Genomic DNA, 239,636 nt, shown 5'->3' on the forward strand with positions numbered 1-239,636 from the left:
TAAGTAATAGAACCCAGTACGTTGTCCTCGATGGTGAGTGAGGGTAACATCTGGAGTGTCCCAGGAAAGTGTGGTAGGACCGTTGTTGTTTTCTATCCACATAAATGATCTTTTGGATAGGGTGGATAGCAATGTGCGCCTGTTTGCTGATGATGCTGTGGTGTACGGGAAGGTGTCGTCGTTGAGTGACTGTAGGAGGATCCAAGATGACTTGGATAGGCTTTGTGATTGGTGTAAAGAACGGCAGCTAACTCTAAATATAGATAAATGTAAATTATTGCAGATGAAGAGGAAAAAGAATCTTGTAATGTCTGAATACTCCATTAGTAGTGTAGCGCTTGACACAGTCACGTCGATTAAATATTTGGGCACAACATTGCAGAGCGATATGAAGTGGACAAGCATGTAATGGTAGTTGTGGGGAAGGCGGATAGTCATCTTCGGTTCATTGGCCGAATTTTGGGAAGATGTGGTTCATTTGTAAAGCAGACCGCTTATAAAACACTAATACCACCTATTCTTGAGTACTGCTCGAGCGTTTGGGATCCCTATCAGGTCGGATTGAGGGAGGATATAGAAGCAATTCAGAGGCAGGCCGCTAGATTTGTTACTGGTAGGTTTGATCATCACGCGAGTGTAACGGAAATGCTTCAGGGTCTCGGGTGGGAGTCTCTAGAGGAAAGGAGGCGTTCTTTTCGTGAATCGCTACTGAGGAAATTTAGAGAACCAGCATTTGAGGCTGACTGCAGTACAATTTTACTGCCGCCAACTTATATTTCGCGGAAAGACCACAAAGATAAGATAAGAGAGATTAGGGCTCGTACAGAGGCATATAGGCAGTCATTTTTCCCTCGTTCTGTTTGGGAGTGGAACAGTGAGAGAAGATGCTAGTTGTGGTACGAGGTACCCTCCGCCACGCACCGTGTGGTGGATTGCGGAGTATGTATGTTGATGTAGGTGTAGCAGTCGTGTGCATGGAGCGAAGGCGGCGCCTGAGCGATGTAATATAAGGTAAAAGCAGGCGCGCGTATGTACTTTGTTCCAAGAAAATTTGTATTATTGTTATATCAAGTCCCATGTAAATGTTTCAAAAAATCTTTTAATAATAATCTTTTTTTAAAAAATACTTTTTCCCAATCTTTCATCTGAATTTAAAGAATTTATTGATTTCTGCAATCCATGGTCATCCCGATTATCGTAAAGAAAAATCAGTCGTTTCCTTTTATACATGACAAATCTAGCGGCCAGCATTGCACTGGGCTGTGCCAGAAAAATTTCTTATAGGAACAGATATATACGCGTTATCCGGCAACTTCACTGAGGCAAGAATTTTCAATTTATTCACAATGATCTTTCAGGGCCATGGCGCAGCACTGCTGACGTCCAAAATTTACCAGTTTAGATTCACAGTCAGTTATATTATTGAAAGGTTATAAATGAGTCACATTTTTTATTAGGAGGTTAGTCACATTATATTATTGGTAGGTTACGGAATATTTTTACTGTTGGGAGATTACACAGAATGTGAATGCTATACATATTTTCTTCTCTTGGGATGTTACAACGTCCTACTAAATTTTTGCTCTTTCTTATGGAAATACCCGTTAGATGTCAACTCACGTAATTCATACGAATGTTACGAACGTCGGTGCTTTTTTTTTTTTTTTTTTTGCTATCATTAGTATCCTATCCTTCAGTTGACATATATAGATTACGACTTTCTACTGCGAAAAATGCGATATGTGTAAAATTACGTTCTAAATATGGATATTCGCGGTATATGTCTACGACCTGTTTTTTCTGTACTACATTCCTTTGTTTCTAAACATTCGTCTGTTGTTGTTGTGGTCTTTTGTCCAGATACTGGTTTGATGCAGCTCTCCATGCTACTCTATCCTGTGCAAGCTTCTTCATCTCCCAATAGCTACTGCAACCTACATCCTTCACTCTTGGTCCCCCTTTACGAATTTTACCCTAAACGGTGCCCTCCAATACTAAATTGGTGATCCCTTGATGCCTCAGAACATGTCCTACCAACCGAACCCTTGTTCTAGTAAAGGTGTGCCACAAACTCCTCCCCAGTCCTCTTCAATACCTCCTCATTAGTTATGTGATCTACCCATCTAATCTTCAGCATTCGTCTGTAGCACCACATTTCGAAAGCATCTATTCTCTTTATTTATCGTCCATGTTTCACTTCCATACGTCGCTACAATCCATATACATACTTTTAGATACGACTTCCTGACACAAATTTCTCTTCTTGAGAAACGCTTTCCTTGCCATTGGCAGTCTACACTTTATATGCCCTCTACTTCGACCATCATCAGTTATTTTACTCCCCAAATAGCAAAACTCGTTTACTACTTTAAGTGTCTCGTTTCCTAATCTGATTCCTTCAGCATCACCCGACTTAATCCGACTAGATTCCATTATCCTCGTTTTGCTTTTGTTGATGTTCATCTTATATCCTGCTTTCAAGACACTGTTCATTCCGATCAACTGCTCTTCCAAGTCCTTTGCTGTCTCTCAGAGAATTACAATGTCATCGGCGAAACTCACAGTTTTTATTTCTTCTCCATGGATTTTAATACATACTCCGAATTTTTCTTTTGTTTCCTTTACTGCTTGCTAAATATACAGACTGAATAACATCGGGGAGAGGCTACAACCCTGTCTCACTCCCTTCCCAATCACTGCTTTCCTTTCATGCCCCTCGACTCTTATAACCGCCATCTGGTTTCTGTACAAATTGTAAATAGTCTTTCGCTCTCTGTATTTTACCCCTGCCACCTTCAGAATTTGAAAGAGAGTGTTCCAGTCAACATTGTCAAAAGTTTTCTCTACGTCTACAAATGCTAGAAACGTAGGTTTGCCTTTCCTTAATCTAAGTCGTAGGGTCAGTATTGCCTCACGTGTCCAACGTTTCTACGAAATCCAAACTGATCTTCCCCGAGGTCGGCTTCTACCAGTTTTTCCATTTTTCTGTAAAGATTTCGCGTTAGTATTTCGCAGCCGTGACTTATTAAACTGATAGTTCGGTAATTTTAACATCTGTCAACACCTGTTTTCTTTGGGATTGGAATTATTATATTCTTCTTGAAGTCTGAGGGTATTTCGCCTGTCTTATACATCTTGCTCGCCAGATGTAGAGGTTTGTCCCAGGGCTGTCAGTAGTTCTACACCCAGGGTCTTATTTCGACTTACGTCTGCCGGCCGGGGTGGCCGAGCGGTTCTAGGCGCTACAGTCTGGAACCGCGCGACCGCTACGGTCGCAGGTTCGAATCCTGCTTCGGGCATGGATGTGTGTGATGTCCTTAGGTTAGTTAGCTTTAAGCAGTTCTAAGTTCTAGGGGAATGATGACCTCAGAAGTTAAGTCCCATACTGTTCAGAGCCATTTGAACAATTTTTTTTTTTTACTGAAGTCTTTCAGTGCTATGTAAAAACTCTTCACGCAGTATCATATCCCCCATTTCATCTACATCCTCTTCCATTTCCATCATGTTGTCCTCAAGCACATCGCCCTGGTATAGACCCTCTATATACTCCTTCCGCCTTTCTGCTTTCCATTCTTTGCTTCGAACTGGGTTTCCATCTGAGCTCTTGATATTCACACAAGTGGTTCCTTTTTCTCCAAAGGTCTCTTTTATTTTCCTGTAGGCAGTATCTATTTATCCCTTGTGATATATGCCTCTACATCCTTCCATTTGTCCTCTAGCCATCCCTGTTTAGCCATTTTAAACTTCTTGTCGAACTCATTTTTGAGACGTTTGTATTCCTTTTTGCCTGCTTCATTTACTGCATTTTTATATTTTCTCCTTTCATCAATTAAATTCAATATTTCTTCTGTTACCCAAGGATTTCTATTAGCCTCGTCTTTTTACCTACTTGATCCTCTGCTGCCTTCACTATTTCATCCCTCAAAGCTACCCATTTTTCTTCTACTGTATTTATTTCCCCCATTAATGTCAATCATTCCCTTATGCTCTCTCTGAAACTCTCTACATCCTTTGGTTCTGTCTGTTTATCAAGGTCCCATCTCCTTAGATTGACACCTTTTTGCAGTTTCTTCAGTTTTAAGTTACAGTTCATATCCAATATATTGTGGTCTGAGTCCACATCTGCCCCTGGAAATGTCTTACAGCTTAAAACCTGGTTCCTAAATCTCTGTCTTACCATTATATAATCTATCTGAAACCTTCCCGTATCTCCAGGCCTCTTCCATGTAGACAACCTTCTTTCATGATTCTTGAACCTAGTGTTAGCTATCATTAAGTTATGCTCTGTGCAAAATTCTACCAGGCGGCTTCCTCTTTCATTTCTTACCCCTCTTCCATATTCACCTACTACGTTTCCTTCTCTTCTTTTTCCTACTATCGAATTCCAGTCACGCATGACTATTAAATTTTCGTCTCCATTTACTATCTGAATAATTTCTTTTATCTCATCACACATTTCTTCAATCTCTTCGTCATCTGCAGAGCTAGTTGGCATATAAAATTGTACTACAGTTGTGGGCGTGGGCTTCGTGTCTATCTTGGCCACAATAATGCGTTCACTATGTTGTTTGTAGTAGCTTACCCGTACTCCTATTGTTTAATTCATTATTAAACCTACTCCTGCATTACCCCTATTTGATTTTGCATTTATAACCCTGTATTCACCTGACCAAAAGTCTTGTTCCTCCTGCCACCGAACTTCACTAATTTCCACTATATCTAACTTTAACCTATCCATTTCCCTTTTTAAATTTTCTAACCTACCTGCCCGGTTAAGGGATCTGACATTCCACCCTCCGATCCGTAGAACGCCAGTTTTCTTTCTCCTGATCACGACATCCTCTTGAGTAGTCCCCGCCGGGAGATCCGAATGGGGGCCTATTTTACCTCCGGAATATTTTACCCACGAGGACGCCATCATCATTTACCGTATTTACTCGAATCTAAGCCGCCCTTTTTTTCCGGTTTCTGTAATCCAAAAAACCGCCTGCGGCTTAGAATCGAGTGCAAAGCAAGCGGAAGTTCTGAAAAATGTTGGTAGGTGCCGCCACAACTAACTTCTGCCGTCGCATATATATGTAGCGCTACACAGGCATCCATTGTAGGCACAAAGATAAATACTGGCGCCAAAACCTCTGCGTCAGTAAATAAAATTTAAAAAAAATTGGAAGACGAGCTTTTTTTCTCCGCCCGAGTTTCGATCACTGCATTTTCATACATTATCCAACGAAGTAAATACAAATTCCGTATTGTTCATCTTCGAATGTAGCAGAATTTCAATGTACTACGAAAATCCGACTGGCAAGACTGGGATTTTTTTCAATATGGCTAACTCTACGTTCTGAATTTTTTCCTACCTGCGAGAAGAGATGGTTGCTAATAGGAACCTGATGAAATGTGAATCACATGCAGTATTCTCTTCACCATAAGAATAATACGAATATAAACATTTTGCCATGTATTCTTTCGTGTTTGCTTCTATCTCATTTAAATCCTGTCTGCCTAATAAACTACGAAACTAAAGTGAGACAACAGCAAATGCGGAAGAATATACGTATCGTGTCATGTTTATATTCGTATTACTCTTATGCCTAATAGTGATACAGTCATAAATGAAGCACGGCAACTGACTAGATTTTTAAATCTAAGATGACTAATTTCTGTGCAGAATTTGATGTACTAAAGAAGCGGCCGCAAAGATTTTCAAACGGAGAAAAATTTTCGCCAAACTCTCGTTCAGAACATGTTCTATCATACGCAGTGTATTATTTGGTTCTTGTTGATCATTATCAAAGAAAGCAGCAGTGTAAGTAACTGCGAATAGCAGTCTCTTGCCATTGTTTCGCTAATGGACGATTCCTCTCTTTTTTTAATTGTAGGCGGCGGTAGCGCGCACAAAAGCAAGCCATGCCGCGAGCAGCGACAGGCCGTAAACACGCACTATCAGAATGCGACAAACAATGCATGACACAGTATAGTAATGCATTTTCAGCTTAGAGTGACTGACATAAACACCTATAACATAGAAAACGGCACTTATCAGATCAAAGCAAAATAAGCAATCGATTCAAACCAGACGAAGCACGTGAAAAAGGAAGGGTATCCGTATAAATACGGACGCAGCGCATGACGCATAGCAATGGCTACCTGGTAAAGCTTAACTGCTAAGCTTACGACTCGAACCAAACTACTGTAGCTGTATCGTCATTCATTCGACCTAAATTGTGTCTCATATTACAATGGACCAACTTTGTTTCGATTTGGAGGTGCGGCCTAAAACTTTTCTCTCCCCTTGAATATCGAGTCTCAAATTTCAGGTGCGGCTTAGATTTGGGAATTTTTTTTTTCCTTTATTTCGAATCTCATTTTTCAGGTGCGGCTTAGATTCGAGTGCGGCTTAGATTCGAGTAAATACGGTAACCATACAATGAAGCTGCATGCCCTCGGGAAAAATTACGGCTGTAGTTTCCCCTTTCTTGCGGCCGTTCGCAGTACCAGCACAGCAAGGCCGTTTTGGTTATTGTTACAAGGCCAGATCAGTCAATCATCCAGACTGTTGCCCCTGCAACTACTGAAAAGGCTGCTGTCCCTCTTCAGGAACCACACGTTTGTCTGGTCTCTCAACAGAAACCCCTCCGTTGTGGTTGCACCTATCGTACGGCTATCTGTATCGCTGAGGCACGCAAACCTCCCCACCAACGGCAAGGTCCATGGTTCATTGCGGGGGAAGGGGGGGGGGGACATTAGCCCAAGTCTTTGCAATGCATCATCTGTCGTAACTTGTGACGCCATTTTTCAAAGCCGACGCAACGGGTTGTATCCCATTCTTTAGTGTTCCCGATCATACTGTATTACTTCATATAATTCCTTCTACTCTTGTTCTTTTTCTTGTTTGTGGTGTCACCAATTTGTAGTTATCTTGCGTGGTGCTATATGTAGCAAATCAATCAGTCACATTACTACTGCGGAACAATAACTTTATTCTCGCTCTAAAACTTCATAACTGTCAGAGCTGAACAAACAAAGAATAATCTCAGCTCCAAGGAGCAGACATAGTGTACAAACTGTCTCTGCCCCAAAACACACAAAAATCTCTTTGCAGATTACTTTTCCGGTGGGGGATTCCTGCATTAGTGCAATTGCAAATAGCACCCGCATTTGATCTGCTCTGCTCTCGTAACAACTTTCCTGAGGTCGTCATTCGACATGCCTTAAAGCTGATATGCTTCTGGGTGTATTTCAGAAAATTAGTCACCGACATTTCCTATATCTTTAAAAATATCGGATAACGAATCGCGTTAAGCAGTAGGCGCAATGGGTAGCATTCAGCGTTTCCTGGACGCACCTTGTCTGCCGCCCCGCTCTCTGGCACTCAACGTTCTCACCGGCTGAGTCTTTTCCTCGTCACAGCCCGCACGAAACAGCTTGGCACTTCCGTCTACGACAGGGTCTCCGAGCTACGACCCGCGCACCGAATTCGGCCCACATCAGTTCCCCGGCCCTAGGCCCACGAGAAAGGAAGGCCGCGGCGCGTACGTCACGAAGGTAGGGCTGAGCTCGCTCGCTCACTTAATTCAACGGGCAAAATGCGTTCCTAAACTTGTTCAGTCGCAGCTGGGCGTGTACGTACTAACTAGAATTGAATCTTCTATTGGAATCTAGTATTATTAAATCTTACTTTAAGATCAATTCTCGGCATAAATGGTATAACGGCTTGTTTATAGCATTTAGTCTCCTCTGCATAACAGCCCCATTTCATACAAGATGTAGTGCCTTATGCAACTAATAATCATTTTGACATGATTTTAATTTTATTGTACCCAAAACAGCCGTAACAAATTATTTGTAGGCCAACCCACTTTCTATCGTTGTAGGACTAATAACAGTATGATTTCACAATAATGGATTCCAGTAGAAGATGCAATTCTCGTTTGTACATATGCACCCAGTTACGAGTTAACAGATGCAGAAACACAGTTTTTCTGCTGAGTTGAGTTAGCGAGCGAGCGAGCTCGGCCTACCTTCGTGACGTACGCGCCGCAGCCTGTCTTTCTCGTAGGCCTCGGTCCAGTGTGTCTGCAGTTCATGAATACGCTTCATAAAAAGAACGGAGTGCGAGACGATGTGATACTGTTTAAATTGAAACTTTATGTTTGAAATATCAGGAGCCCTTCACACATCTGGAGAACTTATGACTGCTACACTATGTGATCAAAAGTATCCACACACCCCCAGAAACATACTTTTCCATATCAGGTGCATTATGGTGTCACCTGCTGCCAGATACTCCATATCAGCGACCTAATTAGTCATTTGAAATCGTGACAAAGCGGAATGGGGCGCACCGCGGAACTCACGAACTTCGAACGTGGTCAGGTAATTGGGTATCATTCGTGTCATACGCCTGTACGCGAGATTTCCACACTCCTAAAAATCCCTAGGTCCACTGTTTCCGATGTGACAGTGAATTGGAAACGTGAAGGGACATGTACACAAAAGCGTACAGGCCGACCTCGCCTGTTGACTGACAGAGACTGCCGACAGTTGCACAGGGTCGTAATGTGTAATAGGCAGACATCTATCCAGACCATCAAGCTGCAATTACAAACTGCATCAGGATCCACTGCAAGTACTATGACAGTTAGGTGCGAGCTGAGAAAACTTCGATTTCATGGTCGAGCGGCCGCTCATAAGCTACACGTGACGCCGGTAAAAGCGCAACGACGCTTCGCGTGGTGTAAGGAGCATAAACATTGGACGATTGAATAGTGGAAAAACGTTGTGTGGAGTGACGAATCACGGTACACAACGTGGCGATACGGTGGCACGGTGTGGGTATGGCGAATTCCTAGTGAACGTCATCTGCCAGTGTGTGAAGTGCCAACAGTAAAATTTGGAGGCGGTGGTGTTGTGGTGTGGTCGTGTTTTTCCTGGAGGGGGCTTGCACCGGTTCTTGTTTTGCGTGGCCCTATGACAGCACAGGCCTACATTGATGTTTCAAGCACCTTCTTGCTTCCCACTGTTAAAGAGCAATTCTGACCCCCTCATTTTGTTGCACTTCAGACCAAGCCATCCTGGGATTGCATTTCAGCAAAATAATGCCCGCCCGCAAACGGCGAGAGTTTGTACTGCTTGTCTTTGTCCTTGGGAAACCCTACCTTGGACAGCGTGTTAACAGAATCTCTCCCCAACTGAGAATATTTGGATAATTATGGGCACAGCCTTCCAACGATCTCGGGATTTTGACGATCTAACTCGCCAATTGGACAAAATTTGACGTGGTATTTCTCAGGAAGAGGCCCCTACAACTCTGAAAAGTGGTATTTAGTTAAAATAGATTTCATATGTAAGATAAAATATAACCTCGCCATAGAATCTGTGAATTTTCATTTCTATGCTAGGATTTGAGTAGGTAGACTGTGAGAGTTCTGGTACAAAGGAAGTCGTCGGTGATGTCATCGTTGAGTCATCGGATTCCTGCCCCCCTCTACATAGGCAAAGTGCTCTATGTATAATCATCATCATCATCATCATCATTTAAGACTGATTATGCCTTTCAGCGTTCAGTCTGGAGCATAGCCCCCCTTATACAGTTCCTCCATGATCCCCTATTCAGTGCTAACATTGGTGCCACTTCTGATGTCAAACCTATTACTTCAAAATCATTCTTAACCGAATCCAGGTACCTTCTCCTCTGTCTGCCCCGACTCCTCCTACCCTCTACTGCTGAATCCATGAGTCTCTTGGGTAACCTTGCTTCTCCCATGCGTGTAACATGACCCCACCATCTAAGCCTGTTCGCCCTGACTGCTACATCTATAGAGTTCATTCCCAGTTTTTCTTTGATTTCCTCATTGTGGACACTCTCCTGCCATTGTTCCCATCTACTAGTACCTGCAATCATCCTAGCTATTTTCATATCCGTAACCTCAACCTTGTTGATAAGGTAACTTGAATCCACCCAGCTTTCGCTCCCATACAACAAAGTTGGTCGAAAGATTGAACGGTGCACAGATAACTTAGTCTTGGTACTGACTTCCTTCTTGCAGAAGAGAGTAGATCGTAGCTGAGCGCTCACTGCATTAGCTTTGCTACACCTCGCTTCCAGTTCTTTCACTATGTTGCCATCCTGTGAGAATATGCATCCTAAGTACTTGAAACCGTCCACCTGTTCTAACTTTGTTCCTCCTATTTGGCACTCAATCCGTTTATATTTCTTTCCCACTGCCATTACTTTCGTTTTGGAGATGCTAATCTTCATACCATAGTCCTTACATTTCTGATCTAGCTCTGAAATATTACTTTGCAAACTTTCAATCGAATCTGCCATCACAACTAAGTCATCTGCTTATGCAAGACTGCTTATTTTGTGTTCACATATCTTAACCTCGCCCAGCCAGTCTATTGTTTTCAACATATGATCCATAAATAATATGAACAACAGTGGAGACAGGTTGCAGCCTTGTCTTACCCCTGAAACTACTCTGAACCATGAACTCAATTTACCGTCAACTCTAACTGCTGCCTGACTATCCATGTAAAGACCTTCAATTGCTTGCAAAATTTTGCCTCCTATTCCATAATCTTGTAGAACAGACAATAACTTCCTCCTAGAAACCCGGTCATATGCCTTTTCTAGATCTATAAAGCATAGATACAATTCCCTGTTCCACTCATGACACTTCTCCATTATTTGCTGTAAGCTAAAGATCTGGTCCTGACAACTTCTAAGAGGCCTAAACCCTCACTGATTTTCATCCAATTGGTCCTCAACTAATACTCGCACTTTCCTTTCAACAATACCTGAGAAGATTTTACCCACAACGCTGATTAAAGAGATACCCCTGTAGTTGTTACAATCTTTTCTGTTTCCATGTTTAAAGATTGGTGTGATTACTGCTTTTGTCCAGTCTGATGGAACCTGTCCCGACTCCCAGGCCATTTCAATTATCCTGTGTAGCCATTTAAGACCTGACATTCCACTGTATTTGATGAGTTCCGACTTAATTTCATTCACCCCAGCCGCTTTATTGCACTGCAAACTATTGACCATTTTTTTCCACTTCCTCAAATGTGATCCTATTTTCATCATCATTCCTATCCCATTCTACCTCGAAATCTGAAACAATACTGATCGCATTTTCACCTACATTGAGCAACTCTTCAAAATATTCCCTCCATCTGCCCAAGGCATCCACAGGATTCACCAGCAGTTTTCCTGACCTGTCCAAAATACTTGTCATTTCCTTCTTACCTCCCTTTCGAAGACTGCTAATTACACTCCAGAATGGTTTTCCAGCAGCTTGACCCATAGTCTCCAACCTGTTTCCAAAGTCTTCCCATGATTTCTTCCTGGATGCTGCAATTATTTGTTTGGCTTTGTTTCTTTCTTCAACATAACTTTCTCTGTCTACCTGAGTTCTGGTATGTAGCCTTCCTGAATTCCTGATCTGTTATTATATAGTCAATGACAGATCTGGTTCCCCTGCCTTCCCAGGTATACCGGTGAATGTTCTTATGTTTAAAAAAGGAGTTTGTGATTACTAAGCCCATACTGGCACAGAAATCTAAGAGTTGTTTCCCGTTGCTGTTGGCCTCCATATCCTCTCCAATATTACCCAAAACCTTTCATACCCTTCTGTTCGATTTCCAATCCTGGCGTTAAAATCACCCATGAGCAGAACACTGTCCTTGTCCTTTACTCTAACAACTACATCACTGAGTGCCTCATAAAAACTATCCATCTTATCTTGATCTGTCCCTTCACAATGTGAATATACTGACACAATCCTAATTTTCTTGCTAGACACTGTCAAATCTATCCACATCAGTCGTTCGTTTACATACCTTATTGCAACTACGCTGGGTTCCATTTCTTTCCTGATGTAAAGCCCTACACCCCATTGTGCTATTCCTGCTTTGACTCCTGACAGGTAGACCTTGTATTCTCCCACTTTCTCTTCTTTCTCACCCCTTACCCGAATGTCACTAACAGCTAAAACGTCCAGCCCCATCTTACTTGCAGCCTCTGCCAGCTCTACCTTCTTCCCAGAGTAGCCCCCATTGATATTAATAGCTCCCCATTTCATTACCATTTGTTTGCCAAGTCGTATCTTAGGAGTCCCTGGTTTGTCAGTTAGAGGTGGGACTCCGTCACCTCCAAAGGTCCGAGGCATTTTGCTCTGATTGTTGCCAGCATCATATTTAAAGTACCAGGGAAGCAGGTTGCTAGCCTTACTTGCCCCGAGTCCCATTGGGTTTTACCCCTAACGGCTGAGGGACTAACCGGTGGATTTGGTAGTCTTTGCCGTATGAGCACAAAGGTGACAACGACTCAGAATATGTCCGAGATGCCCAGCCTTATTCCAAAGTAACTGGTATCCCGACTGTCGGGACCACTTATTTGGCCACTCATACGTTGCTCTATGTATAAAATGACGAGAAATTCAAAAACAATCAGAAAATTCAAAATAGCCCAACTGCATTATGGTGTCTTTGTCCCACTCACATAATGTCACTGTGGAAGCAGGGGTGTAGTCTTAAGTATAAATTGGCAGGAAATAAAAAATCCATGATAGTGCATTGTCCTGTTGGTTGAGATAGATCACCTGTGCAAAATACATAATTGAAGACGGCCACTGGGATGTGACTGTGGAAGTAGGTCATGTGTGCTAAGTACAGACTACAAGGTGGTCGACTTGGGATATGGGCACAGTCTCTATGAAGTCAGAATCCAAGATGCTGCGATAAAATGAAGTAACATGCCTGCTGAACTACTTAACATGTTTTCCCCAAACTATTTTTCGTTCTGACTTGTATGGGTATTTATAGTAGTCAAGTTACTTACAGAATTCCAGGTTTCTCCACCTCTGACATCACCATTTAAACAACTGTCAGCCTAAGTTTGGTAGGAAATGCAAAATGGACAACACATATGTCACACTGCATGTGTTATTTCAATTCAAGAATCGTAAAGCCACTTTTCCCCAAGTTTAAACCACCGACTTTCTAACAACACAGTTTAAATCATTACGCCTCCACACCAGTTACTATAAACTTAAAATGATAAGATAATCCAAGTCTGCTGGTTTTCAGAACGAGGGCACTTGTCCTAACTTTAAAACTGACTAGCCCACCGATGTAGCGTGTCTAGGTGTCGCTATCATCTTTAGTAAGAATAAAATAGAAACAATTGCATCTTTATTTAACACCACACCGGGGAAGGGCTCCGCTTTTCGCTTCGCCATCGCCGCAAAGTCAACGTGAACACTCGCCGGACTGTGTTGGGCCAACGCAGCCACCACTGTGCCGCCGTCAGCCAGAGTAGGGGCCAACTGACGACTTTCAACTAAGAACCAATATCGCCACGGATCTCCACTGCGCTCCACGAGACGCCATGCGGCGCCCGAATGCACCCCTACAGAGAGGCTGCGTCCTGAGTCTAGAGCAGCTGGCACTACATACGCTATTATGAAAGCAGGTGGACATCCTCCACCCATCGTTTGATAAGGGATGTGTGCTTCAGTCATCGTGCTCTATCAGATGACACAGCTTGCAGACGTATTTCTAAGACTACTCGATTTTACGCTTGAACATACTCCTTTTGTGCTAGAGGAAGGCGATGTAAGACAGTCCATAGCTGGAGCAGTCCACATGGCTGTCTGCAGATTGCTATTCAGTTTTCAATCAATACACATTTCGTGTGAACTAAATAGAGTTACTTGATGCTTTCAGCAGCTCCATGGTTACATGACGATGTAGTCCAGTGTGTTTTACTATCTTTGTTGGAGTGTTGTTAACACTTTTTTCCTGACGAAATCTGATTCCGATATGATGAAAGTACGCACCACCAATCGTAGGTATTTGTATAATTCTTTAACTACTGAGTGCTTATAATTAAAAGTGCAGCTACTCGTGAAGGTCCAGTGGAGGCTTTAATTACTGTATGGCAGTGAAACTTTGTGAATATGCTAATGCTTACTGCGGGACCGATTTGCATTGGAAAAAAAGTAGTTCCAGTTCTGGACACCAGGCGCATATCTAACGCTGTACAGTATCTCGTGGACGTCTACGGTGCTCATATTGAACAAATTGTGTTTGAGGTGGTTAGTAATAAAATCAACATTATGTCTTTCTCACTTTTCTGATATTTTCTGTCCACGTCCCATTCCTAATTTGTTTCATATGGAAACATTTCTGTATGACTTTCTGGCATTCACAGCGCCAGATTTGCACCTGGTGGCCAAAATTGAAACTAATTTTTTTACAGCGTGAATCGGTTCCCCATCAACACATTAGAACATCTACCAAGTTTCGCAGTCATCCGATAATTACAGCCCACACTGGACCTCTGTGAGTAGCTGCACCTTAATTATAACCATCCAGTATCATCACTTTTTATTTGTGTGGACAATATACGTTTTACATCAAAGACAGCCATGATTGTGGGTGACACAAGTAATTGGTAAGTTTCAAGAGATAGAAGGAATCAATTGCTTCACGAAATTCACGTAAATTGCCTGCGCCGAGCAGTACTCGAGCAGAATGGACGGTAACCTCGAAGCGATTGGGAATACTCGTCAGACAGTTGCCGTAATATTGCGAGCGAAGTGGAACTGTTTGTACCGAAATCCGACTGCAATACTTTACACTTAAACATACTGTAATTTTAGAACCATTCTGTTTCTGACCTCTGGAATGCTGTTAACACTCCAGTGTAGGCAATCCATTTCCAGTAATCAACGTACATACACCCAGCAAGGTTCTCTTGGACAGAGTTGCACAGATTATGGTCGCAAACTTTGAGGGGATGAGACGACTACCTTTTACAAGAAATAAAACATCAATTCTACGTTCCAAAAACTATTTATAGAGTTTTGGAGGTATATATAAATGGTATACAAATCAGATCATCATTTGTGTTACTCATACTGTCCACTTACAACAAAAAGCGGTGATAGTTAAAGAGCAATCTATCATGGAAGGTATGTACTTTCATCGAATCGGACTCAGGCTTATCTGTAAATAATCGTTAACCAGACTTCCACAAAGATCGAAAATTGCGCTAGAGATGTCATCACATAGTCATGGTGATGCTGAAATCATCAAGTAACTGCAGTTAGCTCACATCAAACGTGTATCGGTAGAAAACTGAATCTCAGTTTGAAGAGAGTCGTGTAGGTTGCTCCAGGTATAGAACGTCAGAACTATTACATCCCCTTCCTCTAGCACAGAGGTCACCAAACTTTCTTCACAGTGGACCAGATAACTCACAAAATGACGAGCGCGGGCCGCATCGTCATTCCGTACAATTGCAAGCCAGGACGAAAGCTCTGAGGAAAACGACGAAAATCTAGTACAGCATTTCATGTTAATCGTGAGTGAGTGGCATGTAATGCACAAAAAACAATGACAGCTAACATAATTATTTATTAAAAATATTATCAAAGAAGGAGACGTCAGCAAAAATACAGTTACATCAGCCCTATTGTGCATATGTATGAAAGTCATGAACTAAGCAATAGAAAACGTTAGTGAGATTGCAAGCTGTCGCTTGCCTTAATCATAAATATATCACCAAGTGATGCTAAATTTTATTGTCTTTAGATAAAGAAAAGTATTATTTTCCCAGTAACCTCCAACCCGTGAGCTACGCCCTTAATTTCTTTATTTATGAAATTAGTGAAATTACTCATGGCAATGTTGCCTGCATCTGCGGTGAATAGTTGAGAGAGTATGAATGAGAACAGTGGCGTATTTAACTTCACAAAGATAAGGACAAGTTTTTATTCATCCCTTGATAACCACAACGAGCTGATAAACCTTACAACAACAAAAGACATAAATGAGAAAAGGATGGTGCTTGATTGGCTAAGCACTCATTGGGGTGGAAACTATACAAATGTTCCCCTGAATTAATCCCTTTTACACCGCAATCTGACTTTGTTTACATGAGTCCACTGTTAGGCCCAATTCTATTTAAAGGGAATCAGCTACAACCAAGTACACCACAAGCTATGGTTCACTGGAGAACAGGGAGCTGTGAATATAATTTAAAAAACCTACGCCACAATACTTTGCCCTTTCACCTTGATTCAGGCTGCAGCAGAAAACGGCACGCTCTGGGCTAGCAGCGCCGCGCTGCGACACCTATCACCTTCCGATGAGTCCACGAAAATTTGCAAAGTATGCGGACTGGCGTTCTGATTATTACAGCGCGGAAAACTTCCCTATCAGACCACTGATATCCCATCAGATTTCAGTGTGAGGTGCACCCATTCGTTAGTCGGGGCAAACCAATTTGACTCACAGCACGACGGTGCATGCTGGAATTGTCAAACATCAGACAGCTGACTCAGGATGAATAAGTTCACCCTCGTGACACACGGTATGTCGGAGATGATATGTAGTTCTTCTGACGGTACAATTAGAAACTGCCACTGGCTCTTAGTCCATTACAAGTCGCAAACCACAAGCCTCAGCCACTAGGGAAAGATCTGAAGCACTCCACCAGGGGAGGACCAGAAGACGAAAAAGGCACAGAATCACAATCACTTTCCGCCATGCCTCGGTACGGCAGCCGAACGAATATTTTTTAAAAAAATCGCCTCCAAGTTGTTCAAACCAATTGAACTATCCTCTACTCATTGAAACTCCCCTCTTGGCTATTCTGTTGGGCGCGACTGCTACGGTCGCAGGTTCGAATCCCGCCTCGGGCATGGATGTGTGTGATGTCCTTAGGTTGGTTAGGTTTAAGTAGTTCTAAGTTCTATGGGACTGATGACCTCAGATTTGAGTCCCATAGTGCTCAGAGCCATTTGAACCATTTTTATTCTGTTGGGCTGGTAGGCAATCCAGACATAGCACTGGCGTTCCCACACTGGGGGAGCAAGCCTCTGCTCTGAGAAGAGCCAATCAACGACTCGAAATCTCTCTTGTCTGAAAAAAGAAGTTTTTGGATTAGGGAGACGTCGTTCTCACTGTAAGCACCTGTCGTGTTTCGGCAAAAAAGTCTACCTAGGCGGGATGGCAGTCCCTCATTTATGGAGAGATCAAATCTTTCCAGGCCGACCATTTCCAGTTTTTGAAAGAAGGCTATAAACCATCCCAGACAGTCGTGTTCGTGAAATATATGTTTTTGCCGCTCGCTCAGAGAAACTGGCGACTTTCTGGCGTCAGGAGAATTACAGCCTTGCCTCCACTAAACACGTGCACCAGTTGCTCTATCCATATCGTACCATCTTCTAACAAGAGAATGCTCGGAGTTTTATGCACGGAAGCTCAGATTAAAGCAGTCTCTCTTAAATGGCCTCCTCCACCCACTTTCCACCAACTGGCCTCCTTCGCGGTGGTCTGTCGCCTTGACAGTCCACAGACTGATGCTTCCCAGAATCATTCACACAGCCAGGTTACTGGACACATTACTTATGGCCTGCAATCCAAGTTTCTCCCTGTTCTCTGTCGCCTCCACTATGGCCCCTTGGGTACAAGTCCTCTACAGGCTACACACGCATTTATATGGACATTCTGCCCACTGTGGAAAACCGAGATCATGACCTAAAATAAGAATAATAATCTGATTGACAGTAATGTTAGAGTGGGAGAGTGGTGTGCCATCTCTCAAGATTTGTGAAAGTGACATTTAGCTTTCAAGATATCAATAATGTCTGGTTTCGTATTGCTGCATTCAGTCAGGAGTGTCGCTTTCAAAAGTTCATCAGTCCATCTCGTTCGACGTGCTGAGTTCATATCATGTTGGAAAATGTTTGCTCACAGACATAACTCTTTCCTAACAACGATGCCATACCAGCACCAAATTTCTTGCTCCGGAAACTCAGCATCAGGTAAGCAGACGTAAAATGCGTGTTTTCCTTTCCTGTGCTTTTCTTTCAACAAAACATTTGCTTACAAATCAATGAACCGCCTCTGTAGCTCAACTGAGACATTATCAAGGTTGCTGTGAAACAGATTCTAGAACAGAAGATTTTCACTCAGTTATGCCAAGATCAGAAAATCTCTTCAAGAAATACTTACTCACATCACAAGTAACTTTTTCATAAAATCAAGGTTGACGTCTTCGGGGATTGTAGCACAAAATTATTTGAAACAGTGGAAACTGGAGAAGTTTTCTCCTTCCAATTGTGCTTCAAACACTATCAATTTTGTCCGAATCCTTTGATCATTCCGTAGAGATCACAAACGAGGCTATTCTTTTACTTTTTCCCTGAAGAGTCAGATTCAGTTCATTCTTGTGGGATGTAATGACAACCAAAAATGAGAACTGATTGCCTAATAGGAACTGACAACAGTGGAACAGCTTTATCCTCATCGGCGATAAAAATATGTATTCCGTTTCACAGCTTGTAAAAGCAAAACACAACTTTACCGCAGCTGAGCCATTTCAGTGCTATGTAATAAGGCAAGTCACAGAAATCAGAATCAATTTCTTCAAGAAAAGACTGGACCGATGGTGAATGAGTGCAATTTCTGAATGAAGTGCACTGGACAAAGGACTAATTTCAATACACAAGAAATATCTAAGTCATTAGCACAGAGTGCTTGCTGATGTATGATACGGTGTGTGAACAAGGCGCCCAGAATTTGCAAATATTCCACCTGAGTCAAGATCTGTGCCATCAGAGCCTTCCATACTCCAACCACGTTTCTTCTTCCATTAATTTTGACATTTCAAGGTTGATTCTAGTGAAGGTTATAGTCTGTCAAAATTGTTGCACTTCCACTAAAATGTCTTTTCCAGTTGTTGTTCGATACATGCTGCAAACGGACACCAGCTCTTCTGAAAGTCTAAATTGACATCACGAATGGACACGAGAAGTTGTGACGTGCTCGAAAGATCAATACACTCATCCAGCGCCAGAGAATACACAAGAAGTTCTTAGCTTACTCGCGTATCTGTAGCGCTACGTTATCTAAAACTTCCTGTGTTCTGCACAACTGAATTGTCAAAAGGCTGGTATATCCAAACAAAACAGCCCTCTTAGGACACAGATATTTCCTGGTCCAACATTAACTGATGAGACAAAAGTCATGGGATACCTCCTAACATCGTGTCGGACTTCCTTTTGCCAAACGTTGTGCCGCAACTCGACGTGGCATGAACTCGACAAGTCTTTGAAAATGCCCCAAAGAAATATCGAGCCATGCTGCCTCTATAGCCGCCCATAATTGCGACAGTGTTGTCGGTGCAGGATGTTGTGTAAGAATTGACCTCTCGATCAAGTTCCATAAACGCTGGATGAGATATGCATCGGGCGGTCTTGATGGCCACATCATTTGCTCGAACTGTCCAGAATGTTGTTCAAGTTCTTCAAACCAATCGGGATCAACCGTCGCCCGGTGACATGTCATCGTTATTTGGGAACATGAAGTCCATGAATGGCTGCAAGTGGTCTCCAAGTAGTCAAACATAACCATTTCTACTCAATAATTGGTTCCATGTAAACACAGTCCGCACAGTTATGGAGCCACCACCAGCTTTCACTGTGCCTCTTAGGCAACTTGATCCATGGTTTCGTGGGGTCTGCACCACACTCGTACCCTACCATAAGCTCTTACCAACTGAAGTCGGGAACCATCTGACCAGGCCACCGTTTTCCAGTCATCTAGTGTCCAACCGAAATGGTCACGGGCCCAACAGATGCACTGTACGTCATGTTGTGCTCGTAGCAAAAGCACTCGGGTCGGTCGTCTGCTGCCATAGCCCATTAACGTCAAACTTCGCAGGATTATCTTAATGGATACGTTCGTCGTATGTCCTACATTGATTTCTGCGGTTATTTCACGCAGTGTTGCTTGTCTGTTAGCACTGACAACACTACGCAAACGACGCTGCTCCAGGTAGTTAAGTGAAGGCCGTCGGCCGCTGCGTTGTCCGTGGTGAGAGGTAATGCCTGAAATGTGGTATTTTCCGCACTGTCTTGACACTGTGGATCTCGGAATACTAAGTTCCTTGACGATTTCCGGAATGGAATGTCCCGTGTGTCTATCCCCAACTACCACTCCGCATTCAAAGTCCGTTAATTCCGGTCGTGCGGCTGTACTCACGTCGGAAATATTTTCCCATTGACGACACCGCCAAAGTGCTGTCCTATTATACCTAGTGTAATCACACCTACATATGTGCATATTGCTATCCCATGACTTTTCTCATCTCGGTGTGCTTTCTTTGATAAAGCTATCATCGATAAACGGTTTTCCTTTTCTGCCGACTTGTGGATTATTTTGTAACTTTCACGAGTGACAGATTCATGTACAGGGAACTTTCTCGTGGGGAGATTTACTGGGGATTGTGAATTACGTTTTATGGACTCACATTTCTCAGAGCCTAACTTTCCAGAAAACCTTCTTACAAAAATTTTAAACTGCACTCAGTAACTTTATGGTATATATACTATGTGATCAAAAGTATGCGGACACCTGTCTGAAATGGCTTACCAAGTTCGTGGCACCCTCCATCGGTAATGCTAGAATTCATTATGGTGTTGGCCCACCCTTAGCCTTGATGACAGCTTCCACTCTCGCAGGCATACGTTCAATCAGGTGCTGGAAGGTTTCTTGGGGAATGGCAGCCCATTCTTCATGGAGTGCTGCACTGAGGAGAGGTATCGATGCCGGTCGGCGAGGCCTGCCACGTAGTCGGTGTTCCAAAACATCCCAAAGGTGTTCTATAGGATTCCCATTACAGGGATTTTATTGTCGTGTAACCACTCCGCCACAGGCCGTACATTATGAACAGTTGTCCGATCGTGTTGAAATATGTGATCGCCATCCCCGAATTGCTCTTCAACAGTGGGACGGAAGAAGGTGCTTAAAACATCAATGTAGGCCTGTGCTGTGATAGTGCCACGCAAAACAACAACGGTTGCAAGCCCCCTCCATGAAAAACACGACCACACCACAACACCACCGCCACCGAATTTTACTGTTGGCACTATACATGCTGGCAGATAACGTTCACTGGGAATTCTCCATACCTACACCGTGCCATTGGATCACCACATTCTGTATCGTGATTCACCACCACCACCGAATTTTACTGTTGGCACTATACATGCTGGCAGATAACGTTCACTGGGAAGTCGCCATACCCACACCGTGCCATCGGATCACTACATTCTGTATCGTGATTCGTCACTCCACACAACGTTTTTCCACTATTCACTCGTCCAATGTTTATGCTCCTTACACCACGCGAAGCGTCGTTTCGCATTTACCAGCGTCATGTGTGGCTTATGAGCAGCCGCTCGGCCATGAAATCCAAGTTTTCTCAGCTCCCGCCTAGTTCTCATAGTACTTGCAGTGAATCCTGATGCGGTTTGAAATTGCGGCATGATGGTCTGGATAGATGTCTGCCTAGTACACATTACGACCCTCTTCAACCGTCGGCGGTCTCTATCAGTCAACAGACGAGGTCGGCCTGTACACTTTTGTGCTGTACGTGTCCCTTCATGTTTCCACTTCACTATCACATCGGAAACAGTGGACCTAGGGATGTTTAGGAGTGTGGAAATCTAGGGTATAGACGTATGTCATAAGTGACACCCAATCACCTGACCACGTTCGAAGTCCGTGAGTTCCGCGGATTGCCCCATTCTGCTCTCCCACGGTGTCTAATGACTACTGAGGTCGCTGATATGGAGTACCTGGCAGCAGGTGGCAGCATAGTGCACCAAATATGAAAAACTTTTGTTTTTGGGGGTGTCCGGATACTTTTGATCACGTAATGTAGCAGTCAGATCTTCAGATGTGTGAAGGCCTCCTAATATACACAAATAGCCTCGTCTTAACTCCTAGTCTGTGACGTATCCAGAGCTTCAACCAATAACAGAGCGTTTTAAATCACATGACCAAATCCTGATATTTTAATGATTTTAAAGCTTTAATTACAAAAGATAAGAGATATTTTGTGAGAATATTAACCGTAAACGTGATGTGAATGTTGTAATCACTCCAAATAGTAACAATCTGAACCATATTTTTAACATAGGAAAATGGCCTATTGACGAAGGCAGTACGAGTTTATCGCGGCGCTCGCGAATTTTCCAAATTTCACAGTATATCACAATAAAAACGGATATTGGTGCACTCTATGAAAGATTGTTTAGAAGCGTCGCTAATAGTAAAATAATCGAGTGTAGAATATCAAATCGGTACACGAATCTTGCACATGCGGTCTCAAACGAAGGGAAATTCTGAAGTAGGCTTTTACATATAAATGAACGTGCGAGTTGCACATATACAGGGTGGACGGAAACGGTCTGCAACGTTTGTACGGGTGTTGCAAGGTAGGTTATGCTGATAAATAATTGTTAAGGAAAAATCGACATGTTGCGCCATTTTCGAATTAATCAGCATTGAGTTAGCCAATCAGGCTGTTGCGCTAGCAAATTCAAGCGGCCCCGCAGATACTATTAGTGTCAGTTGTTCTCACAGCGTAGTTCAGGGTTTCTTAAACTTTTCGCAACCCCCTCCCCTTTCTGGAATATAGATTATTTTGGCCCTCCTATTTTGCTTTCCTTCCTCAGCACTTCCCATACTAGGCATAAAAGCAGACCACAATATCTGTTTACTTCTATCCAATTACTGCAGCTATCAGTTACAATAACGATACTAAAAATTGCAGGATTAAACTTATTTATGCTCTTTTGAAAATTATGTGAACAGTAGGCCTATTCTCGTTCAAAACTATAGTTCTCTAATTTCATTATAAAAATTACATGAGAATTAGGGTATTTTTTAGAACTTTCGAATTCTTATAAAACTACATTTTTGTAACTTACCTGTACAAGCGTCTTGGATAACATATCTTGAAGTAAATAAGCGTTTCTGGTTAACAGTTACTGTCAAAGAATAGATCACCCCGACTTTCATTGTTTGTCAACGCAAATTAACGTGCATTCTAGAGAATTTTTGAAAGTTACCATTGTCCTGTGCATAACCTAATTTGTAGTAAATCAGCATTTGCGATTTCGTTACTGTAGCAGACATTGGAACTAACATATCATGTTACATCTAGAATGAGATTTTCACTCTGCAGCGGAGTGTGCGCTGATATGAAACTACCTGGCAGATTAAAACTGTGTGCCGGACCGAGACTCGAATTCAGGATCTTTGCCTTTCGCGGGCAAGTGCTCTACCAACTGAGCTACCCAAGCACGACTGACGCCCCGTCCCCACAACTTTACTTCTGCCAGTACCTCGTCTCCTACCTTCCAAACTTTACAGAAGCTCTCCTGCGAGCCTTGCAGAACTAACACTCCTGAAAGAAAGGACATTGTGGAGACATGGCTTAGCCACAGCCTGGAGGATGTTTCCAGAATGAGATTTTCACTCTGCAGCGGAATGTGCGCTGATATGAAACTTCTTGGCAGCTGTGAGGATGGGGCGTGAGTCGTGCTTGGGTAGCTCAGTTGGTAGTGCACTTGCCCGCGAAAGGCAAAGGTCCCGAGTTCGAGTCTCAGTCCGGCACACGGTTTAAATCTCCCAGGAAGTTTCATGTTACATCTAGTTTTCCCTTAGAGAGGAGTGTATATTATCTACATTTATGGTAAATTAATTCTATTTTCGAATTTGCTAACAACTGTAACGAACCTCAAATGTCTTAGGAAACTAGTCATTATTACCACAGATTTTTCTGTTGCCTTAACAGAAATCTCTTTTTATGTATTTGCTTCAATTCTTAAAGAGAATTAGTAATTTCTTAGTTCAACTGACTAAAAGATAAGCTGCAAGCTTACTTTGAAGTTATTTGTTCACTGCATTGCACCAGCCAAAATGCAGCCCCACTGTGAATGCTGTTCTCGAATACAGGATAAGTTGGTTAGCGTTCGTAAGCAGCTCGAAATCGGCCTTACTACTGTCAAACGATTGGCAGCTGCTGCAAATCGGTGTGATGGAAGGGCGCCTGAGAGTCACGTGCCTGTCGTACCAGTACCTCTCCTGTGGATGCCATCTCCTCTGCAGAAAGTACTGAATCTCTCACTACCGTGGATGGTATTTCAGTGGTAGATCTAGGCGCTCAGTACAAGGTGGGCAGGGACCAGGGAGGACTCAGGGTGATCCCACCAACCAAAAAATTCGAGATGCTGTCTTTCATTGAAATTGAAAATGAGACTCAATTCATCAGTTTTGGGATAACCCTTTTTGTCCGGTGTCAAGAGCAGGCAAATGCAAAAGGATAGGGGTCTATTAGTCATCAGCATTTCAGACATATGGCAAATGATGGTACCCCTTAGGGAAATGGCAACAAGGGACAGGAAAGGAAACCAGATGAACTCAATGTGTATGCCTGGAGGGGGGGGGGGGGGGGCTCAATCAACATGAAGAGGCTATATCGGTAGCCATTGAGGAAACGATGCAACCAATCACAGGCTGTGGTTCACATTGGAACAAATGACGCTTTTCGTCTGACCTCCCATCTCATACGTGGATAACTCCAGTGGCTAGCAGAGAAGATTGAGAAGACCAGCCTTTCGCACTGAGTTTCAACAAAGCTCACAGTTTTCAGTATTGACTCTAGAACTGACCGTAGCTCCTTGGTTCCGAATCGAGTGGAAGGACTGAACTAAAGACTTCGAAAGTTCTATGACAAGCCTGGCTGCAACTTAATGGACTTGCGCCTTAGGACTGAGAACTGCAGGGTCCCCCTAAATGGGTCAGGAGTGCACTACAAGTCAGAGGCCACTACGCAGGTAGCTGACTGTGTGAGGGGTGCATATAAGGGTGTTTTTTTATTTATTTTTTTTAGGTTAGGTGACTCTCCATCAAATCCAGATAACTATAGCTCTAGGAAAACCGGAAGTAGAAATGCTTCCCACAGGTGAGAGACTTTAAAATCACAGTGGTTAACTGCTGAAATACTTGCAACAAAGTGCTAGAATTCGAAGTGCTCCTGAAAAGCAGTGGAGCTCACATTATATCAGGTACAGAAAGCTGGTTGATACCTAAAATTAACAACAGTGAGATTTTTGTGGAAAATATACCTGTACATTAAAACGATAGGCTAGTGGGAAATGTAGGTGGTGTGTTTGTCGCAGTACACAAGAAATTCAAATCCATCGACGTAGAAATTGAAGATGCATTTGAGATTGTTTTGGCAAGCGTCAGTATCAGGGCTGGATATGAAATGGTAACTGGATCCTTCTGTCACCCACCAGACTCATCTCCTGATGTAACTGAAAACTTTAGAGACAACCTCACCTGGCTTGTAAGTAAGTTCCCCAATAATATTGGAATCATCGTCAGAGACTTAATCGTCCAACAATTAACTGGAAAAATTACAGTTTTCTCAGTGGTGGGCGTGATAAGACACCCTGTGAAACATTACTATATGCCTTCTCTGAAAAATACCTAGAACAAATAGTTCTGAACCCCGCTCACGATGGAAATATATTGTATCTAATGGCAACAAACAGACTTGACGTCTTTGAGGATGTCCTTATCGAAACTGGTTTCAGTGATCATGATGTGGTTGTGACAACAATGATTACCAAAGTACAAAAGACAACTAAAACTAGCAGAAAGATATATATGTTCTGTAAACTAGATAAAAGAATCAGTAGTGTCATACCTCAATGAGGAATTAGGAACTTTCAGCATAGGGCAGGAGCATGTAGAGGAGCTATGGCTCAAGTTTAAAAGAACAGTTGACTGTACACTGGATAGATATGTTCCCAGTAGAACAGTTCATAATGGGAGGAACGCTCCATGGTATACAGTCACTGTAAAGAAACTTCTAAGGAAACAGAGACTACAGCATAACACGTGTAAAACAAGGCATAGGGCTATGACAGAGAGATGCTGAATGAAATACGTTTGGCTGTCAAGAGAACAATGCGTGAAGCCTTCAACGACTGCTGTAGCAGATTACTGTCAAATGATCTTTCACAAAACACAAAGAAATTCTGGTCCTCTGTAAAGGCTGTTAATGGCACCAAAGTTAGGGTCCCATCCCTAGCAAATGAGACCGAAACTGAAATAGAGGGTAGCAATGCAAAAGCTGAAATACTTAACTCTGTTTTCAAATGTTCCTTTAAAAAGGAAACGCCAGGTGAACTGCCCCAGTTTAATCCTCGTACCACCAAAAGATGAGTGGTGGTGAGAAACAGCTGAAATCGATAAACTGAACAGAGCCCCAGGATCCGATGGAATCCCTATCAGATTCTATACCGAATTCGCAGGTGGGTTAGCCCCTCTTCTCAGTACAATCTGTTATAGACCCTCAAACAAAAAACAGTGCCCAGTAGTTGGAAGGAGGCACAGGTCACACCTGTGTACAAGAAGGGTAATAGAAGTGATCCACAAAACTACCACCAGTATCCTTGACATCGATTTGATGATCACAAAAAATATTTTGAGCTCAAACATAATGAGGTATCAGAACAGAAAAAATGGCCTCCAACAGGCCAATCAGCATGGATTCTAAAAACATCGATTATGTGAAACCCAATTTGCACTTTTCTCACATGACATACTGAAAGGTTTGGATCAAGGCAGTTGGGTAGATGCAGTCTTTCTTGATGTCCAAAAATCATATGACTCAGGACCACACCTACGCTTATTGTCAAAATGCTATCATACGGGGTATCAAGTTAAATTTGTCACTGAATTGAGGACTTTTTCGCAGGGAGGACGCAACATGTTATCTTTGATGGAGAGCCATCATAAGATGTGGAAGTAACTTTGGGTATGCACGAGGAAGTGTGTTGGGACCCTCACTGTTCATGTTGTATATAAGTGATTTAAGACGAAATTAATTGTGTATTAATGACCTTGAAGAAAATATTAATAATAACCTCAGACTTTTTGCAGATGATGCAGTTATCTATGATGAAATACTGTCTTAAAGAAACTGTTTAAACATTCAGCCAGATCTTGATAAGATTTCAGGGCGGTGCGAAGTTTGACAACTTGTTTTAAATGTTCAGAAATGTACAGCTGTGCACTACACAAAACTAAAAAACATAGTATAGTATGACTATAATATCAATCATTCACATTCCAAATCGCCCAACTCGTACAAATATCTGAGGTTAACACTTTGTAGGGATATGAAATGGAATGATCACATACGCTCAGTTGTGGGTAAAGTAAATGGTAGACTTCGGTTTATTGGTAGAATACATGGGAAGTACAATCTGTCTAGAAAGAAGATTGCTTACAAATCACTCATTCGATCCATTCTAGCATATTGGGACCCATACCACCTAAGACTAACGGGGATATTGGACATGTCGTTATTCAACCCAAAGGAGAGCATCGCAGAGGTACTGAAGGAACTGAATTGTACCCTCTTGAAGATAGACGCAAATTATCCCATTAAATTCTATTAACAAAGTTTCAAGAACCAGCTCTAAATGATGACTCTAGGAATGTACTACCACCTGCTATGTATCGCTCACACAGGGATCATGAGGACAAGATTAAAACTGAGGCATTCAAACAACCATTCTTCCCACACTCCATACTTGAACAGAAGGGAAGAGTGTAGACATGGCACTGAAAACTGCACAGCTCAAACTTAAATACTTCTTCCGTTACTTGGATGACACATTCGGTATGTGGGAACATGGCAGAGAGGCCTTTAATGGGATCCTGGACCACCTGAACAGAGTCGATCAAAATGTACAGTTCGTGATGGTGCTAGAACAGCATGTATATCTTCCATTTTTGGACTTTCTAATAAGAAGAAAAGCAGATGGCACCCTAGAACATGCGGTCTACAGAAAGAATCCTGACACAGATGCATACCTTCAAGCAACGAGTTGTCGTCATCTGGCCCAACAGTACGAAGTTCTAACGACTCTCGTAACAGGGTACATACCATTTGTGTCAAAGACAGCCTCCCAGCCAGCGACGCTTACGGATGTGTTTCACCAAAATGGGTACAGAAAAGTGCAGATTAAACGTATATTGAACAAATGGATGAGATAGCCATCCGCAAAGAAGAAGGAGACAAAGAGGAAAGGAAACTCGCTTTTATACCCTACATTGGCTCCCTTGAACCAAAATTGCGAGGGTTCTCGGAGAAAACAACATCAAGGCCATATTTTGGCCACCACGCAAACCTAAATATATGCTTGGCTTGGTAAAGGTCAAACTATATTTCTGCAAATATCTGGTACACACAGTACTCCTTGCAAGTGTGGCTGCCACTACATTAGCCAAACATACTGCTGCATCTCAGAACGCTGCGTGGAACTCATTAGATGTGTACGTGTGAGGCATAACGATAAATCAGCAGCGGCAGAATACGGCCTCAACGAGGGATATACGCTCGAATTTGAGAAAACAAAGATGTTGTGACGAGCTAGTGGCCTTTGCGAGAGCTTCATCAAAAAATCAAACACCCCATGACAATCTCATCAACAGGAATGAAGGCTACCAGCTAAGTTCAGCGTGGAAGCCTGCACTATCAGCTACATACGCCAGAAACGCCCCCAGCAGCTGACGCTGCACAACTTCGGCAAGACTGAAAGGCGATACGAACACCCCACCCCCCACCTCCGCCCTTTCCCGCCATAAGTCGCCGAATGCCACGGCTGGAGGAAGGGTTGGGGAAAAACGGCCACAGTTCGAGAATACGGAGGGATGATGTAAGTATAGGACACACGCGCCGTCTCTACACTTCAACAGAAGATGACGAGAATGACACTCATCGAAAAGTCGCGGGATTTCGATGCAACCACCCGCAAGGAGGCCCGAGATTATTTCGTCAGCAGCTTATACAAAATGTACATTTACGTTAACATAAGATTATGTCTCTTAATACATACATTATGACTGCTCTTTAAAATTTTGTCAGTAATTATATTAAATACTGAAAATCAAATTTTTGTTGCCCCAGAAGCCGTCAGATAGACAGCCTACAGTTGGACCCGTGCGCCGTGAACCATGAACAGGGTTAGCCCTTTACTAATATAGATTATTTGTTTCTTTGTACTTGCTTCATGTGTTATGATAGGCAAAGCGTCATGAATTACTGTCGTGTGAAAAAAGCGCAAGAGGGAAGCGAAGACGGCAATGCTGTTCTCAGGACTCAAAGACAAGAGCTTACAAGTGATCAAAGACTTTGCTGTAGGATCCGGATTGTTTTTATTTGAAACACTGATTGTAAGAAATTCGAATACGAACTTTTTTGTAGGCACTATCGAAAAATAATACATTATCTGGTTTTTCCTATGTTTTTCACGTAATCGTTCAATGTTGGCTACAATGTACGCGAATGCAACGTACAGTCAATCAAATGACAAAATCTGAATAAATAGAGATAACAGAGAGAAAGATATTCGTAATTTGAAAAACTAATGCATAATTTCATGGATTCTATCAAGCTTTTGTAAACCGCTGCATATGCATCTGTCCAACATTCCAATATTTATACGTTGGCAGGAGTTCTAACCACCGAAAACAAATGAGCCGCGAGTAACTTCACTGCGCAAGAGGTAAACCTTGTGTTATGTATGAAGTGCATGTGATCTAGTAATGTAAATTAACTTTTGTTAGAAATATAACATGATTGATCGTTTAATTTGCAAATTATTAAAATATTAGGTTTTTCTGTACACATACTTAATTACCTTTTTGAAAGGTCTTCGTAATGAAGCTTTTTAGGCGTAAAACTTACTTGATCCTTTGCCGGTGCGGTTATTGAATTTTGGTGGCACGTAAGTAATGTATAGTATTGTCATTGCAGATAGGTTCGCCCACACTAAAGAGGAGCTATCATTTAGTTTGTTGTGTCACTTACGGCTTCGTTAACACGGATTTTTTTAGCCTATATTGAACTCAACTCTCGCCGAGTGACTGTTCAGTTCAGGATAAAGGGTTATGCACGGGCAACCAGCCCAAGGTGTCAGCCGAGAGATGACCTTTTGTGTTTTATCTGCTGCATTTGAGTGAATTGTGATGTATTGTTCCACATACTTTTCCGCCGTGTAAGACAAAAATTTTAAATTATCGATGTAATAGCTAATTTAAATAGTGTGTCCAGTGAAGAATTTTTAATAGAAACTGGAACTTGAAAAGAGTTGAAACATGCCGTAGCGTCTTGTGTCACGTCATTTGTATCGTGATTTTGACGAATTACCCCCTTACTGGAATAAATGGATACAAAATTAATACCATTGATATGAACAGTAAATATTACTCGCTTGTGATTATGCTACTCTTCTGTTTATAGGCTTCTCGTGAGTATATTTACATCCCTTGTTGCCCCTTTGTGTTGAAAGCGCAATTGTAGCATTGACAATAAGTTGTTGAAAACAAGAAATGCAATCTTTCTAACCAAATGAGTCTAAGAGATTGAAAAATCTACAGAAACATTTAGCTCAGATTGTATACAAACACATGTCAGACTTATACACCCGAATCACGTCGTTTATACCGTTCGAAGAACATTTTCCTATATCACTTCTATAATGAAATCATTTTTTATTTGTACCTCACTCCCAGATATGTAGCCTAGTGTTCAGTAGCTACTGGAATAACTGTTTTGTTATGCAGGTTTAAGCTGGTGGAAGGATGTGTAATGTTATTAGGTATTTCACTCAAAGATAAGTGTTTTTGTTCATGTCCAGGTGATAGATAATAAAACAATTGAAATCATTAGTGGCTTGTGAATATTAATTTGGAAAAATTTGTGATTAGGCAAGTGTATAGAATGATTGGCATGTAGTCATATGTCCATCAAAATTAATATTTTTCCGTAACCAATTCACCCATTCTCCACAGTTGGTAGATACCATTAATTAATTATCCATGAATCGAGACACATAATTAGCAAAACTTTTTTTCATTTGTTTACTTATGGCATTCCGTAAGTCTCCACATTAGACTTCTTTCATCATTGTGATGGTCAAGGTGATCATTGTCAGCAATACTCAACGTTTGTAGCAAACTACAGATTCAATTGTTGTGACTCCTTGCACAGAAGGGCAGAATAAAACATGCTTGTGAGTCCTGACACCAATTAGTCACTTCCACTAGTGTTTCAGTTGCTTATGGATAAACATGTGTTTTCATCTCCTCCTCCAGTTGATGTAGCTCTCCACAAAAGTCTGTCCAGCTTGACTCCTATCACCCCTGCATAACTATCACCATTTACTCTGAAATTTTTACTACACACTCTTCTCTCCATTACCAAATTAGCACAACTAGTTTTTAATGCCTCTGGAAGTGTCACATCAGTGTCAAGTAGTTCCATAAGTATCTTTTCTCCTTTATTCAGAATTTGATTTGAATTATTTATTCATCCAGGGATCATCTTACAAGGATTTATAGGATTTGTCATAATAGTGCCATGAAAATAAATAGCTTAAAATATACACAAACACAGAATAGATAAGTATAGTTTTTTGAAGTCATCATCGCAAATAACTATAGAATTCACAGTATGCCCAGTTTCAGCTTAGTGCTATCAACAGACCTGTTACAAAGAGAACTAAGGTAACAATAATAGTTTCAGTAAGCAGAAAAGAGGCCAATTTTACAGATAGAATGTGGGAGTAAATGATAGTGATAACATGACATTAGCAGTAATCAAAACTTACCATCAAGTGCATTCTGATAATGAGTATCAATATCAAATGCTCTGTATCCACAGTTACGTGAACAAGTGCAAGCAATGGCCTGCGGGTGCCCTGTACTTATGCACATGCACTATAGCCCTCTACTAGCTACAGCTCGTTTGCACGAGTATAGGATGGCGTAAGGCCGTTGCCAACGTTTGGTCATGTGAGTGTACAAAGCATTTCATGCTACTAGGCTACTTCACAATACTCATCCTGGCACATTAGCCATTTTGTTGTTATCCTGTACTCTTATATTCTTTCTGTAAATATGGCCTTCAGCCAACTGAACCTATAATTGTTATAGCAGTGCTTTTGTTTCCTGTTTTGTAACCATTCTGACGACGGCAGTAAACCATAGGTGCTGTATTATGAATTATATGATAATGTATGATGAAGATGAGCAGCCATGAATAAAATGCTAAATATGATGGTGGACCTGTTTGTAGAAATTTATGCCTTCATTTGGTATATTTTCTTCTTGATTTAATTCAGTATCTATTCATCTGATTTTCTACGTTGTAAAAAAAATGAGCAGTACAAGCTTAGGAAGAAGTTTGATTACGGTAGTTTAGTTGATTAAGCTAGTGAATTCATTTGCAGAAACACTGAATGGTCTAAGGATTTCACTTGTTAATAATGCAAACTGAATAAGGATTATTTGGTCAAATCACACTGTGAACCTTTGTCTCTCAGGTGTTTTCCCACATGCAAAACACAAATTTAGTGGATACTACATAACTAAAACCTAATTACAAAATGTACTGTCAGGAGTTTAGGTACCTATATAATTATGTAACTTATTATAGAAATTTCATTTTTTAGTTTTTTTAGGTGGATTACTTGATACTGCAGTTAAAAGAGAGATATTTAAGGAAACTGCTACAAAGTTGAGGACTGTGTATAACATATAGGAGGAATTGTTCAGTAATCAGGGATGCAACAGGAATATGATCATTCAAAGCAAAATAGACTAGTAAACAAGGGTTCTAAAATGCATACCTTAAGAGCTGTGAGCACTTCTTAATCTTTGATACATCCTGTGAAACAAATCTCTTCTACTGCTAGCTGCTTGCTGTCCATATTTTGGAAGGAGATAGTATGGACCAAACCGAGAAAAAGTTGTCTAGTAAACATGGATTCAAAAATTCCTTCCATAAGAGCGATGAGCGTTCAGTCGAAGAGACCTGTTCCACAGTATCTAAGGTGAAGAAGTGCTTGTAATCCATAAGGTATGCACTTCAGAGTCCATTTTTACAGGCCAATTTTTTTCTTGTTTTGGGCTGTACTACCACCTCTAAAAATATGGAAGGATAAGTGTTTTCAGTAGAAGAGATTTGTTTCACAATATGGAAAATGAATTAGTGCTCATAGCTGTTAAGGCGTGCATTTTAGAGGCTGTGTGTGCTAAACTTTTTGCTTCACTTGATCATTGCTATCATGTCTGGTCTGTGAATATTGACCAGTCTTCTTGGAGCACTCTATATATATGCAAAGTAGGAAAATAACTAAAAGAAAGAAATACTACACTCAAAGAAGATTTCCAGTTTCCTGAAACACACACACACACACACACACACACACACACACACACACACACACACACACACACACACACACACACTGGAAGAGACTACCTTTTGGGATCAAAGAAAAGGAAGAGATTCGATTTTGTGGCTCGATTAACGGAGTGACAGCAAGAGGGATGGGAATGAAATAACAATAGCAGACAAATAGAAAAGAGGCAGTGTAAAAGTTGGACATAGAAGATTATTGGCTAAAAGGAAAACTGTAGTTGAAAGGTAAATAGGCAGCTGTTGGGGAAAATGAGAAAAGTGTGTAAATATACAAGGAAAGTCTTTGCATCAGGCACCTGGGTGGACGGGGGTGGGGGGGACGGGGTGATAGATCGGAACAACTTTCCTTGGAGACAAAATGTTCACTGGCACTTCTCGGTGACGCTAGGCATCCTTTTTTATAGGTTATGCACCTGAGAGGCAGCTGGGTGTAGCAGTGTGCGTGAGCCTTAATTGTTGCCTACAATCCAGTCACCTGCTTCATATGAAACGGGATACACCCAGTAAAATTAAATAAAAAGTTCTCGGTTTACTTGCCGCGTCAAATTTGGATAAAATTCCAAGCTTTCAATGTCTGCCTCTGTCATCTTCGTCAGAGGTAAAACTAACTGTCAAGAGTTGGTGAGGTTTCCGCTTTTATAAGCAGTGGACGGCTTCTCATTGGCTGGATGACTTCACGGTGAAAACAGCGTGTACGGAGGTGTCCATAGATTTAGTTTGCACACTTTATCCAGCATTGCTTGCAGCGCCATCCATCGCAACAGGCGGAGAACTGCGAGGAATGTTAGAAGTCTCCCTCTGCACTCTTTCTTTATCAACTACACGCTTCCATGCATTGCTGAGTGCATAACCGGAGTCTCTGTTGAAATTATTTTCACAGAGTCTAATTTCAACTGCTTCCCTGATGACAGAGTCCCAATAGTTTGAAGCGTGAGCAAGTAGTCTTGTTTCATTGAATAAAATCTTATGTTTATTTAACAAACTGTGCTGAGCCACCGCTGATTTTTCTAGATATCTGTATTTCAGGTGACACTGATGTTCCACACAGTGATCGACAACAGTTCGTATAGACTGGCCCACATAATTTTTGCCACAATCACAAGGAATGCTGTAAATTCCCGGTACTCTCAGGGCAAGATTATCTTTCATGGGTCGCAACATTTCCTGACATGACTGATGGCTCAGCCATGGGTTCACCACTGTCACCAGCCATAGCTAACTTTTTCATGGAGGATTTCGAAGAACGAGCGTTGAACAGCGCTCCCTTACGTCCATCCTGCTGCTTCAGGTATGTTGATGATACATTTTTAATCTGGCCACATGGCAATGAGGCACTGCAGCAGTTTGTTGATCATTTGAATGGTATACATCAGAACATAAGATTTACGGTGGAGGTGGAGAAGGATGGGAAGTTACCCTTCTTAGATGTGCTGGTGGAGTGAAAATCAGATAGATTTCTCAGACATTTTGTGGACAGAAAACTGACGCATACAGATTTATATCCAAACGCACATAGTTTTCACCACTCAGCTCAGAAGAGAGCTATGCTGAATACCTTGGTACACAGAGCAAGGACTATTTCGGACAAGGATCATCTCGGCTCCGAGATTAACCATCTGACGATGGTATGAAGAAAGAATGGATATTCTGATCGTGATATCAGATCTACTCTGGCGAAGAAACCTAGGAAGGACGCTGTTCGAACAGATCAAGAGGACCAACACATTGCGCGGCTACCATTCTGCAGTGCAACGATCAGCAAGATCAGCAGAATCCTGAGCTGACAGGGAATCGGACGAGTCTTCTGGCCACCCAGAAAGATAAAGGAAATATTGCAACCCGTGGAAGATAATTTCGGCCTGAGAGTACCGGGAATTTACAGCATTCCTTGCGAGTGTGGCAAAAATTATGTAGGCCAGTCTATAAGAACTGTTGCCGATCCCTGTGTGGAACATCAGCGTCACCTGAAATACAGTTATCTAGAAAAATCAGCGGTGGCTCAGCACAGTTTGTTAAATAAACATAAGATTTTATTCAATGAAACAAGACTACTTGCTCACGCTTCAAACTATTGGGACTCTGTCATCAGGGAAGCAGTTGAAATTAGACTCTGTGAAAATAATTTCAACTGAGACTCCGGTTATGCACTCAGCAATGCATGGAAGCGCGCAGTTGATAAAGAAAGAGTGCAGAGGGAGACTTTTTACATTCCTTGCAGTTCTCCGCCTGTTGCGATGGATGGCACTGCAAGCAATGCTGGATAAAGCTCGCAAACAAAATCTATGGACATAGAGACCGCCACCTCCGTACGCACCATTTTTCAACGTGATGTCATCCAACCAATGAGAAGCCGTCCACTGCTTATAAAAGCGGAAACCTCACCGACCCACAACAGTCAGTTTTACCCCTGACGAAGATGATGGAGGTAGCCATTGAAAGCTTGGGATTTTATCCAAATTTGACGTGGCAAGTTAACCAAGAACTTTTTATGCAAGGACTCTGTCGCGACAGACTTCGTAGTCATATCAATAAAATTAAAGTTTCTGATGTGATTGTAATATATCTTCCTCCACTCATTCTTAAGGTTTTCTCATTGAAAATGACTCTTATCAATTTACTGGTGTAGTAATATGGAGCACACCCTACTAGTTTGCTGAAATCTTGTCGTCCCAGCACTGGTGAATACCAAAAGGCACCTGCTTTGGAGACGAGGGTGTGTGACTGCTATGAAAGTCCCTTGAAAACCATACGAAACCTATATTTATCCATTTCAAGATATCTGGAAGTTGTTTCAAATGTCAAAAAGTTTCCTACACCATATTAGGCATTGCAGTGTGTTATATTTTTGGTGATTTCTAATTTTTGTCCGACTGCTAATGTACTGTAAATGCCAAGGATTCAGATGAGGGAGCATAGTTTCCTAAATTATAAGCCTACTTTTGAAATGAATGCCATTCTACCGACTATTCTCCCTGCATCATTGAGAGTTGCTGTAACTCTGAAACACCCTACCAGATCTATTTTTTTTTTTTTTTTTTTTTTTTTTTGTCTCGGATCATTTACTTGTAATCTTGTTCATTTTACTGTGACCATTCCAGCTGAAAAACTTATGCTGCACAACCTCATTCTAGTCTCGCAACTGTTATGAATATCACAAGTGGGAGACCTATCTACAAGACAAATGTTGAACATCCATTCATTTTAGTATGATAATCACGAAGCTGTCACTAAGAATAAACAGAAGTCTCTTCTGGTAACTGACAAAGTTCTGTTAGAAACAATGCTTGGTATCATTACAACTACCAAATTTGTGCTTACTTTACATGTGATTAAAAGATTATTTTACCTAACTACAGAGCCTCAGAACTTCAGGTCTTTGGTTCTTGGCCCTCTCTAGCTGTAGCTAATTGTATCTGTCAAGCCCAGGATGAACCATTCACTTTTTATCAGAATATGTACTGAAATGAAACTTACTGACAAATTAAAACTTTGTACTAAACATTGACTCAAATATGGACCCTTACCTTGCATGGGCTATGCCTGTTATTGCTCTCCCACTGCTATCTTTTCTATCAGTTGCCTGCCCCATATGCTGTCCCACCCTCCATCATCTGATTGGTGATATTTTTTTCCTTTCTTTTTTTTTCCAAAATTGGCTGAGATTCCTTACACTTCTACTGTTAGTAGAATTTATGTGTAAAGAAATTAAATTTAAATTTATAGCCAAGGTTTTAATGTGAGTTTTTTGTGCTCATAGTTAATCACGTTGCTGGTAAACCGTATAATACTCATGGTGAATAAGACAGCCTTCTTTATTATAGTAAATCATACTGTATCTTGGACATGTTTGATGGAATTCCTTGTAAATATTCTGACAATCCATATGAAAGCACAGAGCTGTGTGCTTCTAATGGCTAACTGTAGACATTATTTGTCTGTATATGGGGTCATGAGTAAAGGAATTGTATAAGTTGAATCATTGTTGGCATTGTCATATAATGCTGTTTTATAACAAACTGGAAAGTACGTATTTGTGCACTTTTTCTTTGTGAACTGACACTTGCTGACATTGTAACAAAGATAGCCTGGAGCATAAATAAGTATTTATCCTTGGAACAGTAAACACACACAGCATACATCACTGAAAATTTGTTCTGGTATGACCCTCGAAAGTGAGCTATGAGGACTTACAACAGCAGTGAACAGTTTTAGGTAGAAACTTATTCAGCCAAACATAAGACAGGGAGACTGAATGCTCATATGGGTGTACACACTCCCAATGTATATTACTGATGGAAAAACACTCTGGTCTCCAGCTGAGTGGAAGGGTTGATGAACCATGACATTTAAACAAGTTATACCCTCTTATGGCAAAAGTCAGGTGATGCCTAGTATGACAATCACCAAAATGTTACAGCATCTCAAAGCTTCCACCCACCTGGAAACCTTAAGTGTTTCGTCTACACGTATATTATTACTTCAGTTTCCAATTCTTCCAATACTTACACAAAACAGTCTAGACAAATGATTTTCTCAAAGAGTTTATTAAACAACTAATGTAACTATTGTACACCACAAGTTAAAATTTTGTAATAGATTGGGGCTTGAGGCTTAGTACTTGCCTTTTGTAGACAATTCATCATGAGTTGTGCTGCTGAGTACATCTCACAGACTGACTCAAAGCTTCAACTTTTTCCTGGCTTCATACCTATCCCTTCCAAATTATGTAATTGTGTGAGCCAAGAATTGACAGGAAAAGGTTTGCATAAGTTTTCTAGCTATTACTGAAGATTGCAGTACCACCTGTTGCCTTTTATCCATGGCGCCAAACTTTACACATGCGAGCAGACAAATAATATGGACATCATTTAACTACATAAATGACTTGAAACTAATGGGACAGCTGTGGGAATTTGGGGGTTGTAGATGGGGACAAACTAATTATACTGCTTTTGTAATTACGCAGACATACCAAAACAAGCACAAATGCAAAAATCAAGCAAACAAAAGCCTCAACAATCATCAAAACCTCATTAAAAAGATCTGACAAAACTTGTATTGGGAACTTTACTTGACCTGTGTAACTCAAAAGAAGTCTGTAATTCCACGAACCCATGTCTATCTCCAAAAACAGGTACTGTAAATTTTACTTGACGTAAATAGTTGAAGCGAAATCAACAGTACCAGGAAACCAACAAAGGTCGCAAAATCTGGTATCAAACATCCTGGCAGATTAAAACTGTGTGCCGGACCGAGACACGTACTCGGGACCTTTGCCTTTCGCAGGCACACAGTTTTAATCTGCCAGGAAGTTTCATATCAGCGCACACTCCGCTGCAGAGTGAAAATCTCATTCTGGTATCAAACACTTCACTTGATCTATATGGCTAAAACAAAAGTCCATGTTAACACACTGTAAAGAATCGCCCATTGATAATTTAACCTGAACAGTGTAGTAGATGCAACAAATTCCACAATACCTACCAATGACAATCCAACATGATTATCGAAAACTAACAATACAAACCAAAAATTCATTAAAAATTGCATTAACAGTATTTTTAAAATACAAGACATTCAATTTTGCACATAAACTCTCACATCCTGTGAACTATGAAAACAAAACAAAAAAGAACCATACTTACCAACCAAATTCAGCTGACCCACAAATCGGGCCTGCCCTAAAAACACACACACACACACACACACACACACACACACACACACACACACACACACAAATCGATGAGCAATAGCAAAAATAATGTCATCTGCACAGTCTCTTGAATGACCAACCTAGAATTCTCATACCAGGAAACCATCTAGATGGAATGCCTGTGTTGTACTTCCAACAGTGCCACATATGCTGGTCCCTGGTCCATAATGCAACTACTTCACATTCTCAGCAATTAGCTGCAATTTAATCATGATAATACATTATCTCCAATTGCCGCAGGCAGCAGCTTACTCGTGAATGTCGTTATCATACCAACAGTCAACAGAAGATGGAATGCAGCAACCTACTTGTGAACTTCATTTTCATATCCATAAACAACAGAATATGTAACATAAACTTAAAATCGCCATCCATAAATAACACACAGCACTAATAATTCCAAACCTAAAAATGAATCTATTGCCCGTAGCAGCCAATATCCCAGTATCTCGCTAATGAACTGCTACAAACACTTCAAGTATTATTCTTACGACCAGCTCAAGCCTTTCAATGAACCACCAACACTTGCAAACAGTTTAGAATCATAAACATCACATACTAGAGTAAGTCACCACATTTGCCAACATGCGTTCTGCAAACATGATTCAGTTCAAAAATGCTGTACCACCGTGACATTACAACACAGTTATGTCACTGGCCAGAAGATACAGTAATGCTACAAACTTTGGGTGATTCATTTCCTCCATTGCTTTTGGCATCTAATCAAGAGTAAATCAGTGGCATGTGCATTATTTTGATTGTATAGGCTAGTCCTGACTGTGTGTTCATTAACAGCATATCATAGTTATTTAGGGTGATAACTCTGCTCTGACGAAGATACAATAATGCCAGTCTGTTTTGCACCTTTTTTTTTTTTTGTGGTGGTGGTGACGACAAGACTGGTCTCCAGTGTAGCCTGAGCTCTAGATTGTAAGGTGATAGTACAGATTTCTTTGACATGTCTGCTTCTGTAGGACCAAATTGAGGAGTAAATTTCTGTGGTCGTGGAATGTTTTGGTACTTTAAATTACAACAGGAAAGTAATCATAGATAGTGTTTTATGAATCCTAAAAAGGCGACAACCCAGTCAACAGTGTTAACACATGAATCGACTTAATTTTTCAGGGCACTCCTCAACAGAATAGGAGTGACCCATGAGGAAGCTCTTCAGTTTAGATTTGAAAGTGCATGGAGTACTGCTAAGACTTTTTAATTATTGTGGCAGTTATTGAAAATGGGTGCAGCAGAGTCAAAGGGGTGTGATCCAAATATTGATTGTATTTCTGCTTAGTATTAGCTGAGTGAAAGCTGCTAATTCCTGGGAATAAGCTGATATTGTTAACAAGAAATGAATTGAGTGGCCAGTGTAGAATACTCAGACTAATGAACAGGGGTAGACAACAGGTATGCACTTGCTGCTAGCCTAGCAGCTGCCGATGAGAGGCAGGGAGATATGAGGAGTGGTTTGTTTGGATCTGAATCTCAGAGATTGTTGATGCAGTGACCGGAGGCGGCACTCGTGTCCGTGAGTTGTGTCCGAGAGATTGTGTAAATGAATGTGCAGACCCTCGTTTTCTGACAAAGGCTATGGCCATAAATTTAGCTGTGAGAGTGTTGTTGTCTTTTCTACATTCCTGTCTGTGGCTCAGCGATCATCTTTACAGTGAGTTCCTACCTATCATTAGTATTGATTCTCAGAGTATTTGCGCAACTTATCTATTGTGTGGGTGATCAGTGCAGTCTCATTTCATCAACATGGTGTCTGTGACATGTGATTAGCTGGCCACACGAGTGGACTTCCATGACGGGCCAAAACCGCAGGCCCTTTCTATGGATCGTGCCTGCCTATCTGAAGCCCATAGTTTCCCACTAATGTGGAGGCCCTGCCAGTCAAATCTAGTCTCGCCAATCTGCCAGCAGGCCGCGTCTGTCTGTCTGTCTGTCTGTGTGTGGCATAATGTGGCGGATGTTCATAGTTTATCCGGGACCCTGGATTGTGGCTCTCCTCGGCAGGCCAGAGGTCACGGGCGATGAATTTCAGGAATTGCGACTGTCTCATGCAAGTACATTGTACATTGTAGCATTTTATAGACATTTTATTCACTCTAGTACATTTTGGCACTTCGAAAGTAGTTTATTTATTAGAAAGTATGGACGATAAGAAGAAGAAAATTGTGGCAGTCACTGGAAGTTTGTGCACTATGTACTAATGTATTTCTTGAAAGAAAAATCGCACAATACCTGTATAATAATAGACATAACACAGTGGGTAATAACCGACAATAACGAACATAGGCGGTCACCTATAGTGTTGGTTTACACAACTCTTCCCCACCTTATACATTTCTTTCAAGTGGCCTACTTTTTCTGAGGTTATTTCTGAAAGCAGTGAAGGTATTTTAAATCTGTCTTGTGACTGCAACGAAATGCGTATTTTTGTCACCAAATGTGTTTCACTTTATTGAAATAAAATAACATCAGTGGTCTTAATGAAACATATATACCATTTGGCTTGATTTCTCCATCTTAAAACAGTTCACCACAGATGATGTTGATGTTGGTACTTAAGATATTTGCTCACACGTTTAGAAATATAGAAGGCCTTGCTCTTTTTTTTTCCCCCTCCTGAATAGCAACTGGGAAAGAAAGGCAACAAGTATTAATACTCAATATTTACGAGTTGTGAGTCTTCTTATTCCAAGACACTTTTCAGATTTCTCATCACATGATAAGCACTTTTGTTAAGTAATTGGTTTATTTTTATTGGGTAACACTTGGACAAGTCTTCATGGGGAGAAGTTGCACCTGTCAAAAACACACTTGCAGATCCAAGTTCTACAAAGATGCATCCAGGGTATTTTAACCCCAATATCTGATGCTTTTTCATGAATTCATTCTTTCCCAGTGGAAGTATTTGGAGTGAAACTAGCTGAGACTTGGAGGTTGGCACTATAGATGTCTTTGATCTGAATGTGGAGAGTATAGCAGTAAATTATGATTTAAATGTATGTAAAATGTTGTTGTTAGTTTACAACACTAGTAGTTGTACTTTTGTACTAAATATTGTGTAGAACACTTTGCAAGAATCTATATAGATTAAAGTTAAATGAATGACTCAAACATAGGTGATAGATTACGGGGTTTCAAAATTTAAATTTTCTTTTACATTGTGCAGGCCTTGTAGGTATTGTGAAGGCAGAGAAATGAAACACAGGAATAAGTTACTAAAAGGTAGAAGAGGTGTGAAAAAGACAGCCGGCCGCGGTGGTCTAGCGATTCTAGGCGCTCAGTCCGGAACCGCGCGACCGCTACGGTCGCAGGTTCGAATCCTGCCTCGGGCATGGATGTGTGTGATGTCCTTAGGTTAGTTAGGTTTAAGTAGTTCTAAGTTCTAGGGGACTGATGACCACAGATGTTAAGTCCCATAGTGCTCAGAGCCATTTGAACCTTTTTTTTTTTAAAGACAGGAAATGTCAGTGGGACTTATAAGATTTATTTTTCCTTTTTCAGCGCCGTAAAGGCGCCTAGCTGTTCATTATGACAGAAATCTCAGCACCACAACAAATGGTGCTAGGTGCACTTCGACAAGCAGCTAGTCAAAATGTGGAACTCCTACCTGATGCTGAGAGCAAGCTAAGAGAATGGGAGACTGAACCTGGATTCTACTCCATACTTCTGGTAATTTTTTAAATATGTGTTATATGTACATGTATTATTTGTGGAACCAGAAAATCAATAATGTTGTTAACGTTACGTGTTTAGTTTTATGTAAGTGGTTGCATGCAGAGCATGATTTATGTATTCATTGTTAAGTAGAAAATTGTTGGTGTTGCTTACCGTTAGGGATCTCAAAGGAAGGAGGACAATCCTCCTTTTCTTGTGCTAGGATTAATGCAAACTTTTATCTGTATAGTGTAGCTAAGTCTCATTAAGGAGCTCCACTTTCTGTTTAGTGGTGCCTCTCATGTGTATCAGGCATTCAATGTCTGTTCTGTCACGGCACCAGAATTCTATGCTGTTTCATTTACTCATGCAGACTAAGCTGTTTTCAGCTGCCCACATACAAGCTTTTTGACTAAAAAAATTCCTATCATTATTTACAAGCAAGACAGTAGGTTCCGTTGTGAGTTCCTGTTGGGTTATTCTTTATTAACTGCACTTATTATCATATGGAATTTTCGTTTTTGATGGAATGTCTAAAAATAAATGTGTAATGAACCAGAACATAAGGTACAAATATAGCAACAACACTCTGTCAAGGATGAAAAGTAGACACCATATTTTTGCTTTTTTCCGTAGATACTCTGGAGGTTATTTCTTTTGTATATATTTTTCAAGCTGTCAGGTTTACTGTGTACAAAAATATTTTTCAGAATATTTTCACAAACCATTCCATTGAGGTTAACGTGCGCTGGCTCGCAGTACTTTATTTCAAGAATGGTGTGGATCGTTTTTGGCGCAAAACTGCACCAAAGTGAGTTTCCATGTAACTGACTAACTTTATACTTATCCTTGACTTAGACTTTCCTTAATTTTGTAATTATTTGAATATATCTTCTTTCGCCATTGCCTTGTTTTGCATGCCCAAAATAGCACATTTCAATATTTTACATATTTTTCTTTTAGCTGTGTTGACAACTTTAAACAAATGTTTCAGTGCTATATCAGAAGAGGAGAAAGTTACTCTTCGCCGTGGCCTTGTGTCTAATTTCCATGAACCTGTAAACCAAGTTGCGACACAGATAGCAGTACTTTTAGCCAAGATAGCAAGGTAAACACAAAGTTTACATTACAGTATCAAAATTTTCGAATGATGAATGTGAATCTGTCTGAGTTATTAAATAGTTCCTGCGCCTACAAAGTACATTTTACAATTTTCAAAAGTGATACTTATCAGTGTCATGAAATCTAAAGAGAATGCACTAATGATTATCAGAATAGTATGCATATCTTAATGGTCTTGGTTAACAATGTGTCACGAATTTTGTATTGTTCATCATACAGTACAATAACTAAACAGCTGAAAATCCAGGATGGAATAATGACAATATTATGAAAAGGATAGATTGCTACTTGCCACGTAGCAGAGGCATTAAGTCACAGACAGGCACAAAAAAAAGAGACTACTAAACAAATAAGTTTTGGTTAGAAGGTCATCCTCAGAAATACACACACACACACGCACACACGCGCGCGCGCGACCACAGTCTCTGGCTGCCAGGGCCAAACTGTGGGCAACTGCACATAGTAGGAGAAGCAATCTTGATGGTTGGGGTAGCTGGAGCAGAGCAGGGTAAGGATGGGTACGGTAAAATGCTACCTACGGGAGCATACAGTGGTGAGGTGGAGAGACAGGAGGACAGACAGCAGGGAGCAGAAAAACATGGAAGCAAAATGACTGTGGGTGGGTTTGTGGGATAGAAGGCTGTGGGGTGGGAACAGGGAATGGAACGGGTGGGTAAAGAACAATAACTAATGAAGGTTGAGGCCAGGAGGATTATGGGAATGTAGGATATATTGCAGGGACAGTTCCCACCTGTGCAATTCAGAAAAGCTGGTGTCAGTAGGAAGAATCCAGATGGCACAGGGTGTGAAGCAGTCATTAAACTGAAGACTGTTATGTTGGGCAATGTGCCCAGCAACTGGGTGATCCAGCTGTTTCTTAGCCACAGTTGGCTGGTGGCCATTCATGCAGAAAGACAGCTTGTTGGTTGTCATGACTACATAGAATGAATGACAGTGGTTGCAGCTTTGCGTGTAGATCACATGACTGATATCTCAGGTAACTGTGTCTTTGATGGAATAGGTGATGCTTGTGACCAGACTGGAGTAGGTGGTGGCGGTGGCGGCGGCGGTGGTGGCAGTAGTGGGAGGATGTATGGGACAGGTTGAACCTTGCCTGACTTAGTTCACTCTTCTTTCCAAACATGATCCACCCTCACTCACTGAAATCTCTCTCTGTTAACTCTCAAGAATTTCTTAACCTCAAAACCTTGCCTCACAGTCATTTCCCAAATCCTTCAAAATAAAATCTAACCTTATGTCCACACAAAAGAACAGTAATCCACTCCCTAAAATCTGATCCCAAACTTATTATCCTACCTGCTGACAAAGACTCTACCACTGTTGTTTCAAACTGCAGGGATTACCTGGCAGAAGGGCTCCGCCAGATGTCAGATTCATCCACTTACAAACCCAGCCTCAGTGACCCCAGTCCAGAAATTCAGCAGGATCTCCAGTCTCTCCTCAGATCTTTAGGCCCATCCCCGAACCTCTCCTTGGGGTCCACCTCTCTCCTCACCGCTTACTGGCCCCCACTGAGAGAATTTCTGCTCTCGTAGCTCAACACCATGAGCCTATCACCTGCAACCTACCCTCTTATATAACAAAACCTAACCATTTCCTCCACTGACTCTTAACAGTTCCTGTTCCTTTACCACACTTTGCCTTGCTCATCCCTACTGATACCACCTCCTTTTACACTAACATCTGTAATGCCCATGGCCTAGTCACTACTGAACATTACCTTTCCCAACTTCCTATAGGTTCTAAATTGACAACCTCATTCTTGGTCACCCCTGAGGGTGAGGACACACTGTCTTTTCCTCCAGAACCTCAACACCTCCCCCATTTGCTTCATTTGGTCTTCCTCAGCCCAACAAACCATCTTCCTCAATGTTGACCTCAACCTCAAAGATGGCTGTATCAGTACCTTCGCCCATATCAAACCTACCAACCACCAGCAATACCTCCACTTAGACAGCTGTCACCCATTCCATACCAAGAAGTCCCTTCCATAGAGCCTAGCCACCCATGGCTGTCACATCTGTAGTGACAAGCAGTCCCTCTCAAAATATACCATGGGTCTCACTAAGCCTTCACAGAATGTAATTACCCTCCCAATCTTTTACAAAAACAAATCTCCCATCCCTCATCTCTCCAGTCAACCACCAACTCCCAGTGTCCCACTGTCTGGCCACAGAGGAGCGTTCCCCTTGTGACTCAGTACTACCCTGGATTGAAGTAAGTGAACGACATTCTCCACCAGGCTTTCAACTACCTTTCGCCATGTTCTGAAATGAGCAATGTCCTACCCACTATCCTTTCCATCCCTCCCACTGTGGTATTCCGCCACCTATTGAACCTACACAGTACCCTTGTCCATCCCTAAACAACCCCTTGCCTCGTGGCTCATATCTCTGTAGTAGACATAGATGTGAGATCTGTCCCATACATCCTCCCACTGCCAACTACTCCAGTCCAGCTACAAGCATCACCTGTCCCATCAAAAGCAAGGCTACCTGTGAAATCAGTCGTGCAGGGTGTATACGACCCAGGAGATCCGGGAAAAACCTGGGAATTTTTTCATCCGAGAGAAAACCTGGAAAAACCCAGGAAGTGTTTAAAATTCCGGGAATTTTTCATTGTTTTAGTTTTCAGTTAAATTGTTGTAATTTTGACTGGTAAGAATCGATACTCTAACAAAGGATATTACTGAATCCCACTACTGCAGACTAATACTGCAACAAGAAAATGTTAATGAGAAAAAAATGAAAATAAAACATAAATTGCTTGGCAAATGTGCCATATACAACAACAAAACACAGTGCTCATACAAGCGTTTGCCAACAGCAAAATGTATCAAAGGCTTTAGGAAGACTACGCATTGCTTCGTAGCAACAAATTGCCTCCGATGAGCATGGCGTCACAGCCGTTTCCATTAGATTCGTTTTAGTGGTTACGAGCGGGCTCGTGCGCATACGCAGTTGAGTGGCGTATGAGTAGTACCTTTTCCCATTTCTGGTGACAGAAACAGGGCTGTTGGCTGTGTAAGCAGTCACAGCAAGCAGCCAGATGCAACCGGGAAAAATTTTACTGCCGCAACCAAGCTGCCAGATTCACACATGCGCAGCAGGCCCTGATCTATGAGGGTAGGGGAGGGATGCCAAATTCATATTCTTGAGGGGAGAAAACCTTGTTTCGCAAAGCGCCTAGTATCCAGCGCATGTTGGTTTTATCGATTACTCATACAATTTTGATGCGCATCCCTGTTGGTTTTTGAACACACTCTGTAAGTTGATTTCTGAATGAATCGTAAGCCGCACGAGGTAGCCATGCGGGCTTAGGGGACTTGTCACAGTTCACGCGGCTCCCCCCGTCAGAGGTTTGAATCCTCCCTCGGGCATTGGTGTATGTGTTGTCCTTAGCGTAAGTTAGTGTAAGGTAGGTTAAGTAGTGTGTAAGCCTAGGGACCAATGACATCAGCAGTTTGGTCACATGGGGAAAAAAATCATAAGTTGATTTTTGAATGCGTGCATAGTGTACGTGAAGTCTCTGTCAGGGGAATCATCGTCGCATCTAGAAATAAACTTTCCTGCAGGCAAAAGGGGCCCGGGCTATACAAGCTGAGAAGAGTAAAGCCGAACGAGTGAATGCCGATCGCTGTCGTATTATGTTGTCGCTTGGGTTTGCGAATGATCAGCGTTACAATTACTAGGGAAATCCATAGATTCAGACTAGCAGAGTGGAAATGAACGACTAACAGGTAAGAAAGATTATGTATTATCCTCTTGGTGTATCCAGGAAAATGAAATTTTGTCAGAAAATTTTTGGCCAGATCGCTACACTAGTAAGGGCCAGTTGTACAATCCCCGTCTAGCAGACTCTTTAAATTCTGTTCTGGAAGTAGCACGGAAAATGGTTTGTACGAACATAACAACGCCTGACCGGAGAATAATCAGGGATAACTAAAGCCGTGACCGTGATTCTGGCAGGGTTAGTGAAGCTAACCGGCGAATAAGTTTTGACAAAGGCAGGAATAGTTCCATAATTAGTCATGAAGAGTTTCTTGATAGAATGAGGAAGGAGAAGAAATGGGAACATAACATAAATTAGGGAAGAAATGACGATTCCAAATTTATGTAAAAATCTCGTACTACTACTTTTTGATCTCATGCTCGAGAAACTGGAGCGCATGAATGAAATGTGAAATTTTTTTCTAACAATGCTTTTTCCTTGTAGTAGGCCTAATAGGCATTTTATGTTGGTCTTCGCGAATTATATTCTGTCGTGTTATAAAAATGACCATTTATGCCAAAACAGTCTCGTTTATTTGGTGAGTGTTACAATTTCTGCAATGTTAGAAACACCTATTTTGTTTTATCTAGCAGACAGCGACAAAATAGACGTAATCAGATCGAGAAACCACACCAGTATTGGGTACTATTTGTATTAACAGCAGACAACGATATTTTGATTTTTCATGTAGGAAAACGATTGACGAACTTTGATGAGGTAATAGATTCTGTAACAGAAAGGAAAGCACGCCATGTAAAGCTGTATGAAGATTAAAGAGAAAACAGTGCTAGGAGCTAAGGATTGAAGAAATATGTACTATATTGCTTGTCTCTTGTCTTCACTGGCTTTATGCATCCTATATTTAATTTTATGTCACACAAAACAGCAAGTTATTAGCTAACAGACAATAAAGAGTGCAAATTTTCTGAAGAGTTCTTGTCCTCCCGATTACAAATAATCCCATCCAGTATTAATTGTGAGGTTTTTAAAAAAAAAAAAAAAAGAGGGGAGCAGGATGTCAAACTGGGGGACTGGGAGCAGGCGAGGCACCACAGGACATTTCAATTTAAACTGTCCTGAATATAGTTTGAGGGCATTCAGTACAAAATATACACGTTTCAATTCCACGGAGCGAAATACAGTGACGTGTGATAGAAGAATACTGTGTGAAGAGGGGTGGCACTGCACCCTGGCACACTTAAAACCAAATAACATGCCTCACATTTCCTTGAACATATATGTTTTATGTATCAGACTCTTCAGAAAGACGTGGGCTACAAAATGAACATATTTTTGAAAATTTGATTTCTAAATTTTGATGTCATATCTCAAATGCTCAAGGGATGGGGGCAGGGGGAGGCGGGTTGTGGGGAGGGCGCCACTATCTTAGTATTGCCCCGGTTCAGAAATATCGTAGATCCAAGGCTGATGCGCAGAGCAATCTGTGTTATAGTGGAGAAGTGTGTAGTCTCCACGTGACCTGTGTTTACATTTAGTGAATTTGCTGTTTCCTCTTCATTTATTGCTCTCGCGTCAAATAAAAACCAAATGGATTTCTGTGGCTGGGAGCTATCAAGTGAATGAAAATACATTCACATATTTACGGAAGGCTAATATATGTTATTAGTTTCAGATTTTATTTTATTTCCTCTTTTCTGGCAGGCATGCATTAATCACCTTGTACAACAATGAAGTTATTTTTGTCGGTTTGCTAAAGAAATTTGGTTTTTATTAATGTTTTACATTGAGGCAGTCAATGTGTTTGAAACAAAGTGTTTAGTTCCACACTATTGGCTAATTTCAACTGCTCACTGTATTTCAAGTGCATGTTTTTATCTTCTAGCATGTATGGCATTATACCATAGTAAAGAATCAAAAATGAATTAGTACAGTACTGGTACTCCAAGAAAATTTACATCCCGAAACCCACACTGAAAAGCTTAATATCAGGTCGAGGCCCACTTCATTGGGAATCTGGACATACGAATGTGCTCTTTGAGTATGCACTTTAAATGTGCCATTTTAGTATGGTTCGCGAAAATCCAATGCTCTTGGAGTGTCCTCTGATCCCTTCTTTTATGACATAATGTAAGATCTTTTACTGTTTTACACGCACGAACATACGGGCTTCCTGCGTCATAGCAGCTGCCAAAGCGCAGTGGCGCGTTATCTGGCCCTCTCTGACGACTACTGAAACGAACCTATTTCTAACAGGTCGCGGGAAAATATTGCGAATGGTGGTTTGAAAAACGTTACTTTCAAAATAAATTTCCTTTTACGCAAGTTGAACTATGTGCGAGAATGTACGATGAATTTCTTAAACCACAGAGCATTTGATGACGAACCATTTAGAAATATTTCGAGCCCAGAAGATCAGACATTCATGTCGTTATTATGACCAAATTGATGTAGTGCTACGGGAAGCTCTCTGTCCTCTGTGGTAGCTAATTTATTTGTGGAAAACTTTGAGGACAAATCACTAGACTCGGCTAAAAATCTTACTGGCATATTTGTGTGATGATATATCTTAAAGCGTAACACGCTAAAAAAATATCAACATATGTGAAAGCTTAGCTTCTCTTGAAGCTTATTAACATTAGAGACCAATATTATATGTGAAACCTTTGCTTTTCTTGTAGCAACCCTATGTATATTAATTTAAAACATTAACTTTTCCTGTTTGTGTATCCGCGCTACTTAACAGTGATGTTGGTATTAGCTGACTAAATCAAGTGTCCTGAATATCCGATGTCATCGGCTGGCGGGATCACGTGACAAGAGCTATGACTGGCTTACAAAAGCGCATCGCAATCTCGGTTACAATGGTTCGGAAAGTAACACACAGTGTTTAGTGGAATTTGAATTTATACTTTCACAATACGAAAATATGCAGCGTACATGTTGCTGCACATCAAAAATCTTTCCAAAAGGAGTTTTCTTCCCTAAGTTTCATTTTCTAATGTGCGGGAAGTTCTATGCCCGTGTATAAAAATATCCACTCAAAGGATTGATAAGTTTTACAGTTCCGAGGGAAAATATACTGTCACTTAATTACACGGAAAAAGTGTGTTTTCATCCGGGAGAAACTGTATTTTTAACCGGGAAATCCGGGAATTTTTTTTCCTTGTCCACGTATACACCCTGCTCGTGATCTACAAGATAAGTTGCAACCACTGTGATTAGTTACACGTGGTCATGATAACCATCAAGCTGTCTGTCAACTGAATGGCCCCCAATAAACCGTGGCCGGGAAGCAGCTGGACCACCTAGTCGCTGAGCATGCGACCAAAAACAATATTCTTGATTTTAACGAGTGCATCACAGTCTGTGTCATCTGGATCCTTCCTACCAACACCAGCTTGAACTGCACAGGTGGGAACTATCCCTGCAATATATCCTGAATTCTCCTAATCCTCCTGGCCTCAACCTTCATTAGTTATTGTCCTTCATCCACTTCTTCCCTTCCCTGTTTCCACTCCACAGCCTTCTATCCCACAAACCCACCCACAGTCTTTCTGCTTCCATCTTTTTCCACTCCCCACTGTCTACCCTCCTGATTGCATCTAGCTGCCCTACCCTCTCTCCACCTCATCCCTGTATGCTTCCACAAATCGTACTTTACCATCCCCCACCTGTATCCTGCTCTCCCTCCCCCACCGCCCAGATTGCTTCTACCATCATGGGCAGCTGCTCGAAGTCTGGCCTCGGCAGCCAGAGACAGTGGTCATGGGGTGTGTGTGTGTGTGTGTGTGTGTGTGTGTGTGTGTGTGTGTGTTTTTCGGAAGAAGGCCTTCTATTTAGCAGTCCTTTTTTTTTATGTGCCTGTCTGCAAATCAACATCTTCACTGTGAGTAGCAATCCATTCTTTTCATACCACAGTAATTATTTTCTTCATCATTGATAAGAGGAGAAATTGGCTCTGGTTTCGCTGTTACAAAACTGACAGCAGACCAATAACAACCACTTGGGTTATTAGCCGGACCAAAAGATGTGTGTGAAGTTTGTGTGTCCATCAAACAGCGCCTGATCGCAAGTGGGAGAGCCTTGCCATGTGGAAAGATAGTTTACTGATTGTCAGATAATATTTCTAACACATAATGCATTTGGATGTTTTACATACCTCCAAGAGCCTAGACAGAAATCCATCTGTGGAGAATAGCAGTAGCAGTAGTTCTCTCAGATTATTATGAACTGGATCTCACACAGTCATGGAACCATTCCCAAATTTTATAGACAGTTCCTTTGTGTGATTGACTTTTCCTTACAGTAGTATATTTGGCTCATCAGTGGATTGCAATATATGCTGACAATAGCAGTTTATACGCTCTAGATTCCATACAGCAGCAAACAGTTGTGATTTCCTTATTTAGACAACTAATGGGTTACTGAGAAGTGAACTGGTATGCCGGAGGCTCATGACGGAGTGAATGTGCGTGTGCATTTCAAGCATAGGTCCTTATGCAATGGTAGCATTTAGTTACTTTTCTGTGTTGCAATCTCTCGTCTCTGACTATCCTTCCTTCTCTAGCTGTCATTCTCATGGTGGCAGCCTTTGATGTTGACCCGTCTATTCCCCAGGTTCTGTCTTCTGAGTTTGTCTTCATTTTCCAAATTTTCCTGTAGTATGAAATGGCTGAGGAACATCTTAAATAGCACCTACTGCATGCAGTTTCAAAGATCATATGCATGCAATACCTGCATAGGCTCTTATTTGTACTTCAAAGCCAATGCATTAGCATGATCAGGTGGTTATTTACCATTTCAGTTGAGCCCACAGCCCCCAAAAACACATGGATCAGAGATGCTAGCTCCTCACCCGTGCCAAGATGTAGGTGCACATCTTTCTGGGGCATCAGGACTGTGGAAACAGCCATTGTGCTTGTTGGCCTTCACTGTGACCGGGTAGTGCCCTTGGGGAGAGCTATTTATTGGAGTAGGTGCATCAGGACAGATGTTCCACATATGAAACCTACAAAATTGCATCGAAGCAATCACCATTCTGATGGAGCCATCTCATTGGACAGGTATAGAAATTTCAGTGCTGATCGTTACAACTCTACTGTTTTCCCTATCCTGGCTACCCCATTGGAAGAATTGCAAACCAGAAGTGTAGGAGCAAAAAAATTTATCCAATATTTAGTATGTATTGAAACTGAAGGGGATACTTTTACTGTGACAGCTGTTATTTTTTGTTGTACATATTGAAGACAAATTTGAAGAAGTCAAGTCACTGGGAAAAATTCATATTGTGTCAGTGCTGATTAAAGCCTCCTCTGCTGCACAGTTTACAGCTCTTTAGGCTTTTGAATGTCTGGGTGATACAACAATGACTATCCTATGTAAGGCTTTGAACGTGGTCCAAGGAATCACTGTCCAGAGACCTTATCCTCCAAATAGATGAGGAGCAGTGGGCTAATCTTGAGTGTTGATGCGTACATTTTGTCTTACATGTTCATAAAAGTCCCAAGGATAATAGAATAGATAATGGTGCCTTTATCTTAGTCTTTGAAGGGAACATCCTTTCAGAAAAAGTTAGTCATGCTGTACAGGTGTGATGTGAAACATTGTCTTACCATCCACGACATGCTTCCGATGCTTGTGCTTTGGTCATATGTCAGCCTGGTACACGGCGGACCCAAAATGTGGTAACAGCGGACTGTCATTCCACAACATAGTCCATGTGAACAACTACCTTTGTGTGTCAGTCGCATGGAACACCATCCTCTACATTCACTGGTTTGCCCAGTCTTCAGTATCTTCCTCCTCCGGCATCTACCGGTGACAGCCGTCCTGAGGTCAGAAGCCTGACGCCAGCTGATGGTTGAAGGAATTGCGACCTGTGGGGCCCAGGGCTGTCCAGTCTTCATCCATCCCCACACGCATCACGAATAAGCCCACCCAAGAATCTTGATCACCAAAGGCTGTGAAGGTGAAAGACAAGAAGAAAAAGGACAAGGCTACTCAAGTGATCCTGGAGGTGCCAGATCCCCATCACCTCATTTCCTCCTCTTCTGCAATTTGCTTTGCTCTACAAGGAAAGCACTTGACCAATGACCGTTACCCAGTGCTTCATGGTTATTGTGCATTCTGTCAGAAATGTGCTGGCCATGAGAGGGAATCTGGTGAGGTCTGTACATTAGTTCACACCAATGTGCTCTTTGAGTGGATTCTCCTTCATACCATGTTGGAAGCTACAGCAGTGAGAGCATAAATGACCTCAGTGATCTCCATTTGCAGCATGTACATACCTCTAGGCAAGCCACTTACTTACTGTACTTGGGGATTCCAATGAGCAGCACCCCTTGTGGGGGAGTACCACTTTCTCTGGAAGAGGCCTTCTACTTGACCAGCTTCTTACTGATCATGTCGTCGCTTTCCTCAGTGGTAGTACTCCCACCCATAGCACCTTTTCAGCTATCAATCTAGCAATCTCTTCTCCCCACACTAGAGATGGGGGATCCGCTCTTGAACTAATTCATAGAGTTCAGTCTTTCAAAGGAGTGAACAATCAGTGATTCAGAAAAAAAGAACGGTAGCTCCAAACGTTTCCCACGGCAGAGAGAGAGAGAGAGAGAGAGAGAGAGAGAGAGACGGAGCATATCAGCAGCGCCTCTGCTGGTCAGAGCACAGTGCACGCCACACAACACAGCCAGCGCCGGCCTCTGCCCTGCTTCTACCTTGGCTGCCTGCATTGTGCAGTGCCCCATTGGATTTTGTGTTTCACATATGCCGTGCCGTCTCTGTGCGTCGTCTGCCGTGTGCACTGTGCAGTGTCTGGCGCAGCTTAACTTCGCATCGCACTCTGTCGGCGATCGTTTCAGTCGCACGTCCTGCCCTCTGGGCAGTTGATGCGAGCAACAGGACAGAGAGCCACCTAGCGGATAACATAGGAACTAATTGCAAAAACCTGCTCGCAAGGGAACGGACGATTTGTCTCGGAGCGGGTGAGTTCACCGCTCCCCCCCACCCTCGGAACTCGCCCGCTCAATGCTCACCCCACCGTCTCGACTCTAGCCAGAGCGTCGAGCAAAGCAACTCAGATGTCACTCTGGTCTCTGCGGTCTCATCTCACGCAGTAATACAGCTCGCGGCTCGACCTGCTTGACTCAGCGCCTCTGCATCGGAGTTCGTCCCCACTGGATATTGTTCTTCGTAGTAATACCGCTATGTATATTACATTATTATGTTATGTATACATCAATTGTTTTTATTTTATTTTTATTTGTTTAAACTGATTAGATTAGGTTCCTGATGACTCCTCTTACTATAGGATTTTTACTACGGACACTCGAATTTACGCTTTAATTACGAGCGAACCGATAAACGTATCGCAAAATGTGATACACCAATATTTTCCTTGTTTTATTATGCGTAAGGCTATATGCAGCACTTTCGTTTTACAGTCAAATTTATATATTTTTTTCTTATTCTGGTACGGATTTTGCGATTTTAGGCGTCTTCGAAAGGAAACGTTCACTTTAAAAATATATGGCTTGCGATGTATTTGTATGAGGTTAATGAAATTTTAATACATTATAGCCAAATATATTGTTAATGTAAATCTCAAGTTACAACATTTTCCGATCACCCAAAAAACCACGATAGTGCAAAATAAATCAATAATCAAAAACTTTGTCATATCGTGGAAATTTCAATAAACAATACAAAATTCTTACTAATTATCTGTGTTACTTCAAAATAGGATCAAATAAGATCAAAATACAGGTATAGTACTGGAATAAACCAAGTTTAAAGGGCAATGTGCCTTCCATTTATTTTCTATTGTAAATGAGTGGTGAGTCATGAAAAAGAGCTAATTCATTTCAGGGAGTGAACAGTTCTGATCCAATCTCTGAAAAGAACAGTTTTGCCCATTTCTACCCCACACCCACCCTCCCAGTCTCGTGGCTCCACTGCATTGGTCACTACATGACTTCTTTGTGAATGTGACCACTTTCCAGTGATCCTGTCACTTCTTTGCCACTGTCAGGTGAACAGACTACCACATTGAGGGCTTCAAAGAGTTAACTGATAGTTGTATGCCTCTGTTGCTACCTTTGGCCCCTCTCTGTTGGGTTGTCTCTACCAGGTTGTGCAAGCTGTATCCGATGCAATCACCCACACCGTGGGAACTAACAAGGGCGGATAGACAGTGACACAAATCACCACAAAGGTTACAGAATGTTACTCCCCTTTATCTGCAAGCAGTTCCATGGATCGGTTGCAATGGTTACTGAGTGGTGCTGATGGAAACCAGGTAGAAGAGTGCAGCCAGGCCATGAGTGGTCGTTCGACACGATTGTTGCGAGCCAACCGACGGGATGTCGGCCTGCTGCCTGTAGTTGACACTGACTGGTATCTTCACTCTGTGCAGGGCCTCCTTGTGCAGCTCATGGCTTTTGCTGCTCGAACCTCATGACCACCTCCTCTTGTGACTCTACCGCCAATCCCCAAACCTCGTGCCTGCTCTTGGGCCAGTGAACCCCATCTATATATCAGCAAGCAAAGACCTTCTAAGGACACAACCCACAGATACCAGCTCTTCCTGGGGCTGCAAGAGGGATAGTCGATAATGCCCTTGAGCCAGTGGTGCCAGACAGAACAGTTTACTAACTCAACAGCACCATGGCTCAACCTCCCCCTCTCAAACCTGAACAAGCCTCCCCCAGAGCTAAGAACCTCTCATTCCACTGGAATGTTCAATCTGGTTTATATGAACCTGTATGAGCTTCCCCTTTCCCGGGTCTCTGACCCAAAGATCGACCAGGCTTAAAATTTTGACAATGGATTGTGGACCTAGGAAATGCGGGGCAAGCTTCCCTGAGCATTTATCCAAGGAAGTCCGTCCAGGAACATTCCTGATGTAGACAAGATCCCCTACCTTCCCTTGAAAGGGGCGCTTGTTTCTACTACAGCGACAGACATGACAATAATGAGCCTTCCTGATATTTGTCCAAGCTCGCCCCCATTTCTTCCTAAGAACCTCCGGAGTGATAGATGGAGGTAAAAGATCATTTGTCTCCCATAAATTGGAGAGTGGGGAATGCATGGGATATGCGAGCATTAGGCAAGCTGGTGTTTCTTGGGATGCTTCATGTCGCGTGGAGTTAAACGCTAAGTTTAACCAAGACAAAGTGGTATCTCACTTCTTGGGTGATTTATGGTGGTAAATAACCAACTCTGACTTCAAGTTGTGGTTAATCCTTTCGGCAAAGGAAGCCTGAGGATAATAAGGTGTGGTGGTAACATGTTTTATCCCATTGCCGAAACAGAATTGTCTAAACGACCTTGCCAGAAAGCCAGGAGCATTATCCGTAACAAATGCTTGCAGTGGCGTAAACCACCTAAATATACGAGGTGCATTCAAGTTCTAAGGCCTCCGATTTTTTTTCTCCGGACTGGAAAGTGATAGAAACATGCGCATTATTTTAAAATGAGGCCGCATTCATTGTCAATACGTCCCAGAAATGGCAGCATCGTTCGGCAGATGGAATTTTACCGCCAGCGGCGAGAATGAGAACTGTTTTAAATACTTATAATGGCGACGTTTTCCTTACAATCATTCATTTTCTGAATTTTCGTGGTGTGAAACCAATTGAAATTCATCGACAGTTGAAGGAGACATGTGGTGATGTGTCGAAAGTCCGTTCATGGGTGCGACAGTTCAATGAAGGCAGAACATCGTGTGACAACAAACCGAAACAACCTCGGGCTCGCACAAGCCGGTCTGACGACATGATCGAGAAAGTGGAGAGAATTGTTTTGGGGGATCGCCGATTGACTGTTGAACAGATCGCCTCCAGAGTTGGCAGTTCTGTGGGTTCTGTGCACACAATCCTGCATGACGACCTGAAAATGCAAAAAGTGTCATCCAGGTGGGTGCCACGAATGCTGACGGACGACCACATGGCTGCCCGTGTGGCATGTTGCCAAGCAATGTTGATGCGCAACGACAGCACGAATGGAACTTTCTTTTCGTCGGTTGTGACAATGGATGAGACGTGGATGCCATTTTTCAATCCAGAAACAAAGCGCCAGTCAGCTCAATGGAAGCACACAGATTCACCGCCACCAAAAAAATTTCGGGTAACCGCCAGTGCCGAAAAAATGATGGTGTCCATGTTCTGGGACAGCGAGAGCGTAATCATTACCCATTGCGTTCCCGAAAATGTTTTGAACAACAAATTCCTTCCTGCACTGCAACAAAAACGTCCGGGAAGGGCTGCACGTGTGCTGTTTCACCAAGACAGCGCACACGCACATCAAGCTAACGTTACGCAACAGTTTCTTCGTGATAACAACTTTGAAGTGATTCCTCATGCTCCCTACTCACCTGACCTGGCTCCTAGTGACTTTTGGCTTTTTCCAACAATGAAAGACACTCTCCGTGGCCGCACATTCACCTGCCGTGCTGCTATTGCCTCAGCGATTTTCCAGTGGTCAAAACAGACTCCTAAAGAAGCCTTCGCCGGTGTCATGGAATCATGGCGTCAGCGTTGTGAAAAATGTGTACGTCTGCAGGGCGATTACGTCGAGCAGTAACGCCAGTTTCATCGATTTCGGGTGTGTAGTTAATTAGAAAAAAAATCGGAGGCCTTAGAACTTGAATGCACCTCGTACTAGCAAGATGAGAGATGGTGATAAGAGCGGTCACACCCCAGCTAGGTATCAACCAAACGAACCTGAAGATGGCGCCACCACTATGAGAATATACGAATTGCCCTTTTTCATGCATGGAAGTGGGCCCACATAATCAACAAACAATTTGTCCAACTGGTGCTCTTCCTATTCCGATTGCAGTTACTTGGTTTTCCCTTCTTACAATCTCAGCATTCTTTGACTAAACCTCTAATGTCTTTATAAAGTGTCAGCCAGATCAGCTGCTCCTTGACCTTCTCTAAGGGTTTATAAAGACCTAAACGCCCTCCTACTGGAGAGTCGTGTAAGACCGGAATAACTAAGGTTCATGGGAGACAAATTCAAGCTTCCCCAGACCTACTCCTGCAGTTACACAGAATGCCTTTCTTCAGAAAATAGTCATTGGATTCCTGTCCATCGAGTGTTTGCTTCCCGAGGTCCCCCCCACAACGGGTCTTCTTCTTGTTCAGTTTTCAAATTATTAAACAGTTTGGGTACCTCGGTACGAATCATACATACTAGGTGACTCTGGTGTTTCCTCATCAAGCTCGTGCTGTTGGAACATCCTGCTAAGGGTGTCAACATCTGATTATCAGATCCCTTAATGTGCCAAACCTTAAAATGGGAAGCCGAAATGCGGACCGCGCATCTTGCAATACGCCCTGTCTACCTAGGATGAGCTTGGACCCAACTAAGGGTTTGATTATCTGTTCTAGGTCATATTCACGATGTTAGAGATAGAACCAAAATTTTTCCAAGGCAAATAACACAACTAATGCTTCACACTCATATACCGAGTAATTGAGCTCAAGCCTCTCCGGACATCAGGAAGCAAATGCTAATGGAAGCCTGATATCTTGATCTTCATGTAAAAGAACTGCTGCCCCACCAGTAGTGCAATCATCAGTTTGGACCACAAATCTTTTCTTAAAGTCAGGTATGGCTAAAACCTGGGGGAGGGGCTTGCAATTGCAGTTTTGATTCCTTCAAAGGCTGCCTGCTGACTTTCAGCCCAAATGAATTTCTCATTATTTCTGTGTAAAAAATTTAACGGAGTTGCAAGTTGCGCAAAGTTGGGACAAATCTGCGGAAATAATTAGCCATCCCTACAAATCAGGCAACCTCCTCCTTATTTCATGGCTGCGAAAAATTCCTCAACTCCTTAGAGTGTTCTTGATCAATGTTAATTCTGTCCCGGGCACCAAGTGACCCAGAAATGACACTTAGCCAAAGTTATCTTTGAGGGTTTCACAGTCATATTCGCATCCCTGAGCCTGGATTGTCCCTTCTGGATGTGCTCCAATTGCTTTTCAAAGGAGGCACTAAATATCACCACATCGTCTAAGTAATTGAAGACACAATTAAACTTTATATCACCTAAAATTTTATCCAGTGTTGTTGTGGTCTTCAGTCCAGAGACTGGTTTGATGCAGCTCTCCATGCTACTCTATCCTGTGTAAGATTCTTCATCTCCCAGTACGTACTGCAACCTACATCCTTCTGAATCTGCTTAGTGTATTCACCACTTGGTCTCCCTCTATGATTTTTATCCTCCACGCTGCCCTCCAATACTAAATCTCATGTTGCCTCAGAACATGTCCTATCAACCGATCCCTTCTTGTCATCAAGTTGTGCCACAAGTTCATTTTCTCCCCATTTCTATTCAGTACCACCTCATAAGTTATGTGATCTACCCACCTTACCTTGAGCATTCTTCTGTAGCACCACATTTTGAAAGCTTCTATTCCCTTCTTGTCTAAACTGTTTATCATCCACATTTCACTTCCATACATAGCTACACTCCATACAAATACTTTCAGAAACGACTACCTGACAATTAAATCTATACTCGATGTTAACAAATTTTACTTCTTGAGAAATGCTTTCCTTGACATTGCCAGTCCACATTTTATATCCTCTCTGCTTCGACCACCATCAGTTATTTTGCTCCCCAAATAGTAAAACTCCTTTACTACTTCAAGTGTCTCATTTCCTAATCTAATTCCCTCAGCAACACCCGACTTAATTTGACTACATTCCATTATCCTCATTTTGCTTTTGTTGATGTTCATCTTATATCCTCCTTTCAAGACACTGTCTATCCCGTTCAACTACTCTTCCAGGTCCTTTGCTGTCTCTGACAGAATTACAATGTCATCGGCGAACCTCAATTTTTTATTTTTTTCTCCATGTGTTTTAATTCCTACTCCGAATTTTTCTTTTGTTTCCTTTACTGCTTGCGCAATATACGGATTGAATAACATCTGGGATAGGCTACAACCCTGTCTCACTCCCTTCCCAACCACTGCTTCCCTTTCATGCCCCTCGACTCTTATAACTGCTATCTGGTTTCTGTACAAATTGTAAATAGCATTTCGCTCCCCATATTTTACCCCTGCCACCTTCACAATTTGAAAGAGAGTATTCCAGTCAACATTGTGAGAAGCTCTCTCTAAGTATACAAATGCTAGAAATGTATGTTTGCCTTTCCTTAATCTATCTTCTAAGATAAGTTGTAAAGTTCGTATTGTCTCACATCTTCAAACATTTCTACAGAATCCAAACTGATCTTCCGTGAGGTTGGTGTCTACCAGTTTTTCCATTTGTCTGTAAAGAATTCGTGTTAGTATTTCACAGCTGTGACTTATTAAACTGATAGTTCGGTAATTTTCACATCCGTCGACACCTGCTTTCTTTGGGATTGGAATTATTATATTCTTCTTGAAGTCTGAGGGTATTTCGCCTGTCTCATACATCTTGCTCACCAGATGGTAGAGTTTTGTCAGGGCTGGCTCTCCCAAGGCTATCAGTAGTTCTAATGGAATTTTGTCTACTGCCGGGGCTTTGTTTTGATTTGGGTCTTTCAGTGCTCTGTCAAACTCTTCACGCAGTATCATATCTCCCATTTGATCTTCATCTACGTCCTCTTCCCTTTCCATAATTTTGTCCTCAAGTACATCACCCTTGTATAGACCCTCTATATACTCCTTCCACCTTTCTGCTTTCCCTTCTTTGCATAGAACTGGGTTTCCATCTGAGCTCTTGATATTCATACAAGTGGTTCTCTTTTCTCCAAAGGTCTCTTTAATTTTCCTGTAGGCAGTATCTATCTTACCCCTAGTGATATATGCCTCTACATCCTTACATTTGTCCTCTAGCCATCCCTGCTTAGCCATTTTACACTTCCTGTCGATCCCATTTTTGAGATGTTTGTATTCCTTTTTGCCTGCTTCATTTACTGCATTTTTATATTTTCTCCTTTCATCAGTTAAATTCAATATATCTTCTGTTACCCAAGGATTTCTACTAGCCCTTGTCTTTTTACCTACTTGATCCTCTGCTGCCTTCACTATTTACCCAATAAACAGGATAATACTGCTGCATAGGTTGACAAACCAAATGGAACTTGGCTTAACTCGTATAAATCACGATTTGTGGCGAAGGCAGTGAGATACTTGGATGCCTGCGTTAAGGGTATCTGATAATAAGCCTGATTAAGATCTAGGACCATAAGCCAAGATGATCCAGAAAACCAGGTGAAACAGTTGCGGAAATCAGGCAGTGGCATCAGTTCCAAAATCACCTTTTTATTGAGAAGCCTGTAATCAACCACAGGTCAGAAATCCTGCCCCTGACCTAGGTACTAAGAAAATGGGGGGATGCATGGCATGGAGTGGATGGTCTTATGACTTTGTCTTCCAACAAGCCCTCAATTTTGTGCCACAATATCTTTATCTTAGATGGTGACAAGCGATATGGAGACTGGCGAACCAGCATGTCATCCATGACACAAATATGATATCTAATGACGTCTGTGACTCTCAACCTGTCACAAAGTATGTCAGGAAATTCTACCAAAAGTTCACTTAACTGTTTCTCATGCTGATTAGAGAGGTGGTCTATCCAAAGCAGGCACCTGTTACTATTGGTATCATGACCCATCTCCACATGAGCACATGAACAATAGGCTATTTGTACGTTGGGGGAAAATTTGAAATAAAAGACCCGGGTACCAAAATCCAACACTATACCGGTCTTACAGGTGAAATCATGCCCTAAAGTGCGCGTCATTTATGTTGGCGGCCGAGTTTAGGTTCGTTGTGTGCATCTGACGTCACAAAACACAGTCAGCCAATGAACAGAGAACGACGTTGCCAGAGCTCGACTGCAGTGCAGAGCACGGACGAGTGTCTTCAGTTTGAGAAACTTTCATAAATAAAGTAGTAGAACAAAAGCAATGTCTTGATAGTAGACTTTATTTTATAGAAAGTTTGGAAAAAGCATTCTTTATACCAATTGCTTCATATTCTGTTAATTAATTAAACAAAACAAGCAATAAGACTCGTAATTCAGGCGATAGCAAGGAAAGGTGTTTGTATCAATCTCACGAACCGCTTTTCCGCAATAAAGAACAGCGGTAATTGTTTATTTCCTATTGTACTTCGACGAAGTGTGAGTAATTCATAGTCATACCAACAGTGTTTGTCGGTATTTTGCATGACCTGTTAGTCATGGAGTCATGTTGCAGTATGAGCTGCGTTAGCATAACGGTTAAGGCGTTGAGCTAGAAAGTAAAAGGTTAAGAGTTCAAGTCTTGTGCAGTGCTTAATATTTTCTTTATTTAAAAATAATATCGAAGTGTCTTACTTCACGAATTTTATTCGTTTGAATGCAATTTTTTTTATATTTCTAGTGCTTTGTCTCTTCATTAACCCTTTCGCTGCTGCAGACACGTGCTCACCGCATTCCGCGCTGTGCGCGATTTTGTCATCACTGCACTGGTCGCCTGTGCAGACACATGGTGTTTCGACTGCTTTGACACACTTTATCATTCGATTTCACAAAAATCTGATTTTTACACATCTTCTTGACTGATACCTTCCCCCCATAAATGACAATTTTGTTTCGATGGTCAACGCAGTTATTGTGCAGCATTAAATCTAGTAAACCGTTGCACGAAATTTTGAAGAGTTTGCAGAGGTAAAACTCCATAGCGTATACTTTCCGTATGGTCGATTTTAGTTGCCACAATGTTGAGAATGAAATGTGGACAAGATACCTAAATTTCATATAACATTTACTGTACAACAATATCATTTAATTTAAGTACCACATAGGTGTCGTATGTAATATTAAGAAATATTCCGTCTTTCGCGACGGCACTTCAGTCAATGAAAGGTATGGCACATACACAATGGTACTCATGTTCTCTTTCTTGTTTTTGTTCCACAGTCGCAGTTTTACCAATGGTATTGAAATATATTCCTCTTCTGAAACTGTAATAAAGCGACTTATTTAGACCAGACGCGTTTCTCTCTTTTGAAGCATCTTCAGTTGACAGTATTTTGTCTCCTCCATTGCCAAGTCACCTTTCGTAGTTTTGTGCTGGGGTAACACAATATTCAACGTTTGTGTCGGCTGATCAGTGTTTTAGCAAATAAATGTTGTTTGTGTGTGCCACACACAAAAATTATATTTGACGTAGCTCAGACCACTTCACTGATAGACGGTATATTCAAGTCCTAATGTTTTTGTAAGTCCACAGTTTTGTTTAATTTATTTTGTCTACTTCCTTTTGATTGATTGAAGTGCTTTAAAATAAAGCCAAACGTGCCCGGTGTAAATAAAACTTTTGTGACAGTCGCGAAAGACGGAATATTTCTTATTTTTACATATGACACCTATTTGGTAATTAAATTAAATGAGATATTGTTATACAGTAAATTTTATATGAAATTTAGGTATCTTGTCCACATTTCATTCTCAACATTGTGGCAACTAAAATCGACCATACGGAAAGTATACTCTATGGAGTTTTACTTCTGCAAACTCTTCAAAATTTCGTGCAAAGGTTTACTATATTTAATGCTGCATAATAACTGCGTTGATCATAGAAACAAAATTAAGTCATTTATGGGGGGAAGGTATCAGTCAAGAAGATGTGTAAAAATCAAATTTTTGTGCCAAATAGTTTTTGTGAAATAGAATGATAAGAGTGTCAAAGCAGCCGGTACACCATGTGTCTACACAGGCGAGCAGTGCAGTGACAAAATCGCGCACAGCGCGGAATGCAGGGTGCACGTCTTTGTAGCAGCGATAGGGTTAATGCGGCCGTGGAGGCTTTACTGCGCGCTCCCCCCTAAACCTAAGCTTGCAAACTATGCTATACTATGGCGCTGCTTCTCTTGGCGCGTGCGTCGTGTGCAACTGGCAACGCAGCAATCTCCCGCGTCTGGGCGGGCATGCGCGAGTCGCCAAGATAAAAGAATTCAACTATAGAATTAAGTCAGGCACCAGTGCCTTAACTAATAAAAACTTGACAGGCCATGAAAATTCACACACGGAAAGATTTCACCGCACTACCCCACACAGAAGTAACTCTTGGCCACTGGCCACCCGACATCTATCAATTGGCAGACGTACTGGAGATAATCTACATAAGTGTCCATATTCAGTAAACCACTCGTAATTAAGGAGTGACACAGAGCTGCCTGAATCTAGTAATCCACACAATGTTTCATGCCCTATAGCCGCACAAACAAATGGTAAGGTATGCGTGGTGGCTGCCTGTATACGAGTATACCACCCCTGTTTCAGAGGATGTGAACCCGCTCCCTCCTGGCGTCAGTTCTCAGCACAAGGCGCCCTTGGAACTGGGCATCTTCGTACCAAATGGTCATGTGCGTCACATCTAGGACAAGCCCCTGATTCTATTCACCCGCATGCTCTACCTATTTTTGATGTCCTCCCATTAACTCATTTCGCTGGTTGTCGACAAAAGACAAGTTCATAACAGAGTTAACAAGATTCTCTATCTCGCGAAGAGTGACCGTATGAGGAAAGAGTGTGATCCAAGACCTATCTTCAGGCCGAATACCTTCCAAGTCATTAGCAACTAAATTCGAATCAGGAACATCCATATGTAGTGCTAATACTGCCTCAAGAACCCACTCTATATATTGAAACAACGATTTGTCGGAGTCCTGCATGTGCTAATAACATCTACACTCTAGCTTTTGGCACATACGGTCTGATAACTTGACCTCTACGACTGATTGCCTCAGTTGCCCGATCGTCTTACCCTGCTGTAAGGTTTTGGATAGCAGATTACGTAAGCTACCTCTTGATAATGGATACAGTGTGACGAATACTACATGATGGGGGATCCTTAATGCATGAGCATGCAACTCAAACTTAACTAGCAGCCACAATACCTGTTGTATATTTTCTATTGTTTCAATTGACAGTTCCTGAATACTAGTAAAGATACATCGTTGGGTTAGGGAGGTGGGCAAAATATTCCCCAGACCGATCACGTAGGCCTTGGGCGACTGATCACCTTCAGCTATTGGATTTTCAGAAACACATTCTGTGTTATTTGTATCAGCCCCACTTCCTAATTCAAAAGCTGCAGTTTGGATTTGCAAACCAAAAGAACTGACTGCCCAGGGCTCATTTCTAAAAGTTTAAGATCCTTTATTCTATTGCCCAGGTGGACTAATTGTGCATGAATGCACTTCACCTGCCTAACAGTTGGTTGATTATTTTGGAGAAAGGAGAGCTTTTCGTGTAACTGATTTAATGCTACCATGACAGTCTGTAAATTTTGGCTCACCTTGCCGACTGTGCTGACAGAAATGGATAGTGGTGTTGACAGCGCTGCCCGTACATAGCCTGGCTGCCAGCTCCCCCACCATACCGTGAAAATTTTGTTGCCTAATGTTCAGTTCGTACTTGAACTGATCCTGTTTTAGGTACGAAATACTGGGAAACTGATGTAGATCCATGGTGCAACTGTGGACAAAAGAGAATAATTAGACTATGTCCCAAAAGAATAAAGTACAAAATTTAGACTGAAGTAGGTTGTGTGAAATGAAACTCCTGACAACCTCCGGTGACGGGTCAAAAACCACGGTCTGCTACCAATGATACATGGTACTTACTGGAATTAAGGATAATGTGGAAGGGAGGAACCACCAATATAACGTTCTTTTCACACAACCTGTTCATTTAACAATGTATAACCATAAAATTTTCTTTAACAAAATGAACAAATTTTCAAAATTCTTTTGACTTTAAACCTTAAATTGAATAAGCTTTTGCAAAAGAAAACTGAAGTGCTGTATTGCAAACCAGCAAACAATATGACAATGATTACAGGACAGCCGTACCAGCAGCCCATCCGTTATCGGATGAAACCGCGGTGTTTACTACCACACTGGACACAGTCTGTCTTGTTAAATGCTCTTCTGCAACACATGAAAACTATACAAGCGTCACTGATGAAAAGAGTGACTCGATTACTCAAAACAGATGACATAACTTTTAATTTGAAAGCTCTTTGTCGAAAGGTTTGGGGTTAAGATGGGCACCTGTGCTTAAAGGTTAAAAAGATTAGGAAACAATATGACAATGATAAGGCTTACTTCAAAGCAACCAACCTCTTAATTTCAATTGACAAGCAAGGTGCGATTTGATCCCATCCCGTCCCTTCCGACAATTTTATTTTGACTAAAGCCCTGGTGACAATTGGCTGTTAACATTCTCAAAGTTAAATTGATCGTCAGTTATTAAGACCGTTCTAAAGGAATGTCTTAAAACATTGCCTTTGAACACTTATTACAAGAGAACTCTCTCATAATATCCAGCTAAAATACACCAATAGTGACCCAGTCTTTCAAACACAGTAATGAACAGCTTAGTACAGCAGGTTGTTCAGATCATAACTAATGACTGAGAAATGCAATTGCAATCAAAGAATTGGACTGGTTAACATCCAGATCTAACCACAAAGCCCCTCTTTTGCTTAACGGTAACCTGTGCCTTAGTACAATTATTCCGGCTGTATTTATGACCAAGAGCTGATTCATTAGAACATTAATGATCGGGTACAAACCAGAAAGGAAAGGCAATATAATCGCGGGACAGATTTTCAGATGGCAACTATTTTCTGAGTACAATACTATGGTCTATATTTACGACCAAATAGCCAACCAAGTAAAACCCTGAGGGTCGGGTACAAACCAGAAAATAATGAGGGCAAGTAGATAATGACACTAATCACCACAAGGGTTACAGAATGTTACCCCCGTTTATCAGCAAGCAGTTCCATGAAATGTGTCGCAGCAGTTACTGAGTGGTGCTGATGAAAGCCAGGTAGAAGAGGGCAGCCAGGCCACAAGCAGTCGCCTGAAATGAATGTGCCAATGTCAGCCTGCTGCTTGTAGTTGATGCTGACCCCGTTGAAGTACTCCAGTATTTTCGCTCTGTGCAGGGCCGCCTTGCACAGCTCGTGGCTTCAACCGCTCGGGCCTCATGACCGCCTCTTGTTGCGACGCTACTGCCAATCCCCAAACTTAGTGCCTCCTCTCGGGCCAGCGAACCCCGTATATATATCAGCAAGCAAAGAGCTTCTAAGGACACAACCCACAGATACCAACTCTTCCTCATAGGTATTGGTTATGGGGCTGCAAGAGGGATAGTCAATGTTACACCAGAGTCAGTGGCACTAGACATAACAGTCTACTAACTCAGTGATGTCACAGCTCACTGTGTGTGTGTGTGTGTGTGTGTGTGTGTGTGTGTGCTGCTGCAATGACTAGCACTAGGTTATTTTACATAACAATCCACCTTTTTCTTACACAGATTTATGGAGCAGAAACAAACTATGACAACAAACATTTTACATATAACACTAGATTTCTTCAGAGGGGGTTTGCTGATTATCTATTCTAGTGCACTGATGATAGTTGGGTAGTACAGAATGGACACAGTAAATTCTCTCTCTCTGTCTCTGTCTCTGTGTGTGTGTGTGTGTGTGTGTGTGTGTGTGTTGGTTTTTGTATTTCTGCAAGTAATTTTAAGATTATTTTTTCAAGTAATTTTAAAAGTGTGCTAATGCATTTAACCGTATTTACTCGAATCTAAGCCGCACCTGAAAAATGAGACTCGAAATAAAGGGAAAAAAAATTCCCGAACCTAAGCCGCACCGGAAATTTGAGACTCGAAATTCAAGTGGAGAGTAAAGTTTTAGGCCGCACCTCCAAATCGAAACAAAGTTGGTCCATTGTAATATGAGAGACAATTTAGGTCGAATGAATGACGATACAGCTACAGTAGTTTGGTTCGAGTCGTAAGCTTAGCAGTTGCTTATTTTGCTTTCATCTGATAAGTGCTGTTTTCTTTGTTATAGGTGTTTGCGTCACTCTAAGCTGAAAATGCATTACTGTACTGTGTGACGCATTGTTTGTCGCATTCTGATAGTGCGTATTTACGGCCTGTCGCGGCTCGCGGCATGGCTTGCTTTTGTGCGCGCTACCGCCGCTTACAATTAAAAAAAAGAGAGAGTAATTGTCTCATTAGCAAAACAATGGCAAGAGACTGCTATTTGTTGTTATCTATACTGCTGCTTTCTTTGATAATGATCAACAAGAACCAAATAATAGACTGCGTATGATAGAACATGTTCTGAACGAGAGTTAGGCGAAAATGTTTCTCCGTATGAAAATCTTTGCGGCCGCTTCTTTAGTACATCAAATTCTGCACAGAAATTAGTCATCTTAGAATTAAAAATCTAGTCGGTTGCCGTGCTTCATTTCTGACTGTATCACTATTAGGCATAAGAATAATGCGAATATAAACATGACACGATACGTATATTCTTCTGCGTTTGCTGTTGTCTCACTCTAGTTTCGTAGTTTATTAGGCAGGCAGGATTTAAATGAGATAGCAGCAAACACGAAAGAATACATGACAAAATGTTGATATTCGTATTATTCTTATGGTGAAGAGAATACTGCATGTGATTCACATTTCATCAGGTTCCTATTAGCAACCATCTCTTCTCACAGGTAGGAAAAAATTCATAAAGTAGAGTTGGCCATATTGACAAACATCCCAAACAGTTTTGCATGTCAGATTTTCGTAGTACATTGAAATTCTGCTACATTCGAAGATGAGCAATACGGAATTTGTATTTACTTCGTTGGATAATGTATGAAAATGCAGTGGTCGAAACTCAGGGCAGAGAAAAAAAAGTTCGTCTTCCACTTTTACTTTTTTTGTAATTTATTTACTGACGCGGAGGTTTTGGCGCCAGTATTTATCTTTGTGCCTACAAAGCATGCCTGTGTAGCGCTACATATATTCGACGGCAGAAGTTAGTTGTGGCGGCACCTACCAACATTTTTCGGAACTTCCACTTGCTTTGCACTCGATTCTAAGCCGCAGACGGCTTTTCGGATTACAAAAACCGGAAAAAAAGTGCGGCTTAGATTCGAGTAAATACGGTAAAAGACCCATTTCTGTCTTAAGAAAGGGAGAGAACTGATTCCCGTTACCAGTGTTATCAGTTATTGATTAATGTCTTTTTGTCCCTATATAATTGTCAGTTTAGGCCGACTGTTCTGTTGAAATAAAACTGAAGTAATTTTGTCAAACATTTATCAGCTACTGTTTTCTTAGGTGCAGTTCACACTGAGGCGATGCAGTTCGTAGTAAGAAAGGTCGCATGACCTGACACTTATCAGTGCAACACTCGCATTCCCACTGAGAGGATACAAGATGTGATGTGATAACGATACATGATGTGACTTGCATCACGACAACAAGAAGATAGCACAAATGACATTTCTGGCTCAGTTGCAGTCATAGACACTTCTGGAGAGGACGTTATTGTGGCCTATCAATGTTTAAAGCTCAATTTGTATATCAGCAATTATTGTTCCAGAACCTTAAATAGGGTCTCCTCCATTTCAGTTTCAAATGAAGTAACTTTTAGAATATGATTAACATTTTACAATCGTCTTCCAAAGCCATAGGTTTATTATCTGAGTAAGAAACTGCAACAATGAAGATAATGAGTTAAAAATTATGGTACAAATTCCACAGCAAATTTGTATATCTTTCTTTCATTTCCACTGCTATCTACCTTCATGTCAAGCTGGTCACATCTACCCTCAAACATGATTTCATAGTGTTATCCCACAGACAAGGGCTTTTCTCAACAAGCTGGTTGAAAGATGGCAGCTTCGAACAGTTGTCTTGTGTGAACAACTTGTTGACTATATGCAGCACAGAAAGGCAGGCACAGGTCAAGATGTCTTTCCAGATTGAAAGCACATGTGTTAGTGAATACTTTGGTTTGTATTGGCAGCAACAGGAGAGAGCTCCACATAGTGTGGCACACGGTTGTAGCATCGAGCGTGCTGTTTCATAGCTAATTGTGGCCAAAGACAAAATATATCACATATTTACTTAAGACTGGAAAGAGATCCAGCTTTCCCTTGGGCACAACCGGGAGATCCGGGATAAATCCGGGAATTTTTTCATCCGGGAGAAAACCGGGAAAAACCCGGGAATATTTTAGAATCCCGGGAATTTTTCATTGTTTTCAGTTAAATTTTTGTAATTTTGACTGGTAAGAACCGATACTGTAACAAAGAATATTACTGTATGCCGCTACTGCAGAATAATACTTCAGCAATAAAACATGAACGAGTGAAAACACGAAAATAAAACTTAGACTGCAAAGTAAATGTGGCATATACATCAACAAAACAAAGTGCTCATACAAGGGTCTGCCAACAGCAAAATTTGTCAAAGGCTTTAGGAAGCATATGCAATGATTCTTAATAACAAATTGCCTCCGATGAGTGTGATGTCACAACTTTTTACATTAGATTCGTTTGAGCAGTTACAAGTAGAATCATGCGCATGCGCAGTTGAGTAGTACCTTCTCCCACTTCTGGCTACAGAAATGTGGCTGTTGGCTGTGTAAGCAGCCGCAAGTTCGAATGTCTTGTTTCTTTTATGACCTAATGTAAGGTCTTTTAATTTTTTACACTTACGAACATACGGCTCCCTACGACATCATAGCTACGCAAGTGCGGTGACACCTGTCATCTGGCACTCTCTGGCAACTGCAGAAACGAACCTATTTCTAACAGGTGGCGGGAAAATATTCTGAATGGTGGTTTGAAAAGCGTTATTATCAAAGAAAATTTCCTTTTACGCAAGTTGAACTTCTTACGAGAATGTACGATGAATTTCTTAAATCAAAGAGCGTTCGACTCTCATTTAAAAATAAACTCTTCGATGACGAGCCATTTAGATGAATTTTGAGCCCAGAAGATCAGACATTTATATCGTTATTAAAAATTTTAATGGCATATTTGTGTGATATATCTTAAATTGTAATACGCGCATAAAAGACCAACATTATATGTGAAAGCTTAGCTTCTCTTCCAGCGTATTAATCTTATAGACCAATATTATAAGTGAAAGCTTTACTTTTCTTGTAGCAACACTGTCTGTATTAATTTAAACCATTAACTTTTTCTGTTTGTGTGTTTGCGCTGCTTAACAGTGATGTTGCTATGGCTGACTTCATCACGTGTCATAAGCTCTGAATACCTGGTATCATCGGCTGGCGAAAATCATGTGACATGAACTATGACTGGCTTACAAAAGCGCATCGCAATCTCGATTTCAATGCTTCGGAAAGTAACATGCACTGTTTGGTGGAATTCGAATTTATACTTTCGTAATACGAAAATATGTAGCGTACATGTTGCTGCACATCAAAGATCTTTCCAAAACGTTTTTTTCCCCTGTGTTTTGTTTTCCAAAGCGCCAGGAAATTCTACGCCTGTGTATAAAACCACAACCATTCAAAGGAGGGATAAGTTATACAGTTCCGAGTGAAAATGTACTGTCAGTTAACGGGGAAAAACTATGTTTTCATCTGGGAGAAAATGTATTTTTAACCGGGAAATCCGGAAATTTTTTTTCTTTGTCTGCATATACACCCTGGAAAAGCAATTTGGATACTTTAGCTACATTTCTTCTGTAGCAATGTATGCCATAAAATGCACCAACCACGAATGCCAGTGACTATATTTTTCTCTGCAAACTTTTCAAAATATGCATGGTGCTGTATTTTACATTGAAGTATCAAATTAACTACTGGCAGTAAGGAGAAGAAAACACAGTTCATTGTGATGTGTGGCTATAAGATGCTGAAAGATAATATTTTTTTTTTACTGAATAGTTTGCTCAAAATTGAATGTGAGAGACTGCTTAGCAGAGAACACATGATCCCAAACCAATGATTTTTATTTTTTCGTGCAAAAAGTATTAGCTCTAACACAAACTAACTACAGAGGTGGATGTAGCTTTGCTTCATCTACATCAATTTTTTTTTAGGCCAAGCAGATAACTTGAATGTTCACTCCCTATTTATTATACAGTATTAATGGCAGGGAGCGATCAACACTCTGAGTTGAGTTGCACCAGGTGATACAGTATAGATACGTATTGGTTTCATATTGCTGTCATTCCAGAGCGAACCAGTTTAGTTGCTTCCATTATGTTTCTGTATACTCTGCCAGCACATGTTGCTTTAGTATTGTAGCACATATTGTATCGCCTCAGTTTTAAAACTGTTCTGTGTACCTATGTAGGTCAAACTTAGTGTTGTAAGTAGTATTTCACACAGAGAAGGATGAATGTCAGATAAATTTGATAATATTTTTGCTTTGCTTTTGAGTAAATAATAGCACTGTTTATATTAATTATGGTGTTATTTGCTGCATCAGGTTTGACTGTCCTCGTGAGTGGCCTGACTTGGTGCCAGTACTTCTATCTGAAGCTAAGAGTCAAGTGCCTATTGTCCAGCAACGTTCTCTTCTTTACTTGCATCATGTTATAAAGTCACTTTCCTCAAAACGATTAGCTGGTGACCGCAGACTTTTTCAAGAACTTACAGGAAATGTGTTTGGTTTTGTTTTACATCTTTGGAACACACATCTAGAGCAATTTTTACAAGAGGTATGTGCATGAAAAAATTGGTACATTACGGTTTTTTTAGCATATCTGTGATTCATGTACACATTCATACATTATAGTGGATATTTGTGTTTTGCCCCAAGAGAGTATGTGCCTCATGAAGAATCTTATAAGGAAAATTGTCACACCATAATTATGCAAGGACAGAGCTTCAAAAACAAAAATAGTGTAAACTCTAATAATAATAATAATAATAATAATAGTTGAACTAGTAGTAGTAGTAGTAGTAGTAGTAGTAGTATGAGCTATCTCCATTACTTTCCAGCTGTGCCCTTCAGAAAGTGATACAGAAATAGCACAACAGAAATCAGTCCTCAGAATTGATCAGCCAATCATGTCAGGCCTATGCAAGTTATCTGTAGACTGCCTTGCATTTACAGGCAGTTTAGCAGTCTTAATTTACAACATTTTGTGTGTCCAAAATCAGATTGGACTCTTGGAAGAAACTGCAGAAAAAGTTGTTCTTCAGGTATCTTTTGAAAAGAGCAATTACAATGACCTGCAACAAACAAGCAACAAAATTGATGGAGACAAAATATAGAAAAATTAACACATTCTATGATTTAAATATATTAGTGAAACCATTAAGAAGCATGAAATCAAAACAAAAGAAAATGAAATTAGATGTCAAAAGAGGAAACTGCATACTGACTTATCCAAAATATCTACAACAAGACGTGTCTCAAAGCACACAAAATATTACAATACAGTAATTAAATGATAATTCCTCTGTGGATGAGAAACACTGATTTGGACAGGAAAACAGACATTGAAAACATTGAGGAAAAGGTGCACAAAATCGTAAGAGAAGTACTAGGCCCAGAAGTTGTAGATGATCAATACATAAATACCCAAAGTTTCTTTAGAAAATGCAGGGTATGACTGTATAGACCCATTAAAAGAATGAACCCTGACAGACTTACAAAACAAATAGCTGAATTCTTTGACAATAGGAGTAAAGCCAAAACAAACACTATGAAATGAATTGGCAGGATAAAAACTGATCTGAAATTGTAGGAATTATACCGGATGATGTCTAAAACCACAAAATCTTCAGATCCAAAATCACAAATGGCAAGTAGACCAAGAGGAAAAACCAAAGAAGACTAGAGCAACATGGTCTGAACAAAGAAAGGAGGAAGCCCAATGGAATAGAATGAAAGAAATATGGACACAAAGACAACTGTCCACCTGTAAGTACTTAATTTTGGGCTTTTTTTGCTAATAATAAAATAATATAATAATAAAGTCCTGGATGGAATATGGATAAAGAAAGGAATGAAGGTAAACTCATGATACATTTGAGTCATTGAGAGGTTGGTCCATGCAAAATGACACTAAAAATGTTGCTAAGCATTTGGATGATGTCCTTCAGGTAACTAGTACAGAATACACACATGCCTAGCTAGTTCGGCTAAAATGTACTGACAAGGAGCTTGACTGGCATGAGGGATTGTATTGTATGGAGTGGGTTAGAGAGAAAGGAGACAGGAAGGACTGGTTGGAGGTGAGAGGGGGTGACAGTTGGGAAAGAGAAGCAGAAAGTACTTGGAAATGAATAGAAGTAACAAGTAGTGCATTTGTACTAAAATATATATACAATCAAATTTTAATAAATGATTTTGGTGTTTGTTTGTTCTCAAAAGAAACAGAAAAAAGTATGTATGAACCACTACTAATCGTACAGCAACGAATTCATATGTTACTTGTGATATTTAGTTACCTGTACCGCACATTTCTTTTAACGATTTTCAAAGCTGTTCTCTGTTTTGTACAGAATGACTATAGCTACAAAATTAATCTCCTCTATTTAAAATCTTGAAATACTGTCTGTTGCTTTCTTTACATACAGGGGGTGTTGTTGTTCTTACATAAAAATAAACATACATTTATCAAACAATAGAAATTCCAGATAGGAATATCAATAATGTAGGAAAAGACACCATAAAGAAGACACGTCAAGTTGCAGTCAGTCACAGTTAAGAGAGACTCAGTTGTAACTTCCAGCCACAGCCTTCATCAGTAAAACACACACACACACACACACACACACACACACACACACACGACACAGGCTGTGGCCAAAAACTATATGTGAGTGTCTTTTAATTGTGCCTGTCTGCAACTTGATGTGTGTTCTTTATGGTAAGTAGCAATCTGTCTTTTCCTACATTGTTGTAAACATACGCTTAACTCTTTCCATTTCGACCACAACTACAGCACTTGCCACAGAGAGAATTTTAAACTCCCAACTGTTACAACTCTATTTCAAAACATCAGAGTATACGGGATTAAAAATTTACGGTGAAATAAAAGGCAGTAATATATTTAACGTGAGTTAGGTTCACTGGAAAGATGACTGTATACCCATCTGGGGTAAAAGTGTTACTGTTTTGTTGAAGAACTTCTTAAGGACAGTTTTACAGTTTGAACAGGGAAATTATACTTTTACTTTTGTATACTGGAAACAACAGGATGTAATTGTGTAACTGTACCCCAGAAATATATACAAAATAATGTAAAAATCCCGATATGTCTTTAGTATATTAAATCAACAAAGATTCGAAATTATGTGTTATGCGATAAATAAATCTTTCTACCTATCTACCACCCTCCCTTCCCTTTGATATTCAGAGTTTCAAAACAACATTGGAAAATTGTTTATTGTGATGCCTGTTTCGTGCACTGCTTGTAAAATAATTAAAATTGATAGTAGACAAATCTCTTCTGAACCAGTTTGATTCCACTAAGACTGGATGTGTGTTTGATATATATATATATTTAAAAAGAAAGATGATGAGACTTACCAAACAAAAGCGCTGGCAGGTCGATAGACACACAAACAAACACAAACATACACACAAAAATCTAGCTTTCGCAACCAACGGTTGCCTCGTCAGGAAAGAGGGAAGGAGAAGGAAAGACAAAAGGATATGGGTTTTAAGGGAGAGGGTAAGGAGTCATTCCAATCCCGGGAGCGGATATATATATATATATATATATATATATATATATATATATATATATATATATATATATATATAAAATAACAAAGATGATGTGACTTACCAAATGAAAGTGCTGGCAGGTCGATAGACACACAAACATACACACAAAATTCAAGCTTTCGCAACAAACTGTTGCCTCATCAGGAAAGAGGGAAGGAGAGGGAAAGACGAAAGGATGTGGGTTTTAAGGGAGAGGGTAAGGAGTCATTCCAGTCCCGGGAGCGGAAAGACTTACCTTAGGGGGAAAAAAGGACGGGTACACACTCGCACACACACACATATCCATCCATACATCCGGCTTGTGTCTGTATATGTATGACATGGCAATATTGACATGGCAATATTGGCAGATGACATCGAAACAGCAAAGATTCAGATAGAAATGCTGCATGAGATCGCTGAGAAGACAGGTCTACAAATATCGTATGAAAAGACAGAACTGATGATACAGGACAAAACAGACCCAACACAGACATTGCAAACTAAATATGGAATAATTAAGAGAGTTCATAAATTTAAGTATCTAGGGGAATGGATTACACCGACAGGGTTACCAAATGTTTCACTACAGGAAAGAGCAATAAAGATGGAAACGGCATACCAGCTATGCCGAAATGTATACAATAAAAAGTCGATCTCCATCAATGCCAAGCTCAGGCACTACAATGCGGTAATAAAACCAGAAAGTTTGTATGTGATTGAATGCATCCCACTGAACAGAAAACGTCTGTTGGAGAAATTGGAAATAAAAGAGAGAAAAATACTGAGAAAGATCTTAGGACCTAAAAAGGATGGACAAGAATATAAATTGCGATCCAATAAAGAGTTATACGAGAAAATTGAAAAACTGACAACATCCTTTAAAAAGAGAAGACTGAGTTTCTATGGGCATGTCAAAAGAATGGCACCAGAAAGAACGGCAAAGAAAATCCTGGAATACATGGAAAGCAGAAAGACACAAATTAACTGGCTGAAAGAAGTAAAAGAAGACATTGCAGAAATGAACATTATACCAGAGACAGTTTACAACAGAATGGAATATAGGAATGCCATCAACAAAATACAGGGATTCAAAGACCGAACGCAATCAAAGAAGACGGGAACAACCTGGTCGCAAGAACGTAAAGAAGCCCACTCAGAAAAAATGAAGAAGTACTGGGAAGAACGCAAGAAAAAGCACAAGAAATGACTGATGCTTAGCGTAGTCCAAAGTTGACTGTAACGAATAATAATAATAATATACCTAAAAACAAAGATGATGTGACTTACCAAATGAAAGTGCTGGCAGGTCGACAGACACACAAACGAACACAAACATACACACAAAATTCAAGCTTTCGCAACAAACTGTTGCCTCATCAGGAAAGAGGGAAGGAGAGGGAAAGACGAAAGGATGTGGGTTTTAAGGGAGAGGGTAAGGAGTCATTCCAGTCCCGGGAGCGGAAAGACTTACCTTAGGGGGAAAAAAGGACGGGTATACCCTCGCACACACACACATATCCATCCATACATCCGGCTTGTGTCTGTATATGTATGGATGGATATGTGTGTGTGTGCGAGTGTATACCCGTCCTTTTTTCCCCCTAAGGTAAGTCTTTCCACTCCCGGGACTGGAATGACTCCTTACCCTCTCCCTTAAAACCCACATCCTTTCGTCTTTCCCTCTCCTTCCCTCTTTCCTGATGAGGCAACAGTTTGTTGCGAAAGCTTGAATTTTGTGTGTATGTTTGTGTTCGTTTGTGTGTCTATCGACCTGCCAGCACTTTCATTTGGTAAGTCACATCATCTTTGTTATTAGGTATATTTTTCCATCGTGGAATGTTTCCTTCTATTATAACCATATCATATATATATATATATATATATATATATATATATATATATATATATATATATATATATATATATATATATATATGGCTATAATAGAAGGAAACATTCCACGAAGGAAAAATATACCTAATGCGGAGGGAATGTAAATAAAACTTAATGGGGTCGTTGTGGGGGTGTTGTGAGGGAGAATAAAACTTAATGGGGTCGTTGTGGGGGTGTTAATAAAACTTAATGGGGTCGTTGTGGGGGTGCTGCCAGCACTTTCATTTGGTAAGTCACATCATCTTTGTGTGTGTGTATATATATATATATAAGTATAATAGAGGGAAACATTCCACATGGGAAAAATATATTTAAAAAGAAAGATGATGAGACTTACCAAACAAAAGCGCTGGCAGGTCGATAGACACACAAACAAACACAAACATACACACAAAATCTAGCTTTCGCAACCAACGGTTGCCTCGTCAGGAAAGAGGGAAGGAGAAGGAAAGACAAAAGGATATGGGTTTTAAGGGAGAGGGTAAGGAGTCATTCCAATCCCGGGAGCGGAAAGACTTACCTTAGGGGGAAAAAAGGACAGGTATACACTCGCACACACACACATATCCATCCATACATACAAGATTACGGTAAAAAAAGGAGAAGGTGAATAGAAATTAAAACTGCTGGCAAAAACAGAAGGAGGAAATAAGATGACAGAAAAGACTACGAAATGTAACGGTAAAAAAAGGAGAAGGTGAATAGAAAGTAAAACTGCTGGCAAAAACAGAAGGAGGAAATAAGATGACAGAAAAGACTACGAAATGTAACGGTAAAAAAAGGAGAAGGTGAATAGAAAGTAAAACTGCTGGCAAAAACAGGAGGAGGAAATAAGATGACAGAAAAGACTACGAAATGTAACGGTAAAAAAAGAAGGTGAATAGAAAGTAAAACTGCTGGCAAAAACAGAAGGAGGAAATAAGATGACAGAAAAGACTACGAAATGTAACGGTAAAAAAAGGAGTAGTCTTTTCTGTCATCTTATTTCCTCCTTCTGTTTTTGCCAGCAGTTTTACTTTCTATTCACCTTCTCCTTTTTTTACCGTAATCCAGTATACAATTTTATCCCGCCGATATATACTCAATATCTTGTATGTATGGATGGATATGTGTGTGTGTGCGAGTGTATACCTGTCCTTTTTTCCCCCTAAGGTAAGTCTTTCCGCTCCCGGGATTGGAATGACTCCTTACCCTCTCCCTTAAGACCCATATCCTTTTGTCTTTCCTTCTCCTTCCCTCTTTCCTGACGAGGCAACCGTTGGTTGCGAAAGCTAGATTTTGTGTGTATGTTTGTGTTTGTTTGTGTGTCTATCGACCTGCCAGCGCTTTTGTTTGGTAAGTCTCATCATCTTTCTTTATATATATATATATATATATATATATATATATATATATATATATATAAAAAGAAAGATGATGAGACTTACCAAACAAAAGCGCTGGCAGGTCCATAGACACACAAACAAACACAAACATACACACAATATCTAGCTTTCGCAACCAACGGTTGCCTCGTCAGGAAAGAGGGAAGGAGAAGGAAAGACAAAAGGATATGGGTTTTAAGGGAGAGGGTAAGGAGTCATTCCAATCCCGGGAGCGGAAAGACTTACCTTAGGGGGAAAAAAGGACAGGTATACACTCGCACACACACACATATCCATCCATACATACAAGACACAAGCAGACATTTGTAAAGGCAAAGAGTTTGAGCAGAGATGTCAGTCGGGACGGAAGTATAGAGGCAAAGATGATGTTGAAAGACAGGTGAGGTATGAGCAGCGGCAGATTGAAATTAGGAATTAGCGGAGATTGAGGCCTGGCGGATAGCGAGAAGAGAGGATATGCTGAAGGGCAAGTTCCCATCTCCGGAGTTCTGACAGGTTGGTGTTAGTGGGAAGTATCCAGATAACCCGGACGGTGTAACACTGTGCCAAGATGTGCTGGCCGTGCACCAAGGCATGTTTAGCCACAGGGTGATCCTCATTACCAACAAACACTGTCTGCCTGTGTCCATTCATGCGAATGGACAGTTTGTTGCTGGTCATTCCCACATAGAACGCTTCACAGTGTAGGCAGGTCAGTTGGTAAATCACGTGGGTGCTTTCACACGTGGCTCTGACTTTGATCGTGTACACCTTCCGGGTTACAGGACTGGAATAGGTGGTGGTGGGAGGGTGCATGGGACAGGTTTTACACCGGGGACGGTTACAGGGGTAGGAGCCAGAGGGTAGGGAAGGTGGTTTGGGGATTTCATAGGGATGAACTAAGATGTTACGAAGGTTGGGTGGACGGCGGAAAGACACTCTTGGTGGAGTGGGGAGGATTTCATGAAGGATGGATCTCATTTCAGGGCAGGATTTGAGGAAGTCGTATCCCTGCTGGAGACCCACATTCAGAATCTGATCCAGTCCCGGAAAGTATCCTGTCACAAGTGGGGCACTTTTGGGGTTCTTCTGTGGAGGGTTCCGGGTTTGAGGAGATGAGGAAGTGGCTCTGGTTATTTGCTTCTGTACAAGGTCAGGAGGGTAGTTACGGGATGCAAAAGCTGTTTTCAGGTTGTTGGTGTAATGGTTCAAGGATTCCGGACTGGAGCAGATTCGTTTGCCACGAAGACCTAGGCTGTAGGGAAGGGACCGTTTGATGTGGAATGGGTGGCAGCTGTCGTAATGGAGGTACTGTTGCTTGTTGGTGGGTTTGATGTGGACGGACGTGTGAAGCTGGCCATTGGACAGGTGGAGGTCAACGTCAAGGAAAGTGGCATGGGATTTAGAGTAGGACCAGGTGAATCCGATGGAACCAAAGGAGTTGAGGTTGGAGAGGAAATTGTGGAGTTCTTCTTCACTGTGAGACCAGATCATGAAAATGTCATCAATAAATCTGTACCAAACTTTGGGTTGGCAGGCCTGGGTAACCAAGAAGGCTTCCTCTAAGCGACCCATGAATAGGTTGGCGTACGAGGGGGCCATCCTGGTACCCATGGCTGTTCCCTTTAATTGTTGGTATGTCTGGCCTTCAAAAGTGAAGAAGTTGTGGGTCAGGATGAAGCTGGCTAAGGTAATGAGGAAAGAGGTTTTAGGTAGGGCGGCAGGTGATCGGCGTGAAAGGAAGTGCTCCATCGCAGCGAGGCCCTGGACATGTGGAATATTTGTGTATAAGGAAGTGGCATCAATGGTTACAAGGATGGTTTCCGGGGGTAACAGACTGGGTAGGGATTCCAGGCGTTCGAGAAAGTGGTTGGTGTCTTTGATGAAGGATGGGAGACTGCATGTAATGGGTTGAAGGTGTTGATCTACGTAGGCAGAGATGCGTTCTGTGGGGGCTTGGTAACCAGCTACAATGGGACGGCCGGGATGATTGGGTTTGTGAATTTTGGGAAGAAGGTAGAAGGTAGGGGTGCGGGGTGTTGGTGGGGTCAGGAGGTTGATGGAGTCAGGTGAAAGGTTTTGTAGGGGGCCTAAGGTTCTGAGGATTCCTTGAAGCTCCGCCTGGACATCAGGAATGGGATTACCATGGCAAACTTTGTAAGTGGTGTTGTCTGAAAGCTGACGCAGTCCCTCAGCCACATACTCCCGACGATCAAGTACCACAGTCGTGGAACCCTTGTCCGCCGGAAGAATGACAATGGATTGGTCAGCCTTCAGATCACGCATAGCTTGGGCTTCAGCAGTGGTGATGTTGGGAGTAGGATTGAGGTTTTTTAAGAAGGATTGAGAGGCAAGGCTGGAAGTCAGAAATTCCTGGAGGGTTTGGAGAGGGTGATTTTGAGGAAGAGGAGGTGGGTCCCGCTGTGACGGAGGACGGAACTGTTCCAGGCATGGTTCAATTTGGATAGTATCTTGGGGAGTTGGATCATTAGGAGTAGGATTAGGATCATTTTTCTTCGTGGCAAAGTGATATTTCCAGCAGAGAGTACGGGTGTAGGACAGTAAATCTTTGACAAGGGCTGTTTGATTAAATCTGGGAGTGGGGCTGAAGGTGAGGCCTTTGGATAGGACAGAGGTTTCGGATTGGGAGAGAGGTTTGGAGGAGAGGTTAACTACTGAATTGGGGTGTTGTGGTTCCAGAGTGTGCTGATTGGAATTTTGAGGTTTTGGAGGGAGTGGAGCTGGAAGTGGGAGATTGAGTAGATGGGAGAGACTGGGTTTGTGTGCAATGAGAGGAGGTTGAGGTTTGCTGGAAAGGTTGTGAAGGGTGAGTGAGTTGCCTTTCCGGAGGTGGGAAACCAGGAGATTGGATAGTTTTTTAAGGTGGAGGGTGGCATGCTTTTCTAATTTGCGGTTGGCCTGTAGGAGGATGCTCTGAACAACCGGTGTGGATGTGGGAGAGGAAAGATTGAGGACTTTTATTAGGGACAGGAGTTGATGGGTGTGTTGATTGGCTGAGTGGATGTGTAGGTGAAGGATTAGGTGGGTGAGGGCAATGGATTGTTCGGTTTGGAACTGGTATAGGGACTGATGGAAAGAAGGGTTGCAGCCAGAGATGGGAACTTTAAGTGTGAGGCCTTTGGGGGTGATGCCAAATGTCAGACAAGCCTGAGAAAATAAAATATGGGAGTGTAATCTGGCTAGGGCGAAGGCATGTTTGCGGAGGGAATTGGTCTTTAAATATGTCTGCTTGTGTCTGTATATGTGTGGATGGATATGTGTGTGTGTGCGAGTGTGTACCCGTCCTTTTTTCCCCCTAAGGTAAGTCTTTCCGCTCCCGGGACTGGAATGACTCCTTACCCTCTCCCTTAAAACCCACATCCTTTCGTCTTTCCCTCTCCTTCCCTCTTTCCTGATGAGGCAACAGTTTGTTGCGAAAGCTTGAATTTTGTGTGTATGTTCGTGTTCGTTTGTGTGTCTGTCGACCTGCCAGCACTTTCATTTGGTAAGTCACATCTACTTTGTTTTTATATATATATATATATATATATATATATATATATATATATATATATATATATATATATATATATATATATATATATATATTTTAGAGGGAAACATTCCACGTGGGAAAAATATATTTAAAAAGAAAGATGATGAGACTTACCGAACAAAAGCGCTGGCAGGTCGATAGACACACAAACATACATACATATACATACACATATATAAACATACACACAAAATTCTGTTGTGTGTGTATGTTTGTGTTTGTTTGTGTGTCTATCGACCTGCCAGCGCTTTTGTTCGGTAAGTCTCATCATCTTTCTTTTTATATATATATATATATATATATATATATATATATATATATATATATATATATATATATATATATATAAAGATGATGTGACTTACCAAATGAAAGTGCTGGCAGGTTGACAGACACACAAACGAACACAAACATACAAACAAAATTCAAGCTTTCGCAACAAACTGTTGCCTCATCAGGAAAGAGGGAAGGAGAGGGAAAGACGAAAGGATGTGGGTTTTAAGGGAGAGGGTAAGGAGTCATTCCAGTCCCGGGAGCGGAAAGACTTACCTTAGGGGGAAACAAGGACAGGTATACACTCGCGCACACACACACACACACACACACACACACACACACACACATATCCATCCACACATATACAGACACAAGTGGATATTTTTCCTACGTGGAATGTTTCCTTCTATTATATATATATATATATATATATATATATAAACTCATAAGGGACATGATTAGTACATAGTAAAGACTGATCTTGCAAAACAAGGAGATTCTGTTAACTGTTCATTATATGTTATGCAAGACACCTTTTCAGGCCATAATGAAATAAAACAAGTTTTGCCTTCTGAAGATGGGCGTAATAGATCAGACCAGTCTTGGCACCGAGCGCGGTGGCGCAGTGGTTAGCACATATATATATATATATATATATTTAAAAAGAAAGATGATGAGACTTACCAAACAAAAGCGCTGGCAGGTCCATAGACACACAAACAAACACAAACATACACACAATATCTAGCTTTCGCAACCAACGGTTGCCTCGTCAGGAAAGAGGGAAGGAGAAGGAAAGACAAAAGGATATGGGTTTTAAGGGAGAGGGTAAGGAGTCATTCCAATCCCGGGAGCGGAAAGACTTACCTTAGGGGGAAAAAAGGACAGGTATACACTCGCACACACACACATATCCATCCATACATACAAGACACAAGCAGACATTTGTAAAGGCAAAGAGTTTGAGCAGAGATGTCAGTCGGGACGGAAGTATAGAGGCAAAGATGATGTTGAAAGACAGGTGAGGTATGAGCAGCGGCAGATTGAAATTAGGAATTAGCGGAGATTGAGGCCTGGCGGATAGCGAGAAGAGAGGATATGCTGAAGGGCAAGTTCCCATCTCCGGAGTTCTGACAGGTTGGTGTTAGTGGGAAGTATCCAGATAACCCGGACGGTGTAACACTGTGCCAAGATGTGCTGGCCGTGCACCAAGGCATGTTTAGCCACAGGGTGATCCTCATTACCAACAAACACTGTCTGCCTGTGTCCATTCATGCGAATGGACAGTTTGTTGCTGGTCATTCCCACATAGAACGCTTCACAGTGTAGGCAGGTCAGTTGGTAAATCACGTGGGTGCTTTCACACGTGGCTCTGACTTTGATCGTGTACACCTTCCGGGTTACAGGACTGGAATAGGTGGTGGTGGGAGGGTGCATGGGACAGGTTTTACACCGGGGACGGTTACAGGGGTAGGAGCCAGAGGGTAGGGAAGGTGGTTTGGGGATTTCATAGGGATGAACTAAGATGTTACGAAGGTTGGGTGGACGGCGGAAAGACACTCTTGGTGGAGTGGGGAGGATTTCATGAAGGATGGATCTCATTTCAGGGCAGGATTTGAGGAAGTCGTATCCCTGCTGGAGACCCACATTCAGAATCTGATCCAGTCCCGGAAAGTATCCTGTCACAAGTGGGGCACTTTTGGGGTTCTTCTGTGGAGGGTTCCGGGTTTGAGGAGATGAGGAAGTGGCTCTGGTTATTTGCTTCTGTACAAGGTCAGGAGGGTAGTTACGGGATGCAAAAGCTGTTTTCAGGTTGTTGGTGTAATGGTTCAAGGATTCCGGACTGGAGCAGATTCGTTTGCCACGAAGACCTAGGCTGTAGGGAAGGGACCGTTTGATGTGGAATGGGTGGCAGCTGTCGTAATGGAGGTACTGTTGCTTGTTGGTGGGTTTGATGTGGACGGACGTGTGAAGCTGGCCATTGGACAGGTGGAGGTCAACGTCAAGGAAAGTGGCATGGGATTTAGAGTAGGACCAGGTGAATCCGATGGAACCAAAGGAGTTGAGGTTGGAGAGGAAATTGTGGAGTTCTTCTTCACTGTGAGACCAGATCATGAAAATGTCATCAATAAATCTGTACCAAACTTTGGGTTGGCAGGCCTGGGTAACCAAGAAGGCTTCCTCTAAGCGACCCATGAATAGGTTGGCGTACGAGGGGGCCATCCTGGTACCCATGGCTGTTCCCTTTAATTGTTGGTATGTCTGGCCTTCAAAAGTGAAGAAGTTGTGGGTCAGGATGAAGCTGGCTAAGGTAATGAGGAAAGAGGTTTTAGGTAGGGCGGCAGGTGATCGGCGTGAAAGGAAGTGCTCCATCGCAGCGAGGCCCTGGACATGTGGAATATTTGTGTATAAGGAAGTGGCATCAATGGTTACAAGGATGGTTTCCGGGGGTAACAGACTGGGTAGGGATTCCAGGCGTTCGAGAAAGTGGTTGGTGTCTTTGATGAAGGATGGGAGACTGCATGTAATGGGTTGAAGGTGTTGATCTACGTAGGCAGAGATGCGTTCTGTGGGGGCTTGGTAACCAGCTACAATGGGACGGCCGGGATGATTGGGTTTGTGAATTTTGGGAAGAAGGTAGAAGGTAGGGGTGCGGGGTGTTGGTGGGGTCAGGAGGTTGATGGAGTCAGGTGAAAGGTTTTGTAGGGGGCCTAAGGTTCTGAGGATTCCTTGAAGCTCCGCCTGGACATCAGGAATGGGATTACCATGGCAAACTTTGTAAGTGGTGTTGTCTGAAAGCTGACGCAGTCCCTCAGCCACATACTCCCGACGATCAAGTACCACAGTCGTGGAACCCTTGTCCGCCGGAAGAATGACAATGGATTGGTCAGCCTTCAGATCACGCATAGCTTGGGCTTCAGCAGTGGTGATGTTGGGAGTAGGATTGAGGTTTTTTAAGAAGGATTGAGAGGCAAGGCTGGAAGTCAGAAATTCCTGGAGGGTTTGGAGAGGGTGATTTTGAGGAAGAGGAGGTGGGTCCCGCTGTGACGGAGGACGGAACTGTTCCAGGCATGGTTCAATTTGGATAGTATCTTGGGGAGTTGGATCATTAGGAGTAGGATTAGGATCATTTTTCTTCGTGGCAAAGTGATATTTCCAGCAGAGAGTACGGGTGTAGGACAGTAAATCTTTGACAAGGGCTGTTTGATTAAATCTGGGAGTGGGGCTGAAGGTGAGGCCTTTGGATAGGACAGAGGTTTCGGATTGGGAGAGAGGTTTGGAGGAGAGGTTAACTACTGAATTGGGGTGTTGTGGTTCCAGAGTGTGCTGATTGGAATTTTGAGGTTTTGGAGGGAGTGGAGCTGGAAGTGGGAGATTGAGTAGATGGGAGAGACTGGGTTTGTGTGCAATGAGAGGAGGTTGAGGTTTGCTGGAAAGGTTGTGAAGGGTGAGTGAGTTGCCTTTCCGGAGGTGGGAAACCAGGAGATTGGATAGTTTTTTAAGGTGGAGGGTGGCATGCTTTTCTAATTTGCGGTTGGCCTGTAGGAGGATGCTCTGAACAACCGGTGTGGATGTGGGAGAGGAAAGATTGAGGACTTTTATTAGGGACAGGAGTTGATGGGTGTGTTGATTGGCTGAGTGGATGTGTAGGTGAAGGATTAGGTGGGTGAGGGCAATGGATTGTTCGGTTTGGAACTGGTATAGGGACTGATGGAAAGAAGGGTTGCAGCCAGAGATGGGAACTTTAAGTGTGAGGCCTTTGGGGGTGATGCCAAATGTCAGACAAGCCTGAGAAAATAAAATATGGGAGTGTAATCTGGCTAGGGCGAAGGCATGTTTGCGGAGGGAATTGGTCTTTAAATATGTCTGCTTGTGTCTGTATATGTGTGGATGGATATGTGTGTGTGTGCGAGTGTGTACCCGTCCTTTTTTCCCCCTAAGGTAAGTCTTTCCGCTCCCGGGACTGGAATGACTCCTTACCCTCTCCCTTAAAACCCACATCCTTTCGTCTTTCCCTCTCCTTCCCTCTTTCCTGATGAGGCAACAGTTTGTTGCGAAAGCTTGAATTTTGTGTGTATGTTCGTGTTCGTTTGTGTGTCTGTCGACCTGCCAGCACTTTCATTTGGTAAGTCACATCTACTTTGTTTTTATATATATATATATATATATATATATATATATATATATATATATATATATATATATATATATATATATTAGAGGGAAACATTCCACGTGGGAAAAATATATTTAAAAAGAAAGATGATGAGACTTACCGAACAAAAGCGCTGGCAGGTCGATAGACACACAAACATACATACATATACATACACATATATAAACATACACACAAAATTCTGTTGTGTGTGTATATATATATAAAGATGATGTGACTTACCAAATGAAAGTGCTGGCAGGTTGACAGACACACAAACGAACACAAACATACAAACAAAATTCAAGCTTTCGCAACAAACTGTTGCCTCATCAGGAAAGAGGGAAGGAGAGGGAAAGACGAAAGGATGTGGGTTTTAAGGGAGAGGGTAAGGAGTCATTCCAGTCCCGGGAGCGGAAAGACTTACCTTAGGGGGAAACAAGGACAGGTATACACTCGCGCACACACACACACACACACACACACACACACATATCCATCCACACATATACAGACACAAGTGGATATTTTTCCTACGTGGAATGTTTCCTTCTATTATATATATATATATATATATATATAAACTCATAAGGGACATGATTAGTACATAGTAAAGACTGATCTTGCAAAACAAGGAGATTCTGTTAACTGTTCATTATATGTTATGCAAGACACCTTTTCAGGCCATAATGAAATAAAACAAGTTTTGCCTTCTGAAGATGGGCGTAATAGATCAGACCAGTCTTGGCACCGAGCGCGGTGGCGCAGTGGTTAGCACACTGGACTCGCATTCGGGAGGACGACGGTTCAATCCCGTCTCCGGCCATCCTGATTTAGGTTTTCCGTGATTTCCCTAAATCGCTTCAGGCAAATGCCGGGATGGTTCCTTTGAAAGGGCACGGCCGATTTCCTTCCCCATCCTTCCCTCACCCGAGCTTGCACTCCGTCTCTAAATGACCTCGTTGTCGACGGGATGTTAAACACTAAGCTCCTCCTCCTCCAGTCTTGGCAGTGAAATAAAAATATTTGTAGTTGGTTGTGATCTCCAACAACATTAGCTAGGCTCTTTGGTTATTCCTCTGTTTGTGCATTAAACCTTAGTAGGTGTCGTTCTTACCGTCTATGGGTGTTTTATTTCAAATTTGGTATAACCATAAATTCTTTATTTTCAGGCATCACAGGGGAAAGAGGATATGCTAAATGCTTTAGAAAAAGCCCTATTCTGTCTCCGAATTTTACGTAAACTAGCGTTGTATGGATTCAAGAAGCCTCATGAATCATCTGAATGTTTCCTCTTTCTCAACATGGTATTTGACAGGGCTAAAACTATGCTGGAATGTCGTAAGTAAAACCCTTTTCTGTCTTAATATGTTACAAGCAGCTTTCCACTTTTGGTGCTGGGTGAGAATGGTGAATCACCACATGAAGTCATGTAAATTGCATTTGAAACTGAAGTAGTTTGTAGGCCTTTTTCATTGAAATAATATAAAATTATTTGATACTTCTTTGCTTTTTTCCTTTTGTTTTCATCCAGTCATTTCAGCTGTCTTCCTTGCTACCTCCTGTGTCCTACATCCATATGACAATGTAACTAAGTATATGCTTCTTACATACAAGTTACTATAAATTGTAGTATATCAGTTTCATTACTTTTAATTACACATTATCTTCATTTTTATCCCACAGGAAAGACGCTGCTGCAGAAAAGGATAGGTCCTGTTGAAACAGTAGAAAAATTCATTATTCATCTCTCTAAAGTTCTGATGTCAGTTCTAGAACACCATCCATTTTCTTATGTTGAACTTATTCGACCCTCTTTGGAGGTTTGTGTATATTATGCCTTTACACCAGCTGGTGAACCTTTACTGTTTGAAAGGTTTCTTATACATTGCCTGAATATAATAAAGGGTATTCTCATGTGTGCTGAGTACAAACCTGCAAAAATAGAGGAAGGTAAGTGTTTAGTTTTGTCTCAATTACTTTATTCTTAAATTTCTTGAATTATGTTCACTGTTCATTGGTTAACTGTTGTATTTGATAGGCTTTGTATACTGTTACTTTCAGAACAGGTTTTTGTGTCTGTGCATGTGGTGGATGGGGGGGGGGGGGAGGGGGGGGGGGCAAATCTTATAGCATATTTCATGTGGAGAATATGTACACATGTACAAAAGATGTAAGTGCAAGGAACAGGTACAGAGGTAATATGAGAAGTGATAAGAGAATTGTATAAAGGAAAACGGTGAAGCATTGAAAGTAAGAGTAAAGATGATCTAATTTGGAGTCGAAAAGTAATGGTAATATGAGGCTGGTAGGGGTTCAGTAGAAGGAAATGGGATGTGGACACCACAGAGGGTCTCGAGGAATATTAATAGGGACTGAGACTCTGTGACATAACAAGCTATGTGGAGCATGGAAGGGTGTGCATAACATGCCATGTGTGTGATGTCAATATTGTGACTTGAGATGTCACTGAAACGGTTTGAATAAAGAGACCAGCCAGGTATCGCAGGAGGCCACAAGGTCCATACATATTGGAGATAACTGTGTGGTGAGCACAGGATACCCCTCCCCCCCCCCCCCCCCCCCCATAAACACACACACACACACACACACACACACACACACACACACACACACACACACACACACACACACACACACCGCCCAATGGCAAGTACGAGTGTACCAATGGGATTTTATATTTAACATTGAGGATGGAAGAAAGTCACCAATTTGAGAATTTGTATGGATCATCACCAATGACAGTTGAGCTATGATAAAACAAAGTACACCATTAAAAGAAAATTTCAAGCACGTATTAGTAGTGCAAATGGCTAATTAATGCAGGAAGAATCTACAAGCTATTTTTATTTTAAGATGTATAATTGGGTATTTTAATAAAAAGTGGTGAATATCTGAATGTCTGGTAAACAAAAATTGTTACTGTGACCAGTGGACTGTCCGGTGTATAGTGTTTCTTAAGTGCTATTGAAGTATGTTGCTATGTCTGTGAAGCACTAATGTAATGGAGCTACAGAAGCAGTCCACTGCTGCTGAATTTTTGTTCATTAATTTATAAGTAATAAACTGGTAATATGAGGCTGGTAGGGGTTCAGTAGAAGGAAATGGGATGTGGACGCCACAGAGGGTCTCGAGGAATATTAATAGGGCTGTTCATTTTGTTTAAAAAAAATATGTTGCCCCTGTCCACCTGAATGTTTGTTAGAGAATCATGTAAAAATTTGAAGTAAATTGATTGATTTTTGGTAACAATGCTATACATCATCTTGTCTTTCATATAATGGTATACATATGAAATATGTAGTCTATGTCTGTCCAAACATTTATTAAAGTATTGTGTCAAAATGTGAAGTAAATTGGTTAAGATCTCAAGATTTTTGCTAATAGTGTGTGTGTGTGTGTGTGTGTGTGTGTGTGTGTGTGTGTGTGTGTAACCGATGTTCATCTGAAGTAAATTGGTCAACTATTTTTTAAGATATTTGGCAACATCATTAAACGATGACCTGTCTTTATGTAATCGTATAGATATAACAGTAGTACTCTGGAAGTAATATCAGATGAAATGTATAAACCATTAAAGGTAGGAAGAAAAGAAATGTTCCTGGAGATCATACCATTTTGGTAGGAGTTGTTAAAGCAGCAGACAAGGTAATAGAAAAATATTAGGTCTACAACTATGCTTCTGCCATTTTTTCTCAAAGCTTATTGTGAAAATCTTACAATTAAAAGTACTGACAATCACTGGCCACTGCTTTCCCTCATCTTTGGGATAGCATACCAATACTGCGGCAGAACAACTGGGTGTCTTTTGAGGAGATTCAATTTTGCACTTGTTCTTATTACCAGAAGTGCTGGTCAGCCAGGCCATGTGCCATTGATTGTAAAAGATGGTAGTCAGAAGGAACAGTGTTTGGAGAATTTGGCAATTGGGGTAGAATTTCCTTTTCAATATTTCTAAGTATGTTTGGATTGGTTTTGCAACGTGGGGTCATAATGATCTCCTGTGTGCCTCCAAAAACCTTCTCTCTTCCACCATCATCATGGTCTTAGACTTCAAAATCACCGTTATTAAAGCATTGAAACCATTCTCTGCAGTCTTTCAGTAATAGTTGCTTCACCATAGGTCTTACCCAGTATTTTATGAGCCTCAGCTGCAGATTTCTTCATGTCAAAGAAGAAAATTAAAACTTCTCACAAATGAGGAGAATTGAGGTCATAATTTGACATATTCAGTTATGAATAACTTTATGATGCAATCACAAATCAATTAATATTTTGATGGTATTATATTTACAAATGCATAAGCTTATTTTACAACACCTGTGACCTATGACTTACCATCTTCACCACTACTGCCATGTGTTGCAAAATGCCAAAGCAAAGTTGTAGATCTAATAATTTGCTAAAATTATTTAGAAAAGGTTTATGGGAGCAGACAGTTTCATATAACTGTAGCAATTCTGTAATAGTTCTACCTCACAAAAAGAAGAAAAAGGCTTATAGACATATCAGCCTCTCCATGATATACAAGATATTCAGCAAAATCATATCAGACCCAACAGAAAAAAAATACTGAATTATGACGAAGCAAAGGAACCAGTTGGCTGTAAAAGTATGTACAGTACAGTGGACCATTTGCAAGCATTATAGAGTGAAGCAATGGTATGAATTACCACTTCATCTGTAATTTGTAGATCATGAAAAAGCCTTTTCACTCGTTTTTCACATTAATGGAACATATCTGAACCATCTTCAGTTGCTGAGGACTTACTAATGCTTGCATGTGGCACAGAAAAACTTCAACCACGAATGGAAGATCATGATCAAGAAAGACTGAAAATAGGCCCAAAAATCAGTTACAGTATGACAGACATTGTATGAGCAACATACTACAAAGACAAACAATGGAAAATCCATGTAGAAATAATGACAATAATATGAAAAGGATAGATTGCTACTCACCATATAGCAGAGATTGTGAGTCACAGACAGGTATAAGAAAAAGACTTTCAAACAAGTAAACTTTTGGTCACAAGGCCTTCTACTGGATTAGACAACACACATGCACGCACAGGCACACACACGACCTTGTCTCTGGCTGCCGAGGCCAGACTGCAAGCACATGCGCGTAATGGGAGAAGCAGTCTTAGTGGTGGGGGCAAGGAAGCCACTGAGCAGGTACGGTGAGCGACAGCAGGGTGGGGAGGAGGATGATAAAGTGCTGCTTGTGGGAGCATACAGGGATGACGTGAAGAGAGTGTAGGGCAGATAGGTGCAGTTGGGAGGTTAGGTTGGGGACGAGGGGAAGGGTGGGCTGGGAAGCAGTTATTAAAATGAAACTGTTGTGTTAAGCAGTGTGCTGAGCAACTGGGTGGCCCAGCTGTTTCTTGGCCACAGGATGTCGGTGACCATTCATGCAAGACTACCTGTTGGTTGTCACGCTCACATAGGCTGCAGCATAGTGGTTGCAGCTTAGCTTGTAGGTCACACGGTGGGTTTCACAGGGTAGTTGTGCCTTTAATGGGTTAGTTGATACTGGTGTTGTCTACAGACTGGAATGGTGAAGGTGGTGATGGAAGGATGTATGGAACTTGGTCGTGTATCTAGGTCTAATACAGGGTTTCATCTGCCTCTTGTTGTGCCCTGAAATGAGGAATGTCCTACCCACTATCCTTCCCACCTGTTCCACAGTGGTAATCCGCCACCCCCCCCCCTCCAGCCCCCCCCCCACCCACCCCTCCTGAATCTATATGATATCCTCATCCATCCGTACACAACCGCTGCTCCCAACTCCTGGCGTCATGGCTCATATCCCTGTAATAGACCAGATGCAAGACTTGTACCATAGATTGTCCTCCTACCAATCCACCTCCCTTGCCCTCTGTCTAACTACCTGACTGAACCAAACTGCCCTACCCTCTCTCCATCTTGTCCATATACGCTGTCACAAGCAGAACTTTACCTTCTCCCACCCCACCCTGCTGCCCCAACCTCTTCCTTACCCCTGCCACCCAGATTGCTTCTGCCATCAAGCACACAGCAGCCAGAGGTAGTGGTTTTTGGGGTGTGTGTGTGTGTGTGTGTGTGTGTGAGAGAGAGAGAGAGAGAGAGAGAGAGAGAGAGAGAGAGAGAGCACGCGCTCTAATTTGAAAGAAGACCTTTTGTCCAGAAGCTTACTTGGTTGACAGTCTCTTTGTTATATCTGTTTGCAACTCAACATCTCTGCTATTTGATGAGTACCATAAAGACACATACATGTATTAATAGGTCCATTTGATGAGTTTGTTTTGTGTAGTGCAATTGCAGACAATCGCCAATTGGAAACAAAAGACATAAACAGAAGAGCAAAATGGGCTGGATTGAATTTCATAAACTAAAGAGGGTTTTCAGAACTGAGCTTCCATTTTGCCTGAAACAACATGATTACAGGAAAAGTATAGTACAAGTATTCACTTATAGCAATGTAATAAAAATTTTTTTACATTGAAAGTGAGGGTTGCTTGGTGAGCAATTTTGGAAATTTCTGTTGGAGACAGGGTAACAAACACATGGATCAAGTAACAGAAAAGAAATGAAAAAAGTAATTACAGCTATAATCAAAATTCAGTAGAGGTGAGTGAAAGATGTAGCTAGCAAAATGGATGATTGATAAAAGAAGGAATCTCAATTTCAAGAGATGGTGTCGTAATAGAGGGTGGGCAGATGGAATTAGAAAACGCGCAGAAATAACATTGATGCATGTAGCTGAGGACAATAATCTGTCAATTTGTAGAGAAAGGATGCCAACAGTCATAATTCTTCCCAAGTATTTTAGTTTGTAAGCAACCAGTTTCAATGCTTCATTAGCGTTACCTTCAAGCCCATATGTATTGAACTGGATACTGTGGACTTCTGTTATTTCAGCGAGTACACTCCAGACACATGACAATCGTTTTCATTACAGCTTATGGTATTCTTTCTCTACAAGTTCTTTGTCAACTGCATTCCCACTGTAACCCTATCTCTACTATCGTAATTTGGTATGCTTTTACCTAAATAACAGAAAAACCTTTCTCTATGTTGTGATGTGTACAATACCCCGACAGAGCAAATAGTTCTGTTATGGGAAAAGCATGTATAACCCTTGTACTAAAATTTAGTTTACTTTCCATATAAAATACACTATGGGAGGATAGTCCTAGTAATAGGAAAAGCTAATCAATAGAGTTACCCTTTTTACAGGATTTGACCGTGTGTTGTGTCTAATGGATAAGTAAATCAGACTATTCAATTCTTTTTCCACCATTTTACCCAGCAGTTAAATAGAAACGCAGTGTGAATATTATTATTTTGAAGCTAGGACAACTCAGTTCTAAGTTCATTTAGTAGTTTAAAACATGTAATAATGGTCGCCAGCCTATCCAGGCAATGAAACAGTGAAGTATTTGGAAAAGCTGAATTATGAATTTTGCCTTTTTTTACTGTTGAAGTTTCTTCTTGAAATAAATATTACTCCACATAAACAATATTGGTGCAGACACTGGAATTTTTTTTATCTACTACACCCTTATACATTATGTTTTTAAAAGAGAAAGAGCCCAGTAGATAACCTCAGGGGAACTAACAAAAAATGGCCATGGGGGATCTATAGAAAAGCATATTCTATAATAAATAACTTAAATATTAAAGTACTTAGATAGTAAAGCACACATTTTTTACACTGAACATTTCACTTCAAGAAAACCTCTTTCTTGTTGGAATTTAATTTCAAAGGCTTTGAACTAACTCAAAAAGTTGGTTCAAATGGCTCTGAGCATTATGGGACTTAACTTCTGTGGTCATCAGTCCCATAGAACTTAGAACTGCTTAAACGTAACTAAACTGAGGACATCACACACATCCATGCCTGAGGCAGGATTCGAACCTGCGACTGTAGCAGTCACGCGGTTCCAGATTTAAGCGCCTAGAACCGCACGGCCACACCGGCCAGCTTTGAACTAACTCTCTGTAGTCATTTACTAGATTCTAGTAACTTGGCTACACTAAAATTGAATTTTGCTTATGTAAACTTTTACTGTAACACTTTGCAATCATTAAGAAAACACAAAAACAATTTAAAAGGTACCTCTTTATATTAACTTGGCACCTCATAAGTTTGTAAAATAGGACACTCAGATTCATCTAACACAAGGAAGGAACCCTATATAAGTGTGTGATTAGGATGAAATAGCAGGCTGAACAGATTTCTTTAAAGTTCAAGAATGATTATTAAAAACACAGTTTAAGTTAATGGTTCACGCTGTACAAAAGTAAATTTAATATAAAAGTCTTACCTGGTAGCTGTATGCTTGGATGTGGTGAACCATTATGGTGACTACACTACCCACAGTACAGCCTGCAAGTCTCTTGTTGTATGGGCCTAATTCCTCTTCATGGCATCGTACAATTCTACAGACATTAGCCCAACAACTCTCAGCTATGCCGTAAACCGTCCGCAGCCTCCATCTGAGGCATTTTGTGCAAATTTGTAGGCAAAGCTACTCCTGCTCAATAAAGGTGTTGCCTCATCACTACTGCCTACAGACTGTGGGACTTTCTCCCCATGCTCACTCTAGACAGTGCACCAATTCGCCCTTGCCACCTTTTCCACTCCCCAGAGCCACTTTCATTTTAAACAAAAGCACACTGGCTTTTGCATAACACCTATTTCTTCTATTGTTGCTAAGCGTGACCATTTTTTCAATTGTCAAATTTACATTAATGTGAACAATTTATACACACAAATAATTTTAAGTATGAAAGGTTATCAGAATTACATATCATGTAGCGGAGATGCTGAGTCACTATAGCCACAACAAAAAGATTCACACAATTATAGCTTTCAGCCATTAAGGCCTTTGTCAGCAATAGACACATGTACACATATGCGTGCACATGCACACAAACGCAACTTGCACACACGTCTGCAGTCTCAGAGCTGAAACCACACTGCGAGCAGCAGCACCAGTGCATGATAGGAGTGGCAACTGGGTGGGGGTAAGGAGGAGGCTGGGGTGGGGATGGGAAGGGATAGAATGGTGGGAGTGCTGAACAGTGAAGTGTTGCAGTTTAGATGGAGGGCAGGAGAGAAGGTGCAGAGGGGGGAAGGGGTAAGTAGTAGAAAGGAGAGAAATTAAAAGACGGGGTGTGGCGGTGAAATAACGGCTGCGTAGTGCTGGAATGGGAACAGGGAGGGGGCTGGATGGGTGAGGACAGTGACTAATGAAGGTTGAGGTCAGGAGGGTTACGGGAACATAGGATGTATTGCAGGGAAAGTTCCCACCTGCGCAATTCAGAAAAGCTGGTGTTGGTGGGAAGGATCCATATGGCACAGGTTGTGAAGCAGTCATTGAGATGAGGGATATCATGTTTGGCAGTGTGTTCAGCAACAGGGTGGTCCACTTGTTTTTTGGCCACAGTTTGTCACTGGCAGTTCATGCGGACAGACAGCTTGTTGGTTGTCATGCCTACATAGAATGCAGCACAGTGATTGCAGCTTAGTTTGTAAACCACATGACTGGTTTCACAGGTAGCCCTGCCTTTGATGGGGTAGGTGATGTTAGTGACCCGACTCGAGTAGGTGGTGGTAGGAGGATGATGTATGGGACAGGTCTTGCATCTAGGTCTATTACAGGGGTATGCGCCATGAGGTAAGGGATTGGGAGCAGGGGTTGTGTAAGGATGGACAAGTATATTGTGTAGGTTCAGTGGAAGGCAGAATACCATGGTACGGGGGGTGGGAAGGATAGTGGGCAGGACATTTCTCATTTCAGGGCACAACGAGAGGTAATTGAAGCCCTGGCAGAGAATTCATTTGCTACAGTCCCGAATGGTACTGAGTTACGAGGGCAATGCTCCTCTGTGGTGGGACTTTGGGAGGTGGTGGGAGACTGGAAAGATAAGGCACGGGAGGTTTGTTTTTGTACAAGGATGGGAGGATAATTACAGTCAGTGAAGGCTTCAGTGAGACCCTCGGTATATTTTGAGAGGGACTGCTCGTCACTGCAGATGTGATGACCACGGGTGGCTAGGCTGTACGGAAGGGACTTCTCGGTATGGAATGGGTGGCAGCTGTCTAAGTGGAGGTATTGCTGGTGGTTTGTTGGTTTGATATGGTTGGAGATTACTGATGTAGCCATCTCTATGGTGAAGGTCAACATCTAGGAAGGTGGCTTGTTGGGTTGAGTAGGACCAGGTGAAGCAAATAGGGGAGAAGTTGTCGAGGTTCTGGAGGAATGTGAATAAGGTGTCCTCACCTTCAATCCAGATAGCAAAGGTGTCATCAGTGAATCTGAACCATCCTGGATTTTCCATTCTTTGAAACAATTTATATAGTGTTTTACTTACATTGTTCACGTACAATACAAAGAACTTCAACCTCCAGTATAACACACTTTACTTTACATATACAGAAAATACATTACCAGTATGCGAAATTTTTAAAGAAAGGTAAATTATAAAAATTTAAGTGAACCATAAACAAGTATTACCATTCACAACTGTATAATAGATCTACAAAACCTAGATAATTCATCAAAGTATAGAGGAGGCCTTTACCCATCATTGGATGTCAGATATCTTTGATGATGATAATCATGATGATGAACAAGCTGCAACACTGTGTTATAAGTGAACAACTCTTTCTTAGTTGTGTTATATATTTTACTGCTCACTTTTGTAATTGAAATCAAGTCAATCTAGTTGGTTTTTCTTGTACTCTTCCTTATTAAGTCTCATTTCCGACCCTCTCCCATCTTTCATATTGTCTTATTCCTTTGCACACATGCACATGCACTTACATTCAAAGTGCTTGCATATTTCTTGCATCAATTTTCCCTTGGAGAAATGTTTTTTTGAAACTGGAAGAAAGTAAACATTATTTTTCTCCACTCAGTGGATGATATCCTGTCTGCCTCAGAAACAAAGGAGCCAGCCACACTGAAAGCACACCAGGTGAAGCAGGACTTCTTCACTGAAGATACTTTACATGAGATGTGTCGTAAGCTTGTCTCTCACTACTTCCTCCTGACGCAAGATGATCTGCAGCTGTGGGACTCTGATCCAGAAAGCTTTGGTGAGTTCTAGTAAATTTCTTTATCAATGAACTGATTTGGAAAACACCTGTAATGTTTTAATGGTGCTTTCAGTATGAAAAAAAATTAAAAATCCAAACAGGTCTTTCACTTCGTGGTGATAAGCTTCTGCATGGAGCTTAACAGGAAGATGTTGAAGTACTTACCCATACTGAGAAAGTTCAGCTGCAGCTACATTTGGAAGTAAAATGTTGATCACAACTTTTTGGTATAAAATTTAACATGTTATATAATCTAAAATGTGCCTTTATTCTGTAGTAGTGTGTAAACCGTTTTGAAATTTCCGGACAGATTAAAACTCTCTGCTGGACTAGGGCTCAAATCCAGTAACTGATAGTATCGCAAACACAGGGTACTCAGTGGTGCAGCTAGATTGGTCACTGCCCAATGCAGCATGTACCAAAGTCGTCTGCTGAAGTAAAAGAGTTAAAACTGGGTGCACTATCAGTACTCGAGCCAGGATCTTACTATTTGCTAGGCACCAATTAAGCCAACCGGGCACGACTCAAGACCAGCCCCCACAGCTTCCAGTTTACCAGTCCCTCTCTCCCAGTTTTCAAACTTCACAGCTCTCCCACATACCTTGCTGAAATTGCACTCCTGGAAGAAAAGATATGGTAGAGAAACAGTTTAACCACAGTGTAGGGTTTCTTGCCAGAATGAATCTTTCAGTCTGCATGAAGTGTGCATTGTTTTAAAACTACCTGTCAGATTAAATCTGTTTGCTGAACAGGGAATCAAACCTGGAATTTTACCTTCCACAGGCAAAGCTCTTACCAGATGAGTTCAAAACCCAGTTTGCTACACAATTTTAGTCTGCCAGTAGGTTTCAGAACAGCACAAACTTAACCACAGAGTAAGACATTCATTCTGGCAAAAATCCTTACAGCATGGCTAAGCCATTTCATTGCAGAATACTTTCTTCCAAGATTACTAGGCCATTGAGGTATGTAGGAGAGTAACTGTGATGTTTGGAAAGTGAGAGGCACTGGCACTATCAAAACTTTATGGATCAGTCATGAGTCATGCCGGGATAGTGTAGTCATTAAGAGCAGTGCCCATGAAAGACAAGGTTCTGGGCTCAAATCCCAGTCCAGCACTCAGTTTTGACCCTTTGACTGTTGGAGACAATCTTTCTATATGCATTGAATACCTTATGTTTGGGATCGTACCAGCTGCTGAGCAACTTGGGTCTCTTACACTAAATATTTCTACAGCATATGCAGTGATGACTATATTTATCACTGCCAAGACTAACTTCCAGTGACAATAATGGTTATTCAGGCCACAAATTTCTGGTTTGGAAGCTCCTCTCGAAATCAGTTACCATAATGGCAAAACCAGAAAGATTTTAAAATTCTGTTTTTTTCCGACTAAGAGTTGTGTTTTGTTGGTAGATTTTTAAATGATTTTTCTATAATGAAAGGGATGCATCGCTTTTGATTCACTTCAGTTGATCATTGTTCTTTCCTTGCTACCTAATCATAATATTTTCTATTCTGCATGTATTCCTCACTATATAACAACTCAAGAAAGAAAGAAAGAAAGAAAGAAATGTGGTAATAATTGTGTGAATATGATTAGGGTCAGTTGTCATAGGCTACAGTTTGATGAAAAGCAATTTATATTATGTTGGCTGTAAAAGATGTGGAGCTTTCATGTTATGGCTGATTAAGTTGTACAGTGAATGAGATATACTATTTGTGATATCACTTTGTCATGTGGTCATTCATTGAGACATAGTGAAATAACTTTTTGTTGATAGCATCATGCATGATGTTTTTTTCCTTGGGCTCTAGTAGACTGAGACATTTGTCATTGTCCCTATTACATGTATTCTGTAAATATTGTAGCTTTCCTAGTCCTGTTTTGTGGCTTATCAAAAGGGTTCTCAAGAGTCATATATCTACTTTTGCACCAAAATCTGATGAATGTTTACAATTAAATGAGCTGAGCAGGCTGTGTTGTCCAACTCCAATTATTTCTGGAGTGGTAGCTGTGAAGCTTATTTTAATGTACTTTACACAACTTATGAAACACACACACACACACACACACACACACACACACACACACACAGTAAATTATTACAAACCCAAAATATGAAAGTATGGGAATAAATTCTGTTGATGAATAAATAATTGATTCGGATAATTACTTTTAACTTTTGTTTAATCGGTGCAGTCAATGCTGTAGCTCTTTTTTGTCAGATTTGTATTATAGCTCCTGGTATTTGCACTATTATTTGAATAAAATCAGTTGCTTGCATTTACTATTAATACTATCAGAAATAGTAATAGAAATGTCACAGATGGTGAACACTACCTACTTGGAACTTATACACAGAAACCTGATCATTAAAACATGCTCCTTTCCCAAGAATTTCATACCCTCTTACAGAGTTTTCAGTTTCTGAAGATTTATCATCATCTGTTGTAAGGCAGGAGTGCTGTTACATGTGCATTGTATTAGGGTAAGTTTCAATACTGTTATTTTGTGAATCTGTCCTCCAGGGAGCTCACAGCTTTTTCATAGGTATGTAAGAGGCAAATGTGAAACCCTGAACCATAGTGGTACTTCCTCCCACCCCCCACCCCTTCCCTCTGCTGCTGTCCCCACCCCTTACCCCTACCCCTACCCCTACCCCCACCTGCCAGCTATCCATCTCTCCTTAGATCTGTTGATTCCAGTCTTAGGCCTTGGTGATTGCTTACATTTTGCCTGTGCCTGTTAGATTGTCCTACTTTATTTCTTCTCTCTTTTACCTTTTTAATAAAATAGTCTAGTCCACACTTTTAGTTTTGGACTCCTCTCTTGCTGCTGCCCCCCCCCCCCCCCCTTCCTCCCTTTTTTTCCAATTGTGCAAGTCATTTGGGGAGGATAACTTAACTGAGACAACTTAGATGACACCTTATCCTCAGTATATGAAGACCACCTTTGCATTCCCACTGTGTGGACAACTTATACTGCCAAAATAATGTAGTACCTAATTGGACACTGTAGTGCCATCAGGCACCTGCTTTACCATAGACCCCTGACAATGCAATCCTCACATTGTAGGTACCCAAGCTGTTACTTCCTGGAGCAAGTCAAAGGAGTAAGTACCTATTCTTTTGGGACTCTGATCACTGAACATCAAATTTGTTGGACTCTGCTGTGGCTAGGTAGCACACAGGCTGAGAGCCCTCAACTAGAATTGTCCACATTATGGCCAATACTTTGGAAATGAGAATAAGTATGGAATCTGTGGTGTCACCGCCAGACACCACACTTGCTAGGTGGTAGCTTTAAAACCAGCCGCGGTCCATTAGTACATGTCGGACCCGCGTGTCGCCACTGTCAGTACTTGCGGACCTAGCGCCACCACATGGCAGGTCTAGAGAGGCAGACTAGCACTCGCCCCAGTTGTACGACGACTTTGCTAGCGACTACACTGACGAAGCATCGCTCATTAGCCGAGCAGATAGTTAGAATAGCCTTCAGCTAAGTTTATGGCTACGACCTAGCAAGGCGCCATTAGCCTTACATAGCAATTGATAATTATCGTCTAAAGCATGTCTCAACAAGAACGATGTATACCAAAAGGATGGATTAAAGTTAAGTATTCCCAAAGCAACGTACTTTTCTTTATAGCATTCATTGAGCGTCCTGTTTCAGACTTCACGATATTCTGGGTGAGCTTATAGCGTGCATATCGGCATATCGGCCCCCTCAAAATAACACTGTGTCGGCACTTCTGTCGACACATCAGAATCATTGACATGGCTGCCTCATTGACTTAAAGTAGAAAATGTAATGTGCGTTCCTGTAGCTCGCAGCCTTCACTTCTCTACCCGTGGCGTGGAGCCAGTTAGGAAATAAGGTCCCATACAATTTACTCAATAATTAATTAGAGTGACTCGTTCACAACAGTGACGCCATTGTCTTTCTGTGGAGAATATTTAAGATAATTTAGGTGGAGTAGCCACCCTTGAAACAATGTGGAATGGATCCTTATTGATTAAAGCAACAACTGAAATGTAATCTCAAGCACTGTTGACTGCTGGGAGATACACTAGACCAACAACAATATCTTTCATAGAGAATTAACACTGCAGTTCTGGGAGGATGTGTGGAACTATTATGTGAATCATGAGGCAACGGGTTGGGAACAGGGATTGTGTAGGGATGAACAAGAATATTGTGTATGTTCAGTGGGTGGCAGAATATCACTGTGGGAGAGGTGAGAAGGATAGTGGGTAGGACATTCCTTATTTCAGGGCATGGCAACGAAACCCTGGCGGAGAATGTACTTCAGTTGCTCCAGTTCTGAGTGCCACTTACTCACAAGGGGAATGCTCCTCTGTGGCTGGACAGTGGGACTTTGGGAAGTGGTGGGTGACTAGAGAGAGAAGGCACAGGAGATCTGTTTTTGTACAAGGTTGATAGGGTAATAAAGCTCTGTGGAGGCCGCTCGTAAGTACGGATGTGACAGCCATGAGTGGCTAGGCTGTGTGGAAAGGACTTCTTGGTATAGAATGGGTGGCAGCTTCAAAGTGGAGGTATTGCTGGTGGTTGGTAGGTTTGATATGGACAGAGGTCGAGGTAAACTTCAAGCAAGGTGGCTTGTTAGGTTGAGTAGGACAAGGTGAAGTGAATGGGGGAGAAAATGTTGAGATTCTGGAGGAATGTGGATAGGGTGTCCTCCACCGGACCAGATCACAAAGGTGTCATCACTGAATCTGAACCAGGTGACGTCTGGGATTCTGTGTGTTCAGTAAGGATTCTTCTTGATGGCCATTAAATAGGTTGGCATAGGATGGTGCAAAGCGGGTGCCCATAGCCATACCTCAGATTTGTTTGTGTGTAACACCTTCAAAGCAGAAGTAATTGTGGGTGAAGGTATAAATTGGTCATGGTGACTAGGAAGGAGGTTGTTGGTTTGGAATCCATTGAGCATTTGTAAAGGTAATGTTCAGTAGGCATAGGCATGAGCATGGGTATAAGGGATTTCATTGTAAAGGGAGATGACATCAGTAGTGATGAGCATGGCACCATGTGGTGAAGGAACAGGAACTGTAAAGTGTCAGTCGAGGAAGTGGTTGGTATCTTTTAAATAGGAGGGTAGGTTGCGGGTGATAGGCTGATTGCGGGTGATAGGCTGAAGGTGTTGGTCTGCAAGAGCAGAGTATCACTCACTGGGGGCACTGCAATTGGCCACAATGTCCTGTCCTGGGTGATTGGGTTTATGGACTTAAGGAAGCATGTAGAAGGTGGGAGTGTGGGGAGTGGTAGAGGTGAGGAGAGGGATGGGTTCCAGGGAGAGGTTCTAGGATGGGCCTAGAAGGATTTGAGGAGAGATTTCCATAGTGGAGTCACTGTGGCAGGGTTTGTAGGTGGATGATTCTAACAGCTGGCGGAGTCCTTCCGACAAGTAATCCTTGCAGTTCAAACCAACAGTGGTCGAGCCTTAGCCAGGACGTAGGATTATAAGATCGGGGCCAGTTTTTAGGTGGTGGATTGCAGTTCTTTGGGCAGACGTAACATTAGCTTGCAAGTTGATGGGTGTGGGGAATGATGGTGATGCAAGGTTCAAGATTAAGCAATTCTGGAATGTTAACAGGGGGTGATTTGGGGGCAGTGGCGGTAGATCGTGGTTGGATGGAGGAGTGAGCTGAATCATACAGGGTTAGTGATGTAAAATGCTTGGGCATTTATAAGTTGGGGTAAGTGTCCAAAATTCATAAATGCCCATGCATTATATGTTTTGAAGATTAATTAATAAGTGGCACTTACAAAAAAATTTTAACTGATATTTTGTTTTGGAAAAGGTGTTTTGCAACGCTGCTTCTGTAATGGTTGGGTAAACAAGCTGAAAAAGCTGTTTGAAAGTTAGGGAAAAGTTGTTTTTTTGTTGTTGTTCCTGTCATCGTCTTTGGTTTGATGCAGCTATCCATGCTACTCTATCCTGTGCAAGCCCCTTCATCTCTGAGTAACTACTGCAACCTGCATCCTTCTGAATCTGCTTACTGTATTCATAACTTGGCCTCCCTCTACGATTTCTACCCCCCACGCTTCCCTCCAGTACTAAATTGAAAATCGCTAATGCCACAGAATGTGTCCTAGTTATTATTAGAGTAGTTAGGGGAAATAAGTTGGACTGTAAATGTAACTATACTTTTTTAATTAGGTCAATTAGTGGGGTGGTACATAATAAAAAAGGAAAACAAAACTCAAGTTTAAAAGTAATTCTTGAAATAACGTATAGTTCATATTCATGGTTTCATATCAGAAAGGTCATAGTTCGTAGTAATAGAAAGTCATTGAGTCAAACGGAACTAATATCTGGCGTTCCCCAAGGAAGTGTTGTAGGCCCTGTTTGTTCCTGACGTATATTAACAACATAGGAGACAATCTGAGTAGCCCTCTTAGATTGTTTGCAGATGATGCATTTACCACCTTGTAAAGTCACCAGATGAGCACAATTAATTGCAAAATGATTTAGGTAAGGTATCTGTATGGTGCGAAAAGTGACTGTTGACCCTCAATAAAGAAAAGTGTGAAGTTATTCACGTGAGTACTAAAAGAAATCTGCTAAATTTCGATTACGTGATGCCACACAAACCTGAAGGCCGTAAATTCAACTAGATACTTAGGGATTACAATTACAAATAACCTAAATTGGAATGATCACATAGATAATGTTGTGGGTAGAGCAAACCAAAGACTGTGATTCACTGGCAGAACACTTAGAAGGTGCAACACGTCTACTTAAGAGACTGCTTACAGTACACTTGTCTGCCCTATCCTGGTCTATTGCTGTGCAGTGTGGGATCTGCACCAGGTGGGACTGACGGATGACATCAGAAAAGTTCAAAGAAGGGCAGCTTGTTTTGTATTATCACAAAGTTGGGGAATTGGAGTGGCAATCATTAAAACAAAGGCATTTTTCATTGCAATGGGATCTTCTCATGAAATTTCAATCACCAGTTTTCTCTTCCGGTTGTGAAAATATTCTGTTGACACCCAACTACATAGGGACAAATGATCGTCATGATAAAATAAGAAAAATTAATGCTCGCTCTGAAAAATTTAAATGCTCGCTTTCTCTCTCTCTCTCTCTCTCTCTCTCTCTCTCTCTCTCTCTCTCTCTCTCTCTCTCTCTCTTTTTGTGTGTGTAAATAGCAGATTAATCTTGTGATGTAGATTAACTAGGTAGCCTGTAGGTGTTATTTTTACTTATGCTGTGGAATGCAAAAATGTTAGAGTGAAAAGAGTTTATCCATAATGATTTTAATTAGGGATGAGTCGCGCTGATTCCGATTCCGATTCCACAAGTCCAAGAATCACCAGTTCTCTAGAAATCAACTAGCATCAGAATCAAATGATTCCAGGGTCCTTGGCATCAATTCTTTGTATTAAATCTTTTTCATTTTAGTGTTCTCATTTTATCTTCTCAGCTGACAGTCGTATAAAAGTAGATAAGGAAACAAGCCCAATAGAAAACTGTGGTCTATCTCAAATGTCACTACACCTTACAATAAAGCACTTTTTTCGTTACAAACAGTGTAACATTTAAGAATATATTTATTATCAAGAAACACATGCCAGCTGTTTAATACATTCTGTAATAATTTTGTTATTGATAATCATTTTTCAGTAATATTCAGAGATTTGACACAGATTACAAAGTGTGTTACGTTACAAAGCAATGATCTAAGAACAATGGTTTTTTTTTTTTTACCTGCTTATCACTAAACAGCTATTCACTGCTGTGTGGGGGGGGGGGGGGGGGGCGGCGTTTGAATGTGTGGGGTGAGAGGGGCGGGAGTAGAACTGGCAGATGATAAGCAGCTGTCAGTAACGTGCTCTCTTCCTTGGTACAGCAAGTTGGAATGCTAGTGGGGAGGGAATGCTTGTCTCTTCTTTCCTTTTGTTCTCAGTAATAAAGGCAGTGACTGACTCATGTATGTTTAAACGTAAGTATTTACTAACTCCTAATTGGGAGTATTCTCCCATCGCTTAATTTAATTATTAATCATAGACTCCAGCAGTAAAAACTTTAAAAAGTACTTTCTTTATAAATGCCCAGATTTTGGACATTTGAAACTGCTTTGGGCAAATTTCCAGGGCAAATACCCATTTGCCCAGCCCACATCACTAGTCAGGGTTCAACATTGGTCTTCAGAGGAGTAATTGTGGGTGAGGACATAGTTGGTTTTGGCAACTAAGAAGGAGGTCATTGGCTCAGAATCCATTGAGCATTGGGAAAGGTAATGTTCATTTAAATATTCCACAAAAAATAAGAGAAAGGTAAAGGAAAATGAGAATCTCCCCTAATGACAGAAAAACAGCACGTAGAGATATTACACTTATCCCATAGCAAGCAAGGGAACAAACAGTGACTTAACTGAACTAACTTCCGCCTCAGTTGCATTTCTCTTAATGACTCAGCAATGGAACTGTGGTGGACGTTACCAGTCAAACAGTTGACATCCCTCTTCTCCAAGACGTCACACTGCAAAAATTACATTTATTGGTTTTTCACCTTCCTACAGTCTAAAACTATCATGTTTTCAAATACTTGAAGTACAGAGAAGAGGTCTTTGTGGTGCTTTTGCACATTGGTTATTCTGTCTACTTTTAGCAGTAACTGCTAATGATTTGAAGGTGGAAACTGCAAGAATTCAACTTAAAACTCCCCTCAGATAAATATGCATCCTAGCAGGAGAAGAAAGGCCTAAATTTGTTCTCTCTCTCTCTCTCTCTCTCTCTCTCTCTCTCTCTCTCTACACACCCCTCCCCCATATCTTTTTTGGCGAGGGCAGCTAGAATACAAATAGTTGAGATCAACTAGTTGAGTCATTCCTTCTGGTTTTAGGTTTTGTCTGGTGAGTACAGGGACCTCCGTGAATTTTTGCGTTACTCCTGGAACTTTTTTTTTTTCCATTGACTAAATGCCCAGCAATCCTAGGCTCACATCTATTACATGATGGCATATCAGAGTGATATGTGTAGCAGTGCCTATTAACCCAATATTTTTATGACACAACAATAGATACTTACTGACACTCCATCATGGTGGTCCATATAAAAAGTCAATTGATAACCATATTTCTCTAAAGCTTATATATCACATTGGTATGAGAGTGCAAGAAATGTGCAGCACATAATGCAATACCCTACTCTTCCAGACCATCTCAATGCTGTTCCATGGTGGTGTTTCAAGAAATAGCCGAGGCATTCAGAAGTAGACAAAGAGCATTGTAACAACAAAGGAGAAACCGCTCTACTAAAAATATAATTATATGCAAACTACTACTATAATAGACATCATTTAATCAAACAACCGAAGCAGAGCTTTCAGGAGAAGTAACTTACTTCAGTTAATGTAATATATGCATAGATATGGGCCAAACTGTGATGTATCTATTGACATTCATTTTACTTAACACCAATCCTTCAGAGACAGCCAAATTAATGACTCTGTACCTCAAAGTAATGGTTTCAAACACTTTTCACCCAGATTTTACTCCATATTAAATTTTATCACAGCTTTTAATACTCGGTTGACAGATTCTAATAACACCCCTTTTACAGACTGGGAGTTAAATGGTGCACTAGTGCAATGCAAAGATAGCTCTACAGGACCAGATATCATACACAATCAAATGCTGTACCACCTTAGTGACCACAGCAAGCAGAGTATCTTGATGATGTTTAACAATATTTGGCAGCAGAGAAGTTGTCACACCCAATGGACAAAAAGTGTCATTGAGTGTGATCTATCCTGACAAATCAACTGTGTTTATTGATCTTGGGTGTCCAGCTGAGTGCAGTCGTTTACGTAATATGATATTTCCATGGCGTATCTTGCCATTATCTTCAGGTTATACCTGTAGAATAAGCATCTCCATTACATTGCATCTCCTTTATACTCCTATCCACTCTCCACTCCTTCCCTCACTACCTGGTCACATTCCATGTTGGGTGGGGTGACGGGAAGACGCAATCCCAGATGGCGAGCACAAACTCCAGTATTCAGTGGTCTTGGCCAATGTTGTGACTTCCATTGACCTAGTGCTGGGTGCCACTCTTTACTGAGAGTAAAGCCACTGTCGGCTCTCATATTTCAGGAGCCTCATTTATAACACAGTCTCTAAATGATAGGTATGTCTTAGCATTTCAGTTTGTTCCTATTTCACTGAGTCCCCTGTAGCCATGCAATTTTTTGCAACCACAGATATTGTTGGTTGCTACAGTTTGGTTTCATTCCATGCATCTTTTTTTCAATTGTCCGCACAGTCTTCCTAATGTATGCCTTGACTGCATTTGCATAGAATATATTTGACACCCAGTTTACAGACCCCATACCATCTTCCATCATACCTAATAGTATGTGTCTTTCAGTGGTGGACCGAAAATGCATGTCATGTTACATTGAGCCAAGATTCTGTTGATGTTGTTTGGTACTTTGCTGTTGTGTGTTAGATACACCATTGTCTTATCGTCTTCATCATGGTCTGTTTGCTTGATCTGTACCTTCTGCCTGAAAGCACTTTGGATTTGTCTCCCACAGTACCTGTTCTTCTTGAATACATCCTTGCGGTGGTTGAACCCTCTTGCTAGACTTGTTGTATAGCATGTGCCATGTGGAGCAGTGTATAGCACACCCTCACACAGTGAAGGATGATGACAGTTTCAGGCATGGAGATACGAATCATTGAGAATGGCTTTCTGGTGCACACTGTGTCCCATAGTGCCATCTGCTGTGCCATTGGCTAGGATGCCCAAAAAAAGGAGAGTTTGCCATTTTCTTCCACCTCTATAGTGAATCTGATGCAGGGTGCAGTGTTGGACAAACTCTTGAAGCCTTCCCATTCTCATGGGGCCAGACCATGAATGTCTCATCAATGAATCTGAAAAAGTGTGAGGGGTTCAGTGCAGCTTTTTTCACAGCTCTCACTTCGAAATTCTCCATTAGTACATTTGCCCCAACCAGTGACAGTGGGCACCTGTGATAATGCCACCCATTTGTTCATAAAATTTCCATTGAAGAGAGGGAATGTAGATGTGAGGACAAATTCAAAGAGCTTAGTCATTCTGGTGTTGAATTTCTCCCCAGTCAAAATGAGGGGAATCGACAATCAGCACTCTGTTGAAGAGGGAGACAACATCAAAACTCACCATAAGGTTGTGGTTACAGAGGCACAGTTCTTGCAGCTGCTGAATAAAATGCGCAGAGTTCCTGATTGGTACTGACATTAGATGTTTGCCAAATTGGTACACAGATACACCTATGTTGAATACAGTAGTCCATACAGGAATGTCTTGTTTATGAATTTTTGGTAAGCAATGGAGCCTTGGTGGTGCAGCAGAGTATGTTTGAAGCTTTTTGATGATTTCCTTCAGCAGGGACTAGCATAGAAGCACGATAGTTCTCCTTTTTACTCTGTTGATTGGGTCTCCTTTAAATTTTCTTTGTGCTGAATCCTCTGGTAGATGTACATATTGCAATAGTACTCTGACGTCAGTAGTAGTACAGTGGCATTTCCTTTGTGAGCTGGTAGAGTGATTATTTCAGTATGATTCTGCAGGTCTCAAATGGCAGTTCTCTCCACTTTCGTGATGTTTGTCTTCAGTGGATTAGCTCAAGTGAGTACATAGTGTGTTTCTTGAGGTATCTCTTATGCATTGTTGCTGGAGAGAGTGTGAATTACTTGTTCTGTACTACTGATGAAATCTGCAACAGATGTAGCAGTCAATGTTGGTGTGAAATTTAGTCCCTTTTCCAGAACTGATTTCACCTTGTTGCCTATGTCTTTACTGGTGAGGTTAATTAGAGTTCATCATCACTTTTCTTGTGGCTGTTCCCGTGCTGCCAGATGTTCAAACTGTTAGACTGTAGCAATGCATCACGATTGGTCCACTTGATCTCAAGAGACAGCGTCAAATCACTCCCAAGAATTAGGTGAGACTAAAAAAGCCACTGTTGAGTGGAGAACGTGCTTTCAGGCGGAAGGTTTAGGCCCAGCAGATAGAACATGATAATGAGGATAATACAGTGGCATTTGTGATGTACACCAGCAAAGTATCGAACAAAATCAGCAGAATCTTGGCTCAACATAACAGTAATGCCTTCGTAAATAGTGTCTACTGTATTCCGTGCAAATGGTGTAAGACTTTCATCAGGCAGGCTATGCAGATAGTCAAAAACAGGTGCAGGGAGCACAGGAGACACATCGAACTTCAGCAACCAACAAAATCTGTATTTGCAGAACACTACATTGCTACAGGGGACTCTATGAAACGGAAGTGCTAAGACAGACCACATCATTTCGAGACCGTGTTATAAATGAGGCTAGTGAAATAAGAGACCTGATGACCTGATCAGCCATAACAATGGCTTCACTGTCAGTAACGAATGGGTCTCAGCACTCAGCCAATTGAAGTCACAAGGTTGGTCCTCGTCCTTGAAGGGAACGCAAGTAATCTGGGACCTAAACTACAAAAATGTAATTCCTTGTACATAAATGATATTGCTAATCATTAATTAGTGCTGACTTAACACTAATCAGAAGTAGTCTAGTGTAAAACCTTCCTATTCTAACCCCAGTCGGGGAAAAAAACCACAAACATCAAGGAACAATCCACTTGCTCAGAATAAATCAAATATATCTCTTGAACTAATCATTAGTTCAGTCGTCATAATTAAATTCAGCATAACATTGCTGAAAAATCCTCACGTAATGCATCACACTCACTGCTCATCCATGCCAGTCAGTACTGTCTGAATTGCTGAATCGTGCCCAACAGCAGTCAACACTAACGCTCACATATTTTTCTCGTAAGAAATACAAGTTTGCACCAACCAACCCTTACTAACTGTGAAGTTTAGTAATCACAATCGAAGTCCAGTTCACAAGCTCTCTAGGAGCTATTAGAACAGCAATAATGACTTACTGTGTCAGGTATTCCATTTTTATGTTTCTTATTCATTTTCAGTTGTGGTCATTAATAATCTTTCAGTAGGTTGTACACAGTCAGTGGCCAGGTACTCAATCCCCTGGTTGTGGCTGATAGCTACACCCACTTGTATCCCAACCCTCTGCAACGTATTTTTCATACATTAAAATATGGATATTCCCCCTCTTGAACTATATCTATGCTCTCAGTTTCCCATCCGTTGACTATGTCATTCAACTAATACCATCACTGGAATGTCACGTGGAGTGCAATAACATTACAACAACAGTTGTACTCTTACAACATGAACCACTGTTGTTGGCTTTGATTCACTGTTGATTCTGTTGAGATCAAACCCAAAACTGATCATTTCACTGTAACTCACTCTTTGCACCACCTTCCTACTCATAGTGAATCCAACTCTCTTACCATTTCCTGCTTATGTTGATATTACTCTGTATTCGTGCTACCAGAAATCCTTATGTTCCTCCCATTTCACTTCACTGGCCCAGTATATGTAGATTGGCTCTACTCCTGACATTCTGCACCCTGACTTGTAGAATGTTATCCTTTTGTTGATTACTCAGTCTTTATCGATGACTATTTCTCAGTTTGCTGTCCTTTCCTGGAGACCTGAATGGGGGACTAATCCAGAATCTTCTGCCAATGGAGAGATTATCATTGCACTTTTTCAATTCCAGGCACCATGTCCAGTGGACACACATTATCTCTCTGCAATGTAGTGGTTTCTAGTGCCATCTGCATCCTCATGCCTTTGATCATTGGTGATTCTTCTGACTTTTAGGGGCAGTTTCATATCCCAAGGGCAAGAGAGTACCCTGAAACACTGTTGGTTCATCTGCCTTCTTTGATGAGGCTGTTGGCAAGACAGGAGTGACTCCTTATACTGGAAATCTTCAGACTTCATTGCTAAGGAATTTTTATTCAAAATTTAAGCAATGGTTGGCTTTAAACCCAGGATGTTTTAATTACTAGCCAAGAGACACTACCCCTAGACTAAGCATGGTCTTTACGCCACACAAAATACTTTATAGCTTGCAAAGCATCTCTGCCTTGACGTTACAACATTGATTGATAGTCAGACTTTGGATTCAACAAGGAAGTCGGTAATCACACCAGAGTCCAGTCATGTGCCAAGGGGGGGGGGGGGGGGGGGGGGGGGGAGAGAGAGAGAGAGAGAGAGAGAGAGAGAGAGAGAGAGAGAGAGAGAGATGTTAGCAGTAGTTGTCAACGAAGCTTAGCATAGTCTAAAGTGATTGCGCTGTACTGGACAGCGAATTTTATTATACAGTATTTGTCATGTCACCAGTTCCATCCAAATAACTGCCTTCCTTTGATGTCTTGTTGCAGTCTGTGTAGCCTGTGGCAGAGATGATCACAGGCTATTGATTTTGCTGCCCATAAACAGATTTATCCCTCATGTTCTAACTTGCCCGTATGACCAGCATTGTCACTGCTGTTAGTAGAGATTACTGTACCATGAACCAAATGGGAGGGGGTGAGACTTGGATTGGGAGCCCAACATGAGGTTCTGGCGATTTTTGTACAGCCATCTCAATGTGTTGTGCTCTAACTTTCATGTTGTTGTTGTTGTGGTCTCCAGTCCTGAGACTGGTTTGATGCAGCTCTCCATGCTACTCTATCCTGTGCAAGCTTCTTCATCTCCCAGTACCTACTGCAACCTACATCCTTCTGAATCTGCTTAGTGTATTCATCTCTTGGTCTCCCCCTACGATTTTTACCCTCCACGCTGCCCTCCAATACTAAATTTGTGATCCCTTGATGCCTCAGAACATGTCCTACCAACCGATCCCTTCTTCTGGTCAAGTTGTGCCACAAACTTCTCTTCTCCCCAATCCTGTTCAATACTTCCTCATTAGTTATGTGATCTACCCATCTAATCTTCAGCATTCTTCTGTAGCACCACATTTCGAAAGCTTCTATTCTCTTCTTGTCCAAACTATTTACCGCCCATGTTTCACTTCCATACATGGCTACACTCCATACAAATACTTTCAGAAATGACTTCCTGACACTTAAATCTATACTCGATGTTAACAAATTTCTCTTCTTCAGAAACGCTTTCCTTGCCATTGCCAATCTACATTTTATATCCTCTCTACTTCGACCATCATCAGTTATTTTGCTCCCCAAATAGCAAAACTCCTTTACTACTTTAAGTGTCTCATTTCCTAATCTAATACCCTCAACATCACCCGACTTAATTCGACTACATTCCATTATCCTTGTTTTGCTTTTGTTGATGTTCATCTTATATCCTCCCTTCAAGACACCATCCATTCCATTCAACTGCTCTTCCAAGTCCTTTGCTGTCTCTGACAGAATTACAGTGTCATTGGCGAACCTCAAAGTTTTTATTTCTTCTCCATGGATTTTAATACCTACCCCGAATTTTTCTTTTGTTTCCTTTACTGATTGCTCCATATACAGATTGAATAACATCGGGGAGAGGCTACAACCCTGTCTCACTCCCTTCCCAACCACTGCTTCCCTTTCATGTCCCTCGACTCTTATAACTGCCATCTGGTTTCTGTACAAATTGTAAATAGCCTTTCGCTCCCTGTATTTTACCCCTGCCACCTTTAGAATTTGAAAGAGAGTATTCCAGTCAACATTGTCAAAAGCTTTCTCTAAGTCTACAAATGCTAAAAACGTAGGTTTGCCTTTCCTTAATCTTTCTTCTAAGATAAGTCGTAAGGTCAGTATTGCCTCACGGGTTCCAGTATTTCTACGGAATCCAAATTGATCTTCCCCGAGGTCAGCTTCTACTAGTTTTTCCATTTGTCTGTAAAGAATTCGTGTTAGTATTTTGCAGCTGTGGCTTATTAAACTGATTGTTCGGTAATTTTCACATCTGTCAACACCTGCTTTCTTTGGGATTGGAATTATTATATTCTTCTTGAAGTCTGAGGGTATTTCGCCTGTTTCATACATCTTGCTCACCAGATGGTAGAGTTTTGTCAGGACTGGCTCTCCCAAGGCCGTCAGTAGTTCCAATGGAATGTTCTCTACTCCGGGGGCCTTGTTTCGACCCAGGGCTTTCAGTGCTCTGTCAAACTCTTCACGCAGTATCGTATCTCCCATTTCATCTTATTCTACATCCTCTCCCATTTCCATAATATTGTCCGCAAGTACAGCACCCTTGTATAGACCTTCTATATACTCCTTCCACCTTTCTGCTTTCCCTTCTTTGCTTAGAACTGGGTTTCCATCTGAGCTCTTGAAGTTCATACAAGTGGTTCTCTTATCTCCAAAAGTCTCTTTAATTTTCCTGTAGGCAGTATCTATCTTACCCCTAGTGAGATAAGCCTCTACATCCTTACATTTGTCCTCTAGCCATCCCTGCTTAGCCATTTTGCACTTCCTGTCGATCTCATTTTTGAGACGTTTGTATTCCTTTTTGCCTGCTTCATTTACTGCATTTTTATATTTTCTCCTTTCATGAATTAAATTCAATATCTCTTTTGTTACCCAAGGATTTCTACTAGCCCTTATCTTTTTACCTACTTGATCCTCTGCTGCCTTCACTACTTCATCCCTCAAAGCTACCCATTCTTCTTCTACTGTGTTTCTTTCCCCCATTCCTGTCAATTGTTCCCTTATGCTCTCCCTGAAACTCTGTACAACCTCTGGTTTAGTCAGTTTATCCAGGTCCCATCTCCTTAAATTCCCACCTTTTTGCAGTTTCTTCAGTTTTAATCTACAGGTCATAACCAATAGATTGTGGTCAGAGTCCACATCTGCCCCTGGAAATGTCTTACAATTTAAAACCTGGTTCCTAAATCTCTGTCTTACCATTATATAATCTATCTGATACCTTTTAGTATCTCCAGGGTTCTTCCATGTATACAACCTTCTATCATGATTCTTAAACCAAGTGTTAGCTATGATTAAGTTGTGCTCTGTGCAAAATTCTACCAGGCGGCTTCCTCTTTCATTTCTTAGCCCCAATCCATATTCACCTACTACGTTTCCTTCTCTCCCTTTTCCTACACTCTAATTCCAGTCACCCAAGACTATTAAATTTTCGTCTCCCTTCACTGTCTGAATAATTTCTTTTATTTCATCATACATTTCTTCAATTTCTTCGTCATCTGCAGAGCTAGTTGGCATATAAACTTGTACTACTGTAGTAGGTGTGGGCTTCGTATCTATCTTGGCCACAATAATGCGTTCACTATGCTGTTTGTAGTAGCTTACCCGCATTCCTATTTTCCTATTCATTATTAAACCTACTCCTGCATTACCCCTATTTGACTTTGTGTTTATAACCCTGTAGTCACCTGACCAGAAGTCTTGTTCCTCCTGCCACCGAACTTCACTAATTCCCACTATATCTAACTTTAACCTATCCATTTCCCTTTTTAAATTTTCTAACCTGCCTGCCCGATTAAGGGATCTGACATTCCACGCTCCGATCCGTAGAACGCCAGTTTTCTTTCTGCTGATAACGACATCCTCTTGAGTAGTCCCCGCCCGGAGATTCGAATGGGGGACTATTTTACCTCCGGAATATTTTACCGAAGAGGACGCCATCATCATTTAATCATACAGTAAAGCTGCATGCCCTCGGGAAAAATTACGGCTGTAGTTTCCCCTTGCTTTCAGCCGTTCGCAGTACCAGCACAGCAAGGCCGTTTTGGTTATTGTTACAAGGCCAGATCAGTCAATCCTCTAGACTGTTGCCCTTGCAACTACTGAAAAGGCTGCTGCCCCTCTTCAGGAACCACACATTTGTCTGGCCTCTCAACAGATACCCCTCCGTTGTGGTTGTACCTACGGTACGGCTATCTGTATCGCTGAGGCACGCAAGCCTCCCCACCAACGGCAAGGTCCATGGTTCATGGGGGTTTCATCTACAATCTAATTGTCATCTGCATATGGTGAAGGCGGCATCTCAGCGTAGGAATCAGCTGGTGGGCTTGTTATTATGCCAAAAATCTTAATGGGCTAGCTGCAGGATAAGTGTTGGTGACAGCTCTTCCACTAAGAACACTTTGTCTGCCCTATGTTGGGAAGTCAATGTGGCACTCATCTAAAGGTGCAGGTATAAACCTCCTGTACCTACAGATTAACAGGGGCAGTGGCCAGAATGGAGTGAGTGTATAGTCAGTCACCAGAGGTCCAGGACTATCTGATGTTGACAGCCATGCAGTGACTTGCTGGGGTGCCTTCTACAGCAAAGACTTTTTTTAAGGCAACAAAAGTTTCTTGAGATGTGGTGTCGGGCTATTGCAATACATATGAGAATTTTGGGCGTGCATCAACTAGAATGAGCCACATATTTTGAAGAAATGGTTCCTACCAAGTCCCTAGAGGCACAGAAGTGTTTTCCAAGCATGGAACTATTGTGGTTGATCTGCTTGCGTCACAAACAGGTTTAACAGAAACAGGCTGCCCAACCGATGTAACATATGGTGCCACCCCATCTTGTAAGTCTCTTCATGCACATTAATACACAGTGGTCATTGCGCAGGTCAATGACGTGCTGTTGCAGTGTTGGCCAGCATCAGCACTCCCAGAACTGTTGATTCTATTTTTTAAGAAGAAATAGGTGCAATGTTGTGTGAGATCATGGGGTTGGAGGCAGTTTGGCAAGTGTGCTTAATATGTCTGGATATTTGTTGTAATGGTGGAGCCTCAGTCATAGCAGACATGATTTAGGCTACTGCGATGGGAAAAAATTCTGAACAATTTTGCAAAGCATTGTCTTCAGTGGAAGCATACTATTTTGTGTGAGTGAAATATGGGGTCTGGACAAGGCAAGGGGGTATTTATGTCAAGGAGAGGTTACCCTCTACAACATCAAGTATTTAAGTATTTATGTTGTTGAGGAGAGCTCCTCTCTATGGCATCATTCATAATGACCAAATCAGCTCTGCTATTTTCAAGATGTCAGTGGTCTTCAGTTTCACTAGATTTGCTCAACAAATTTGTTACAGTGTCGTTACTGCTTGGTCAAACCCCTGGTAGGCGATGTTGCATATTACTTAGTATCTCTTACATAATGTTACGAAGGCAATTTGGTCTGTACTTTCGTATATGCAGAGCTTGCAGACAGTCTCATTCAAGAATGTCGAGATTGCTGTCTTCCTGACCAAGCATTGGTGTTTACGTTTTCCTACTGAGAGCTGTTGATATGTACATATGGTTAACACCGGCTTTTGGAAATTAGAAAAATTTATGCCCTCCCACTTCCTTAGTAATTTGTATCATAACAGAATGTCTATGGGCACTGGGCACTAGATAAAAGTGAGGTGGTTGCTGGGTAAATTGTCTGTTGTCAACAGAGCAAGATGAAGGAAATCTGATATCCCACACACAGATCATCTGCACACAGATGTGACATCTGCAGTGTTTCAGTGTGCAGGCACCCTTATTCGAGGTAATGAATAGAAAACAATCAAGCATCTCAGTGCTTAAGTCGACATCTCTGTTGGCAGTCCAGAAGGAAAGAAGAAACATCTGTGCCAAATTGCTTGTTTCAATGGTAATGATTTCTAGTCAGACATTGTCACAGGTGATGAAACTTGGATACGTCACTTTTCAGCCTGAAACAAAACAATCCATGGAGGTGAACCACGCAGCTTCTCCTTCACAGAAAAAGTAGTTCGAAACACTACCCTCAGCTGGTAAAATCATGGCTACAGTCTTCTGGCACTCTGAAGGAATTACTCTAGTTGATGTTCTCCCTTGTGGTCAGTCAGTCAACTCAGTTGTAAGAATATAAAGAAATTGAAGAAATGATTACAGCATGTTTGTGTTCATAAAAATTTGATTGCACTTCTCCTTCACCGCAATAAAGCAAGGCCAGAAACAAATCTGCACATCCAAGAGGTCACAAAATTTTAGTAGACTGTTCTTTCACATCCACTCTACAGTCTGGATCTCGTACCTTCCGACTTCCATCTCTTTGGTGTACTAAAGGGTGGACTCTGTGGGGAAACACCACAGAAGTGATGAGAAAGTTACTGCTGTGCAACAATAACTTGGCTGAGATGCAAACCAAGAGAACGGTACCATGATGCCAGACAGATCATAAATTACGTTGGCATAAAGCCTTAGAACTGGTCAGAGTTTGCATTGAAAAGTAGAGTTTTATAATCCAAGAATTGGGGTGCAATATGGTATATTTAAATCACAAATAACATTATCCTGCTTTAACGGGAAAAAATGTGTTGCATTACTTATTGAACAATCCTCATAGTGTGTGTGTGTGTGCGCGCGCGAGTGTATACCTGTCCTTTTTTCCCCCTAAGGTAAGTCTTTCCGCTCCCAGATTGGAATGACTCCTTACCCTCTCCCTTAAAACCCACATCCTTTCGTCTTTCCCTCTCCTTCTCTCTTTCCTGATGAAGCAACCGTTGGTTGCGAAAGCTTGAATTTTGTGTGTATGTTCGTGTTTTTTTGTGTATCTATCATCATGCCAGCACTTTCATTTGGTAAGTCACATCATCTTTGTTTTTAGATATATAATAATAATTATTGATATTTATAAAAATTGTTTCCACTTTAATATATTGAGCATGTGATTTCCAGGAGAACTTTTCTTTCCACAGATTTCTGAACATTCCAGAAATTTCAGTATGTTATTACTGAGTTCAGATAAACTAAAATCTCTCATTTGAGTGTGCATTTTGTGTGTTCAGGGATGAACAGCCAGTTCACTTTGGAGTTTTAGTTTTAGCATTTTCATTGTTGTGTCCACAAAGCACTCAGGACAGTTGCTGTTAATTCACAGTTTGCTGTAAAATGGGAGAAGTAAAGGCCAAAGTTGTTGACTATTTAAGGAAACTTACCATTATTTTGAGCTGTGAGATAACTACAGCCGTAATACCTCAGGAATTTCAAAAGCTGAAGACAAACTACATTAAAAATAACAACTAAAGCAGTGTTGTTGAATATTGTGTATTATTAGTTGTGACGCATTTTTAGAATTTTGTGCAGAATTGGTCCATCTCTGGTGCCATGTATAAGTCCATGCAGGAACAGTTATGTGAATGTTTATAATGTAGAAACTTCTGCTCTCTTGATATATTACTCTTTTCATTTGCTTCCTATACCCTTATTATATAAAAGCGGCTTCGTGTGTCTTCAGTTACCAAAGTCAGATTAAAAGAATTTGTACATATAAGTAAAACAGGTTCATTTCTGCATTTTGTGGTGCATTTTTCACAATTTTGATATATTAATCTTATTTTCTACAGCTACAGATGAGGGTGGAGAATCATGGAAATACAGCTTGAGGGTAAGTATCCCTCCAGCTCTCTCTCTCTCTCTCTCTCTCTGCGTCTCTTTTTTTAATTATTGAATAAATAGTTATTATTGTCTTTGAAAATGATATGCATATATTTTGTATACAATAAAACTTTTATACTTTTCTAACATGCTATAATTGCTAAGCTTCAGAAATCGTAATAAATACACATTTTTTCTGTTTATTTGTGAGAGATTGTAACACAGCTGACTTTTTCTGAAATTCTTTTCAGCCATGTACAGAAGCACTTTTCCTTGCCTTATTTCATGAGTACAGAACAATTCTTACACCAGTACTTCTTGACATGATACGAAGTAATCATGCTCTTGTTGATCCGTCTGACTTGAATGCAATTCTGCGGAAAGATGCTGTATACAATGCGGTTGGAATTGCTGCTTTTGATTTGTATGATGAAGTGAGTATGATAACAAATAATGATGAGAGATAAAAATTGAAACTTTATTTTGTTTTTACCTGCGTTATCATACATATATATTGTCAAATTAAACCCATATTGTCTTTCGTTATTTTGTTGTACCAGTTACAGGAGTTCTAGGTTTTTTCAGAATGCATCTGAAACAGAGTTTTATGAAAAGGGTAGTTGCCACTCAATATATAACAGAGATGCTGAGTCGCAGATAGGTGCAACAAAAAGACTGTTAGAAAATGAGCTTTGTCAAAAATAGACGACAACAACAATGCCACACACACACACACACACACACACACACACACACACACACACACAGTCTCTGGCAACTGAAGCCAGACTGGGAGAGATTGTGGTCGTGTGTGTGTGTGTGTGTGTGTGTGTGTGTGTGTGTGTGTGTGTGTGTGTGTGGGCGCACGGATGCGCGCGCGCGCGCACACACACACACACACACACACACACACACACACACACACGACCATGCATGCGGTCGTGTTTTTGACAAAGGCCTTGTTGGCCATAACTCATTTTCTGAGTGTCTTTTTGTTGTTCCTATCTGTGACTCAGCATCTCTGTTCTATGGTGAGTAGCAACTATCCTTTTCACAATATTGTTACATTCCATCCCATATTTTCCAATGTTTGAGACGAAGTTTTTTTTTTACATATCATTCATAATTTTGTATCACATAATTGATCTTCCCTCAGATATGGAACTTTAGTATAATATTCTCTTGAAGGATACATAGCATTGATAACATTTGTGAGTGAGATATGAACACTAATATTTCAACAGGAAAAACTGAGTTTCAGTTAAAATATCATTAAATGTGTTTCCTAGCTGTTTAAGATGATTAGGAAATAGACTGTAATGGTGATTTGTAATTTAACAGAAATTGACTGACTTGTGCAGCAATGTATGGGTAGATTTCTGTAACCCGTATCATGTTGTATGCAAAATCCCACGTAACTTAATACGTAGCCTATGAAAAGGACAAATCCAGACTGTAGACCTAATGTAATTTCGATTGATGTAAGAACACTAACTCATAGTCACTGTGAACTATGTTTCAACTAAAGTCAAGTGGTTAGGGCCAGCCATTAGCCAGTTGCAGTTTTTTCTTAAACTCCACGCGCTCTCTGTGTTTCCTGTTGCATAGGTATGTATAGAGCCTTGTCAAGTGTGGCTGACTACGCACTGACAACTGATCAATTTATCACGAAGTTATTTTATTCAAGCTACACTAGATTGAGACAGCAAAGGACTTGGAAGAGCAGTTGAATGGAATGGATGGTGTCTTGAAGGGAGGATATAAGATGAACATCAACAAAAGCAAAACAAGGATAATGGAATGTAGTCGAATTAAGTCGGGTGATGTTGAGGGTATTAGATTAGGAAATGAGACACTTAAAGTAGTAAAGGAGGTTTGCTATTTGGGGAGCAAAATAACTGATGATGGTCGAAGTAGAGAGGATATAAAATGTAGACTGGCAATGGCAAGGAAAGCGTTTCTGAAGAAGAGAAATTTGTTAACATCGAGTATAGATTTAAGTGTCAGGAAGTCATTTCTGAAAGTATTTGTATGGAGTGTAGCCATGTATGGAAGTGAAACATGGACGGTAAATAGTTTGGACAAGAAGAGAATAGAAGCTTTCGAAATGTGGTGCTACAGAAGAATGCTGAAGATTAGATGGGTAGATCACATAACTAATGGGGAAGTATTGAATAGAATTGGGGAGAAGAGAAGTTTGTGGCACAACTTGACCAGAAGAAGGGATCGGTTGGTAGGACATGTTCTGAGGCATCAAGGGACCACCAATTTAGTATTGGAGGGCAGCCTGGAGGGTAAAAATCGTAAGGGTAGACCAAGAGATGAATACACTAAGCAGATTCAGAAGGATGTAGGTTGCAGTAGGTACTGGGAGATGAAGAAGCTTGCACAGGATAGAGTAGCACCTCATTCGGATCTCCGGGCGGGGACTACTCAAGAGGATGTCGTTATCAGGAGAAAGAAAACTGGCATTCTACGGATTGGAGCGTGGAATGTCAGATCCCTTAATCGAGCAGGTAGGTTAGAAAATTTAAAAAGGGAAATGGGTAGGTTAAAGTTAGATATAGCCAGAATTAGTGAAGTTCGGTGGCAGGAGGAACAAGACTTCTGGTCAGGTGACTACAGGGTTATAAACACAAAATCAAATAGGGGTAATGCAGGAGTAGGTTTAATAATGAATAGGAAAATAGGAATGCAGGTAAGCTACTACAAACAGCACAGCGAACGCATTGTTGTGGCCAAGATAGATACGAAGCCCACACCTACTACAGTAGTACAAGTTTATATGCCAACTAGCTCTGCAGATGACGAAGAAATTGAAGAAATGTATGATGAAATAAAAGAAATTATTCAGATACTGAAGGGAGACGAAAATTTAATAGTCTTGGGTGACTGGAATTAGAGTGTAGGAAAAGGGAGAGAAGGAAACGTAGTAGGTGAATATGGATTGGGGCTAAGAAATGAAAGAGGAAGCCGCCTGGTAGAATTTTGCACAGAGCACAACATAATCATAGCCAACACTTGGTTTAAGAACCATGAAAGAAGGTTGTATACGTGGAAGAACCCTGGAGATACTAAAAGGTATCAGATAGATTATATAATGGTAAGACAGAGATTTAGGAACCAGGTTTTAAATTGTAAGACATTTCCAGGGGCAGATGTGGACTCTGACCACAATCTATTGGTTATGACCTGTAGATTAAAACTGAAGAAACTGCAAAAAGGTGGGAATTTAAGGAGATGGGACCTGGATAAACTGACTAAACCAGAGGTTGTACAGAGTTTCAGGGAGAGCATAAGGGAACAATTGACAGGAATGGGGGAAAGAAACACAGTAGAAGAAGAATGGGTAGCTTTGAGGGATGAAGTAGTGAAGGCAGCAGAGGATCAAGTAGGTAAAAAGACAAGGGCTAGTAGAAATCCTTGGGTAACAAAAGAGATATTGAATTTAATTCATGAAAGGAGAAAATATAAAAATGCAGTAAATGAAGCAGGCAAAAAGGAATACAAACGTCTCAAAAATGAGATCGACAGGAAGTGCAAAATGGCTAAGCAGGGATGGCTAGAGGACAAATGTAAGGATGTAGAGGCTTATCTCACTAGGGGTAAGATAGATACTGCCTACAGGAAAAATAAAGAGACCTTTGGAGAAAAGAGAACCACTCGTATGAACATAAAGAGCTCAGATGCAAACCCAGCTCTAAGCAAAGAAGGGAAAGCAGAAAGGTGGAAGGAGTATATAGAGGGTCTGTACAAGGGTGATGCACTTGCGGACAATATTATGGAAATGGGAGAGGATGTAGATGAAGATGAAATGGGAGATATGATACTGCGTGAAGAGTTTGACAGAGCACTGAAAGACCTGAGTCGGAACAAGGCCCCCGGAGTAGACAGCATTCCATTGGAACTACTGACGGCCTTGGGAGAGCCAATCCTGTCAAAACTCTACCATCTGGTGAGCAAGACGTATGAAACATGCGAAATACCCTCAGACTTCAAGAAGAATATAATTCCAATCCCAAAGAAAGCAGGTGGTGACAGATGTGAAAATTACCGAACAATCAGTTTAATAAGCCACAGCTGCAAAATACTAACACGAATTGTTTACAGATGAATGGAAAAACTAGTAGAAGCCGACATCGGCGAAGATCAGTTTGGATTCCGTAGAAACACTGGAACACGTGAGGCAATATTGACCTTACGACTTATCTTAGAAGAAAGATTAAGGAAAGGCAAACCTACGTTTTTAGCATTTGTAGACTTCGAGAAAGCTTTTGACAATGTTGACTGGAATACTCTCTTTCAAATTCTAAAGGTGGCAGGGGTAAAATACAGGGAGCGAAAGGCTATTTACAGTTTGTACAGAAACCAGATGGCAGTTATATGAGTTGAGGGGCATGAAAGGGAAGCAGTGGTTGGGAAGGGAGTGAGACAGGGTTGTAGCCTCTCCCCGATGTTATTCAATCTGTATATTGAGCAAGCAGTAAAGGAAACAAAAGATAAATTTGGAGTAGGTATTAAAATCCAAGGAGAAGAAATAAAAACTTTGAGGTTCGCCGATGACATTGTAATTCTGTCAGAGACAGCAAAGGACTTGGAAGAGCAGTTGAATGGAATGGACAGTGTCTTGAAAGGAGGATATAAGATGAACATCAACAAAAGCAAAACGAGGATAATGGAATGTAGTCGAATTAAGTCAGATGATGCTGAGGGAATTATGTTAGAAAATGAGACACTTAAAGTAGTAAAGGAGTTTTGCTATTTGGGGAGCAAAATAACTAATGATGGTCGAAGTAGAGAGGATATAAAATGTAGACTGGCAATAGCAAGGAAAGCGTTTCTGAAGAAGAGAAATTTGTTAACATCAAGTATAGATTTAAGTGACAGGAAGTCATTTCTGAAAGTATTTGTATGGAGTGTAGCCATGTATGGAAGTGAAACATGGACGATAAATAGTTTGGACAAGAAGAGAATAGAAGCTTTCGAAATATGGTGCTACAGAAAATGCTGAAGATTAGATGGGTAGATCACATAACTAATGAGGAAGTATTGAATGGGATTGGGGAGAAGAGAAGTTTGTGGCACAACTTGACCAGAAGAAGGGATCGGTTGGTAGGACATGTTCTGAGGCATCAAGGGATCACCAATTTAGTATTGGAGGGCAGCGTGGAGGGTAAAATCGTAGAGGGAAACAAAGAGACGAATACACTAAGCAGATTCAGGAGGATGTAGGCTGTAGTAGGTACTGGGAGATGAAGAAGCTTGCACAGGATAGAGTAGCATGGAGAGCTGCATCAAACCAGTCTCAGGACTGAAGACAACAACAACAACATATTAGCTAAATGATGTTCATCCCATTAATCTTTTGACATAAAACACTCCCAAATGCCAGATTACTCATGTTGTAAGCTTAAAAGGTCCTTCATACTCTACTCCCCTTATGAGCAAATACGTGAGTGGCCACACTATTCAGCGAGCAATGACTACAATTCCATGTCTGTGTGAAATCGTGGGAAATTTTGTATGGCCTCTACGATCTGAGGCTTCTCAGACTCCAGCTGAGCTGATTACATGTCCCAAATACTGTACCATCTCTAACATGAAATTACTCCTCCACATTCAGCATGAGATGCTCTGCGCACATTGTTTTGAATACTCTGGTATGTCTTTTCAAAACATAATGATGTCTTTCAAATAAACTATACATTGTTTCAGTTTCAATTTTCACAAGAACTTGGTTCTTATTTTTCTGGACACCATGGCCAGTAATTCCCATAGGAAGACTTCTCATGCCCTTTGCTCTGCTAAATGTAAGAGGACTTCATTAACAATGTCACTGTCCAGCTGCTTGTAGTCACTAACACTGAGCTTCTGAATTATGGCCATCCCCTCCGCTTCTCACGACACACAATGTAAGATTTAACATTGTCTGTCAATCATAATTGGGTCATCCGGAACAGTTTATCTTCCTACCAACATCCCAGATTCGTGGTTGTCAGCAGGTTCTCTACAAATGCCAGAAAGTTCTCTCCCAGTCAATAAGGTATCTTAATCATCTTGCCTTTCAGATAAACTTAGGCCTACTTTTTTGGCCAAACAATGTATTTATGACAATTAGCTGATTGCATAGTGCAAAACAAAAAAATCTTTGATTCCTTCAGTTGGCATGAAAACTCAGATATTAGTTGTATACACTCTACTTACTGTCGTCCATAATTCTATCCCTCCTTCAACCTCAAATTTATAATCAGTGATTCAAGAATCGGTTTCTTTTGGAACACAAGAATTATCCCTTCTTTTGCTCTACTTTTTTCTTTCATACCTGAATAAACTGTAGGTAGTTTTATTTCTTGTGGTGTACCTTATACACTCATTTCTGTGTTTCACAAGTTCTAAATTTTGATCTAATTATTGCAGCAGCTGAAAAATCATAATAATTAAGTATATTAGTCAATCTACACTCATACTCATAAATTAAGGATAATGCTGGTACATGGTGAAACAACGCTCTGGTAGTCAGTTTGCGGGTTTAAATCACCTCAAAGTAGGACCAGGTGGTGCATTTGACCTGTGGTCGTCGCACAGTTGTGCTGGTAGCCGTCCACATACGCAGAGGTGTGTTGGTACATGTCAGAGTATGGTGCAGCGAGTAAGTGTGCAGACGTTTTCAGACATGCTAATGGTGACTTGTGTGTTGAAAATGGCTCAAAGAACACACATTGATGACGTTATGAGTAGTAGGTGACTGGAGGCTGGTCCAACACAGTAGGTCATTGCACAGGCCCTCCGTGTGCCACTTAGTGTAATCTCAAGATAATGGCACTGATTGCAGCCAACAGGAAATGTGTCCAGGCACTACAGTACGGGATGTCCAGAGTGTACAACACCACAAGAAGACCGATATCTCACCATCAGTGCCCACAGACGGCCATGGAGTACTGCAGGTAGCCTTGCTCGGACCTTACCACAGCCACTGGAACAGTCGTCTTCAGTCGCACAGTCTACAGATGACTGAACAGACATGGTTTATTCGCCCGCAGACCTGCAAGGTATATTCCACAGACCCCTGGTCACAGGAGAGCCCGTAAAGCCTGGTGTCAAGAACACCGTACATGGTCATTGGAACAGTGGTCCCAGGTTGTGATCATGGACGAGCCCAGGTATAGTTTGAACAGTGATTATCGCCGGGTTTTCACCTGGCGTGAACCAGTAACCAGATACCAACCTCTTAATGTCCTTGAAAGGGACCTGTATGGAGGTCATGGTTTGATGGTGTGGGGTGGGATTATGATTTGTGCACTTACACCCCTGCATGTCTTTGACAGAAGTACTGTTACAGGGCAGGTGTATCGGATGTCATTTCGCACCAGTATGTCCACCTTTTCAGGGGTGCAGTGGGTCCCACCTTCCTCCTGATGGATGATAACGCACGGCCCCACCAAGCTGCCATCGTGGAGCAGAACCCTTCAGACCTAAACCCCACTGAGCACATCTGGGATGCTCTTGGTCGACGTATCACTGCACGTCTTCAAACCCCTATGACACTTCAGTAGCTCCAACAGCACTGGTGCAAAAGTGGGAGGCTATACCCCAGCAGATGCTCGACCACCTGATCCAGAGTATGCCAACCCGTTGTGCGGGCTGTGTACATGTGCATGGTGATCATATCCCATATTGATGTTGGGGTACATGCGCGGGAAACAGTGGCGTTTTGTAGCACATGTGTTTCAGGACGGTTTTCTTAACTTATCACCAATACGGTGGACTTACAGATCTGTGTCGCGTTTGTTCCCTGTGTGCCTATATTATTAGCACCAGTTTTGTGTAGTGCCACATTGTGTGGCACCACATTCTGCAATTATCCTTAATTTATGAGCATGAGTGTAGATCTACATTCATCTACATCTACATTTATACTCCGCAAGCCACCCAACGGTGTGTGGCGGAGGGCACTTTACGTGCCACTGTCATTATCTCCCTTTCCTGTTCCAGTCGCGTATGGTTCGCGGGAAGAACGACTGTCTGAAAGCCTCTGTGCGCGCTCTAATCTCTCTAATTTTACATTCGTGATCTCCTCGGGAGGTATAAGTAGGGGGAAGCAATATATTCGATACCTCATCCAGAAACGCACCCTCTCGAAACCTGGCGAGCAAGCTACACCGCGATGCAGAGCGCCTCTCTTGCAGAGTCTGCCACTTGAGTTTGTTAAACATCTCCGTAACGCTATCACGGTTACCAAATAACCCTGTGACGAAACGCGCCGCTCTTCTTTGGATCTTCTCTATCTCCTCCGTCAACCCGATCTGGTACGGATCCCACACTGATGAGCAATACTCAAGTATAGGTCGAACGAGTGTTTTGTAAGCCACCTCCTTTGTTGATGGACTACATTTTCTAAGGACTCTCCCAATGAATCTCAACCTGGTACCCGCCTTACCAACAATTAATTTTATATGATCATTCCACTTCAAATCGTTCCGCACGCATACTCCCAGATATTTTACAGAAGTAACTGCTACCAGTGTGTGTTCCGCTATCATATAATCATACAATAAAGGATCCTTCTTTCTATGTATTCGCAATACATTACATTTGTCTATGTTAAGGGTCAGTTGCCACTCCCTGCACCAAGTGCCTATCCGCTGCAGATCTTCCTGCATTTCGCTACAATTTTCTAATGCTGCAACTTCTCTGTATACTACAGCATCATCCGCGAAAAGCCGCATGGAACTTCCGACACTATCTACTAGGTCATTTATATATATTGTGAAAAGCAATGGTCCCATAACACTCCCCTGTGGCACGCCAGAGGTTACTTTAACGTCTGTAGATGTCTCTCCATTGAGAACAACATGCTGTGTTCTGTTTGCTAAAAACTCTTCAATCCAGCCACACAGCTGGTCTGATATTCCGTAGGCTCTTACTTTGTTTATCAGACGACAGTGCGGAACTGTATCGAACGCCTTCCGGAAGTCAAGGAAAATGGCATCTACCTGGGAGCCTGTATCTAATATTTTCTGGGTTTCATGAACAAATAATGCGAGTTGGGTTTCACACGATCGCTGTTTCCGGAATCCATGTTGATTCCTACATAGTAGATTCTGAGTTTCCAAAAACGACATGATACTCGAGCAAAAGACATGTTCTAAAATTCTACAACAGATCGACGTCAGAGAGATAGGTCTATAGTTTTGCGCATCTGCTCGACGACCCTTCTTGAAGACTGGGACTACCTGTGCTCTTTTCCAATCATTTGGAACCTTCTGTTCCTCTAGAGACTTGCGGTACACGGCTGTTAGAAGGGGGGCAAGTTCTTTCGCGTACTCTGTGTAGAATCGAATTGGTATCCCGTCAGGTCCAGTGGACTTTCCTCTGTTGAGTGATTCCAGTTGCTTTTCTATTCCTTGGACACTTATTTCAATGTCAGCCATTTTTTCGTTGGTGCGAGGATTTAGAGAAGGAACTGCAGTGCGGTCTTCCTCTGTGAAACAGCTTTGGAAAAAGGTGTTTAGTATTTCAGCTTTACGCTTGTCATCCTCTGTTTCAATGCCATCATCATCCCAGAGTGTCTGGACATGATGTTTCGAGCCACTTACTGATTTAACGTAAGACCAGAACTTCCTAGGATTTTCTGTCAAGTCGGTACCTAGTATTTTACTTTCGAATTCACTGAACGCTTCACGCATAGCCCTCCTTACGCTAACTTTGACATCGTTTAGCTTCTGTTTGTCTGAGAGGTTTTGGCTGCGTTTAAACTTGGAGTGAAGCTCTCTTTGCTTTCGCAGTAGTTTCCTAACTTTGTTGTTGTACCACGGTGGGTTTTTCCCGTCCCTCACAGTTTTGCTCGGCACGTACCTGTCTAAAACGCATTTAACGATTGCCTTGAACTTTTTCCATAAACACTCAACATTGTCAGTGTCGGAACAGAAATTTTCGTTTTGATCTGTTAGGTAGTCTGAAATCTGCCTTCTATTACTCTTGCTAAACAGATAAACCTTCCTCCCTTTTTTTATATTCCTATTAACTTCCATATTCAGGGATGCTGCAACGGCCTTATGATCACTGATTCCCTGTTCTGCACTTACAGAGTCGAAAAGTTCGGGTCTGTTTGTTATCAGTAGGTCCAAGATGTTATCTCCACGAGTCGGTTCTCTGTTTAATTGCTCGAGGTAATTTTCGGATAGTGCACTCAGTATAATGTCACTCGATGCTCTGTCCCTACCACCCGTCCTAAACATCTGAGTGTCCCAGTCTATATCTGGTAAATTGAAATCTCCACCTAAGACCATAACATGCTGAGAAAATTTATGTGAAATGTATTCCAAATTTTCTCTCAGTTGTTCTGCCACTAATGCTGCTGAGTCGGGGGGTCGGTAAAAGGAGCCAATTATTAACCTTTCTCGGTTGTTGAGTGTAACCTCCACCCATAATAATTCACAGGAACTATCCACTTCTACTTCACTACAGGATAAACTACTACTAACAGCGACGAACACTCCGCCACCGGTTGCATGCAATCTATCCTTTCTAAACACCGTCTGTGCCTTTGTAAAAATTTCGGCAGAATTTATCTCTGGCTTCAGCCAGCTTTCTGTACCTATAACGATTTCAGCTTCGGTGCTTTCTATCAGCGCTTGAAGTTCCGGTACTTTACCAACGCAGCTTCGACAGTTTACAATTACAATACCGATTGCTGTTTGGTCCCCGCATGTCCTGACTTTGCCCCGCACCCGTTGAGGCTGTTGCCCTTTCTGCACTTGCCCGAGGCCATCTAACCTAAAAAACCGCCCAGCCCACGCCACACAACCCCTGCTACCCGTGTAGCCGCTTGTTGCGTGTAGTGGACTCCTGACCTATCCAGCGGAACCCGAAACCCCACCACCCTATGGCGCAAGTCGAGGAATCTGCAGCCCACATGGTCGCAGAACCGTCTCAACCTCTGATTCAGACCCTCCACTCGGCTCTGTACCAAAGGTCCGCAGTCAGTCCTGTCGACGATGCTGCAGATGGTGAGCTCTGCTTTCATCCCGCTAGCGAGACTGGCAGTCTTCACCAAATCAGATAGCCGCCGGAAGCCAGAGAGGATTTCCTCCGATCCATAGCGACACACATCATTGGTGCCGACATGAGCGACCACCTGCAGATGGGTGCACCCTGTACCCTTCATGGCATCCGGAAGGACCCTTTCCACATCTGGAATGACTCCCCCCGGTATGCACACGGAGTGCACTTTGGTTTTCTTCCCCTCCCTTGCTGCCATATCCCTAAGGGGCCCCATTACGCGCCTGACGTTGGAGCTCCCAACTACCAGTAAGCCCACCCTCTGCGACTGCCCGGATCTTGCAGACTGAGGGGCAACCTCTGGAACAGGACAAGCAGCCATGTCAGGCTGAAGATCAGTATCAGCCTGAGACAGAGCCTGAAACCGGTTCGTCAGACAAACTGGAGAGGCCTTCCGTTCAGCCCTCCGGAATGTCTTTCGCCCCCTGCCACACCTTGAGACGACCTCCCACTCTACCACAGGTGAGGGATCAGCCTCAATGCGGGCAGTATCCCGGGCAACCACAGTCGTAGTCCGATCGGGGGATGCGTGGGACGAGCTGGCCGTCCCCGACAAACCCCCATCCGGACCCCCACAGTGATGCCCATTGGCAACAGCCTCAAGCTGTGTGACCGAAGCCAACACTGCCTGAAGCTGGGAGCGAAGGGATGCCAACTCAGCCTGCATCCGAACACAGCAGTTGCAGTCCCTATCCATGCTAAAAACTTTATTTGAAAAAATCCGCAATGATAACAAATTCCTTTAGAAAATCTATTACTTGAATTGATAAAAATATAAAATTCTGGAGAAAGAACAGTCTTGATTGTACAAAATGATCAAGACTGTTCCATATATTTTATTACTAGTTCATTGCAGTTGCTGCTGTTTCCATTATGTTTATAGTGGAAATGCTAGAGCTGTCATTGACATGTCTTATTGAGATCCATGTCTTCTGCAAACCAACACAAGATGAAACCAGGTTGTGTCAGTGATATGGAGTAGAACAAGCATCAATCACCTTTACAACTTCTTGTATCAAATTTTGACAACCATCTAAACTGAGTGACATCAGTTCTGTTATTGATTAAAAAAAAACTACTGTCTGTATTCAGTAGCTTTCTAAATATTACTGAATGTTTATTGTTGCCATCTTCTTCCAAAAGGCTAAACCTCGTCTCTGCACCACAGCTTCCAATCCTCAGCAGTCCTCTTCATTCCCATCCATGAAGAACTTCCCATCACACTGATCATATTTGTTAAACAGCATGTTGTCAGTCATCCCCTCATTTTCTTCCCTACAGGCTGGCCTTCAGAAATGTTTTGCAAAAGAATATCATATTTAATCAATGTCCAGTGAGTTCTGTTTGGCCTATAACTTTCAGTAGTCCTTTCTTCTGTCCTGTTTCGTTTATTGTGGCTAACGAAGATTAGTTTGAAGGTAAATAATGATATTTTGTTTGTATCTTCTGTTTTCATTTCTTTGTAATGCAGTTCATTGAACTTTTTTGATGCACCAATCCCACCCTCAGTAGTTGAATATTCTATAATTTCCATTTATTTGATGCCAATGGGCTCAAAGTTCCTTTGAAATCCACAAAGAATCTTTCCTTCGTGCCAAAGCTGAGGTAGCTTGTCTCTGATCTTTGATTCAGTGGAAAAAGCATGCAAATAATCAAGAAAATTGTTCTGCTATAAAAATGATTACCATGGCCAAGGTATTGGTAAAATCACTGCCTGCTAAAAACACATTCCTGTCACAGCCTTTTCAACTTATTAGGCTGCTTTACTAGTCGAGTTTTTTGTGCTGTGTGTGTGTGTGTGTGTGTGTGTGTGTGTGTGTGTGTGTGGGGAGGGGGGTGGGGGGATGCTGACTAATGTTTTTAATTACTGACTGATAAGTCTTGTTCTCTCTGTCCCTCCCTCCCTCCCTCTCCCTCCCTCCCTCTCTCCCTCTCTCCCTCCCTCCCTCCCACCCCCTCTCTAGGTTACAAAACGTAATTGCTGAAATATTTTTTTTTTTTTTTTTTTTTTTTTTTTTTTTTTTTTTTTTTTTTTGTGATGATCTCTGTGTACCCACCTCAGTATCATTGTTTTGCCACACAGTACATCCAGCTGCACCAGTTGTCAACAAATGGGCACAAGAATGTTGTACCTTGAAATCACAACACTTGAATCTAGTTGTCTGTGTACTCGTACATACACATAGAAATAAAATTTTGCAAAAACAGACATAATGTCTTATGGGATAACAGCTATCAGTGATTTTAAGTAACATAGAAATAAAATGTTGTAGAGTGACATTAATGTGCAAATAATTCATCAGATTTACATTCCTTGCCTCTAATACTTAATAAACTAAGCCATGTGCTAATATAATAAATGAACCTTATTTTCAGGTTAACTTTGACCAATGGTTTTCAACAACACTTACGCAGGAGCTCGGAGTACGTGATGGAAACTATCGTATCATTAGGCGTCGAGTGGTATGGTTGATTGGTCAGTGGCTGAGTGTGAAACTATCACCAGAACTGCGGCCTGCTTTGTATGCCAACACATTACCACTATTACAAGCTGGGGAGGACATAGCTGTCAGGCTAGCTGCTTCCAACACTTTGAAGCTTGCCATAGATGACTTTGAATTCATTTCTGAACAGTTCCTGCCTTTCCTTGAACCAGCCTTTTCACTACTGTTTGCATTGCTTAAAGAAGTCCATGAGTGTGATACAAAGGTTAGCAAACATGTTTTGTTGATTGATTGTAATTAATTGTGATACTTTAGAATGGCAACATATTTGTATATGAAGTAGCATATGTATTTGGTATGTATGTGTGTGTGTGTGTGTGTGTGTGTGTGTGTGTGTGTGAGAGAGAGAGAGAGAGAGAGAGAGAGAGAGAGAGAGAGAGAATGATATAATAATAATCAGAGTAATATAAATACTTTCACCAATTAAAAATTAATACCTGTAGTTTTCATAATTGCATAAGCAGGTACAAATTATTAAGACCAGCACGTTTACTGCCATATGGTGACCATTGGCCTCAGCATGTGGCTCTGCTGCACTAGCGGTGATCTCATAGCAGTCAGTGTGTGAAATTGACACTTAATTTTAACAACCTCCCATCCAACTAGAAACTTGCTTTATTTCCACTCAGACAATATAAATTGTTAACATTAAATTGTACAGGCCTTACCCTGTGCCATTGTTGTGAAGAGAGAGAATTACCGCATCCACAAAAAAGGCAGAGAAGATGGTTGGATCAGGGCAAGAGAATAGAGAAGTCTGCTGAAAATCATTCAACATGTGAAAACAAATGGTTTTCTTCTTTTGAAGATAAAAAGGGAAAGATTTAACCATATATATATATATATATATATATATATATAAAACAAAGATGATGTGACTTACCAAATGAAAGTGCTGGCAGGTCGACAGACACACAAACGAACACAAACATGCACACAAAATTCAAGCTTTCGCAACAAACTGTTGCCTCATCAGGAAAGAGGGAAGGAGAGGGAAAGACGAAAGGATGTGGGTTTTAAGGGAGAGGGTAAGGAGTCATTCCAGTCCCGGGAGCGGAAAGACTTACCTTATGGCGAAAAAAGGACGGGTATACACTCGCGCACACACACACATATCCATCCACACATATACAGACACAAGCACCACATGTTGTTCTTCTTTTGTCAACACTCTGGGAAAGGATATGTGATGAAAGTGTGCAATCTTTAGTTGTAGATAACACACTATTAGTGAATATCTTTCCAAACAAAAATTGGACAATGGGCTGAGTATGTGATAGTGCATAGTTAGTACTGTCATTGATTCAAGGAATAAAAATTATACCATTATGACTCAGTTGTAACCACAGTCAAAAAGTATCACATTTCTTTTGAAGAGTTTTCAGTAAGTGCTGTAACTGAAACACTATAGCTCATCACCCTTCAGTTGAATTGCAGAACTTTGCAAAATATTAGTAGTTATTCATCTGTATTGTTTATTATTATTTAATGAAAGCAATCTAGTAGTTTATTAAGTAGAATATGTCACATGTAGAGAAGAATAAATATTTATTATTATTGACAAATAACAGGGTTGCCACAAGTTCTGGAAATCAGGGAATATTAGGGAATTTCAAATGTCAGGGAAATATCAGGGTAATTGGGGGAAAAAAAACGCTGGAAAACTGTGTTGTTTTTTTTTTTTTTTTTTTTTTTTTTTTTTTTTTTTTTTTTTTGTCACTGTCTCCCTCTTTTTTCACAGTAGATGAAATGGTTTGTTTACTGAGATGTTATGCATTGTCACTGGCTGGGCGCAGCTGAGTACATGCACCGCTTCCTACTCCCTCATTCTTACTGCTTCTGCCCTTCCTACCACCCCCGTCAGCTTGAAGTCAGTGCTGCCACCACTTCTTCGATGAGATGCAGGGTGGCATTAGGAATGATTCGTTTTTGATGCTGCGCTGCAGGTAGAGGTCATTTGTGCACAAGTTGGGGGGGGAGGGGGTGTTTGCGCGTGCGTGTATGGGTGGGTGTGCGCACGCGCTCTCTTGTTTTCTGGCAGAAGCTATAGCTGAAAATTTAGTAGTGAGGGGTGTGGTGGTGGTGGCAGCGTTCACCCCTCTCCGCCCCACACACCCCTGTCTGTGGCTCAGTGGTAATCTGTACGGTGAGTTGCTACCTGTCCCATTATTATTGATTTGCAGATTTTTTGCACAAGTTATTTGTTACATGGATTGTTCACTGCAGTCTCATTTCATCAATATGGTGTCTGTGATAGCTGGCCACTTGAGTGGACTTCCACAAATGGCCAGAACCATAGGTCATTTCTGCGGGTGTCTCTAATGGATTGGGCCTGCCAATCTGAAGCCTGTCATTTCCCACTTACGTGCAGGCCCTGCTCATCAGATCTAGTCTCTCTGATCTGGCCACAAACGAGGTCTGTTTATGTGTGGCATATTTTCAGGGTTTATCCAAGAACCCAAGACTGCGGTGCTCCTCGGCAGGCCAGACGCCAAGGGTGATCAATTTAAGGAATTGCAACTGTCTCACCACAAGTACATTATACAGTGCAGTGTTTTATAGACATTTTATTTATTCTAGTGCATTTTGGCACCTCGAAAATAATTTATATGTTAGAAAGTATGGTCAGCAGGAAGAAGAAAATTGTGGCAGTCATTGGCAGTTTGTAAGTAATGTACTCTCATATTTCTCACATAATACCTGTAAAATAATTGACATAACGCAGTGGGTAATAACTGACAATAACGAACATAGTAAAACTAACATTTTATTGGTGGTCACCTATAGTGTTGGTTTACACAACTTTTCCCTGCCTTAGACACTTCTCTCAAGAAGCCTACTTTTTTTCTGAGGTTATATCTTAAATCAGTGAAGGTATTTTAAATCTGTCTTGCAACTCCAAGGAAATGGGTTCTTTTGTCAACAAATGTGTTTCATTTTATTGAAATAAAACAACAACAGTGGTCTTCATTAAACACACATACCATTTGGCTTGCTTTCTCCATATAAAACAGTTAATTAATTACAAAAGATGTTGATGTTAGTAGTTAAGATTTGTGCTCACACAGGGGAGAAATACAGAAGTCCTTACTTCTTTTTTTTCAACTTATGTCTGTGCTTACCCTTGACGTCTCAAAATTTGTCAAGGAAAAATGCTAAAACTTCTCTGGAAATTAGGGAATTTCACTTGGGGAACTTGTGGCAGCGCCAAATAATTATCGACCTAGAACTGAGGAAGAATGGGTGCAAATATAAAAAATATAGGATGTTAACTGTAATGTGATACTAGAAACTAATGTGTGAATGTTGCAGATGCACGTTCTGTATGTCCTGTCATTTATGGTGGAGCGTGTTGGTCTCTCCATCCGGCCTCACGCTGGTGCTTTAGTGCAGTATTTGCCGCTGTTGTGGGAAGAATCCGCTGATCATAACATGCTGCGCTGTGCCATTGTGTCTACACTTGTGCAGCTAGTGAAGGTAAGAGTTGTAACTAAAACTAATTTTTGACAGTATTGAAATACTATGTCCATACAGTAACAAATTTTATAGTTCTGTAGGCACACAAAAATACCCTGTATGGTTATAACAATACTTGATGCTCGCAAAATGTATCACAAAACTGCTAGGAGGAAGTAATTTGAAAGAGAGGAGTGCAGAGCAATACAAATTGATAATATAGTCTTAGAAAAATGCTCAATAATATTGTGTGGTGGGTATGAATTAAGGCCCACACAATTTTTCATCATAATTGACCATCTACCAAAAAATTAATAAACCTTAAGGCTTTCACCAAGAATAACTTTGATCTTAAATAAACAGCTTTACATTCTCAAGGTCTAAATTTTTGGAAAGAACACTTCTACTTTGAAAAAAGGATGCTGCCGCCACAGTTTCAATGTATAGCTGTTGTTTGTCTATTATTAGTAGCTAAATATTTGCTGGATTACAATGGTACCAGGTACTTTCAAAGAAAATATATTCTTACACCTGTAAATACTGACAAGGAGAGGTCTCCAGTGGTGGGAAGCTTTTTTGAAACAATGTATACAGTGATGTAGGTTAAGGTCCAATGAATCACATCCTGCAGCCATTCACCCTGGTGGGCCCTCGTTTGCAAGTACTAAATGAAAAAAAATTCGGAATTTTGCATGCTGCTCTGTAACTTTAAAACTAGTAACAATATACTGACAAGTTGCACAGTGTTAAGATACTGCACATCCCCATGCAAAAGGTTGTTGGTTTGAACCTTGTTACATGCTTTGAAATTTTTTTGTCTTAAGTCTTTATCCAAATTACTTTGATTATTATTTTTGTTCAATTATTTGGTTTAAATATAATTTTTTTCTCTTCTTTGTTACCCCATATTAGGTGTAATATGTAATACCTAGTTTGCTCTTTTTTTCCACTTGGAATCCTTGTGCCTGTGATTTCGATGATTGTCATATATTAACTTCCGTTTAATTTTTTTCATTTTATCATCTTATATTTTCATCCAAGTTTTTGCATTCATTATTTTTATTTCTCATTTTGCTTGAATTTTGTTTTACTTACTATCCCTGCTTTCGTTTAAATCATCATCCACATTATTTTGTCTATAGAGCAATAAAATTTGTGTTTTAAATGTTTGCCTGACAATTACTATCCAAAAATATGTACATTTTGTAACAAGAAATGCATTCTTGGCACTACTACACAGTCAATATAAATATTTAGTCTTTTGTTTTTTAACCAACTGATTGGCATTTTCAAGTGTTCAACCTTTATAATACATAAGCAAAAATAATTAACTTCCCATGCACAAAGATTCAAAGTGGAAAAAGAATGATAGGAAGAAAAAAATATGAGCAATTGAGAAGTTAATACATTGATTGAAATGGCATGACAGAGGAAAACAAACAAAAAATTGTATGTAAACCAGTTAACTGCATAAAATACTGATCCAAGTCATTTTGATTAAGATTTAAACATAAACAATTTCACTGTACCTGTTAAGATTTGAACCTATAACCTTTTGCATGTCAGGCCAGTACCATTCCTTACATACTTACTAATTTTGAAGTTATACAGTATCATGCAAATTCCAATTTTTTTTTCCATCAATTACTCGCAAGTGAGGGCCTGCCAGGGTGAATGGCTGCAGAGTTGATTACTTAGCCCTTAACTTGCGTCACCATGTAGATTGTTTCAAAAAGTTTATCCCACTGCTGCAGACCTTTCCTTGTTAGTCCTATTTACAGTGCATTACTGCTTGTCATGTAGTTTTATTACAAACACTACTCCTTGCAATGTCCCATGACTAAAAACTGTTAAACAAACTGTGCCTATTGTATTCTGCGGAGCAAATGGCTTGAATGAATAATGCAGGGTTTTTCGTGTTTCTCAAACATTAGCGTAATGGAAGGATCAAACAAAATTAGTTATGTACTTCATCTACATACATCATGGAGCAAATTCTCAAATTCTTTTACAATGTGAAGTTGATCATTTTAAATCCATTTTAGTTTGTGGTGGAATGCTTGCTATGTTTTTCTGTTGTAGGGGTGAAGAATCATCTTTACCTATCTACTACAATAGGTCTCTTGTTTCTTGTTGGAACACTTTCGACTACCCTATCTAATTCTTCATAGTACTCATCTGTTTAGTACTCAGTTGTATCTTCAGTCTGTGCTTGAACATCGATGAATGTTGTATTGTACCACTGGTGTTTGATTGTGGTGTAAGACATTCTTTTGTTAATGATTCTTTAACCATATTAACAATCTCGTTCATGACAACAAAGCCGATACCAGATTCATGCTGTTTTTCATCTCCCCCATAAAAAATGACACAATCATTCTCCGTGTTTATCCCTTCTCCAAGCCGCCTAGTTTCTTGTAGAGCTACGATGTCTGTGTTGTATATTTTTAATTCAGATATCAAAGTCGCTGCCACGGCTGGTTTGTTAAGACTACAAATGTTCCATGTCTCGAATGGGAAATCCCGTTTGTTGTGTCCATCTTGTGAATTCCTGCACCGTAGCCTAGTTCTGTTTCCTTTAAATCCATTATCTGAGGCATATCATTAATGTGAGCCAGCATGTATAAAATACCCAAGCCACTTTGAGTGCTGCGCAGGTTAAGCCTGGTGATGGGGCTGCCATCACAGCTTCTAAGCTTGCTGAGTAATATTTTGCAGTACCATTTCCTAGAGAGACTGCCTTTCCCAGGCTTTGAGCTCTGCCTGCCCTGTTGGCAGTGACTGAAATTAATAACCGGTTTACAGCATTGCAAGAAGTTGTGGAGGAAAATAGTATAGGGAAGGCTTGGGAAAGAACAAATTGGGCAAGAAAAAGAAACTGAAGAAATGGAAATGGTTCAGTGAAAAGAACGAGAGAACAGCGGGAAAGAGGAAAGAAACCAGGATGCTGTGGCTGCAAAATGTGGAGAGTGAAGACAGGAGAGAGACCTTCAACACATTGAAAAGAGAGACAGCAAGAGCTCCACAAGCAGAGAAGAGGAAATACCTAACAGGATTCTTGGAATCTATAGAAGTGGAAAGCAGGAATAGAAACTCAACAAAGCTGTTTCAGTATACAAAGAACAATAAGAGAGGTTATCAAAGTGAAAACATGTTCATAAAAGATAAAAATCAAAACATGCTAACACAGTTTGAAGATATTCTAGCAAGATGGAAAGAGTATTTCTCAGAAATGCTAAATTGCACTGATCCTCACATAACCTTCAACTATGCCATGACCGAGAGTAACAGCAGTAATACTGACGAATACAGCATCACAGAATAGGAAGTGGTTCACACCAATTCAAAAGTTGAAAAACAATAAACTGCAGGCGAGGACCAGATGTCAGCACAGATGTTAAAACAGGATGGAAACAGACTACACAAAGAAATTTATAACTGTTCCACAATAATCTAGAAAACAGTACCTGAAGACTGGAAAACTGCAATAATTCGCACCATGCACAAGAAAGGAAACAAACTGGACTGTGGAAATCACAGGGGAATCAGTTTGCTGAGCATAACATACAAAGTTCTGTCAATGATCAGTCTCGACAAAATTAAGCCTTACACAGAAAACATTTTTCAAGAGTACCAGGCTGTATTTCAAGCAGACCGTTCCACAAATGATAATCTATTTACTCTGTGGCAGATCTTTGAGAAATACTGGGACTTAAACGAAACCATCCACAGGCTGTTCATTGTTTTCCAGCGAGCCTATGACAGCATCCACAGAAGTAGCCTCTACAACACTGCAAGAGAATTTAGATACCCAGTAAAACTGTGCATGGGTGGCTCAGAAGGAGGAGTGAAGTTCAGAGGATCCATATCCTGCAACTGCCCAATCAAAACAGCCCTACGACAGGGAGATGCTCTTTCATGTGTTTTCTTCAACCTTACATTAGAGAAAGTGGCTCCAGGGAGTGATTTACAGCTGTACAATGGACTCCAATTCGAACTCTTGAAGTAAAACTCCTGGCATATGCAGTTGATATAGTTTTACTCAGTGGAACAGAAGAGGAGCTGAAGGACATATACAGATTTTTCAGGCACAGTGCCAGCAAAATAGGACTTTTGACAAACCAAGAAAAAACAGAATATATGGAAATAGGTAGAGTCATAAACCCAAATCCACACTATGAAATTGACCACCATTCTAGATTCAGAAAAGTTCATCAATTTAAATACTTTGGATTCCGCTTCAGCAGTAAAAATATCATAATGCTTGGACATAAACAAGAGAATAAACTCAAGGTCAAGATGTCTGTATGCCTTATGCAGCCCACTCAAAAAGTAGAGCTTTGTCAGTCACCACTAAGATGAACATATATATAACACTATCATCTGCCCAGTAGTACTATATAGTTTGGAAAGCAGGACGCTTACCAAGAAAGACAGAGCAAAACAATGTTTTTGAAAGAAAAGTGATGAGAAAAATCTGAGGACCTGTGTTGGAGAATGGCATGTGGAGAGTGTGAATCTGTCATCCAGAAATTAAAAAGTAGCAGACTGCAATGGGCTTGGCATGTGGCTAGAATGGAAAACAACAGAATTCCTAAAAGGTATTCGAGGGCTCTCTCCAACCATCAAGAGCATTGAGCCAACCTCGCACGTGGTGGAAAGATAACTAGAGTAGGACATTGCAGCATTAGGACTCCTCACAGGGTGAAGAGAGACAGCAAGAGATAGAAGAAGACGGAAGCAGAAGTTTGATGCAGCACGTGTTCTACAGGGCCCATGAGTGCTGAAAAGGAGGAGAAGAATAAGAATCTACATACGTACTCATCAGGCCACCATATGGTGCATTATGGAGGGTGCCTTTTACCCTTACTAATCACTTCCTTTCTTGTTCTACTCGCAAGTAATGAGGGAAAATTGACTATTTATATGCATCCATACGAGCCCTAATTTCTCTTACCTTATATTACCTTCGTAGTCCTTACACAAAGTGAATGCGGGCAGCAGCTGGATCGTTCTGCAGTCGGCTTCAAATGCACTTTCTCTAAATTTTCACAATATTGTTTCATGAAAAGAATGTTGTCTTCTTTCCCAGAATTCTCGTTTGATTTCACACATCATCTCTGTAATACTTACGTTTTAATCTAAACTACCAGTAACAAATCTAGCTGCTAGCGTTGAAGTGATTCAATGTCTTCCTTTAATTGGACCTGGTAGGGGAACCCAAGCACTTGAGCAGTACTGAAGAATGGGTTGCACTAGTGTTGTATATGCAGTCTCCTTTATAGACGAGCTGCACTTTCCTGAAATTCTCACAATAGACAGAAATCGACACTTCGTTTTCACTACTAATGCCCTTTCGAGGTTGTTCCATTTCATATTGGTTTACAACATTATGCCTAGCCATTTAATCAATGTAAAGTGATTTTTGAGAAACAGTGTTGTCACAATATCCCATTCTAATCAAATGCCAAACTGATCTTCAGTAACTCAGCAGGTGCAGTTGGGTGTAGTTTTGGCAGTTGATGTACTGATGATTGGTGATAAATTCAACAAGTGTTTCTCATTGTATTTTAAGCAGTAACCCCTCATTAGCCCAGAGGGGAGACTATCATTTTAATAGGAGAGTGGCAGAATTTAATTCTAGGAGCTTATAAGAATGCTTGATATTTGCAATTAGTGCCACCAGCAGGAAAATATGAGTATGTGTTGTTACTCTACCATGAAAAACTATCACTTTAAACCTCCAGCCAGTCCATAATCTGTACACATTAGCATAAATAAATTATTAATATCTATAAAAGACGTCTGCCTGTTTTCTACCTATTTAGGAGAACATTATTCTGTGCCACACAAGCTGGATGCGACTCTTGTTACTCAAAATCACTACCAAGAGAAACTTCACATATTGGAAGTTTGTCCTCTCCCCCCCCCCCCCCCCTCCCACCCTTTACCTGCCCACCTCCACAGGTGCAATCGCGGCCCCCACCCCCACACACACACCACACACACACACACACACACACACACACACACACACTGCTGCAAATGCCTTCTAGGGGTGGGGATCAATGAGGGAGGGTACTTTTACTAAGTGGTTTTTGATTCTGAATGCAAAAATGTTGTCTTTCCTGTTAAATTGTTTTATTATTAACCAGTGTCAGATGCTTAAAAAAATATTTTGTAACACTTGTGAGTGAAACTTTTCACTATAGCAAGTGACACAATCTTATTGATCATGAACATTAATTACAATGTAGCTCTGTGGGAGTCAGTCATGAAATACTGAAATGTAATGTCATAAGAAGTGACAAATTTCCTACTTTTAATAAGATGGCAGTTCGATATGATAATATGGGTTGTTTACATACATGAAGTTTATCTTGTCATATATATGTAAACTTCATGTCATGCTTGTTATGTCTAGACGTCATCTTATGAAAGGCATTAAATTGGTCCTTCTGATGAAACTACAGTACAATATTTTATGACTAATTTCCACAGACGTGTTGTAATTAATATCCCTGATTAATATGGTTGTGTCAGATGTAATATTTGTCTTGCAGTAGTGAAGCTTTTTACTGAAACATGTTTCTATAATGTTATCATTTTAACATTTGAAATTATTTTTTAACCACTTGATACTGCTGAGTGATAAAATAGTTTAGCAGGAAGGCACCATTTCCACATTCAGAATCAAAAATCTACTTACTAAATATATCCTCGTTGCCTCCATCCCCAATGGGTATTGGGTTGACTTAATTTTGTGCGTGTGTGTGTGTGTGTGTGTGTGTGTGTGTGTGTAGGGGGGGGGTCTTCTACCAGAACACTCAAGAGGCAAGTTAACTTCTGAAAGTTTACCTATAGTTCGGGGACAACCAGTTTAATGAGCCCCATAACCAGACAATAAGCAGAGGCTAAAAAGCCACTATTATCCGTTCTAGAAAAAACCTCATGATAGCAAGTTGCAAGTGAGGCTGTTGTCAGCAACAATCACTGCTGCTGCTCCTACTGTCTTTAAACTGTTAGTACTGCAGTTCCCCATGAACAACAGAACCAACTGAGATTTGAACAAGAAACATCTTAGGACCTAAGTGTGTTAACCAAGGGACACATGTTCACACAGGTTTGGAGAAGGGATCCCTTACAGTTAGTTGAAGCTTGGTTTAGTTATAGGCTTAATGGAAAATAGTGTATGGAATAAATAAATGAAATCAGTGAAAATGCAACAACATGAAATGTATTTGTACAAATCATTCAAATACGCTGAACTTGCAGTGGAACAGTTAAAAATTTGTACGAGACTGGGACTCGAACCTCGATTTCATACCCATTGCATGCAGTCACCTTAACCATTAGGCTCCCTGAGTATACCTCTGGGCCTGACTCAAACGTTTATCATCAGTTATGTTTCCACTAAAGATTTCCAAACCCTAGTACCAGATACTTCTATGGGGTATGTTACAAAAATAGTACAATGAGAGTACAGTCAGTGGAGGATTGTGGCTTACCCTGCCACAAGGGATATATTTCAATTAATTAAATGCACTGAAATAAACTGTGTGGATTAATGGGGATAAAATCAATGAAGATGAAATGATGTTAAATATTAACAGTGCAAACCAATCAGATATGCAGTAAATCAGACTATTTTTACGTTTAGTTTTTATAATACCCATGACCACAGATGTATTACATGATATGTTCTGGTCAATTTAGACTGCTTGGTTTCGTGAGTGCTATGCAAATCATCCAGTACTTGCAAACAGAGGGATTTTCTATAACAGTCTGCTGACTTTCAGTTACAGTTCTCTCATGTTTCACACAGTTGTTATGTATTGGGAAAAATTTAAGTATGATGGGGAACGTGAATTCAATAGTAGGGGATGAAGAAAAAATTGTAGGAATACAGGGGGTGAGGAATGAAAGGGAAAGCTAACTTGCAGAATTTTCCGCAGAGCACCATTTAATCATTGCCAATACTTGGTTTAAGGATCATGAAAGAAGGTTGTGTATTTGGGAGAGACTAGGAGAACTGGAAGGTTTCAGGTATTTTATATATTGACAACACAGTTTTAGAAACCAGGGCGTACCTACAAAACATTTCAGGAGCAAATGTCAACTCTAGCCATAATTTGTTTGTTATGGAGTACAAATTAAAATTGAGTAAATTGCAGAATGGTTGGAAAATAAGGAAGACTTGAATAAGTTTAAAGAACCAAAGGCTCGGAAGTTTTAAAGAAAACATTAGAGAATGATAATCTGACAAAAGTGAAAGAAACACAATAGAAGATCAATTGGTAGCTTTGTTTGTGTACATGTGAAGGCAGTAGAGTAATCATCATCATCATCATCATCATCATCATTTAAGACTGATTATGCCTTTCAGCGTTCAGTCTGGAGCATAGCCCCCCTTGTAAAATTCCTCCATGATTCCCTATTCAGTGCTAACATTGGTGCCTCTTCTGAGGTTAAACCTATTACTTTAAAATCATTCTTAACCGAATCCAGGTACCTTCTCCTTGGTCTGCCCCGACTCCTCCTACCCTCTACTGCTGAACCCATGAGTCTCTTGGGTAACCTTGCTTCTCCCATGTGTGGAACATGACCCCACCAACTTAGCCTGTTCGGCCTGACTGCTACATCTATAGAGTTCATTCCCAGTTTTTCTTTGATTTCCTCATTGTGGACACCCTCCTGCCATTGTTCCCATCTACTAGTACCTGCAATCATCCTAGCTACTTTCATATCCGTAACCTCAACCTTGTTGATAAGGTAACCTGAATCCACCCAGCTTTCGCTCCCATACAACAAAGTTAGTCGAAAGATTGAACGGTGCACAGATAACTTGGTCTTGGTACTGACTTCCTTCTTGCAGAAGAGAGTAGATCATAGCTGAGCGCTCACTGCATTAGCTTTGCTACACCTCGCTTCCAGTTCTTTCACTATGTTGCCATCCTGTGAGAATATGCATCCTAAGTACTTGAAACCGTCCACCTGTTCTAACTTTGTTCCCCCTATTTGGCACTCAATCCATTTATATTTCTTTCCCACTGACATTACTTTCGTTTTGGAGATGCTAATCTTCATACCATAGTCCTTACATTTCTGATCTAGCTCCGAAATATTACTTTGCAAACTTTCAATTGAATCTGCCATCACAACTAAGTCATCCGCATATGCAAGGCTGCTTATTTTGTGTTCACATATCTTAATCTCACCCAGCCAGTCTATCGTTTTCAACATATGATCCATAAATAATATGAACAATAGTGGAGACAGGTTGCAGCCTTGTCTTATCACTGAAACTACTCTGAACCATGAACTCAATTTACCGTCAACTCTAACTGCTGCCTGACTATCCATGTAAAGACCTTTAATTGCTTGCAAAAATTTGCCTCCTATTCCATAATCTCGTAGAACAGACAATAACTTCCACCTAGGAACCCGGTCATATGCCTTTTCTAGATCTATAAAGCATAGATACAATTCCCTGTTCCACTCATAACACTTCTCCATTATTTGCCGTAAGCTAAAGATCTGGTCCTGGCAGCCTCTAAGAGGCCTAAACCCACACTGATTTTCATCCAATTGGTCCTCAACTAATACTCGCACTTTCCTTTCAACAATACCTGAGAAGATTTTACCCACAACACTGATTAAAGAAATACCTCTGTAGTTGTTACAATCTTTTCTGTTTCCATGTTAAAGATTGGTGTGATTACTGCGTTTGTCCAGTCTGATGGAACCTGTCCCGACTCCCAGGCCATTTCAATTATCCTGTGTAGCCATTTAAGACCTGACATTCCACTGTATTTGATGAGTTCCGACTTAATTTCATCAACCCCAGCTGCTTTATTGCACTGCAATCTACTGACCATTTTCTCCACTTCCTCAAATGTGATCCTATTTCCATCATCATTCCTATCCCATTCTACCTCGAAATCTGAAACATTACTGATCGTATTTTCACCTACATTGAGCAACTCTTCAAAATATTCCCTCCATCTGCCCAAGGCATCCACAGGATTCACCAGCAGTTTTCCTGACCTGTCCAAAATACTTGTCATTTCCTTCTTACCTCCCTTTCGAAGACTGCTAATTACACTCCAGAATGGTTTTCCAGCAGCTTGACCCATAGTCTCCTAGCTGTTTCCAAAGTCTTCCCAAGATTTCTTCTTGGATGCTGCAATTATCTGTGTGGCTTTGTTTCTTTCTTCAACATAACTTTCTCTGTCTACCTGAGTTCTAGTACGTAGCCATTTTTGATACGCCTTCTTTTTCCTTTTACAGGCTGCCTTGACTGTGTCATTCCACCAAGCTGTTTGCTTCATCCTACTTTTACACACTACTGTTCCAAGACATTCTTTAGCCACTTCTAGTACTGTGTCCCTGTATCTTGTTCATTCCTTTTCCAATGACTGTAATTGAATACATTCAACTAACTGGTACCTTCCTGAGATCGCTGTTATGTGCTTGTGCCTGATTTCCTTATCCTGAAGTTTCTCCACTCTTATCCTCCTACATATGGACCTGACCTCCTGCACTTTCGGCCTCACAATTCCAATTTCACTGCAGATTAAATAATGATCAGTGTCATCAAAGAATCCCCTGAATACACGTGTGTCCCTCACAGCCTTCCTGAATTCCTGATCTGTTATTATATAGTCAAAGACAGATCTGGTTCCCCTGCTTTCCCGAGTATACCGGTGAATGTTCTTATGTTTAAAAAAGGAGTTTGTTATTACTAAGCCCATACTGGCACAGAAATCCAAGAGTTGTTTCCCGTTCCTGTTGGTCTCCATATCCTCTCCAAATTTACCCATAACCTTTTCATACCCTTCTGTTCGATTTCCAATCCTGGCGTTAAAATCACCCATGAGCAGAACACTGTCCTTGTCCTTTACTCTAACAACTACATCACTGAGTGCCTCATAAAAACTATCCATCTTATCTTGATCTGTCCCTTCACAATGTGAATATACTGACACAATCCTAATTTTCTTGCTAGACACTGTCAAATCTATCCACATCAGTTGTTCGTTTACATACCTTATTGCAACTACACTGGGTTCCATTTCTTTCCTGATGTAAAGCCCTACACCCCATTGTGCTATTCCTGCTTTGACTCCTGACAGGTAGACCTTGTATTTCCCACTTCCTCTTCTTTCTCACCCCTTACCCGAATGTCACTAACAGCTAAAACATCCAGCCCCATCTTACTTGCAGCCTCTGCCAGCACTACCTTCTTCCCAGAGTAACCCCCATTGATATTAATAGCTCCCCATCTCATTACCATTTGTTTGCCAAGTTGTATCTTAGGAGTCCCTGGTTTGTCAGTTAGAGGTGGGACTCCATCACCTCCAAAGGTCCGAGGCATTTTGCTCTGATTGTTGCCAGCATCACATTTAAAGTACCAGGGAAGCAGATTGCTAGCCTTACTTGCCCCGAGTCCCATTGGGTTTTACCCCTAACGGCTGAGGGACTAACCGGTGGATTTGGTAGTCTTTGCCGTATGAGCACAAAGGTGACCACAACTCAGAATATATCAGAGATGCCCAGCCTTATTCCAAAGTAACTGGTATCCCGACTGTCGGGACCACTTACTTGGCCACTCATACGTTGCCCGTGGTTCATGAACTGGGACATGACTACAGGAACCAACACCTGAACCACACAGTAGAGTAATGACTAGACAGAAAGACAAATCCCAGTAGAAATCCTAGCATAGCATACGAGATAATGAATTTAACGATGAAAGGAGAAAATACAATATCAAATCATATTAATGTGACCACTGATCAAAAGCCAGAATAACCACATTTCCTATGGAGTAGTGTGGACTGCTGTGAAACGTGCAGGAAGTGTGTCAGTGAGTTTCTGGAAGGTGCTGATAGGGATATGGGGCCACACTGACGCCAATGCCATGACCATGTGCACTTGGTTTCTTAGTTAGAGATCAATGGCACAAACAGCCTGATAAAAGTTGTTTCTCAATTGGGTTTAAATCCAGGGATTTTGCTAGCCAGGGGAGTATGGTAAACTCAGCCTGGTACTCTTCGAGCTGTGCATGTACGCTCCAAGCTGTGACACACAATACATTGTCCTAAGGTAGTTTCATTGTGCTGAGGGAAGGAAACTGCATGCAGTGCTGGACTTGGTCCCCAATGATAGATGCATACTTGTTTGATCGATTGTCCGTTCCAGAACAACGGGATCTGTAGGGAATGCCATGAAAACATTCCCCAGACCATAACACTGTTGCAGAGTGTTTGCTTTCATGTTTCACTCCATACTCTCCAACAGCCATCTGCCCAGATGGAGCATAAAACATGATTCATAGGCCACCTGGCATCACTCAGTGGATGTCCAGTTGCAGCATTGGCATGCATGTAAATTCTGGCCTTTGTTGCCAGGAACCACAGTCAGCCAGGAACCACTGTCAGTATGGCTGCATGGCCCAAAGACCTGGTACAGAGGCCCATACGCAGCATTTTTTCCTGAACATTTGTTTTGGAGACACTCTTAGTAGCCTTTTGGTTCATTCAGTTGGTCTGTTGCTCTACAGTTGCACATCTGTTCACCCATACACATCCCTGTGGCCATCATTCGTCCCTGTCATCTATGGCCAGTGGTGCACCACAGCTGCCTCGGCACCAGTTACAGTTAGTGCCATTTTGCTGCATGTGGTATATTTTAATCATGATGATATGCAAACAATTTACAGACTTAGCCATTTTCAAAATGCTTCCACCCACAGCACGAAAACCAATGAGTACGCCCTTTTGGACCTCAGATAAATCATTCCACCTTCAAATTATGTAAAAAAAACTGCACTGTTTTCCACATTCTCTCAACATGCTTTGTATACCATCCACTGCTAGTGCTGACACCTACTGTGTGTGAGTGCTTATTGAATGTTGATGTCAAACGTAGGTGGTGGTCACATGTGACTGGGCTGTATATGAGAAAGCAGTAAGTGATCAAACAACGGAAAATCCAGGATGGAATGTAACAATATGGTAAAAGGAAAATTGCCACTCACCATACAGTGGAGATGCTGAGTTGCAGATAGTCACAAGAATAAGACTGTCACAAATAAATAAAAATTGCGGCCATTAAGGCCTTCGTCAACAATAGATGTAGAGGAGCACGCGAATGTGCGCGCCCCCCCCCCCCCCCCCCCCCACACACACACACACACACACACACACACAAACCATGCCCACGACCACAGTTTCAGGAACTAAAACCACACTGTGTGCAGCAGCACCAATGCGTGATGGGAGTGGCAACTGGGTGGGGGTAAGGAGGAGGCTTCGGTGAGGAGGGGGAGGGATAGTAGGGGGGGGGGGGGTTGGCAGACAGTGAAGTGGAGTGCTGCAGGTTAAATAGACGGCAGGGGAGATGTGGGGAAGGGAAGTGGGGGGAGGGGGGGCTAGCGGAAAAGGAGAGAAGTAAATAGACAGTGTGTGATGGTGGAATGATGGCTGTGTAGTGCTGGAATGGGAACAGGGAGGGGCTGGATGGGTGAGGACAGTGACTAACTAAGGTTGAGATCAGGAGGGTTTAACGTAGGATGTATTGCAGAGAGAGTTCCCTCCTGCACAATTCAGAAAAACTGGTGCTGGTGGGATGGATCCATATGGCACAGGCTGGGAAGCAGTCATTGAAATGAAGGATATCATGTTTGGCAGTGTGTTCACAACAGGGTGGTCCACTTGTTCCTTGGCCACAGTTCGTGGGTGGCCATTCATGCAGACAGCCAGCTTGGTGGTTGTCATGCCTATATTGAATGCAGCACAGTGGTCACAGCTTAGCTTATAGATCACGTGACTGATTTCACAGGTAGCCCTGCCTTTGATGGGATAGGTGATGTTTGTGACTGGAATGGAGTAGGTGGTGGTGGTGGTGGTGGTGGTGGTGGTAGGATGTAAGGGACAGGTGTTGCATCTAGGTCTATTACAGGGGTATGAGCCATGAGTTACGGGGTTGGAAGCAGGGATTGTGTAAGGATGGATGAGTATATTGTGTAGGTTCGGTGGATGGCAGAATACCACTGTAGGAGGGTTGGGAAGGATAGTGGGTAGGACATTTCTCATTGCAGGGCATGATGAAAGGTAGTCCAAACCATGGCAGAGAATTTAATTCAGCTACTCCAGTTGTGGGTGGTACTGAGTTACGAGGGGAATGCTCTTTTGTGGCCGGAAAGATAAGGCACAGCAGATTTGTTTTTGTACAAGGTTGGGAGTATAATTACAGTCTGTGAAGGCTTCAATGAGACCTTTGGTATATTTCAAGAGGGACCGCTCGTCACTGCAGATGCAATGACCACAGGTGGCTAGGCTGTATGGAAGGGACTTCTTGCCATGAAACACATGGCAGCTGTCAAAGTGGAGGTTGTGTGTGTGTGTGTGTGTGTGTGTGTGAAGTAAATGAAACAGGCAAAAGGGAAGTACAAATTACTAAAAAGGATATTGCAAAAAAGTGTGAAGTAACAAAGAAGGAAAAGCCAAAAGACAAAGACAAAGTTATAAGACCATACATGACTATAGGATATACAGATACCATTTATAGGAAAATGAGAGACTGGTATAATCTGTACATTGAGTGAACTTCAAAGGAAAACAAGCACAAACTTGGAAAGTGAATCGAAAGGAGAAATAGAAACATAAAGTTCACCAACAGTATTGTACTTATGTCAAAGATGGCAAAGTACTTGGAAAATCAGTTGATTAATGGAATTTTTCATATCTTGAAAAGAGGTAAGATGAATTTCAGCATAAATAAATTAAGGCTAATGTAGAGTTATTAAACTATATCGGCTGATGTTGAGGGAATTACACTGGGAAATGACACACTAAAAGTGATAGGTGAGTTTTTCTATTTGGGCAGCAAAATAACTATGATGATATAAAATGCAAACTGGCAATACAGAAAAAAGTATTTTTCTGAAATTGAGAAATATGTTAATGTTAAATGTAAGTGTTTGGAAGTCTTTTCTGGAAAAAAAAATTACACATGATGTAAGCTTTGTTTGCAATTGTTTCTTTCCCCCAGTGTCTTTAAATTATCTTGTGAAATCATCATTGTTATTATGTTGCACATTTCGTGTGTATGTGCATACCATCATTTAGTATATAGAACATTATAACGCAGATTATCCATGCATATCATCACCTATTTCAAATAGGCACTTGGCAGTGGAAGCGAAACTCTGCACCCATTCTTGCTGCCTGTCATTCAAATGAGTACAGATGTGCAACAAGATTGCCATGTATATCTCATGGAAGACGGACTGGAACTATGGTTGGCTGTCCTAGAGAATACTGCTACAGCCAGTCCAGATCTTCTGCAGCTTTTCAGGAATATGCCTCCTTTGCTTGGTCAGTATACAGAATACAGTACTGGTGGTTTTTTTTTTTGTGAAATGTGTTTAATGCTTTACTAATTGTAAGTTGCTTATCATTTATTTTGTATTGTCAAATTAAGAAAACCAGTATAATTTTTGTTATTTCAAGTAGTATCTCAATAACTGCCAAATATACATCTAATTTGTACTTATTTTCTCTACATTGTAATGGGTAAATTTAAAGTATCTTAATGTTCAATTACAATTAAACACTTCTTTTAAATATCCATACAGTGTACATTAACTAGTTGCGGAAGTTCCAATCAGTGAGTATAATACCTTGAACAGCCAAATAACCAGTGTACCTGTCCTATTTAAAAGTAAGGAAATAAAGATTTTTTTTAAATTGTGAGTAGTCATAGTGAACTCTAGGTGCAGTTACACAAATTGAATGTAAAGACTACTGCTTAGTGGTTTTTTAAATATGGAAAATGGGACACAATCATAGTTTCATTTACTCATGCTTATTTTCAGTTTTATATTTTATCTTAACTTCCTTTGTTTATAGAGAGCAGTTCAGAGAACCTGCGGACTTGTTACTACATCATACAAGCCAGTGTGCTGTTGGGTCCAGAGCAGTTCCTGAAGGTGAGTTTCAGTACAAGTATTGAAGGAATTTTACATTATGGTCTATTTTTCCCTCTCTTTTTTGTTAATGTTTTTTGCTTGACACCAGATCAGTTCTATAGCTGAATCACTTAGTATTTATGTTCATGTGAATGTGTTATTGTTATGATCTCCAATCCAAAGACTGGTTCCATTTAGCTCTCCTCAAGAATTCATTTTGAACAAGACTCATCATCAGTTCCTAAGTATTGCAACTAAATCCATTTGAATCATCATACTGTAGTAGATGCTTGTTCTCTCTCTGCTATTTTTATCCCGGTGCTACCAAATTAATTCTCCTTTAAAACGTCAGTACATGTCTCATCAACCTATCCTTTCTCTTAGTCGAGTTGCACCAATTCAGTTCAGTACTTTTACTTTAATTATCTGATATATACATCTAACCTTCAGCATTCACACATGACAGTGCCATAGGCATGCCAACTTGTTCATAGGCCATTTTAAGAACTTCTTTCTACCTTGAACAATTGTGAGTCATTAATTACCTCTGAAGAAACCACTCACCATATAACTAAACAGACAGACAGACAAACAAACAAACAAGACCGAGTGAGTTTTTGAAGGGAAATCTAGTGTTTAGTGTGAACTCCAAACTGTGGTACAATTTGGCATTTAGATTACTATGTAAAAACAGAAAGAAAAATCTGAGCATTCTGATGAACACAAGCATTCTGCATCTATTGTATATAAGCTATTTGTACACAGAGAATGAATGACTTAAGAGTTTTCACTTTTTCAAAGTGGTAACATCACATGGGACTAGGTCAGATCTATAGATGAAGAATATCAAAGCAACTGATATTAAACTCTTTACAAATTGTGTGCTACCTTGTTGCAAGAGCCAACTATTAGATTTTTAACTTGGTTGAGTGGTGTAAAGAACCACAGTGATTTGAGAGCAGTGACTGCTTCTGGACACCAATCACAGTGTTTATACACTTTCCTCTTGATGAACAAAATGCCAATTCTTCATTGTCGATGAACAGAGATTTTCATTTTGTGATAACCAAGTCCTAATCTGACTCTTAGTGAAGTTTTCCTGGTATACTGAACACTCTGTAAAGTTTCAGGATTATAGACAGCTATCATTTACTTCTATACATGATATTTCAGCTGGGCATCTGAAGGTGACTTCCAGCTTTAATGTTGAAATATCATGCTCAGAAGGAAGTGACAGAAACTTAAAATTTCATCAGATACTCTCATCTTCAAACACCAAGTCAGGTGAAGGGCTGGAGTTGCATTCGGGAGGAGCAGGGCTATAATTCTTATCTGCAATCCAGATATAGTTTATCTACGGTTTTCCTAAAGTGGTTAAGGTGGATGCCATGATGGTTAATTTGAAAAGGACAAAACTCTATCGGAACTTGTTCTCTGTCTGCAATATTATTTTTGTTTATGGCACAACAAAACCTTTGTAACACCCACTTCTTGTTTCATGACTGAAACATAATACTGTATCTTCTGCCATATGCTGAATCCAAGGCAGGGACTTGACTCTCCCTTTCCCCACTTGCTGGCTATGACACACTCTTTTGTTCCATTTTTATTGTTTTTCATGTTATTTGTTATATTTCCTATGTTCTTTGCTCTCTAGACTCCTTTATTGCATTGACCTCCCCTTTGTTTAGAAAGGAGTTTTTATTTTGTACAAACATTTAATGTTGGCTAGGGATCGGGTGTCTTTAAGCTGCATGCTGGCATGGTGTTGTACATCTTTCCTGAAAATGTTTTAACACATACCATTGTATATGTTCCCAACGGCTCTCTTCATTTTCACCTTTGTCTGCTGATAAAAGTGTTATTTATTAGATCATTGCTTTATGCGTGTCTCATGCTGGCTTGGGCTCAGGCAAAAGGGAAGGGGTGGGGGTGGGGGGTGTTCCTCTCACTGCAGATGAGTTCTGAGAGTTCCTCATCTGCCTCTGGCCTACGTACTTACGACATTCAGTGGAATGGGATAGGGTGGCAAATACTTCTGCCCACTCACTCTCATTGTTTATCTCAGGGATGATCTCTTACCCCTTCTACCACCAGACACGTGCACTTAATACCTGTTAAAGTGCATAAATAAAATACTCTCAATGCTGCTGACCAACAAGTACAAATGTTAACCACGGTATTGTGTAGGACGCTGAAGTCAAATGATGAGAAGTCAAATGATGAATTGAAAGTGTGTGTTAAGTTCCTTAAAATTCTCAAGCTTTTGTTTGTAACTAAATACAGTTCACTGGTGGCATCTTCCAAACTGTTATGTGCCATTTTAATTATTGCTCGAGCCCCCAGTAATGATACTACACACACTATAAATTTTAATAAAGGTTGTTGAATGCTGAAAAACATCTATTGGTATTTAGTAAATCGATCAGTTTGCTAAAACACAGCCTAATCCTAATGATCTAAAGTTCACTTGACACTAGCGTGAATTTCTAAGTGTCAGATGCCACAAAATATCTAAAGTCCCGACTAGTTTAAACACAGTTAAGTCCAGTGGCACTGTTTCAGAATCAATCACCTAAATGTTGTTAAAATGGAAACAGAGTCCCGCAGCTATGATTTCACTGCAAAGCACCATTTGCTTGCAAAAACAATCACCAAAAGACAACATGCCTGAAAAACCCACATCCCTACTGTGTTCTACACTGAAAATATCCTAAGGGATTTGTCATGAAAAGTTCTATCTTCCGTTCACACACACGATATTCGGCTAAGTTCAACACTTCTGGAACTGCAAAAGCTATCACCAACATGTGGCGTTGAGTAACACAGGTCCGGCTTCGGCAAAGAAGCACAGAACTCTCTCCTGGAGCTTTGTGTCATCTCCACTTAAATACCCTCAATCCAAAATTCCCCAAGCTACGTAACATAACTGCTTTACATTGATCACCATTTCTTTGCATAACTTTTTACATAGAAGAGCAATCTTAATTCTGTTTTCGCCGTTATATGCATTCTCACATTCTCATCAAAAAACATTTTCATTACACAAATTTGTAGCTACAATAGTTTGTCAAGAATTAATGTTTTAATGTTTTGCAATTATATTTGCAGAGTGAGAAAATAGTTTTTGTCCATTTGTGTAACTTACAGTACTTTATAAGGCACCACTTTCCGTATGGATCTGAAGTGCCCTTTCTGATGCACTGATCAGAATTAACATATATACAAAAGGTAAACAAGTATGGGCAAAGCTATGCAAAAATTATTAAAAACAAAGACAGCATAACATATCATATAGTAATTGCAGATATCGCATACTTTTTTTATGGCACCCACTGTTGTACACTGCCTTGCTGTTCATGTATCTGTCTTGTATTATTTGTTCCAATTAGTTATTAGCAACAAATTAATACAGTTGGTATTTTACCAGTGAAAAATTAATGCTTCAAATTATGCAAGTACACCAGACCTTTAAAATGAGTAATTGCTCTACTATGTAGCTGCATTGGGTCAAGAGGTATAAATTATTCAGTAAATCGCACATATTACAGAGTTGTTTATTTAATATCTTTTTATATAATATTCACTGAAATTGTCAGCATCTCAGCTGATTCATCCCAAACGTCTCTTTCATTTGCCGTATCGTACTTTACCATACTAATTTGTGTTTTTGTGTAATCAACACAGATTTGGATAAAGCATTGTCCTAAAACCGTCAGCTGTAATGGGGTAAACCCGCATTTGATGTCGTGTAACTGTCAGCCTTTTGAAACTGACAGGTCCATATGGAGTGATCTGCTGCTGAGCACTCACTCGCTGCCGTCTTCCAGCCTGCTCTTGCCCGCTGCCTGGCTGTGCTGGCCTTGCCAGTTGCCATGTTTGCGCCCTGTAAGCAGAGCCCATTATCAAACTTGTCTCTAAATGACAACAAATGACTCATGTCACATACTGTCTTAATTTTATGCTGCTTTTTATTTTTCATAGAATTGCTTTAAATTCATAGCATTGTCAGTGTACTGGTAAAATGAATAGCAGAAACATTGAGTCATTGACAGCCACACACAAAACAGAATGAAACTTTGCTGCTTTCAGAAGTTATTGTCACACTGTCATCTATGTGCAGTGCTAAACTTCACACCACAGGCTGTTCACTCAACAATCTCACCATGTCCATTACTAAATGATTAACACAGGTAATGTTTATTTTAAGATAAAAATTATCAAAGTCGCTTTTGAAATAAAATATTGCACAATGTACCGAAGTTAGAACATGAGTAGTTATGTACAATGTCATAATGCCATATTTTCCAAAAGAGTTCTTACATTGTGTCAAAATTGACAACCAATATGTTTTAGTTTTTTCATGCAAATGAAGTGCAATGTCAACGTTACAAAACATCAACTGAACTAACCATTGAATCAATACAGGTGTTTAGTTTAAAAAGAATACCACCTTAGATGAAAATCTTGGACATTTAACTATCCGCAAAGGGTATTCAGGGACACTGTGACACATTGTTAAAAATCGGGAGGGCCCCAAAACAGTTGGAAGATATAAAGAAGAAGCAATCAAAAAGTTTCCATTTGAAGACAGTACAGTCTAAAGGTAGTGTGCCAGTCAGATAGCCGGCCGGGGTGGCCGAACGGTTCTAGGCGCTACAGTCTGGAACTGCACGACTGTTATGGTCGCAGGTTCGAATCCTGCCTCAGGCATGGATGTGAGTGCTGTCCTTAGATTAGTTAGGTTCAAGTAGTTTTAAGTTCTACGGGACTGATGACCTCAGAACTTAAGTCCCATAGTGCTCAGAGCCATTTGAACCAATCAGATAAAATCACAATAAGTATTGAGGCAATCATTCTGCTAATGCACCATGTTGAAAATATCCATTTTGTAAAACACCATGCCCTACTGTGTGAAAAAGTCTTAAATGCCTGCTGCACATTGTCATGTGACAGGAATTGTCTATCTTCAAGGCCTTTTTTTCAGGGACTGAAGGTGTGATAATCACTTGGGGAGAAATCAATACTATAGGGTGGGTGCTCAGGTGTCTCCCACCTGAGTTTGTGTAACTAATGTGTTAGGACTTTTGCGAAACAAGGACGTACCCATTTATTTCTTAGAAATTTAACATATGTTGTCACAAATAAAAGTAAAATGAAAACTTGCGGGTCTTCCAGAAGACACTGATGCCATTTCCAATTCTGTACATTAAACAGTTTGTGAGTTTGAGAGACTTGAATAAAATGTAAGATGTCTTGTGTGTTCTGTGCAGAATGTGGCATCTCAGTGTTGTACCATCATGTGTTCCTGACATAGTAATTTTGAACTACATATAGAGCTCGACATACAGTCTGAAGCATTGCGCAACTTACCGTTTTTCTCAGTAGTAAATCATTGCCTGAAATGGAAGAGGTGGGACATGCACACACAGTTATTTATTTGCAGGTTCCATGGTTCATAATTGTGACCTTTCTATGCTATGGAATGAGTCAGTTTTACAATTATAGCACATCTTCTCTGTAGAAAATATGGCAACATGCTGATGATTTACATAATTTCTTAAGTCTTTTTACATGCATACAGCAATTTACACTTCGATATTCTCTCTCTCTCTCTCTCTCTCTCTCTCTCTCTCTCTCTCTCTGTGTGTGTGTGTGTGTGTGTGTGTGTGTGTGTGTGTGTGTGTGTGTGTGTGTGTGTGTGTGTCTTACACTTACACCCCCTGTTGACGGTCTTAAAAGGCCTTGAACGTTTGTATGTTGGGATCTTTGGGGGGGGGGGGGGGGGGACAGTAATGAGGAGACCAAGATACCAAATCTTTCATCATGTTACATATGAAGCACACATTAGCACACATTAGACATTCTGACACTGTTAACTACCACAGTGAAGTATATTTTCTTGTAACTTAAAACAAAACAAAAGTATTAGTGTGCATGACTCACTAAGTTACAAAGACCAAATATAGTAGAGCTCAGACCATCACAAATAACATGTAGTTATTAGATGTTAATCTTACAAACCAAAAGTTGCTTCTCCAGAAAGTAAAAGACTGGATATAGGAAAGTAAGTTGCTTCTCCAGAAAGTAAAAGACTGGATGTAGGAAAGTAAGCGGTAATTTCAGGAGTGAGTGAAAGCAGTTGGGAATCTTAGACTGAGAAAGTGATAGCAGGGCAGATGAAAAGAAATAAAATAATTGTATAGGAATATTGGGTGGGAGACACAGTCTGAGGTTGAGGTTGATTGGCCGCCTAGTTCAAGACTATCTTATTAACACCACTTCAGCTACTTGTGCATCGATGAAGTTGAGATGAGAGGACAACACAAACACCCAGTCCGCGAGTAAAGAAAATCTCTGACCCAGCCGGGAATCGGGTAAGGGACACTGCGATGTAGGTGCAGTGATTTTTACCACTAAACGACAAGCTACGCTGCCGTGTAGAGATGGTGACGTTAATCAGTAGACCATGAGCTGTGGACAGTAGGGCATGAATGTAACAGTATATATTACAGTAGTGCTGTTAATACTACCATAAACTGTGTATCATCAATTATAGTTTCTCGAGGTTTCTTGAACTTGTATGGTACATATGGCAGGGCTATCAAAGAAACAGTGCAAAGAGAACACTTTTGAGTTTCATTGGAAATGGTTGGTTACTTTTACTAACTACATTCAAAAGTGACATGTGAGCATATTAGCAAATGCAAAGAGAGGATTTAAAGAAGAATCCAATGTACCAGGTGTTTAAAATTAAACTGACAGTGTTGCCAGTGCTGTGGTGCAGGCTGTATACATCGCAGTATGCTGAAATGTCGTACTTATTTTCATTAATTGGTGCACTCGTGGAACATGTTGAGAAAAGGAATAGTTCCACTTTCTGCCACCAGTTGAAAATATTCCCCTTTAAACAGTCAGAATGTGATGTGGGTGCAGGGAAAGGGGAGGAATAATCACACACATGATAACAATGGTTCTGGCACATTTATTTGGATATGGTCACAAGTTACAACGTGTGTTCTGTATGGTTTCCTGACGTGGCAGCATACTGTATCAATAATATTACACGGTCTACAGCTGCTCACAGCATATCCGGTGTAATCAGAGTGATATGTCATCATATGCTGTTCTTCAGATCAGATAGACCAATCTCTAACATATCCCCACAACCAAAAGTCACATGGATTTAGGTCAGGGGATCTGGAAGGTCACAGATCTTGAAATTACCTAGAGGTGATACAGTTGTCACCTAAGGTTTCTTGAAGCAAATCTTTCACATGGCGTGCGACATGTGGTGTCACCCCATCCTTTATGAAAATAGTTGTGTAGACACAATTGTTTTCTTGCAAAGCTGGACTCGTGTGTTGCGTGAGGAGGTTCTTATAATGTGCAGTTGTCACTGTACACCTAACAGGCCTGTGAGGTGTCATCTCAGTGAAGGAAAACGGACTGAGAATGAAGGAGGTTGTGAAACTACACTTAAACGTATTGCACAAGTTACAACATGTCTTCCATGTGATCTCCTGACTCAGCAACATGCTGCATCCATAACATGGCATCAACAGTTGCTCACAGCATATCCAGTGCAATCAGATGTATGTTGGTGCACAAAATGTGGTGGAGTAGAACCCCATATGCAACAGTTCTGTGGATTCACACAGCACTGTGCAGAGTAAAATGTGCCTTGTTTGTCCAAAGAACATTCTCCAGGCAAGTCATTAATTCCAAGCGTGCTAAGAAACGAAGGAAAAGTCGCAGCGTGTAGCATACATTTGAGCTTCATTTGGTGCACATTGTACAATGTGACAGTGTGACAGTGTACAATGCTCCACAAAATCTTTTGAGAGAGACGATTCCTGTGACACAGCTGGAGCACTAGTTGCAAAATTTGAAGCACGGGCTGCACAGTTGGCTATAGCTGCAGCAACTTCATCATCAACTGCCATGGGAATGGGCCACCTCCCTCTCCCTGCTGCACCACGTAATTGACCGGCTTCTTCAAATGAACATGGGGGCCGTTCACAGTTGTTTCTGTCAGCAATATTTGTGCAGTATATTGCTGCTATTGTTGTCAATGTGATAAAACAATTTTACCAGCAGTGCATGGTTTTCTCAATGGCCATAGGATTTCGTTCATAAAACTTCAGCCTTCCAAACCCCTTACACCAGCAGTCACTTCACGAAAGAAATCAACACACGTGCCAAGTAACAAACAACATACTTACATCAAAACAGGAAACACCTCACATTCTGACTGCTTTCAGCACCATATTTTCGCCTGGTAGCAGGAAATGAAACTGTTATTTCTTACTTCATACTCAGCAAGCCCACTGATTAATGAACATAACTATGATGTTTCAGTGTCCTACAATGTGTACAGCCAGCACTACAGCACTTGGAACACTGTCAGTTTAATTATAACCACCCAGTATTTTACTCCTTTCTGTGTCAGAGCTAGATTCACCAGATAAATGCAGGTCATTTTTGCTTCTAGTATTGTACTAAATAATATTTGAGAATTTTTCTATTAGTCTAAAACTCAAATGAATTGCTGACAGCATATTTCTTAAATAAATAGATATACTGTGAGGCTTTGTTTAATATCCCTGCCTCCTTAGTTAGATGCATAAAGGTGTGTGTGTGTGTGTGTGTGTGTGTGTGTGTGTGTGTGTGTGTGTGTGTGTGTGTGTAGAACTTTCTACCCTGCTTATTATCCTTTGCTGATTCACTATGTTAGTCAGAGATGCACTATTTTTTCAGAGTCCAAAACTTGAAGAGTTTGTTTGTATAAAACATAATTTACTATTTTTTCCTCATTTGATACTTGTTTGCTTGGCTTGGCAAAATAACTTGTGTCATGTGCTGGAAGGACCAGTACTGCTTCACAATAGGGCCCTTCATCAAACTTGGAATGTTTGCATACAGATAATGTGATATCCCACAGTCAGCTGTGTAAAAAAAGCCTTATTGTACTTTTGTGATCAGGTTGCCTAATAGGAACTGAACCAGGCATGTTGTTTATTCAATTAAAACATAATTTCTCTAATAGAATATTGACTGAAATAATGAAATTCTACAGCAGAACAACTCAGTAGATGTTATCTAATCATTTGAAAATATTATCTGCCTATTAAAAGTATATATTTTAGAGGCCTGTGGTGGATGACCTCTTTAGCGGCAGGGTCACCTCTTGCCATGACCTTTGGCAAAACCATGGCAGTGTTGACATTTTACTCAGTAGCGATTAAAAATACTGGATTTACTGGAGTGTAGTTGAAACTTTCCGGTAGTTTAAACCTTGTGCTGGACCGGGACTTGAATCCAGAACATTTGCTTTTCAAGGGCAGCCTACTGTAATATACAGGCATGACTCATGAGAGGAGAGGGGTAATGGAAGTAAAGCTGTGAGGTTGGGTTGGGAGTCCTGCCTTGATAACTAAGTAGAGCATTTGCCAGCAAAAGGCAAACATTCCGGGTGCGAACCTTGATCCTGACTACTGGTTTGATGTGATGTGCAAGGAAGTTCGAAATGAGCGCACACAACGTTTCAGAGTGAAAATACGTTCTGGTGTGTGTAGTTGCCTCCATATTTTTTAAATATAATTGTAATTTAATTATATTATTACAAAGGATAGTTGCTACCCCCCAAATAGTGGAGATGCTGAGTCGTAGATAGGTACATAAATATGCCGTATTGTAATCTGTCTGGGAGAAAGTTGGTGTTGTGGTATTCAATCTGCAGACTGGTTTGGTGCAGGCTACTGTGCTAGTCTCTTCATCTCTGAATGACGTAACAACTTAGATCCATTTGAACTTGATTACTCTATTCAAGCCTTTGTCTCCCTGTACAATTTTTCCATACCTCAGGATCTGTACTATCACTGATCCCTTCTTTTAGTCAGAATGTGCCTTAAATTTCATTTTTCCCCATTCAGTTCAGTACCTCCATATTTGTTATTCGATATTCTCATCTAATTTTCATCATTCTTCTGTAGACCACATTTTAAATTTTCCATACCTTTCTTGTCTGAATGGTTTATTGAAAATGTTTGACTTCTGTACAAGGCCACATTCTACACAACCATCTTCTGAAAAGGTTCCTGACACTTAAAATTAATATTCGATGTTGAGAAAGTTCTCTCTTTCAGCAACGCTATTCCTGTTATTGCTAATCTGAATTTTACAACCTCTCTACTTCGGCCAGTATCTGTTATTTTGCCTGGCGACGCACCAAACCATATATACTATTTTTAGTGTCTCATTTCATAATTTAATATCCTCAGGAACACTTTATTTAATTCGACTACATTCCATTACCTTTGTTTTACTGTTGTCAATGTTCATCTTACCTCTTTTCAGGGCACAATTCATTACATTCAACTGCTTTTCCATGTCCGTTGTCATCTTTAATAGAATTATAATATCAGCAGCAAATCTAAGAACTATAACTTCTCTGAGAACATTATCTCCCCATCCAAAATTTCTGCTTGCTTATCCTTTACAGCTTGCTCGATATACGTATAGAATAACATCAGGAGTAAGGTACCAGCTTGAGTCACTCTGTTTTCAATTAGTAGTTTCCTTTCATCTCCTCTGACTCTTTGTACCTGCAGTCTGGTTTCTGTACAAGTTGTATAGAACTTTTCACTCCTTGTATTTTTTCCCTGCTACCTCCAAATTTTCAAAATGTGTTTTCCTGTCGACATTCTCAAAAACTTTCTCAAAATCTGTAAACTCTATAATTGCAAGTTTGCTTTACCTTAACGTGTCCTTTAATATAAATCGTAGGATCAGTATTGCCTGGCATGTTCCTTCATTTCTCCAGACCCCAAAATGATTTTCCCCAACAAGTTTTTCCATTCTTCTGTAAACAATTCATGTTAATATTAGTCCAGTAATATTATATATGAAGGTAGTATCTGTTCCCGAAAGAACAGTTACCATTAATGACCATGCTGCTTTTGTTAGAATGAAATGATAATTAAATGGACACCCTAGCTGCAAAGAGGCGTTGATATACTTCATAGGGGACATGTTGAAAATGTGTGCCCTGACCGGGACTCGAACCCGGGATCTCCTGCTTACAAGGCAGACTCTCTATCCATCTGAGCCACAGAGGATAGAGCACTTTCAGGGATTTATCCCTTGCACACTCCCCGTGAGACTCACATTTCCAACATGTCCACACCACTACATTCGTAGTGCGCCTAATAGATGTTTGCCCACCATACTCATTACTCGTAGCAGATTAATCTACCAAGTCCCGTAAGAGTTTGGGCATAGCATGTGCATTCGCACAAGAAGGTCAATGGCTGAGAAGCCATATTTTAACTATTGGTGGCACAGATGGATAGAGCGTGTGCCATGTAAGCAGGAGATCCTATGTTCGAGTCCCGGTTGGGGCATACACTTTCAACATGTCGTCTATGAAGTATATCAACGCCTCTTTGTAGCTAGGGTGTCCATTTAATTATCATTTCATTCCAGTAATATTCACACCTGTCAGTACATTCTTTCTTTAGAATTGGAACTATTACATTTTTCCTGAAATCTGAGGATATTTCACCTGTAACAATATTGTTAAGGGAAGGTTGCCACTCGCCATATAGCGGAGATGCTGATTCGCAGCTAGGCATAAAAAAGGACTATCACAAATAAACTTTTGGCCACAAGGCCTTTGTCAAAAATAGATGTCACACACTCCATGACTCCTGTCTCTGGCAACTGAAGCCACACTGCGAGCAGCAGCACCAGTGTATGAGGGGAGTTGCAACTGGGTGGGGATGAGGAGGAGGCTGGGACGAGGAGGAGGAGGGAGAGTAGGGGACAAGTGGGAGACAGTGAAATGCTGCTGGGGAGCACGCAGGGACGAGTTGGAGAGAGGGTAGGGCAGCTATGTGCAGTCAGGTGGTTAGATGGAGGGCTAGGGAGAGACCAGGTGGGGGGGGGGGGGGGGGCTGGGCATTAGGTAGCAGGAAAGGAGATAAGTAAAATGACTGAGGACTGATTGCAATGGTGGAATGAGGGCTGTGTAGGGCTGGATGGGTGAGGGAATGACTAACGAAGGTTGACTCCAGGAGGGTTACGTGAATGTAGAATAAATTGCGGGGGAAGTTCCCACCTGTACAATTCATAAAAGCTGATGTTGGGATTCCAGAAAACCAGCAGGATCTCCAGGCACTCCTCAAATCCTTAGCCCATCCCAAAACCTCTCCCTGGACTCCCATCTCTCTGCTCACCCCTACCACATCCCGCACTCATACCTTCTGCATGCTTCCTAAAGTCCACAAATCCAACCACCCAGGATGCCCCATTGTGGCTGGTTACTGTGCCACCACTGAGAGAATCTCTGCTCTTATAGATCATTTGGCACCGGCTGTGAAGCAGTCATTGAAATGAAGGTTTTCATGTTGGGCAGCATGCTCAGCAACAGGGTGGTCTACTTGTTTCTTGACTGTTGGCCAGTGGTCATTCATGCAGACAGACAGCTTGTTGGTTGTCATAACCACATAGAATGCAGCACAGTGGTTGCAGCTTAGCTTGTAGATCATGTGACTGGTTTCACAAATAGCCCTGCCTTTGATGGGATAGGTGATGTTTGTGACCGGACAGGAGCAGGTGGTGGTGGGGTGATGTATGGGACAGGTCTTGGTCTTGCATCTGTCTGCAGCTCGTGGTCTCGCAGTAGCATTTTCGCTTCCTGAGCATGGGTCCCGGGTTCAATTCCCGGCGGGGTCAGGGATTTTCACCTGCCTCGAGATGACTGGGTGTTTGTGTTGTCTTCATTGTTGCATCGTCATTCATGAAAGTGGTGAGGTTGGGCTGAGCAAAGGTTGGGAATTCATACAGGCACTGATAACCTCGCAGTTGAGTGCCCCACAAACCAGACATCATCATCATCATCATCATCATCATCATCATCATCATCATCAGGTCTTGTATCTAGGTCCATTACAGGGATATGAGCCGTGAGGTAAGGGATTAGGAGCAGGGGTTATGTAGGGATGGAAGAGTATACTGTGTAGGTTCAGTGGATTGTGGAATACCACAGTGAGAGGGGTGGGCAGGATGGTGGGGGAGGGGGGGGCATATTTCTCATTTCAGGGCATGACGGGAGGTAGTCAGAACCCTGGCAGAGAATTTAGTTCAGGTGCTCCAGTCCTGGGTGGTACAGAGTAAATGAGGAGAAAGCTTCTCTGTGGCCGGACAATGAGGCTTCAGGAGGTGGTGGTGGTAGACTGGAAAGACAAGGCACTGGAGATTTGTTTTAATACAAGATTGGTAGAATAATTACAGTCTGTGAAGGTTTCAGTGAGACCATCTGCATATTTCGAGATGGACTGCTTGTCACTGCAGATAATGCAAGTTATTGATACTAATACGATGAGTGCAATGTCAGCTTTGATCGCACACACAGACATGACACAATCCATAATTCAGTGAGTGTGGTGGGCAGGGCTTGCTCCCAAACACAGTAGCACAAGCTTTAGATTTAGTTGGAGGCCACTGATGTACCGTGGCTGTTTTCCGGTGGTACCTGCCCCCTGCACTGTCAGTGCAAGTGAAAGCTGCATTGCAGACAAGACACTTGTCTCACACGTGAATGGCACAGTTACTAGCTGCACTGGCATCTCAGAGGCTTCTTCAACAGCTGTTGTCAGTGAAAGTGTGACATTCCTGAAGGGGTTAATCTGGGCCTGGAACCAGACAGATATGGAGGTGGATGTCACCACGAGGGGACAACCTGACGCAGACGCATCCACGAGGAAACACCCAAGCGGCGTCTTCCGAGGTGACCTCCACAAAAAAGCCGCTGCCTCTAAAAGTAAGGTGCACACGAAGAACAAATCTTCTGCCTTGGGCATGAAGGCTGCCAAAGGCGACCTCCCCACCGAGGACAGTTTCCAAGTCCCAAGTAGGAAGCACACTGCCAGGGCAGCTGCGCTCACACTGGCACAGCCATTACTGACTACAAACAGGTGTGTCACGTTCACTGAAGTGCCAACCGATGAGGTCAATGCACAACCGAGTAGATCAAAGATGGCCGCACCTCCTCCCACTGTTACACAATGGTCGAATGATTTTAAGAGCTTTCAACAGCTCTCAAATAGTACAGCGCAGTCTTAAGTCATCTGTCGTGATTAAGGGGAGTTAGAATGGAAAGCAATTTTTTTTCATGTTTTCGGATTTTTATCTGATTATAAAATTTGCAATTTTCCGAATTTTATATATATGCCATTAAAATTGCAGCACCAAGAAGAAATGCAGATGATAAACAGGTGTTCATTGGACAGATATATTGTACTAGAACTGACATGTGATTACATTTTCACGCAATTTGGGTGCATAGATCCTGAGAAATCAGTACCCAGAACAACCACTTCTGGCGTAATAACGGCCTGGGCATCGAGTCAAACAGAGCTTGGATGCCGTGTACAAGTGCAGCTGCCCATGCAGCTTCAACGCGATACCACAGTTCATTAAGAGTAATGACTGGCATATTGTGACGAGCCAGTTGCTTGGCCACCATTGACCAGACGTTTTCAGTTGGTGAGAGACCTGAAGAATGTGTTGGCCGGGCAGCAGTCGAATTTTTTCTGTATCCAGAAAGGCTCGTACAGGACCTGCAACATCCGGATGTGCATTATCCTGCTGAAATATAGGGTTTCGCAGGGATCGAATGAAGGGTAGAGCCACGGGTCATAACACATCTGAAATGTAACGTCCACTGTTCAGAGTGCTGTCAATGCGAACAAGAGGTGACCGAGACGTGTAACCAATGGCACCCCAAACCATCATGCTGGGTGATATGCCAGTATGGCGATGACGAATACACTCTTCCAATGTGCATTCACCACGATGTAGCCAAACACGGATGCGACCATCGTGATGCTGTAAACAGAACCTGGGTCATCTGAAAAAATGATGTTTTGCCATTCGTGCACCCAGGTTCGTCTTTGAGTACACCATCACAGGCACTGCTGTCTGTGATGCAGCGTCAAGGGTAACCACAGTCACGGTCTCTGAGCTGATAGTCCATGCTGCTGCAAATGTCGTCGAACTGTTCGTGCAGATGGTTGTCGTCTTGCAAACGTCCCCATCTGTTGCCTCAGGGATCGAGACATGATCCAGTGAAATTTTTTTAAGTGCTTTATCTGAAAACTACCATGAGCAATTAAACAGAGAACCGACTCGTGGTGATAACATATTAGACCTTCTGGTGACAAACAGACCCGAACTATTTGAAACAGTTAACGCAGAACAGGGAGTCAGCAATCATAAAGCGGTTACTGTATCGATGATTTCAGCCGTAAATAGAAATATTAAAAAAAGGTAGGAAGATTTTTCTGTTTAGCAAAAGTGACAAAAAGCAGATTACAGAGTACCTGACGGCTCAACACAAAAGCTTTGTCTCAAGTACAGATAGTGTTGAGGATCAGTGGAAAAAGTTCAAAACCATCGTACAATATGCGTTAGATCAGTATGTGCCAAGCAAGATCGTAAGAGATGGAGAAGAGCCACCGTGGTACAACAACAGAGTTAGAAAACTGCTGCGGAAGCAAGGGGAACTTCACAGCAAACATAAACATAACCAAAGCCTTTAGACAAACAAAAATTATGCGAAGCGAAATGTAGTGCGAGGAGGGCTATGCAAGAGGCGTTCAATGAATTCTAAAGTAAAGTTCTATGTACTGACTTGGCAGAAAATCCTAAGAAATTTTGGTCTTATGTCAAAGCGGTAGGTGGATCAAAATAAAATGTCCAGACACTCTGTGACCAAAATGGTACTGAAACAGAGGATGACAGACTAAAGGCCGAAATACTAAATGTCTTTTTCCAAAACTGTTTCACAGAGGAAGACTGCACTGTAGTTCCTCCTCTAGATTGTCGCACAGATGACAAAATGGTAGATATCGAAATAGACGACAGAGGGATAGAGAAACAATTAAAATCTCTCAAAAGAGGAAAGGCCGCTGGACCTGATGGGATACCAGTTCGATTTTACACAGAGTACGCGAAGGAACTTGCCCCCCTCCTTGCAGCGGTGTACCCTAGGTCTCTAGAAGAGCGTAGTGTTCCAAAGGAATGGAAAAGGGCACAGGTCATCCCCGTTTTCAAGAAGGGACGTCGAACAGATGTGCAGAACTATAGACCTATATCTCTAACGTCGATCAGTTGTATAATTTTGGAACACATATTATGTTTGAGTATAATGACTTTTCTGGAGACTAGAAATCTACTCTGTAAGAATCAGCATGGGTTTCAAAAAAGATGGTCGTGTGAAACCCAGCTCGCGCTATTCGTCCACGAGACTCAGAGGGCCATAGACACGGGTTCACAGGTAGATGCCGTGTTTCTTGACTTCCGCAAGGCGTTCGATACAGTTCCCCACAGTCGTTTAATGAACAAAGTAAGAGCATATGGACTATCAGACCAATTGTGTGATTGGATTGAAGAGTTCCTAGGTAACAGAACGCAGCATGTCATTCTCAATGGAGAGAAGTCTTCGGAAGTAAGAGTGATTTCAGGTGTGCCGCATGGGAGTGTCATAGGACCGTTGCTATTCACAATATACATAAATGACCTTGTGGATGACATTGGAAGTTCACTGAAGCTTTTTGCAGATGATGCTGTGGTGTATCGAGAGGTTGTAACAATGGAAAATTGTACTGAAATGCAGGAGGATCTGCAGCGAATTGACGCATGGTGCAGGGAATGGCAATTGAATCTCAAGTGTACTGTGCTGCGAATACATAGGAAAGTAGATCCCTTATTATTTAGCTAAAAAATAGCGGGTCAGCAACTGGAAGCAGTTAATCCCATAAATTATCTGGGAGTACGTATTAGGAGTGATTTAAAATGGAATGATCATATAAAGTTGATCATCGGTGAAGCAGATGCCAGACTGAGATTCATTGGAAGAATCCTAAGGAAATGCAATCTGAAAACAAAGGAAGTAGGTTACAGTATGCTTGTTTGCCCACTGCTTGAATACTGCTCAGCAGTGTGGGATCCGTACCAGATAGGGTTGATAGAAAAGATAGAGAAGATCCAACGGAGAGCAGCGTGCTTCGTTACAGGATCATTTAGTAATCGCGGAAGCGTTACGGAGATGATAGATCAACTCCAGTGGAAGACTCTGCAGGAGAGACGCTCAGTAGCTCGATACAGGCTTTTGTCGAAGTTTCGAGAACATACCTTCACTGAAGAGTCAAGCAGTATATTGCTCCCTCCTACGTATATCTCACGAAGAGACCATGAGGATAAAATCAGAGAGATTAGAGCCCACACAGAAGCATACCGACAATCCTTCTTTCCACGAACAATACGAGACTGGAATAGAAGGGAAAACCGATAGAGGTACTCAGGGTACCCTCCACCACACACCGTCAGGTGGCTTGCGGAGTATGGATGTCGATGTAGATGTAGACGTGGCTGCACGATCCGTTACAGCCATGTGGATAAGACGCCTGTCATCTTGACTGCTAGTGATAAGAGGCCATTGGTATCCAGCACGGCGTTTCATATTACCTTCCTGAACCAACTGATTCCATATTCTGCTAACAGTCATTGGATCTCGACCAATGCGAGCAGCAATGTCGCGATGTGATAAACCGCAGTCGCAATAGGCTACAATCTGACCTTTATCAAAGTTGGAAGCGTGATGGTACGCATTTCTCCTCCTTACACGGGGCATCACAACAACGTTTCACCAGGCAACGCCGATCAACTGCTGTTTGTGTATGAGAAATCGGTTGTAAGTGTCGTGACCGGTGCCAACATTGTGTGAATGCTCTGAAAAGCTAATCGTTTGCATATCACAGCATCTTCTTCGTGTCGGTTAAATTTCGCATCTGTAGCATGTCATCTTCATGGTGTAGCAATTTTAATGACCAGTAGTGTATATAATCACTTATAAACTAACATGATGGGAAATATTTTATTTTATTTTTTTTAAATATAATCTGCACCAGTTGAAAATGTTAAAATTTTTACGTGCATTACTTCAAGATCTAATAAAATTGGTAATTTTTTATATAGAAGGCTGTGAATTGCTGTGTTATGTAGGTTAAATTACATGTTTGTAGTGCTAGCACTGGCACAAACAGTATCTTATTGTTTCACAGTATAAACACACATTTTATTTCGAAGTGCTAATGTTTTTCCAAGGAAAAGTGACGAACAGATTGGTAAATCATTCAAAAAGTAAAGTATGACGCCAAAACAAAGTGTTCTTAAGAAATGTGGGTTTCATGGTAATAGATTTTCTAATGAAGGGAAACATTGTGTTCAACATGTGGCATGTGAAGTTACAGACAATGAAATACAGACAAACTCATCAGTATCTAGAGAAACACCCATTAGTGCTTCGAAGATTAAAATAAAACATTGTAATAAACAGTTTTCTCAAAATGGGAGTGATGTAAATGGTAGGTTAGGTTATATTCTGATAGATTTACACCTCCTAACAGGGGTGTTAGGTGAATGTGTGTGTTGTAAAATATGTGGAGGGCCAGTTAGTTTACATGAAGACAGTGAAGTATCAAAAGGACTAGCCAGGAAACTTATTATTTTTTTACCAGTTGTAAATATACTTATTCATTTTGGAATTCTGATAAGTGTAAAGAAAATTACTTTGAAGTAAATGTTAGGTGGTTTTATGGATTTGAGAGCTATTGGCAAAGGATACACTGCAACAGAAACAATGTGTGCCGTGATGAATATGCCTCGCCCACTTCGTAAAATAGACAAGTATGCACAGTTTATTGGAGCTGCTTTGGAATCTGTTGCATGTGAGTCAATGAAGGGTTCTGAAAATAAAGCTGTTGAAATAAATGATGGTATGACTGACATACCAGTAGCTTTTGATAGCGCTTGGCAGAAGCTTGGCTACAGTTCTAGAAATTCTGTTGCTATGGTGAACAGTGTGGGTACTGGGAAGGTAGTAGATTTCCAGACTTTAACCAAACATTGTTATAAGTGTAAGTCAGGGAATGAAGAAGGGCATAGCTGTGATAGAAATTATGAAGGAACAAGTGGTGGTATGGAGGTTTCTGCAGCTATTGAAATTTTTAGTCGATCTATGAATGAAAGGGGTGTATGTTACACTAAGTTCTTAGGTGATGGAGACTCAAAAGCATATAACAATGTAGTAGCTGCTCAGCTGTATGGGTAGAAGATTATCACAAAACTGGAATGTCTTGGTCATATCCAGAAGTGGATGGTTACCAGGTTGAGGAAGTTGAAACAAAGTTTGAGAGACAAGAAACTTTCTGATGATAAAACCATAAGAGGCAGGCTGACAGACAAAATGATTGACGAACTACAGCAGTATTGTGGGATGGCCATTAGAAATAATACTGAGGATTTGTTGAAAATGAAGCAGGCAGTATGGGCTACCTTTTTTCCACAAACTGTCAACTGATGAAAAAACAGTACACAGGTACACCACCTTTGCACTCCTGGACCTGATTCATGGTGCAATTACCACAATGCCCCGTACTCACACAGTTCATACAGCCATAAACGTTCCATCCCAGCAGCAGTCATGGATATCATAAAACCTATTTACAGAGACCTGGCAAATCCTGAATTACTGAAGAAGTGGCTGCATGGTCAGACTCAAAATCCCAATTAGTCATTCAATAATCTTATATGGACTCACTCACCAAAAAATGTTTTTGTTGGAATGAAGACACTGAAGGGGGGGGGGGGGGGGGGCAGTGATGCTTCTAATGATGTCAACTTTGATAGGGTGAAAGTGCTACAGCATATGGGAAATAATCATGAAGCAAACTGCATCGGACAACTTGAACAGATGGACAAGGTTCACATTGATAAAGCAGAGTATGCAACACAGTTGGCCACTAAGGAGTCCAGAAAGAAGAAAAGAAAAAAGACTTGGAAAAAGAGCAAGTGGATGATGTACAGTATGGTGCAAGCTGCTTGTGAGTGACTAAAAATAAAAAAAATTAAGCATATATTAAGTGAGTTGCAGTCTTCCAAAACTTTAGAATTTCCTGAAAATTTACATTTTCTGGCGCATTTTTCCCTAAATCTCAGAAACAACTTCGAGTAGAGTATTCAAATTTTCAGGAAGTAATAACATACATATCCTGTGTCTACTGAACTAAAAGAAGAACATAATGTTGTGTATAATTAAAATTATTTAGGATAATTTACAAAAAAAGTAAACAAAATTTTAACCATATAATTAAAAAAATTTATTTCCAAAAGCAGTGGCTGAAATGCAGTTATTGTAGTTCAGTGGACTCATAACATACAGTTTAATATCCTGTTAAGTTTCATGTCAATGGCTCCAGTGGTTCCTGAAAAACAGAGGAGCCACATCACTAAATTTAACATTGTCGGGATAGGGCGTTCCAACTCCCCTTAAAACAGCGTGCCACGACACTTTCAAACTAATAGTAAAATCTCGTGAGGATTACGATGCAGTTATGGGTGTGGCTAAGACCCAACATCTTGTCATACTATACCTACTCACCTGAACCACTCAAGCTGCTCACGATAGTCTTTTGCTAGCTACCTTTTTCAAATGGACCCAGCCCACCTCAAGGAGGAGCTGGAAGAATTAGGTTTCAGTGTCCAAGCGGTTTCCCTCGTGAAAATGCACTACACCAATAAACAGACCCCACCGTTTATTGTTATCCTGATTGATAATGTAGAAAATATGAAAGTATTCCAGCTGAAAAGAATCGCAAGTGTCAATGGAATACAGGTCAAAAAGTTTTGCATCAAGGGTCAGAGGGCACATTGTTTTCAGTGCCAGGGCCTAAATCATGTAACTATATTCTGCACTATGCTGCCCAAATGTGTAAAATGCGCTGGGCAGCATGAAAGTCATGAGGGCAAAGCAAAACCAGAGGAAACATCCCAGTGCTGCATGTTGCTCGCTGCCGCAGGTGTGACAACTTCCAAAAGGCAGACACTAAGCAGCGTGCCAATAACAACCTGGCCTGACCAGTTACTCTTGGCCTTAGTTTTAGTAATGTCATGAGGGGAAAGGGTATCGCAAGCCCCTTGCCCACTCCCCCCTTCTCAGACTGTACCGGCGCAGCCTCTTGTGGAAAACGATTCAAATGGTCACTGCCCACATGCTGATGTAAATCACGTCGGACAGTGGGCTGAAATGATCAACCCAGTCTTCTCCGCAAAGGAAGTTGTTAGTGGGCGCAGACCAAATATGGAACACCTGGCTGCCTCCAGTACTACTGAAGTCGCCAACGGGCATGGACCGAATAGAGAACACCCGCCTGACCAACAGGCCATGGTAGATGTTTGCTGGAATGGACCAGAGAGGGAAATGCCCTCGAAACGTAAACACCTCCGCAAATGAGGACACTGATGCAAACTACAATGACTTAAGAGATGAGCTCCGCTCTCTCATTAAAACAGTCAAAAGAGTTGCTCCAGACTTTTCCCACTGTCCTTGTGACAGCAGTGCAGATATATATAAGTACTGCATCCACCTGACTGCTTTGATCCAACACTTTCAGTATGTCATGTGAGAAAAGTGAGAGTTGTGTTTTACGTGATTGATCTTTTCAGAAGCCATGGTGATTGATATGGAGGAGGTCATTCTGTTCACAATACCTCATTATATATGAGCTTGCAATATGTTCTAAAATTCTGAAACAAAACAGTGTCAATGATATTGGATGGTAGTTTTTTTTGTATCAATTCTACTACCCTTCTTGTGGATGGGTGTTACCAGGGCTTTCTTCCAACTACTAGGCACAGTTTTTTGTTTGAGTGATCTATAACAGATTATAGTTAGAAGAGAAGCTAACTCAGCCACAAATTCAGCACAGAATACGGTAGGGAGTCCATTGAGCCTTGGAGCTTTGTTCAATTATAATGATTTCAGCTGTTTCTCGGTACTACTGACACTAATACTTATTTCACTAATATTTCCAGTGGTATGAGGACTAAATTGGGGCAAATCTCCTGAATTTCCTTTGTAAAGGAATATTTGAAAACAGTGTTAAGCATTTCAGCTTTGCTTTGCTATCCTCAATTTCAGTTCCTGTCTCATTCATTAGCGACTGGACACTAACTTTGGTGCCCCCAGCACCCTTTACATGCAACCAGAATTTCTTTGGGTTTTGTGAAAGGTCATAGTTTCTTTGGGTTTGCTGAAAGATCATTTGACAATGATCTGCTACAGTACTCATTGAAGGCTTGCTCTCATGACAGCCAAACACTTTTCATTCAGCATCTCTCTATCTACTCTTCATAGTGACTGTATACCATGGAGGGCCTCTCCCATTATGAACTGTTCTACTGGATACATATCTCTTCATTGCGTGGTAAATTATTCCTTTAAAATTAAGCCATAGTTCCTCTACAAGCTCCTGCAATGTGGTAAAAGTTTAAACTTCCTCATTGAGATATGACACTGCCGATTTTTTTTTGTGTAGTTTACTGAACATAGATATCTTTTTTCTTGTTTTATTTGTTCTTTGGTAATCATTGTTGCCACAACTACTTCATGTTCACTGATGTTTCAATGTGGACATCCTCAGAGAGTCAGATCTATTTGTTGCCATAAGTACCACTCTATTTTCACCTTGAGTGGGGTTCTGTACTCTCTGGTCTAGGTAGTCTCCAGAGAAGGCATCTGGTTTAGAAAGCTGTGTCCTGGCATTATATAACCAAATTGAAACCTTCCAAAGTCTCCAAGTCTTTTCCACATACAGTCTTAACATCATTCTCAAACCAAGTGGTAGCAATGATTGTTAAGTCTATGCAAAATTCTACCAGATGGCTTCCTCTATTCATTCCTCTCCCAGTCTGTATTTTCCTACTATTTTTCGTTCTTTTTTGAACTAGGAAATTCCAGTCCCCCTTCACAAATTTTTCTGTTCTTAAATTATCTGTTTTTTAATCTTGTCACACAATGTTACTGTTTCTTTATCATTTGTGGAGGGTATAGTAGGCAAAACTGATACCTGACAGTTACAGTGAGGTTGGCATGACTGACACATCTCCCTCAACCATTCACCTACTGCTGTTTTATATATGTTTTTGTGACAGTGCCTCATTGTTATCACAGTTGTATATGGCTGTTGTTTTCGCCTGAATGTGTTTGTATTGTGCAGCTGAAAGGTGGCAACAGCTCTGCCAGCTGTTAGGAATCTTCGTTAGCTGACTCCACTAGAGGCATATAAATGTTTGTACTATTGTGATGGCTTTTTGTCTGCCTTGTCTGGGTAATGCAGTCAGTATATTGTTCACAGTAACTCAATCATATATCTATTTTCTTATTCATTATTAGACCTACTCTTGCATTACCCATATTTTATTTTGTATTCATAACTCATCTGACCAGAAGTCCTGTTCTTCCTGCCACCACAATTCTCAAATTTCCTATTTATCAGACTTCAACCTATCAGTTTCCCTTTCTACATGCCCAGTTAAGGGTTTTGACATTCCAGCCTCCAACTTGTAGAGAGCCAGTTTTATTTGTCCTGGTGACTACATCATCCTCAGTAGTCCTGCCTGAAGATCTGAATGGGGGAATATTTTACCCCCAGAATATTTCGCCCAAGAGGATGCCATCATCCGTAAGCCGTACAGTAGAGCTGCATTTGTGTGAAAAAATAACAGCTGTAGTTTCCCCTTGTTTTGCAGCCTCTTGCAATAACAATATATTGACTGAATGTTACAAAGTCTGATTAGTAAGTCCTTCAGTCTGTTGCCCCATGCTTCTGCTGAGAAGGTTACAGCCCCTTTATGTGAAAGACATGTTTCTCTGGCATATACCCCACCATTGTGGTGGGCTACCTGTATCATTGAGGCATGCAAGCCTCCCCACCTTGGCAAGGTCCATTATTTATGGGGATTCTGGGAAAATATCCACCATTATTTTGTATTTCACATGTGACTATGTAACTTCCATATTATGGGGATAACATTTTAGTTTTTCATTGGTAAACAAATGAATGAACATAATGTCAGGTGTCTAGTGATCTTGTAAATAAAATTTTGTGCCTCCATGATTGATGCAAAATTCTAAGTAGTTTTGCTGTTATGTAAAGTCAATAAATGAATCACTAATCTGTACAATTATTTTGTGATCTTACTGGGACTGGAACAGGGGTGGCACAGAGAAAGCAAAAATACTAAATTTAATCTTTAGATATTGTTTCACTCTGGAAGATTGTAGTACGGTTTGTAGGATTGCCAAAAAGACGGACATTGAGATAAATGATTGAGGAAAAACTACTAAAATCATTTGACAGGTGTTAGACAACTTGATCTGATAGGATACCTGTTCTATTTGTATAGTTTATTAGAAAGAATTTCCTTCCCTTCTAGGAGTAGTTAATTGTTAAACACTAATCCAGGGAAGCATTCCAAGCAGTTGGTATAAAGAGCAGATTGTCTCTGTTTTCAAGAAGGATAATTAGGTGGATACACAAAACTATAAACATATATTGTGGACTTCAGTCTGTTGTAGAATTATGGAAAACGTTTTTTGTACATGTATTACACCTTTTTGGAGACCAAAAATCACCTCTGTAATATTCTATGAATGGTAATTGTATGAAATGTGGGTCACTTCGTTCAATCAGTAACATGTTCCTTGACTTCTCCAAGGCATTTGATGTATTTCCACATTGTTTCCTAGTGAAAAAAATGTGAAATAATGGGGTACGAGATTTAGGATTTGTAAGCTGATAGAACTCAACTTGTGGATCTTAAAAGGGCAAAATTGTCAGATGTGAAAATAGATTAAGGTGTACTCCAACGAAGTATTACTGGATTGTTGCTATTTATAACATATGTAAATGACAGATAATTGTAGTGATTCTCTCTCTCTCTCTCTCTCTCTCTCTCTCTCTCTCTCTCTCTGTGTGTGTGTGTGTGTGTGTGTGTGTGTGTGTGTGTGTGTGTGTGTGTGTGTGTGTGTGTGATGAAGATCTTAACGTTTTGTTTAATTATTTAGTTTTCTGTGTGTGTAAGGGAGGGGGTCAGGTTGTTTTTGTGTAGGGAGTGTCTGATAGTTCTTTGAGGGCAGAGAACAGAGGTCTGTTGCAGAAAGTTGTGCATTCCTTTATTATTTGTTTTCCTTTGACTACGGCTTTTTGTCTGTGATAGTTTTCTTCTGCTATTAGTTTTTTGTTGGATAGCCTTTCATGCCTATAATGTGTTCAATAAATGTAGAATGACAGCTGTTTTTCTTTAATGATCTTCTGTATTTTGTTTATCTGATGTAACGTTTCTGTTTGTATATCCTATACAAGTTGATTTGCAATCCTGGTATGTCAGTCAGTAAAAGCAGTATGTTGTATTTGTTTGTGTTTGTATTGATTGTGCTTAGTTTTCTCTTTAATGATTTATCTGTTCTGTAGGTTATTTTTAGCCCTTGTTTTTTGAGAGTTTTTTGGGTTCATGTGCATCTTTGTTCTGTGTGTCTGCATTTACAAGTTGGTTACTAGCTGGTTTGTGTGTGTGTGTGTGTGGGGGGGGGGGGGGGGGGGGTGCCCGCATGCATGTGCATGTGCTCTCTACATGTCCCCCTTATTTTTGGTTTAGTTTTGTGTTTCAGTGTCTCTATAATGATTTGTATCATATCCATTCTCTACAGCTATTAGTTTATCTGTAACTCATTTTTGACATAGTCTTCACTGATAGGAAATTTTTTCAGTCTGTGCAGCATATATTGGAAACCAGCTAGTTTTTGTGCAATCTGATGATTAGAGTATTTGTGTATGGTTGTGCTGGTAGAGGCAACTTTCCTGAATATGGAGAATTTGTGTTGTCTGTTGTGGCCATGACTTGTGAGGTCAAGGAAATTTAACATTTTGTCATTTTCTGTTTCTGTGGCGAAATTCATTTTTGGGTGAGCTGTGCGTATGTCATTGTGGTGATGTTATATGCAAATGGATGTTTCATCTAGAAAGCATATGTCGTTGTCTACATAGCAATACCAGTATACTACCCTATATTGTTTGCATCTTACTATTAATTCAAATATTTTGTTTTAATGTGATTGGGGAAGTTGTTGGCTAGGAGTCCACTGACAAGTGACCTCATGGGAAGCCCATCTTGTGAGTAGAACTGTTTGTCAAATGAGAAATATTTTTTCTCTGTCATTAGTTTTAGAATGCTAGCTGTATGTTTTGTGTGGGTTTTTAGAATATCTTTCTGTTGTTCTAATTGTTGTTTGATGACATTGGTGATTTCAGTGGTGGGGATATTCGTGTACATGGATGTGATGTCGAATAATGTGAGTATGACTGTTGTGGGTATGTTGATGTCTGATTTTTTCTATCAGCTCTTCAGTGCTGTGTATACTACTGTTGTCTGTGTGTACATAATGTTCCTGTAACTATGTGTTAATTCTGTGGATAGGTGATAAGCAGGCATACTTCTGAAATTACAACTGGTTGTACTGGAATATCCTGCTTGCGAAGCTTTACTTTGCTGTTCATTGTGGGTGCCTTGCAGTTCTTTTATTTTAGCAATTTCACTTTCTATTTTGTGAATATGTGTGAGATGTTTTTAGAAGTGTCTGTGTATTTTTCTGGTATCTCTGTTGTGTCACTGGTTAGCTTTGTTATGTTATTGTCTTCTAGAAATTTTAAGGTTTTGTTTTTGTATTCCTCCTGTTTTATTACTGTAATGGTGTTGCCCTTGTCTGATCTAGAGAAGAGAACCCCATTGTTTGTAAGTTTGTTGATTATTTTTCTGGAAGTTTTTGCTTCTTCACTTTTGGTTTCCGTCAGTGTTGTTTTTATTTTCCTGTATTGTGCACACTCTTGTCACACCTGCATTGAAGTTAGTGTTACTGTTTCTTTTTTCTTGTTTTATTGTGTATTCACTTTCTGTGATAAGATTCTCCACTGTCTTGTGTGCAATGTGTATGTTGATGTTGTATTTAGGTTCTTTTTCTAGCAGATTTATTTCTTGGTTAATTAGTTTTATATCAGTAAGGTTGACCAGGTGTTTGTAGAATGTGTGGCTCATTTCCCTTCTGTTTTTATGTATTACGATATTATTTTGTTTCAGAAATAAGTGTGTTTCATTGTTCATGTAAGTAGGCAGGTAGATACATTATTATTATTATTAATTACATAATTGAAGATCTGTCGCTGGAAAGTGCAACAGCTGTATAATGTCTGAATGTGCTTCTGGAGCAACTTGAAGCAGCAAAACTAGCCAAGGGAAAAACTTATCTCAGATTGAGATTTATTGGAAGAATTGAAATGAAATGAAATTTACTTGCTTAAGAGGTAGTATAGAAAAACCTCATTCATCCAACTCCCTAGAGAAGTCAAAACAAAATGGCACAGCTCAGTGATAAAGTGAAGTATCATGCAGCAATTTTTATATGAAGGGAAACAGCACTGCAAGAATCCATGCTAATTTGGTGAACATTTACAGCAACTACTCATGATTGTAAGACACAGTCATTGGTTGTGCAGATGCTTCCAGTGTGGTCAAACAATGATAAAGAATGAAGTAGCAAACCATCTCTGTGAAGAATCAGGAATTTCAAAAGAAATGGTGCTTTAGTGTTCACAATCAATACTGGAAAAAGTGAAAATCAGTTTCCAAAATCTTGCGTAACCTTAGGAATGTGACAAAGGTTGCCACTCTCTGGGCTGGTCACACTCAAACCCGTCAAACCAAGACAGCATTGAAATGTTGCTGTTTCAAGCCAATCCAGATACCTTGTTTAGCCACCTAATCACACTGGAAGAATTCTGTATGTATCACTATGGTCCCTAGACAAGGAGTAAAGTTAGCTTTGGAAATGTGTGGATTCATGACTGCCAGAAAAGGCAAAGATCCAGCCACCATTGGACAAGATGATGCTGAGTGTTTTTCGGGACTGCCTTGTGGTGCTATAGATTATTCTCATAAGAGGCAAATCATGGAAGGCACATACACTTTCGAGATCTCCATACAGAGTTAAGAAAGACTATAAAGACAATATTGCGGGAACCTGCCTGAGGGAATGTGTTTGCCCCACTACAACACCCATAGTTACACATGCTGCTTGTTTGGGCTATCAGATTTTGCCTCCCCTCTTGTGTTCTCCTGGCATGGCACCCAGCGTCCTGTTGTTATTTTCTTGCAATGAAGAAACTATTGCATGGCAGGCATGTCCAGAATGGCAACAAAGTGTTTTTTGATGTGGGAAATTTCCTGAACAGCCGAAATGCTGAGTTCAATGACCAAGATCCCTGCCAACTCATCCATCATTGGAAAATGTGTCATATTGAACAGTGAATATGTAGAGGAGGACTAATACCATCACCAAGTTTCATTGTTGCAACTTGATTTTTTTAAGATGGCAATTAAAACTTTAATTACCCTTGCACATCTCACCAAATCAGAGGAATTCGGCCTCATCCAAAGGCTTACTGATAGTAGTTCTCCTCACTCAGTATTCATGAATAAATGTAAAAAATTGAGAATGAATGTAACAAAGTGGAAGAATGATAGTAGTGCTTAAAGTACACTCCGCCACATGCTCAAGCAGTATGATGTGTATTCAGTATTTGTTTATATATAGTTACCACAGTAGTAAAGTTGTTTTTCATGTATGTTGTGGAAGATTATTTGAATATTAAGCTGACATTGTGTTCTTTCTTTGTAGACATATGGTGAGGTAATCATCAACCTATGCAATGACATGCTGGCTGATATGAGATCTGAAGGTGTTATCATGACAATGCGCTTGGTTGAAACTTGTCTAAGAGCTGCGCCAACTCTTTTCCCTGAGATTTTGGAACCCATGCTTCCACGAATATTTGAGTGAGTGTTTTCAGTAGTTACATATATTCTTTTACAATATACTGGTTTAGCATGGCTGTAAGATGGAAAAGTCATTTACTGGACAACTGCTACAAACTAGTAAAGCTAGAGTAGTTTGCAATTGTTTATCATCTTTGTCTTCCTGAAAACTGCACGTTGACAAGGAGGCATTGTTATTTTAATGATGGGGTGGTTCATAGATTAATAACTACTGTAATTGGGTTGCAGAGCTCAATTAATGAGTTCAAATATGAGAAAAATGGTTAACATTACTAATAAATTTATATCAGAGTCCAACTGACTAATCTACTTAAATCATATTTCAGGCAGACAAAAACTGTGGAACAGAAAAGTGCCAAAGAGAGCATTCCAGTTATCTGTGGTATCCACAGTTAACAATCCCAAATTTAGTTTTCAAATAGCGCTCTGCATCATCCTTAAAATATTGCAGCAGTTTTGCTCGTGGATGTTGTAAATAAGATTATAGAACTATCTGCTGAGCATAAGGCATCACAGATTTGTGTACATGAGCTCCCACATAACGTTGACTTTCCTACTCTTTCACAGTTGGTTTGGGACATCAAAGTGAGCTTGCCACTTATGGTACATGCAGAGGACTAAATATTTTCGTATATTGTTAATGTGCATAGTTTTTTATCTCAGCCTTTAAAAAATAAGAAGTTGCAAATGATTCTCTGCTATTCAAGAACTGTTGAATATTAGGCAGTGAGATATTATTTATTAACGTCTGCAGTGAAATATTTCCCAATAAATGTCAGAAAGAAATTAAGTGTAAATACCACAACTGTAAGCACACCACATGTGTGTTCCCATTTCCTATTATTTGCACAATAAAGCTCGTAAATCTAAACTGTACTGTCAGAGTTTGGTCTTCAAATTTTGCACCCCATTTTCATTTTGTGAAAAGTTTTATTTACATACCATAACTAGCATCATATCACCATAATCCCTTTTCCTGCTACTCTTATATGCCATTATCAAAATTCTGCACTTCCATAAAAAATCGTTTGTTTCACAATCAAGATAAATAAAAAGTTATGAACATTGTCAACACGTAAATACGTATCTGTCATTTCTCAAAACCTTGCTTTAATATTTTAAACTATTTATGCTATATTAGTGGTTTACATGGGTGGGTTTAAAATTGTTGGTACCAAACTCTTTCATAAGGCGGTGGTACTGGCATGCAAGTAGTAATCTCGCTAATACAGAAAGCAAAGATCATATAATGATAGCCACAGCAATAGAAAATATCTCATACAATTTCCAAAAGGCCCAGTCATACCATCGTCACATGTTACTTCGGAGCACACTGTATTATAAAACGAGATTTGCCCAAACCAAGGGCTTCCTACTTTTATAATAGAGTTGTTTCCTTCCTCTTCTTCCTCTAAACTTATTAACATAATATCAAAAGGAAAATTTAGTTGAGAAAACTATGAAATTACAAAGACACAGAATGGCTTACAAGTACTAACCTATGTCAGGGACAAAAGAGGGTTTGGTTAGAAATGGTTAAATTGCATGCCACTCAGACCTGTCTCCTACCTCTCGTCCTGGGGTCTAAATGACCAACTGCACCTTTCGAACCTTCCCTGTCCTATCCCTATTTCATCCTTGATGATGGAACTTGCAGAAAAGTAAGGTTAGTGTTTTCACCTTGAAATGTGCCTATTAGTAGTAACTGAATGTTGCATCCTGACATGAGTACTATAATACTCGTTATAAAATTACATTAAATAATTTTGCTTATTTTCAGGGCCATTTACCGAGGTGAAGACTATCCTATGGTAATGTCTATGTACCTCTCAATCATGGCAAGAGTGCTTCTGTGCTCACGTGATGTTTTTAGCCAGGTATGTAAATAGGCAGATTTTGAAAGTTATGTATCAGTCATGAAAAGGATAAAAGTGTCACACAACAGAAAAAGAGGAAAAATTAGAATGATACAATGACAAGCAAAAAATTTGACTTTGACTGTTTAAAATAATTTTCTTGTTCTGTGTTCCATAATCTCATGGAATGTGGCATGCTGTATTTGCATCTTCTGTTCACAGATGACATCCTCTCTGTTTGTCAAACTGCTAACCCTGATATTTATTTATTTTGCAACTCAATAAATAAGTTAGCAAGGATGAAATCTAAAGTTGTAGTTGAATGAAAGAGAGAGAGTAGGAAGTGTAGCAGTTAAGAGGGTGGTTATGAAATTTCCAGGGCATCACAAATCTATTCTCAGTGATTTAAATGATATACAACATGAATTAACAATACTTGCAATTTAAAATGCCCATCACTTGAAAATAACATCATATACGTGGTCGCCATTTTCCTTCACAAACATTTCAAGTCTTTTGCAGAAGGTAGGCATCACAACTTGCAGGGGGGGGGGGGGGGGGACACAAAGTTATAAGCTTAAAATGTAAGTGATAGCATTTCAAAGACGTAGCAGCGCTATTAATACTTAAAATTTTTCATGAATAGCTAATATATAATTAAATAATATGTAGGTTAAGTACTAAGCTGTTAGGCTAAGCCTAAGTTAATTATATTAAATAATAAAATAATTTTATTGCATGCGAAAAGACTCACATTTACATCAAACTAATACGTCGAGGCTTTTTTACAGCGTATCTCATGATGACATCATCAATAAAACTTTCTGTTGGCTCCCCTTCAGTTGAAATCTTCACACAAGCTTGGAGCGTTTCCTTACCCATCCTATTCCTTAATTTTGTCATCACCCTGTTCATTGTACTAAATGACCTTTCCACACTGCAAGTCGAAACAGGAATGCACAGTACACATTCAGCGAGTGTCCGTAGTGCTTCGTTGCCGATATCGGCTCTCAGAATGAAAGAAGCAACATCAGAAGACGTATCGTCTAATTTATTACTAACAATGTACCTAAAAGAATGCAAGTCTACAATAACAGTGTCGATGTTTGTAAGTTCCAAAATCAAGCACAGTTCTTTACAATCATTACCACTAAACTCTAGAAATTTTTTAAAACCTTCAAAATATGCACTTAGTTCTATCACTTTTATTGCCTTCTCATCAAACCGTTGCTCAATTTCATCAGTCATACTTTTAACAAATTTCCTTGCGCTTTTCATAGCTTGAATCTGCTCCTCTACGTTCGTGAATAGCACACCTTTAACTTCTGTTGCCTCCTCCTGCAGTTTTTTAATTTTATTAAGAGTTTCATTTTCTGCACTATGTCCATCGCAGTCATAAAGACAGTCGATGTGTCTTAAATGTTCCAGAGTTCTAGAAACAAGTAGAGGGATTTTAAGTGATTGTCTCTGCAAAACTTTACATAAATTTGAGACTGCATTGAACATATCGTCTAAAATCACTGACCCTACAATTAAATTGGAATTCGTCATTTCTAACAAGATTCCTCCAGCTAAACTTGTTAAATCCGCGTCGTCCTTGTGTATATGTTCACATGCTATTATAATGGACTTGTAGATTAGGAAAATAGCATATACTGTGCGATAGGTACTTAACCATCAGATGTCAACAGCTTCGGGTATTTTTAAAACAGGTTGCTCTAAAGCACACTGAATTTCATGCAAAACATTTTCTCGTTTGGAATAACCATGAAAAAGTATGTAAATGTCTTTAACAAAGACAAGAAAGATAGATCCTTTATCATTTAGCTACAAAATAGCAGGTCAGCAACTGGAAGCAGTTAATACCATAAATTATCTGGGAGTACGCATTAGGAGTGATTTAAAATGGAATGATCATATAATGTTGATTGTCGGTAAAGCAGATGCCAGACTGAGATTCATTGGAAGAATCCTAAGGAAATGCAATCCGAAAACAAAGGAAGTAGGTTACAGTACGCTTGTTCGCCCACTGCTTGAATACTGCTCAGCAGTGTGGGATCCGTACCAGATAGGGTTGATACAAGACATAGAGATGACCCAACAGAGAGCAGCGCGCTTCGTTACAGGATCATTTAGTAATCGCGAAAGCGTTACGGAGATGATAGATAAACTCCAGTGGAAGACTCTGCAGGAGAGACGCTCAGTAGCTCGGTACGGGCTTTTGTCAAAGTTTCGAGAACATACCTTCACCGAAGAGTCGAGCAGTATATTGCTCCCTCCTACGTATATCTCGCGAAGAGACCATGAGGATAAAATCAGAGAGATTAGAGCCCACACAGAGGCATACCGACAATCCTTCTTTCCACGAACAATACGAGACTGGAATAGAAGGGAGAACCGATAGAGGTACTGAAGGTACCCTCCGCCACACACCGTCGGGTGGCTTGCGGAGTATGGATGTAGATGTAGATGTAGATGTAATGTGCTTTTTATAATGGGGTGTTTATTCCTAGAGTTGATGGCAGCAATTGACAAAACGTGTGCTCTACAGTCAATGTATGGCAGCTTATGGTCCTTCCTCTCTGACAACCGAGTGTGGACTCTGAGATAGAACCACTAAAATTAGCAGCACCGTCGAAAGAACAAGATAATAATGGAGAGAAGTCTTTCGAAGTGAGAGTAATTTCTGGTGTGCAGCAGGGGAATGTCATAGGACCGTTGCTATTCACAATATACGTTAATGACCTTGTGGATAACATCAGAAGTTCACTGAGGCTTTTTGCGGATGATGCTATGGTATATCGAGAGGTTGTAACAATGGAAAATTGTACTGAAATGCAGGAGGATCTGCAACGAATTGATGCATGGTGCAGGGAATGGCAATTGAATCTCAATGCAGACAATTGTACTGTGCTGCGAATACACAGAAAGAAAGATTCTTTATCATTTAGCTACAATATAGCAGGTCAGCAGCTGAAAGCAGTTAATTCCATAAATTATCTGGGAGTAGGCATTAGGAGTGAATAAAAATGGAATGATCATATAAAGTTGATCATTGGTAAAGCAGATGCCAGACTGAGATTCATTGGAAGAATCCTAAGGAAATGCAATCTGAAAACAAAGAAAGTAGGTTACAGTAAACTTGTTCGCCCACCCCTTGAATACTTCTCACCGGTGTGTGATCCGTACCAGATAGGGTTGATAGAAAAGATAGAGAAGATCCAACGGAGAGCAGCGATCTTCGTTACAGGATCATTTAGTAATCGCGAAAGCGTTACGGAGATGATAGATAAACTCTAGTGGAAGACTCTGCAAGAGAGACACTCAGTAGCTCGGTACGGGCTTTTGTTGAAGTTTCGAGAAGAAACCTTCACTGAGGGGTCAAGCAATATATTGCTCCCTCCTACATATATCTCGTGAAGAGACCATGAGGATAAAATTAGAGCCCACACAGAGGCATACCGACAATCTTTCTTTCCACGGACAATACGAGACTGGAATAGAAGGGAGAACCGATAGAGGTACTCAAAGTACCCTCCGCCACACACCGTCAGGGGGCTTGCAGAGTATGGATGTAGATAATAATCTGTTGTAAGAAAGTTTTCTTGTTTTTAGTTCAGTACCAATTGCTGTAAATATGGATTCAGCTGAAGTGCTTTTCAACTCAACGAGACATAAAAACCTTTCCTTCACTTCAAACGATGGAGGCGGTGCAACATATCGAACTACTAAAGACAGTTCACTTTGGTTGGAAACATTTGTAGATACATCTGCCATTATGAAAAATATTTGTCATGTTGAAGTGTTTCATCTTGAAAGTCTAAAGACTCTCCCAAACAAGTCAACAATTCTGATGCAGTATATTTACTAAGATATGTGGACCTTTCACTCTGAAATTTTAACCACTTTTCAAGATTAATGTCGCTTTTCAGTACTACCTTACCAATTAGAGGTTCATATTTTGTTATGTGAGGTATTTCTTCCTTACTAAGGAAATACAGACTTCGAATTAACAATGACAGTGCTTGGCGGTTTAAAGCTTTTTCATTTTCATTTTGTTTAAATATCTGTGTATGAATTGGAGCGTTTAACCACTGTAACCTACAATTTTCTAGTGCAACGGCTCTTGCATGTTTTTCTGAGTTAGCGTGCTTTTCTAGTTTTCCCGTGCTTCCGGTAGCTTTTCTAAATTTAGTGAAAGGTACAGAAATGAACACTCCTCCTGTTTTCTGTAGAGCTTCAATATCGTTTGTTAAATGTATTTCACACAATTTGCGGAAAGTCCCACCCCGCTGTGATCTAAGTACAACCAATTGTACTTACATTCCCATTTTTGCTGATACTTAATCTCGCGATCAATACTTTGTTTAGAATTGCGATTTACGGATGGGCCAGAAATAGCACATTTATCGTTTGAAAATTGTGGAAGGGAAACTGAAGACTTGGTAGACCTACGCAATTCATCGTCACAATCACTAGCACTGCTTTCAGTAGACTCACACTCGTCTTTGTCTTTTGCCATACACTGTCTTTTATTATTAAAGAAAGAAATTAAAGTTTGTTGTTTCGACATTGTATTTCGGCACTAACACTTCTTTTTATGTTATAAACTGACGAAGACTGCATATAGTACACTACATAATCACATCACACTTCCATAGTAACCTGTTGACTGACTGTTACAACCTTACAACAATTTCAACAATGCGTTGAGTTTTTATACAACAATGAAAGCTTAGATTATACTCGTAGAGCAGTGTTGCCAAACTTCCCACTCATGGTGGAATCTACCGCTTCTTTAGGCAAAAATTTTGTATCCCCATTGACACTGCGAAAATCATTGTCAAGTGTGAACAAATACTTGGTTTGAGCCTTGGGCTCATCGATCAGGAAAAATCTATGTGGCTATTAAATCTTGGAAATATTCCCAGTAATGCAATAAAAAATTAAAACAATCTTTTATAATGTCAGATGCTACTTCCAATTCCATAGCAATACCTGGGGACGTGTTTTGCGACATCAGGTTTATTCTAGGGGCAAATAAAGTATAGATACGAGTGGCGGATAAGAATAAAGTTCGCAGCGAGGGTGGGCTGCATAGCTAAGAGTTTAGCTTACACGTTAGGCCAATTGGAGGTACCGTGAGGGAAGACATGAGAAAGGAAAGGCTGACTTATTCCACAATCTGCATTGCCAATACACCTTGCAACGCTCAGCTTTACCGCACACTTATTATACAACTACTGCTAATTTGTTGGTGTTGGCAATGATAATGATAATAATAATAATAATAATAACAACCCCGTGGAGGCCTGGGAAAAGAATAGGCCTCCGGTATGTTCTGCCAGTCGTAAAAGGCAACGAAAAGAACAAACCACTAATAGGGCTAACCCCCCTTTTAGTGTGATTACTTGGTTCAGGACAGAACTAAAGAAGCCTCGGACGAGCGCCGTCATGGTTCGGGATGACGCTTGAACTCTATGCCCGCCCACAATGGTAACAACACTGCTAGCCAACTGGAAAATGATTTAAATCCAAATAGAGGCGTTTTGTAGGATATGCTTCCTGCAACCACCCTAGAAGGAAAACAAAGACAGAGGATGAGATGGTCAGATGAAGTTAATCGACACCTCATGTTCTGTTATTACCAAGCAACAAACCTAGGAACCAACACAACTGGACACAGATCACAAGTATACACAACATTTGTTACCAGATACCCAGAATTAAAATTTTTAACAGAACAACGACTACTTGATCAGATCCGTGTAATAATCAAAAATAACAGGATACCCCAGTCAGAATTAGAAAACATCAAACAACAAGTACAACAAAGACTGGAACAGAATAATGTGCAATCAGAAGAAGAAGAAGAAAATACAGTAATGGACTCAAACATCCCAGAGCAAACAAACAAAGACCAACACACATCAATTAAACAATCAGAGGAAAACGAAATCTTAAGACGGCCACCAGAACAAGCACAAATAGAACACGAAGTGACACACATGTTAGATATAGAAGAGAAATTTCAGCTGACATATATAGAATACAAAGACACAAATACAGACATTTGACCATTCTTGCATAGACCGCCAAATAACCCACAAGTCAAAACAACAATAAAAACTATCAACACAATCATACACAACAAAATAAATGAAAACACAACTACGGAAGAGTTACAACTACTGGTTTATATAGGAGCACTCACTACACTAAATATACACACTAGGCAGAGATCAGAACCAACCAACACACAGAAGGCACCCACAAAACCAGCATGGCAACACAGGCTACAGATCAGAATAGAAAAACTGAGAAAAGACATCGGACAGCTAACACAATTTATAAGAAATGAAATATCAGGCAAAAAACGAAAAAGGTTAGGTAAAATCTCACAACAAGAAGCGATAGAGCAATTACATGAAAAGAAGCAGAAATTACAAGCATTGGCCAAACGACTTAGAAGATACAAAAAAAGTGAAAATAGAAGGAAACAAAACCAAACATTCAACACAAACCAAAAGAAATTTTACCAGACAATAGATAACACACACATTAAAATAGACAATCCACCAAGCATAACAGACATGGAACACTTCTGGAGCAACATATGGTCAAACCCGGTACAACATAACAGGCATGCACGGTGGATACAAGCAGAAACAGACACATACAAGATGATACCGCGGACGCCTGAAGTGATAATTTTGCAACATGAAGTCACCCAAGCAATTAATTCTACTCACAATTGGAAAGCCCCTGGAAAAGATAAAATACCAAATTTCTGGCTAAAGAAGTTCACCTCAACACATTCACATTTAACTAAATTATTTAACATATACGTAAAAACAAAGATGATGTGACTTACCAAATGAAGGTGCTGGCAGGTCGACAGGCACACAAACGAACACAAACATACACACAAAATTCAAGCTTTCGCAACAAACTGTTGCCTCATCAGGAAAGAGGGGAGGAGAGGGAAAGACGAAAGGATGTGAGTTTTAAGGGAGAGGGTTACCGTCACATCCTTTCGTCTTTCCCTCTCCTTCCCTCTTTCCTGATGAGGCAACAGTTTGTTGCGAAAGCTTGAATTTTGTGTGTATGTTTGTGTTCGTTTGTGTGTCTGTCAACCTGCCAGCACCTTCATTTGGTAAGTCACATCATCTTTGTTTTTAGGTATATTTTTCCTACGTGGAATGTTTCCTTCTATTATAACCATAAATTATTTAACAGTTACATTGCAGACCCATACACATTCCCTGATACACTTACACATGGAATAACTTATCTGAAACCTAAAGATCAAGCAGACACAGCAAACCCAGCTAAATATCGCCCCATAACATGCCTACCAACAATATACAAAATATTAACTTCAGTCATTACGCAGAAATTAATAACACAAACAACACAGAACAAAATTATAAATGAAGAACAAAAAGGCTGTTGCAAAGGAGCACGAGGATGTAAAGAGCAACTGATAATAGATGCAGAGGTGACATATCGAGCTAAAACTAAACAAAGGTCGCTACACTACGCATACATTGATTACCAAAAAGATTTTGATAGTGTACCTCACTCATGGTTACTACAAATATTGGAAATATACAAAGTAGATCCTAAATTGATACAGTTCCTAAACATAGTAATGAAAAATTGGAAAACCACACTTAATATACAAACAAATTCAAATAATATCACATCACAGCCAATACAGATTAAGCGTGGAATATACCAAGGAGACTCATTAAGTCCTTTCTGGTTCTACCTTGCTCTGAACCCACTATCCAACATGCTAAATAATACAAATTATGGATGCAATATTACTGGAACATACCAACACAAAATCACACATTTGCTATACATGGATGATCTAAAACTACTGGCAGCAACAAATCAACAACTCAACCAATTACTAAAGATAACAGAAGTATTCAGCAATGATATAAATATGGCTTTTGGAAAAGACAAATGTAAGAAAAATAGCATAGTCAAGGGAAAACACACTAAACAAGATTACATATTGGATAACCACAGCGACTGCATAGAAGCGATGGAAAAAACAGATGCGTATAAATATCTAGGATACAGACAAAAAATAGGAATAGATAATACAAATATTAAAGAAGAACTAAAAGAAAAATATAGACAAAGACTAACAAAAATACTGAAAACAGAATTGACAGCAAGAAACAAGACAAAAGCTATAAATACTTATGCTATACCAATATTGACCTACTCATTTGGAGTAGTGAAACGGAGTAACACAGACCTAGAAGCACTCAATACACTTACACGATCACAATGCCACAAATATAGAATACATCACATACATTCAGCAACAGAAAGATTCACATTATGCAGAAAGGAAGAAGGAAGGGGCTTTATCGACATAAAAAACCTACATTATGGACAGGTAGACAATTTAAGAAAATTCTTTCTAGAACGAGCAGAAACTAGCAAAATACACAAAGCAATCACTCATTTAAATACATCGGCTACACCACTGCGATTTCATAACCACTTCTACAACCGTCTAGATCACATAACATCAACAGATACGAAGAAAGTTAATTGGAAAAAGAAAACACTACATGGCAAGCATCCGTATCATCTAACACAGCCACACATCGATCAAGACAGATCCAACACATGGCTAAGAAAAGGCAATATATACAGTGAGACAGAAGGATTCATGATTGCAATACAGGATCAAACAATAAACACCAGATATTACAGCAAGCATATTATTACAGACCAATACCATAACAGATAAATGCAGACTTTGCAGACAACAAATAGAAACAGTAGATCACATCACAAACGGATGAACAATACTAGCAAATACAGAATACCCCAGAAGACATGACAATGTAGCAAAAATAATACATCAACAGCTTGCCTTACAACATAAACTTACAAAACAACACGTTCCCACATACAAGTATGCACCACAAAATGTACTGGAGAATGCTGAATACAAATTATACTGGAACAGAATCATTATAACAGATAAAACAACACCACATAACAAACCTGACATCATACTCACCAATAAAAAGAAGAAATCAACACAACTAATCGAAATGTCCATACCCAATACAACAAATATACAAAAGAAAACAGGAGAAAAAATTGAAAAATACATCCAACTGGCTGAGGAAGTCAAGGACATGTGGCATCAGGATCAAGTTGACATTATACCAATTATACTATCAACTACAGGAGTCATACCACACAATATCCACCAGTACATCAATGCAATACAGCTACATCCAAACTTATATATACAACTACAGAAATCCGTAATTATTGATACATCTTCAATCACCCGAAAGTTCCTAAATGCAATATAACATACACCATACAGTCATGCTTGATCAAGGTCCGCGTCACTTTCCATTTTTGACCAGACATAACGTCTGAGAAAAGAAAGAAAGAAAGAAATAATAATAACTATAATAAAAACAGAACAATCAACGCTAAGTGTTCCAAACCGAACCGATAAGTAACGAAACCAAACTATAGGGACCTAGCCGCTACTTATTGTTACACATTCATTTTGCTTGTAAAAACTGCATGTCATAATGACTTCTCCATAGTTGACTCCAAACTTCGTTAGCAACAGCAGCAGGCGTAGTTTAAATTTTGTCACAACAGTACACATTAACAGACCAGGTGATAATTTTTATGTTTCACCACAACTATAGATATGAATTTCTTGGGGGGGGGGGGGGGGGGGCGGCATATTTCCAATTTCCGGGGGACTTCCCCCACCCCACCCCCTGAATTCATCACACACACACACACACACACACACACACACACAAATGGAAACGCAACTTGCACACACGTTTGCAGTCTCAGAGAGCTGAAACTACACCGCGAGGAGCAGCACCAGTGCATGATGGGAGTGGCGACTGGGTGGAGGTAAGGAGGAGACTGGGGTGCGGAGGGGGAGGGATGGTATGGTGGAAGTGGCGGACAGTGAAATGTTGCAGCTTAGACGGACGGCAAAAGAGAAGGTACGGGTAACTAGCAGGAAAGAGAGAAATAAAAAGAAATTAAAAGACTGGGTGTGGCGGTGAAATGACGGCTGTGTAGTGCTGGAATGGGAACAGGCAGGGGACTGGATGGGTGAGGACAGTGACTAATGAAGGTTGAGTCCAGGACGGTTATGGGAACGTAGGATGTATTGCAGGGAAAGTTCCCACCTGCGCAATTCAGAAAGCTTGTGTTGGTGGGAAGGATCCATATGGCACAGGCTGTAAAGCAGTCATTGAGATGAGGGGTATCATGTTTGTCAGCGTGTTCAGCAAAAGAGTGATCCACATTTTTGCCACAGTTTGTCATTGGCCGTTCATGCGGACAGACAGCTTGTTGGTTGTCATGCCTACATAGAATGCAGCACAGCACAGTGGTTGCAGCTTGTAAATCACATGACTGGTTTCACAGGTAGCCCTGCCTTTGATGGGATAGGAGATGTTAGTAACCGGATTGGAGTAGGTGGTGGTAGGAGGCTGTATGGGACAGGTCTTGCATCTGTCTATTACAGGGGTATGAGCCATGAGGTAAGGGATTGGGAGCAGGGGTTGTGTAAGGATGGACGAGTGTATTGTGTAGCTTCGGTGGACGACGGAATACCACTGTAGGAGCGGTGTGAAGGATAGTGGGTAGGACAGAACCTCAACAACTTCTCCCCTATTTGCTTCATCTGGTCCTACTCAACCCAACAAGCCACCTTCCTAGATGTTGACCTTCACTTCGAAGATGGCTACATCAGTACCTCCGTCCATATCAAACCTACTAACCACCAGCAATACCACCACTTCGACACTTGCCACCCATTCCATACCAAGAAGTCCCTTCCGTACAGCCTAGCCACCCATGGTCATCGCATCTGCAGTGACGAACAGTCCTCCTCTAAATATACCAAGGGTCTCACTGAAGCCTTCACTGGCTGTAATTATCCTCCCATCCTTGTACAAAAACAAATCTCCCATGCCTTATCTTTCCAGTCTCCCACCTCCTCCGAAAGTACCACAGTCCGGTCACAGAGGAGCATTCCCCTCGTAACTCAGTACGATCCGGGACTGGAGCAACTGAATTACATTCTCCGCCAGGGGTTTAGATTACCTATTGTCATGCCTTGAAAAGAGAAATGTCCTACCCACTATCCTTCACACCGCTCCTACAGTGGTATTCCGTCGTCCACCGAAGCTACACAATACACTCGTCCATCCTTACACAACCCCTGCTCCCAATCCCTTACCTCATGGCTCATACCCCTGTAATAGACTTAGATGCAAGACCTGTCCCATACAGCCTCCTACCACCACCTACTCCAATCCGGTTATTAACATCTCCTATCCCATCAAAGGCAGGGCTACCTGTGAAACCAGTCATGTGATTTACAAGCTAAGCTGCAACCACTGTGCTGTGCTGCATTCTATGTAGGCATGACAACCAACAAGCTGTCTGTCCGCATGAACGGCCAATGACAAACTGTGGCAAAAATGTGGATCACTCTTTTGCTGAACACGCTGACAAACATGATACCCCTCATCTCAATGACTGCTTTACAGCCTGTGCCATATGGATCCTTCCCACCAACACAAGCTTTTCTGAATTGCGCAGGTGGGAACTTTCCCTGCAATACATCCTACGTTCCAGTAACCCTCCTGGCCTCAACCTTAGTTAGTCACTGTCCTCACCCATCCAGCCCCTCCCTGTTCCCATTCCAGCACTACACAGCCATCATTTCACCGGCACACCCAGTCTTTTAATTCTTTTTATTTCTCTCCTTTCCACTACTTACCCCTTCCCCCCTCCACACCTTCTCTCCTGCCGTCCGTCTAAACTGCAACAGTTCACTGTCCGCCATCCCCACCATACTATCCCTCCCCCTCCCCGTCCCAGTCTTCTCCTTACCCCCACCCAGTCGCCACTCCCATCATGCACTGGTGCTGCTGCTCGTGCCGTAGTTTCAGCTCTCTGAGACTGCAGACGTGTGTGCAAGCTGCGTTTGCGCGCGCGCTCGTGTGTGTGTGTGTGTGTGTGTGTGTGTGTGTGTGTGTGTATGTGTGTGTGTGTACTGCTGACAAAGGCCTTAATGGCCGGAAGCTATGATTGTTGAATCTTTTTATTGTGGCTATCGCGACTCAGTATCTCCGCTGTATGGTGAGTAGCAACTTTCCTTCTCTGGTATTATTTTTTTCTTTCTAAATTTACATAATGTATATGGTGACGAATATGAAAATTATCAATTAAAACTGTAATCATACCATAAATGTATTGTATTGTATAACTTGGCAACAAAAGAGCAGGATATGTAATTTGATAGCCTCAGTAAATAAAAAATAAAATAAAATAAAAAACATGGAACTGTTATTACACAGAAGGAACTGGCAAATTGACACTGCTGAAAAACAAAAGAACTGACAAAACGTTTCTGCAAGTTAAGAATTCAGACAATAATTTTTTGCTTTCTCAGAAACTTCATACATGTAAGTAATGCTTGGTGCAAAATAAATTAGGGTGAGCAGAGTGGAAACAATAAACGATGATGATAAGGGACCACTTGCCAGTCGCTGATTTAATAAGTAGTGCATAGAAACACATAGCTAGCACATATATTTCAATATCTTAAGAGTTTTCATGCTTTTTATAAACACACACATGCTGTAGATTTAATTCACAGGTATTGAATTACTGGAACAAGGAGGATGAGTCCAAATCTCCTGTGCTAAATCACCAAAGTACTGTATATTGTTTTGCAGAGCTGGTTGAGTTAAAGCATTGTGTGTTACCTTTTAAACACCTTATCTGTGTCATTTTCTCCTTAATGACCACGTTGTACTACACATACCTGTACACAATCCTATATAGCTGTTGACCATGACTTTTTGATATAACACAGCCTCTCTTCAAGAAGTATTATCTGAAAACACAGTCAGTCTCATGTATATTTGATAATGTAGTATGTCTCATGTACACTAGGTAGTGTTAACAAGATCCTGCAAAGTATGTCTAAATGAGATGAACTATATTGCCACATGGACATCAACAATATTTAGTTGCAGTTTAACTTTGTGCAGTTCTTAATTCACTTATTTGGCTGTCCAGGCAGTGACCAAAGTTGCTGATTCATTGAGGCAATCACAAGAGGCAGTTCTAGACAAAATGTTGGATGTGTGGCTGGACAAAATGGCACTAGTTACCCAACTGGAGCGTAGGAAGCTCTTGGGCCTGGCACTGGCGTCTTTGCTTACTGCAGGTTCTAGGTACATATTACTTTTTTTTTCTACTTCATTTCAGTTAGTGTTCATCTTTTTGTTGTTATAATTTTAGGCTCATGTTAAGTTTATGCCAAGCCACTAACTCTGATATATACATTTTTTCTTATGACTGTTTAGGTCAGTGCTTGACAGGTTCTGTGGTGTTCTGTTAAACATAACAGAAGCCCTAAATGATGTTATGAAAGTTGAAGATACGGGTAGACAAGTTGAGTGAGTATTATTTTTAGTCTGTTTTGTGAATAATCATTATTTTCATTTATATCAGGACATTAAATGTCTAACTATATCAACTAGTATTGTATTGAATATTTGAACAGATTGTTCATATCGGAATGAATAATATTATGAGCCTCGCTATTTCTGGAATTAAGAATCAAGGTAATTATACTTTTTCATAATAATAATAATAATAATAATACAGGGTGATTCAAAAAGCATACCACAACTTTAGGAATTTAAAACTCTGCAACGACAAAAGGCAGAGCTAAGCACTATCTGTCGGCGAATTAAGGGAGCTATAAAGTTTCATTTAGTTGTACATTTGTTCACTTGAGGCAGAAGTGAATCGACGAGAATCCGCGGGAAACAACTCAGTATGAACATGACTCGCCTAAGGTGAACTTTTCTGTGCCATTTCAGCCAATAAAGTTTTTGGTCCCTTTTTCTTCGAAGGTGCTACTGTAACTGGACTACAGTATCTGAAGATGTTAGAGAATTGGCTGTTCCCTCAGCTCGAACAAGAAGCACAACAATTCATATTTCAGCAGGATGGAGCGCCACCACATTGGCACTTATCTGTCTGTAACTACCTGAACGTCAACTACCCGAGGCGATGAATCGGCCGCCAGGCAGCCCGTGACAGAGCACTTCATCACTGACCTCCAAGAAGCCCTGATCTTACCCCCTGCGATTTTTTCTTATGGGGGTATGTTAAGGATATGGTGTTTCGGCCACCTCTCCCAGCCACCATTGATGATTTGAAACGAGAAATAACAGCAGCTATCCAAACTGTTACGCCTGATATGCTACAGAGAGTGTGGAACGAGTTGGAGTATCGGGTTGATATTGCTCGAGTGTCTGGAGGGGGCCATATTGAACATCTCTGAACTTGTTTTTGAGTGAAAAAAAACTTTTTAAATACTCTTTGTAATGATGTATAACAGAAGGTTATATTATGTTTCTTTCATTAAATACACATTTTTAAAGTTGTGGTATTCTTTTTGAATCACCCTGTATATCAAAAAGGAAAACATTTCCTATGTTCTGCAAAATTGCATTTATTTGGCTTTCGGCTTCTTATGCCGTCTTCAGATAACAACTGAATTTCACAGACAGGGGTAAACATGTTGTGTGACAGATATTGTTTGTACAGAAGATACAAAAATGACCAATTGTTTACACAGGAAAATATTACAAAAATTACATTAACTAAAAAGGGGATAAACAAAGTCTTATACAAAGATCAAAGATACATACAACAAATGATGAGAAATAAAATGAATTTACACTTTTAATCTAGTATTTGGTCCCCCCCCTCCCCGCCCCGAGTGTTTAACTTCACATTCTACATGATATGGACAGTTTTCTGCTAAAAGATTATCAGGAAACGTCAAATCTTATCTTTATCAGCTTATCTGATATTCACATAGCCTAATTGCCACAGCTCTGCCTGGTGGACCAATATACATTTTTCACACTGCTTGCAAATGATTTGATGCACACCAGTATGTGCCAAAGGTTGCATTTTGTCTTTACTATTGAATAAAATTTTTTGTATGTTATTGTATTATGAAAATGCAGGTCTGTAGTTGCAAGACTTTATAATCTTTTTGTAAGATTGTCTGAAATGTTGCCAACATATGGAATTTTGCACCAGGGAAGTAGTGCAGTTGTATTCATTTTCTTTTTTTGTAGAATATTATCAATCAGGGCAGAACCATAGCCATTGCTGGAAGTGATTTGTTTGATGGTTTGTATTTCTGTTTGAGAGGGTGATTTGTATAATGGGACAGATATGAGGCAATGCACCACTGATTGGAAAGCTGCATGTTTGTTTGTGTGTGGATGCTGGGAGCTTGCAGGGATTACCTTATCAGTAGCTATGTTTTCTCTGTAATTGCTAAATGTGTTTTCTTGTACTAATATCTATATTGAAGTCTACAAAATACATAGAAGAGCCTCCTGGTTCCTTTGTAAACTGATTGTTCCTATGTTGAGAGTTTAAATGCTGTAGTAATGTATCTAAGTGTCCAGTGGTACTGGTCCACAAGCACAACACTTCTGTTTGCGACATTCAGTTGTCACTTGAAGATAGCCTGAAAAGCCAAAAGCGAGTTCATGACCAAATAAATATAATTTTGCAGAATATTAGGAAGTGTTTTCCTTTTACATATTATTATCATGTTCTGCCAAGCACAGATGGAAAATTCACTTAGTGTTATATCTTATACAGATTGTGGAGTTTGCTAAATGGCATAATGCTGCACAGAAACATAAAGACAAAGTTTTACTTTCAGACCCACTGAGAAAAGGAAATAATAAATGAAAGAAGTATGAAAAGAAATAAATTAAATCCATTCATAACTTGGCAAGAAAATTTAGAGAAATATTGGTAACACCACATAAAAATTTTCCCCCCGTGATTGTTGTTAAATGAATTTCATTTTGTTGTATTTCCATTTTCAAATATGCACAACTCCTCACAGTGCCCATGCTTTCTGCATAGTTCATGAACTAATCAATTTAGACATACAGCATTGTAATCATAATGTTGCTGGTATCAGACTCTAAGGTGTAACAGGCAAAATACAGTAACCAGTATGAGTTGTTGCAGGAAGCCAAACAGTAGCCCATAGTACAAAAGCATGTAACTGTTGTCTGTTCAAAATATTCTGGGTTAATTCTTAGGAAGTTCAAATTTTAAAATTATGAGACAGAATTGCTTTCCGGCACTTATCTTCTGGAGGTGAAAGTTTTAGTGCTACCAATGAGATAAATATGAAAATACACTAAACTATTCTAGATTTTGGACCTATTAGTTCATTTCCTGGGGAGGAAAGAGGGACAAGTCATGGAAAGTTAACAAACAAGGACAGATTACTCAGAGCCCAGGATGTGGTGAGGATGAGAGGAGACAAATATGAAATGTGAGGCATCAAAAAGAGTTGGTCAGAGGTAGGACATTTGTGAGTTCTGGACCAGTTACAGTCCAGAGACAATGACAAAGTGAAATTTAAAGCTGGATTACTTGGATTAAGAGGAAGAGAAATGAAACTAATAGTGCAATTTAGAACTAAGAGGAAAAGGATGTTGGGGGAGAGGAGGCAAAATTAAAATGTGAAAGCAGTAAAGAAAGTAATGAAAAAGAGAAGAGGAGGTGGACGGAGGGTGTACCGTATCAAAAGATGGGTCCACGAAGGTGTCAGAATGTAAAGGATATGTTGAAGGGTAGTTTCCCATCTCTGAAGTTGAGAAAAACTTGTACCAGTTGAGAGAATCCAAATAGCCCTTCTGGTGTAGCAGCTGTAGAGAATATTCAGCTACTGGGTACTGGATTTCCACAAAGTGAACTGTTGTGTGAACTGTTCTTCCTGAGATCTTGCGAGTTCTCTCTGCATTATGGATTAATGGTGTTCTTTCACGTGTTCAGCACATTATTGATTATTTATTCTGTGCCCAGTCATCCACTCATCCAGTTTAGTGGTGAACTTTCCTATATAAATCACTTTGCAGTGAACACTTATTGTGAACACTATGCATGGTTTCGTAAGTTGCCCTGCTTTTGGTGTTGGATTATAGCGGTAGGGCTAGAGTAGGTGATAGTGATCCTGTGTGTAGCATGATTTATAGTTTGAGTGTTTGCTAGGATAGGCACCTGGGGGTAAAGATAATTGTGTGGAAATGTCATACAGTTTGACAAAGATGTTACGGAGGTTGAAGATAACAGAAATTCCCAGTGGGATGCCATAGGGCAGATAATCAGGAAGAGAGTAATGCATTAAGGCATTCAAGGCCTGGGTGATAAGGGAGGGGCTTTTGTGTTTTTTGGAAATGGGGACTTTATCAGTCAGAGTGTGATAAGCTGGAACAGTTTGGGAGATTTGTTTGTGAATAAGATCTGTGTGGTATTTGCAGGAGATGAAAGTGTAAAAAAGGTTGTTGGTGTAGATGTTGACGGATTCCATAGTGGAGCAGATGTTTGCTGTGAAGGCATGGACTGTAGAGAATAGACCATTTAAAGTGTAGGTTAGTAATTGTTGCCTATTAGTTGGTTTTATATGGACTGACATGTAATGTAGGCTTCAGTTAGGTGGGGGTCAACTTTATGGAAGCCTTCGTTGGATCTCCATCTACATCCATACCCTGCAAACCACTGTGAAGTGAAATGCATGGCAGAGACAATTTCCCATTGTATAGTTATTTGGGTCGTTTCCCATTCCATTTGTGTGTGAAGAATGGTTCTTTAAACACCTGTGTGTCCACTGTAGTCTGATCTTGTCTAAGTGATCCCTATGGGAGAAATATGTAAACTACTCTTTGGAGAAAGTGAAACATCAAGAGTGAGAGACATGATCACAATGAAATTTATTCCACCAATTAGGGGCATGACAGTACACAAATAATCATCATTACAGACCTGTATATGCACAGTCACTGTATGAATTCAGTACAGAGTAGTGCCACCACATGCTGGAATCACAGCCACTAGATGTCGTTGCATGGAATCAAAGAGCGCCTGAGTATACTGCTAGGGAATACTCTGCCCCAGCTTTTGTAGACACGTCCACAAAGCATCATATGTCACTGCAGGAGGAACTGAATGGACAAGTACGTAGTGATACATCCTATTCCTTGAATGAAAGGAATCATGTCCATAATTACATGTTCATGACTGAAAGTAGCCGATAAGTAGTGAGCATCCCTCTATGGAGGTGTTTTAAATCGTAGGTGCTGATACCAGAGCTAACGATCCAGTGACTGTACAGAGGTGGACAACAAGGAGTTCCATGGAGTGGACAGTGCAGAAGAAAGAGTTCCATGAAATCTAAGAATGTGGAATGTCAAAGATAATAAACAGATTGTAATGGTTAATTTTCAAGTTGAATACCAGATCTGTTATGTATGTAGTACAGAGAGGCAGTGTACGAGTTGATAGCTGTCTCCTCTTGTCATGTATTTAGTTTAATATTGAAGACAATAGAAAATGGTGAATTGAATCTCACTTATTATTTATGTTGTGAAGTGAATGAGAACAAGAAGTTAATGTTCTTCAGCTTTATCTGCAGCCTGGAGGGAGGAAACGTCTGAGCAAAGTTGGAGGAAGTAGGTACATGGATTCAGGGCACAGTCTAGCTGGACCCTGATTAATAATACTTAACGGTGACCGAATATTCAGTAAACAACATTCATTGTATATAAAAAGTATGTTCAGGTGGCAAATTATTTAAGTGTTTGGTGCATGAGGTGAAGTATAACAAACTACCAGGCAGCCCAAGCCAAACTGAAACACTTCAGATTGCTGATTGACTGTATTCCAGACATGTTTGATGGGCACCATGTCGGCCAAACAGGCAGACCAAGGAAGCAGTGGTACTCATCGTTCTTAGAAAGAGACGTGCACATTCCTCACCACATGCAGCTGTGTATTGTCCAGCTGAAATATGATATGTGGAAAGGCCTACAAGAGGGTCAGTGCGTCGGGCTGTAAAATCTCCCTGATGTAGCAGTAACTGTTCAGATTGCCTACAACAAGTAGGAGGCGAGATTGCATCTTGTAGGGAATGGTGGCCCTGACCATAACACTTGATGTTTGTCCGCTATGTCCTCAGCAGTGCAGTCTGCCTGACTACATTCACCACAGCTGCACCGATGCGTTTATCATTGTAGGACAAGTTGAAGCTGTACTCATCTAAAGACACTACATTTTGCCACTAACCATGTGAGTGCCCACTGCAGTCTGCGACATTAGTGGATTCTGGTCAATGGAAGCTGACACAATTGCCTGCATGCCACCAGTCCTGCCCACAAAAGACAGCAAGGAACCATTGATGCAGACATGTCCAATTCTGTAGCAGTGTTTCAGTGTCGTGCCAACACTATAGACGAAGCTGTTCTGTCCATTACAGCCAAGTGGACAACATGGCAGTCATCCTGTGCTGTGGTCACCATTGTGTCATCCAGTACCCTCTTGGCACTGTGTATGGACTTCTTCTTTCCACTGGTTCCGCATACTTCTCGCTGCTGAAGCAGCGTACCTTGTACGAGCCGCAGTGTAACAAATTACAGCCCCACTTCCCATGGAACCAATCATTCTGCCCCTTTCAAATGCACTCACATGCTAATATTTTACCGTGTGATGTTGGTGAGGCATAGTGGCATTTGGTTATATGTTTCTACCTCGTGTGATGGCTCCGCATCAACTGAATGTTGCTTAACACTGACCTGACCTGCCCTGTGCAGTCTCACAAAATAGGGCAGTGTCGGGCCTAGGTGCACGACAAGTTTGTACTGTTTAAATAACTTGTTATGGTTTCCCTGTTCTACACATCATCTTATCGTGGCATGTTGCAGACCATTTCTTCTGAGTGTTTCACGTTTTACATGCATTAGTGTACATTCCTAGATTCGTCACTTGTAGGTAGTGAAATATCACTTGTAAGTAGTGAAATGGACCAAGTGAATTTGAGTTGGGGAGAGGGGTTAAGCTGCTGCATAAATAGTTGTAGTTCTTTAACAAACTACATACCACAAAGTAGGCATTGATAAATTTGTACCAAGCCAGGAAGCCCAGCTTCAGGCCTAGAGGACTCTCTCTTCCATGTGCCCTTGAAAAAGTTGGCATAAGATGGGATCTATTCTGGCACTCATTGCAGTTGGGGCAGGGGGGATTTTGTTTGCATGTTTGGTGCTTAAAGGTGCAGATGGCTGAGGTGACAGACTAGTTTTCAGGAATGTTTTCAGGTAGCATTTGGGAGAGATAGTGTTCTAAGGCTGAGAGGCCATGTTTATGTGGGATGTTTTTGTAGAGTGACATTACATTGATAGTGACAAAGTGTTTTCTCGATGAGAGTTGACTGAAGACATTCCAGGAAGTGGTTGGTGCCTTATTTTTGTAAGGTAGGAGACTTTGTGTGATGGGTTGAGGTTCTAGTTCAACAGGACTGAGGTACAGTCAGTGGGAGCTTTTGATGTCACCTTTTATTGAATGACCAGAATGGTTATTTTTGTGTGATTTTGAAAGCACGTAGAAGGGGGGGGGGGGGGGTGCATTTATCAGTGGGAAGTTCTAAAGCTTTTCTGCAGTTCGATCTGGGTGGAAGGAATGGGGGCCATTAGGAACAGTTTTGAGTTTTGTTTGTTGAGGTGCCAGAAAACTGACAATGCCTTCCCCACCTCATACTCCTCACAGTCAAATATCAGAGTAGTGGAATCTTGGCCCACAGAGAGAATGATGAAAGAGCATTCTGCCTTCAAATCATGGATAACTCAGGGCTCAACTTGAGAAAGGTTTGGGGTTCAGTGATATTTGTCCAGGAAGATTAATTGGGAGATGATGATTTGGGGGGAAGGAGAGGATTGAATGGTGAAGTGGTGGTTACAATTAAGATTGTGGATACAGATGAATTAAGAAGAGGTGATTGAATTTGGATGGGTGACTTCAAAGTTAGGCCTTTTAAAAGAACAGATTTCTTAGGATAGGAAAGGTATATCAATCAGAGGTTTAGAACTGAATGAGGACTAGGTGTGAGGTTTTGGAGTTTGATTATTGGCTAGATGATGTGCTTGGTTTGGAAGGCTAGGATGAGCTTGTTGGCTTGTAGGGGAGGGGAGGGGAGAGGAGGAGAGGAGGGGAGGGGGGAGGTTGTTGGTGATAATGCAGTGGATGGTGGTTGTTGTGGGAGATAGACACAACTTTGGGGTATTTGGCCTACACTCTGAATAGCTTCTGTAGGCAGTGTAAAAGTGTTTTCTCAAAGTTTACAGCTATCTTCAAAGAGTACATTGTGTATGCTATACATACATGGACTGAAAGGTGGAAAATTTTAAAGAGAGACAGCGGCTGTTGGGATTGTTGGTTTAAAGATGCACTTTATTGTAAAGGACAGGATTGGTAAGCAGTAGGACCAGTTTTTTTGAAACCATCTGTATGGTGATGTAGGGTAAGGTCCCAGCCAATCGCCCTGGTGGGCCATCGTTTGCAAATAATCTATGAACAAAACTGTGGAATTTTACATCATGCCCTCCAGCTTTAAAAAAGGAATTTTATCCTGATTGATTGCATCATGTAATGGTTAAGGTACTTTTCTCAGATGCAAAAGGTTGTGGGCTTGAATCTCATAAGGTACTTCCAATTTTTTTATTTTTAAATCTTTACCAAAATGACTTAGATCATTATTTCCTTTCAATTAATTGAATTAAGTGTAATTTTTTACATCTGTGCTTAGCATGTCATTTTAATCACAATATCTATTTTTTTCAATTTCTCTCATTTTTTCTTCCTATCATTCTTTCTCCACTTGGAAGTTCTACGTATGTCAGTGTCATTATTTTTAATTTACCTAATGTAATATTTTAAACATTTGAAAATACTGATCTATCGGATTAAAAACAAAAGATGAAATAACTTTTTTATATTGACCATGCAATGGTGTCAAAAATGTATCTTTCAATACAAGGTGTACATGTTTTTGGATGGTTATCACATACAAACATTTAAAGCATAAATTCTTTTTGCACTATGGACAAAATAACATAGATGAAGATTTAAACCGAAGAATGGATTATTATGTAAAATCAAGAATCGAAATAATACATAAAAATAATTAAAATCACATGAACAAAGTTTCCAAGTGGCAAAAAAATAATAGGAAGGAAAAATGATGTGACAAAGGAATAGAAATAAAAATATTAAAAAAAGTAATTTTGATAAATATTTAAAAATAAAATGTTTTGGAACACCTGACAGTATTTAAACCCGCAGCCTTTTGCATGTGAAGACAGTACTTTAACCATTACACTATGCAGCCAGTCAGGATAACATTTATTTTGTAAAGCTGTAGAGCATCACTCAAAATTCCAAAAAAAAATTTTCATATATTACTCACCAGCTAGTTCCCACCAGGGTGAATAGCTGCAGGGTGTGATACATGGGACCTTAACCTATATCACCATGTAGAAAATTACAGAAATTTGAGCCCCCCACTGGGGCCTCTCCTTGTAAGAATTAATTAGTCTGAAATTTGAGAAGAGATTGGTGGAAAGATGGGTTGCAGCAAGAGCTGGTGACTTTTAATGTGAGGCCTTTGGGATCAATACCAAAGGTTAAGCAAGACTGGGGGTAATGTATATGGAACAGGTGGCCTCTATAGTAAGAGCATTTTTGTGGAAGGAATGTAAGTATCGAGGTACATGTTAGGGAAAATCATGAGTGCGATGAAAAAAATGATTGACGTGGACTGTTGAAAGTAATAGTTCAAGGAGGAAAAAGAAAATAGTGGAGTTTTTTTGTACACAGGTCAGCAATTCTGTCTCATAATCTTACACTTTCATATAGAGAAATTTGCTTTTGAAAGAAAGTTTAGGACTTCGTTCTTTTTGGGCCGTCCAATGTTACTCCAATTCTGGCTAAAACACTTCTCATTATGAGAGATTCATCATAGTATGAGATTGATGTAGTTTTTGCATTGGAATACTTAAAAGCTTTGAACCCTCGAATCTCTTGCACCAATGAAGTCCGTTAGAGGATGTGTATTGCAGATTCACCTGGATTTCAAACTTGATAAAAACGTGGATGTTAAATAATATTTTCCAACACACTGATGAAACCTTGTAACAGCAGATACACTTTTCATAAGCATTGTCAAAGATGTTCACACACGACTGTTTTCGACCAACCTGACTGACAAAACAGCAACTATTACAGATTTTGTGCCATTACATTGGCCAAACTGTGGCTGGCTTCAAATGCTTTGCACTGCTCAACATACATCCTGTCTTAACAACATATGTTCTTTGGCCTATTGTCAAAAACAATTACATTTACTGATTTATAATGAAAAGTTAATGATTTACAACAAATTGTTAGCACAGTTTTAAAGACAATAATTTTTTTTCCCCTGTGGAAAAATTTGATTATGAAGGTACAATGACAATACCCATCATAAAAACATTAGCTACATCTTGATTTCACATTGGATTTTATGCCCAATATTAATTGAGGTACAGTACAAAATGCCAAAACAGAATCTCAGGTTATAGTTCTGTATGATAATTTCATAGTAACAAAATGGCTGTAAATCAATAGTGTGTACATCAGAATGTTTCAAAATCATTAATGAAAAAGTTAATTACAACATTTAAAATACAGAAAAAGATTATCAGAGTGATAAAAAAAAGCTAAATTCCTGTAGATCCCTTTTTAAAACTCTGAAAATATTGTCACTGCCTTGCTTGTATATAGACGAAATACTAATTTTCACAAAAGGGAGCATCTTAAAAAAGGAAAATCTATTCAAACACAACTATGATATACACACATATGAAACTAGACAGAAGATGAACCTACAAAGGAACACAGTAAATACAAACTTGTGCAAAAGAGGAGTGTATCATTCTGGAGCTATGTTATATAACTATATGCCTTCTTACTTAAAATGCATACCAACATTAAATGCATTTAAAATAAAGTTAAAACAGTTCTTGTTTGACCACTGCTTCTATTCTTTGGTTGAGTGTATGGAATGTCATAATAAGTAAACCTCATTTACCAAATTTCACTAATTGTCAATTCATAGTATAGTTTACATTGTGCTTATCATGTCATCTCACTTATTAACTGCTATTATCACATGTAGAAGCAATACAGTACACCAACCTACATTATTATGCATTTTTATTATGTCAACAATGTAGTCAAAATGACTACTGTATTGTAAACTAACTGGGTTTACCACTGTCCTATATCACATGTACAAACAATGTACGAAACTGATTCTTGAACCAATAAATAAATAGATCTAATTGGTTTTTCATTATTGGCATGATACATTAAGTGCACAAGTCACATTAAATATGTCAGATGACTGACAAATGATCCAAAAGTTTTTAGGTAAGTTTGAAATATATTAATTTTGATAATTAATTGTTGATTTAATTACAACATAGTATCTCTCCTAGTATTTCTGTGGGAATGTAATAATGCAATCACAAGAATGAAATTACAGATTTTGCTGAAATTTACAACAGTATGGTAATTCATATCATCAGGTTTTCTAACTAACTATTACTTTCTGTTAATTACATTAAATTATCTGAAATAATGTTGATTTGGTATATTAGTAAACCATACAGTTTAATATGCTGATAGAAATTAAGAAAAACCATACTTTTTAACTTTTGTCCATTACACATTGGGGATTGGGTAAGATACTCCTGCCAAACTTTTAGTGATATTGAAGAATTCATGAACTACCCTATAACTAGTTCTATTACAACTGGTAACTTTAGATGGTGGCTATGTTGCAGATCCCAGTTGTAAATTCATGGCAGTCATGTAAGTAAAATGTGAAGTAGTTCCATCAAAGAAACAGTGACTGTTACTGCAAGAAATTGTCATGGCACATTTTGAAACTGTTGCAAGAATAAAATTGACACTTCTGTGACATAAGTTTTCTGCTGTCAAGCCATAATGTGACTTTCATAGTCTTTTCAGCAATTCACATTTCTACGTCAGCATCCACTTTCATCTGATTGGGACAAATGCTGCTGAATGTTCCAAATTGTCCACTGTATCAGTTACAGATTTTTATTTAACCTTTTATTTAACCTTCTCCCCAAATCTCTGCCTGTGTATTTGGTTTTCTAGTGTACATCAGTTGAGGATCTCATAAATGAAGACTAGCCATTGTAATTCCAAAGAATATTGGGGAATTTAGTCACATTTTTTGCCTCATCCATTATCCTAGGTCATTGCAGAGATCCTGTATACTGTCATATTCATCATTAATTTCAACATTTTCCAACCTCCAGCAAGTCTGGTTAGAACAGAGACTTCTCAATTTTCATTTTTCTTCCCATCATCCCTTCCAGTCCACTTTTGTCCATTCACCCTTAATTTTAAAACTCCTTTTTCTCTTCTCTTTGCAATTATTTATTGCTTGGTCTTCCTCTTGACCTTCTACTCCCTACTTTCATTCCAGACAGCACTATGGTCCGTTTGTCATAACGGACCAGCTTAAGTGTGGCCGTTGTCAATGATAGCAAGCCTAATCTCTCATAGGTTTGAAAACACAATAACATCACTACAGCACCTGTGTCGACCTGTTGCTGGGCCATTTGAGGAAAAACACTTAATTCAATAAACAACTTGGGAGAAGTCACAAGCATTGGAGCCCCACAGTCCTTGATCTGCTCAGCACCATGTCCAAATGATTTACCACCACCAATGCCACTTCCTCATGCAAGATATCTGTCATTTAGTGGGCACATCTTGTGACACTTCTGCCACATCACCTAACTCTTCAATTTAGTCACCTACTGCCCGAGAAACTTCATGAAATTGTGATGTTTGCAAAACTTCTGCCAAGGGTGATTTTCACAGAATAAAGCCTTCTAACGCACTTCCTTGTCCGGAACTAAACAGATAATTGCATTGCGCACCATAGTGTCTGCATAAGAGTCTTTATGAACATCAGTAATGAACTGACACTTATGGCTAAGGCTGTGAAGTTCAGCTGCCCGGGTGCTGTATGACAGTTTTGGTTTCTTGCGGCATCAGTACAATTCAGCTCACGCCATTGTAACGTGGGGTGGTTTGCGATGGTAGTTGGACAATAAACTGCACGTGCGATCAAAAGTGAGAGCTGTTGACTCTTGTAAAGGGGCAAGCTGACACAATAATTGACAGGCCTTAGGTAGAATCCACACGAGAGGAAGAAGGCTTTGCACAAATTCGAGTCAGTCACACCGAAAGCCGAAAAATGCTGTCTGAAACTTTTTTGTAAGCATCCCAATCCTTGACTGTGTGGATGGGCCAGTGGAACGGTATCCTGTCTGTTAACAGAAGCCAACAAACTGGTCACATCCGTAGTAAGTTGTTCAATTAGAGTTGGCAGCATGGCATCCATAATAAACAAACCTGATGAAACTTCACTTACAGATTGCACATGCCGAAACCATCCCATTCTCATCACCAATCATTTAGTAACCAGGTACTACACAAGACTGGTACAAGTAACACAAATAGGGCTTTCTTCATGAAGTTATGAACAATAATGGAAATCACTCTCTCATAGATCCCCACTTAACAAGACACGGTACACTGATGTGAACAGTACAACTGGAGAACATAAAAGAATGTCAGTTAGCACTGCTCTGTGCATATATATGCATGAGTTGCCAGCAGACTACGCAGCGGAGACTGCGTTGCACACATGCCTTCCACAGGCTGCTTCCAACAATGGCCGGCCTACACTTACAGTTGGTGGCCAATTCACACACACACACACACACACACACACACACACACACACACACACACACACACACACACGTGTGGTGACACGACACTCGGGGCACTCACACTCACATGCACTGGTGGTGAGATACCACGAATACAGTTTTGTTTTAAGCCCTATTTTAACAAATAGTGTTTATCTCTCTGACAGGTTGAGCATTTTAAATTCCGAAGCTAAGAGCACAACTCTTTGGCATTAAACTCTGTTGTTACAGTGTAACCGTGAATGCCAGCCATGTCTGTCAAGAGTTTTGTACTGAATGTCTGTCTTGTTTCAAGCTCTTTACTGCTGTCGGAGCAATCGAGCCCTACCCCAATTATTCAAGATGATGATGTGGACTATGAATCTGAACATGACCATCGACGCAAGCAGTTGGCAGCCCATGACCCTGTGCATACTGTCTCACTCAGGGACTACTTCCAGATGCAGGTTTGTAGGCAATCAGTATGTTTGTTGTAGATGTCGTAATTAATAAAGCTAGAAAACACACACGCTCATGCATGTACGCACCCCCCCGCCCCCCCCCCCTTCCCCTCACGACCACTAAAAAAAAAAAAACACACACACAGACACAGAGGAAATATGGGTATTGGTACAGAAGCAGCAAGGAGACTAGAGGAGGCTTAGAGCAGAAGGGTTGCGAGGACTTTCTACGCTAGAGAGAAAGTTTCCACCTTCGTAGTTCGAAGGAGCTAAGGGGTAAATCTAATGACACGAGTACTAAAATAGCTGTTGAAGTCATTGATATTTTGGTGTGCAGCATATTCAGCATCGGGGTGGTAAAGTTTACAGTTAGTCATAGTTCGTCAGTGGCCATTCTTACTGATAGATGAATGGGTAGTTGTCATCCCCGCGCAGAACACTGCTCAGTGATTGCTGTGAATCTTGTATATGATGTGGCTGCTTTCAGAAGTGGCCCTTCTTTTACGGAACAGGAAATTCCTGTTACTATACTCTGGTGGGAGGTGGTGGCTGATTGTATCACACAGGTATTGCACCTCTTATTATCCAACCGAGGTGGGCGCAGTGGTCAGCACTCTGGACTCGCATTCAGGATGGTTCAAACCCACATTTGACCATCCTGATTTAGGTTTTCTGTGAGTATATCAAAATCACTTCAGCCAAATGCCAGGATGATTCCATTGAAAGGGCACAGCAGACTTCCTTCCCCAGCCTTCCCTAATCCAACGGGAACGATGACCCCACTGTTTGGTCCCCTTCCTCAAATCAGCCAACCACCTGTATCATCAGCAGGGGAATGATTTATGATGCAGGATTGGAAGTAGAATTTGTATAGAATTGATGAAGATATTGAATAGGCTGGGCAGATGATGGAGTACTACTTTGTGTGATGAGGGTAGCAGTTTGCGTAGAATCCTTCATTCAGTGCAAGTTGTAGCCAAAGGATGTGGTCTAGCATTTCAAGGCCAGGGTGATAATTAGTGGTCTATACAGATGAGAAAAATATTGTCTGCATGTGCGCAGTATTTGCAAGTCTTTCACCTGCATCCACAAATATTACATATGCAACCACTTTTAACCCATTCAGTACATTGGAGTGCTGATGGTAGGCTCAGACCGGGCCTGAATTTTCATCTGCTGAAGTCAAAACTCATAATGTAAATTCCATTAACCAACAATGTTGAAAAAGTTAGGTCCACAACTTAATACACTCTAGCCCATCATATTTTTGATGTGTTCCATATGTTACAGCTTTCTTGTCAGAGTTAACAAAATGGATTTTGTGAAATTTTCTGTGGAACTTTACATCACAATTGGGATGCCAACCAAAGTCGTGTTAAAAGTTGTCACATATTGTGTATTGTTTAAAGTTAGTCTTATTATCTACCAAATGTACATTAATTCACTATGATGCTGAATTATATTAAAATGCTGAACTTCTCACTGTAATAAGCATTGCATTGAGTACTTGTAAAATAGGTTATGTATGATAAAGAATATTAATATATTCACTGATTTTCTACCAAACATGGTGTTGGATGTGGTACACAAACAGGAGTTAGTCCTTCTACTCATGATTCCAGTGGCTGGAGTAACTTATAAGAGCCTTCACAAAGCATTGTGGCAGTTTTTGTTGTGCAAGTGACCTCTGTTAATGTAAATGGAACAGGAAAAATTCAGATGGAAGGCAGCTATAGGTATGATGGCAATGGGATGCATGCGTAATTGTTCACAGAACTAGGAAGAAGGGCATGTCGTCATCTGTAGCTGTTTCGCATGTCAACAACTCCTCTATCCTTCCCAACAAACTGCAGATTGAAGCCAGTGAGTGGTACTCCACACCAAATGGGTAATAATAGTGACTTAAAACATAAATTATTATCCTATATAATGCAGATAGATAAATCTTTTAATATTGTCTCTGTCCTTTAACATTTATTCACAAACTATATATTATATGATTATCTGCCGTTATACATTGGGATGATTGCATCCTTGCGGACCGCAACTAATAAGGGTATTGATGATAAGTGATTGGTTCATAGTGGTGATTATTTGGTGCCACACAAACAGATGACACAGAAAGCAAGTCTGTGGACCAGTTAGGCAGGATATTGTCTGTCTCCAGACCAAACAAGGTGGAGATGTTGTTAAGACATGAGACTCGCATTCTTGAGAATAGAGTTTCAAAGCCCTATACCTGTGATTTTCATATTGGGATAATATATAGCCAATTTCCATACTGATTCTGAGCCTTTGCTCCATTTCCATTTACTTCATTATCGACAGGACATGAAAACTTAATCTCATTTTTGCTTATACACTCCAAAAAGTTTGATCCCTTGTATACTTACCTCATTTATTGTTGATAGCTGACAGAACTGACACGCCAAATTGGGTCAGCGCAAATGGAGCAACTGAAACATACTGTTGATGTAGAGACAATGGAGCAAGCTCTGGAGTACATCTCACTGTAAGACTGATTATGGAAGGTGAAGGCTACAAGAAGGTGGACCTGACGCAGGAGGTAGATGACGGAACAATCTGTCAAACCGCCCAGCTGACTGACCTCGCATTTGGAATGTTTTGTCAGAGGATGTGTTGTTATGCTAATGTTATGAATACTCTTCTGATGTTACTCTATTTTTATATTTCACCATCATTGATATACCTTTGTTTGAGCTGTGAAAGTGTAAAACACTTTAATAACAGTTTTTATTTGTAAAAGTAACTTATTCAGTCACATCAGTGTACTGTGGTTTTCATTCAACCTTTTCCCTTTAATATGTCATTGTATTTGAGACCTCAGTACAGTTAATCAGTTCAGTATACAATTTACATGGAAACGAAATTCTTCAGGAAAGAATTTTTTTAAATAATTATGTATATTGCATATACAGCTACCATTTTAGTTGATATTTATTTCAAATTTTTGTGTACTGTATCTGGAAAAAGCCCCATGCTTTGTGAGTGTGTATAAATAGTGTGAATGGGCAGAATTTTTGACATATAAGCAGTAATTTGGCTGTTGTGAGAAAGTTTCACAAACTGACGTAGCTTACTTGAGTTTCATCTGAATGAATTGTGCCTAAATTTGTCAGCAAAGGATAACTATCTGCTAGTTTTTGAAAATATTATTCGTCTGGCTGTTCTGATTTGCTGGATTTGAAAATTACAGTTTTATTATTCACACTGAAAATATTATTACAGTGTGTCTTTCTGATAGTTGTAAAAATTGTATTCAGTTTCTCATCAACAGCAATATATTTCATGATGAGTTACAGTTAGTGTTTGTTACATTTGAATAATCCACTAACTTTTTGTATATGTTTGAACAGTATTTTCTGAATAATGCTTGTCATAATTATGGACATATAACACCTGTAAATTATAAACATATTTCTATTGTTATTTTGTCATATTCCTTGTTATTGTTGTAAGCTGTAAAATATTTTATGTATTGTGAGACCAGCATAATACATATGAAAGTAACATTTTCTGAAGCAGTATGAGAGACATTAAAGTACTGCTATAGTCTCTAAATATTTCTTTGTGTTTGAGCCACACCACTGCCATAAAAGAAAACATACCAGCTGGTTACTGGCATGCCTGAAAAGTGTAGTGGCATTGCTGAAACATCACATTACTTGTTAATTAATGAAATTAATCTACTGGTGCTACAATATTGGTGAAATGGGAGTGAAGTGAACAAAAATATTTATGGTGCTTTTTATATTAGACAATATGCAAGATAAATTGTTATAAAAAAAAACTGTAGGCTGAAGTTTTAAGACTCTGCAGTAGTGTCACCCCTTTACACATGGATTATGTCCAAATACTTCTGCAAGAAAGAGAAATTTAGATACCTTAGATTACATTTTCTTACTTTGAAGTTGACCATTACCAATTCCTAGTTTACAGAAATAGATCAATCTGTCAGCCATATACAGGCGGAGGTCAAAAGAAACAAAAAAAAAATTAAAAATACAATATGCAATATTGATATCCAGCCCAGTAGTTTCCATAAAAAAAAGAGTATAATAGTTCATAAATTGAACTATTAAACCCTTTATTGAAGGACTTTTTCATGGCAAATTCTGACATTCAAAATTTTACTGTCAACACAATAGTTGGAGGTAACTCCATTCAGCCCTCCTTTTAATTTAATGTACGTAAAAATTTAAGAAAGGTATGGATTTTAGTAAACAGAAAGCCTCTGATTTACATTCATAAGCAGTTGAATTACACTCTCCTAGGTAGTAGCATCATTCTGGGACAAAAAAAAAATCCGGGAGAGGTGCATAATGGATAGCCTTGCTGATGGTACAGGTCACCTTTACTGGGTAATGTGGTATAACAAATGGATGTTCATGATTAGATATGTTCCTGTGTTATTTACCAGTGTGAGTTGATAGCAGATGTATCAAGGACTCTGATTCACCCTGTATAAACTTCAGCGTCGCAGCCTATTTGAAAGTCAGCCCAGGTGCAATTAAGACGTATCACCTCATGTGGTTTTCAGCTTACTAATGCACTGCTATCAGCATATACCAACATGTATAGAAAACCTGTTGTCCAGTCATTTCCATTTGCTGGACAGTACACCAACCCATTGCTCCTGAATTGTCAGAGGGACACTCCATAGCTACACATTGCCTCCATGTCACCTGAGCTCAAATCTGTTGAGCTCATGTGACAGCACTAAGGAAATGTATGTGCTTTGGGCTAAGCTCCCAACAAACTCTTAAGAGTTACATGATTTATGGATCAGTGTGGCTTGCTGGCTCATGGAAGCCATGTTACAATGCAATGATGGCATCATCACTACAAAAGTGGGTGCCATATTTTGTTAGGGTGGTATGTCTAGTTCAATTGCTCATGGATGTAATTCGTAGAAATTTTGTATTAAAGTGACTGTAACACACACTTTACAGCTCTCCACCTCGTCCCCATGCATGGGCCTGTACTGTTTGTCAGATCTGTAGGAATCAGTGTAGCCTATCTGTGGCAGGTGCTTGTGTGGAGGTTAATAATGATGGATCTATACTCAACAAGGTACTGTGTGGTTATAATTAAAGTGCAGCTATTCACAAAAGTCCACTGCAGGCTTTAATTATCATATGATAGCAAAACTTAATAGAGATTCTAATGCATTAATGCAAAAGTGATTTACACTGGAAAAAGATTAGTTCCAATTTTGGGCACCATGTGCAAATCTGGTACTGTGAATGTAAGAAAGACATATAGGAATCTTTTCGTATGTAATGGATTAGGAGTGGGACATGGGCAGAAAAGATCAAACAAGTGAGAAAAGCATAATGGTGATTTTATTATAAACTGCCACTTAAACCATTTGTTCACTATAAGCACTATAAATGTTGATGAGATGCTGCATCCGTTAAGCAACGTGATCAACAATTGCTCACAAGAGTTCCAGTGGAAACTGAGCAACTTGTTCCTGTATGCTGGCCTTCAGATCAAGTAGAGATCAAATGTGTCCCTGATAATCGTATTCTTTTAAATATTCCCAGAGCCAAAAATCACATGGATTCCCATTGGGTGATCTTGCAGGACATGCATCTGGAAAACCTCTGGAGATAACACACTTGTGGAAGGTTCCATTAAACAGATCTTGCACTGAGTGAGTGAAATGAGATGTTGCCCCATCTTGCATAAAAACAGTGGTTTCTACACTGTTGCACTCTTCCAAAGCAGGAATCACATGTTGTGCAAGGTTGTCTTAATAACGGGCAGACATCACGGTACAACTGAAAACCCTGCTGGGTGTATTCTCTTCAAAGAACAACAGACCAAGAATGAAGAAGGTGCTTGTGAATCCACACCACGTAGTCATACACGAAGAGTGCAGTGACTCTTAGAGCACAACACGCAGTTTAACAGTACCCCAAAATCAGTAGTTCTGTTTATTAACTGCGCCTTTTAGTGTAAAATGTGCCTCCTCACTCCCTAGAATATTGCCTGGCCACATGTCATCAGCTTCAATATGTGCCAGAAGTCGAAGAGCAAGTTCAGAATGTTGCTGTGGATCATGAGGCTGCGGTTGTTGCGCCATCTGGTTCATGTAAAGATACCGGTGAAAAAAAGGAGCTGCGAAACTTTCCGTACTGTTGACCAAAGGATGGACAGTTCTTGTGGCAATGCACAAATACCAGCACTACCCAGGGAACATGCTGCATGCTCAGTTACAGCAACAACAACCTCATCAATAACTTTCATCGGAATAGGATGTCTTCTTCTTCTTCCAGGTGCCCCACCAGGCTCACTCATGTTTTCAAATTTCACTATTATATCCTTTAAAACATTTACTGACATCAGGGCCCTCATGAGACCTCTCAATCAGCAGTACTCGTGCAATGCTGCTTTATAATTGCTGTCATTTACATAAACAGTTTCACTAACAGCACATAGTCTCTCTGCCAAATAGCCATACTGTTTACTCATGTTATGGCTTGTCAAATTGTGGATGTCGTACCATCAGACAAACAGTGTACAGCACTATATTTGCCTCTGGTGGCCAAAATTGGAACTAATTTGTTTTGCAGCATAAACTAGTTCTGCATTAACATATCTACCAAGTTTCACTGCCATACAATAATTTCGGCCCTCACTAGACCTCTGTCACCAGCTGCACTCTAATTATAACCACTTGGGATTTATTGAAACCTGGTGTACCTGATGGCATCTTCTGTGGGAAGACGTCAAAATCATATAGGCCTAGGTCCAAAAATGCTGGTGGATGTCAACAGACTGGAGATTGGTCTTTCTAAGCCATCTAAGGGCTGCTGGACTTGCATTTTAGAGGGTTTCCAAATCTTTTGTCAAGTAGGAAATATTAATACTTTTTATTTTATGTAAAATAAATGTCAAACTTCTATTTAACAATATGTATTGAGGTCTGCTGTATCTGCCTAAATGAAAACAGATGTTGACACCTTAAAAATACTGTGTTTTTACTGACCGAAAAAAACTCTTCACACAGTTTTGAATGTAGTATGCATCTATGTGGTAAATTTTTAGTTAGGCATAGAGAATACAGGGTGTTTCAAAAATGACCGGTATATTTGAAACGGCAATAAAACCTAAACGAGCAGCGATAGAAATACACCGTTTGTTGCAATATGCTTGGGACAACAGTACATTTTCAGGCAGACAAACTTTCGAAATTACAGTAGTTACAATTTTCAACAACAGATGGCGCTGCGGTCTGGGAAACTCTATAGTACGATATTTTCCACATATCCACCATGCGTAGCAATAATATGGCGTAGTCTCTGAATGAAATTACCCGAAACCTTTGACAACGTGTCTGGCGGAATGGCTTCACATGCAGATGAGATGTACTGCTTCAGCTGTTCAATTGTTTCTGGATTCTGGCGGTAAACCTGGTCTTTCAAGTGTCCCCACAGAAAGAAGTCACAGGGGTTCATGTCTGGCGAATAGGGAGGCCAATCCACGCCGCCTCCTGTATGTTTCGGATAGCCCAAAGCAATCACACGATCATCGAACTATTCATTCAGGAAATTAAAGACATCGGCTGTGCGATGTGGCCGGGCACCATCTTGCATAAACCACGAGGTGTTCGCAGTGTCGTCTAAGGCAGTTTGTACCGCCACAAATTCACAAAGAATGTCCAGATAGCGTGATGCAGTAATCGTTTCGGATCTGAAAAATGGGCCAATGATTCCTTTGGAAGAAATGGCGGCCCAGACCAGTACTTTTTGAGGATGCAGGGACGACGGGACTGCAACATGGGGCTTTTCGGTTCCCCATATGCGCCAGTTCTGTTTATTGACGAAGCCGTCCAGGTAAAAATAAGCTTCGTCAGTAAACAAAATGCTGCCCACATGCATATCGCCGTCATCAATCCTGTGCACTATATCGTTAGCGAATGTCTCTTGTGCAGCAATGGTAGCGGCGCTGAGGGGTTGCCGCGTTTGAATTTTGTATGGGTAGAGGTGTAAACTCTGGCGCATGAGACGATACGTGGACGTTGGCGTCATTTGGACCGCAGCTGCAACACGGCGAACGGAAACCCGAGGCCGCTGTTGGATCACCTGCTGCACTAGCTGCACGTTGCCCTCTGTGGTTGCCGTACGCGGTCGCCCTACCTTTCCAGCACGTTCATCCGTCACATTCCCAGTCCGTTGAAATTTTTCAAACAGATGCTTTATTGTATCGCTTTTCGGTCCTTTGGTTACATTAAACCTCCGTTGAAAACTTCGTCTTGTTGCAACAACACTGTGTTCTAGGCGGTGGAATTCCAACACCAGAAAAATCCTCTGTTCTAAGGAATAAACCATGTTGTCTAAAGCACACTTGCACGTTGTGAACAGCACACGCTTACAGCAGAAAGACGATGTACAGAATGCCGCACCCACAGACTGCGTTGTCTTCTATATCTTTCACATCACTTGCAGCGCCATCTGTTGTTGAAAATTGTAACTACTGTAATTTCGAAAGTTTGTCCACCTGAAAATGTACTGTTGTCCCAAGCATATTGCAACAAACGGTGTATTTCTATCGCTGCTCGTTTAGTTTTTATTGCCGTTTCAAATATACCGGTCATTTTTTAAATACCCTGTACATCATCACTTTTCTGAGATAATTTTCCACTTTGTACAAACAAGACTGCCAACTTGGCAATTTTTTCCTCATTTAACTTGTTTTCTGGTCCATGTAAGGTGATTGTTGGAAGTTCTGGAGGAGCTCCTGCAAAAGAGGCATAACTTTTGGGCTCTGCAGTCTTCCACTCATAGATCATACCTAATAACTGCATCCCAACTGAAATTTCTTCATTCTGTATTTTTATGGTATTTTTTTAGCACACACAAAGTATTACACCACCTGAAAATCCACACAACCTCAGCAACAGTGAGATTAGCATATAGTGATAAAGATGGCCAGACATAATGCAGGTGGTCGAAGAATGAGTGTGTTTTGAATAGTTTCAATCTAAAATTATTTTATTCTTGCAATAAAGTGGTACAAATTATGCTGAACTTTATACTGAAGAATACTGAGCACTTACAGGTCTTTTATCTGATATTACACAAAAATTCGACAAACTTAATGTGAAACTTCAGGGACCAAACAAGATAATTTAGCAAATGAAGCCAAACTACAGTTGTATATAAAGAACTTGGAGAAAAAGATTTGTCTAGTTTTCCAACTGTTGCTATCACCAACAGTGTTTTCTATAACATGGCCTTGTATTTGAATGAATATTTGGAAGACATAAAAAATAGATGTGCAGACATTGGGAAGATTCTAGGTTGTTTCATTCTTGTAGAGAATCCTTGGGATGTTGAACATGACTATCTCAAATAATTTTGCCAATTTGTTTCTTAAAACCCATTTGAAGTATAAAATAATCGAAATTCAAAACGACACTCTGCTTAGAAGCTCAATTCCTAGAATATCATGAAAAGCAGGAGACACTGAATTTTGGAGATGCATGCCTACTAATTATAAAAATTTACAAGACAGTGCACACAGTTTATTTTAACATTATTTCTTTTAACTTACCTTTGTGAAGCTTTGTAAAATTTCATTCTGATGAAGATATCCTTAGTTTCGAAACCTAGGTCAATGTACCAAACAGTTATTTGCAACCAGCTGGCTGTGTGATTCCTATTCTGATGTGAATTCAGATAAGATAGTAAAAAAAGGAAAACCATTGCAGGACACATTAACATTTTTATTTTTTAACTTAAGTTGACTTTGCAGTTAGAATAAATAAAAATCCAGATTCAAGAACAAAATCTTAATCTTTTTTACACAGACTTTACCATGTGAAAGGCATCAGAAATCAAGGGGCTCATTGCGTTTTTGTTATTTTTAAAAGTTGAGATTAATAGCATTAGAGTAAAGTTTAAGTGGTGTTTTGAATAAGATAACAATTTTTTTATAACAAAAGTAATCATTTATTTATAATATAATGTGAATATGAATATAATAGAGGGAAATATTCCAAGTGGGAAAAATATATCTAAAAACAAAGATGATGTGACTTACCAAACGAAAGTGCTGGCAGGTTGATAGACACACAAACAATGTAATGACAGTGGCACGTAAAGTGCCCTCCGCCACACACCGTTGGGTGGCTTGCGGAGTATAAATGTAGATGTAGAAACACAAACATACACACAAAATTCAAGCTTTCGTAACCAACGGTTGCTTCATCAGGAAAGAGGGAAAGACAAAAGGATGTGGGTTTTAAGGGGGAGGGTAAGAAGTCATTCCAATCCCGGGAGCGGAAAGACTTCCCTCAGGAGGAAAAAAGGACAGGTATATACTCTCGCACACGCGCTCTCACACACACACACACACACACACACATACACATATATCCATCAGTCTGTGTATGTGTGGATGGATATATGTGCGAGTGTATACCTGTCCTTTTTTCCCCCTAAGGTAAGTCTTTCCGCTCCCGGGATTGGAATGACTCCTTACCCTCTCCCTTAAAACCCACATCCTTTCGCCTTTCCCTCTCCTTCCCTCTTTCCTGATGAAGCAACCATTGGTTGCGAAAGCTTGAATTTTGTGTGTATGTTTGTGTTTGTTTGTGTGTCTATCAACCTGCCAGTGCTTTCGTTTGGTTAGTCACATCATCTTTGTTTTTAGATATATATAATGTGAATAGTTAGACAAAAAAAATCTACTTACCAAGCAGTGGCAAAGGCCACACACACACACACACACAAAAGGATTTAACGATTACAAGCTTTCGAAGCCAGTGGCTCCTCCTCCTGGCAGAAGAGTTAAAGGGGAAGGAAGAATGGTGAAGGAAAAGGACTGGAGAGGTTTAGGGAAAGGGGTACAGTTCAGAAAAGTCACCCAGAACCCCGGGTCAGGGGAGACTTACCAGACGGGATGAGAAGGTATATACTAGCTGTTATGCAACCACTTTTCTGGCTTTTACATCAGCATGACTACCACCCAGTTATCAGTCAGGATGAATGGGCATAGGCAGAGGGTGTATACTGGCAACATACAATATCCTGTTGCATGCCATTTAACATGACAGTCATGACCACAGTGCCTGTTTCACCAAACGCGCCATCTGGATTCTTCCCCAGACACCAGTTTTTCAACATTAATTCCTTCTGTCTCAGCATATATTCATAGTAAATACTCCTTTCTTTATGCCATTTTAGTTTTCTACATCTTTTATTTTCTGACTTGTCTATTTTTTTCTGTCCCCCTTCCCACCTCTGTTACGTTCAATGCACTTAGCTTTTCACTCTTATTAACTCATGCATGATGCTTCAGTAGTAATCTCTGTCTTGCATGTTGCCCTGTCTTTCACCTGTAAGCTCTCAGGTTTTCAAATCTTTCCGATGCCGTTCCCAACAGTCAGTCTTTCCTCCTCATCCCGTCCGGAAAGTCTCCCCCTGACCCGGTGTTACAGGTGACTTTTCTGAACTGTACCCTTTCTCTAAACATCTCCAGTTCTTTTCCTGCACACCTATTCTTTCCCCTTCAACTCTTCTGATAGAGAAGGAGCCACTGGCTCCGAAAGCTTGTAAATGATAAATCCTTTTGTGTGTGTGTGTGTACTACTCAGCTGCTGCTTGATGAGTAAATTTTTTATCTATCCATTTACATTATACAATTAATTTTTAATGATAATAGTGGCTGATCTTGCATAAAAGTTCTTTGAAGACAACTTCAGGGACAAATACACCGATACCTGATTCATTTTTTATACTGACTCAAAATGATCAAATTACTAATGAGTCCCTTTCTTACCAGTACATTTCAAATGCACCTGTCAAGTTACATGAACATTATTAGACTATGCACAACAGGTGAACTTGTTTTTACTGGGATAAGTTGCACTGGATTCAGCTGGATGGATGCACTGTAGTCTTTCTTTTAGTTTACTGAAAACTAGTCTTCTCCCCAAGGCTTCACTTGCAGACGTTTCCACACACAAGCTAATGGGAAAAAAAATTGCAGCACCAAGAAGGAATTGTGTGCTAGTTAATGCCACTATGAGGATGCAAATCAAGTTTGCTTTAAATACATGCTGTAATGGTCATGACCATTAACTACTTTTAAGACTGAACATTGTGAGCTGATGTTAGTCAAGAATGCCTTATCAATATGTCACTGAGTTTGAACAAGATCATCTAAATAGGGCTACAAGAAGGTGCATCTTGCTTTTGTAGTATTGCAGAAAGACTTCGCAGGAATGTGGCAACTGTACTTGATTGCTGGTGGCAGTGATCATGAGAATGTATGGTCACAAGAAGACTGGGCTCTGGATGACCACGTGGCACTACCAAGAAGGAAGACCATCATGTTCCGTGTATGGCTCTGGCACATCTTACCGCATCTGCAGCAGCAATTTGAATAGCAGTTGGCACCACAGTGATACAGTGAACTCTTGCAAATCAGTTACTTCAAGGACAGCTCCAAGCCAAGATGCCCTGTATCATGCATTACACTGACTGCAAAGTACCACCATTTGTGACTTCAGTGGTGTCAAGTAAGAGCTTGTTGGAGGGCAGGGTGGAGATCTGTAGTTTTTTCTGATGAAAGCTGGTTCTACCTCAGTGCCATGATGGCCTTGTGTTGGTTTTGAGGAGGTCACTTGAGGGCCTGCAACCAGTCTGTCTGCCTGCTAGACACATTGGACCTAAAGCTGGAGCTATGGTCTGTGGTGTGATTTTGTATGACAGCAAAACACTTTCATGGTTATGCCGCGCACCCTGATTCAAAAATTGTATGTCAGTCTGGCAATTTGACCTATTATGCTGATATTCATGAACAGCATTGCAGGGGGTGTTTTCCAACAGGATAATGCTCGCCCACAGACCGCTGTTGCAACCCAACATACTCTACAGAGTGTCGACATGTTTCCTAGGCCTGCTCGATCACCAGATCCGTTGCCAATTGAACACGTATGGGTCATCATCAAAGAACAACTCCAACTTCATCAACAAACAGCAGTAACCATATCTGTGTTGACCAGCCAAATACAAAAGGTACAGAACTTCATCCCAAAAACTGACATCCAGCACTTGAACAACACAATGCAAGCACATTTGCATTCAACATTCTGATGGTTACACCACTTATTAATGTACCAACATTACAGTTGCAACAATTTAAATTGCACTTACAGTAACTTACAATCTTAAAATGTTAATCAGTTAACAATGTTACCTAAAGAAATGTATTCCCCAAAATTTCATTGTTGTTGTTGTTGTTGTTGTTGTTGTTGTTGAGATCTTATGTCCAGATACTGGTTTGATGCAGCTCTCCATGCTACTCTATCCTGTGCAAGCTTCTTCATCTTTGAGTAACTACTGCAACCTTCATCCTTCTGAATCTGCTTAGTGTATTCATCCCTTGGTCTCCCTCTACGATTTTTACCCTCCGCACTTCCCTCCAATACTAAATTGGTGATCCCCTGATGCCTCAGAACGTGTCCTACCAACCGATCCCTTCTTGTAGTCAAGTTGTGCCATAAATTCATTTTCTCCCCATTTCTGCTCAGTACCTCCTCCTCATTAGTTATGTGATCTACCCATCTAATCTTAAGCATTCTTCTGTAGCACCACATTTCGAAAGCTTCTATTCTCTTCTTGTCTAAACTATTTATCGTCCATATTTCACTTCCACACATTGCTACACTCCATAAAAATACTTTCAGAAGACTTCCTGACACTTAAATCTATACTCAATGTTAATGGATTTCTCTTCTTCATAAATGCTTTCCTTGCCATTGCCAGTCGACATTTTATATCCTCCCTACTTCGAACATCATCAGTTATTTTGCTCCCCAAATAGCAAAACTCATCTACTACTTTAAGTGTCTCATTTCCTAATCTAATTTCCTCAGTATCACCTGATTTAATTTGACTACATTCCATTTCCTCGTTTTGCTTTTGTTGATGTTCATCTTATATCCTCCTTTCAAGACACTGTCCATTCCACTCAACTGCTCTTCCAAGTCCTTTGGCTGTCTTTGCCAGAATTACAATTTCATTACTCTACAATTTTTTTTTTTTTTTTGTGCTGCAATTTTTTTTCCAGTCAGTGTATATTGCACACAACTCCCCCTCGCTCTCTATGTCTTCACTCTTTCTCCCCCATCTCCTCCTGCCTCTCTATCTGTCCACATCGTCTCTCCCGCTCTTGGCCCTCCATCTCCACCTGCCCCTCTCTACAATCATATTTTCCTCTACCCTCCCTCTATCCATAACCTCTTGCTTACCTTCTCTGTCCACCTACTCCTCCTTATTCTTTCTGTCCAGCTTCTTCCAGAATTGTAATATGAAACATGTCTTATCATTTTCAGCAACTGCACAATTAGTTTATTTGATGAAGTATTCAGGTATTGAATAAATACACATTTCCATCAGCTCCTCCTCCCAGGATTGTAATATCAAACATGGCTGATCACTGTTAGCAACTGCACAATTACTTTATTTGATGAAGTTGAAGTTGTCAGCTATTTATTCGAATACACATTTCCCTTTATAACAGGTGTTAACATGTAATAGCTTCTAAAGAAGAATAACTTAAGTATATCTGAAATTGATAAAGGATATATACATACCTTTTGCAACTGTTAGCTGTACATCGAGTCCTGAACCGAATCAAAGGTATACTTGTGGAATTATAGCAGGCATGCGAAAAGTTGACTGCTCACCTCAGGGGGCAAAGCTGGGTGCACGGGCAGACAGACTTGTTTCTGTGGGGTGAGGGGATGTGAAAGGGGAAATTTATGTATTTAGTGTTTTCTTGTTTGTCTTCCAATGCTGACAACTCATGAGTGTGTATGCCTCATGCCAGTCAGCTGGTTTTGGTATAAATTTTGAACAGAAGTAACATGGATTTGTGGTTGTGCATTATAAAGCCAGTCATCTTTAAATGTGGTACACACTGCAGCATGAAATATGAAATTAAATTCAGGCTATTGGCAAAGAACTTGCAAAATTGTTTTGCAGGTGAAGGAATTTACTCAAAACAAATATTGCAGCAATCATTATAGTTCACAAGAAATGAGACAAAACAAATGTAAACTTATTAGCCTTATATCCATATTGTACAAGACACTGTTTAAAATACTGCATATGAAAAACATTAGATTTTAATTAGATGAATAAAGGTGATAGGTTTAGAAATAGGTATAGCACAACAGACCATCTACAAGTTTTGAATGAAATTAAAGATCACACCAATGAGTATGAATTACCACTCTGGAATTAACACATTTTGACAAAATGTTTAACTTGGTTTAAAAAAATTGCACAGACTGTCTTTGAGAAACAAGCATACATTCAACATGTGTTAATATATTGAAGAATACATGTATCAGTGCTACAGCTTCAATTAAACCTAAACATAATACTGAAAAATTCAAAACTGAAGGCAGAGTCACACAAGGACATTCTACACCATCCAACCTATCTTCAGCAATCCTACTGGAAGCTGTTAGATCTTTAAATTCAGAAAATGAAAAACAAATGTTTTAATGGAACATAACAAAACTATTTCCTTTTTATGTATGTTATTGCACTGTTTCTACAGATAAGCCATGAATGTTGGCCAGAAAAATAATGTATAATCTGAGCACTAAAAAGCAAGAAAGTACAACATAGCACTAAGTTAGTGAATGAGTCAGCGAGTTTTTGTATTTAGGGCAGCTGAAGAGATATTACTGGATGGTCAGCAAAAGAAATAAATGGCAGAGTTAAAATAGCCTTGAGCGCTTTTAGTAAATTATATACTTTCAATACTAGGCTAGCAATGTGTCTAAAAGGAAAAGCTTACAATCAGTATGAATTACAAGTTTTCACTTTTGGAAGTGAGACATGACTTTTTTGTGTCAAAACTACTCAACAACTTAGGGTTTCTCAATGAGCAGTGGAGATATGTGTGGTGACAATTCCTAAGAAATGAGAAAACAGACAAATTGATTGGGCAACAAATTGTAGTGGAAGTCATAGTTTGTAAGGAACATAAAATAGAGGTGTGTGGTGCATGTAGCAATATGAGTGAATGGCAAATGGACCAAGCAAACTTTTTACTGTATTCAAACAGATAAGAGGAAACGTAGATACTGACAATCTAATGGGAAGTTTATAAATTACATTACAAAATACGTAAGAACAACGTGGATGACTGTTGAAGGAACTGGAAATAATAACTTGTTATGACCTGTTAAATGAAAATTGATTCAGGATTTTTTTTTTTTTTTTTTTTAGACCGCTTCCACCTGACATTAACATGTCCACCTTGTTTTGTAAATATGCATACTTGTTTTGCTGACAATGATAATTGGTATTGCATTAACAGACAGTTTCTGAAACCTGCTTATATCTCTTATTCTGTGTTGTGAACTGCCCCATGTCACTAAAGGTTGCTCTTCACAGTGAAATCTATGGAACGTAATGAATGACATTTGTTGCCTATTTCTCATAGAGGAGTAAGAGATGAGTGGGGTGTTTTGAGAATGTTATCCCATTTGGGCATCAATGGGAAAAGGAATGGTCTTGCTTACACTTACTGAAATGACAAGACAAATCACGGACAGTCATAAATTTAGAAACATCTTCAGTACCTTAATTAAATGGTTTAGATAGGTACAGTATCAGACTAATAAATCACAATTCACTTCTAGGCATATATAGGGAAAAGTAGATTTTGTATCTGTAATTTCCATGTAATAGCAGAAACAATGGAATTTTGTGGGCCAAGTTGTTAATTGATCTTGTATTCATTCGGTCACGTGTGCTATGTTTAAAATGGAGACCATGCTTTAATGAACTGTAATCTAAAAAAGTATGCATGTCTTAGTAATTTGCTGTGGAACTAATATTTCAAAAAGTTTGCATACTGACAGTGTAAATAGTTCATACACCATAACTGAAAAGAGAAAGTTCCTTTTGCAGAGAAATTTTCTTACTAGTATTTGGAAGCAAATTTAGAAGTAGAATGCTGCACACTCAAATCTGAATTGAAGCAATTATTTCTAGTCTAACTTAAGCATAACCAAAACCAACAAATTTCTGCATACTGCCCAACACACACTATATAGTAATAAAATCCTTCCCAGACTGGATATGTGATGCAGACTGCAGTAACCGGCAGTGCATTTAAACTATTAACAAAATTGCAGCAGTAGTGTGTGTGTGTCGGGACAAAATAACCATTATCTTTTGTTGTATCACAAATAATTTACTTGGGGGCATGGATGGGTGAAATTTAAGACACATTCCTTGGTTAATGCAAGAAGCCAGGGAGGCAGATCAAGACAGACGACTGAGCAGAATTCTGTCAGGGGTTGCCCACTGATGCAGCAAGTATTGCTGCCGACGTGTTGACGTGATTCCCTCAGCTTGACATCAAACACAGGGGTCACAAGTATAAATAACATCACGCCACAGAAAGGCAAAGGACCATGGTATGGATTGTTTAGATGGTGGATCCACTCCTGAACTGATTCATAGAGTTGAATCTTTCAAAGGAGTGAACAATCAGTGATTCAGAAAAAAAGAACGGTAGCTCCAAACGTTTCCCACAGCAGAGAGAGAGAGAGAGAGAGACGGAGCAGATCAGCGGGGCCTCTGCTGGTCAGAGCACACCGCACGTCCTGCCCTCTGGGCAGTTGATGCGAGCAACAGGACAGAGAGCCTCCTAGTGGAGAACATAAGAACTACTTGCAACAACCTGCTCGCAAGAGAACGGACGATTTGTCTCGGAGCGGGTGACTGGTGGCCATTCACTGCTCCCCCCACCCACGGAACTCGCCCGCTCAACGCTCATCCCACCGTTCTCGACTCTAGCCAGTGCGTTGAGCAAAGCAACTCAGGTGTCACTCTGGTCTCTGCGGTCTTAGCTCACGCAGTAATACAGATCGCGGCTCGACCTGCTTGACTCAGCACCTCTGCATCGGAGTTCGTCTATACTGGATATTGTTCTTCGTAGTAATATCGGTATGTATATTACATAATTATGTTATGTATACATCATTTGTTTTTATTTTATTTTTATTTGTTTAAACTGATCAGATGAGGTTCCTGATGACTCCTCTTACTATAGGATTTTTTATTATGGACACTCGAATTTACGCTTTAATTACAAGCGAACCAATAAACGTATCGCAAAATGTGATACACCAATATTTTCCTTGTTTTATTCTGCGTAAGGCTATATGCAGCACTTTGGTCTTACAGTCAAATTTATATATTTCTTTCTTATTGTAGTACAGATTTTGCGATTTTAGGCGTCTTCAGAAGGAAATGTTCAGTTTAAAAATATATGGCTTGCAATGTATTTGTACGAGGTTAATGAAATTTTAATACATTATAGCCAAATACATTGTTAATGTAAATCTCAAGTTACAACACTTTCCGATCACCCAAAAAACCACGATAGTGCAAAATAAATCAATAATCAAAAACTTTGTCATTTCGTGGAAATTTCAATAAACAATACAAAATTCTTACTCATTATCTGTGTTACTTCAAAATAGGATCAAATAAGATCAAAATACAGGTATAGTACTGGAATAAACCAAGTTTAAAGGGCAATGTGCCTTCCATTTATTGTCTGTTGTGAATGAATGGTGAATCATGAAAAGGAGCTAGTTCATTTCAGGGAGTGAACAGTTATGATCCAATCTCTGAAAAGAACAGTTTTGCCCATCTCTAATGGATTGCTTGATTACTTCACATCTGAACCATGGTTCTGTTGTGACTTATGTGACGAAAATCGCTGCCTTAGTAAAACAAGGATGGGCTTGGCCAGTATACGAGGCACGTTCAGAATGTAAGTGTACTGTGACCATAGCAGGCTGTGGTTTTTTTCCTTGTTGAGGATAGGCAACACTGAGTGGTACAGGAGGATCCCCTGTACAGAGCAGGCATTTCAAGAACACAGTAGTGCATAAACTCATGTTTCAGTGTCCAGCTGCGTGAAATATGTCGGTAAGAAATCCCACCTGGCGTGACGTTTATTCCAAAGGCATTATGAACAGAACAAATATGATGTTGGGAGTTTAGTGGAAGCAGAACAAATGTTCACAATGAACATTTTGACTGATGAGTTGGTGCAAAAAACTGAGAATACTGTTTGTGAAGAACCCCAATTGACAGCAAATGAAATTTTTGCAATGTTTCCACAACTATCCAGAACTCTCTTGTAAGAGACACTAATAGAAATGTTGGGATACCAGAAAATGTGCACAAAATGGGTCCCAAAACTGCTGATGGAGTAGCACAAGAAAAATCAGGCCAATAATGCAAGCAAATTTCTTGAACAACTTGAATTGGAAGGTGAGGATTTTCTGAGTGCTGTTGTGACTGGAAACACTGGTGGCTCATTACATCCCCCAAGATAAAAAGATAGTCATCACAGTGGCATCACTCCAATTCCCCATCAGCCAAAAAATTCAAAACTACAATTTCAAGCAAAAATGTCATGGCCTCAGTGTTTTGGGAGTGAAAAGGCATTAGTTTGGTAAAACTTCTGCCTCAGGGGAAGACCATCAACGCACAACAATATTGTGAGACTATAAGAAACTCAAAATAAGCATTCGAAATAAAAGGTGGTGAATGCTGGTGAGAAGTGTGTGCTTGTTGGATGACAATGCCCGTCCTCACACAGCCATAACCACAAAGGTGCTTTTTGACTCATTTGTTGGGATGTTTTGTACACTGCCCCTTCCCCAAATTCCTGACTTGGTGCTTCAGGTTATAATCTTTCCATCCCCCTGAAGAAACACATGAGTAGAATTAAATTTTCAATTGGCAAGCAGGTTCAATAAGAGACTCTGAAGTGGGGTAAGGAGCTGATGGGACAGTTCTTTAATGAGGGCATAAAGAAGCTTGTTCCATGGCTCACCTCATGCAGTGAACAGGATGGCGATTATGAGTAAAAATGGCCAAAAAGTGTAACAACAATATCCTGCAATTCTTTCTCAAATTGTGGCCTTGCTGTGGAGTTGGCGTCATCACTTCCTTGGCTCCACGACACTACCACCCAACCATGGCTGTGGGCCGTGGGCTGACTGGGCCTGGGGCAACATCATATCTATTGTAATACTGAGCAAGAAATAAACTGTTTTACAATGCTGTTTCTATGTCGTCTCATCAGACATCTACCTGGCACTGACTACCAGCATCCTGACCACATTCTATCCAGCTCCACCACCCACCACAGAGCTCGACAGTCCCAGTTGCTACACATGTTACCAGAGTAGTCACAGTACAGTGGGATCCAAGACCACATCCCCAACCGCAGTATTCAGTTCAACAGTAAAGGTTTGGTGAGTCAGTTTTTATTTTTGCAGCTCTTTTTGCTTTCGGACCATGGTAAATAGATGGGGAGCAAACAGAAATCTAAAACTGCAATTAATGAAACCAGAGGGGCCTCCGGACCTTATCACATTTTAAAGGAAACTGTAGAGTATTACTTACAGCCAGTAAGGTGCCAATATTGTGATCCATTGTTGCATATGTAAGCAGTGCCAGCTATACCCCTTCTTATGGGCATGAAGTGTTCAGAGTCTCAGTGGGCTATGATCCATCACAGGAATTACTCTAATTTTCCCTGTTTGTAGCAGCTACTGAACTTTTAGGTAGAGGTTGCACAAACACTGGAAACATGAGTGCTGTCGACACAGGAAGCATTTAATTTTTTTATAAAACAACTGACAAAACTATGAGAGAAAAACACCATGTCGCAAAGGCACGTAGACACTCTGAAGGCAGTTAATAAGCATGGACAACCTGGGATTGTGTAAGCAAACAGTTTAGTCAGTGTATCTATTCCTTCTGTAGATCACCTTGAGGCTACCATAGTGGCTTCTTTTTGGGATAAACTTACTGAGATTGTATCAGCGTGACAAGAGGATTGTTGATTGCCACTTTGGAAATCCTAGATGAGAATGAGAACAGGTTGAGTGGGAACATTGATCACTGTGAAACCATCAATGCTTCTAAATTATGCAAGAAAGTGAAACATTTAACAGGAAAGGATAAGTCAGCTATGGAAAAGTTGTTATACAACTCACAGGTTTGTTCAGCCCTAGTGAACCATTACCAATGACACCTAGGCATCTGCAATCTATAATGGAGGAATTCATCAATCCTCAGTTGGCTGATGGCATTACTGAAGAGAGTGTTAGTCCATGCTGTCCAGCTGTTGTGACCTTCCCTAAAATGTCATCAGATGGAATGAAGAAATACAGGTTTTGTATACATAAACGCAAAGATGGTTACAGATGCATCTCCTATACTGAACATAATGGAGATATTTTTGGACAACCTAGGTCAATGTAAACATTTCTCCATGATGGATTTGAAAAGTGAATGTTGTAAATTGGAGGTAGTTCCAGAAGACTAGCCAAATACTGTGTTTACCATTTCATGGGGTCACTATCTGTACAACTAGTATGTTAGATAGAATGCTGTGGGGATTGAAACCAAGAAAATATGTAGTTTATTTGGACAACATTGTTGTATTTTCTCAAGATCTGGAGTAACACACACACTGACTGAAGAAGGGTTTAACGAAGTTGTGTTTAGCATGTCAAACACTAAGTATTGGAAAGTGTCACTCTGCATCCACAGAGATAAACTATCTAGATCTACATCGATACTCTGCAAACCACCATAGGGTGCATGGCAGAGGGTATCATGTACCACTACTAGTCATTCCCTCCCCTGTTCCACTCACTAATAGATAAAGGGAAAAACAGCTATCTATATGCCTCTGTATGAGCCATAATTTTTCATATCTTATCTTCATAGTCCTTACGCACAATGAATGTTGGCGGCAGTAGAATGGTTCAACAGTCAGCTTCCAAAGCTGGTTCTCTGAATTTTCTCAATAGTGTTCCTCAAAAAGAATGTCTCTTTTCCTCCAGGGATTCTCATTTGAGCTTCTGGAGCATCTCTATAACACTTACATATTGTTCTAACCTACCGGAAACAAATCTAGCAGCTTGCCCCTGAATTGCTTCGATGTCTTCCTTCAGTCTGCCTGGTACGGATCCCAAACACTCGAGCAGTACTCAAGAATATGTCACACCAATGTGCTATACGTGGTCTCCTTTACATATGAACCGCACTTTCCTAATATTCTCCTGATAAATAGAAGTTGACCATTAGCCTTCCCTACCACAGTTCTCACATGTTCGTTCCATTTCATATTGCTTTGTAATGTTATGCCCAGATATTTAAACAACTTGACTGTGTCAAGCAGGTCACTATTAATACTGTATCTGAACACTGCAGGTCTGTTCCTCCTACCCATCCGAATCATGTGATTAGCCAAGATGGCATGAAGACTGACCCAATGTTAATATGTGCTGTCCATGATTTATTATTACAAAAAACAACTTCAGTCTTCTTAGGACTGTGTAATTGTTATAGGAAATTCATCAAAGGGTTTGCTGAAATTGGTAGATCATTTATTCATTTGTTGAGAAAAAGCTGTGAAATTCCAATGATCAACCAACTGTTAGTCTATGTTTGAAAAATTAAAAGAGCTATTAACTATGAGTCTGGTTCAAATAACAAATGGGAATGCAGCAGGGTGATGTCATCAAACACTGCCGATATTTCTACTGGAGCACACCCATCCGTTTTCAGGGCAAAACTGCAGCAAGTAAGCATTGTGCAAGTGAATTTAAAACCTTGGTTTTAAGAGAAACTCCACAAATTAATAATCAGTTAGTGAGGTAGCATAAACTCTGTCCCTCTGATTTTTGACAAGCGAGAGAACAGGAATTTAAACAAAAGTCATTTTCTCTATTTATAAGTTACTTGCTAATTTAATTTCAACAGCGCCCTTAATAACATTATCCCAATAGCTGGAAATGCCTGCCAGAATATTGGTTTTGTTATATACCATAGCATGACAGGTGCCAAGACAAAGTTCTGCAATAGTGGCTTTGCTCGGCTGTTGTAAGCATGGTGCCACTTACGCTCAGTACATCGGTCCTCCAAGGCTCTGATAGTCTGACCAATATATGACATGCCACAACTGCAAGGAATGCAATAGATATCCATCTTACGAAAACTGAGATCATCCTTTACGGAACCAAAGAGAACCCTGAGCTTAGATGGTGGTCACACAACACACCTCACATTATATTTCCACATTTTGAAATGATCCCTGCATAAAAAGGCCACAGACTTTGATGGCACCTCGGTATCATCATCACGCACCAGTGCACAGTTGGTCAACAGCGCAACCCATGTTTAATCTGCCTTTGACTATAACTATTCTGATGAAAGATGACTTCGAGATGACAATCTCTCAGGGTCCGAGATTTCATGGGCCTTGTAACCCAAGGTATGAAGTACCCCTTCATGTTGAGGCAAGATGGTGACAAGTATCAGCCTACAGATACAAATCAGTGTAAGTAGGCTTCCTATAAAGGTTTCAAAGCCACTGATTCCAAGGCACGTTCCTTGAAATCTTCCGTATTTACCAGTTTGTTTATGGAAGATATCAAGGAACATGCCTTGGAGTCAGCGGTTTTAAAACCTGTATGTTTTTGTCAGATATGTAGATGATAGTTTTATTGTTTAGCCTCATGGCAGTGAGAATCTGAACAACCTTTTAGATGACCTGAATTCAATCCACCCAAATATTCATTTCATGATTCAGGTGGAAAAGGATGGCTGTCTTCCCTTTCTTTATGTGTTGGTCAGGAGGAAGGTGGATGGTACATTGCGACATGCCATTTATAGGAAGCTTACTGACACTGTTTTGTATCCACAAGCTGATAGCTGTCACTATTTTGGCTCAACATGCAGGGGTACTTCATACCTTGGATCACAGGACCCATGACATCTTGGGCCCTGCAAGATTGTCTCTGAGTTAACCCATCTTGAAGTCATCTTTCATCAGAATGGCTATAGTGAAAGACAGATTAGATGTGGGTTGCGCTATCAATCACCTGTGTACCACTTGAGTGGTGATGATACTGAGGTGCCACCAAAGTCTACAGCCTTTTTGCCTTATGCAGGCAGCACTTTGAACAGGACAGGTCATGTTTTGCAGAAATACGATGTGAAGCATGGTTTTTGACCACTACCTAAGATTAGGGTCCTTTTATGTTCCGTAGAGGATGATCTCGGTTTGTGTGAGGCAGATGTCTATCACATTCCTTGTAGTTGTGGCACATTATATATTGGTCAGACTATCAGGACTGTAGAGGACCAATGCACTGAGTTTCAGCAGCATACATGCTTGCAACAGCTGAGAAAATCTGCCATTGCAGAACATTGTCTTGGCACCAGTCATTCTATCAAATATAATAACATGGAGATTCTGGAATGCACTTTGAGCTATTGAGATAGTGTTATTAAAGATGCTGTTGAAATTAAATTAGTAAGTAACCTTATAAATAGAGATGGGAGTATTTATTTAAATTCTACATATAATCCTGCTCTCTCACTTGTCAAAAAACAGAGAGAGAGAGTTTATGTTACCTCACCAATTGGTTATTAACTTCACTGTTAACACTTACAGCATGGTGCCTGTACGCCATACGGGCGCGGCCGCCCTGACGTTGGCGACGGCGCCCGTATACCGTACGGGCGAGCCTTTATTTCACTCCGTAAGCGCATTTAGCGCGTCTCCAAAACAGTTTCGTCAACTAATGTGGACGTATTTTGTTCTTCTTCCGCAAGAGGCAAGCACTTATCGGCTATCTCATCCTGGGAGCGGCTGTGAGCACTGCAAAGTCGAAGTTACCTGCAGTTCATTCACAGGTGTTTACGATCGTGAAAATATCGCGCAGCAAGTTGACGGAGGCAGAGATCTTAGATATTCTTTATGGAGATGAAGGATCTGAAGTTGATGATTCTGACAAAGAGGATTCATACTCTCCAGACGAAATTACAAGTGATGATTCAGAAATGTATATGTCTCAATTGTTCATAAAGTGAAGAGCCCGTTTGCCCGAAAAACTTTGAGTGGTGGTAAAAGCTGTTTTTCCACTTGTTTATAGTGTCAACTGTCAACAGTTTTATTTTATATAAAGAGAACACTAGGTAGAATGTATTCCTAGTAGACTTTATTCACAGAGTGGGGAAGAAATTGGCTGAGAAGGGCGGAAATATTTTTCAGCAACAAGCCGCTTCATCCTTACAAATTGAGAGGACATTTGCAAGGCACTTTCCAGAGGAGGTCCCACCCACTGCAAACAAGGTGAATACTACTAGGTATTGCAAAGTATGTTCAGACAAGGGGAAGAAAGAGACGGGTAAGCGCATCAGGAAGGAAGTAGATGGTGGTGCAAGGACTGTGGCGTTGGCCTTTGCGTCGCACAGTGTTTTCAGGATTTTCACACGAAGGCTAACTACATCTGAACTATTAAAATACTCTGGTTTACAGGTACCGGCAGTTAGACAGTCAAGTGATATTTTGTTTTAAATTTAGATACAGTAATAATGGCATTACTCAAGAGAGAGATCATGTAAAACTTTTTTATCCACGATATTTTTGTGTTTTCTTTTTTAATTATAACACCCATTTGTATTTTATATTGTAAAACAAACTCACTATCATGTAAAGCTCTTACTTTTTCCTTTTAAATGATGCAAGAACCATATTCCTATCATTTTCCTGTTCTTTGCAATCTACTTTCAAACATTCATTAAATATGCCAGTACACAGCCAAGTGCCGGGTGTAAAGAGGGCAGTGTTGAAAGTGTTAATAACTTCTGGCGTCGGTCATCTTTGGTTTGTGGTGGCACTTGTGTTTACAGTGTGTGGGTGTGTTATCTTTATGTAGTTTCTCTGAAAAATGAGGTTTTAAATTCATTTGCACAGTGCTTATTTGCTGCAGTTTTGGCCTTGAAAATGGAAGGGTGTGCTCCTGGCAAAATATCAGCAGTTTTTGATTATGTCAGCCAGCTGCATTCCTGTAAGTTATTTGAACACTGTATACACCGGGAGAAATTAAGGTCTCATACGAGTGTGGTATTAATATTTTCGAATTAAGAGAAGTAATTTATTCTATTCTGTGGCACGAGTAATCAGGCGATTGATTGTATTCTCTGTCAGGATACAGATGGAAAGGAACACTCGGTAGCATGTGCATTGAAATGCTGAAGCCCAAATGAAATTACTCAGCCACAGAGACAGAAATGTTGAGTGTCATTTACAGTATTAGTTATTACCATTGTTAACTGTATGGTAGAAAGCTTAAAGTTATAATGGACCATGTGATGTTAATGTGGTTGTTGGAACTGAAAGATCCTTTGAGTAGATTAACCTGTTGGACATTAAAGTTGAGTGAATTCGATCATGAGATGGTACACAAACCCAGCAAGAAACATAGCAATGCCAATAGTTTGAGCAGAAAGACTGGGGTCATGCGAGCACTTGCCAGAAGCCTGCTGAGTGGTAAGAAGTGCAGACTGCTGATACTGACTGCCACTTATTTAGGACACAGCCACTGTTTATGACACACAAGGGGCTATTGTGTAGGATGACAAGCCTGATGGTACTACACCGATGAAGGGTGAAGTATTGAGGGAAGCACATAACTATACATCAGCATGTTTTGGTGGGCAAAGGACAACTAATCATAGAATAGCTGAGCAATACTAGTGGAGGACATGGACAGGATGCTGACCAGCATGTGAAGAAATGTGTATCATGTGCACAACATGCTGATCTCAGTCATCAACGAGTGCCACTAAAAAGATTACCAGAGGTATCCAAGCCATCTGAGAAGGTGGATATCTACATGTCAACTATCACAAACCACTTTTCATGTTATGTCATGATAGTTGCAACCCCGAATCAAAAAGTGAGTGAAGTGGCACATGCCATGGTAAACAATTGGATATTAAAAATTGGTGTTCCTGATACAATAATAACAGATCACAGCAACAACTTTATGTCCGAGTCGCGCAGCTATGCCATCTATAGTGGATCCAGAAGTTCAGAAATAGTCCTTTCCTGCCTAAAATGAATAGAAGAACACATTTTTGTACTGTCAGCAAGATGTTAAGTTATTATGTGGACAACTATCACAATGATTGGGATGTTTAGCTACCCCACATTGTAGCTACATATAATTCTTAAGTACATGCCATTATTGGACTTTCAATGTATGAGGTAGTACATGAGAGAAAATAACCATCACTGTCTGAAGCGGTTACGCCTAAAATTGGGAAAAACAGAGGTGGGGGAGGTGGTCACTGAAGAAACTTTCAAACCTGTTATGGGATGTTTGGAAATGGTTGGACAAAGCAAATGTCAAAGGCAAGTAGTACCATGTGTTGGTAAATTACCTGAATACAGAATTTGTCAATCATTCATGCTGGCAAATCCAGACACTGGAGGGGGGAAAAAAAATCAGTCCTTACTTGGCACCAAGGGCCAAGTCAGAGAAATGACATCACCCATGAATGTAAAAAATTTAAGTGTATATCAAATGGATAGGCTAATGAGAAAAGGTGGTGGTGTATTTTTCACATTAGACAAATAACTCAAATCCACAAAGATAGAAACTGAAGTTGCATGTGAGATTGTTTGGGCAGGATTCAGAATCACGGTTGAGCATAAAAATGGTAATTGGGTCCTTCTATCGCCCACCAGACTCATCTCCTGATGTAACAGAAAACTGTATAGAGAAAACCTCACTCCATTTGAACAAGTTCCCCATCATTAGTGGATACTTTAGTCATCCAACAATTAATTGGGATAATTGCAGTTACTTTAATGGTGGACATGGTAAGACATACTGTGAATCAATTACTAAATATGCCTTCTCTGAAAACTACTTAGAACAGTTAGTTCAGAACCTCACTCATGATGCAAATGTACTGGATCTGTTAGCAACAAACAGGTCTGATTTCTTTGAGGATGTCCATATCGAAACTGGTATCAGTGATCAAGATGTGGCAACAATGATTAGCAAAGTACAAAGGGCAACTAAAACAAGAAAGAAGATATGTGTGTTCTGCAAACTAGATGAAAATCAGTAGTGTCATGTCTCAATGAGAACTTGAAACTTTCAGAAAAGGGCAGGAACACGTAAAGGAATGATGGCTCAAGCTTAAAAGAATAGTTGACCAAGCATCGGATTGATGTGTACCTAGTAGAACAGTTCATAATGGAAGGGACCCTCCATGGTATGCAATCACTATAAAGAAACATCTAAAGAAATAGAGGCTACTGCAGAATAGGTGTAAAATAAAGCACAGGATTACAGACAGAGAGAGGCTGAACGAAATGCATTTGGCTGTCAAGAGAGAAATGCATGAAGCCTTGTGTCTGCCATAGCAAAATATTGTCAAATGATCTTTCACAAAACCCAAAGTAATTCTGATTGTATGTATAGGCTGTTTGTGGCACTGAAGTTAGTGTTCTGTCCCTAGTGAATCAGACAAGAACTGAAATTGGATAGCAAAGCAAAAGCTGAAATGCTTAACTTAATTTTCAAATGTTCCTTTACAAAGGGGGGAGGGGGGGGAACCACGAGAGATGCCTCAATTTAAACCTTATACCATTGAGTTGATGTGCAAAATCAGTATTAGCATCAGTGGTGTTGAGGAACAGCTGAAATTATTAAAACTGAACAAAGCTACAGGGCTCGATGAAATCCCTTTCAAATTCTATATTGAATTTGTGGCTGAGTTAACCTCTCTTCCAACTATAATCTATTATATACTCATGCTCATAAATTAAGGATGATTGCAGAATGTTGTGCCATACACAAAACTGGTGCTAATAGCATAGGCACATAGGGAACACACAAGACACAGATCTGTAAGTCCACGGTATTGGTGACAAGTTGAGAAAACTGTCCCAAAACACATGTGCTACAAAACGCCACTGTTTCCTGTGCAGCATGTACCCTGACATCAATATGGGATATGATCACCATGCACACGTAGATGCTGGGATATAGCCTCCCATTCTTGCAACAGTGCCTGTCGGAGCTCCTGAAGTGTCATAGGCGTTTGAAGATACGTCGACCGAGAGCATCCCAGACGTGGTCGATGGGGTTTAGGTCTGGAGAACAGACAGGCCACTCCATTCACCTGATATCTTCTGTTTCAAGGTACTGCTCAATGGCTGCTCGGTGGGGCCATGCGTTATCATCCATCAGGAGGAAGGTGGGACCCACTGCATCCCTGAAAAGGCGGACATACTG

The 239,636-nt window shown here is 40.6% G+C and overlaps 1 protein-coding gene across 5 annotated transcripts; it reads left to right on the forward strand.

The window, feature by feature from the left end:
• The first annotated feature begins 29,358 nt into the window (after positions 1–29,358).
• Positions 29,359–214,761, forward strand: LOC126094442 (importin-11). Of its 5 annotated transcripts, none has more exons than XM_049908813.1 (20): positions 29,359–29,462; positions 42,390–42,557; positions 43,253–43,353; positions 43,537–43,650; positions 72,692–72,923; positions 88,349–88,517; positions 88,863–89,129; positions 98,110–98,289; positions 119,503–119,543; positions 119,785–119,967; positions 132,971–133,303; positions 136,411–136,575; positions 151,745–151,937; positions 152,472–152,551; positions 181,167–181,324; positions 183,105–183,201; positions 196,312–196,469; positions 196,602–196,694; positions 210,277–210,427; positions 212,833–214,761. In XM_049908813.1, exons 2-20 carry the CDS (start codon positions 42,417–42,419, stop codon positions 212,935–212,937), a joined length of 2,961 nt encoding a protein of 986 aa, XP_049764770.1. In that variant the 5' UTR covers positions 29,359–29,462; positions 42,390–42,416; the 3' UTR covers positions 212,938–214,761. The 5 variants fall into 5 exon arrangements, with proteins under 5 accessions (XP_049764770.1, XP_049764771.1, XP_049764768.1 ...); XM_049908814.1 differs by having other exon boundaries at positions 29,461–29,478; XM_049908811.1 differs by lacking the exon at positions 29,359–29,462 and adding an exon at positions 29,506–29,684.
• The last annotated feature ends 24,875 nt before the right edge of the window (positions 214,762–239,636 follow it).

This window comes from Schistocerca cancellata, chromosome 8 (assembly GCF_023864275.1).
Source record: "Schistocerca cancellata isolate TAMUIC-IGC-003103 chromosome 8, iqSchCanc2.1, whole genome shotgun sequence".
NCBI lineage: Eukaryota > Metazoa > Arthropoda > Insecta > Orthoptera > Acrididae > Schistocerca > Schistocerca cancellata.

Coding starts and splice junctions, on each gene's coding strand:
- LOC126094442 (XM_049908813.1), top strand. CDS start 42,417: ATGACAGAAATCTCAGCACCACAACAAATGGTGCTAGGTGCACTTCGA. Junction 119,968..132,970: donor CTTTTGATTTGTATGATGAA/GTGAGTATGATA, acceptor CCTTATTTTCAG/GTTAACTTTGACCAATGGTT. Junction 196,695..210,276: donor GATACGGGTAGACAAGTTGA/GTGAGTATTATT, acceptor TCTTGTTTCAAG/CTCTTTACTGCTGTCGGAGC.